This window comes from Clinocottus analis, unplaced genomic scaffold, assembly GCF_023055335.1.
Source record: "Clinocottus analis isolate CAN_PGR_092001 unplaced genomic scaffold, fCliAna1.0.p SCAF_19, whole genome shotgun sequence".
In the NCBI taxonomy this organism is placed as follows: Eukaryota; Metazoa; Chordata; class Actinopteri; order Perciformes; family Cottidae; genus Clinocottus; species Clinocottus analis.
In genome coordinates this window covers 6,149,968-6,367,801 of record NW_027175920.1, presented here as the reverse complement: position 1 = coordinate 6,367,801, position 217,834 = coordinate 6,149,968, and the positions used below count along the sequence as shown (strand labels likewise).

Below are 217,834 nucleotides of genomic sequence, written 5' to 3'. Positions count from 1 at the left end.
TTTACTTTGGTTCTCAGTTTTGATTTGAGTCAATGTTTTAGTCGTAATGTATCATGATACTGAAACGGATTTTGCTGAATGATATTTCTCATGGCTATAACAAGATACATGAGAAGTGAGCAGTAACCTTGAGCTTTGTTTAGTCATCTGGGCTGACAGTGTGTTACTGCTTTACCATACTACTGTCATTGTGTATCATTACTTGTTATCGGACACTAAAAATGTGTATCACCTGACTTTTTAGAGGTTACGAAGGTCTCTCTGAGTTAACAAATCAGCAGTTTATAGAGATGCAAAAAGTGTGTTGTGAAAATGTCATCGGTATTTGCTATCGGTCATAAAAAATATATAAATCAGGATCCCTTGTCCGCCTGAATTGAGCCACCTATTGTCATCCAGGGTCAACGGAACAGACATTTTGCCATGATTTTTGTAATTATATTATTTCATTGACATTGTTGGTCTTGACATGGTGTCAGTGAATAGTCTATTTATTATGACGTGTTTCGTTCCAAAACAAAAGAAAGCACCCAGATGACGTTTGTCATGGGGAATTTGGATGAATGGATTCATTTTGTGGGTCAAACGATCAAATAATAATCATCATATGTATTGACAATGGAGATAATTGCTAGTTGCAGCTCAACATAACACCTCTTACTGAGTATGATTTTTAGTTTGTGATGTGTCATGACTCTACAGTTTATTTACGTCAATCATTACAGATCATCTTTGCGCAGCAAAGTGGAAATTAAAGAACACTAACTGATAAGAAGGTGCCAGCTGTGTTTAACCACAAACTAAGTCAGACAATTGGCATCTATATTAGTTATTGATGATCAGTTTATATATTTTTGGTGTTCTTGTGTTCTTTACGCTTCCATCCATGTCAGCTCTCCGTAGTCAAGCTGCTGTGACGGATCTCACACTTGTGATCCTCATTAGTTTCAGGCCCAGTATTTTGGTCGCACCCTTTGGCTGCAAACCAAAAACTGTCGACAAGTATCTCTTCAAAAAGTCTTTAAGGCCAAGTCATGAACAGGGTAAGTCTCAATCAAACCAACTGGTTTGGTTTCTTTCCAAGCAAGTTCATACCGTGTCTCCAAAACTTTACCTCTTGTTAAACAAAAGAGTGAATTTACATAGTTGGAACTTAACAAGTCAGGGCCTCCAGTATGAGATTTGTTTGCTGCTGTTTAAATGTGTAAGAGTTCCACTATAGTAAAAATCCAATATCAGAAACAGCCGCCTGTATTTAGTGTGTGTGCCATGTGCATGACTGGAGCTGCATTTCATTTTGTGTATGTGCTTTCACTCATCTTGACTCTACAAATGTGCTGCCTTCACTGTTGCATAGAGAGAACAGAAGGAGAGGCTTTAGCCTCACAGACCCAGGACACATATATTTTTAATCTGCTTAATTTTACATACTGTTTAAATGGCTCCTGCATTTTTAATGGCTCACTCTCTCTCTCACTGACACGGCAACCATTATCCTGGCATTGCAATTGTGTTGCTCATATTGGATGGTGCTGGTTGCCATCTTATTTCACCTAATTCCCTTTCCTTGTGATGTTAAAAGTGGGAGAAACTGAACTGATAGTAGAGCAAAGCTGTCAGCCATCTTCCAAACTCAGAGCATTAGGGTGTAGTTTTATGGCAACTGACACAGTGCAAGCAGGAAAGACATTAAAGATGCAAAAGGGTTGAGCCTCAGTGGTCACTAATCAGCGATGTTTTATAGAGGAATTAAAATGAAAAATGGACCCCCTGCAAAGTGTGTTTGTACTAAGATATTGGTGCATATTATAATAACGCAAGATAGAGAGAAGTTAGGGAGAGATTCCTGTCTGGCTCAAAAGTGCATAAGCAATACATTTTACATCAAACCTTTCACACATAGTCGCGTGTGACTTCACATTATTTACATGTGGCTGGCTCATCCCACGGGGAGGCGCAGGTTGGAGGGTGGATTTAGAACCTGCAAGGTGTTGTTAGCGTTGATTGTTGTTGTTGTAGCTCCATCACTTCACATTCCAGGTAAATGCTTTGAGATAAAGTGGTTAGATTGAAATGCAGCAGGAGTCTGAATCCTGGGGAACAAGACTGAGAGCTCCTCTAATTGTTGGTGACTTTTACCTGAGAGCAGCGGTTCAATCTGGCCGAAGCCATCACTGCCAGAGCGCCCCTGAGAAAGTTACATTGCTCTAACTCTATATTCCAAACACTGGCAGTAAAATAATGTGCCTCCATGGGAATAAGACACAAATTAATTAGGTGAATTTAAGTGCTTTTATTTCAAAGTTGATTCTGCAAATGCCATGCACAAGTTACAAAGTTATAATGCATGTGTACAGACTGGGTCACCATGTTGTTAGGTGTTCTATGACATCACTTTGAAAGTAATAATCTCCCATACTTATCTGAGGTCTCCCTCTCTGATATCAAACCACTTGCTTGCACTCTATCTATTCTATTTCTTAAAAGCCATGTCTCCAATGGAGTACCTTCAGACAAACTCTTGCTCTCTGATTTATCAACACAACTTCCATTAGTGCTATGTCTGATGACTCAGGCTTTTATTTGACCCTCTTTCATCCAGAATGAGACCCGCATCTCCATAAAGTTAAGGGATCACGAGAGTTATTACAATTCATCTTTGGGGGAAATATGGATCTCTAAAATGTCATAGCGATCCATCTATTAGTCCAGAGATTTCACAAAAAAAGTTCCATAAAATATAGTAGAGGAAAGGTTGGGCGATCCCCAAAGTGAGTTCAATCAGGAGAGACTTGTTTCAGAGTTTAACAATAATTTATTACAATTGCATATATTTGAATAGTGCAAAGTCTTTGACAATTGGACTCCATCCCGAACGGATAAGCAAGAGGTAGTGATGCTGACATCTGCGACAGCAGAATCCCCTCTGCAGTCCAGACACTGGTTGCTGTAACCCAATGATGAGCAGGACTCAATGCTGACTGGAGGTGCTTATGCTGGAGGAGGGACGCATCAGTTTGACCTGAAATAAAGACTGACAGCACCTGAGGAGAAACTATTAAAAAGTTATACAATGACGCTGTGACTGGCTTACGGAAACTGCATCGACTCCGACTGGTTGGTTCATTCAACATACACGCCCCCGATCAGCTGATGGAGTAATCGCTATGAGACTTAGACACATGAGCTTATGAATGAACCGGAGAGTAAAGAGTGTCTTCCTTACTGAACTTACGCTTGAGCTTCATTTGTATTCATCCTTTGATAACCTTGAATTTATGTCATGGCTTATTTCCTTCCTTCAGTCTTGTCTCAGGTTCACAAGAACTTATGACAGGAACTTCATGATATTTTACTCATTGTAAGTGCGTCTGGCTTGTTAGCTGAATCTGAAACAGACGATAGCATATCCCATTTTATTCAAACTGATCTTTGTAACGTTAAACACACTTGGCGTCACTCTGGATATAGTACATAAACAACGCATAACCTGTCACATACAGATAAAATGTAAAGCTGGTGGTCCTTTAAGGTTTGTGACAGTGGGATCAAAGGAAAATGATATGAGATCAATGTCAACGAGAGAGTCGAATGGTCTTTTTCTCTTTGTGGTCTTTCAGCGTGCCTTAGCTGCGGAGGGGAAGGCCATTGATGCAGGTGAGGCTGCAAGGACAAGAGGGAAGAGTGTTTGCCAAACATGTTTGCTCACTTCAGCTGAAGGCTTAAAGAGAGACTGCAAAGTGACATTTTGACATTCTCTATACAGCATCAACAAAAACGTCTTCCTCCAAAGCAAAGACCAATGCTTCAGGCTGAGGAGGCTCGAGCCTGCAAGTTCCTCCAATAACTTGATTTTGTTCTGCTTCAGAACAGAACTGGAGTTTCCGAGTATTAGAGTTTTAATTTAGAAGTTCAAGTCATTTTATGTCAGTGTTGCACCCTTAAAACGAACTGTCTACCACCACGATCCTACAAACCGTTATTAAAACACATCCAACGTCAAACACAAGCACACCATTTTGTCTTTAGCCTGCATGCAGCATGTCTTCCTAACTTCTCTCTTAAAGAGACAGCGCTCTCTTCTAAAGGGTCCATACAATACTTTCTTCCCTTCACAGTATCTGTACATGTGTTCATTCCTTTGCAAACGTTGTCACACAGTAAACTGTATATATTATTGTTACTACTCCACCTGTGTGGTTGCTCTCTCCCCTGACTCGCGGTCTGCACTGGTCTTGCCACGGGCATGTGGCGCGACCTCGCGCTCCCTGCATGGCGACATGGCAGCGATGCTGTGAAATGTCACTTTGCCGTTGCTCACAGAGGCAGCGAGTGGCTGCAGGGCCTCATCCATGGTGGTGGGAAACAAATGGAACAAGAGTCACTGTTAAAGGTCAGCCTTTAAGGCTCATAAATATAGTCCAGTACAGCTGTGTTCATTTGAAGTATGATGGGAGTATATTCATGTTATATATGATGTCGCTGAATAGTATTTTTTATGGCATTGTCTCACTGTGCTGCTTTAGTCTTTGGTCTGTTGGCTGGTTGGTCCAATGCTCTGCTCCAGAATTAAATATCTCAAGCAATGGATAGGTCACCGTGAAAGTTGGTACAGAGCAGAGTTCTTATTGTAAACTAAAACTAAAATAAGCAGTGAAAAATATTACGATATCCTTTAAGAGAAACTAAACTGAAATAGTATTATCTGTTTAAAAAACAAATACAAATTCATGTATGTTTTCATGTAAGTTTATTATCTACCGAAACAAAGAGACAGCGGACATTTCTGTCAACTCTCATGACGCTGAATCACAGAAAGTGACTTGACAGTCCAGGAAATAAATGCTGCTTTTTTTGCGAGAACTCAAGTTGATTTCCAAAATAAAAATGTCAAACATTATGGCCACATGTAGCATGCATTTTGTACATGTAGCTACATACTTATGAGACATATATACCTTGCCCTAACAAGGAAAAACTACAATTAATCTCATGCTAAATATGTAAAGTCTAAAACTAGACTCTCTTAATATCAAACACACTATAACTCAGTTTAACTAAAATCCTTAGCAACATTTAAAACTACAATTTGTTAGTGGACCTTAACTATTAAGTACTAGCTGAAGCTAATGTCTGTTTATCTTTACATATTCTATTTGCAATTTAATTAATTTATGATATGATATAATGCTAATAATAATAATAATACATAATAAATTGTCACAGATGAGCTGACATATGCATAATGTGAATGTATGACTATTTCTTTATAATAAAATGTATTTACAATGACTATTTATTTACAATTACTATTTATATGCTGATGAATGAAATTGGGAATATTTCTCAATTTAAAAGTTCTATCTTCCCTGACAAAGGGAGCTTTTTGTAAGATAAATGTTCATGTCTTTCTGAGACAACATATTCACAGCTGAAAACAGATCTGAAGACAAAACTAAAACAAATCCAAGATTTTCTGATTTGTACACTTAAAGTTTTTAAGCCTAACAATTCGGTGTCAGGGCCAAAGCACAGTCAGTGAATACATTCCATATGAAAGACGTCCCAACACTCAGCAGACCACTATTTTCTTTTTATTTCATTATCACATGTACAACATAACAGTCACCCCCTTTACTCCCTCCCTGACTTTCCTTCCCAGTGTAGATTATTAGAACACTTTTAATTTCACAACACTTCAGTCTTATGTGGTGAGTGATTATTCAGTTTACAATATTAAAAGCACTTGTGGTTCAGGAAACGTTTAGTTTGTCTGTCCAGATGTTCAACTTGTTATATGAGGTGGAACAGCAGAGTTCATTTCCTGACGTTTAAGAATAACTCTGTCACAGTTTGCGTGCATTGTATTGTGCTTTATTTACTTTAACACTTAAGAGAGAATAGCATTTCAAAACAAGAAATAACATAAAGAGGCCAAGACCAGCACTGTGAATGCTGGTTCCTGCTCGGTAATTTCGGATTCTTATTTTTTATCTCGATATTCACTTTTTCCTTTCCGAACCAGCCTGTTTGTGTCCACGAGAAATTTTGCCCACCTGTTTGAGTAAAAGCGTTAAAGAAAAACAAGCTTTTGCCACGCTAATGACCTCCCCTGATAAGAACACGCCCACACAGAAAAAAGAACACGGAGAGTTTTGCTAAAGATGGACAAACGATTCCTCAAATAACTCCACAAGATAGCATTGGTTTTCGTTCTCATCATATGGTCCTTTATGCAGTGCAAATATCTGACAAGAATTTACCAATAAATTAAGTTCATGTGCAGTATGTTTTCATGTCCGTTGGCACACGCAGGTCAGGCTGCTGGCGAGGCAGACGGGTCCTACATGAGCACGCAGCTTTTGGCCCGGTCCTTTCTAACGGCAGGCGGGTGCTCATGAATCTCAGTCCGAGGCGGCTGCTGGGAGACCCGCTTGAGTCCTCGACGTGAGCCAGCACGTTTGAGTTGGGGCCGATGGATACGGGAAACAGATGCCAGGGTGGTGACGTGGAAAACGTCACGGACGCTGTTCTCTGAATACTTTGACGTGCACTCCGTGTAGGCCACAGCTCCGATCTGCTTCGCCAAAGCAGTCCCCTAAAAATGCAGAACACGGATCTGTTAAGTTGAAGGATAAACAGTGAAGACGCAGGTAGCACATTTAGCGGACTATTTCTAAATTTATTGCATTTATTTTGAGCTGTGTTTCTCGCCAACAGGCAAATGCAAATCGGATATTTAGTCTCCTTTTTAGCTCTGGGTTAGGTCACCACTAACTCTTTGACTTTGTTCTTTGTTTGTAACTCTGAGTTTACACATTTTATTACCTGCAGCTCATCTTGTAGTTAATGGAACAATAGAAAAGAGGTTGATGAGAATACTGAGACAAAAACAAAAACAATAAACATCTGCTAGTAAAACTTAAAGCTTTAAGATGTATTACATACTATTTATTCATTTTTACTATGAAAAAGATTAGTGCAGCTTTAAAATTCCAACATTTATCCAGCTGTGCACTCACTCTGTGCTTCAGTTTGTTCTTGTTTCTTTTCCAAAAAAAAGGGCGACAACTAAAGAGCGACTGAGTGCTCGTACTCAGAGCTATGACTAACACTTTGTGTGCGTGTATGTATGTGAGAGAGCGAAAACCATGTTGAACCTCTGTTGGAAACCTCATGCCATTTTTTACTTATTATTTTTGCCAGACAGTACTATGTGTGTATAAATGCTGAGTCGGCTTCGCAACACCCTTTTTGAAACCTTCTCTAGGAGTGAATGTGTTACATGTGGTTAGATTATGCTTACCTCATCCTTTGGTGGCTATAAAGCTCTTGCTCTTGGTCATGTACAGTAAACATGAATAAAAAACCAAAGCTCTCAGAAGCATGATGGCTAGCTGGAGCATACAAAGAAGCTAAGATCCTCCACACAGCTATGAAATATTCATGGCCTATCTGTGCAATTGTGAAACTCCAGCGTAAAAGCGCAGCTTATTCCCAGTAGTGGTTATCACCATCTTAAATCTGGGCTGGTTGAACCTCTATTTTGTGTTTTAATTCTGCTTACCTGTACTGCAACAACACTGGCTCTGTGCCACGGTGCATCTTATTGTAAGTAACATAGTTTTTTTTTTTATTGATTTAACCAATCCGTTAGCTATTATAAGTAGTGTTTCTGCTCTGTGGCTTTTGCACTATCTTTTGAGTTTCCCACTTAATTTCATTATGTTTTACTGGAGTGTGTCATCAATTGAATTTATCAACTTCTTTGGCAATGAAGCATCAACACTGTGGGAGAGTGTTGAAAGTATTCCTTATTGAAGGGGTATCAAGCAGTCAGATGTGGTAATAATATTCCTCTTCTATAAAAAAAACAAAAAACATTAAAGACGTGAGCTGTGCTTCCAGGGAGGCTGCATTATTTTTGCATTAATGGAAACGTTCCAACACACGGTTTGTATGCGGTTCATACCTGAAGGCACTTCCCCTGGGGATCACATCAGTTGGTCAGTTGGCTGAAATTTAAGGGTCCCAGTTTGTGACTTTGTGCAGCCCTTTGAATGGGGCCCATTAAGAAAACCTCCACAGCAAGACTTTTAAGTACCAATCCATCTATTTTCAGCCGGTTCTTTTTTCCATCTTTTTCTATCAAGTCTGGCCACCGTGACGTCAGCCGTTTGCCTACAGACGTGCTGTGCTTACACCCTCCACCCCGAGATTAAAGGATCTATTGCGCAATACTATATAAAGCCGTTGGACACACAGTTCGGCCTCAAGTGCACCAAAAGTGTTTCCCTGTCGATTATTCACTCTGAAATGGCTTATTTTGCCAAAAACATGTAATTATGATAATGTAACATAATTGTTTTCACACAGTTTTCATGCAACTAAATTGGACATGTGTAAACCAGACAAGACGTACGTTGGGTGCCTTTGGGATGATTATTTTTAATGTTTTTTTATTAGAACTGCACAGGGATTTTACAGTATACACCCAGCCAAACAAATAAAAGTGTTCTCACAGTGACGATTTAAGTGGGATTGGACGGGCAGGGAGTTGTTGCTGTTGGCTTAATCAAAGGTTTTTACTTGGAGCTAAATATCCAGAGACAATAATCTGAGATCTTGATGGACCAATTTGTATGCCATTACTGATAGGACAATGAGGGTGCTTACCTTTGCTCTGTCAGAGCTATGAGAAAATATGAATATGTTGACAAAAGGCTGCCAAGAAGTGTGAATTCACATTTACATGAAAATAGGCTATTGAAATTCATGCGTGCCACTGTTCATTGCTCCAAGACACAAACAAAACAATTGTATTATTGCACATCCGGCTGTTTGTCGCTATCTTTGTTCAGGCCCAGCTCTTTTACTCTCCTAGTGTTTACATATTTGTGGAAGTTATGATCTGAAGCAAATGTCATTCTCCCAATTCATTTTCAGAAGTTTTGTTTACAGTAAGATCACCAGGGAGCAAAGCAACGGATATCATTTGTCTGGAATGATACAATTAAATGTGTACGTCAGTCAGTGTCACTATAGACAAATGAAAATCGCTGCAGCGGAAAATTAGAAAGAACTACATTTAAAACCATATCCAATATCCAAAGGATGTTCTAATTATTATAACGTTAAATAAATTGAATCAATACAGTTCAGTTCTTCACACATGCAAAATGAAGTTAGCATTATTAGGATACGGTTGCAGGAACAGCAGTTCATTTCAAGCTAGGTTGGACGCTGTTGCTGCAAACGGATAAAGAGAGATAAGTGGTGTTGTCTCTGCACTCCTCACCTGTTCGTGGGTGACAGGAATAAGTCTGTGTTTGGAAAGCTCTCTCATGACGTTCAGGTCCGTCCTCATGTCCAACTTGCAGCCGACCAGCACCACTTTGGCATTGGGACAGAACTCCTGCGTCTCCCCCTGCCACTGTGTGTGAACAGACAAACACACGAGTGCACAGGGTCGTTGTAAATCAGATATAGGTTTGAATGAGGAGCGTAGACAAGATATCATTCCCATTCTTCCTGCCAGTGTTCACACTAAACTAGGCAAAACAAATACAGCCCAAACTGTTGGCCTAAAGCTGGATGCATAACTTCGGGCAAAACTATTACATGTTGTAGCATCAAGATTTTCCCTATTTGAAAAGGGGCCCAGTATGTATAAATGTTTTGTTATATAACGTGGTAGTGACACTCTTTACAATAAACTTGAACCTAGACATAGTTTATTTTATCGCTGAACGTGTAACTTAACATTCACCTCTTGTAATTTCTGACCTCCAGTGTTTAATTAAAACAATATAGATGTTCTGTTAGCCACAACAAGAGCTCACAAAAGCCAGATGGTCACAGTCATAAATGCTGCAGGAAGACAGCGAGAAAGAGAGACATGACTCAAACTGTTTAACTTTCTCTCTATCGCTGTCTTCCTCTGTGAGACTCGTGTCATAATCTCCTCACACCATGGCACAGACAACCACTTTGAGCATTGCTGCTCCATTTGTTCTCCCTTACAAAGAGATCCTTTCTCCCGGATGCCTGTGTCGCTGCTGTTACGGGCTGCAGTGTGTTGTGCAGTTATGCAGAGTGAGCTGTTGCCTTTCAATAGGCCGCTCCGCCAAACAGTGTGCAACTGGTGAATAGCAGCAATTTAGATGAGTCACAAAGGACCCATGGGAAGAGCAGCTTATTGTTTGTGCTAATGTAAAGAATTGGTAGGAGTGCTGTCCCAGATAAAGAGCAGAATACACACAATTGAAGCTGAGTCTGGTTTATCAAAGCAAGAAAATGGGCTGGTTATTTTTTTTTTTTTTTCCCGATAACTTCGGTGACAATTCAGTTTTCAAATAGTTGTGCGATCCAGGTAACTGCACTTTTGAAATACACCTATCAAAACCACCACGAAGGGCTGGAGCTGGCATTTAGGACACTGAGGTCGTGCTTTCTGTGATCTTCTGTGATTACGCAAATATTACACATGTTGTGCTTATTAAAGGTAATTCTGATATTTCTGAAAAACAACCAAAGGTGTCCAGACGATGAGTCCTGATGACTTTACGTGAACCCCTTTACTTTTCCTCTTGTGCCTCCATGACGTTGACATGTGTGGCTTTAATGAAATGTGTACTGAATTGAATTGCTGTCAAATTTGGAACAGACGTTTATGTTCCGCTCTGAACCCGTATTATTTTATGGAGCACCATCAGCTACACTTTAACTTTATCCAATACTTTGTTTTTTTGACCAACTAGCAAATGTCAGCACACTAACCTGCTAAACTAAGTCATTGAACAGGATGAATAGTGTAAAACATTATATTTTCTGAACATCAGCATGATAGCAAATGTGCAACATTTTGAGCATGTGAGCATGCTGATGTTAGCTTTTAGCTCAAAGCTGTGCTTTCCCAAAATACTGCCTTATATCGGCCAACTCTTAGTCTGGTTAAGACCAAGTATCTTCAAATGTGAAGATTTAGTATTCTTTGTTGAAAATTGCAGAAAACATCATTTAAAAGTTCAGGTAATACATAGGCTGTGAAATTTTGGTAGAACCTGTGATTCCAATCCTTTCATCATCAGCCAATGAGGGTGTGCATCATCCTCTGCTATGTTTCTTATAGTGTTTGTACAGCTTCTGGTTTTTGTATGTACGAGTTTAGCATGCTTTATGTTGCATATACAGATGGTCTTATCACAGCTTTCATAATCAAATATTTCCTTCACAAATAACCTGATACTTCAATCCAAACAGGCAGGAGGATAAAAAGACAAAAAAAAAGAGATAAAGAGCAGGAGATGCTGACATGCTCCATGTGATAAAGTTGTTAAGACAAGTTGAGAATATGTTGCCAGCTGCAAAGCATTGGGTTGAAGCTGTAAAAAAAAAAAAGGTGATAGCCGGCCGGGTAGAGAGTGGGATAACATCTTCAACTGGGTTATGCTAGATGAGAAATCGAATGAGTGTTTGAAGAGAGATTGGACTGAACAGAACAAAAGATTACAACAAAAGGAAAAGGAGAAGTGATAAGGAGCCGGGGGGCATTTTTGTAGCTTTGCAATACTGAGGAAAAATAGTCCTTCCAAGAGGAAAATTGGAGGGCACAAGATTTAGTAAGCAGAAGGCTGTCATAAATGCCAGAGGAAAAGGTGGTATGTACTGCATGGGAGTTATTTGAAGATGGATGTTTGCAATGTCAAAGGAAATGGAAATAAAACAAGGTGGCACTTAAATAAGGACATGGTTCTTTGTTTTGTGTCTTAACTTTGCATAAAGTAACCCATCAACATGTCACTTTGGCATCCTGGGCATGCATTGTAAAGTAGTTCACCACTATTACTGAGGTCATCTAATGAGGTCAAAGTTCAAGTTAGTTCTCAAGTGGACCCTCTATAGATGTGAGAATTTGTCTAACACATAAAAGATAAGTGAGTTTCTCTTGTATTGATGATGTCATTGATGAACGATGGTGCTGACTGCAGGAATGTCCGTCGACTCAAAGGTCAAACGCTCTGAACACATTTTTATATTCACAACTCACAGTTGTTTGTTAGCAGTTAAAATGAATTGATAGATTGATCAATATCCAAAATACTACTAGTGTTCCATGCAAAAATACATTTGTCGACACTGGGATGGAGTTTTAATCTTGTTATAGGACAAAACATGTACTTTATATAAGTCTTCATTTACAGTAACCTGCATTTAGGAGCAGGAGGCTGCTGTAAAACACCCGGAGAGCAACTTCGAGTTCAGTGTCTCACTAAAGACGGAAGGAGACGGGGATCGAGCTGGAAAACCCTGTGATTAAAGAACGGCTCATTCTACCCCCCCGAGCCATTAAGCATAATCAATATTTCATAATAACAACGTGTCAAAAAAAAGGACAAAAGCTCTCTCGTAGTGATAAACCTACAGATTAGTATCACCTGAATCTGCAGGTCCCCTCAGCTTTGAAGAGCTTCACAGTGAGTTCAGCTCGTTGTTTATCTACGCCTCGCTTTCGGACCGCAGAAGCAGCTGTTTACAGTGGAAAGGCCCTAAAATCCCACTGTACACTAACTGCTCCGCCCAAAAGGCAGCGTGGTGGTCGTGCTTTGAAGACGTTCCTTTAAGGCCAGTACAGGGAGGAGAAGCAATTTACGCATAACTATCTGATGCCCGCAGTCCTGCTACGAAACTAAACGCACCTTGAAAACCTTCTCAGCTTTATGGCGACACATTCACACGCCTGTGAATGTGACACTGACCTTTTTCAACACGCTGTCCAGTGTTTCCGGACGGCTGATGTCAAAGCAGATGAGGACGGCGTCTGAGTCAGGATACGCTAACGGCCGCACATTGTCATAGTAGGCGGAACCTGTGGGTGAAAAATACACACAGACATCACTAACGTTTCCAGGTGGATTATATGTCATTTAGTTACTTTGCAGAAGAGTTTTATCACAAAATGAGTCATTACGGAGCACCTTTCGCGGTAATAACTATGATTAAATGTAATTACCATGAACGAAGCCATTCTGCAGATGACAACTAGTGGGTGTTATTCATCGCTTTCAAAAACGAGAAGAGGGGCCTCATCCACAACCCCTGGTCTGTTCGTCTGACGGTCGTGAATAAGCCAACAGACAGACATGTGACAGTGATATAATGAATGGCTCACACAAAGCGTCACCTGGTATTTAAGAATGGCATGTTTTTTTGCCGGGGCCCCAGTCTGAATTGAGCATTGTGACCTGGGCAAGGGGACACATTCCTATCCAGAGGGGACACCATTCCCTCTCCGTCTCCCTCATTGTCTCCAACACTCCGCGTTATTGTCACAGTGCACAGGGCTTTGGCAACTTTACAAAAATGTGTTTGACAGAAAATTCCCATCGAACCCGACTGAATCTGAGTTGCAGATAAAGACACAATTCACACAATAAAGTTATTTTCAAAGTAGCCCAGCTTTACGTTTAAAACATGCTTAAGGAGACTTTTATTTATCTTTTAAAAATGTTGAAGTTGTTCTGTCAAAAAAAGCATTTGAGTTCTTAACGACTAAATTTATGCAATAAAATGTGACTAACTCATCGAAATCACACTTGACCTTTAACTTGTCATAGTAGCCAGAAAACAAACTTTCGTATGTTCCACTCTTGTGTAGTGGTGGACGATTGTATTTTATTTCCCACTCTGCATATTGCAAATTTATCGCAAATATATCACACCACAAAAATGCATATTTTTTAAACCACTTTTATTCTGTTGATGATTTGGAAGTTAAAATTAAGATAAAAGCACCAAAATGTATCCTGCACAATACAAAATATAGATAAGATAATACATATTTCACTCAAATCCGAACTGTGTGTTCAATTTTACAAAAAGCTGTCATAAAAATATTAAGATTTGTGAATAGCCTGTCTCATGTCAGAGTAAAATGATATCTTAACCGATAATTTGAATGACCAAAACTATGAAGACATTTTTTCTTTAAACTACCAATTTTACATTTTCATGACACAACATCAACGCACCTGGAGGGCAGCATACGAGTACAGTATATGTGCCAAAAAAAAACAGCTAAGTTTACCATCATTTTTGTCATGTTGTTAAAATCTGGCCCCAAAGCAAACCACGTGTTTGTGCATCTGTGTTAATGTCAAACTAAAGGCCACAGCCACTTTACCCTCCCTCTCACTAATTCCTGCTCCTGGGTGTCACACATACGGCACGCACGCTCTCTCACTTTACCTTTCGTGTCTGACTTTTATAGGTACGGATCGAGTCCTGACACAAAATGAGAATGATGAAATTAATAAAAGGGAAATGAAGCAGGGGTGAGTGGAAGTGTTTCCGACAGTCTCCCCAAAAACACCCGTAGGTCTTCCGCACACGCTCACTGGCATCAGTGATCCGACAGCTGTGGCTCAGCTTCACGCTGTCAGCTCCACCTCTGCATCAGATGGCAGCTGTGAGCAGCTATAATGTTAAAAGAGTTTCAGTCTTTATATCCATTTAAAAACCCCACCGGAGTTGCTCCTCTAGAGTCAAGAAAGCTCAGAAAAAAATCAGCTATTTTTAGCCATTTCTATTTGAATGTTACTAAGTCTGTGTTTCTGTCTTTGTTTAAAACAACAAGAGATCTTAGTCTCAACCTACCTGAAGCTATACAAACTGTATTTATAAAATACTGCTGGACTAATCGAGGCAATAGGACGGGATGCTGTAAAACAAGTCATTTGCAGAGCTACTTAGTCAGCGCTTTTGCAAGCACACCAGGGCCTATATAGGCTACAGCTATGCAGAGTAATGTCTTTTGGTCAGCTGTTATCAGGAGAACTTGTGCCGACTATTCCACAATACTTTAAAAAAGGATGCATTTGTCCACAAACAAGTTATTACACAGAAAATAAGAACCAATGTTGAGCATTATGTTCGTTATTTACAATTTCCACATTTGAACATTTTATCTCCCTTTTCATTTTATCGTATGACACTCATCGCTCAAAATAAGGTAATACCAATGATATGTTTGAGACAATTTACAAACATTTTAAAGGTATCCTGCGGCGTTTACATTCAGTTTAAAACTGAATAAAACACCTCTAAGGAACCATAACCTTTAAGTTTATTAAATTAACAAAGCATTTGTCTCATAATTAATGCTAAAACAAAGAAGGCATATCAATAGTTGTGAAACTTTAACTCAAACTGTTTCTAATATTTTGTTGAGAGTAAAGGTTGAACGATGTACTTCAAGTAAACAATGTGAGTCAGCTGCCATCATTTATTTTCAGTATAAAACATCAGATACAGACAATTAAGTTCCTCCCAAACTTTTCCCCCAAGGTAAGAAGGAGTAAAAAAAAAAAAAAAAAGAGCACGGTAGAGCGCTCAATAATAACATCATGAAACTCCATTATCCTTTAATGTAATTTTTAAAAGCCATTTCACATAACCTCTTTCTACTCCTCTCCATTTTTTTCAAGCAGAAATAATGCAGGTGGAAACCTATACTCTATTCTAAAAACTAGGACACATAACAGAGTTACACAACTACACGATGGTCAATTATTGCAGATAATAAACTGATTTACAAGAACTGTCCACGGTGCTGATCAGGTTATCGTGTGTCACCGCATCACGGGAATGTAATGCCATGCGGGCCTGTAACCAGCGTCGAACACGGGATCCACATCAGCAGACACATCTCCCAGTGTTACCTCACGCAGCAGAGTGCGACCCGCTCTTGAGTTTGCTTTGTCTCAGGACCGGCTCCGCCCCATTAAGACAGTGTGAGTTGTTTATTTAGCAGATTGCTTTTCTCTGGTGTATTTAGCTAGTTGGTATTTTTTTTTTTTTTTAGCAGCAGTCGTTGTTTATTGTTCTGCCAAGTCTTCCTTTGTTCAGTCTACCTAGCCCTGCCAGAATAAACAAGCATCAAGACTCCTGAATCCTGAGCTTCAAGTCTCTCTGCTTTTCAATCCTTCTCCTCTCGTCAGTGGTTCCAAAGCAGCTTTAAACTAAAGACTTATCGCAATAAGCTGTTCAAGGTTTTTGATTTGTGACATCGACCACCCCGATACCATACAGCCGGTTGCACAGACGTCACAAATGTTTCGTAAAGGAGTAGTTAGCCTACTTACAACTGTCGTACATTTTGTGAAATACACTTAATTGCTTTCTGTCTGTGAGTGAAATGACTTAAGGTTAAAGTCGCTGAAATCAATACGTTCATGTGAAGAACAGATCACATGTTACTTGTATGTGAAAGAGGTTGTTGAACCCACAGAGAATTACCACTTGACTAGTGCTGTAGTGCCTTCTGCCGCTTTGTTGGTCTGGATCGCAACTTAAGTGTTTTTGGTTCACTCTCACAGCGCTCGTCAGCATTCCCAGCCGCAGAGAAAAGTTTATGAAATCATTGTCATCCACCAAAAAGGTGAAACAAGACATGACAAAGGATTGTGAAAAGGTTGTACTCCCCTTGCACACTACTATCGTAGTGGCAACACAGATGTTTCCCTCAGGAGTTGGTAGGGACCCGAAAAAAGCTAAAACATGAGCAAATATCAGGTGGCTAGAAACAGGACACAGTGACACTGGTCTTGTTATGAGTCTGTGTGTGAATCACTTGCTGCAGCAGACATCCCACAGACGCGGTTTTGAGTACTTTGCCAGGTGTTTACATGTCTGTCTGTGGTCAGATTCTGTCACTGGATAGCGTCGCCACAGTGCAAGATGCAGTCATTTAACTTTACCAGTGTGTAGTTGAGCTCTAAATGAGACAGAGCTTGAAGATGGGGGTGGTTTGAGCAAAGGAGCCAGAAGTAGGGGGTTAGGAAGTAGGAAAGGAGCCATTGCACCCCGTCGCTCCATCCACTTTATGTGCCCCATGTCCCATTTTTGTGTGATCACATCGCAAGATGCTCTCTAGTTATTTGTTTTATATGCGCACGATTAAAAAAAACGTGAACGCGTGTCAATTCATTCAGCTACACTCTTGCTCATAATACTGGTATTAGCATAATCTTGGATAATGGGAGAGCTTACTTGACTCTTCATTACACACAAACACACACAGACTGCAAGCCTCAAAATCCCATGATGTCAACTAATCCATGTTCAGCTCTCGAGCAGCAGCTAATGCTTATTGATCTTTGAGCTTTTTGGACTCTCTCTGGGACTTGTAGTATGATGCCCGCCCCTCATGGGAAGATCCCTGCTGTTGTAGCAGCAGCACAAGGAAACCTCAGCCCATCTGTCACCGTCTGAAACCCCTCTGATCAAGAACCAACTCAAAAAGGCACTCACTGGAGCGCCGCATGTATTAAACTATCTCAAAGGACTGAGGCTCATTTACGGAGCTTTCGGCGAGTTTACTTCGATGTTTCCACCCGTCGTGGAGAACAAAATTGTTCTAATACTCAAGGATGTCACAGATAGCATACAGGTATTTAAGTGTCGTTTAAAAGGAGCCAAACGAAACATCAAACATGTGTTAGATGGGTCTCTGCTGTACAACGCTTGGCGCAGTGACACCCAACCGTCTGGGAAACGGCAACACCAGGCTGCTACTCCACATTGGGTTGTCATGTGTTTGATGTTTGATCCGTACAAAAAAAGCCATTTCCTTTTTTCCCCATTGCCTGCTTGGTTGCTCGCAACAACAGGTTTGTACGTGTATACTGTCCATGCACTCTTGTAATTTGATATAATCCACTTGTTTGCTGCTCTTGACAGATTCCCCTCTTTGATTCAACGGCTGCGAAGAAAGGTCCGTCCTCCCTAAAAGGCTCATGTAGTGTTGCCTGAATGATATCTTCTCAAAGAGTTATACAAAGTGTCTCAGTGTAATGTGACACCTGATCTCAAACTACATGCTTTTGAAATGGAAATACACAAAAACTGGTATGTAATCCACTTTAATGACATGACACAGGGCTGGATTACAGGAGTGGACAGGTTTGTATATCCTGGTCCTGTCACTAACATAGTATCACTTTAGTGAGATACTTTAATTGTGCCATTTGATGTCGACTGACGTCCATAGTGCACACCGACATCATACAGGAATGCAAATGGTATGAAATTACTGCCCTTTGGAGGAGTAGGGGTGCAACTAACAATTATTTTCATTATCACAATTTTCTAGAGCACAAAGAGACATCTTCAAATAGCTTATGTTGTCTGACCAACAGTCCAAAACACAAAGATTCAGTTTACTTTCTCATATAAGACAAAGAAAAGCAGCGGATCCTCACATTTGGGAAGCTGGACATAGAGAGGGAACAGTGTGTGTTCCTCTTTATGACACGATACATACATTGGAAATAAATTTACCAACGTAAGAGCTCCAACCAAAGACTTCGAACCAGACATTTATTTTAAAAAGCGTTCATAATTAACATATAAAGATAAGAAGGAAGAAGATATCATGTACTGGCATACACAAAGATACACTATATGTATGAATTAATGAATTATTAAGTCATTCATATTACTAGGCCCAGCCTGCTCGGGCCTACAAGACACCAGCTACAATCTAGACATTTATTCAGGGTTTTTTCTTTATTTCATCATCTATTATAGTATATTTCTAACTGTACTGCAGGTTGAGGTGAGAGGAAAGCTTTTTTTCTTCGTTAAATTTCTTGATTAGCGACCTTTAATGGGCCCCATGAGGCAGGTTTCTTAATTATGAAATGAAGGGAGGGATGTTATCTATTCTGTTAAATGTGGTAAATCCTCTTCGTGATTTTTTTCATGTTCCGGAGATATCTCCTGTTTCTCATTTTGTCTGAACCTGTAAAACTCATTATTAAACATCCGTTGTTGTATTTTTTGCGCTAACCAAAATAAATTAGTCAAGCTTGAATCTGTAAAGTGACTGATAAGAGACTATCAGACTGCACGCTGTATCGTTCAGCATTCACAGCTCTGCGTGATTCAGTAGAAACATAAACGCACCGTGAGACGCTTGTACAGGAAATCATTATTAATCCTCTCTTACGACATTTTTGTCTGCCAACTTCCATCACAGCCCAGTAACGATCATCAATATTGAAATCCTGTTTGTCCCAGTCATGCCCTTAAAAATAAAAATAGTGCCCTTCATCCAGGTCTGAATTACTGAAATACATCCAGAGATGGAATAGCATCAAAATGTAATGCTACTGATTAATGTATTTCTCTTCCACCACCAGAAAATATAGGTAATACCTCCCACAGAGATGAAGCCTTACTGCCATCAAGCTGTGCGAGCTGCCTGGTAAATACCGGAAGAGAAGGCCGCCTGTTCGTTTAGATGATTATCAAACAGTAATAGAGTCCACTCAGTAGAAACACATGCACGCTCAGCGTGGATAATCACTGAGCGCCTATGCATAAACACCTCGAGACGCCCTGCGGGGCCGACACTGTGCCGCTGCGGCTTTCTTTCCTTGCACACAGAATTGCATTTAAAATGTCCCATAATTTGAAGGAGAATTGGTTTCGCCTGATATCTTTTTCTCCATTCTCTCATTTTGTTTGCCATGTCATTAAAACATCAACATTGAGCCAGAATGATCAGATCACATGATGGATTTCTGACATTTTAATTAACATGTTTTTTTTATTCAATACAATGAGATTGTTAAGCTTGTTTTAGCTACGAGTTAGTGTGTTGATGTTTTTTTCTCACGAGTGATGTCTCAGTCGAACTAAAACCTTACAGTTAAACATGCACTTTGTCTTCTGGGGCTCTTATTGGACCTTAAGTTAAGTTACTCTTTTAGTCACATTTTACATGTGATGTCAAAGACTGCAGTTATTCATGTGAAAAAACTCATCAGAAAAGTTATATGACAGGATATTATTATTTCTGTCATATTTATCCTCCTATGATAAAAATCCTATTTTTTCCAATGTGATTATAATATGTTAAACTCCAGACAATTTAACAGCGGCATGTTCACAAATCCAGTGTTGAATTTAACTCAAAGTTCAAGTTTAACTTTAAGTTTAGCTTTTTATAAATTGTGGATTATTGTTACTGGAATATATTGCTGCGAAGACTCCTCTGCTTGAATACCAAACCGAAAAGCAGTGTGGAGGAATGATTGATGCCGACGCTGCGACTCCCATCAAGAGGCAAACAGTCATTGCACAATGTGCTTGTCTGCTGTATGACAACAGATTTGGATTTTCCATAGCACACAAACATGTATATATATATATATATATATATATATATATATATATATATATATATATATATATATATATATATATATATATATATATAGGAAATGGTCAAGTTTAGCAGCTGATCGCGGCACACCTTGATATTATAACTTTTAATTAAAATGTAATAAATAATACAAAATTTACAAACTAAATTATAAAATAGCTTTAACTTTGTGATTCTGTTCAGGCCAGCAGAGAAGGCTTAGCGGGCCCCCCCTCCACACTCGATGTACTCTGCTATGTTAGTGCCACAGGTTTTTAAAGTAACAAACCAATAACAAACATTCATTTTTACCAAAATGATTCGGTCACGTCGCGCACCAAGGTAACATGTGGTGAGTAATTGATCTTCAAATGGTAATTTATAGGTTGAAGTATTCATTTAAGTCATGATTATTTCATTTTGACTCAGAATTGGAACAAAATACCCGGCTGGATTTCAGTAAAAAATGATACGTGATTTTCTTGTATGTTTCTAGTTCAGTTAGCGCAGAGGGAGAGCGCTTTTTTTCCTGAAATCAGCAGTAATCCTGCAGGACTCCTTCAAATTAATGACAGGGGGACATCTGGGCGTATGCCCTTCACATTAAAGCTCCCAGCTCCTGTTGTGATGTTATATGCGGCCTGAGAAGCCGTATGTTCCTGTGTGCAGCGCTGATTCTGACGTTCACACATGGAGCTCTGATCACTGATCTTGTTTATTTTGTCCGACTACACCAAGACTCTACGGGCTTGAGAGGAGTTTCAAAGGCAATACAGCCAATAGGAAAAGAAAGTCCATTATATTATTAGAAAAGCCATATAATAGTGCTTTTAAATCTACAAATAAAAAATTGACATTAAAGCAACAATGTATTACAAACTGCATGCACATGTGCATTACAATGAAATGTATGATATAGTAACATTTAGCTCACACAATTCAAATGGTTCAGTTTAAATGCCAGAAAATATTGTGTCACTAGATTTGCCAATTTTATATATGTCTTCAAATATTACAATGTGTGTCACACTTCAAGTCATACAACACAGTTTTACTGCAAAGCTATTTATAAACAGTGTGGGTTAAGAATCACTGAACTACAGTATAGGATGTACCATTCCAGGTAATCATTGTTGTAGAGTAGCAATACAGCATGTCTGTGAGATGGGTTTGTTTTCAATTGGACAATAGAAATCACTGTATATCACGCTACAATAGAAACGGGGTCAGCACCCTCCATCTCCTCCAGCCCTCTCAGTAATGGCTGAGGTGTTGGCCGTTGAATGGAGTGGTCATAGCTTTGTCTTGCATTATAGATAACGGATAGAGGGGTCTTAAGTGGATGGATAGACCTCGTGAGTGCCCTCCTGTGCTTTTGTGTCTCAACAAAGTGCCCGACAAAGTCTAATTACTTTTTCCCTGTCACATAATAATAACAACTGAGCCATTATGGTTTTAAACCACTTTCTAAAACATGATGCCTCTGCCCGCTGTCTTGTTGACAATATTTCATATTGCAAAGAATGGGGTCATGCCGACATTCATTTTATTCTCTTTTGCGACGAAAGAGTTTGAATGAAGTGTGTTTTACAACATCTTGCTGTTGAGATGGGAGGTTTGCCAGTTCTGGGTTGTATTCATTCATTCAGAAAGTGTGTATCGCAAACACACGCCTCAGTGCACCTTTCTTTTCTATTCCTTTTAGCACAGAACTTTCTGTCAAGTTGTATTTTAGCTGACATATTAGCTGACATATTTTTGAAGTTTAAATTAGATGAAAAGAGATGTTTCTGAAAATATAGCTTGGGAAGGACCGTTTCTGGCTCTAAGAGTACAGATTTCCATCAATGGAGCGAACAGATTATGCTCTCCAGCTAAAGTATACTGGATGAATGAAGATAAAAATGAAGATATAAAATGAAAATGTGTGATGAGAACCCAGAAAAAGCAACAATAACTGACATATGGAATATGTGTAATACAAGATGAAGGTTTATGGACATGGCAACCCCCAACTCGTCCACTCTAAATGTGTGTTTCTGTATCTTCGTGTGTGATCAATATTTAAACATATCTATACATTATGTTGTGTGTTGTGTCAGGCTTGGTTGCTTATTGTCTTTAAATAAAAAAACAACAAAAGATGGTGTATAGTGGACACAAAACAGCACCTCTGTATCTAAATGAAAATGTAAATCACATTTTTAGAACATGGAGGATGAATGAAGAGTAAATAAGTTCACAACAAGTGAAGTAAACTTTGAAGAATAAATACACAAGTCTGTATCTGTTAATGCTGGAGAATCGTCTACGAAAGTCATATCTAAAAGTTCGTGGTCCTGTGTGCATCTTCACCCAGACTTGCTGTCTCTCTTAGCCAGACTGCTCAGTTACACATGCACCAGTAGCTGAGAGACAGACCGGGGTCCCCTGGGAATGAGAGTTTAGACGCATCTAGGCCATTGATTTTCAATGTACCCTTGGTCTTCTAATGGGCTGCATGAGCAGAAGAGAACCAGACCAGGGTGACTGGGGCACAGGCTCACAATATAAAAACCTACTGACACTCATCTGTTCTCCTCCACATGACTCGGAGCACTCAAAACTCGGCACTCCGCTTTGACACTATATCCTTGTGTCTCTTCACTGTCTCTATTTATATATTTTACCACTCCTCTAATCTCTCAGAGCACTTACACATACACGCTTACTCACACAAACATACACGCCTCTGCACATGTTTAGTGAAAAAAAACAACAGCACTTGGACTAAAATCCCAGTTCCTCCACCTTCTGCACTTCTGTCCAAAAAGCCTCTGTAACGCTCCAACGCATCGAGCTATTTTCTGCGCTCATCCCTGTCATTGAGCCAGGTGCCACTCACACACACAGATGCTCGCTCGGAGCACATCGAGGTAGTGCTTTCAAGGAGCCAACATGTAATTGGTGTCATCAAAGCTGCTCATGAATGAATGATGCATTGTTAAGGCAATCTTATCCACAGAGTCCATGGAGCTGGGATGGATAGACGGATAGATCTAACAGGGTCTTGAAAGTGCCAGCAATGTTTGCATGCTATATGTGACAGAAAGAGCAGCATGTGTATTGCGAGTGCAAAGGCAAGCTCTCATTGACTTGTCGAGCACTCAAGGAAGTATCACAGAAGATGCAGCTTACATGCTTCTGAAGAGAAAGGAGGGCAGAGTTCAAGGAGGCAAACCTCAAGACGTTCCTTTCGCCGCTCACTGTTTTAAGGTGTGACACTGCAGGTTACTTTATCGACTGTTACCTCACACTTTCAGTTGTGAAACCTGTATATTTTGGAGGCTTGTTGTTTTTTTGGTAAGAGTATCCTGCGGGCAACAGCTGCTTTTTTGTCCGCAGCCAGACGGAGAAAAATAGATATTAAGACTTGATTTTTGCAGCAGCAGCAGCAGTAAAAATGTGTTTGCCCTTTTGAATCCAGCCAAGACAACAAACCCCTGTTATGTGCGTTACAGCATCATAAACCAAACTAATTATTCATCCGTTTAGTTTGTATATAACTGACACTATGATTAAAATAATGTTGCTAAAACCAGCTTAATTAAACATCCCTTTAACCTGCAATAATACATTTTTTGGGCTACTTTGGGTGGTAACAGTAACAAGTTACAAACACCACTAACATATTAGCACCTTTAAGCTTCTGTTGGTAATGCTAACAATTATTGCAAGAGTGCCTGGATATAAAAAATGAATAGCGAGCTGCGACACTGACAGCCTGTCTCTTCAGCCCTGCCTTCAAAGCCGTTCCTCACGAGTATCATTATGAACATAAACATTTCATAATGAACGTAAATGAACACGGCTATTGTTAGTAGTAACAGCTGTTCACGCAGGTAAACAGACGGGTAGGCTGTCCGATCATTTAATTTGAGTTGAATTAAATTAGCGCTGCGACAGCCAGAGGTACCAGATTCGTTTTTGTTCGGGCATTTTTATTAATTAATTTATTGATTGCTGTCAGGATGTGAAGATAATTAAAAAACATATATATCACAAAAAATGTATTAGGATCATTTTTTATATTTTAATAATATACAGGACAGGTGTTGGAAATTAGAGTTTTGCTGTCGACACTCAACACAGTAAATCTGTTTTTTTATGCATCGATCGTATGTTATGCATTCTAATGACACTGTGACGTCCACATCAAATGACTAACGTCAAAGTCATATATGCAGCCATATATTTCATGGCTATACAGCAAACCTACCTACATGTCATCCAAATAGAAATGACCTCACTCTATGGCTCTCTTTCCCCACCCACATGTAATACATACAACAACAATTATTGTGGAATTTTTGCCCCAAAAAATTGTTTGAGCACCTCCATATTTTCATGCTTAACAAGTCATGACACGGTGAACTAGTAAAGGTCTGTTTTAATGCAAACTAACATAATCACACAATATTAAATTACCTTGGATTCTTGAATTGTTATTTTAGGACATATTCATAATGAACTTCAGGGAATTCATTAAAGAATGTAAAGGTCACCCCTGGAGTCTCTCTAGTAATCTAATTCATGACCTTTTTTAAGAGCCACATTGGCAAATTGGTAATAATTGACCAGATGCGTGCAGAATTACGATGAGCATCACGTCTGTTATTTTGTCACAGACAGATTAGAGTGAGTCATGTGGGGTATCTGGACTGCGGGGACACACCAGGCTAACGGATGGAGGCAGCGTGGGATTTGAGAAAAATATTCATGGAGAAGTGTAGGAGAGCCATACAGACAGATAGAGCGACTGACAAAGAAATTGCAAGCTAAGCTAATCAAGGGCAAGAGCAGTGGGAGGGCGGTGCGCCCAAAGAGAGGGACTCCTGACCTTGGCCAGTTGGACACAGAGGGCAGAAGAGACTGCTGAGGGGTTGGCAGCCAGCGTTATAAAGAATGAATGAAATTAAAGAAAGGAAGAGAAAAGTGCAGAGAAGGAAGTATTAAGTCATGAAAACTGTATTATACTGTAGCGTCAGGTCGTTTGGGATCCGATTTTAAGTTCAGTCTCGGTATTTATTTTCATGAGCAAGACAACTGCTGTGTCGTTGCTATCAACATGACTTGCACATTGAGATTTGTCTTATGGTTAATTGCCTTTTGATGACCCCACGAGATGCAGCGCACATTCAAATGTTGCAGAAGCTTTTTGTGAAGAAGAATTGGACATATTTCCTCAGCTATTTGTTTATTTTTGTATTTGTTGTAACTTGTGAGCAGAATTTTTCTTCATATTTAAATGTTTTCCAAAAGGGCTTTCAATTTAAAGTAAACAAACATTTTCAGCACCATGAAGTACAGAACAGCACAAAAAGGAAACTCATGTGCCAATATAAAATAAAGTAAAGAGGGTTAGTGTTTGAATGGACTAGCCAAGGAGAGAAACTTGTGCACAATGTGCAGAAGCAAAATGAGAAAACTTTTTGGGCCGTATGCGCTTGGTGAGCAACTTTCATTGGAATGAATGGGCACTATTGCTACGGATTGGTTTGGGCAATCTCCCAAATATAATTGGCTAACATGAACAATATGTCAGACTGAAAAACTAAATGAAACAAAAGGGTAATTCAGTCTGATTTCCAGGCCTGGGCAAAGTGTCATTTCAGGGCTGGCAACTGCTCCGGGACCCCAAGGCCCTCAGGGGGCTGAACGCTTTCAGATTCACTATGTGGCAATTTTGGTAATTTTATTATTTGCGAATGAGTTTGTTGACACTGCACTGCTAAAGCACAACACAAACTGAAATAGTATGCCTTATGACACCAGCATTATTACCTCATAGGCCTTGTCTTGTAAGGGGGAGTTATAGTTAAAGCTCGTATTGTTTTAGTTTATGTTCAGTTTAATTATGATATTCCTAAATTAAATTCAGTTTAATAAAAAAAGGACACTGCTTAATTTTGTATTTACTTAAATAATAAAAATACATGATGCATACGAAGTTAGAGAGTGGTGAGTTTGGTTTGTCACCTTCTCCAAGGCAGAGAAAGCACTTTAATAACACATTACATTGCAATTTTGTGAAGACATCCTGTGTGAAAGAACAAAGTCTATCTATTCCAGATGACTGCTTTGTGCCTTTAATTTACTGCACAATGTTCAATGACAACGTCCTGGAGTTACAACCGCAATTATTATTCTGTTCGTTTAATTTAGTCAAACCTGTTTGCTGCTGATTTTGTTGAGTGAATGACAACTTCTAAAAAGTGGAGCCAAATGCTCAAGTTTCTTCAAACTAATATTGTTCTGACTCTCAATCTTGACTCAGCATATATACAACCCGGCGTGAAAGTCAGGCAATGAAAGAGATGAGGATGGCAGAAAGATTGAGAGAATAATGCAGAGTAACATTTGAAGAGGCGAGAGGGGGAAGAAGCGTGCGGGAGGTGTAGCGACATTAAGAATGAAGGAGACAGGGGGCAAGTGTTTGGTCACACCGCAAGTGCCTGATTAATTAAATCCACTGTTTGTTTCTGCACAATGGCCGAGCAGCTCGGAGGCTCGTTCTGGCACTTCGCCTAACACTCTCTCACTCTCGCAACACTCCTTATCTCCTCATCCTTCCTTCTCTAATCTGCTATCCTCACAGGAGCTCTGGCCTTATATCATAAAACTGAGATTACTGTGTGTTTATCATCTGTATTTGCATCGGTTGATTCTCCCAAGCTACTTACAACAAGTCAAATTAAATCAATTTGACATTTAATTGGTACCACTTTGTCGCCAAAATGATATATTAAAGTGTTATCATACTTTGTGATGAAAACAAGACAGATGTTTCTATCATGCGAGTTCAATGAGTGAGCTTCAGCAGCGGCCTCTTTCCCCACCGGGTTCAGTTCACCGGCTGTCATGCAAACTGCACGCACCAGCCAATGCATGCACCGAGACATATAAAGACAAACTTGCTCACAAACATTTGCACAACTGTCTCTTACGCATGCCTGCACATGCCAGTGAATACACACACACACACCAGCCGGCGAATGTATATACTCAAACAAAACTGTGATTGCATAAGAAATAGCAAATGTAAGTAAGAACAAAAGTTCAAAACTCAAGGGTGTTACAGCACACAAAAACATCCTCGTAAGCTCGCCAAGTGACTGTAATCCCCCTTTTCAGTTATTAGTCGGAGGAGGCGGGTACCAGGGGGAATCGTGGTAATACTGATGTAGGTGCCAATGCACCTGTCCACTGGGACAGGCCCAGAATAGCTTGCAGGGACGCCGCGAGGCAACGCACACTTATTCTCTCAGAGCTGGAGGAAGCCAGACACGGATCACCTGCCATAATCTGGATCACTCAAAGTTATTTTTTTGACATGGATCCAATTAATTAAATATATATGAATTCCAGAGACCATCATTCGATGGGATGAAACCAGCCTTGACGCTAATCGGGCAAAAGGGGCGTGAAACGGCGGGTCAATTGTCCCCCCCATTTTCCCCTCCCTCCCTACTCCTTCCCCACCTCCGACCCACTTGTCCAAACCCCACTCATCTTTATTTTAATCTCTACAGACCTGTAAAATGATGTGACTGCATGTTGCAGGGTCATGCTGCTATTGCTGTAACTAAATCCATCCACAGACAGATGTATGAAGGCTATGACACACACACACACACACACACACACACACACACACACACACACACACAATAGCAGCCACACACTGGTGTGGTTGGTAATAATCAGACTAGCTGTTTCCCCTTATTTCCAGTCGTTATGTTAAATTAACCGCAGCTGTCTGTCGCTTCAGATTTATTGTACACGAGTGAGAGTGGTATCGATTTTCTCATCTGACTCTCGGCAAAAATGTAATCAAGCATATTTTCAAAAATGATGACTACGAAGGTCCTTTCTTTATCTTTATCCCCACACATTTTCATACAATTTAGAACATTTTAAAAATGTTTTTATTTATGACTGCTTTATGAATCAATAAAAAGTGATTAGTATTTGGGCTGCTAGGTTGTGAAGAAATCAATTTGGCACGGTGTGTATCCTCCCATAAAACCAATTTTTTTCTTTCACAGGAGCACACGCTCACGTAGAAAAATATTTTTGTTAGAAGTATAAATGGAGAAGGATTAAGGAAGCTTTGATGACAAAACAGCTTCCATTGTATTCACACAGGTACAGGTAGTCACACCTGGGAGAGCTATGCCCACTATGCAGCCTCCATTGTGCGCAAGAGGACGCCATTATAATGACATAATAGTGAATAGCACATGATTCACGCAAAAAGATGAATTAAAATTGTTTTGTATGGTGGAGTAAATGACTGTTTAAGCATTCCTTTGGTGTAATTGTATTGTTATCCACCACACTGCTCAGTGTGTGTGTGTGTGTGTGTGTGTGTGTGTGTGAAACAACCAGCAATTTTAGAGGGTGTTGTTCAAACACGGTCGAGCGGCCTCACCCAGTGCAAACCAACCAGCAGCACCAGCCTCAGCAGCTGCAGCTCTTAATCTCCAGCTCATCTAGCTGGTCTTTCTGTGCGTCTGCATGGGTGCAGCTTAATGGAACGCTGCGAAATCAATGCGGCTCTCTGTGGTTGTTTCAGAACAAGTTTTCAGGTATCGTTATAAAGTGGAAATGAAATGTGAAAGCGCCTGAAAGCTGAGAAAGAGTGGAAGTTCGCTCACGTCTGAAAGAATCTGACAGGTTGAGCTCCACGGACTCTCAGCTACTTGAAGTCTCAAATATATAAAATAACTTTCAGCTGCATTGTGGCTTCAGTCCTCCTCACATATTAGAGTTAACAGAGCCCTTCGAGGGGACAAACATCTTTATCAACATTTGTTTTCTCAGAAAAACTAAATCCACGTTGGTGGATGGTGCATGGATTTGGCCACGATGTCAAGCTGCAACTGTTATAAAGTAATGTTGTGTGTGTTCATAAGAAATGATTATGCTGTGACAGCTACTTGGAACAGGCATATGTCGAATGACAAGTTGTTTATCCTCTCCCAGAGCTGATAAATCTCTTAAGCGGCTGTTCACATTCCTTCTAAAGGTGATGACAGGACTGAAGTTATTGAAACACTTTGTCTTCTAATGATGTAGATTCATCATTGAACATACAAAAAAAAGTGTAATTCACTACGCCCAACAGATTATCCTGCCTCACTCTTAGTGGTCAGGATAATATGTTTCTGGCCCACCTCCTGGATGTTGTTGAATGCACCAACCAGTCAGCTGCTTACGAACCTGCAGCGCCTGTTAATGTGACTTTTTCATGGGCCGATAATGGGACACATATTAGCATCTTAATCGCGCCACACAAAAGGGTGAAACCAAACTCAAGTGTGTCTTACCTGAAGTGTCCCACATATTGAGTTCGATCCTCTGTTTGTCGATCTCGAAGCTGGCTGTGTAATTCTCAAACACGGTGGGAACATAATTCTGAAAAGAGACACATGTGGTCTTAATTAGATGAAAGTTCCCAGGGCTGTTGTGTACATTTTAGACAACGGAGGAACGTGTAGAGTAGATGATGTCCTCAACATTTCAAGAGTTTTTGTCGAAAAATAAGTACATATAACAACTGAGGATATTTTAGTCTACTTCGGGGTACCATTTGTTTTGTCATTTTCAATATTGTATATGCAATTTAAATATATACGTCCCATTGTTGCCAATGCATTGTCATTAATAGACAAAACCACAACAGAGATTCATTCAAAACTTGATATTGCCCACGATGTCCACTGCTTATTTAACACTTATCTGCAAAATATTTAAGGTCTGTCATGTATTTTTTACCTTTAAAAAGCAATAAGGTGTTTAAGTGTTAAACTATACCTTTTAGTAACTTCCTGATAACTTAGGGATGTAATTTGTCTCAATATCATTCGTGAAAACATTGCTGTACATTGAATTATTCGCATGTTGCACACAATCTAGAAAGACAGGTGTGTATTCCATGTGTTGGTTAGAGGCAGTTCAGCTCACTGGTTGTTGCCGGTCAAACCAGTGATGGTTCGGTATTTACTGACTGCTCCTGCACAGACTGACGCGCGCGGTGCGCAAAGCGCACAGAGCCCGCACATCTGTGGCACATGAATGCGCACTGAACGGGCGCGAAGCCTGAAAATGTCAACATGTAAGCGGTTTTGACCGCAAAAATGAAGTTAAATCATATTATAGAGAAAGACATAATCTGCCCAAACAAGTCTCCCATGGACATGGCAGCATCCAATTGAAATGGCATCAATAAGAAAGGCGTAAACCACATGAGAATAAAGACATGTGAATAACATGTTGTGTGTCATCAGTCAGTTCCCACGTGATCTGACATCAGCGATGATATCAGCAGGTTTTAAAGTTTCTCTGGAAATATTCGGCTGGATGGAGACTTTGTCGTGCCGTGTGGTTCAGAGACTTTCCTCGTGTGTTTATCTTAATGAAATACTCTCTCTTACCTCCGGGTACGAGTCTTTGGCAAACACGTGAAGGAGAGCCGTCTTGCCACACTGCGTATCGCCGACCACCACAATCTTACAGCGAAGTAATCCCTTATTGCCCTCCATGGTGCCCCGAGTATCACTGTTCAGGTCTGCTGCCTACTTGTCATTCAGCTCCAAACAGGTGAGAGTGGAAGAGCAGCTCTAAATGTTGTCAGTGTTTCCCTCGAAGAAAAATGAATTCAGATCCAAAAACTTCAGCACCGCAGTCTGATGTAGTTTCAGCTACATGCTATGCGTAATGCTGCGCTCCTCTGCTCCACTGATGAAGTGAGGCACACCGCCGACTGCTGTCAAGGAGCGTTGCTTAAAACGATTTTCCTGTGCGATCTTTCAAAATAAAAGACTGCATGTTACGACCTATGATGGCGTCATTCTAGATGGATACAATCTACTGGATGAATGCATGGTAAATTAGATGTAAACCTTTCACACATATTGTGATTTCCTGTGTGCATCCAAATTAATCGATATTAGTAACGCTGATCTTCTGTTTATAATAACCCAATGTAACCACACAGAGTCAAAGTGTCCGGCCCTGAAAAATGTCATGAAGCCTCAATAACACGCAGCTATATATATTAGGTAAAACAATTACTCAAAAGAATAACTAATAGCACTAGCCCAAAACAATTATATTTTCTGCCATATTATTTTGAAGCCAAAATCCTATTACTTCCGGTCTCCGCGTGACTGTCTCTGCTGTCTTTTCGTCTCAACCAGTGGCATTCATCTTAATAGTCTCTCACAGTAAACAGTAGCACACATGAATGTTGATGTTTCTCATTACATTATAATATTCCACATATTTTCAATGTAATTAATGAAACCTTTATGAATTCTAGTAAGTTTTATTTGAGATGTTATAGTGCTTTATCATGATCACAATGACCTAAGTGTTACACAGTACAATAGGCTGATTATGTAGCCTATACTTCATGCATACAATGACTCTCTCACACACTTAACTTTTGAAGCATGTCATAGTCTCTGTACAGTTGAGAGCTTTTACGATTCAGTTTTAAATCAATGGTGCTGGATTCACTGGCAGGTGGCCCTGAAACCTGCATCCTGACAGTTTGGTATCCTATGAATAACAGTTTGTTATTTTACTACATTATTCACCTTATAAGTTGTCATTTACGATAAGAGCAGAGAGCTGACTTGTGGACTGAGAGAAAGCTGAAGAAAGTCTTTTAGCTCCATCTTCTGGTGGATAAATTGACTCCTTCAGATTTGTGTCGTATGGCTCAAAATATATTTTTTAATACTCAACACATCTTTGTGAAACAGTGGAAAGGGATGTCCCCCTAATGATGCAATACACTGTTTTGGGGAGCAGTGTCCTTTTAGTACACAAAACCTGTATAGGTGTGTGTGTGTGTGTGTGTGTGTGTGTGTGTGTGTGTGTGTGTGTGTGTGTGTGTGTGTGTGTGTGTGTGTGTGTGTGTGTGAGTACCTAAAAAATATGGAGCATCTAAAACGTGTCCCTCAGTAACCATGGTTTGTTTCCCCAGTTAAGTGTCCTGATAAGTGTGCTTGTGTTCACAGTGTGTGTGCATAAATTGACGCTTGTGCGGCCTATAGTGCCCCTCTCTTAAAATGTCAGTAACACAGCAGTGTTCAGCAGCTTCTTCAAAATTTGAACATGGGAAACGGAAGTGTTAAACTGCAACTTCAGACCTTACATGTGGCGATAAATATATATATATATAAATAAAAAAGGAATTTCCTTTAAAAAAAACAACCTCCACTTCCTGTCTGACAGACTCAACCACCACAAAAGATGAGAAAGCAGCTTTAGTTGCAGGGTGCAAGAAGTGTGCAGACATGTGAGGGTACATGTGAGGTGACGGAAACAAGGAATTACCATTATGAAGGAAATGACCATACTTATAACTATTTTCCTTCAGTACGTCCTAACTTGTGTGGAAAAAAATGTGTTTCCTCGATCTGTGACAGCTCAAACAATCCCATTTCTTGCTCCGAGTACTCGAGTTTCCGGAGTTTGAAGCTCTCCGCAGCTCTCTGGCTTTTGCCAATGAAACGGATCGGTCACTTTTTAAACTGCGTCAAGCTAACCAAAACTAGGAAGGAAAACACCGGATAGTACAAGATTTGGTGTAGAAATAAAAGCTTTTTCAAGTCAGTTTTAAAAATGAAATCCTTTCCGCAACAAATATGAGAAACAACCAGATATAAACATGTTCATAATGTATCATGGTTATCACTAAAGGAATTCATTCAGTTACATTTACAGAAATGTGGTTTACTATTTGTTATAACTTTGTGTGGAAACATTGTCTTTTATTTTAATAAATGATTCTATTTTAATTTTCTTCTCGTCGTCAGAAGGACAATCCTTTGAATAAACCATTCTGTTTGTATAATATTTCATTTAAATTATTTTAACAGTTTTAAGTTATTCTATTTTTATTATTCTGGATTATGTACAGTTTTTTTATTACTGTTTTTGTATTGCTTATTTATAATACTTTTTTTTGGTCTCTTGTGTGCACTATACACTCTGCTGCTGTAATCCTGTACATGTCCCCAATAAAGAATAATTTTATCTTATCTTATTAATATTATGGTGTAAATAAACTATGAAAATAAACACAACAGCGTCTCTAATGTTTCAAAGCCTCAATCTTGTTTTTCAATCCATTAAATGTAGCCTATATATTATTTAAACCAGTGGTTCTCAAAAGGGGGTATGTGTACCCAGAGGTTTATGTGAAGGCACTCCACAGGGTATGTGAGATTTGTAAAAAATAAATATTTAAAATAAGCATCCATTCAAAAATCCTTAAAACATGTTACTTAATAAATATTCAATTAAATATAAGTGTAAGTTCATAAACATCATTTTAAAGGTTAAGAACAACTGGATTAAACTATATCCTACTATATAGTGTTTTGGGTCATCTTAATTGCTTGAGTGAAAGGAAGCTTCTTATTGTGAAAATCAAAACCGGAATTCATGATTTTCATTGACGTGGATCACTTGTTGAGCGGAGCGCACGCACAGGAAACCCCGCAGTAACAATCTAATTTCACAAAGGATACGACTGTCCTCACTGCGGGACCTATTTTATGTCTACGCACCACCAATTATTGCTACTAGCAAGACTCTTTCCTTTCTCTCCCTAACTATTTGTTTGTCGGCTTGTCAACGCCCAAACAGGCTGAACTATTACTCTCTCATCACAAGTGGTCATCATGTCTGACGAAGAGGCTCCAACTCAGCAGCCGCCACCTGAACAGGAGGAGAAGAAGCCCGACGAGCCTCCGCCGTCTCCTTCTGCGGCTCCTCCGCAGCAGTCGGTGAGCAGCCCCGCAGCCGAGGAGCAGCCTCTCCCCTGCCGGGCTCTGGTCCTGACGGGTCACGGGGGCTACGACAAAGTCAAGCTGCAGGTGAAGAAGCAAAAGCGGCCACAGCTGCGCGCGGGAGAGGTCCTGGTGCGCGTCAAGGCGTGCGGGCTGAACTTCGCCGAGCTCATGGGCAAGCAGGGGCTGTACGACCCGCTGCCCGCCCCGCCTGTCATCATGGGCATGGAGGGCTCCGGGGTCGTCGAAGCCGTCGGGGAGGGTGTGACCGACAAGAAGGTGAGTAAAGCTCCCCCCCCCACCCACCTCAATACCACTAAGACCATGAACATGGTCAGTCATGTGGTGTTGGAGTTGCTGAGGATGTAGTTGTGGTTACTGGCGTGTTTCTGCAGAAAGTGTTTCTGGACTGTGGAAATGTGCTTCTTATTGGCTCTCAGTGACACATGGGTTGTCACTCCTGGCCAAAACATGCTAGTAATCTTTTCCACTAAACATTAAACCATTTTTATTTTTCCATTAACCCTCTATGGCATGACTTTTTGTGTGCGTGTGTGTGTGTGTGTGTGTGTGTGTGTGTGTGTTTGTGAGAGAGTGAGGATTTGATTGTCATTTATCCTTCTCCAGCCATTGACGGGCATGCAAATACACACGTTTTCTCAATGAATTGTCTGAGAATAGTGAAAAAACGCCATTCACCATTTGCTAAAACCCAAGATGATGAAATTGTTCCATGTGTTAGTCCAACAGTCAAAAAAAAAAAAATCCAAGATTTCAATGATTTAAAACACAAAAGCAGAAAATCCTCGCAAATGAGAGGCTGGAACCAATACATGTAGTACATTTTTGTTAATTTGCCAATTAATTAATTATCAAAATAAATAACTATTTGTAGAAACAGCCTGTTTTTGTATGTTTTAAAACATCTCAGCACAATATGGTGTGTAAGCACAGTGAAAAAAGGAGAACCCCTATATAAATAACTTCTTCCACTATGTAACATGTTTTCTTCATATGTGAAAATGGGTTTTCTTCTGGCATTATGAATAGTTACTGTGTTTGATTTACAATGTGTCCTTGAAATGTGTTTACATTCTCCCCCGCCACAAGAGCGCATTTACCTTCTTGATAAAGAGCTTTCCAGAAGTCGAGTTTTATGGAGTTGTATTTCGGATTATTTATATTTATATGTGCCTGTGCCTCCTTTAAATCCAGTCAGCTGCAGACGGGTCTATTTGAAGCATACAGGCACCTTATTCCCTGCAGTTAAAGCACATTTTCCTACGATACTTCAGAACTGATCCCAGATCATCCATGGGCCACATGTTATGTGGACTCTATTTATTTTTACTACAACATGTGGAGGATAAAATAAAACCCCAAAGTGACTCATTGCAAGCAACCTCGATTACTTTATGCCATAGGCTTTTGCAAAAACTCTTCAGTTTTCATTGGAGTTTCAAATTTGTTTACTTAGTACAAATAATGAAAGCAGCAGAATTTGAAGGTGCTTTTGTTCTACGCCCATGCATGCATGCATGCATGGATGCATGCATGCATGCATGGAAGAAGCAAAACACTCAATAACGGTATTTCTCTGCTGTCTCATTGGGTTCATAAGGGTTGTGTTATTTGTTTTGGATGGAAAGCTCAGCAACAGATGCATGCAGATTTCTCTTTATTTACTCTCATAATAATAATTTCAGCCTTCCATAAACCGAATAAGCTTTTGCTTTAGGATCTGAATAAGTTGAACTATGATCTGCATTTCTTGGCACTGATATAAGAGAAGTGAAACATTCAGGAAGAGTTGCACAGTTAATCATTGTGCATCCGAGCCACCATTTGTGCCCCTTGTGTTTTACAATTAGATTACAGTTACCTTAAAAAAAACATCTCTATTGCGCGATACAAACATTCTAAACCTGTTTCCCAAGTTGTGTGTATTTTTCCTAAACCAAACAAAGATGGCAGCTAGAAATGACACATGTCCTCGCTCAATTTACACAGAATAATTTCATTTCGTCCAGAATGTTGCAAGTGTCTGTTTTGGATCTACCGCCAGAGCCGCTTCAAGTCCTGTTTTTTACAACCTCGATGTTTCATTCATACATGCACCACCAGCCTTATCTGCATAGGACTTCAGTCAGTCTTCCAAACAAGATATTTATCTGCTAGTTATTACTTCCATTTGTAACCAATGAGATTGTGGACACAAGACCATATTATAGGACTCAGTAACCATATAACAAGGCCATAACTTCAGTTAGTCAGTCGGAATTGTCAAATGAGGTACTTTGAGGTCAGACGTCGGTCCTGTATCAACCACACACATCTTATCTTGGCTAATATAAGAGTTTACAGGCCATTATTTAGTTTAACATATGTGTTTTGTCATACCTAAGCCCCTCCGTGTCCCTCTGTGTCAGTATGGAATTTCCCTCTCCCTCCTCCAGCTTATCCAGCCTTCTTCCCTCCACTAGTATCTCCATTTTCAAGAGCAAGAATCCTATAGGAGTGGTTCGCTCCCAAAACCAACTTTTTATTTGGAGGGGGGGAAGCAGCAAAACACAACATGAAAGGGTGCAAGTTGAAGAATCTCAATAAGGTTAAAAATGCACGAGTGAAATCTGACGGACTGCAGTAGGATCCATGGACACGGAGCAGCACACAATCACATGTTTACAAAGAGAGGCTGATCCTGTTGTAATCAGGCCAGATCGAGCCGGGCTCCAGCAGCAAGTCTTCTCCAGACAAGAGGAGGGTGTGGCTGGTTGGAAAGCAGATGCAGCGTGTGTGATGTAGGGTCTCATTACAGCCTGTCTTTCCAGTTAAAAAGCATCTACAGTTATGCCTCATAGCTTGATTGATATTTTTGAAAGACTGAGCAATTATTGCTGTATTAAACGGTTCAAACTGGCCGCGTGCAACGAAATACACCAGCTGTTCTGCAAATAAACTCTTTCCTCCACTTAGTGTTGTGTGACGAGAGGATGTATCGCAGTGTGTTCTGTATTCAGCCCAGTGTATTGACAATTATCTGGTCAATTGAAAGCAGATGCCTTGTGTTTATATGATCATGCATTGATATAAACAGCAGTAAAAACTCTATTGCCTGACTTAGTTTGCTGGTGCAAGTTTTGTCGCAGCTAATTCAAATAAACAGCGGGATTCCACACAAACTGCAGTGTTCTACTTCAAACACCACTTCTGTTACCTCAGTTCAGATCAGTTGATTTCAGCATTCCAGGATATGAGCTCAGCCTTTTGTATAATTAACCATCATGTGTTTTTTGAGGTCACCCAGTGGGTGTCTCAAAGTGTTTCATAAGACCAGAGGTTAAGAAACTGTATCCATCCCAAAAAGGAGCATTTGAGTCATCTGAGGCAGAAGTTAAAGCTGAAAATTGGCATTATTGAAGTTATCTCACATAAACAGACAACAGCAGCATGTGTTTGAGTGTGACTATTTTTAGTGTGTGTGTGCGTGCGTGCGTGCGTGCGTGCGTGGCATCTGTCTATTGTGATAGGTTTGTGCGCAGCAGGAAGTGGGTGTGGCTCAGAGGTCTTGAAGCTGCTTTAACAGGAAGCGGTGCAGCGTTCACAATCGGACTTCTTTCCTGAATCCTTCACTCTTTTGGCATGTTTCACAACACCAGTGATACTTTTTATAATAGCATGTCCCTCTGGAAGAAGCCAGTGCACAATGCAGAAACAACATTTCTCATAAGCCCTCTGGACAGTCTGAACAGAAACGATTAAGGTAGAGGCAACAGGTTTGATGTGATCTTGTTTAATATACATACACACATACATGTTTTCAGTTGGTAGTGAGGTCTAAAAACAACATTTCTGGACTCCTGTTTGAAAATTATATAAAATAGAGACTGAAAATGTCAATGGCCGAAAAGCAAAAAACGCCTATCTGAAAAATTCACTTTTTGGAGGATACTAGAAACACTTGTTTGCAAAACATTTTCTGGTTACAGCTTCTGTCATATGTCAGTTGGGTTCTAAAATGTTACACATGGAAACTGTGATGGGCATTTTTCACTACTTTACAGGCCAAACATTGGTCCAGTAAATATTAGGCAGAATAATCAATAATGGAAATAATAATTTGTTGCAGCCATAATTTTACTAATAAAAACGTCGTCATAATGAATCCATTACAGATTATAAGGAGTTTGAGTGTCGTTGCTTGCAGAGTATCACAAGATGACTCTGAGGATCATTCGTTTTATAAGGATGGATGGATGTTGACAGAGCACAGCAGCAGTGTAATAACTTGCCCTTATGTCATTTAACAACACAAATGCATCAGAAGATTTCCTGCCTGTGTGACCTCAATTTTCCATTTGACGACAAAGTGGACAAGAGCAAAGTGGTGGTGACACAAGAAATTGAGCTTCTGAAATCGGCAGCTTCTTCATGCTCTCATCCTTCCTGGGCTGCGTGATTATACACAAATATAGAATTAATATTTGTAGTTTTCATTTTAGTGGCTATAATCTTTTATTGCACTTTCACGTTGAAGTGAACCGTGCTTATTTATCCTCCATGGTGTGCTACATTTCTGCTAATGTACAAATCTTTATCAAAATTTTAAAAAAATTCTGCTAATGTACAAATCCTAATGAAAATAAGATGAATTCACTTATTCATCTCCGAGAGGCAAAATAGAATTGCACCAAAACCTTTTACCCCAAATGAAATCCAGAGAGCGCTGCTTGTGCTAGTTAACACAACTTTGAATGAAAATAAGACATTTTCATTTTGAGAGTTCTGCTCTCTTTAGTAGAACAATAGAAAACAGACATTAAAATGAATAAGAAACAGCGTATTGCTCTTCTGCTCCTTACAGCCTTAACCTTGTGCAGTTTTTCACAGGCTGCACGCTACGTCATGACAGCTCCCGAAAGTAAAGCCAAAACATCTCAATCCTCTGGCTGTTAGTTTATGAGACACTTGGTTTGATTTGCAGTCACGAAGTTTGTATTTTCAATGTCAATATTGGAGTCAATAATGTCAATTTAATTTTTGAAAGTCAAAATTGTGATTGCAATTAATGTTAGATTCATTATGCCGCCTGTCCTATTCGTAGCCTTAAAGGGACAGGACCAGGTTTCTTTTTTATGTGGCGTTACGCCATTAAAAGGTCGTAAGTTGCATGTATTTATTTACTGCGCTTCCTTCCTCAGGTGGGGGATCGAGTCATCGTGATGAGCCGCAGTGGCATGTGGCAGGAAATTGTCGTTGTGGCCGCCAACCTCACTTTCCCCATGCCCGAGCAGATGAGCTTTGAGGAAGGTGCCGCTCTCCCCGTAAACTACGTGACCGCCTACATGATGCTGTTTGAGATGGCCAACGTGAGACCAGGCAACAGTGTTCTCATCCATATGGCAGCAGGTGAGGCGCACGCAGTGAATACACACATTCACACCTAATGCAGCGAGTGTATTCTGAACACTGCATCCTTTACCTCGTTTAGTACAAATACAATCAGTGGTGTCTGAATACTGTTCAGCAACAAATAATGAAGTACGCTTTTATTCTTCACTTGATTAATGTCAGTTTTTTGTTGCCGTCAGCTATTTTTCAGTATTCCTAACATTTGATGGAAGATTCACTGTATTGAATTGAAAAGGAATATTAACAGTATAAACATTATACATTAAAAAAATCAACCACATTTTACATTTTTGGACACAATTGATCTACTTAAACCAAAATCAGTCGGACAGACAGACTCCCCCATGATTTGTTGTGACGTTTAACAAGCATCTCCCCGAGTCTCCCAGGTAACCTGTAAACAGTCGCGCGGCTCGTTCACGCCGGGTCACTAATCACTTCTTTGAATGCAGCCGCATTTCTGTGCTGAAAAATTATTATTCGAGAGTCCATCGGTCAAAGGTGAAGATTGTGTGTGTCTGTGTCTATCTCTTTCTGTGTGTGTCTGTGCATTTGTGGGGTCTCATAAAAGCTTATTCATAAAATGGAAAACGGGATCATTATCAGGCATGGTTGCTTTAGCAACACCTGACATTTAAAAACGGTGCCTCAACACTGTAACAAGCAAATATGTCTCATTTGCTGTTGAGATCGTTGTGTTTAAATAACCAAGCTGGAAATAATTATATGCATTTTCTAAAAGTACTAAACCCAAAATTGAGAGCTTATTCATTGCCTCTCAATGGCTCTCAACATGGCGACAGCTGAGCTGGCGGCTTGCAGCCAACAACGCTAAAGCTACAAAAGATCAGAGGCGCTCGAGTACTTTTGAAACCTTCACACTCGATGCAAAAATTGGGATGGTGTCATTTTTTGGAAAAGATCACAGTGTGTTATAATTTCCATAGTTTGAATACATTATAATATTTGTATAACGCATTATTATCATTGTCGTAATGATTTCAATGGATTATAGATTGCTTGAAGTGATCTTTGTTTGCTCCAAGAACACAACATGTTGTACAAATATCTTTGAGCCAACAAGAAACACTTAGAATAACTCATCAAAACTATATTGCATTGTAAAAATATGTTAATGTATTACAACAATATAAATGATTACACTATGTTGCTGACATAAATGTCAGTAAGTGACCAGCCATTATGAAGTATTGTGATACTTTACCATATATGTCATTATGAAGTGCTCTATAAAGTGCTATGGTTATTGTTATACAGGATTATTGATATGTTTGAGTGTTTTTAACTAGATTAGACAGCTGTAAGAAGATTATAACATATTTTGACTGTTTACAATGCATTATAGACATGTGCGTAATAAATAGTGTTACCAAAATTCCTCGTGCCATTTAAACAAAAATCATCCTGAGCTTTTGTTTATTTGAAGTTATTCATGATGTTTAAAAGATGTTTATTCTGCGTTCCCTCAGATAGCTCAGTGTTTAACAACCACACCTAAATCCAAGTACACACTTCAGTTAATATCAGCACCACTGTCGCGGTCCAGAGCTCTTCTGCACCCCCCCCCCTCTCTCCTCTCAAAGGCCACGTTTCAGTGTTGAGTGTGTGGGTGGCTGTCAGCTGACATGTATGAATCAGCCACACAAGGCCATGATGGAGAGGGCAGGAAGGATTACTGGTGAGCTTGCACACGCAGGCAGCCAGAATTGTGTGTGCGTTGAATGACTGATCCATTATGTAGTATTATGTGTGAAAAAGCCAATGTCGTTGTATTGTTTGATTAAATCCCAGAGTGTTTCAGAGAGAGATCACACAGAAGTTGAATAGCTTTCTACTTTGTAAATTAAAATGCCTGCGGTTACTTGTCTCACTTCAGTTTGATTCTGCCCGTATAATAGGTGGTGTTGGTTTTGCTGTCACCCAGCTGTGTCAGACTGTGCCAGATGTGACTGTTTTTGGCACTGCATCAGCCGCCAAACACGAAACTATTGCCCAAGGCGGCGTAACTCACCCCATCGACTACCGCACCAAAGACTACGTGGCAGAAATTCGCAAAATCAGCCCGAAAGGTGAGAAAACACACAACTGCTTGTACTGCCAGTTGTAGTGTTTAAGCCCAAAGAACACAGACATCCATACCTTTCTTGTTTGGCCCGGAAATGTTTGGATTTTATTCAATTCAATGGTATGGATCTAATGTTAACAATGTGTCGGTGGCTTTTGTTTCTTGAATAACAAGTTGAAAAAGGGACAAAACTCTCATCTTTATTTTTCCTCCCCATCTTTCTATTCTCTCTGCAGGAGTGGACGTCGTCCTCGACCCACTCGGTGGTTCAGATACCCAGAAAGGCTTTAGCTTGTTGAAACCTTTGGGCACACTTGTAGTCTTTGGTAAGTCACCTGGATTAATTACTTTCTTTAGTCTGCCTCAATGTAAGTGCCTATTTTAATGAGGCCGTTTTTGCATAATTTGCATAACAGTGAATAAACTTAAACAAAAGCTAACCAAGGTGGAAAGTAAGAACACTTAAGTACTGTACCTCAGTAAATATTAAACATAATTTAAAGTAACATTTCTTTTTAACGAAATATGTTTTAATATTATTATTTTCATTTTGCAGTGTTGCGACTTTTATGTTATTTATCATTTCTAACTTTCCAGTAGACAACTATGAATAAAAATGAATTAATCTCCGCGGTTGTTCTTTTAAAGTACCTTGTTCTATCGTTCCTCATTCAAGGTGCCGCCAACTGTGTGACGGGCCAGAAGAAGAACCTGTTGGCCATGGCTAAGACCTGGTACAACCAGCTCTCGCTCACTGCGCTCAAACTGATGCAGTCCAACAAGTGCATCGGCGGCTTCCACCTGGGCTACCTCACCGATGAGGAGCTCATCAGCAGAGCGATGGTCAAGCTGCTGGAGCTCTACGAGCAGGGAAAGATCAAGCCCCGCATTGACTCATGCCATCACTTCGAGGAGGTTGGTTTGATACTGTTTTTAAATCTAAGATATAAAAGAGGCACTGCTACTTAATCCTGCATGATAGCACTTTCTGGGCTAGGGGGAAACAGAATCGAACTCCACAACAATAGAAAAACAATGTGCAAACATACAGATGAGTTAAAAAAAAAATGTTTCTCTCCTGTCCAACATATAAAGTGAAATAAATAAAGTGCAAATAGATTTTTTTTAAACATTGAAACAACGTATATATTAAGAAAACAGCTGGCCTGGCTCTGGCCGAAAGAAAAAATACAAATCTACAAACAAGACTTAACGCGTTAATTAGTGAACTACTGACCTTCTACCTTCTAACAGTCAGCCGAGCTTCCTGTTTCCAGTCCTACTGCTAAGCTACACTAACCAGCTGCTGGCATTAGCTTCATATTTTTAGAGTGGCATCATCTTTTTATCGAAGTCTCTGCAAGAAAGTGAACAAGCTTGTTTCCGGATATGTTGAACTTCTTTTCTTTTAAAAGCTTTCAGAAATTGTTTAAGTTTTCCCAGCTGCATAAGCTCAGCTGCTCAAAGTATTCACAGACTTTAGATGGCTGTGCATCACTCAGGAGGAGCTCCAGTGAAGCTCCGTCTGCGTCACAGCCTGCTGGTGATTTCCTCTTTTCCATTTCTCATGTGGCAGACGAGCAAATCTCAATCCCCTCCATCAGATGAGTCGGTACTTAAGGGGCGTTGCTAGGTGACTGCCTAAATTGTTGCCGTGGCATCCACTACTTACGGGGATGTCTCTGTGTTTCTAGTGTCTCTGGCTCGCTTCAAGGATAGACAGGAGTGTGATGCGAAATGATCCTGAATTTGCATCTGCGCACAGGAAACGGACAAAAGCCAAGGCAGGAAATAATAGAGAGTGCAGATGACTTACTGCAGAGATGCACTGCATAGATAGCCATTGTGCTCATTAAACTTCCTCCTCATTTTGACTGCTCGACCATTAGCGTGTGTATCATGTCGTCACTACAAATCTGGTGCAATGAATCTTGTCTTTAGGAGACGGGAAAAGCAACAGGATAAAACATGCATAACCTAAAATTAGACAATAGCAGTTTTGCACATTTGTTTTACTCCTGTGTCTTCTGTCAGGTGACTGATGCCATGAGGCGCATGCACGAACGCCAAAACATTGGGAAAGTCATCCTTCTTCCTGAAGCGAAGAAGGAGGAAGTGAAATCAAAGTCCGAGGCCACAGAGGAAGTTAAAGCAGAGGATTGAGTAAAAGTGTTTATTTGAATGATGTTTTCAAGCACTTCCTGAATGAGTTCTCTGTTGTTCACTTGCCACAGAGAGAAGAGAAGCAAGATGTATTCTTTGACTTCGTCAGTATTTTCAAATGTTTATGAAGATTCTGTTGTGTAATATATCTGCAGTGTCGTGTCTATGTTGGGAATACTTGTGTTTTAATTGAAAAAGAACTGTACTCTATTACATCACTTGAGGAACAATGTATTCTGATAAGAGATGGTTAAAAAAAATGAAGGTGTTTTTTTCTGTTTGTTCTATAATCAGCATCATTAAATCTTGCAAAGTAATTTGAATGTTCTCAAGATATAATGCTTCTAACTTCTTAATTGTGTTACAGATTGTTAATTTGGTGAAGTAATGACTGAGTAACTGTAATCCAATTGACCAACCTCAGCCTGTCTTATCAGTAACATAGTGCAAGGCTTGTTGGGAATAGTAGTTCTGGTTTCATGGGTTGTGATGCAAAACTTTAATTCCTCTTTGTTGAATGTTGTTGGACAAAAGTTTCTCTTTGTATTCTAGTTCAAATTGTTATATTTTTCTCTTGTATTTGTGCCAAATTCAAAGTCTGCTTTCACCACTGCCACCAAGTCAATTGTGAATGACAATTAGCGGGATGTTCCTGTCTTGGCACTCGTGTTGGTTTTCTTCCAAACAAGGATGTGCTGAACTTGAGCTAAAAGACACACAAAAAGCCATGTTGAGGCAGGTTGTCTCTTCTTGATTTAGCTGCTTTCTTAGATCCTATTTTGCATATTCAAATAAAAAAATCTAAGTATTTACAGAAGTACAGTATGTGATACTTAGTCATTCCCATAGGGAGTAGGTTATAGAAGTTATGAAAACGAAAAGGGATAGTGCTTTGCTTTATGCACTTTGTATTTCTGTGCTTAATATTTATTCATCTTGTAGCTCTTGAAGTGATGGAGTATTAAGCTTTCATTTTCTGAACAGAAAGAGTTTGTAAGTTTTTGTTATGCTTGCATGTCTGTATCTTTGAATTGGATGATGATCTTAAATAGTGTGCTCAGTATATTTTGCCCAGCTGTGTAATTCAGTGCAGTGATGCAGAAAGATGCTCCAGAAGCTCCAGAGAAAAGAGGTTTCCCTCCATCTGCACCAGAGCGGCTCCTCACATTCCTCTCCTCTTCCTGCAGTCCTGCTTTCTGTCACGACTCTCTCTCCCTCTCCAGCTTATCTTGTTTTGAAAGAACGTTTCACAGAATATGCTTCATATCATTTACATTTGTGACTTTGTTAAGCTTGCATAGGTTCCCTTCTCCTGGTATGAAGTAAGATCTGATGTGGATTTTTTAGAGAGAACTGAAGTCATTTTGAGCCGATTGTTCTCCAGATGTTAGAAGGCAATTGGTGAAGATAAAAAATAAAAACTGTTTGATCATCTTTGAATATATTTCTGTAATGCTAAAGTATTTGACACATTTAATATTAAAGCAAAGAAATATAACTTCAAAACTACTTTGTTCTTTTGTGTTAAATGTGATACTCAAAAGTGGTTTCTAAAATATGAAAGTCAATATACATAAATGGATACAGTATTCATCCATGCGGAGAGGGACATCTGGTGGTGAAATTGTGCCTTCTAAATAAAATACTCTACAGTGTTTCCTTGTTAAATGTAAAACATTACAATTGAGCCTTCTCACTTTCTAAGAAGACATTACATTTGTTTTGTAATACAATTCTAAAACATTATAGCTGTTAAATATATAATAACTCATTCAAAGATTGTCTTGCTTTATTACTCAAACATGCAATGTGTTTTGTATTGATAATAGATATGACTATGATCACTCTGTGCTGCGTTTATTAACCTGTTTGTCTCAATGAGTGAAAGGTTTGAGGTGTTACTGTGTTCACGATGGTGATCAAACAATCTTGCTTTTTCCATTTTTTTACACACTTTATGCACACATTCTTTCTCTGTTAAAGGGCACTAATCTGTCTGTATTATTAAGGCGTTACCACATTATGTTCCTCTGAGCTTGTAAGTTACTCAATTGATTGATTAAGGGGGCATTAAGTTGACCTTCATGATTCTGTATAATCAACTTATATAAAGCTAAAAAATAAAACTACAGTGTGCACAGTGTAGTTACATGCCATTTACATTCAACATTTGTTGCATTGACCATTTGCCCAAACCTGGAACCAATGTTCTTGGTTGACTATTACTGACATACAAGTTGACCAGCAGAGGTCCTAATCTGGTCAACTTTTGTTCAGCAGCTTTTCTTTAGTTCACATGTCTCTGATTCCACTTCCTGTTCTGTCCAGGAAACCAAAACTTGTGAGGAAGTTCCTTTGACCGTCCCATGATCATGGATGACTGATATGGGGTTCTTAGTCTTTTGTCTCTTCTGATTTTAAATAAATTTTAAATGGCCACCTTTCAAAATAAATGAGGGAAAAACACAACGTGACAAATACTTGGAGAAAAATTAACTGGGCTGGACTGTAAAGTGTAAAAATGTGAATGTTTTGCTTATGGTATCTCAATGTGTGTGGGCTTAATGACTTGTTTCTTTGTCACCAGTTACAGTGAAATTTTGAAGAACCTATATTGAATCACACTGACATAGGAAAGAATTTCATACATTCAAGTCTGTTTTATTTGGAAATCTTCAAAGCAAGTGTGCTTATTGGATGTCTGCACTATAACAGACTAAGATAGAATAGCTAATGTCAAATACAGGGAGCTTTAGGTACTGCTTTTAATTGTTTTTCAAAAAACTAATTCCCTGTCAAACTAAATTTTGTATGAAACGTGCAAATGTCAAAAGTACACGTGCCATGTTAAACTATTAAAAGTAGAAGTCAATAGGCGGTGCAAGGGTCAGCAGAGATCATATAATGAGTCACATTAATAAATATTGCAATGTAAGTAGGTGCTGTATGAATAAATCATTAATATAACTTCAAACACACTGTTAACCGCCAGTGAACAGTGCTCGTCTCATAAATATCCACCGCAAATGATGACACAGTTTTATTCATACGTCCTGTAGGATAAGTACTGAGCGCATGAACTATACAGTATGTTCCTCAAGGGAACAAAGGCTGAGATAAAGTGATAACATGATGCTTATAATTCCCTTTTCTATCAGCATAGAATGTAACTGGGCGACTATCTTGTTCTTACCTGACTAAGAGTTTGTCCAGCCCTTTGTACAGCAGATACGTTACACAGTTAAGGAGATGTCCTTCATTTAACCCTCAGCTATTTGCAGTGAATATTAGTATTATATACATACTGTAGCTGCTGCTGACTGCAGCAGAAAAGCCTCCATTTATTTTTAGATGGACATTTCCAGCAAAGGGTAAAGTGATAACTTGTGTTTCTCAGAAATACAACACGTGGTTCAGTGTAACAGTAGTTGTTTGATTGGCAATAAAGTCAGTTAGTAGGCTTTTATTATTGTAGCTACTGTATCAGCTTGAGTTGCTCTTTGGATACAAATGACATCACTGTGCATTATAGCATAATTACATCATAGGTACTGCTGTGTAATTACAGGGCCAAGTGAAAAACCACATAAAGACATTGCTGACTCCTGATTAAATCTATGTACCTCCAAAATGGCAGCATTTTATCCAAATAAATAGTGTGAAATTGACATAATTAGCATAGTCATGCTGATTATAGCCCAAAATGGGGTTTGTTAGGATACAGTGAACTTTTGACCACCATAATCAAATTAGTTGTTCCTTGAGTCCAACTGAATATGTGTGCCAAATTCTAAACAAAACTCTAAGGGCATTGCTGAGATATCACTTTTACAAGAATGGGATGGACATGAGGTCAAAATGACATTGACCTTTAAACTTAAAAACTAAATCAGTTCATCGACGTGAGCTTGATCGTTTTTGCCAAATATGAAGAGATTCCCTCAATGGATTCTTAACATAACTAAGACATCACATTCACCAAAATGACTCTTATAGATAGACGGAAGGCAAAGGCATAAGAAATGCACGTACAATATAGAGCAGAATATACATTTAACTGCAAAACAGAAGTCTCAAAAGATATGTCATTTAGTCAGTGTTTCCAAATGTGTGTTGTGATGACTCTTCAACAACAAAAACTGGTCATTATACACTTTGTAAAGTGTATAGTGGATGAGCTGTTGAATTGGATTACATCAGCTTTTATAGAAAGGTGTCCGTCTACAAAGGTGAAAGAGGTTCTCAAACCTCTTACATTAGTGAAAACAGCAGTACCCCATAGTGTGAAGTAGGGGCTTCAGTTGTACAGTATAAAATAATGCCCCTTTTCCTAGTAATGTATAGTGTATCATTGGATAATAAATGCTGATGTGTTGCTGATGTTTCAGCTGGTAATAATGGATCTGATTTTAACTACTTTACGCATTAGGGCTTAATCAAAACTTGTACATCATAATGCAGCAGTTTTATTTATAATTGTATTCATATGATGTTGTAAAATAAATTTAGTGGAGTAAAAAGTTAAATATTTGCTCGACAAATTTCGAAAAATGCAGTAGAAGTAGCCTGTAAAGTAGCAGTTCAAGTACAATATAGTACTTTAGTCTCCATAATACTCCATACTACTGTATATTTTCGGCAGCAGTGACCATTACTGCTACAAATTAAAGTATGGCTATGGATAGGCCATGAGTTGTGTTGTTTCTGTTTAACTCCAAAACGTCAACTGACAGAGGGTTACTCTCTTGGTCTTTTAATTTGAAAGGCTACGCCGGATGTACCGTGCTTACGCTTGCTCCTATGACATTGGCTTTAAATGGGAATACCCTCTGCACTGCTGTGGCAGACTGGGATGCGGTCGCCGGAGCCGGGCGTCTAGCCTTCCACATTCACTCCTATGCCCACCGCCGGTAGGCCTGATTTTATTCCCTCATCAGCATAATTCTTCTTCTGTCCTTTTTTTTTCTTCTTCTTCTTCTTCTTCTTCATCTCTGTGTGATTTCAGTTCAAAATGTGCCTTGTTAATCTCTGCCGCTCGGACATACACCCGGTCAGCCTAACGACTCCTGACAGAGCTCGCTCATGACTTTGTGTGGTAACCTCTTGCACAGGAATAGCTTCTCCGGGGTTAAAATTAGATAGCTTAGCGTGTAGATATGCTCTATAAATAATGCAGCTGCTGTGCGCCCACTTGGCACATGCGTTGTTGCAGCCGAGCTGCAGGTTACAGGACATTTACATCAGATAGCGTCACACCAGCTGGTCTGTTATTAGAACATTGTCAATGAGCTGACATTGTCAGAGGAACAGTATGCATGCACTTCATCAAATCCCGTCAGGCAAAGCTTCCCTGCACCCCACAGCCTCAGATTAAATAGGTATAACTTGGAGTAATTTCTATATGTTTTTAATATAGTATAAACGCTAACCCAAGGGGTAACCACTGCTGTTTGCATGATGCTATTCTGAGGGCAAGATTGTGCAATAATGTTGTGTGTGGATTTAGATAACTGGCATATACAGGTTGTGCAAGATCATGCATGTGAAAACTATACACACAGCTATTCTGCTACATGGCCCTATATCATAATCCTAAATTTGTCGGTGGCATGTTCTTTGTCAATTATTATTTCATTGAATTGTATTACTAATTTTGCAACAAACAAAAGGTTTATCTATGGGTTTGAGTCCTGCACTACTTGTTTCCCATTGTGGAAGAAGTACTCAGACCCTTTTGCTTATCTTATGTAATATACTTAAGCGTCTTTGAGCAGAATACTCACTATATGCAGAATATTCTAATTCCATTAGGCAAATGCTAGGGCTAATTACTGATTTGTCAAGACTGATGATTACTGTGTAAATATCATATACATGTTGTTGCTGGTTGAATAGTTCATTTCAACCAGGCTACTTCATATACAGTTAGGTAGTATAATTTATAACAATACATCCTATTTCAACATATGATCATGCATTTTGTATGTAAATTCAAAATGTAAAAACTGTCTTAAATTGACAAAAAGGGCTTTGAATTTATTTCGAAGGCTCTGAGCCAGATTGACCTATAACATTAAAACAAAATGGTCATAGACTTATTATAAAATCTTCTCAGCTTTATTGTCCACTTGACTAAATGAGATGGTTTCATAAAAACATGTTGAATACATTTGACCATGTGATTTATAGATTGCTTAACCATGTCAAATGATGTGAGTTCCTTCAGTCAGAGGCTAAAGTCACTCTTCTCATTTTAGATTAAGCAAGAGTAGCTTATCTAGTGTTTGTTCATTTTTAGATTTAGCGACTATCAAGCCGGCATAAAGAACTCAATGTTAGACCAACAAAATTGATTTTCCAATCACAGGACACAGTGAAAATGACTAGATTACTTTAGCTAAGCCTATCTTACCAGCTATCTTGGTTAGCCAGCATGCAGTCACTGCATTCAGTTTTTTACCTCTTTTTTTATAATGTTTATATGTTAAAACAGATGTCAAAGATTTGGACTCAGGATATGACCAAATATATAGTTACTGTGTTTTGACTGTATAGTCCTATAGCCTTTAAAGCGGAAAGGTGATCCATATACTCTTAAATGTTCTGTATTAGAAGTATAAAATAACATGTAAATACATCAAAAGTAGTAATTCTACATTACTCAAGTAGCTTTACTATATCACGCCTCACAAGGATGGTTTGGCATCACAACTTGCATTTGTTCCATTTATGGCGATGGTATGCTGTGATGTTACAGCTCTCGCTCCCCACTCAAGTTACAACATGCCTGCAACAGGGAAAGCTTTGTGCTGCAAACGCATCGGCCATGCCTCTGTAAATATGGAAGTGGCTCATCCAAGATCTGGAATGTGTAAATCAAGTTGTCCAGAAGGCATGAGGGAACGTCTGAGTGGAAGACTATGATGAGTATAAGAAGTGTATGACTATGTGTTGCATTCCAGATGCTGCAGCATTCTTAACAAAGTCTGATTATTCCAGAAAATTAACATGGGTTACTTAAAGATTGTTTCTTTTGCTAAGTGTACTGTGTCCAGGTTCAATTTAACTACATTGCTGAACTACAGTCGGCTGAGATAACATCAAAATATATAAATTATCTTAATTAGGCTTTAGGCTGTAGGGGAAATGTATGTTTACAAGTGGAGAGGAATGGAGCAGAGTAAACAGGATGTTCATGATGTCATACTAAATGGCATCCTGCTAGTAACATTTTATTTTTAGAGAAGGGTGCAATAAATCTGTTGTCTTTGGCTTCTCCTTTTCTTAGACAGGGACCACTCACCATTCCCTTCACAAACTAAAGATGACAGCTCCACCCAACCAAACCCATGCAGCGCCACAGCAGCAGAAACGCTTTCTAGTGTTGTTCGACTTTGACGAGACCATCATCAATGAGAGCAGTGATGATGCTGTGGTGCGCGCTCTGCCAGGCCAGCAGCTCCCGGACTGGCTGAGAAACAGCTACAGGGAGGGGCACTACAACGAGCACATGCAGAAGGTCTTGGTTTATATGGCAGAGCAGGGCGTGTCTGAGGACTCCATCCATTCAGCCCTGGAGAAGATCCCAGCTACACCTGGACTCCCAAACCTCTTCCAGTATCTGCAGGGCTATCAGCAGGACTTTGAGCTGGCGGTGGTGTCCGACGCCAACATGTACTTCATCGAGACCTGGCTCAAGCGCGCTGGAGTGCGCCACCTTTTCACCAAGATTTTCACAAACCCGGCCAGTTTTGACGCAACTGGCCGCCTTGTTCTGCTCCCATTTCACTCCCACTCCTGCTCCTGTTGTCCGGAAAACATGTGCAAGCAGGTGATCGTTCGGGAGTATCTGGCGGTCCGACAAAAGGAGCGTGGTGCTCCCTTTCAGAGGGTGTTCTATATCGGAGATGGGGCCAATGATATATGTCCCTCTCTGGCTCTGGGGCCCCGAGATGCAGCCTTCCCCAGGAGGGACTTCCCCATGCACAGGCTGCTGATGGAGATGTCCCAGTCAGCCAAGTGCAAGGCCAACATAGTCCCTTGGGTCAGCGGCGAGGACATAGTGGACAGCCTGAAGAAAATAATAGAGGAGAGATGAGGTGTGTGTGTGTGTGTGTGTGTGTGTGTGTGTGTGTGTGTGTGTGCGTGTGTGTGTGTGTCTATGTCCCTACCGTAGGCTACTTTTGGGGACATATTTCTATGACAGTTAACAGTTGACGGTTTGCCTGATTGGGAACAGAAGCCATATTCCCATTTGGGAAAAAGCTGAGTTTTAAGTCGTTGTTTAAGGAGGTTGGGGTTAGGTGTGAGGTTTGGGCAAGTCGTGGTTAGTATTAGGATATGATTCCAAGGCAAAAATGTAAGTCAATGTAATGTCCCCAAAAGTGATCTAAGTACATGTGTGTGTGTTCGTGTGAGAGAGAGAGGAAATGAAGGGGGCAAATATAGCATGATTTTACCCTAGCAACACTTGACGCAAAATAGTGTGCATTTATTCAAATCACCTGATTTTAAATGAATAGTTTTTGGAGAAATGTGTTTTGGAATTTGCTTTCTTGTGAAGTTAGATATTGTGATATGTGGCTGATGTCAGCAGCTGGTTAGTTTAGCTGAGCATAAAGATTTAAAATAGGAGGAAACAGCTAGCCGTTTCTCCATGTTTCCAGTCTTAATGCAAAGCTAAGATACCCAGCAGCACGAGAGAGTGTTATAGGTCTTCTCATCGAACTCGCTGCAAGATGTGAATATGTGGAATTTCCAAAATATAAAAACTATACCTTTAATGCTCGCCTAAACACCTATTCTAATGCTAAGTAATAGGTTTTAGTATGCAGTAGAACTTGATTTCTATTTGAATGCAAATACATTAGATTATCAAGATAATCATGATAAATAATGGAGAGAAGCAAAATATGGTCTAAATTATATTTTTTTAATCTGATCAAAGATCAGAGTAGATCTTAACCAAAGTTGTGTCTAGTGTGCTTTAGAATGAGCTAATGCAATCAGCTCATTTAACACCCCATCTTATTCAATATGAATGTAATTTAATTTAAATTTGACTATCTCACTGGATCTGACATTTCTGGGCAATCCAAGCTATGAAAGTTTGTGTCACATGTACTGTGTGGAGATTTTGGTGAGCGAGAGCAACAGCTTGAATCTGCTCTACTCTTAGGGATCTCTTGTGTTGACCGGCTTTTTTTTTTTTTTAAAAACACTTAACACTGCATTCAAGGACCTCGACTACTGACACATAAAGGAGGTTCAGATGTCGTAGCACCGCATGGGACAAAAGATTGCACGTGTCAGACAGGGACAAGTACGGCATGGAGCAGGGATAAGGTGTCAGAAACTCGTGCACTCTACCTGGGCTTTCCACCACTCATTACTGATACCTAATCTAGGGCTTGATTATACAACAGTAATCCACACCAGCATGAGATCCAAAGGGAATGCTGTAGCCATACGCTTGCACCATGGTACAACATTATACCCTGTGACTCTGAAATAATGAAAACAAGTCTAATGCAAATTACCAATTGAAGATTTTTAATTGTATTTGTGTCGATATTATTAGCTAGCACTAACTGTACTTTTGCCCTTTTAAGACTCACAGTGACCATCAGTATTGATAAAAGGTCTGTTTGGATTGAGCCTCTGAAAAGCTCTCTTTATGGTTGAATGTATTTCCAGTAAACCAGTTTGTTGTAAGTGAGTGACAATTATCCTCTAGTATTCTTGCCTACTAAACTCAACACGTAACCTCATTCTGCCTCACTAAATCTATGACATGGACTTGAAAATATATTTAAAAAATAAGGAGAACTTGTAGACATTGAAATGGTTTACAGGGACATTCATATTTTATTTAATTCAGGAAATTGTTGTTTTTTTATTTTGTTTGTTTGTTTTCCCATCCTGTTTACAAACAGCTGTTTCAATTATGATTCATATTGGGCATGTATACTGTACATTAGCTGATTGTTCCAGCCTGTTTAAGGTTAGCATACAGACAAGTTAACGCTCATGTTGGTCCTGACTAGTGACTTTAGGCCAGAGGTATTATGAATAATTGAGTATATATTTGCATTCATTTTGTATCCATATCCATATACTGAACAGCTTTTCAAGCCATTGCAGAAAACAATAAGAAAGTTTTGTGTGCTGATGAAAAACTGTCAAAAAGACAAGTAAAAAACTTGTGAATTGATAAAAAAAAAACTTCTAGCCTTAAAAAACAACATTATGCTGTATGAGTGCTGGAAATTTCCTTTTCAGTGTTTTAGTTTCTCAGGGAGTAGAAACAAAAGTATTAACAAGCAAACACAATGATGTATGTTCATGAAATCTGTTTATTTGCTGCTCAAAGAGCAATATGTTAATTTATGATTTAATTTTTTTTATGTTTATGAGAAGTAATCAATGCAGCTGGAGCGTGATCCTGAAACTCTTTGAGATCAAAAGTTAATCTATTAATTGTGATTAGGAGACTAAAGTTACGTGAGTTGTACTCCTTTTAATGCTATGATGATTTAAAAAATGTAACAGGGGGTAATCTAATTTACTGTCTATGACCTGTAAAACTTCCATGGAGTTTTGTGCAATAATTAAATGCTGTATTCTTGATATGATGTAAAACAGGAAGGAAAAACGTTTGACGTTTTCAGGGATGTGAATCAACACCAGATCACCAAACTAGTTGTGAAACTTTAAAAATGGTATTATCTCTTCACAACAACCAAATAAAATGATGCGTTGTTGGGACTGACTATATGCTCCTTTTCTTCGTTTGTTTTGCTGTATCCTGGGTGTGAGTGTTTGTAATCAAAAATCCAGTTATGTGTGTAAAACATCATTGTAACAGGAATATAAAGCCATTATCTGATTCATTTGTTTCTGTCGTGTCGCTATTTACTATAAACCTTTTACCAACGATTTTCATAGCTGCGACTATAAACCAGTTTCCTCTTGACGGAGAATGAGGCTCATTAAATAATTACATGGACAACAACAATCTCACCTCAAGGTCTCTTCAGTGTCTATTCTGGGGCTTTCCATCACACAAGTTCTATCACACAAGTTTCTATCATACATAATTTCAAAAAGAATATATATATATATATATATATATATATATATATATATATATATATATATATATATAGTATAAAATGTATTTTTATATACATTTATTGAAAAAAGTATTATTATTAAACATAGAGAACTTTAAATATGAGTAGTTGATTGACAGGAAAATACAAATCTGCAACTGAATTAAGTCATTTTTTAAAGCAGATATGCCCCCAAAAAAATCCTTTGTACTTATAAATTGTTATTTTTTCTGCTTTTTTCTTTTTAATGTAATTATAAGCTATATTTATCGGGGTTTTGGACTGTTTGTCTCAACAAATAAGACATTTGATGACATATTTTTAATAGCCTAAATATAATTTATTGATTACTAGATTTAAAACAAGCAAATTATGTGATATCATCAAAAGAGTCAATTCAACTTTTAGACCATAACTTATTTTTCTTTTGTCAGCAGCTGTTTCAAAGGCAAATAATTAACTTCAAAACTCAATTTTGAAAATATATTGTGGGAAAGCCCAATAGAGTCCCAGTAGAACATGTTGGGCTGTGAATTTTTAAAAATATTCAGTGTTTTAAATTAATGTTATGGAGGGACAATGTCAAGCCGGTTGAAGACATTAGAAGTGCATTGGGGAGGAATTTAGGGAGAAGGGACAAGGTCAAGAAGCCCCACATGAGACATGACGTAACCCATCCTCTCAAAGTATAGGCAACATGTTGGTTTAGCAGCAGAGACATTAGTAGAGAAATGGAGGACAGAAGAGCCTCGGAGTAAGAGGAGTCATCCAAACCACTTTCTCAACTTGCAGGACTTCAGACAGCCAAAGGACAAAGAGAAGACGGAAAGGAAGGATTAGAGGAAAGATGATGACAGTGCAGACACAGTCAGTGGAAAGAGTCAGCATTGTGGAACGAGGAGAGGAGAGATGGACAGAAACACTGAGCTCTGCTGATACCAGAAGACGTTAGAGATGAGAGGAATAACCTTGTGCCACCAGCACGCCCGGGGTGGTGACCTGCAGTGGATGAGGCATTGAGTCAGCGTTGGTTGTGGTTGAATCTCACACATGAATCTCCAACAGAACTGCTGGCTATTGTGTTGCATTGTCGGTAATGTAGACACCATGTTCAACCAGGAAGAAGAATGCATGATTGCATTGATTTTACTTTATGTCTTCTAAACTGACCATCGTACATTTGACAGTGGTATAGGAGGGCAATGCCATATCAGTGGGGTACACTTTGAACCGAAATGACACACAAATACAGTATGAGTGTGAAAAGTTGCTATTTACTAGCCTTTTACCTTTTTTTTAATAAAAATAAAAGAAAGTTTAGAGACATACAGACAAGTGGTTGCAGGCCCAAAAGGTTAAGAACATAACTTCTGTATATTCACGTCTTGACCAGAAGATGGCGCCAAGTCAACATGTTCCTATCAAAACTGCTGATGTCCTGTGCAGTAACAGACTTTCATACAATACACCAAAGACGCTCAGGCTGACATAGAGTTGTCTTGCACTGGATTAATGAGAAGGCCATTTGACAACAACCGGCAGCGCTGATGTGAATTCATGAAACTCTCAGAGAGAGTATGACAGCAGAGGTTGGAGGCTGTGGGGTTGGACATGACAGGAGGCGTTTGTGCGCTCCCCATGTCACCATGTGAATTTGACGAGCTGCTGAAGTCAGCCCAGTAATTTGTTGATTCTGCTTTCTTACTTGTATGGAATTCTGTCTATTCTGGGTCAATTTTGGCCGCCGTAACCTTGTCTCTGCGTTTAACCACTATTTTTTTTATCTCTTCTCCGATACACCCATCTTCCTTTCTGGTTTGACTTGTGTCAGATAAGATGAAGACATTCCCGGAGTCATCTTTGCATCCAATCTCACATTGTTCTCTCCCTACATCTGATTCCTCCTCTCTGATCTATTCTGTCACGTTGTCCCTCGGGCGATTCCATGTCATTGTTGTTGTCGACCAACATATTTGCTGTTGTCAGTCCAAAGCTTCTAATGATAACGTCCCCAGCAGAAAGCTGACTGTACAAAACACTTGTAGCCCACACTTTCTTTCTTAAGTATTAGTTATTTCTCCCCCTTCCTCCTACTTTGGGAAGCCTCTCAATTAAGTTTAGACTTTTGCAACTCCCAGTTCAATTGATTCTAACAGGATTGATCCTTCAATTTAGGTCATACGGAGCTGACGGGAAAGAGTACATGCTGTATCTATTATGGTTTAATAGGCAAAATATAACTTGCTGTCCAACCCAATTTCCAATGACCTCCAGCAGTAAGTGACTGGATGGAAAAGCCAATTAACATCTGTAGAGAATGATGACAAATCGTATTTGAGGATCTTGAACTCGCCAATGACCTCTTGTTGTACCCCCCTGTCGATATCAACGTACCAGCTGATACAGCCCTTCCCCTCAGCAACAACTGAAGACACTCAACTGTTAAAATGCTTTAAATTGCAGAGCTATCCGATGATTGCTTTTATTGATACCCTCATTGATTTTTCTCCATTCAATTATGCTTTCAGAGGTGAAAGATAACTTCGTTAAAGGACTTGAGCCTTGTAAGAGGACAGTCTGAATTAGGATGTGGACTTACATGCCAAAACGCTATCAGGCTGATTAGGGCTGTTCCTCTCCACTGTGTTTGATTCCTCTGCTGATAGTTTAAGAACACAATCCCAGCCAAAAGTCAAACTAATAGATCTAAGCGTGGGCCTCACTGACAGAAGCAGTCAGTTAGCAATAAATGAAGATGGAAAGGAGAGGGGAGTGTTGGCTGCTTGAGCTGACGTTTGTCCGTGTCCTTGAGATGGAGCGGGGGAGATAAAATCAAGATTCCTTTGCTTGTAGGTCATCAGCCACAGAATGAACAGTGTTTGAAGTGTATGGGCATATCCTTAAGGAGTTTAAATATCACAAGACAACCCTCCCTCTATAGGAGCTTTTGTGTTTCCACGAGTTTTCTGCTGAAGCTGTAGCAGCTGAGGAAAACTGAACACATTGCATTGCATTGTAATGTAATAAAATACTTTATCTTGTATGCTGAGTAAAACAATTTTGTTTGGGCAAAGTAGTCCACAATATTATTAAAGGTGTACGCCAGCAATTTAGCATCACACTTATATAATTAAAGGACTTGAAGCAGCAGAGGACAAGATATCCTGACTTTAACTTGACTTTTTCCATTTCTTCCATTTCCATTTGGAAACTTCTGGTTGCTATTTCAAGGTCCAGCTGTAGATAAAACATATAAGAAGTCATCGTCCTGAACGATTCACACATCTACATTTACAGGGAGGTTGTATAGCCTGATGCTCCACAAATATGAGATTAAAAAGACACATAATGTCAATAATATGACTCAAAATACACTGGTACCTAATTCCCAAAATATAGCATATTTGTATGCAAACCTTCATTAACTGCTCTCATATTTCAAACTTCACACCCCAATTTCTACACGAGCTGTTCACATCATTTTGGTTATGGGGCTTTAGTTTATGGTGGGGCTTTAGCTCCCACCATAACTACAGATGACATTATACAGCTGTTTTTACTGGCTGAGTAGCGTTCGCCATGACAAGTAAACTGACCTTTATGTGTAAAATTCATGGAGTGCCCCTTAAAGGCAGCTTGTTGAGGAATTGATAGCAGAAAGCATACAAGCTCCTTATTTGTATCCAAAGCTTGATGGAAGAAGATGAAACAAACTGTTGGTATCTGTTCAGTCTCAGACTCCGTCTGAAGAAAACAGTGTGGTAAATATATGTGTTGTCTGAAGTGGAGGACACCATAAACTTTGCAATGAACCTCTATACAAATAGTTGAGGATTATCGCCATGTTTTTCACATTTTTGACATGCTTTGTTGCACTGTGAGTGAACAAACAAGTTATCATTTGTTATCAAGATAACACACGTGTACGGGGACAGGTGGACAAAGACAAAGAACAAAAATCCTAACTTTGTCATAACATTGTGTGACTGTGGTTGTTTTTACACGGTAGTACAGCTGGTATTTCCCACAGACTTAAGACTTCTATCTAGTTCAACAGCAGACATAAAACGTGACATACAGATCCAGTGAGGCAACTAATGCACATGTGTTATTGACAGGAGGTCATAAATTGCATGTATTTGTGTGAATTTAATATATATATATATATATATATGTATACATATATATATATATATATATATATATATATATATGTGTGTGTGTGTGTGAGAGAGATCAATGTTATTTTTGAATGCTTTGCGTTGAACCACTGTTGTCACTATTGTGTCGTTTCTGCCATTAAATTCTGTTCTCTGACATATATATATATATAATATATATAAAAATATATATATATATATTATAAAAGACCATCTTTCATTTTGATTTATTGAACAAAATCATCTACAGACATATATGCATCTTATATTAATTGCCATTTATAACAATGTCAGTAAGGCAAAATGCCCTATGGTGTTTTACGCTCTCCAACTCTCTCTCTCTCTCTCCCTCTCTCTCTATCTCTCACACACACACACACACACACACACACACACACACACACACACACACACACACACACACGCACACACACATATGCATACACGCACACACACGCACACGCAGGCACGTCCCCTCTCCTCGCCTTGCACCAGCCCATTTGTCTTCCTCTGCTCATACAATCAAGCTCTCTCTTTCTCTCCAGACCAGTCTCCGCGAGAAAAAGTCAACGTTTACTCAAATTAACAAAATCTTCCCTCACTTAAAACTTTCAGGACATTTTTTTTTGCATGTGTGAACGTCTAAATTGTACCCTCTCCTGTCATTCGGCGATGGAGATTGAATCCCCCCTGTGGTCGTGAAGTGGCATTTCTGACGGAGGAGCGGCGCCAAATGAGCCTGAAAAGGTGAGGATGCCATGTTTTCACCCAAGGAAGGACGTCTCCTGTCAACGTTACTGGTGAAAGTGTGTTTGAGGAATGACTGATTATAGAAAAAAAGGCATGGTGAGGTGATAGAAATTCCATGAGATTTGTATTTCTATTTCCTAAGTCAATTCGTCAAAATTTCGTCAAATGCTTTTCAAATTTAAAGTTAGCTAGTTAGCTCGTAGCTAGTTAACTAAACCCTAGCTAACTGTTACTCGTGTTTGCTAGCTTACGTAGCAGCCGCTGAATAACTTAATGTTTACAAACTTTTTAAGCGACAGTAACATGATAAGTTTGCTGTTGTAAACAATACAATGGTGTTGCCAGATTGGAAATTGCGACGAAGTATCGTACCAAAGGCTCAATATGGTCGTATTTGGAGGATAAATATCGTGCACCTGGCAACCCTGAGATCGGTCGACCAATGACAGTTCTCTCTACAGGCAGAGCTCGCGCAAGAAGGGAGATACAGTTTCCAAAACTTGTAAGGGCGTAATAACGAGTTTGTGAAAGACCCAGAGAAACACAAATATCTTTTTTTTTTTTGGATTCCCTGCCGGACGCATTTTTTAGGCCTTGAAAAGAGCCGAAAAGAGAGGGAAAAAGAGGACGTCTGGTCACCCTACTTAACCTCATTTGAGGACTTCAAAGGTGCAACTAAGTTTTGTATTTATTACCAGACTTTAACATGTCAAACAAAAATGTCCAGGAGTCTAACTCAAATATATGACAGTAGCTTGTTTCCAAACAAATGAAGAAAACAGTAAATCTTCACTTTTCCAAAACAAGACACATTTTTCAACCTAAATAATCTCGTAATGTATGCTCTAATGTTTATGCCCAAGCAGCTATCTAAAGCTAATATAATACCAAGTACAGCACATCTGGGTTTTCTTTTTGTTACATTTTTATTTTACAATGAAATACATTTAACATGTTTAAACTAGAGCTAGTAAATTGAAAGCATGCCTAATACGAATGTGTGAGGAATTTGATTTAAAAAAAAATGTCTTTGATGGTGTTCTCATCTTTTTTCTCTTTGCAGGTCACATGGAGTTTGTAATATCTCTGAATTCTGGCTGGAAAAACGAGAAGGATAGGACAAATAAAACAAAAAGAGGTAATAAGGTTCCCTTCAAAATGCAAAGACAGTTAGACTAATCATTAAAACATAAAACACAATTGACCTGAAGCTGTAAGGACACTATCATTTTTAGTAGTTGCGAAAAAGGAGGAGGACTAGCAGAACCAGTGCAGGTTGTTATGAAATAAAGGTTAGTAGTACTATGTCTACTCAGTTTTCAACCTTAAAGAAACTGTTCAGTATGGTACTGGGTTCAGATAAACTTTAGCGACCTGTCATTGTCTCCCTGCTGAGAATAGTACTTGTCATGTTAATCAAATAAAAGATACAAATACGAATATTAGAGGTTAATTTTGCAGAGGAGGCACAATACAGTAATTGTATTGTTTACCTCGCTAGTAAAACTTCATCAGGTGAAATGTGACGGTAAATAAAGTAAGCGTCTCACTGGAAACTATTAAATTCATGGCCTCATCAGTTATGTCGTACATACACATACTATACATCTTGTGTGTGTGGTTTTGATGTCTTTGAGTAGATGGCTCATAAAGTGAAAATCATCCTTGTCTGGATGAACAGTGATGAGAGACGAGGGTAAAAAACCTTGCAGTCCTTCTTTGTAGCATTTCCTGGAGACAGAACGTTAGTGATTTAATTTGTTCCTCTTTCTTCATCTTCATGGTGAAGTTGTAGCAAACTTATACTCGGCCATGCTGTGATTTCTGTATAGGAAATACAGTTTCAAGGCATCTTGATTGCCTAGAGAACTAAAGGGTACCAGCCAGTTTTCTACTTTGCAGTATGTCTCTAATCAAGAAAAAAGGACACCCAAAATACAGCTTTAAAAAAGTGTATTGTCAGCAAACTACAAACTTTTTACTGTCGCCTTTCATGTTAATAGCGGTTAAATGTTTAATACTCATGAGATAGATTTTGGGAAGAACATTGCTTTAACTTCTTTGAAGGAAACCACAAACCTTCACGTTCACAGCTTGAAGCCCTCTTAGATAGGCATGTACAAGGCTGGTCGCTTTGTAAAGTAACACTCCTCAAATAGTTCTTTTAATGGCGCTGTAGGAAACTGGAGGCTTTTGGTCTGGAGCAGGGAGCCATCTGGGGATAATGCAGACGTTCAATGTGGCACAACAAGCAACTTATGTTGCCATTGAGACTCGGCACAGGGCTTGACACTAAGCTATAAAGTCCCGAAGTAGATACTTAAACTAACATGTCCGACATGTAACATGTAGGCCTATTAAAAAAATTAATCCAATCTACAGGGATTTGGAGATTTTTAAAAATATATATAATTTATTAACGTACAAAACACCCAGTTAATATGCTCTCCTCAAAGCCACAAGCGTACATTGACAGAAACAGTAAGTTTACCTCGCTGATCATTAAACACACTTCATTTGAAGCTCAAACCCTAAATTCACAGAGGCAGATGTCAAAATATTCTGTCTCCAGACGGTGTTTTTCCCGCTGCTTTGCTCTGTCGTCGCTGCCGTATTTGTGCTCCGAGGTCTGCTCGCTCAAGTCTTACGCTGAGTAGTGTCTTTCACTTCTTCAGAAACAAACCCTTAAATGAGCCAAATTAAATGTTTCAACACGGAAAAAATAGATAAAGATCACATTTTTTTTCTTCACTTGTCTAATCAGACAACTGCATGAGGCATTCCACTTACTTGAACAGAGAGTTTACTTCCCCCAGCCGGGTAAGCGGATAAGCGTTAATGCCGAGGCCTGAGGCAGCTATGCTTTTTTTTTTAACTAACTTTTGAGTTTGTACTTTCCTCCAAGAAGATCAGTTAGCCAAATATATATTTTTGTTACACGCTATCTTGAAGTTAGGTCTTACATAGCATTGAACTTAAATACCGTTGATGGCCTGTGTTTAAATGTGCTTTCCTCTGCATTCCTTTGCAGAACCATGATTGGCTTTGCTGATGAGCTGAGCGGAAAATTAGCAATTTGAAAGGTTGTTTCCAGTTTCTTGCCATCCACGAGACTTGTGTTTGGGTGGTGATAGCTGTGCTACTGGCCCTCCAAATAGTACATTACACAACATGGCCAGATGTGCAGTTTTAGAGGGCATGTGACTCTTAATGAGACAGGCAGGACTGTTTTACAGAGTGAGACATAAGGAAGCATGTTAACAGCAGCTGGACTTGGTTTCATATGATTTTTTTTTATTTCTTTTTTTTTAATAGAATGTCACACTGACTCAACGCGACAGTGTGTCAGTATGCCTGTTATAAATGATGTGTCAGTGAGAAAAATTGTAAGTGGCATGGCCCCATATATAAACTGGTGTAAATGCATTTTAATCTGGGATTGCCTGAGTTTTGCTTGATGAAATATAAAATCACTTTATTCTGAATTTGTAATAGTTAGGGTAAATTAGGGCAGCAACTAACTAACTATAAGCGTTATCAATTCAACATCACACATGCAGACATTCTCTGCTCCACAGAAGTCTGAACCTTTTAGATTTCCTCTTACATGAGGGACTGGTGGAGATGTCTGCTGCACGCGTTTTGGACAGATGGATGTCTGCAGGTTCAACAGAGATTGTTCAGGGTTTGGTTATCAGGTGGTGTAGTTCAGTAGAGGGAAAAATTATCATTTGAATTCGAGAGAGGAAAGTATACTTTCTACACTAATTTCAATCATACAATGTGTTTCAGTGTTGGATAATCAGCGACTAGCTTTACTTCTGTTTTTTAAAAAAAAAATTCATTTTAAAATAATTAAGGATGAAATGTTGGTTACGTTTGAAGTGTATTTCTATTCCACAGCTGATTGAAACCTGATAGGGAAGGTCTGACAGTTTTCATTTACTGAAGCAACAATTCAACAAACCACAAAAGCCCTTCATACTCTGGGTATCAACACTACTCCTTGGGTGGAATACTTCCTCCACAGTCATGGAAATTATTGTAATTCAGTCATTTCTTATTTATTTATTTATTTTTAACTAATTTTAGCTTTTTAATCTATGGAACATCTGGCTGGTCTGCCATAGTAACAAGCTAATTTAAAATAGCAAATGGGGACGTTCAGTTAACAACGGCAATAATGGTTACACATTCTATCGTTGTTATTACTCTTCCTTTTGCGTACTAATGCCAAGGGTATGTTGAGACATGAGCTTTGGGGCATAGCTATTAAAAGAATCAAGGATAAACAAGTTGTTATTGTGGGGAAATTCACCATGTATACTGTAGGAAAGACAAAGTCCTCTAAAGTGCACTGACAACATACTCTGTTAATATACCAGAGGAGTGTGTGCTGTCATCATTTACAGAATCAAGACATGTCTATTTATTCTGTGATTGGGGGGTGAAAAGAGACAAATTGAGAGAAGCGCACAAAAAGAGATTAATAAATACTTTTTTTTTACTCTCCACATATTAGATACTGTTAAGAAGGAAAGAGTGCCTGTAAAGGGATTTATGATATGAAATTCTGGGTATTTTGCTTGTCTGTAAATAAATAGCAAACATAGTATTTTACAAAAATTAATTCTTAGTATTAATGTGGATTTCATCCTTTCTCTTCTCTCCACAGGGAAGTAACGGGAGGTGTATGTTGCCTCTCACTGTAGTTTCCCTGCAGCTACAATGAGTTGGAGTTTCTTGACTCGCCTGCTGGAAGAAATCCACAACCATTCGACATTCGTGGGCAAGATCTGGCTCACCGTCCTCATTGTTTTCCGCATCGTGCTGACGGCTGTAGGAGGGGAGTCCATCTACTACGATGAGCAGAGCAAGTTTGTCTGCAACTCAGGCCAGCCGGGCTGTGAGAACGTCTGCTACGACGCCTTTGCTCCACTCTCACATGTCCGCTTCTGGGTTTTCCAAATCATCCTGTTGGCCACACCTTCACTCATGTACCTGGGCTATGCTGTCAACAAGATTGCTCGGGCAGAGGAGCAGACAGACAGCGGGGGAGTGATTGGATTTTCGCAAAGGAAGCTCAGGAAGCCGTATCTTGCAGGCAGAAAGCAGCACAGGGGCATTGAAGAGGCCGAGGATGACCAAGAAGAAGACCCGATGATCTATGAAATGGCAGAGGTAGAGAGTGATAGTGGTGAACCAGTGAAAGGACGCAGTGGTGATGGACTCGCAAAGGCCAAGGTGCGCCATGACGGGCGCCAGCGTATCAAAGAGGATGGACTGATGCGTATTTATGTCCTTCAGCTCTTGACCCGCACCTTGCTGGAGGTGGCTTTCTTGTGCGGACAGTATGCCCTGTATGGATTTGCTGTGCCTCACACTTACGTGTGCTCAGACATGCCCTGCCCGCACAGTGTGGACTGCTTTGTGTCCCGACCCACTGAGAAAACCATCTTCCTTCTCATCATGTACACAGTCTCCGTGCTCTGTCTGGCACTAAATATATGGGAGATGCTTCACCTGGGCATAGGTACCATCTGTGAGATCGTACGCTCCCGCCGGGTTCAGCTCCCCGACGATGAGCAGTACGGGCTGACGCGGGCACAAGTAGCTGTTAATGAGGTGGGCCTGAGTGGAGATGATTACAGAAGCTACCCTTTTTCTTGGAATGGACCATCAGCTCCACCCGGGTACAACGTTGCCATCAAGCCTCTTCTGGTATCAAAAGGGCACCACGTCAAGCCACTACCCATTACTGACATCACTCATGCCAAGATGGCATGCCGGCAGAACCACGTGAACATTGCTCAAGAGGAACGTCAGCAGTACAGCAATAACGATGAAAACCTGTGCACAGGAGAGATTGGAGATGCCTCTAGGTGTGTTCATACGGACATTCGTCAGCCACAAAACAAGCTGGAGGCTGACAATCCGACCAGCAGCCAGCCACAGAGCCACAGTAACAACCAGAGCAAGCCTCACCGCGAACGTAAACACCGCCAGGCCTCCAAACACTCCAGCAAGGCTGACGCAAACAGAGGCAGCAGCAGTAGCAGTAGCAGCAAATATGGAGTCATCAAGGGTTCTGAGTGGATCTGAAATACACCAAGAGGTATTTATGTTTGTGTCTCCATATTGTGTGTAAAAAAATTAACACGGCACCCAATTTACATTATTTTCCATAATATTCATATCATTACATTGATCTGGTGATTATAAGTGATTAATTGTGTCAGGGTCTATCTTGTGCCACTCTGTCATGTGAGGATCACACAAATAAATCATTGGCCACAAAAAAATAAACTTAGACAGCCCCAGGGATAATAACTGGTGCATGCTCATGCAGATATATTACAGATTTATATTAATACTTACAGCCCAAGGGCATTAGTATCAAGGTTTGAGTACAAGACAGATTCTGTCACTCATATGTGCATAACCTTTGAGTCTGTATGCAACAAAAACAAAATGAAAGAAGTAATACTATATTTTGTTAAATAGCTTTTGCAGGAAGATGTTGGTGCTGTCTTTGAGTCCCTGCAAATATGCAGAGTTGTCCATGCTGTAAACCAAGGTGCCTTACTTAAACAAAGTGCTGCTTCCTTTTGACTCTGCATCCCTTTAACTATCACAAAATGTCATCATTACAGCCAAAATATATCATCACTCTGGACTGAAAGCAGAACTGAGTCCTACGGACTGTGTGACGAGTTACACTATGTTAGTTTCACCATTTGTTAACAGTATTATTATTTCTGAGTACGCAAAATTGTATTGTTATTTTACCAAACCAGGTTTTATGTGGATTGATTGTTCATTTCTCAGCCATAAAGATAAATGAGAGACTACGGGTTCAGTTGGTAGTTTCACAGTGTTTTCTGTAAATTTTTTGGCACGAGAAAAGAAGTTCAATGGAAGTGTTTGTTAAAAGGTGTCCTGACCTAACCCTGTTGTTTGAACTGTTGTCAGTGTCTTATGGTCAAGCTGTAACAATTTTACATATTTTTTGGGTTTGTGTGAAGTTCTCACTATGAAGGCTCTCTGCACCATTAGTACATTTGTTTATGATATTAACATGATGAAACAATCAGTGCATCTGGTCTGTATGCTTGTTTTTTGAGGCCTGTTTAAAGAGTTATTTGTCATCAATACTTACTTTGAATTGCAGATTTTCAAATTGAAATACCATTAAGGCTTGTATTTTTGCACTGTGCCAGTGTTTTTGTGAAAAATTTTGGTTTTAGAAAACAATTTATGTTTTGAATAAAGAATTGTTATTTGTTATATATTCTGTGTCTATTTTTTGACAATGATGGTGGCATGACAGTGTAAAACAAGTGTTGTAAGTTTGAATCATCCAATGGGTGGAATCTTGAATCTTAATTGAGTGCGCCCCACATTGCCCCCTGCTGGGCAGGAAGGGTTAACATTTTAACTATCTTCCTCTTCAATAAGACTCGCTTTGATCCCCATGATTATGATCTGTCGGGCTATTGTGACCAAATGAACATATCAGAAATTATTAACCGAAAACAGAATTCATGTTACCCATGCATCCATCCATCCACCCATCCATAAAAGAGGCAAAGCAGAGACTATGCTGCCGCTCCATTTGTGATGCGTTAAGGGGCGGTCAGAACTGTACGTAAAACTCACAATCGACTTTGTAAAAAATAAATACATGACGCTTGACAGGATGACTTGTGAGCAGCTGTCTGATAACCACATTGTATTTAAATGTAATTTCACAGCATCGCTACACAACACACATTACAATTTTAATCACTGAAAAAAACAATCTGAAAAATGGGTTATGGCTACTATTGAGAAGTTTGAAGTCAGCTCTATTGGGCAGCGTTACTTCCGGATATGACGTTCACGTTACGTTCACGTCTCTGCGCCAGTGTTTTTAAAAAAGCGGCGGTCGGTTGTTCCTCGCGAACCTTTTAGTGAATCAATAGCATTAATTTCTTTATTACAGTTCTCCAGCACTGTATTCAAACGTAAGTGGGTTGTATCTCTTTCTTTCTTTTTGCCCCGACGAGAATGAACATCAAACCCCATTACAAACTAACTGAGACGTTTGTTTGGGCGCCCAGAAGTTGTTCATATCGAGGAAAGCTAAGCTAGCTCTAGTCAACGTAGCGTTATGCTAACTTGTTACAGCTAAGTTTGCTAACTAGCCTGAGAGATGACGACCTTTAAAACCGTGTGTGTGGTTCTGTTGTCGTGAACTAACTCCACGTGCTTTATCTACATAATGCTCAGACGTTTAACTGGTCGATTGAACAACATTTTTGAGTAAACTTTAGCTACCTAATGTAATCTAATATTCATTCGTACGTCAGTTTAACGCTGGGTTAACCGTGACATGTTGTTGACAAAGATAACTAGCGTCGCTTGGTTAGTCCCATATATCACGTTAGTCATATACAAGATAAAATAAGATTATATACAAATACAATATAATGACATTGATAAGATAGAGAGACAACGAGGTGAGGAAAATTCCAGTATGCTCAAAAGGGATGACATACATTTTAAACATATGCCACACAAGTGTGTGTAAAAGTGACATTATCTCCAATAATATTTTACAAATGTCATGACGTGTGAGCAATGAACAAAATATATAATATACATAAAATAATAAGAATATAGCACAATTAACATGGAAAAAGGGGGATTGTTTTTGGCTTAATAGCAGCATTATTCTTATAGAACAGTAATGAATATCTTTCATTATGTTACCCAAAGTACAACATTCTCAAAACAAAAGGAACAAACATTTGTGAAATAGATTTTTCTGTGTTTATTTATATATATATATATATATATATATATATATATATATATATATATATATATACACACACACACACACACATACATATACACACACTCACTCTGGCTCTTTGAAGAGCTATTGTTTTTTATTAGCGCTGAACAAGTGTGTATGCAGAATTATAACCTTTAATTAATTTGCATTGTTTTATTTTTTGTTTGTTGTTCTGTAAAGTTGTAAGCTCCTTTACTGCACCAGGATCATGCAGCACCAGCAGTATGCAGAGGAGCAAGGCCTTCTCGGCTCACTCTGTCCTGGGCAGAAGAAGCTGGAGGGGAAGACCTTCTACCTGGACAGTCTAAAGAAACGCTCAACAGCACTGCTTTTGGAGGCCGTATCTCTTCTGGGAGGGGTAAGCATGTGTATACAAAGGCTATATGTCTGTGGATCCATGCTGTAAACATTGGTTTTGTTATTTATACAATAATTGTTATCAGGGATTGATCTAGGCTTTGACATTTTAGGTTTGCGTACTTTGCCTACGAAGTTAGATAAAATAAGATATTCCTTCATTAGTCCCGCATTGGGGAAATTGCAGGATTACAGCAGCAGAGAGGGAAAGTGCACACAAAAGACGCATAGTAAAATTAAATAAAAAGTTATATAAATAAACATTTATAAAAACATTAAAGAACGAACAATGTTAGAGAATAATTTCTGAATATTTTGGGGTTTTGGAATGACGAAGAAATTTCAAATAATACTGTTTACTTGGTCAACATACCTACTGAAGTTCAGGTTTGACTATGCACAAAGAAAAAGATAAAGGTCTGACTTTGACTGATGTCTCTCAGTAGAAACTGATAAGCAGATGCTGTTTTGTTTTATTAATCTGAAGAGGGTCGAGAGTTTCCTGCACAAAGATGTGTGTTTTGTCGTGACTGGAAGCCAAGATGGCCTGAACGAGCAGAAGTCTGCAGATACTAAAGCAGAGACAAAGGGGACGATTGAAGAAACCCAACGTCCTATTATGCAGCGGGAGAGCATCCTCAGCAGTGACAAGCGGCGACCAGGAACTCCCAGACCAACGGTACTAAGCATCACCCATGCTTGTTTAAATACCTTTTACATGTTACAGGGTTTTGATACTTAAAAAACATATGAAATATAATCTAACCTGATAATAGGCAAAATAAAATAATAATACTAGTGTAAATTGTTATATATTTACATGATAAATTATTCAAAAATACTACATATTACCACTCAAAATGATTACCCTTTTAATTATTCAGATTTTTTTTTTCATTACAAACTCATTTGGAGTAGATGTGTTGTAGGCTGGAATGAATTATATATCTGTGCTGTATTTTTCTCTTCAGGCTTGTGGCAGCCGTGGGAAGGCCCTTCTTGAAAAAGCCATGCGCAACAACGTGAGTGTCAGGGCAGCCGTAACGTTTTTTTATCTCTAATCTGTGGGCTTCATGATTTGTGAATATTTGGGATACACAAAAGACCGACACGGTTTGTTATCTTGAGTTGATTCTAATGGATGTGTATTGCAGGAACGACTGAAGGGGAACAGTGTTTTGGCCAACGCTCGATCATGGGGAGTGAAGATTTTGTATGTGGATGGTATCCTTTTGACTCGATTTGATGAAAACTCTAATCTGTTTTATTTGTTCACCTCCATAGTGCAATGAACGTCTGCTCACAGCAGATGGCACCATATGAGTGTTTATGTTGTATTCTGTCTTTCTGTGTCTTACTGATACCAGCTGAAGAAGCCTGCAGTTAACCAGCATTGAACTGCCACATTCTTAATCCCAGAAAGTGTGAATATTTTTGTGTCGTTCCTTAATGTTGTCTCAGATGTCCTTTTGTATTTGAAACGGTTAACGAGAGAGAGCTTCAGTGTCCACAAGAGGCCGGAGGTAAGTCGTTTGGGCTTTCACTTCATCAGACATCAAAATGTAAATGTTTTAAATTTAAAAAAAAGAAGTAAGTAAATCGTTTATGAATTATTTCGTGAAAAGTTACCAGTTGGGAAAATATAGTTCAATTTAATATGCCTCCATTAAAATGTGATAAATTGTACATCAGCCTTTTCCCTTAATTATTGATGAGTCTTAATTGCATTCTTTCTTCTTTTTTTATGCAGAGGTCTCCCACCAAACAACAAGGTTGTCATGTTGTCAAAGGTTAGTTTATGCATATGTGCTAATGTGTCTATTTTCCAACAATATTGTATTTCTGTAAGTATAAGTGCTTATTTAATTGTGCGTATGTTCTCCTGGTCCACAGCTGCAGCGTTGAGGTCTCCCTATCTTAAAATTGAAGACATGAGCAGGTGACTTTCATCTGTCATTCAGGGCATTTTTTTGTTGTGTTTATTTTCTCTGTAGCAAGGGTGAGGGGATTTAAATCCAAATATAACTGTGCACTTGGGAAACAGCAGCCGTCTGTCTGGCTCTCTCAGAAATCTCCTCCATTCCTGAGGGAAATATTCGGCTCTTAAGCTGCTAAATGCTTCACTGTGTTCGCCTGCTAGTCCCTCACTGTGTCTGTCTGCTGTTTGGTGCTGAGCAGGTACAGAGGCTTTGTGGAGCTTTTATTTTTGCAAACAGCTATGTTTTGCATCTAGAAAATATGCAATGAGAACGGTGAGACTGAACCCAAACAGTAAGGTTTCGAGTCAGACGGCTAAACAATCAGCTTAAAGTCGCTATTAAACTCTTTAAAGCTGAGGGGACTGAAGCCGAGGGGACTGCAGATTGAGGTGAAAATTCTCTGTTAACATTGTTTTTACATTGTGATTTGATACATGATTAGTGGAAAATATTAGTTATAGCAATACATTTTCTTGCCAATGTTCCTGTAATGGTGGATTAGTATCAGATGAGTTCCTTTTTTTGCAGTTCAAGCGTAATGACCTGTCCCTGTGTTGCTGCCCTTCTTACCCCACTGGGTGCTAGTTGTGGAGGTTTACATTTCAGCCCAGATGATTTTCTTAATTGAACCTGTTGAGTCCCATCATGTAACGCGACAAGCCCTCCCCAGTGATGCTGCTCCCCTGGAGCCCAGAACTCAAGCGTATACTATTTCTATTCGATGAAGCTTTTCAAGCTCCACTACCTATTCCTGCAGGGGATCTGGATGTGCTAACAGGTCTTTTCATTTGCCCTATCATTTCAGTTAATTGAAGTGCTCTGGCTCGTGTGTGTAGGCCAATTGCTGTGAGAGAACCCGTGACATCTGAAACATTTGAGTGTCGGCCTATTAATCTCACATTCAGTTTTGCAAAGGGGATTGAAAAAAAATTAGGAAATATGATGATGATGATGATAATTCATTTGATTTACATGTTTATTAAATCATGTTTTCTTATCTAACCAGGCGATACAAGCCCTTGCATGTGCAATCTATGATCTTCCCTACTCTGTGGTACTCGGGCCGATTTAGTCCCTTTGAATCTCCACCTCCTCTGTTTGAAGAGCAGGCTGAGAAAGGAGAGAATAAAACGAGGTTTGTTTAACTGCCATCATCTTCTGAAGGATATCAAGATGTGTTTTTGTTTTCTTATAACAAACATTGGGTTCTAATGTATGTAATGAAGGATTTATCCTGATTGTTTGTAAATTAGGGAGACGAAAAAAGTTGAAAGCAGCATTCAGGACAAATCTCAAACCACACTCGGCTGTAATACTTCACTTTGCAAGCCACGCAAAAAGGAAGTGTCTTACTGTGAATGCTGTCATCAACCCTTCACTAATCTGGAAGAGGTGAACATCTTTAAGAATTATTTTTCATGGCACGTCACAGTTATTTTTGCAATAATTGTTTGGCTTATTTTTACATCTTTGACTGGTTGTCTTTGTTGGCCCTTGCAGCACTTGCAGTCTGATCAGCACCGAGCTTTTGTTCTGGATTCCTCAAATTACAGTGTGGTGGACCAACTTGTCACTGAGCTGTTTCCGGGATTTAACCCAAATCCAGCTCAACAATTGGATGAAACACTGAACCGGTGAGTTGTGGTCATTGTATAGAAATGTCCTAATAATGTAATTCACATGAAATTCATGTTATTTATTTTCTTCATTGGACTACAATGACTTTTCTTTGTTGATTTGTTTGTGTTTTCAATGTTCCCACCCTTAGACCACCAACTCCTTTGCCCATCTGTGAACTGGAGCCTCTCACTGATGCTGAGACGGAGCATGCTGTTCAGGATATGCATAGACAAGGTTCATTATTCCATGTTCACCTGTCCAGTCCTCCTGCAGAGCCTCGTTCATTTGGCCCTGCTAGCCCATCACCAGGAGTTGAGTTTCCCATCCTAAATCCACCGGACACCCGACCTCCTGACATCCAGCCTTTCAGTCCCAACACAGACCGCCAGTTCTCTGACAGCTACCGTCACGCTTCAAGTCCAGTCATGCCTGTTTTGGATATTGAACCACAAGCTCACAACGCAGCTAGTCAGCAGTTTGATGATCCACGCCTCGCCCCATCGCCTGATCCTTACTCCCTGCCTCCGGTTCTCAGCCCACAAGTGCCTTGTACCTCCTACATTATGGAGCCGCACTGCCCGTACTCTGAGCCTCCTGTCCTCAGTCCTCAACAGTACACTGCAGAGGAGGCTGTGGAAGCACACACTTGGGACTTGGACATCGGAGTAAGTGTGTCTCAGGGTGTCCCTGATCCTTTCTCCCCAACACATTTTTCTTCTGTGACTTTGAAAAATGCAGGAGGAGTAAAGCAATCAAACCAAGAAAGTATTTTGGGATTAAGTGAGACCATATGTTCCACCAATGGTTTGGAGTGGATTACGCTGTTGTCACGTAGATCTCGGTCCCTCCCTCGACAAATGGCGGCGATGCCAAACCCCAAAAAGCGCTGTAGATCAGCCAGTCCAGAACATAGCCGGAGCAAAAGGAGGCGGATTACAGAGGAATTTGGCTACAGAGGTAGCTGGATTAAACAAGTGCAGACATCTGCCAAACCAAAAACAGATAATATGGCAAAACCTGAGGGCTGTTTATCATTTGACAAAGTCGCTTGTCAGATAATCCAGTCCAGTCCGAACTCAAAGGTTACTTCTACATGTACAAAGGTTTCTTCCACATGTACTGCAGAAACACCTGCTTCAGAACAGACTTTTACCACGTTTTCTATTCCTACAGTACACAATTTCCCTTGGTCAACAAATCAAATGGTCATTCTAGGTAATGGTGGCACTTCCTCTGCTGATCATCCGTCACGGCTACGCTCCTCAATAGCAAAGACTTGTGATCCTCCCTTCCAGCTCCCCATGGACAAAATGTACAGTGAGTTCTCAAGTCAATGTGCACTATCCCACTCCACCTCCGTGTGCATCGAGTCGGGCCTCGTCCCAGACTTGGCCATGCTCTCTTCATCGTCCTCTGACTCCGACTGGGATTGTGGCCTGCTGTCACGACTTGGACCTTCGTGCGCCGCTCCACTGTCGCCCCCGGAGCAGAGCGGCGAGCTCGACAAGAAGCTCCTCAACATGCCGTGCACCTGGATGCACGACACCAGCTACGAGTCACGACTACACACCGTCCTTCAGCCGTCACCCCCAGCAACCTCACTGTGTGCGGAAGAAGTGGACCCTTCAGCGTTTTCCAGGACTGTCGTACAAATTGTTGAGGTTCAGCACTGATGGTTATTGTTTTGGTCATTTTAAAGAACTGCACGAATCAATGCTTGGAAGCGGTGTGAGGCAGCAGGAGTAGTGCATTTCTACATAGAAGTGGCATGTCTAACAGGGAAATACAGATTGGCAGCACTTTAACTCATCAAAATAAGTACATTAAGTGTACACTGATTGAATATGTAAAACTTAGTGCAAACTCAAATGTTATATTGAGCTGTTTTTACAGATTTTTATTTTGAATATTCTTTTGAGGTATATGTTCCTTAGTGGATGCATATTCCCTTGAATTTGAAGAGAGTCCATTATCGTCTTCCTCTCAACCCCCTAATCCTCCTCGTGCACAGAACCCTAAGCAGTTTTCTGTATGTTGTGCTGACTTGCGTCTTTCAGCAGCTATGTCCGGGAACATATGGTATGGCATTGAGAATTTAATGAGGTTGTCTGAAAGAGGCATTACTCAATTACTGTAAGTGCTGTGTCTGGATCAGATCCCACTTGCGCTGGCGTTGATCAGGCGTCCGTAGAGTGGAGGACTCTCACAACCTGTGGGAAAGAAATCTCTGATTAATGTGAAATTGCTTATTCTGCTTTTTGAAGGTCAGCCAAAGGACTAGTTTTGTCAAGGGGAGACTGCTGCTTCACGGTATCTGTGCTGCAGCAGCAGGGAGGTTAATTATCTTCACTTGTTAGCTTTTGAAGTGTTAAGTCACCTGCCATTAAAGACATGTCATTGCTAATATTAGACAAAACAAAAAATCCCATCTTGTCCAAAATCACACATCCTTGAATATCTTACATGGACTTTTAAAACACACATGCAAAATGCAACAGAGGGAAATCGCACATGAATTCAGTATTTGAAAGAATACTCTGCTCTCTGAACATGTGAAGTACATTATTTTACAGTGTTTTTAAATGTTTTTAACCATAATCATTTCCTGCTGCATCGTTAAAACGTTGTCGCTCGAGTAAAGCAAAGTTAAGAACAGTTTGGGTTTGCTGAGTGTCATTTTTCTCTTTTGCTTGATAACCGCTGACTCTGCGTGTCGGCTAAAGGAGCCGAATGGGAAGGGAAGGATGAGGCAAGGACAGCGGTGGGTCGATGTGTCCTCTTTGGCTCATCAGCCCAGCTTCCAGCTGACACAAACAATATTTGATATCTCATCTCCCAAGACTTGTTACATAACCTATGACTATCCAGATTAGTTGGAATGAAGGGAGCCCCATGTATGAGTGACCCTGGCCAAAACAACCTTTGACTTAGGAGACAGTTTGGTTTCTGCTACGTAGACTCTGGTAGTTGTGTCTTGTGAGATGTCATTTCCAACAAGGGTGTTACAAAGCTTGAAATACCAAATATTCTGGTCAAAGTATTTGGCACATCTGTCCACAAACTCCCCTTTTCACAAGATTTTATGTGAGGGGTTGATAGTCGGCAGTCATGTTTTATCATTAAAGCATACTTTTTAATTCAAAATTAGTCCTTTCAATTCATGCAGCTCTCTGTGAACACTAAATATACTCGTTCAATCACCAGCTCTCACGATCTTCCTTTAAAGATGGAGTTGACTTGTTTTTTCTCATCCATTTCAGCTTAAGAAGTTAGCTCAAGCTTTGTTTTGTCAGCTGCTGTTTCCATGGTAAAGAATGTACAATCTCAATATATAAATGCACACTAATTAGAAGAACAATTCTATATTTAAAATGGTATTCAGTGATAATTATGAGTTAAACAGTCATAAACTAAGATGCTTCATCAGGACTGGTTTGATCCAGACCTCCGATCTTTAGTGAGACATATACGTCACCAGGTTCACTGGTGAGAAAATAAATATCACTTTAATCCCAAAAAAATACACAATATATTTCTGATTAGCTTTGCTTTATTGCTTTCTTTATATAAAGAGGTGTGGGAAAGCCTTTCACATGCGTAATTGTGTTACATGTGTGTAAACATCTCATTTGAAATAATGAACATGATCCTATTTCTGACAGAAATGTCATGTAATTATTCATACTGTATTATGTTAAACCTACTATCGGGAGTTACCCGGAGCTGAGTTTATGGCCGAGGAGTGAGGGTGTGCCGTCAAACCCCACGTGCCCCTCGTTTCCCGGTCCACTGCTCCGCTGCTCTGCGCGCAGCCTCATTGCTTCAATCAAGCGGTGTATCGTGAGGCCGACGGAGGAGTGCGTGGACGTGTGGACGTGTGATAACGCTGACACCGACACGCACCATGCTGCTGGAGCCGAGCAGCGGAGCCTCGGCAGGGGGCTTTTAAACTCGCCGCAGGCGGACAGGGATTGAGAAATGCGGGCGCCACGTGCACAGGAACCCCGCTGCTCTGCGCGTCTTCACCGTCAACAACAGTCCTGCCGCGGCTCCGCTCGGTTCATCTAACGGCGCTGCACCGAGGAACATCCCCGGGACTATGTGAGCATCATGCACGCTGTGAGATGCCTGCTGTTCGCTGCAGTGTGTGCACGGTGCGCCGTGACAGGTGAGACGCCCCGAGCCTTTTTTTTTTCTCTCTCTCTCTCTCATGTTATTGATTTAGTTTATCCCATGCATCCGGGTCAAATACGGAATAATGTGTTTTCTGTCAGCTATTGCATCCACTCAACCGATGCAACAAGGACCGCGCTGTTGTTGCATCGCACGCGGCTCGCCATCAGCTGTTGAATTCTGCAGAAATGAGACATTTAACCTCACATTCAGACCCATGTACTCTCACTTTGACTCACGCTGCCTCTGCAGGTCTGAGGGAGCGGGTCCGTCTGGAAGGGAGGCTGCCGCCTGCGGAAGAGGTCGTTCAGCCCAAGCGGCTCCTGCAACAGATTAACTCTCAAGAGGAGCTCTTTCACAGCCGACTAAACACTCGAGTCAAAAACTACACAGCCGAAGCGCAGGTGAGTTTTGTCTGCGCATGTATGAAGCTATTAAACCCCTTTATTGGCTCTGTTCTAAAAAAGTTGTTGTTGGGATTAAATTGTGATCAATCTTGTTTTCATCAAACATGGCTGAGTTAAACAAAACGAGGTGAGGAAGAGTGATATTCAACTGACCCTCTTTGGGAATTCTCCCAGCAGTGAAACTTAAATTACTTTGATTATTTTTCTTTAAAGAGACACACTGACGATTTAGTATAGCCACACAACAACTTGTACTGAACAGGTTCTGTATGCACACCCACTCCGATGACCTTCAATTATAACAACGAATATCTTGGGAGATTTCAAGTGGGGGAAAAGTAGTGCATAATGCATTGATGGATATAAGAGTTGAAACGGAGGAACAGAGAGATGGATAAATATTGTTGTGTAATCTAAATCTCTTGTAACCTTCACTGCACTCTGTCACGACCTGATTCTTCCGTGTTTGTCCTCTCTTTTGAGGTCATGTGTCAGTCACCTCTATGACACCCCCCACATGACACCCAGCTTGCCCGGGGCCATAACGGGGCGTAAAAAAAACCTCAGCCCATCACGTCCTCCTCTGACGGCCTCCTCCTTTTCAGTCCATTAGATTATATTTCACACCTGGAGCTGTCCTCTCTCGTTACCTTCACCATAAACACTGCCTGTCGGTAAGCTGCAGGCCTGTCAGTGGATATGACACAGGTCTGACCTTCAGCTACCCTCTGTGGGCAGCGTGCCATCTTGAGACCTCGCTTCTCTGAGACGACAAGGTGGTCTCCTTGATGTTTATGCAGAAGTCTGAATGCTGAAACAATTAGTGAGCCGGTGCACAGAGCGGAGCATTTAGCAAAGGAACTACATATTTCCATCAGAGCTTAAAGTAGAGTAAGTATTGGATGTCCATTTGTCAGGTTTACAGAAACTGACTGAATGCTTATGATGCTCTGTCTCCTTGATATGTTGATGGTAAACTAATTACAATTAAGTGCACACTCTCAATTAAGAACATAAAAAGGCTGCCAAAAAAAATGAATGGAGGTTAAAATTCTAAGGGGGTGAGGGGATGGGAGTGTTTGTTCAAACTAAGATTAAGGTAAAACTTAGTCCATGTTTTAGGCTTTAAAATGTCAACAATTAAAGTAACTATATGTTGTCTGACATCGTATTTGTGTCTATAGACTATTCAATCCTGTATCTTGAGCTGATATACTGCATGGTTTGCCAATATTTTTATGCTTTATTGGTAAAATAGAATACGGTAAGCAACTGATGCAGCTTTTCTTATCTCTGCTCAAAGGCACCATTGTGGCCTTTTTATTGTCTTGTATATGGACCCAGCAGAGGTTTAGATTGATACTAAGTGGTTTGCAGAGAGTGCATGGCAATACTAATGAGACCTGCCTTTCGGCTCGGCCAGTAAGTAGTGATGGGAGCCACCACAGTGCTCTGTGGAAAAGGCTCAAGGTTAGACAGAGCTGATGAGTCCCGATACCCAGTTTTATCTTAAAGAGCCTCGGGGATGGACGAAGCTGTCTCATCTTCAGGGAGAGGTTCCCAATATAGGTCGTCCCATTCTTATATCCATCATTGTTGCTTTGGTTAAGTTATTTCATATTAAACATCCAACAATCTTTTTTCCCCCTCCACTTTTTGTTTATCATATTATATATAGTTAGATGTATACTTTATTCATCCCTATGGGGAAATGTCACATTTGTGTCACTTATGTCTTTCCTGAAAACATAAAATACCTGACGAATTAGTGAGTTATTTGTTTGAGTCAGTGTCCAGGACCAACACCATGCAGAGATATGAACATGCGGGGGTTATTGATATAAGGGTAAGCTTTAGACATATACAGTAGTTATTTCTACATATTTTCTGTCCATTACTGTAAGTCTTTGTGTTTTTTTTTCTCTATTATACTCACTACTTTCCCCCCAGTCGACAACTCCTTGAGACATAAACTAGGAACCGATGCACATAACAGACAGACACAATCAATCGGATACGGTTCTAGGTTTTGTTGCTACTTACTTCGGTATCTCAGTCATTTTAATCAAATGTATATCTCACTTTTCCCAACGTTTCGTCCCTCAGCCCGTCCATCTGGCCCAGAGCAGCTTCTTGGTCGAGGCCTTTGGCTCGTCCTTCATCCTTGACCTGGAACTCAACCAGTAAGTCACCACATGTCTGCAAAGCATTCACACATCTGCACCAAAGAGGCACCAAACTACAGTTTGTTGATAACAGTCACCGACATGTACGTACTGATATGCACACACGTACTACCTTTCTTCCTCCACCCGTCTTACCCGCCCACCTACAGTCTGTACTGTAAGTCCTGTGTGTTGGCATTGAACGGACTGGCTGCAGGCAAAATGTATACCTCCCCTCCCGCTCTTCTTATACCACACACTTTGCTATAATGGACTGTGTTTATGTAATACTTTTCACTGGCTTTCTAAACACTTAGAAAAAAATCAATCCTCACACATTTGTTTTTACTTATAAATCAGCCGTTTTCTAGTCTGACCAGTAATGGCTGTCTAAAATAATGACCAATAATGTGTACCAGCAGTCACACAGGGCTGCAATCTTGCTTATTCAAACAATTATTGAATTCAGGAGGAAAGCGTGAGAGTGATTATTACTTTTTCTTCTTTTCTTTCCAGCAATCTGCTATCTACAGACTATGTGGAACGTCACTATGATGAGAACGGGCGGCTGTCGCAGAATATGGTACGTCGCTTATACAATCTTATAGAAATTGTTTGACCTCTTGGGAAATGTGCATGTTTGCTTTCTTGCCGAAAGTTGGAGGAGAAGATGGTTACCACTCTTTACAATAAATCTGTGTATAGTAAATGTGATGCTAACGCTAACAGGTTAGCTTGGCTTAACATAAAGACTAGAAATGGGGAAAATGCTAGCCTGGTTATGTCCTAATGGAACAAAATATTCATTAATGAACTACAACACATTGTATTGCTTGATTTGATAATGTTGTACCTTTGGGACTGAGCCAGGCTAGCTGTTCCAGTAGTTGTGCTAAGATAAGCTAACCAGCTGCTGGCTGTGGCGTCATGTTTCACATTCAAACATGAGAGTGGTATACATTTTTGCGTACAACTCTAAAAAAAAATAAAAAAAAAAGATAAGCGTATTTCCCCAAATGCCAAACTATTCTTTCAATAAACCTTTGAGAAATGTTTGCATCCTCTTTTCTATCACAATTCAATAGACTACTTTATAGAAATTGATTGTGTGCATATGCATACAACAGGGTAGCTTTTATGTTCAGTGTGTACTCGGACATGTTTCCAATGGGTGAATCAATAACCAATAGCAGCAATGCTTTGTCTTTCAAATTCATTGAAATGGGAAATGTTTTTGAACGTATAGGCTCATGTAAATTGCGATGATGTTCTGCTTCAGCTGACTTTTGGCTCGTGTGTTTTGCTGCATGTTCTCGTTTCTTCCACCAATCAATCCACACATCATTCTGAATCTTTTGCGTCCAGTAACAGCTGTCTGGCTGCTGATGGACTGACGATTGAATTCTTGATGTCGTCCCCTATGTAGTGCCTGGTGAATTGGAGCAAGCGGTCCTGTAATAGTGTTATAATCCAGTATGTTTACGAGACTCCAGAACATCTGGCAGAGACGGTCTCTTCCTCTCTGTATCCTCTGCTTTATTTTAGTCTCTGTCCCTCCTTTCCATCCCTTTCTCATTATCTCTTTCTCTCTTTTACTCTCTTTGTCTCTGCGAACGACCACCTGACCAATCAGTACATAGTTGCCATGGGTACCAGCAGTCCGCAGCAGCAGCAACTATTGTGTCGTGCCGTGAGGAGAATTTAAATCACGTCCATTTCCAGAATGAAGGAAACCTTGCAAACCCACTTACAACCAGCGGTGTAATATTGATCAATTATTGAGTTTATTTGCAGAAGTAAAAATCAAATAAATATGGATAAATGTGTACAGGGGGTGGAAAAATATGTATTTCATTCTCTCTCCAACAATATAATTTAATATTATATTATGCAGATTATGTAAGAACTAAATTATAAAACATAAATGTGGATACATGTTTTGTAAAACGTAAGTGAAGACTCTCTTTGAGAAAAAGAAACCCATAAATTGGTAAGATGTTTGAGTCCCGGGGCATCTTTTTTTTTTTTCTCAAGACAGATCAAGAGTTGTTCGAGCCTGATTGATAAATCTGCCTAAGGGGGAAAGTAATTTAATACAATATCTATATTAGATAGTTTGTCTACCAGAGGACAGACAATTGTATTTTTCATAAAGCGGCCTACTCAGCAAACTGTATCTTGTCATTACGATGAAAAATAATTATTGAAAAATGTTTTTAACCTAATTTACAATTAATGATAATGGTGTTGGACATTTTAAGACGTATGATGTTAACGATACGTCCTTTTGCCTCTGAAAATAACAAAGTAGGATTTAAAAATTAAAAAAAACACGGGGTACATGTTCTGTAGATGTGTTGAATGGTTAATTATTAGTATCCCATTGTTGGGATGAATGTTTGTTTCTGTTTGACTAAGATGATGCACATTTATGACCATAAAGTGGTTGGTAGATGTCAGTTGACATTACATACTACATTATATTTGTTTGTCTGAGCTCCTTCATGAACTAAACATGTAAAGACTTCCAAACACCTTCGTGCATCTATGGATGCTACAATACTTTTTACACAAGAAATGCACAAATTGCTTACATGGACAATTCATCCTCTGCATGTTAGACTGAGAACCCGGTTTATACAGCCCCTCCCCCCCCCTCCATGAACACCCTCTTCATCTTGATTAATTTAGTTTTATTGACCATAAATTGATTGTCACTTTTTTTTATTGGTCCCTCCTGGATGTACGCTGCTGCATCGAGCTGGTGACCGCCTTGTCGGGATTGAATCTCAATGACACACGACTAAAAGAGGAATTGAATTAGTGACGAGGATGTGCTGGAATCAATCTGGAGCTGTTGTATACATGTTTCATTGTGCCGCTGAATACTGCTGCTTCAACATTTTTTTTTTAGTATTTCCTGACATTTCTGTTTGGTTTGAGTGCTCTTCGAGCACCAACAAACTCTTTTTGAGGCCGTCTAAGATTCGTCCTTGTTGTTTTTGTTGTATCTCGACCTCCTTTCACTTGACATTAGCTCCTATTGTTTCGTTCCCTTTCTGCCGGTCCTCTTTACTCAACAATGCTGAGTCAAAGTCCAGACAAGTAAACTCCTGCTTTTCTAATTCACTTAGTTTCTAATGTCACATTTGATCCTTGTCTCTCCGGTACGTAACTGTTTATCTGCCTCTATTTGTGCGTGCAGGCAGTTTCTATTTCATTCTTGTCGTCAATTACTTCTAATGGAGTGTCCCGCTTACCTGTCCCTGTCCTCCAAACATAGGTGCTGTTTCATGTTCAATCCATCTCTTCTTATTCAACACGGTCTCTTTACGTGTGTGAGTGGCCATTTATTGAAGTACATTTATCTTGCTGAAAAGTACACTCATAGTCGGTGTGTCTGCTTTGTTAGACAATTTGATTTCCTCCATTTAGCCTTGTAATCCTACCTTTTTATTTATTTATTCTCTTGCCCTGGACTAAGTGCTGTGGGCTGTCTCACTATTCAGTATGAATGATTAAATTCCTTATCTCCCTCAACAGATTAACTGGCATTGAATCTAAATAAGCTCTTTGAAAAATACTGGATTATGATGTTTAGCTAATTGTCAGACTCTGGTTCTATAGCTATTGATCAGTGAAATAATAAAGTCATGTAAATTGTATATGTCAAAGAGGATATTGTGTATGACCTCTACATCCTAAAACAAATCAGAGGAATTGTGATACATTTCTGACCAACAATTACAGTAGGGTGTTGTAGTGACTTTGAGAGCATTTCGATGCTTACCTTTGTATTGATTACATCCCCGAAGAATGAAGCATTCGCTCACCACTCCCTAAGTGGGGGCCTCATCCCTTAGTTTTGTCACGTGGAACTGGTGTAAAATCAATTAAAGCCTTTTAAGGTTTGCAATTTTTAACAACTTCCTCACTGTAATCAGATCAGTAAAACACCAAAACAGACAAAATGCATTAACACTGCCCGCCCCCAAATGTAATAAAAACCATACCAGCGTTGTTTGTCCTCTGAGATGGAGGACGTCATGTTTGACAGACACCAATTAATTTAAAGCTGGCGCTGGACTCCTGGTGAGGGATGAAGAGGCCTCTCGTTTGAGCTTGAAGCAGATCCCAGCTAAAATGTTAAAATCCTCCTCCCTGTGAACGCAGTACAGTCGATCGCAGGGGAAGTCTTAATGATCATAATTTTGTGAGGTCGTACCTGATTGGAAAGGACATCCAGGAGATATTTTCAGGTTTAAGTTGCAGCTCAGAGTAAAGGTTGGCCAAGCATAAAGAGCAGCACATCCACGTTGCCTCTTTTATTTTTGGTGTATCAGTCGTGTCCGACAGCAGCAGGCTCAGGTGGCAGATATTACTTATTGGGCTTCATTACTAACACCTGAAACTTAAGCTCTCTTACACACGCACACGATACGAACTGAGACGCATTACTGTAATCTCCATCCATTTATATGAAGCCAGTTGGATTATAAAAAATCCTCTCCAGTATATTTCTGTCTTTTTAATTTTCTAAACAACTTATGCTAGCTCACACATTTAAAACATGCAGGTGCTGCTTGACTGACGGTGACAAGTCTCCTCTCCGATTGTTGTAATCTGATCATTCCTGTACTGTGAGAGGCAGCGTGGAAACACTATATTCAAAACATGGTCATCCAGTCGGATCCTTTCACAGGATTTTTGAAGAAGCGGGTGAAGCGAGGTGAAGCGAGGTGTACAGTTAACACCCTGCAGCGGTGCTGCCAAACTGAAAGTAAAGTTTGTCATTTTATTGTTTAAGGGCTTTCTACAGATTTTGCAGGTCAAGGAACATAATGAAAGAACTGAAACCAGCTTTTGGCTGCAGAATAGTTGCAAAATTACAGTTGATCTGCACATGTGATTTAGCATTATGCTTTTGTGACTTAAAAACATCTTACCATTTCTAAAAAAAACCCACACATCATAGTCGGGTTTCTGTATCAGCGAGAGGCTGTCGTCCCCCGATGTTTAGTGTCAAGTCGGTAACAATTTACACACACTGTGACCTTCAGATGCGACTGTGACATTCTTTGATTTTGTCCTGCAGGAAACTCAAATTGCTGCCATTTATTGCCAAATTAAATTCAAACAATGAGTTTTATTACTCACAATTTAATAGTCGATTCATGGACACAGCTCACTTACTTATGACAAGCTGTGTCCGTTGAATGAAAAGAGCTCATGCTCACACTTGACTCTACATTGAAACCAGAGTCCATTGCTAAGTTTCTCCCATTTGACCTCTGCCATCACAATTTAGTTACACACACACACACACACACACACACACACACACAGCTTTTCCTCAGTGAAACTCAACTCAGGTGCAGCCTCTGTAGGTGTAGGTTTTCTCAGACGCTAAGTTGACAGTAGTCACTGATACCCTTCAGTCGATCCCATCAGGTTGACAGTAAATACCTGCTCATTTTTCTATTAAGTGTCCGGGGGATCAGGAGTGTTGGTTTAATTTTCTGTAATGTGACGTGAGCGCGTTACTAAATGATGGGAGGGTTCAGGCTCTCACTGTCATTCATGCTTTGTTTTCAGGGGGGCGAGCACTGCTACTACCACGGGCGTGTGCGAGGGCTGCCGGGCTCCTGGGCGGCTCTGTCCACCTGCCACGGCCTCCGGTGAGTCCAATCCTGTGTCACTCAACCTGAACTCTAGTCTCAATCAGGACGCCAAGTTTTTTGTTTTTTAAGTGGTTCAAAACACATTTGGATAAAACACATTAGACGGCTCATTAAGCATAATCAAGTAGATAATCCAATTTCTTTTTTCTTTTTTTTAAGTACAAAATTACCCGCTTAGAAAATCTGTGAATAGTTCGACATTTTGATCAGTGAGCCCATTTGCTTGTCACGCCCGTACGTACATATGTAGCCTCTTAGCTTAGACTAAACAGGCAAACAGTTAGCATTGTCCCAACAAAATCCATCTACCAGCACATGTGAATCTCACCAATTAACACAGTTTGTTTAATCTGTACAAGAAGCCAAGAAAAAGTCTATATCGCCACATAAAATGGAGAATTGTTGTTTTTACGCATTACACAAATGAAAAGAGTTAATTGTTGCGCCATTCCGCGGACGTGTTACTTAAGTATAGCACAAAAATGGCTGTTTCCAGTCTTTTCGCTAAGCAAAGCGAACCAGCTGTAGCATCATGTGGTATCAATACAGTCAGCTGACTCACTTCAATAGAGCAAACAAGCACATTTCCTGACAAAATGGAACATGGCCCTTTGTTTGGTGTTTTTTAGGGGGATGTTTTCTGATGGAAACTTTTCCTACGGGATTGAACCTGTTGGCAGTGGAGAGGTGAGTCAGGACTTTCGGAAGGACAAACCTACCAATGAGTGTCAACTAGACAAAGTAATAGTAAATACACACGCACATTCCATTTCATGACATCAAACTGAAGCAGCAACAAGGTTGTATCTCCCAAAACTGGCATCAATCGTTCAAACTCAACAAAATAATGGTGAAAAGTCTCTCACGGTCTTAAGTTCTCTCTCCGGTGTCCGTGACCTACTGTCAGTCCAGACAGTGTTACTCTATCTCTGAGCTGCTGTATGGAAAGTATTGCGTTGACACACAATCCACCACCATTGAAACCCATCTCCTATCTCATATCTGAGGGTGACATCATCATCTGACAAAGATACCGGGGGAGAAGACACCTTTTAGATCTTTGAGAAAATACTCTGATTTGATTGTGGAATAGAAGAAGAAATAGAAGTAAAACCGAGTGATCGGAGGGAGTGAGGAGAAAGTGGTTAGAGTGGAAGAGAGTGAGCATATTTTTCCCATTAAGGCCCACAGTAATCGAAGTACAGCTCTATTACATAGACTGGAGAGATGGATCAATAGCCTCCCAGCTCATTTTTAAAACCCCTCCCTCCTCTGGCTCTCTCCTCGGCTCTCTATCTCATATGGCTTATTTTCATAAAGTATTTATCCCGAGCTCAAGTGTACCACAGTGTCCAGCAGTGTTATTGCCATTATGCCAGCCTAGTGATTGATTAATTATGCATCGGAGCACTTTCCTTTCTGTTGAACCATCTGCACTACAGAGGACTCTGCAGTGCTTTCTCACACAGAGAAGCCGGGGACATAAGTTTAGGATGAGAAGAAGTCATTTCAATGCTTGCATGATGATATAACCATTATATGTTCAGGTCTACATATCCATGCTCATTCACAGAGAATAGTTCTGCATTTTTACTTCTTAAAACCTGGTACACCTTTTAAAAGCCAATGTCAGATTTTCTCCTGACCTGATCTTCAATATGCTGCTGTCTGATATTAGGCTTTTTGGCTTGAGGTGATTTTTTTCACTTCTCATTTCCTATTCCGGAAATGATCCACCACCAAAAATAACCAAAAGTTTTTTTGTTTTTTTTTCATGAAAAGGGACCGCAGAAAAAAATATATACAAAAAGGATTTTGACTATACTAATCCTTGAGTTGTTTTTCCTAAACTTTCTTTCTGGGAAGCCAACCATTTCATTCCCTTGATTAAGTAAACCAGACATTGTAAAGAGATACACACAACTTTGTTTTATGCACTTATTATTGTAAACACATATGCATGACAAATGCTTTAGAAATGAGACCAAATGAATGCATTCAGGCAATATTATCATTTATTCGGTGACCCATTTTCATATCTGGAATTCTCTTTCCGGCATTCAAATCTTCAGAAATTAGAAAGATGCAAAAAAGATTCAGGGAATTATAGTTGCCTCAAGTTGCGATGAGTCATTATTTAAAAAAGAGCAGCTCAGGAAATAAGTTTGAAGATAAAAACTCCTTTTTACTGTAAACTCTGAATGTCAAAAAGTTAAACAATTTCTCTCTCTCTCTCCCTTACGCTGTTTGCTATGCTTTTTGAGGACGCCCTTCAGGAGCAGAATGAGCACATTGTGTACCGTATGCCAGACATTGACCTCTTCACACCTCCCTGTCCAGGTAGGCCCACAGTACACCTGCACACTGAGACTCCTCACAGTGACTTTTCCCTGAAACCAAAAGTATTTCAGTCCCTCCTGAGGCAGTGATAAAGGTTTGGTGGAAACAATCCCTGTGTGGTCCGCCCTTTGATTCCTAATCCTCAGTGACACTATACCTACTGCGCAAATCCAGCCATAATACAAATTATAGACTCATGACATCTCACACTGTCTTCATTCTGATCCAACTTGGTTGTTAAAAGATTACATTTGATGGAGCCTGGCAGGATGCAGCTTGTTAATAATAAGCCCAGAGGTGGCTTGCCAAGACTTGTTTGACGCGTCCAGCCTTGTCCTTGACATGACATGGCGTGGCTCTAATACGATCAAGTCGGCTTTTTGGTTCTGTCTTTGTCTCACACACACACACAAGCACACACACTGCACTGTACAGCGTCCTCCTCAGGTTGTCTAGCTGCCCTCCTCGCCCTTGCACTAAATGTCTCATTTGACTCCCCCCTCTCCCCCGTCCTGTTACCCAACCCCTACCATTCCTCTCTCTCCCTTCTTTCCCCTCTCTCTCTCTCCCTTCTCTTTGGGCAGTTATACTCTCTCCCTTCCTCCTCTCTCCTCCGTCGGCTGTGCGATATTGATTTTTCCTGCAGATCAGTGGACTAAAATACATGCTTACATCCATCTGTGGACTGATTGCTGACCAGCCACTTTTACCCTCACTTGTTCTGTGCATGCATGTGTTTCCCAGGGTGCTCCCCAAACAGCACCGCGCCCGAGGGGCAGACGGATGGCGAGCTGAAGGATGGCGACAACTGGTCTGAAGAGGAGAAGCCTGTCTTTACAGAACGCCTGAGGCGCTCAAAAAGACAAGTTAGTTTTCATGAGTCTCTTTCTTACAAGACACATCGATGTACGCAGACTGACGGCCCGCCAAGGAACATGTCGCGTCATTTACAGAAAGTGTCACCACGAGGGAAAACATCAGAGTTGAGATATGCAAACCTAATTCATATGTTACGGAGACGTCTGTCAGACGATGACAAATGTCCACACCGATGCCGATAGCTTGTCTCAAAATCATGCTAATAAGTAAGAAAAGAGGGAGAGAGAGGTGTCGTGCATCTGAAGGAGATTTATCAAATCTCCGAATATTGCACAACTGATACCTATTGATTAATTGTTCAGTCTTCGCCCCTGCTGCATCCATTTTCACCCAAGAATTCTGTCTTAAGTTTCACAACATGTGGATTTAAAGAAGGACAGTTGTTGGGATGTTTTTTCGGCACGTCACTAAATCTGACAAGAGCATTGCTTCAACAGCACGGCGGACTGTTGAATAATACCCGGCTGTTTATTCGTCTCTTATTTAGAAATGAATATTCAATGTGAACAAGAAAAATATGTAAAGTTTTCACAGGCTTTAAAACACGTTTTCTTTCTCGTGACACTCCTGAAGTCATTGGAGACAGAAGCTGCCAATGATGTTTCCAGACACAGAGCTGCTGATTGTTCTCAAAGTTGTGTTTCCCTCTCAAGGACAAACGCTAGAGTTTCACGAGCATTAGCGCGTGTGTGTGTGTGTGTGTGCTCCGTGTCCTTTGAGTAACGGTTTCACCTGCTGGGTTTGTGTGTGTGTGTGTGTGTGTGTGTGCGCATTGTGTGCATGTGTGTCTCTTCGTCCTGTGTGAAGGTGAGTATGACAGCGCACTCAAAAGTTTGCCTGTGTGGATTTCGTTTGCCTCCTCCAGGTGCGGCGAGGCCAGCGCATCATCAAGCGCGTCGTCCAGCGCACCGTCCAGACCGAGACCAAGTACATCGAGCTGATGGTCGTCAACGACCACGAGCTGGTAGGCGCGGAGCTTTTTTGTTTTCCTTATCTCTGTAAGTGCTGCGTGGAGGCATTAATAAGAAGTGAGCGTGACTTTCATTAAAGTAAGGATTTTAATCTGCTGATAAGACTTTATAATCAGCGCAGAGAGATGATGAAAGGCTGCAACGTTCCTCTCCTCTCGTTAGTTTGTGCAGCTTCGCCGGTCGTCCACTCAGACGAAGAACTTTGCCAAAGCGGTGGTGAACATGGCCGACGCGGTGAGTCCAAATACTGTTGAGGAGTTGACTATGTAACTTTATTTTTTTAATCCACAGTGAATCTATTGTAGGAGTCTCTTGAGCTTACTCAAGGCCGTCTCCTACAGAGGAAACTTTCAAGAGTGGGAGAGCTGCCGTCACGCAGCCAACGTGATGCTTTACTGTCTGTTTTTTTTTATTTTTAACCATCTTTTAAATGTCAAATATTTTCAGAAAAATATGCAGGAATGTGCTGTGTCTTCCAGCACGGGAAACCCTTTCACTGACAAAAGCAGTGATGCTGGTGTCCATGGCAACAAACTGCTGCCTTCTCCCACTCGCATGTCTAAAGATGAGATGGATGCAACCGTCTCCATTATCTGCAATATTAAAATATTTATCTATTATATTTACCCTCTTAACCCCTTTTGAATCAGATTTTTTTTCCACGGCCGAGAAACATTTGTTTATTAGTTTGCATTTTGTCCCTAAATTTATTTTTCATTTCACGGCGGTTTCAGACTGCTGATGACGATAATGTTCACTTTCACACATGTTTATTCTTTAATGTAATTATAAGTCATTGTTCTTTCATTTCTAATGTGTCATCAGTTTTTGCTTAAGTTGTTTTGAAAGACGATGGCAAATAACTGTCGAGAGAGACATTTTCTGGATCTGTTTTTCCCTTTGGATGTTTCCAGATCTACAAGGAGCAGCTCAACACTCGCATCGTCCTGGTGGCCATGGAAACCTGGTCTTCTGAAAACAGGGTGTCCGTGGGCGATGACGCCTTGCTCACCTTGCGCGACTTCATGAAGTACCGGAAGGAGAGCATCAAGGAACGCTGCGACGCCGTCCACCTCTTCTCGTGAGTTAGATTTCCTGCTCCTTCTTCTTTGTCTTGTATTTCTGTCTTCTACTTTTGTCTTTTCTGTCTTCTTCTTCTTCGTCTTCTTCGTCTTCCTCCTGTCTCTCTGTCTTCCCCACAGTGGCAGGACGTTCATGAGCAGCCGCAGTGAGGCCGCCTACATCGGGGGCATCTGCTCAGTTACCAGGGGTGGAGGCATCAACGAGGTGAGACTTGAGTCCCTTACTCCGATTAGATTAGAGGGATTAGCAACACATTACTGTGTTTTATCCAATGAACTACATGAAGCTAGATATTTACACATGGCATTACCTGGATTTCTGCCTTCAGTTTGGCAGCGTGGGCCCCATGGCCATCACATTGAGCCAAAGTCTGGGCCAGAACATTGGTATGCTGAGGAACAAAGAGCGACTGGCTGCAGGTGAGACTGACGCACAATGCAGATATAAGTTGAGCTCCGGCACGAGGAGTCATGAGTCATGGGAAACCAAACCTCTCTTGACATGATTCAGAAACACAGAGACTTAAAAATCACCAGACACAGGAACAGCTTCTTTCCACTGGCCGTCACTCTGATGAACAATTAATCAGACACCTTCATCTGCACCACTCTGACCGCTCTCTTGTCTTTGATGCCTTTTTAAATATTCATGAGCAATGTGCAACCGGAGTCAAATTCCATGTATGTGTACACACATGGCCAATAAAGCTGAGTTTGATTCTGTTAAAAAGGCAACTTGCCAAACTGATTTGTTTCTAGATGAAGGTCTCCGCCATACATTCCTTATATCTGTATTTGACCGGTTGGCTCCCATCAAATTCAAATTTAATTGTCGTTCATATCTAAAAAAATCTGTCTTTTACAAAATGCCCTGACCAAACTCAAATAGGGCAAAGCCTTAATAAAGCACCCATTTGACTTTCCACTGAGAATGTCCTGAATGTATCACATTAATCTCAGAGGAGGAAAACTCCTCTGCTGTACGAACAGCTCCCTCTAGTGGTGAGATCACAGAGATGCTAGAAAAATGTTTATTGTGTGCTGTCGTCATCTGTGTTGACAACAGAAATGTTGTGTGTGTGTGTGTGTGTGTGTGTGTGTCCAGGAGACTGCAGGTGTCCAGACCCGTGGCTGGGCTGTATCATGGAGGACACCGGGTACGCACTTTTAAGTTTAGAATAAATTAATCGGTGACCTGTAGCACATTAATAAGCAATACCTAAAAAATAAAAAGTCTGTGGAAACAAAGAATCAAATATTTAATTTGTTTCAGTAAAAGTATGATTTTTATATTTATCTGTGTGAACAGTATTTTGCTTGACTTCTTAAGGCTTTAGTGATGTAACAGATGTTTCCAACAAATGACAGTAAGAGACTCTTTCATTTTTATTTTAGTTACTACCTGCCCAGGAAGTTCTCTCGCTGCAGTATAGATGAGTACCTGCGATTCCTCCAACTGGGAGGAGGCAGCTGTCTCTTCAACAAGCCCAGCAAGGTGAGACATGGTCGGTCATAATCTTAGATTTTTCTTAGCAAAGTTAAGTTGGTCTAAATGTATTTTCATTGTCCGTTCTGGTGATATGCCTTGTTTTACTCTATATTTACCCTGCATATGTTTTCCACCTGTAGTTGTTAGACCCATCGGAGTGTGGGAACGGATTTGTGGAGCTGGGAGAAGAATGTGACTGTGGATCACTCGTGGTGAGCACATTTGAATCAACTACTTTCATATTGCTTGTCTTAAACACAGAGGATGAGGGCTGCTTTCAGCCGGAAACCTATTTGGCCAAGCTCATACCCACAGTATCGATTTGTCACATCTTTTTAGAATCTGTCCAGAAGATTTCAGTTTAAATTGAGCTGCAGGTATGACCTTTATCTGTCTGTGTATCCTGGAGAAGAGCCTCCAGTTTAAATACATTTCATTTTAAATGTTTCAAAGGAAATTCTTCTCTCTCTTCAGACAGCTAAACCGAGGACACTATTTGGCTTACGACCCCTCTGTATTTCCAGTGTAGTCAGTTCAAAGGACCTTACAGATGTGCTATAAACATCTCTGACCCACAGGAGTGTGCACGGAATGGAGCCAACTGCTGCAAGAAGTGCACCCTTACCCACAATGCCATGTGCAGCAACGGGCTCTGCTGCAGGGACTGCAGGGTGAGCTGCTTTAATACAGCACTTTAACTGGAGGTTGTTGCTATTTCTTAAGGTTGTGATGGACTATTTATACTGCCACCTGCTCACTTCCTCCCCCCCTCACGTCTTCTTCTCTGGGTGTTTGTGACAGTACGAGTTGAGAGGGGTGACGTGCCGTGAAGCTGTTAACGACTGCGACAGCCCCGAGACCTGCATGGGAGACTCCAGCCAGGTAATATACGTGCTTATAGAGTCAAGCGTCTGAAACCCAGCGTTACGATGAACAGACAGATGATCTTATTTCTCCTGCAGTGTCCTCATAACGTCCACAAGCTGGATGGCTACATGTGTGATGCTGGACAGGTAAAGTCATGCAAGTTGCTAAATGTTTGCCACTGCTTCTGTGCTTACGTTTCATAAAACACCTTCTCTTTCCTCAGGGTCGGTGTTATGGAGGTCGCTGTAAGACAAGAAACGGACAGTGCAAGGCGCTGTGGGGCTACAGTAGGTTTGGATTGGATATTGAGCTTTAGTTCGAAATGATGAACATGTCACGGCTCACATTTTGGATCTTTTTATTTTCGGCGAAAGCTTCCGTGGGTTGTCGTACAAGTTAAAGTCTGTTCTCTCGTCTCAGACTCAGCCGACAGGTTCTGCTATGAAAAGCTGAACTCTGAGGGCACGGAGAAAGGAAACTGTGGTCCGGACTCCAGTGGTCAGGGATGGGTGCAGTGCAACAAGCAGTAAGAGAACCGCATGGCTTTGCATTTTGATAGCAAATACTATATTTTGCTTTATAAAATGTCATACATGTTGAGTTTTTGACAATATTTAATAGTTACTTCCTCCCTCGTCTTCATCAGGGACGTCCTGTGCGGTTTACTGCTGTGCACCAATCTGACAGATAGGCCGAGGTTTGGTGAACTTCAGGGGAGGCTCACCAGTCTGACCATCCACCATCAGAACAGATACCTGGACTGCAGGTGAGGCCGATTTTCTTGGGCTGCTTTGTTTGTTTGAACAGACATTTGAAGAAATAAACGATTAGAGTAGGCTGCTTAATAAAACCTGCATTCATTACAGGCAGAAAAGATGACTGAATCTAAATTTGAGGTACTTGTATTTTGCATCCTGAAAACAAAGTGTCCACAAACGCGTCCGTCTTCGGTTGGAAACTTTTATTAAATCAAATGCGCGGCTTCATAACTTCTCTCTTAAAGAGACAGTGCTCATTTTTAAAGGGTCAATAGAATGCTTTCTTCCCTTCACAGTCAGTCAGTATGTGTACAGGTAATTAATGTTCACAAACATTGGAATAGCAGCATATAAATGAACTTCAACACGCATTTCAAGTAAATTATCAGAAATGGACACAATCGTATTAAGTCAGCAACACATATGAAATAACGTATTTCGGGGAGCTCCACTTGCATTATTGTTTCAAGAGAGAGTGACCGTAGAAAACAAATGAGTGATGATTGTATGTGACCATGTGACCTTCAGGGGCGGCCATGCAGTGTTGGATGACGGTCTGGATATGGGCTACGTGGAGGATGGGACGCCATGTGGGCCAAACATGATGTGTTTGGAGCGTCGCTGCCTCCCCGTCACCACCTTCAACCTCAGCACTTGTCCGGGCTCCTCGCCCTCACGCATCTGCTCCCACCACGGGGTGAGTCTGCCGCTGAGTTTTGCCGCTGTAAACACAGGTTCGTGGGTAGTAAACCAGATGTTACTGACACACCCGCCCATGTTTTGTCTTCTTAACTTCGCAGACTTGCAGCAACGAGGTGAAGTGTATCTGCGATACGGACTACACTGGGAAGGACTGTAGTGTGTTCGACCCGATCGTCAGCACCACGCCAGACGGCTCGGAGAAACACAGAGGTGACTACACCGAGCAGTTTGTCTTCACGTTGTCCTTTCAACAGACGGAGCCGATGGTTATTCCTCACTCTAATAGGCTGCTGTGCCGGAAAAATAAATATTTGTCAAGTTCAACTTGTCCTCACAGGATGATTTGAAAGAATATAATGGGGATACGAAAATACAAAATATAGACAAAAATAAAAACCATAAAAGCAAATAAAAAAAAGCTAAATATGAGTCATCATTTTATGTTGGCTGGAAGTGTTTTGGGTGACATTGAACATCACTTTTTCATGCATTACAGTCAACAGAAATACAACATGTAACAATCGTTGGTCATTTTTGGTGCCCCGCCCTCTCACATGCTTTTCCCCCCCCTCACTGGTTGACTCCTTCACTCCAACAGGTCCCAGTGGCACCAATATCATAATAGGTTCGGTTGCTGGTGCAATTCTGGTGGCAGCGATAGTCCTGGGGGGAACTGGCTGGGGATTTAAGTAAGAGCTCTGGCATGTCTCCATCTGTGTGTGCCTGCTGTGTTCCTCTGTCAGCTAACACACATGCCTGCAGCTCGCTGCTGAACGCTCCTCTGCTTGTTGTCTGATCCATACTCTCGACAAGAGAACATGTGGGTTAGTGCTGATGCTCGGGTTAAGGGCGTGCGGTAGGCGGGTTTCCACCTGTGGGTCTTGTGAGAGGAAGAGAGCGTGAATGATCGTACTTACAACCCTCATTAGTCCTTTGTCGTGGCTGGTAAGCTCTTTGATGGCCTTGCCATCGCGGCGTGAGATGACCGGCAGGAGCGTCACCACTTTGCAATATGTATGATATTTATTTAATAAACTACAATCTAAAAGACTTTAAGTGGTCTGTGGAAACAATATTTATATTATATGTAATGAGTTGAATACTGGACAAGTCCTGAAACGGTGAATTGACAGAAATAGATTCATCATTTTTATTTTTTTTATTTATTTTTTTTAAAGCAAAATTGGCTCGCACCTTTAGATGTCTGGATTTCTTGGACAATATATTTTTGGGTCAGCCAGACAAAACAAGACCCCGTGGTGAAGACGTCACCATGGGTCTGGAAACTTTCACAAACATTTTTACTATTAACAAACAGTTTATGGACCCAACGATTTCATGATTTCATGAAGCAAATAATGAGCAGATTAATCTCTAATGAGAATATAACTATTATTTTCACAGTTTCTGGTTCTAGCTCCTCAGATGTTGTTGGTTTTCTCTGTTTTCCCTCATTGGGATTTGAATATCTTTTGGGTTTGGAACAGAATACATTTTGTCCTCTAAACTATTTACTCACTATTTCTGGTTATTTATTAGACTAAATGAATATGAATCATGAATCAAAAACACACAAGTTTAGCTTTAAAGGTTCCCATACTATGTTAGGGGAACTGATTTTACACATTAATCATGAGTCAGTATAGGTTGGGGCTGAAGACACGAGTTACAAGTTTCCAATCTAAATGTATTCATAAAGCACATTTATAAACAAAAACGGCTGACCAGAAATGATGCATAATCAAAATTTAACAAATCATAAAAACAATACAGAGAAGTAAGCATGTCTGACAGTGTCATGAAGTGCAATGCTAAATGAATAGAGTGACAGGTTTCCAACAATCCCTAATAAATAGATTAATAGATTAACACACTTTCCATGTTCCACATCCGCACAACTGAATCTTTTTCTGCTGTTAGTTTTATTCACATTGTTAAATGCTGTTAGCTTTGCTGTGGCATGCCTGCAGGATGCAAAGCAACTAACATGTTAGAATCTACCTGGATAGATGTGTCAGTTGCTTTCTTGACAGCAAACGATAAAAGAAGTTGCAGATGCCTGTTTCTCGCTTTGCTTTGAAGACCTTGAGTACATTGCATGTTTCTTTGCATTCACTCGTATGAAACAGCTGCTGATAATAGTCTTACCTGTTTTCTGTGCTCCCTCCATCTTGTTCCTGCTTCACCGCGGATCCAGAAACATCCGAAGAGGAAGGTACGACCCCGCCTTTCAGTCCTGAATCCCTGTTCATTATTTAACAAAATGGACTGTTTTATAGGAATCCTGTTTCTTTCTCAGCTGAGCGCCTTTAAAGATATTTCTCAGCCCACACGCGTCATTTTTCATCTTTCACACATTTATATTGAATGTTTATTTTGATAGGGACGAGTGTATCAGCTGAACCATTGCCACGCACCACATTGTTCATATAGCTTATGCTAGTTTGCAGTCTTCTTCCATATATGGGCATTTTAAATACACATAAAACATAATGCAACTCCGTAAAAATTCACTAACTTCTAAATTCTAGTTTGTTTCATTATTATTTGTACTGCATGTCCCCTCACTAACATGGCTGCCATTTCTACATATAGCTGCAGCGTCGACTTTGTAATGACTTTCAATAATAAAATTGAACTCCTCTTTTAAGTTTTTGGTTATTATTTTATGATCTATCTGCGTTGATGCTGGAACAATTAGTCAATTAATTAAAAAGTCAATCAACAGAAGATGAGTGAACAGCTATCTTGAGAATTGATTTACTTTCAAAGTCTTTTTTTTTGTCAGGGCTCTAAGAAGTGAGAATGTCCTCGTCTTATAGTAAATTGAACGTCTTTGGGTTTTGAGACAAAAGAAGACATTTTGAAGATGTCAGCTTTTGTTCTAAGAAATGTTTTCTGACTAAGTAATTAATTCAATGAGAGAAAAAATCTCTAATGAAAATATTAACCAAGTCCAATCAGTCTTTTCCACATGTTAATTCATCTTCGCTGTCTTGTCAATTCTATCAGATTCCTCAATGTTTGTCTTCATCTTCCCCTCCTCTTCCTCTCTCCGTACTTCTTTCCTCTTCTCTTTCCAGATCTTCGTGAGTTTGAGTTGTGTATCTTCACTGTCCTGTCTTCCTTCCACGGTGTCCAGTCTGCTCTGAGGAGACGAGGCAAAGACGTCTTCCACTTCTGATCGCTCAAACCTTTTCCGTTTCCTTTTCTGATTTCATTAATGCCGGCGTTTTTCAAACTATTTTTTTGTTTTAACTGCAAATCTGAAAGGCTGTCGTGGGTTGTCTGGTTCCAAATGTTCCCTTTGCTGCCACGCTCATTCTTTATTGACAACATGTGTGTCCAGGACACACAGACACACACACAGCCCTAAACTAAAGTGTGTTTTCTCAACTTTTCAGCTAGATTTCCCTTCCACTGGTTACAGCTAAACTTCTGCCGTATCGACTGTTGTTGTGTTTTACCCCTTAAAGTAATGTCTTGGAAGAAGCTCATGTACTACTTCTAGTCTGTTTTCAAAGGTATTTAACCTCATGGAGAACACAACCACCTCCTCTCAGAGGTGCAATAGAAGTGTATGAATATCACCAAATGGTGAATGTTGAACTCTGATCTGTCTCCATGAGTTATTTTGTGTGTTAGGCCTTCACATTCCACGGGGATAGCCATACTTTCCCTTATGCTGCCGTTCATTATCAAACAGTCGTCCGTCCTAATTCAATGCTTCTACATAATATGCATTAATGTATGAATGTATACTTCAGGCCTGCAAGGAAGCTAGTTGTGTGTCGGTGCCGATGATAGCAAAGCACTTTTTACTTTAGTCACTTGCACATGTAGACAGCAAATGTTTCATCCCGCTGTGTGATATGTAATCTATATTCAACCAATACGCGTATGTATGCTGAACATGGGTGCTGATGTACATAGTGTATCATACGGTTGACTCATTTGGACAGCAGTGACTCACTGCCGCTCTGAATGAAAGCACAAGTCTGGAGAGAGAAAACTCCTCCTGCCTCTCAGCGTAAAACTGCTCATTTTGATGATCTAAGAGATTTGAACCTTCGCAGTTTAGTGACGCTTGCGCTTGTCTGGTTTTCCACAATTGTGGGACTTCGATGCCTTGAGTCACAAAGGAAGACGTGTGAGGGAAATAATGAAATAGTTCTCCGATTTCACTTGATTCTACATTATGTTCATAGATTATGAAATGGCTTCTATGTGCTCAATCTAGCTGCCAAGAAAAAACTAGAAAAAATGAAATACGCTTTATCTAAAAAATGGCATTAGATCGTTTCATTCTGACCAGATCAATAAGCAATAAATATACCTTTCATAAATAATTTCAGAAACATGTTCTCCCATAGGAAATAAAAGTCCTATTCTGCTGCTTTCATGTGCATCACTCAATCCGTCTTTCCCATCTGGACTTCGGAGAATCTTAAATCCGGTTTAGAAGATGTCCTTCTGTGGTAAGCATGTACAACGACTGTTTGAGAAGCTTTGACCCCTGAACACCTTGCATTGAAATGTGTCTCGTATTTAAAATGATTACATTCCCCAGTTCTAATATGCATCTCCTGCGTCCACGCTGAGATCCAATCACCCAAAAAGATCTTTGATGCAATGTGTAAAGGGGGGTATTTGTGTCCAGGTGCCACGAGAGATGATCCAAAATACACTGCCAGTCAACCTACAGTAGCATTATAGGAATATGGTGACATTTACTCTGCCTCTATTAGACACACTAAAACGATTCCTAATGACATTCCTTACCGACTCAAATGAGTGCAGTTAGTGATGGGAATTGATTTTTAAAAACAAAAAGCTCAACCTATTTTGACTTTAAACGGCAGGTGAGTTTAAATGCTAATTGTCTCATAATTTAAAATGTCAGTGGTTATCCCTTTAATCACACTTGAACTATCTTCTCGCCGTATACACGCTGTATGAAACTGTAATACTCAAGGACCGACTTGGCCGACGGCTCAGGTCGCACCGTGTTTACCGCCGCTGGTGGTGATCACACGTTGTTGGATGTTGGCACCATTCACACAGGGAAGACAACGTTGTTTATTCTCACAGGAAGGCAACCGGAATTAGCTCAGTCTAAAATGTAAATACTCATATTATTGTATATTGAAATACCTATTAAAACATATCTGAATAACAGTCACTGTGTGTTCTACTGGAAATGTGTTTGTTGTGTGAATTAACAAACCTTTGCAGGATGTTTGTCTGAATCAGTGTAAAAGCCGGTGATTAAGGGTTAACTTTAACTGTCTTGTAGTGCTCCTTACTTAAGAATCGGGTTGTATTTGTAAATATTTTTACATATTTGCTGGACCTCAGATGTTTTTACGGCGTTTGTTGAGCACTGGAATGAGATCTGTGTATCTGAGCCTCTCATGGTGTAAACAACACAAGTATTTCCGTTTAAAAGTACAAACTATATTCATGCTTAGAAGTATTAAAAACAGCAATTCAGGAGTTGGACACAATCTTTTAAGTACCAAGTACAAATATATGCTACATTTAACAGCATTGAGATTATTTCTTTATTCATAAAAAATACAGAGCACTTTAATCTTTTTAAGTGTGCGAAATCTAATCTTTCCTTTTTTTCCTTTGCCTTAATCCCAGCATGCCCATGAGCGTGCTGGTTATAAAGTACATTCTTTTACATTCAGGTGCAGGCTTATAGGAGCCTATTTAAAGGCCATTTACTCATCTATATGGTAATAAACTGTATTTTAGTCAAGCTCATAAATGTTATCATTTGAGAGCTTGTTCATTTTTTTAAAGCCCGCTGTACTTAATGGACAAAAAGTGAAAACGGCTCTATTATTATCTTTCTTTGATTTCTTACAAAAGAGAATAATTTTAACTGAAGACAGAAGAGGTCATGTGAAATGAGAGCTGCTCTCTCTTGTTACCGTCTCCGTTACGGAACGATTAATCCTGGACATTTTTCCGATCTACCGTTATATTAAATTCTCGTCAGACATTTGACTCCCCGGCGTCTCCTTTGCCCTTCGACTGCCTCCAGTCGGCGTAGATGGACTCCTCGTAGTCTCCCATCCCTTCAAACTCAACATCGGGAGACTCGGAGGACAAAAGTGCAGCTTCCTAAAGAAAGAAACCCAAAATGATACACAATGACCTTTAGGTACAGTTTGGATGCAGTTTTCCATAAATGTTTTATCCAGATTGCAGACAAACATGACACTTGTTAAAAGGTTTTTAAAGGATGCATCTCAATATTGTAATTTAAGTTTTCTTTATTCCAACATGTAGCCTGTTTTGCATGTTCCTGAAGAACAGCAGCGCTGCTCAGTCATTTTATGTCGCATCAAAGTTCTTTTTTCCCCTAATTTTTGGATAATCACAGTTTCCTGTTAAGAAAATATGCTGTAGTTGTTCTTTAATCTCACCTCATCATCTGACTTTGAGTACTTCTCTGCAGATGTCAGCATCTTCTTTAGAGTGACATTGTGGTTGTAGTGCCTTCGAGCCTCCTATTAAAACGTAGACACATTAAACGGAGATTAGTGGCTTCCAGCAGACATTGCACACAAATGGGTTTTTGTCAAACGCGTTGTGAGATGTTTCCGCTCACCATCCTGGGTGCGAAGTGGTCGGGCCGAAGGCCCCACTGCTCGCTGTAGGCTTCATAATACTGCAGGTTCTGCGTCATGACCTGGTCCTCTGGTTCGAACAGGAAGTAGCTGTAAGCACAGGGCAGCGCCCTGCGGCCGTCGTTCACTGGTTGGAGAAAACAAACGGCCGAGACACAGATGAGCGTCGACTTTCATTTAAGATCAGTGAAGGAACGCTCAGTTGCAGTTGTACACTTACTTTTATAATAGGCATACTGGAGGTAGTGGTATATAGTAGCCACAAATCTTTCCACGAAATAACCGCCAACATTAGGCTTCAAGTTTTCTTCACACTTCAGTTTACAGTGCAATGTGCCAACATAAACATCTGGGAAAGCAAAGCAGAGATTGTGTGTTATGAAGGAAGAGTCACAGAATGAAATCAGAGACGCTGACGGTTGTTTTCAGACCTGTTACTCAATTGAAATGATTTTATATTTGATACCATATTTAAAAAAATCTGCATGCCAACCTGCTATGACGGTATAGAAGTCACTGTGTGGTGGGAGTTGATTGATCCCTTCACAGTCTGCCTGACAGAGGTCATACTCGTGGAGGTAGAGTCTCAGCGCTCCCTCCATGTGTCCAACACTGCTGCTGTAGTCACCTGCATTGATGAGTTTCACTCCTCTCAGAAAGGAGGCCTAGAAATAAAATGATTCATCCATTTGGTCACACCAGAAGATTGGATGGAAAGACCATTGCTGCTAATGATGTAGCATTAAACTGTGTAACTCTCTAGTAACGTGTATCGTACAGACAAGACGCTTGCTTGTCCTCACCTCATACGGTTGTTCTTCGTGGTCGGTGAGGTAGCCACTGAGGTCGTACTGGCTCTTGTACGCCTCCATCAGCCGCCGCATCTCCTGGTCGCTGGGGTTCTTCTGGAGGTATGTGAAAGCACACGGGACGGCCCTCTGCAGGTCGTTCAACTGGGAGGAAAGCACTGAATTATAGGCTGCTGTTGAAGATGAGTGATATAGACAATACTTATTTTCTTTCTTGTGTCCTGTAACTGGGAAGAATGCTACAAGTTTACAGTCAGATATAGGGGCCAAGATTATCAAGTGTCCAACTAGGCACGACAAATATGATATATTCATGGTTATTTTTGTGACATTTCGCCCTTTTTCTAGTAATTATAAAGCTCCTAAACCAGATCCAAAGCACTGAACCCCGTCAACTCAGCCAATAGGACATGTTTATTGCAAGACACAACTGAGAAGCAATCTTTCATTTTATTGTTTACTTTACATGCACCTTTGCTGAGATGTTTTTGTTGCTTGTCATTCAGTACAATCCTGACGATTCAGTAATTTTCAACTGTATTATTGCAAGTGTTTACGTTCAGATCTACTGGTTTAATGCAACACAACTAAGGTCTCAATTAGGTCCTCAGTTGTAATATTGCAGTTTACAGTTTCCTTTTTTTTAAAGTCATTTGAAGGACTTTTAAAAATCGAGGCAATATTATAACTCTGGACCCAATTGAGACCTTAGTTATGGCCTCCCAATTATGTTATGTAAAGTGTCCTGAAACATTGAGTCTCACCCTGGAGTAAGCAAAGTGCAGGTATCTGTAGGGAGACCTTCTGCTGAAATCTTCCAGGATCTCTCTGCCGGGAGGAGCGAGCTGCAACGCGGGGAAAAGCCCTCTGCACTTCTTCTGGCAGGACGCTCTCATCATCACGTGCCAGTAGACTTGAAGGTCCTGGTTTTCCTCCAAGGACGGTTCTTCATGTTTGGTACTATTACAGTGCAGCATGCAGTGTATCACACTGTCTCGAAGAAGCCGACGCAGACGCAAACTCAATTCCAAATATTCGATCGATTCAGCCCACCTCTCTGCTGCGTAATGGTCCAAAGCCAATCCATACGCAGTGGTGAGCGGCATAAGCTCCTCTGTAGGGAATGTTTTATAACTGTAGTTTTCATATTGCGCGGCTGTCATAAAAACACAGTTCAAACATAGCAACGTCAACAACGCGTCTCCTTTTACGCCAAAAGCAACCATGATAAGATAAGATACCACATAGTCTGCCTCTCTTGTCTGGTCCTGCTGGCGACGTGTCTGTGTGGTGGTCTGCTGAAGAGCTTAGGGGTCTCTGGGAATTCCGGGATTGGGCCTTTCAGAGTTACTGTCTCGGGTTTCTCAGAGCAGATCTACAGCTGTCACAAGTTTCTTTATTTGGCACAGGAATAATTTACGTGCGTAAAAGTGACCGCGTGTGCATTGTTGTCTTGTTCTGATGTTGATTAGTCACCTATGCAGGTTTCTCTGATGAGTAGAGAGTTAGCAAAGGGGCATGATATGAGATTCATACATTTAAGTTCCATATTCACGAAGTATTATCTTCTAACGGGGTTTATGATATGACAAGTACGTATTCCAGAGCGTAAAATAGCGGATTTAAATGTTGTTTTCAGCAGTTGTAGTTTGGCCTGCATGGTTTGAGAGCAGTAGGCGACATGTATGTTTTTTCTCTTATAAGTCATATTGAGATATCTTATAATAGGATGCGAATTCCCTCTGAGATGTGGCTGGACTTCCAACGTGTTGTCGCTGAAGAGTGCAGCTTGACATTTTCACGGCATTAACGGAAAAGCTGAAACTTTGGGGGCTCTCGGGACGCTTTACGGCTCGGATACGATGCTGATCCAGAGAGGCGGATCTCTGCTGTCTGGCTGTTCTGAAGACCCAACCGTAACGGGAAACTTCCCTTTCAAAATAAAAGCAAAAAACACGGATCTAATCATCCTAACTCCTTTAAAACTGGCCATACATTAAAACGATTACATAAAGTTATACAAAATGTGTGTATACGTTTTGAATTGAAAATGCATACAACGTTTTGAACGGTTCTGTTCGATCCCTTCTGCTGTGATCTTATTTTTAAAGGAAGTACTGCGCTTTCATTATTGGGGGTAACTCGACTGAGGCGCTTCCCATTTCCAACTCCGACATTCCTTCCCTCTGGTAAAACCCCCTCACTGCAACCTGGAGATTGTCCACGTTTACAGCATTCAGACACTCAACATCTGCAACGTCGGCCCTCTGCGTACAGAGTGCACACGGCTCCAGGCCCCACATTTATCTATTTTGTGTCTATAATTGTTTTTTTTATTAGTTTGAATCCTTCTAACTTATTTAACTTTATTCCGCAAAGATGTTTGCCTGCTGCATTGTATTTTTCCTCTTAACTGCCTGGTCTACCGTGGAGTGTAACCCAAGTCCTGTGTTAGGAGATGTAGTCGTGGACAGACAGCTCATCCCCCAAGTCTGTGCAAGAGAAGCGAAAGAGGGCGATTATGTTCGCTATCACTATAACGCCACATTTGTCGACGGAAAAGCATTTGATTCGAGGTAAGTTTGCCTGCATTTCTGAATGCATTCATAGATATTTTTTCTTCTTCTTTTCAAAGTTGGTTCTCATTGTGCAGAGTCCATGAAACTGGATGCAAAGTTTGGTTAAGCGTTAGAGGGTTTTTTTCTTTCAGAAATGTCACAAAAAAAAGGCTGAGACTTACATGTCAAGACAAGTCTGTAATTATATTAATACATATCTACACCAATGAAGTCATTTTCCTTCCATAGTCCAGGCCTTCATCCTTTTAAAGTTGACCCATTTTTGAAATTTCCTCTGTTTTTGTCAACTTCTTGATTTTCCTTACAGTCATACAAAAGGAGAAGCCAAGGTGGGCCTGCTCGGGGAGGGCCGCCTCATCGCTGGGATTGACAAAGGTCTGCAGGGCATGTGTGTGAATGAGCGCAGAAAGATCACCGTCCCGCCTCACCTGGCCTATGGAAGCACTGGAGCAGGTAAATGCAAATGTCCTACAGGGAAATCTTCTGTGGGAGCGTGAAGTATGTTCTCGTTTCTTTCACGAGATAAATCACTGCAGATCAGTAGTTCATACCTGAGATTTCAGGTTGGTCCCAGACCCTCAGGGGCCCCAGGGGCTCCAGGTTGTCGATGTGGCACTTACTCCACAGTTTGTCACCCTAAAATTTCAATTACAGATCTGTATGGTAATACAAAATAATGCACGTAATACACTCAACAATGTTACAGCCTTATAGAGGGGCCCTTGTCAAAATGTAATTTGATTACCTTTTTTTCTATTTTAGATGATATTTTGGTTCAAATCTTTAAACAAATCTGTGTCTCGTCAAATTATCACACGCTAGTTCATATGCAGTATATCCAACCGGAGTCATGGCAGTTTTCCAGCAAATCGGTTTGTTTCTGGATCTCAGCAGGGGCCCGCAGCTCATTTTAGCCTCCGGGCCCCCTTCCTCTTAGTGTTAGGCTTTTCTTAGCATCTGCAAGTGTTGAGGTCCATCTGAAAAGAAAAATAAGCGCTAAATAAAAACCGACAAGAAAACAAGTCCATGCTAGCCATGCTAGCTGCTCTGTGAGCCTGTTGCCTACTTTGGCACAGTGCTGCTTTCAACTGGATGCTAATATTAGCATGCTAACATTGACAACGTTAACATGTAGATATGACGCAGGTCTAATGCTTTGTCGTGTGTTAGCGTACTAATATTTTCTTGTTTCTTCATCGTGGCATGAAGGGAAAGCTCATTGGCTCAACAAAGACAGTCGGCTTAATCCTCTGGAGAACATATTTGCATCCAAATATTTACCAATCCACCCATTAGCTGGTGAGATATTTCACGTACAAGTGAAATAATGACATGCTGGTGGCGCCAGAGGAAATATCAGGGGAGATCACCAAAGTCAACAGATCAGTTGACCAACATTCCTTGGAGCCATACTGCTACCATGACTAAAAACACTACCGATAGATTATAACTATTACCATGCAGACGGGCACTGAAGGGGCGATTTCAAAGAGGCTTTCGCTAGTGTTGATCCCTTAACCGCTGGTGGCCCGGCTCTCTAATCTTCATCTAACTTTCATCTCACCATGTTTACAGGTGACGTGGTTCCTCCAGATGCCACCTTGGTGTTCGACATCCTTCTGCTGGATGTGTGGAACAAAGCCGACCTGGTTGCCACCAAAACCATCAGAACTCCCAAAGACTGCAAACGCTCCGTGATGCGCACCGACTTTGTGCGCTACCATTTCAACGGCAGTCTGCTCGACGGCACCGTCTTCGATTCCAGGTATTCTGGCGTCGACGACTGTTGAGATCAACAAGTGTTTCCACAGTTTGTCGCCCTAAAAATAGGAAATATACCACAGCCAGCAAAGATATCCTCGTTTAATGCTAAATCTCATTCTTATCTAAATATGATTCTTATCTCTGTAACAAAGCCCTGTCCGATTGACAGCTCTCTTGTGTGTTTGTACTGTGTCATCCAGGTATATTGTGTGTTTGACTTTGCCCTACGTAGCTACACCAAGAAGCAGACCCATGACTCCCTAGTGGGTGAGGGTTGGCTGGTTAAGGGCATGGATGAAGGCCTGATGGGCATGTGTGTTGGAGAGATCAGAAATATTGTAGTCCCGCCCTTCAAAGCCTACGGAGAAAAAGGATCAGGTAAGCACACATGATGGTTAACTAAAAGGGACGAGAACGAGGCGTTGGTGGATTTTGTATTCCTGCTTTGTGACATTATGGAATTACAGATAAGAGGATTACAATAATGTTACACGCAAATCCCTAATATCACATCTCATTCATAAAATGCATATAACATACTTTTTTGTCAACACACTTAAAGTTCCCTTGTGGAGGTTTTATTTAATTTTGTATCACTAGTAGTATCAACTTTGAACTTCTCTTCCTTTTGCTCACCAGGTACAGATATCCCGCCCCAGGCGACCCTGGTGTTTGATGTCCAGATGGTGGACATTCATAACTCAAAAGATAATCTCACTATTATGGACCAGGTGCTGCCCGAGCCGTGCACACGCAAATCTGTGTCTGGGGATTATGTCCGGTACCACTACAATGGAACCTTCCTGAACGGAGTCACCTTTGACACCAGGTGATCTTAGGTCCAAACGTGTGTATTTCTGGCCTCAGGGTGTACGTTTCCTTTCACCATGTGTTACTGTGTATGTGTTCCTGCCAACAGCTACCAGAGGAACAGCACATACAACACCTACATCGGGATGGGCTATGTGATCTCAGGCATGGACCAGGCCCTCATCGGAGTCTGCATTGGAGAGAAGCGGAGGGTCATCATCCCACCACACCTGGCGTACGGAGAGGAAGGAGCAGGTAAAGTATACTGGAGCTTTGAAAAGCATTGTATATGTGATAATCGGATAAGACAGTTGAGTACGGACAGAATATTTCCTGACACTGAGTTCCTCTGGAGGTTTAATAATTACGTGGTGTCTGTCCAGGTGGCGTCATCCCCCCCAATGCCGCGCTGGTGTTTGACATTCAGGTCATCGACTTCCACAACCCCAACGACACGGTGACCATCCAGGTCACCCACAAGCCCGAGGAGTGTAAAGAGGTTACCGCGGAGAACGACCTTGTGCGCTACCACTACAACTGCTCCCTGATGGACGGCACGAAGCTCTTTTCCTCGTGAGTCACCCAGGCATCCCGCGTTTTTTTTTTTCTTCATTTTTAACACTGACGTCATTACAACCGTTTTAATTTGTCCAATCGACGTTGTTCCCAGACACGACTACGAGAGCCTTCAGGATGCAGTGCTGGGGTCGGACAAGGTGATCGACGGGCTGGACTCAGGCCTGCGCGGCATGTGTGTGGGAGAGAGGAGATTGATCACGGTGCCGCCTCACCTTGGCCACGGAGAAAAAGGGGGTGGGTCTTAATACGACGTAATACTCTCAATATCAGGGTTGTTTGAATAGACTTATTTTGGACATCGACAGACTTTTTTTAAAATGCTGAACCGCCTTATTACAAAGAATATTATATTAAGTATAGCCATCAACTGTGTTATTTTGTTGCTTTCTCTCCATTAGCCACTGGTGTGCCAGGTAGTGCTGTGTTGGTCTTTGACATTGAGCTGGTAAGCTTTGAGAAGGGAGTGCCACCTGGTTACCTGTTCGTGTGGCTGGAGGAGAGCCCTAAAGACCTGTTTGACGCCCTGGATGTCAACAAGAACGAAGTGGTGCCCCAGGAGGAGGTATGTTACCGCGGACAGCACAATAACACCACCTACATTGTTTTCCTTGGCAGATGGGAGTCTTTATTGAACCTGTAGATTTACTGTGCAAAGATGAGGTGATTTGTTTTTTTTAAATCAGGGACTTATCAACAGTGTTGGAAGAAGTATTAGATCTTTGCCATATCACAATGTATATTGTTGTGTATATGGCATAAATAACTTGTTAATGATCAGTGATGCCGTTTTCTTTTGGACAGTTTGGGGAATTCATCAAGCTGCAGGTGGAGGAAGGCAAAGGTCGCATTAAGCCAGGAATGACCATGGAGCAGGTCATTACCGATATGTTCAACAACCAGGACCGAAATGAGGACGGAGTGATCACGCCCGACGAACTCAAACTGAAGGTAGATGAGGATAAAGAAAGAGAAGATGCGAGGCACGAGGAGTTGTGATGAAAAAAAAAAAAAGTTTCATTCTCTCAGGGATGAACCCCAACGCCTTAAAAACAAGCGAGAGACTTTCCATCATCATGGTTTCATACTATCTGTACACATTAGGCAATCTTTTTTAAATGACAAGAAAATAGTGAAAAGGGTTTTATTTTTGTGGAGTTCTGTGTTGTATGATTGTTTGTTTTTGATAATTGTATTTCAGAAAACTAAGCAAGCACCTTTTATTTGTCCATGAAAGTCACAATAAAAATGTTTGTAAGAAAATAGTTTCTCTTTTTTTACCAAGACGTCTTCCCAGCTAAATAAATCATCTGTCATTTGACAAACTGTTGGTAGCAGCTGATATCATTTTGAAAAAAAAAAGTTATCAATCGTACACTTAAATTCACCAATTTTACACATCAAAGTCTGTTTACAGATCTTGGAAAATAGAACATATTAAAAAAAAGTCATACAAATCACAGAGTGTATAGTATGTTGTAAAAAAGTCATAGTATTGCATGTCAAGAAATACAACAAATTGAACTGAAGGAAACGAGGAGAAGCAAAAGGAAGAGGCACAAGGAGTTGTCATGAGAAAAATTGCTTTTATTCTCTCTCTCTGGGATAAACTCGGACACTATTAAAACAAACGAGGGATTTTTTCTATACATCACGGTTTAATATTTTCTGTACCACATTTTTTGTTTGAATACAAGAAAATAGTGTAACAGGTATTTTCTCTGGAGTTGTGTTGTGTAATTGTCTTTCATAGTTGTATCCAAGAAAATCGAACAAGCACCGTAATTTGTCCATGAAAGTCATAAATTAAAAATGTTTCTTGCATCAAAAATACATTCATATAACTTAAGAGCAGCTTTAAAAAAGACCACGAAAAAACAAATGAAATCATCATTGGATTTTTTTTTAAGCATTAGCATTTAAATGACTCAGCTTTCTTTAATCAAATTAGTAACAAAAAAAAAAGTATTAGTAATTTTATAAAAGCAGGTAATCAACACAGAAATATCTGAAAATCCCAATGCTGCAAACCTGCAGATGGACTAAGACTAAAAAATGCACGAGTTTAAATTAGTATTGGGGGGAAACTATTGAATATTAGCAACAAAAAATATGAATACAAGCATTATTCATATTAATAAATCTCTTAGACAGACTGTACTGTCTGTGATAAGACTGCATTGGAATATATTAGTAGCATAAAGAGACAATGCGACATGTTGATTAAAGGAGAAAGTTCACATTTATTTAGTTCCTGTATGAGGAATTTCTGTTTGAGATGTAGGTCTTTAACAATAGAAGCAACCTGTTTTTTCTTGCAACTTGCCGTTCTTTACTGTGATTTAAAAATGTGAACTATAATTTTATTTGAGAAGAGCACACTTACAAGTAATATTCATCTTTACTTCAAATTCTCCTTTCGTAAAGTGCAGCTAACTCAAAGAAAATTCACTCATCCCAGATTGTATGTTCCTGTCTTGAGAATACTGTAGCATTGTGTTTGATGCTGGCAATAAAAAGTTACATGGGTAGAAGTACAGAATAGAAATAAATAAAGAACTATTGCAATAGCTTAAAGACTAACAGCACTTTCAGGTTCGCACTACCCTGCAAGTAAACTGATGATTTGTGTGCAAAGTATGTGTAAACTTCAGCATGAGGTACTTTCAGTGCATGCAGATGTAATGCGCAGTATACACAAAACACACCTGAACAAAGTCAATGTATAGATAAAGAGACATTTACAAAATGTGTTACATCTTTGCACATACACAAGTTTAATGTAAAATGAATTGAAAAGCATCCTCATTATGTGAAAGAACAATGTAAACATTTGAACATATGTTTTTTTTGGGTGCGAAAAATAGGACTGAAATTTCGAAATCCAAGCTGTAATTGTTTTACTGAAGACTTTAAAAGGTTTCTGACTGGTTTCCAGAGGGAGGGCTGCTGGTACTGGAATGTACGAACAAACAGCAGGAAGAAAAAAGATTTACGCTAAGTCCAGCTCTCAAATAGTCGGTGACGCTGCGTAAATCCCAGATTCCTCTAAACTAAGTTGCAAAAATGTGTCACCTAGTTTAGATCTTTTAAACCTTCCCACTATGGTAGCATGGGAAATAATTAGATTTACAGTCAAAAGACGCAGTGTGAGAGCGAAGAAAAAGACCAGTTTCAAGGTCTGGTTTGAGGTAAGTGATGTGTGGTTGTCCAGCATACAACATGGTGACTGGAGTGAACAAGTCCATCTCTGTGTATGTTGTCATAAAGTTCTTACTCGGGCTTCCTACTTGTGTCTTGATGAGGTAATGTATCGGAGGATGGCGTTCGCAACGTCCATCGTCTCGTCCTGCACCAGTACTATGTCGAAGGAGTTGACGTACGACTCCTTTCTCTCTTCCACCTGAGAGACACAGAACACAGACACTAGTGTTATTCCGTATAACAACACATGGTATTTCAGGATTTGGGTTCTTCGACGTCAGTCCCACCTTGTCGTTGAGGAAGCCGATGGTGAGGATGTTCTGGTGGTCAGACACGCCGTCGGCCATGGTCAGGTCTCCCAACGAGTCTCCCAGTAGCAGTACGTTGGGTCGACCCTGCAGTTCTGTGAGGCCAGCCGCATGTGACAGAGCACCTTCCCTTTTGTTGAAGGTGTGGATCAGTTGGCCTTTGAAGGCTCGTAGGATCCCCTTATTAAAAACGCAACATTCGGTTCAGGTCACTAGACACTTGAATACAGAGACCAAAGCTGTTAAATCATGTTGATCCTTGTAATGATTGATCTATGTTGCACTAAACCTTTACTGATCTCTAACAGCAACAAAGATAGATTTTTAATTTGATGAATAAAACTGGATTAAACATTCTGACATAACCTAATATTATGATGGAGAATACTTCACCAGCTTGCTTTTATTAGCTTCAAGATTTTAAAGTAAATCATTCATCTTGTTACTGTTTTGATGCCTTAAAATCAATAAACGGATGGGGAGAAACTGGTTTTGGGGTAATTGGTATTTATCGACAAACCTTCACTGATGTGGTGTATTGCTTTGGGACAGGAGCGGTCTTGCTTGTACCTTAACTATGATATGAAAGCCAAGTAAAGTAAAGTGTGGGAAAACTCACAGTTTGGTCGAAGTCCATGTAGTTGGAGATGATGTGGACGTTGGGATATAAGACGTGGTTCTGTCGAATTACCTCTTCCAGGACGTCTCCAACACCAGCCGAGAAGATCAACAGTGGGACCTGCTGCTCCGTCAGGTGGTCAAAAAACAATTTGTAGCCGTCCCTAAAGAAATCACACACACATCACCCATTCGACACAAGGACCAATGACTGAAAACACTCTTGAATTAACTAAATGAATTAAGATCTGAGCACATAGCTTACCTGAGCATAGCGCTGGATTCCTCGACAACGTGGGCCAGCATATCCTTCCTGATCCTCTGCTGGATCAGCAGCTCATGGACTTGAGTCCACCTGCAGAGAGAAGCACAACACAAATGTAACATCTCAATAAGGCGTGGGAAGTGGAGCTTATTTTTAATGTTATGTCCGTCAACTGTACAGAAATAATAAACCGGTTTAATTTAGGTCAGTTTGTTTGTTTCTTACCACTCCACCATGAGAGGCAACTTTTCTTCAGCAGTCCTGCAAGCATCAATCTCGATGGGATAGTAGGTGTTCAACAGCTTCCTCATCTGTCAGTGGACCAACAATAAATATAAATATTTTACACACAGATAATAAAACCGTAACTTCATAAATGTCATAGTGTTTGCTTTTGAAAAGCTTCTTGTGTATAGAAACGTACAGAAATAATTCAGAAAAAAAACAAAAACAGCTGCCGTTACTGAAGTGGGAACAGTTATACAGCAGTGCATTAACCTTTTTAGTGCAATCTTCATCAATCAACAACCGGTTATCGAGGATGTCTAGAAAAAGAAAGGAACACATGTTTGTAACAGTTTCTCAATCAACTAATACAATAGTTTAGACTCCACCTCATATAAACACGATTTTGTCAAGATGGAAATCTTTTTTTTTTAAAGATATGTGTGCTTACTGTGCGTGGTGGGAACTCTCTTTCCGTTGTGGGCAAATCGGGTCAGTGTCATATCAAAGTCTGAGATTACCTGAGAAAATGCAACACTTTGGATCAGAATAATAGTACTCCATCAGTCAGAGAAAATACAAACTCATGATACAATCACACAAAGTAAAACTTTTATTTGTTGTTGGAACTGTGAGCAAGCAAGGTGGCTGTAACTCAGTTGTAACTACATCAACGTTTATAGAGAAAAAAAAAACAAATGGAAAGTAATCTTTCTGTGAGGTTTAAGATTTTTTTTAAACTTTTTTTGTAGTAGCTAAATCTAACTTCAGTCACTACAAATACATTTTAAAGAAATGGGATTTTCTGAACTCTCCAATAGAGCCATCTTCTCTGCTGTCTCAGCTTGTAAATGGTTTGCAATTACCTAAACGTCAGCACAGTTCACTCACCTGCAGGCTGCCTGCACCTGCTCGCTGCATGGCGTGCATCGTCTCCTCCACTCTGCTGCGCTCCCTCATCAGCACTGAGCACTTGGCCAACTCTGGGATCTGAACAGAGAAGAGTTTAGTCTTACAATGCATGTTTATGCAGACACGGTGAGCAGAAAAGTAGGGGAGTGGTGAAGGGCATATGTTACACACATGCATGGTCTCAAGTCAGGCATTGTCTTTATTTTAGTGTGAGCCGGTGAATACATTTAAAACCCAGCACACATAGTTTCAAGACAGAATCATGGCTTGGTAAAGTGAAAACATCTGGTCTTTTAGTCAGAGCTTCCTCACCTCGGTCTTGGTAATCTGGTGCCAGATTGCCAGGACAGTCCGCACTGGTGTGTAGATCCAGGGAATATGGTATATCTGCATGTAAAAATTCATTTTGTAAGACTTCATAGGTCTGTAATTTTCGAGGATTTTTCATCAATTGGTGATTTGATACTCATTATTTAGGGAAAATGGAAATCCTTACAGGCGCCCAGAAGAGTATATTAAACAGGTTAACTGTATGCAAAAATGTGGCATTTGTTCACAATCATATAACTCAACGTAAATGAAGAATAATATTTCAGATAATAAAAAGAAAAATAATTATGAATCTTTACTTAATTTGAAATCAAGCTGTTATTTGAAGGAGATTTTACTCTTTTTCCAACTTAAATCCAATTTAGACCCTTTTTTTCAACACGTCTTAAATTGGGCACATTTACTGACTTCAAACAGCAGTGACTCTGCCGTACAGCTATTCCGTTCACCTTATTTACCTGCTAACGTAACCGGTCTGTCGGATAGTAACGTTCAGCAGTTTGTGATTATTAAGTATATTCACTGTGACCACACTGTGTTTGTTTCGCTATACATTAGTACCTTGCAATTAATTGACTTGTACTTCGTTGTTTTACTTTAAAAACTGAACATATTGAACATGTTGGACCTCTAACAGTCCGCTTGATGTCACAGTTTAGCTTACCATTGTCAAACCGAGCTGTTAGCTGCTGCTGTTTGAAAAAACCGTTACAAATACATCACGTTAAACAACAAATAAGGTTCACAGTTTACAGCCGACTGGTGGTTCGAATGGTTTGTTTACGTCTCATCTGTGTCGCACTCACAGCTTTCCCCCCGAGACAACGTCATACAAATACAAAAGATTCCGGCGCACTTTCGTTCCTACGTTACCGATTAGCTTTCTGGCTACAGGAAGTAGACACAGCCGCCTAAAACACATTATATTGTATCAACATGTTGTAAAACCTCCATCTGTGTGTCCTCAGACACAGGCCTAGCATTTTGAGTACCACTATAACCAGTAATATATTACTGCCTCAGCTTCTAAGTAATAACATTCATCTATATGATTTCCCAAATTATATTGTGCTATATCTTGCTTAGTCATGAAAGTTATTTGTCGAGAACTTATATCACTATAACTTGTGTGACGCCAAATCTGTGGGGTTTTCTCTGTCATAACAAAAATGCATACTTGAACCTAGATATCTATCTTTAGAGATTACACCAAACATGTTTAGTTATTTATTGCAATTGTCTGTACACTTTCTTGCCTTTGCAGTACAAATGGAATGACGCCATAATAGAACATAGTACATGTGGATGCATGAACTCTAAATACATGACACTGCCAAATCATAATTTTATCAAGCTCTACAATGATCAAACTGGGACAAAAATCTGACCATAAACCCAAACCTCAAATTTGATAGTGGTATACTACCACAACAGACTAAAATCTGCCTATGTCTGCGCCACTCCTGTGGTTGTGTGCAATTTGGCTTAAAACTAATTCTTAGAAATTCAAAACCTCCACATAAAAATTATATCTATTCATCTTTTAATACTGTTCAAATATTATAGTATGTCAGTGGAAAACTGTTAGGCTCACAAAGCCCAATTAGATAGTATAAACAGCTCGGCTGGAGATACCACAGGTACTAACTATTCCAAAGATGGACTAATGAGTCCACTAAAACCAACAAAAATAACTTAACAAAGCCACCGCATTAAGCACTCGAGCCATTAGTCAGTGTCCCGACAACATGAGGCGGGACAATTTAAATCATATTTAAATATAAAATAGAGCTTCTGTCTCCTAAAGGGACATCTCATCATGACTATGCTGATCTATCTTTCACATGAAAAATAGACCAGCAATCTTACAAATCAAAGAAAGCAATTTCTGACCATAAATCATACATACATTCATTGGAATGGAAAAAAGATAGGAAGCAAATAATCATTACATAATAATTGAACACTCTGTTCCCCAATATGTGCTTAGCTCAAACGCAAGTCTTGCTACAAAACCTCTGATACATGATTGTCTGTTTCAAGGGGGGCACACAAAACATAGACACTATAGACGATCAACATTTAGATACTGTGCAAAAAAGCATGATGGAAGCTGGAGGTAGAAGAGAAATTAGATGCAAGTAACGAGGAGTAAAAAGTTAAAGATCAGCTGATTGTTACAGTAAGTTTACTATATTATATTTAAACTCCACTTAATGAATGATTTCATTAAATACATCACAATAATACACATGATTTTCTTTGCTAAGTTCATATCTCAACACTGAACCTGACCAAATTTCATCTTAAGATGTCACTGATATTGGATGAAACTGCCTTAAATCACAACATACAGAATGATGGCATCATTAGGCGTCAGTATAGTGAAAAGTTAAGCTAAGTTGCTTTTGCGGAAAATGCAATCACAGTTTAATTTACTAGCAGAGTAAAAGTAAGGCATACGCCAAAAATGTAAGGCTAAAATTATAACGCGAGACTGAGCATTTGGAAGCATGTCTGGCTAATTCTTGATTTTTTTTTAAACCAGCCCAGGGTAAGGACGTGCAGACATTTAATTTAATGAAAAAAGGCAAAAAGAGAAGAAGAAAATTGTGTTGCAACAACAAGGCATTTATCAGAAGATCAAGTATCAACTAGAGGAAGCGCTTAACATTCAATTTGAGACTGCAGCTGTCTGCGCAGAGTGAGGGTGCGCCGATGGAGCTGCTGCATCTGTTGCATGCGGTCTCGCTGGCGAGCCAGGTTCTGGGGCATGGGGTAGTGCTGGCAACCATAAAGACAATGGTACGGGATGCGGACATGACAGGCTGCGGCTCGGCACCGTGGCTGAGGCAGGGGCGGCAGCAGCATCCAGCGCTTCTTCTCCGCACAGTAACGGTAGGCCTCCTTGCGGTACTGCTTGTCCATGTTGTTGCAGTTTCTCCATCCGCCAATGATGAATATGTCTTCACCCAGGTAGCAAACAGCGGCGCCTTCCATGCTAAGGACCTCAGGAGGGAGGCTGTCGAGGATGTTGTCAGAGATGTTTTTGCTTATTTTCTGCTGAGCCGCCTCGGCTGTTACCTTATAGCTCTTCGAGCAGCAAGAAGCGGTGTGGTAGAAGTTGGTGGACGCGACAGCCATTTGAAAACCACAGTAATTATCGATCAGTGGTAAGGAGTCCACTTCCTGCCACTTATGACTCTCCGTATCGTAGCGGGTGGTCACAGTGCTGAGTCCATCCTCATTGTCCATGTCTACAGGAGTCCTGGCCATCACGTATATGTAACGGTCCTCTATGCTCACTGTTTTTACATCTCGTAGTATCTTCGGTGCTGGCTCGAGATTGTGCCACTCGTCCAGCTCTGGCTCGTACACAGTAACATCCTTAAAGCCTGGACTGAAGTTGCCGTGACCGCCGATGCTGTACAGCACGTCCTTGACACATGTGAGGCCAAAGGAGTGCTTGCGAGTGGTTAAGCTGCTGACCTGCTCCCAGGAGTTGAGGTTGGGGTTGAAGCGCTCCACAGTCTTGGCGAAGCCGGGCTCCATGGAGCCTGCCACGTAAACATGGCTGTCAGTGGCAGCAATGGCATGTCCGTCAAGGTGGTTGTGAATGTGTGGCAGGTTTACCCAACGGTCCTCAGCAACAAAGTAGCCCACACACTCACTCAAATAATCTCCACCTTCCGATACGCCACCCACTACCATGATCACATCCATGGTCTGGCCAAGGCGAGGCTGGATTGCTGCATTGTAGGCGCCATTGAGCTCTAAATCTGCCGACTGGTTTAGGTTCTCAAAGTGGAGAGCGTGGACCTCAAGGGCGTCAGACACCAGCTGCTGACATGCTGCATTGTTTGACACTAAGGGCTCCTTTCTCACTACCCGTGTCAGGTAGGTAGGGGAAATCTGAGTGAGTCGTAAAAGTCTGAACAGCTCCACAAACTGCTTCTCTCTCTCTTCTGCGCTTTGCTCCACCCATTTTACGATGGCCTCAAACAACTCTTCTTCAGAATCCACAGTGATTCCAGAGTCAGACAGCCAGTCCCGCACCAGGTGAAACGGTAGCGTGAAGAACTCCTCATTGCGGATAATTTTGTGGAAGTTTCTCCGAATGGTCTTGGCGGCTCCTTGAGCCAGCAGGTCCAAGGTGTACATGTGGGCGAGGCTGTGGACTGCTACACAGTTGGATAAGTTCAATTTCTCCATCAGAAACTCTCCACAGAATTGCTTCAGCTGCGACAACAGGAACCTGTGTGAACATGACATAGTAATCAGACGGACGGTCAATAATTTGCAGTATAAAAAAGGGAGTTTGGATGAGACAGAATGAACTAAGCAGCAAAAGTATCATTGAAAATAGTATATATTGTATGCCTCAAATATTGAGGCATACAATATATAGTTACTCTGCCTGATTAGACCTTTGCTCAGGCTGAAGATGAGCACGTCTATGATGGGAATCCTACAGGTATCACGGTCTGTGGTTCTCTGATCTGATAAAGGAAGTTGTGCACAGAGCTATCAAGTGTGCAGCACCATCACTGCCTCTTAGTAATGTTTTACAGGGTTTCTGCAGGAATCACAAAGTTAAATGAATAAAACAGACAGATATTGAAATATATTACATGTGTGAGGATTATACCGGCCAAATTATTAAACAATGATACCAGTCGGGTTCTTAAGTCTTATCAAGACCTGCAGATACGCTGGTTTAAGGATGAAGTTGGTCTTAAAAAGGGAAAGTAAATGTTAAAATGATCACTTTCTTCCGACTGTGCTGGGTCATGGTTTTGCTACAACTTTAATCTAATAACAATAAAAGAAACGTTTGCCGTGATTTAATTGCACAATACTTGTATGCCGCCCCCAAGATGATTCATCAATGTCCATGTTTTAACAAAAATAATGTAGTCCCACTTTGACAGGTCAGCAAAACAGGAGAACAAAGGAGGTATCAGTCCTGAAAATAGTTATAATTATTAGTATTAAATCCTGGATGTGTACGGCCCTTGAAAACGTTGACAAACATCATGCATAACTTGAAAATATGAGCCACATCTATTCACAGTCGTCTCACTCTGGTAATAGCAAAGCTATTTGGCCATTTAGCTAGTCCCGGCCCAAGATCATAATGGCTATTAACGAGGGCTGACTTCCACAGGTGTGTGTGTGAACTCTAAACAAGTCACACCTGCTGGTGCAGTGAGGACACGGACAAGGTGTGGCTCATTTACCTGGGAACACAAAAGCCTGCTCTTATTCACCAGTATGACTAAAATGTTTACCTGTCAGCAAGTTCCAGCACTTCGTGCACACTGGCAGTGGTGACCCTGATTTGTCCCGTGTACATGAACTGTATGATACCCTCCACGGTCTCTGGGTCGGGTCCCGTCGCGGAGCTCCACTCTTTTAGCTCCACTCGACCCGACAGAGACTCTGAGAACTGTCCGCCCAGCAGCAGCGTGAAGTACTCCGACGCCGCGGACAGCACCGAGCGGTGGGCGGATAGGGTCTGGACCCGGTCCCCGCCGGAGCTGAAAAGCAGCGTGACGTCGCAAAACAGCCCCGACTTCCTTTGCTCGTTCTGCCTCCGGGAGAGCTCCGAGCAGTGGGTCGAGCAGGTGAACTCCTCGGCCTCCTCCGGTTCCCCGTCACCTGTTAGCGCTGCCTGTGCGCCGCTGCTCCGGTCCTGCGGCGCTTCTGCTGCCGCCGCTGCCATACCGCGGCGGGGTCGAGTCCGAGGCAAATGAAGGCTGTTGTCTACCTTTGGGAACAACTCATAGGCAAATATGACACACGCAGATAAGCAGTCCAAAACTGACATGCATGCGCAACGTTCAGTCCTTGTGGTCGGAAAACGCAAAACAGGAGTGCTCACTTCCGTCTTTAAGAATTTTCCAAATGTAGTCGTTTTTTTTTTTTTTGTTGTTGCTGGTGAGTCAATGGGAGGCTACAAGATTCAAGGTGATACGTCCACACAAGCGACCTATACACCGGACGCATATGTAGAAAAAGTCCGACATGTTATGTTTTTTTTCAGACGTTATGACGCATTAACGTCCTGATTTTTGAGAAATCTAACTTTGTTTAAAAAGGATGCCCCGTACACGCGCATGCGTGTTGTGAATCTATTTGCTGGTGATGTGCACTTGTGGCGATGGATCCAATGCTTAACGTCAATTTAACAACTGATACCAGGCAAACATGCATTCAGTCCGTGAATTATCAGTAATTTAATGTCAATTGTTTTTTATTTTATTGACTAAACATTTCAAATTGTCATCTATATTTTTAGACATTAATTGGCTCAGTTCACTATCCTTATAGTATAAACAAGTTTCAAAAGCATATGTAGATTAAAATAGAATAACCTTATCTTCCATTTAAAGTATTTCTACTCTACAAATATTCCCTCTGTGTATTTGACCTGGGTAATTATTAAAATCAGAGATCAAGTTAATTTGTTGTTTCCCAACACAAGACAATAATTGCAGTAACATCTTCTAACAATTTTACAAAGGGGCAAATCTTCAAAGTTTGCTGACAAAAGGTGGAGGGTGAGGGGGGGCAGTATGGTGGATGAGGCTCATCACATCAAAGATCACTTCACCTATAATAACAGATTTAGACATACACTTAAGCCAAAATGAAAAGTAAAACAAGTCCTTTATTATAACCATTTGCAGCATATTACAAAAAAACAAAGCTATTTTTCCACATTTAAATAAAAACAAAAACAAAGATCAAACACAGCAGGACGTACAGTGGGCGGTTACAAAGCATTTGGTTGGTGCAAGTCTTAGTAAAAGTTGGACAATTCTTTTCCAGAGATGTATTATTCTTCGCATTATGTGCAATCATTTCCCCAGTTTTCACGGTCTCTCACCAAAAGATGCTTTCAAAGACACAATGTGCTCGTTCATGAAACATTTAGTTTCCCCTTTTTTGATAAATCTACATTTTACAATAGTAGTTGAATTCATATTTTGTGTGAAAGACCTGAATACCTCAAAATTGCATCTAATGTACAATAGCTAAATCTCAAACTCTAGTCTGCCGCCTCGTCTGGTTGTTCGATGAAAGGCAATATCGGAGTGACACTTAAATAGTTTGTTTGTGTTTTTTTTTTTTTTTAAAGATATGCTTTGTGATGTCAACCAATTGGATTGATTTTTACTTTTAACAAATTCCTAAACATAACTTTGGTTTATCTTGAGATCACAATGACTGTTCTTATTGGGAGTGAATTTTGGAGAAGGAATTTAAAAAAGACATTTTCTTCTTTTTTAACTAAGGTGCAATACTCAAAAAGCCAGGGATCATAATTCAGCACACTTTCTTGTGGCTGAAACCAGGCAAGTACTGATGAAAAACATGTTATTGAATTTGAGAAAATATCACACCAGCTGTTACTGCAGGTTACCTAATCAGGTTTGATAATGCAGGAGTGCGGTTTGAAATGTGCTTTGAGTCCTGCCCTTTTTCGTAAAGTACCAATTGATTTTGTGCTTTTGCAACTGCTGTAGTTTGCATTGGTTTGGGTCTGTGGTCAAAACTGAGTAAGTTACTTTTCAGAGTTTAAATTATTTTTCAAAAACTAAATCTACAAATATACTTCCCCTTTTTCTCAGTAAAAACTACCTCCATTTCCCAGAATCACCCTGCAAAGTTTTCCCAAGGCCACTGTTGTCATACCCGGAGAGTACATATACAATAAGAGAGATGCGTAATGCTGCCTGACTCCTTTGGGCAGTCACATCTGGAAGCTTGTATATTATGTAATGTGGGGATTACATGGACATATGTTCAGGAAGCACATATGAGATGTCATCCCAGGGGTGGCGGTACAAACCCTGTTTCAGCCTCTTCTGGTCCAGGTAATGTCCTGAAGTAAGACAGACACTAGTTAGATATTATGTTCGAATAATACTTTAAAACTTAGTGTCGCAGCTCCATCTGATTTGAGACTCACCAATAAAGCCCATACTACGTCCAAGGACAAAGATCCCATTTAGTGCACCGATCTCCACAAACTCGTCAGCCTCGTCTCTGGAACCAGTTCACCAGTCATGTGAGAAACAATACAGGACAGTGTGCTTTCTATCAACACAGCAAACATGCCATGAACCTTTGGCATTTTAATTCTTTGTTTGATAAAGGGTTTATAAACATGTAATATATTTGTTCATCAACATGTACAACTCCTCCTGCGGAAGCCGACGTTTATTTTTACAGTCAATAAATGACAATATAGTAAAACATAGCAGTAATGATATATAATATGTTACCGTGTGAAGCCACCACACGTCCTGAGCAGGTCCACAAATGCAACACCAATAAAACCGTCTACATTGAGGATCAGGTTGGGTTTCTGAAAATAAGAAAGTAAATACATTTATTTGAATGTCAGAATAATGTAGTTGAGGCAACTAATTTGACAAAATTAACATAAAAAGAGAAAAGGTTACAAAGTCCAACGATGTCATCAAGGACATTTTATTAGGTTTTTCTTTTTCAAGGGAGAAATAATGCTCATGTTTTACTTCACTCCAAGTACCTTGGAGGTGGTGATCTTTTCTACATCTAGGGCGTAGTCCAGTAGCTGGGTGGAGGGGAAGTTCTGCTTCACATAGTCCTTCAGAATCTGCACCCGCATGTCTGGGTTGTTAATCTGAAAAAAAAAAAAAATCGATATTTATTTGAGTTTCTTGCAATTCAAGCTCTTAACTGTAAGGAATTCATTTATTTTCATTTTAATCTAATGAAGAATTATTTAGGGATATGAACTTAAACAGTCTACTGTAATCTAAAAATGTCTTATCCCTTTATAGATCTTAATAATGTAACTTGAGGTAGTGTGAAAAGCGGGGCACTGCCTACTGATTTGACTCTGTGTCCGATGCCCATGATCAGCTTGCCATCCTTCTTCATTTTGTTGACAAACTCCATGGGCAGCATGCCACTGTCAAATGCCTTGCTGAACTGCTTTGCAGCGGCATCCAGAGCCCCTCCAAAACGATCCCCCTGGAATTATTGAATAAATCATATTTCAGTACAGAAACAATAGTTTTAAACACATGGTCAAATTGGGCAGCAAAAACAAGATGGTTTTATGGTTAGTTTCATTTTTGTCTGGTTAAAGATGGTGGCACAGTGTATGTGTGCAAGTGTCTGCGTGTGAGCAGTACTGACGATGGTGAGCAGGCCGGAGGTGAGGCTTGAGACAAGGTCCTTGCCGGCACGAGCACAGACGATGGTGTTGTGTGCACCAGAGACGGCAGGCCCATGATCAGCAGTCACCATCAGGCACATCTCAATGAACTGGCAGGCATATCGGGGCAACCTAAACAAAAACACGGCACAGCTTATCCAACTGAAAATAGGTTTGTAATGAAGTTAATCAGCCAACACTACTTCTCGCTGTCTGGTCTTCACACTGACCTGCGTTGGAACCAAAGCAAACCCAGCACACCTCCTAAACCCATCTCCTCTTTAAAGACCTCAGTGATGGGCATGCCGGCGTAGATGAGCTCCTGGCCTCGCTCGTCACAGATGCTGGTCATAAATGAGGCCGGCTTACGGATCAGACCCAACTCCTGGAGGAAATACAGTGGAGAGTAAAACAAATAGATGATGGGTTCAAACACACCGGTAATAAACACAGAGTGAAGCAGAGATCGGTACCGGCTTATACATAACAGGAAACTAGTACACAACTAACACTGATATGTTGGGGGTATTAGAAACCCATGTTGTGCACCAGAGGACACAGACTTAAGAAGTACATTTTTTATCTGGTAGGTGTCCTGCTCAGTTAATAATTCTGCAATAAACAAACTGACCGTGGTTTGTGTTATGTGTCTGCTAAAAACACCCAATTCAGATACAAGTTACTTACTTGATTATTTGTTGGCCACTAGTTTTCCATTTTAATTTGAATCCATAACAATCCTGAGCTCTAAATTGATACTATACAAGATTTGACGACCATTTATTTATTCCGTGGCTGAGACAGAAACTGTTGAGGTGTACTAAGGAGTAGGGATGAAGTTTCTTACCCTGGCCCAAGAGTAATCCATAGGCACTGTTGGGGGTGGCACTTCCTGGGCAGGAATGATGGTACCATTGGCCACCAGTTCATCATAAACAGTCCTGTTTCACATGAATTCACAAAAGCAGTAAAAAAACATATCCAAAAATACATTTCAATGACAAACACTCGTCTGCGTGCTGCATTACTCACTTGACGACGTCCCCCAGCTCATCAAAGCTCTTTGGTACATAAGCACCAGCGTCCCTCAGAGCCTGGTTCTTGGCTACTGCCGTTTCTGAAGCCTGGTTAGCACAGGCCCCTGCATGGCCAAACTGAACCTGGAGATAGCAGTGACAAGTTGAGATTAAAAACTCTGAATTTCATGGTCACCACAACAACACAATCCAAAGCAAGTTTGTTTTATTTTCAAGAAAGCCACCAAACCTCTGAAGCGAACATGGTGGCGCAGGTTCCAATACACCAGCACACCACAGGTTTGGTTATCCGGCCTTCTCTGATGCCTTGACAGATCTTGTACTCCTCTGTGCCTCCAATCTGGGTAGTCAGAGTAAAAGAGATGTTAAAAATGGGGGAAAGAATGTGCCCAAAGATTTAATGTATTAAATACATATAAAGTAAGTAATAATCAGAAAATGTGAACAGTCTTGAAGCTACTCCCACCTCTCCCAGCACTATTATCATCTTAACGCCTGGAGTATCCTGGTACCGTAGGACGTGGTTCATGAAGGTGGAGCCTGGATATCTGGATACAGAGAAGCGAACAATAGAGCTTAAAAGATCTGTCAGATGACAATATGTGTTTGAGAGATACATGAGATCATCTCAAAACCTAAAATAACAATTTTACAAGAGGCTTCAACTGGACAACCGTCTCTCACTCCTCAGCAAATATTTGTAAATCAGTTCTTGTACCTGTCTCCTCCGATGGCAACACCTTCATAGACGCCGTCTGTTGTGCGGGAGACAATGTTGTTTAGCTCGTTGGACATGCCCCCAGAGCGCGACACATATGCCACGCTGCCAGGGCGATAAAGTTTGGAAGCCAGGATGTTGTCCAGCATGCCACCCGTGTTGCCGATCTTAAAACAGCCAGGCTTGATGCCACCAACCTGGGAGAAAATAATGGGTATCAAATGAACTTGTGTGAGCCGGTTGCAATTGATCATTTTCTGCTTACACACATCTACACACTCTCAAACATAAAATATAATAGCTTCTTTTACAGTTTACTGCGGTACTTTGAAAGAGTCTCTTTTTTTTTTTTTAATATATCTCTCTTGGTTAGATTTGGCTTCATACCGTAGCGGGCCCGATGATAGTGACTCCTTTCTCATCAGCCATCTTGATTATCTTCCTTGTCTGAGCCTCAGGAATGCCCTCAGCTATGATGGCGATGGTGTGGATCTGAAAACACAAATAGATAAGTGAGCCGACTTTCTAGTCCGTCTGAATCTCACACCGTTATGCAGTGATGTATAAGGCTCGTATGTAATCATATTTTACACTATGTATTTCTACCTGTGGGTACTGCATGACCTCCATAGTGCTGTCGAAGGCTGAGCGCAGTGAAGCAAAGCTAATCAGGACGTCCACCTCAGGGTGCTTCTTCATGGCATCGGCCATGTTCTTATAAACCGGCAGCAGGATCTCTTTGTGGCCCCAGTAAAACTTCTGCTTGTGATCCCCACTGGGCAACACAGAAATGTGAAGTAGAATCTTACATACACATTTTATGAGAGCGGTCTGATTTGCATCAGCGATGCAACATATTTCCTCTGTGTGTATGTCCATGGATAGATTTGTGTGACCGTGATAGTGTTGCGAGCACAATCACGAAACTATACAGATGTGAAGCTAACATCAAAATAAAAGGTTGAGTTTAAAGATGGGTGTGGGCTTAAAAAAAAGAAAGAAAAAAAATACACGATATCTGCAACGAAACCACCTGTAAAGATGATCAGCAGAATATCAAGTCTTGTAAATCAACTTATTTCATCTTGGGGAACCTACGTGAAGGGGTAGACCATGGCTGCCACAGAGGGATCGTCTCGGGAGCAGACGTAGTCGAAGTCCATCATGCCTTGCACGGCACGCGTCTGCATGCCCCAGACTATGGCCTTGGTTTGTTTTCTGAAGAGTGTGGCGGGTTTGGCTGAAAGAACAAAGAAAGAGAGTCAAGTTAAAGCTGGAAAAAAAGAAAAGAAAATCACCACAGGTGAGAGGTGGGGCTCAGGAAAATAGCAGGATGGGGATGGTATCGGGTAGAGTACATCAAGAACTTACTCTGAAGACAGAAATACAGGAGGAAGAAAAAAATAGCAGCAAACACCGCTTCAAAAGGAAGGTCATGTTTCTCTTTGTTGCTGCAGTTTGCTTGCATTAGGAACATATCAATTTGCATTGTAATTTGGGCACTGCACATCTGTTATTAGTTGACAAATGCTGTCAATTTATTCAACCATGTACAACTTACATTCCTAAATGTAACCAAGTGAAAATCCATTAATTTGTCCACCTCAAAGTAAAAAATATTAATTTGGGGTCTTACAATGTTAAAATGACCCGAGTGGTTGAGGTAGATGATTTTGATACACACATGATACTAACAATTTTAAACTCTGCACGAGGCCCGTGCAGTTGCACTGTCTTGGATAGACAACTAGTTAAAAAGCATTTTCTCCTGTATGTTTGTAAAAATTGCTATGTGCTCTTAGAAACATCACCCTATTTGCTCAGTACCAAGCATCAAGCCTCGACTGTCGATGACAAACCTGTCTGCTAATAATTAAATACATACATTACAACACAAAGTCCAGATAACAAAGCAACCGTAATAAGAAACGTACAAGTATTCTGTGTAACTTCCAGAAAGTCAACATGTTAGTGTACAATGTGTTTGTTGTCAAGTTAATCACCATTCTTTCCACACAGTTGTTTAAATCCTCCAGCGTCTCTCCTCTCTGTCCAGAATCACTGCCTTTTGTGGTTTCCTGGGATCTGACACCAAGGAAGTTGTGCGTAGAGCTATCAATTCTCCAGCACTTTCCTCTGTATAGACTCTTTAACAGAGGCGTGTAAAGTGACCAGTAATGTTTTATAGTGTTACTGCAGGAATTAAAAAAGTTAAATTAATAAATTTATTCAGAGATTTCATTTTAATACCTGTGTGACGAGCAAACTGTCCAAATTATGAAACAATTATGGAAAATTAGTTGGGTTTCTTAAGATTTTCAAGACCTTCAAATACTGAGGTTTTAGGATGAAGCTGGTCTTGAAGGGGTAGCAAATATTGAAATATGTCATCTGGCTGTAAGTCATGGTTTTGTCTTTTGTACCCTTACAATTTAATTAAAAATAATATTAAAGAAATGTCCGCCATGGTTTATTTTCACAATAATTGTATGTTGTACCAAGATATTTTGTCAATGTCATTTGAACATAAATCTGTTAAAGAAGCATGTCCATCCAGAGACATAAAACAGCACCCCTTACGGTCAGTAAGCCACCATAAGAATGCGAAATATGAGGACATACTGCGGAGAAACACCAGCGAACACACAAAAATGGGAAGGCAGGGGGAAGTGGAAAGAGGGCGGAGAAGGCTGGAGGACAGGATTTTCACACCCTTCCATACCTCCGCTGCAGCCTGAAGAGGCTTGTGCTTCTGTGACCCCAGGGGACGGAACACAAAATGTGACATAATGAGCACAAAAGAGAAAAGAATGAGTGCATATTGTTCTTATTCATTGAATAGGCTTCAATTAATTCTGTGTAACTGCATGTCATCTCTGAAAACACTTCATAAAAAGCACAACCGATCAAAGACCATGCAAAGCTCAGCTGCTACAGGAGCATGCCTTAACTATATAAAGCAATCTAAAAAAGGTATAGTCAAAGGCAATTAAAATCATAACCATATTGCATGTGCTGAATGTTTTAAAACTAATGTTCCATTTATTATAATAAAAATATCCCTTCACAACACACAACTCTGTCTAAAGATAACAAATCTCTTTAAAATATCCTTGTATTTATGAGTCTTAACATTAGAAAACTGGTATGCTTATTTGTGAATTATCTACAATTCTTTCTACTGTTTTTAATTATTCCAAAGATGGAAAAAATACAAATATATAATGTCTCCAATAGACTGAGGTGATGCAAAATCAAGGCGTCTCACACACACACACACACACACACACACACAGACGCACTCCATTCTAGATTAGGAGGGCAAGAAGAAAAAGAGGCAGACCATTGTAGAGTGTGTGAGCAGGCGAGCACAATGTGGGCATGGCACACCTATCACTTACCTTTCCAATCGCCTGTGACCATATTCTTCAGAGGCCACAGTATAGAATGAAGAGAGTCTTAGAAAAACGAGCATGAAAAAGACGAGGGTGAGTGGACAGTTTGTGCAGCAAAGGTGGGAGAAATGGAGAGAAAATTAAAATGCAAAAATCGCAGCATTCGCAGGGAAGAAGAAATTCAGGACGCAAGGAAAGGTGAAATGAAAAAAGAAAAAAGTGTATGAGTACATATGGAGTGTTGCTGATAATACGCAGTAGTGAGGTGAGTGCTAACGTCTTATATCACCTGCTGAAAGACCTGCTTTAGACTTTTTGGCCGGGTTGACATCGCTAGACGTCCTGGGTTCGGAGAACGAAGCGGTTCTTGTTGTAGCTGGAGTCTGGTAATGATAAGAACCAAACATGTATGTTATTCAAAGTCTCACATTGAGAACCTTTAGCAGGGAACTAACAATTTCCCTTTTAAAATAATATTTGTTCATCTGCTGTATACACACGCCATGTATGAGTTTATCACCAGTCAACAAAGCCTTGAAAGAAATGTATTTTATAAAAGAACGTGAAGCATCACCGTTAACAAATAAAAAAAGCACAAAGACAAACAAGTTCCAAAGCCCAAAACTTTCAAAGCTTAGTGTTGAATAAAATGAATAAACCCATGTTAAGCAGAAGGACATCTGTAATGTGTATAAAAGAGAGACAGAAGACCTGCAGACCATCCTAATTTTCCCTCAGTGGGTAATGAATGGAATGAAAATACCTTTGCACTGTTGCTGGCATTGAGGAGGAAGTTGGCCGTATGTGCGTCCATTGGGGGCTGGTTAGGGATTGGCCGGTGACCCAGAGCCATTCCAACAATGGCCGTCATATGAGTCTCAGTACCAAACACATGGATAGGGATACCCGTGGTCTTCCCTGCAGAAGGAGGTAAAAAAAATTAATGACAAAAAAAACTTCACTGGCTTTTATACACTCATATCACCTGCGTAGGCATACAAAAAATGTATTATCCCGCTCTCTGTGTGTAATCCAATAAAAAAAATTAAAATATCACCTGAAAATGGCTCGACATCAAGTAATAAATTACATACTACAGTCATTCTACTCCTTTGTTCACAGACTGAGATCTAATTTGAGATCTTTAGCTTCACATCACTCACCGACTTCCCCCATGACCCTCAGCCCCTCCTGGTAGTTGGGCCCGCCACGTCGAACAAAGATGGTGACCTCGTGCTCCTTCAGAGGACCTTGGTGGTCTTTGATGGCCCTGACAATGCCCTGAGGAGAGAAACAGGTGGGTCGGTTATGTGAATCAGTCTGTAAGGTTTTCAGAAATATCTGCATGGATGTGTCAGCCATTAACGCAACAAAGAAAATTTACTTTAATATCTTGGGAAAGAACAAAGTAGTGTCTTGAAGTTAATTTTCTCCTTTCTTATTAAAAAATGTGAATCCACATTTTGTTGACTTAATCAAACTATGAAGACATGTGATACCATTTAGACCTGGCATAGTTTATTTCCATGGTGTTTAAGATAATTACAATAATGTATTTTACCTTGAATGTGGCTGCTACATTGGTGAAGTTGGCAATACTTCCTCCGATGATGAGCACTTTTCCTGCAAGGAGAGAGAGAGAGAGTTGTTGTTGTCAAGACTGAAATGAGATACCGCAGTAACAGTTTACTGACAGCCATGAAGTCTATTGCTGGCCTCAGACACCATGAGCAGTGGCTCTGTGACACACAAAAGGAGAGCAAGCAGGTCCCATCACAGAGGAATGATCCAACACTGGTTTCCATGCTTAAAGCTAACTTTTTATTGCGCTTGTTTGTGCAAAAAAGCCTGAACAAAGTGTTGGTTGTACCAACCTTGTATGTGTTTCTCCTGCGTCATGAGAGAGAGGATGGTTTTAGCGTAGTCGTAGGTCTGCTGTTCACTGGGTGCGCCAGAGTACTCGCCATAGTTTGCCAGTTCATCCACCCCGCCGAGGTCACAGATGGTGTCGCTAAAGAAGAGTGAAGGTGGACAGTTAAGTACTACGTCCTGATTCTGCTTGATTCTGGTTTTAATCAACTGAGTTTTCTTGTAAACAAACAAAAGTTATTTTTACATTCAGTTCAACTCACAAACACATTGTGTCTTTACTTGAACCTAACAAAAGTCACGAAGCCTATATTGTATTTAGCATTATCAAATGTTTAAATGATATAAACATTTGATATATTGCACGTCTTACATCCAGTGAAGCATTTGAGTAACTTCTGTTAGCCACACGTTTGCTCTAAACTCTACCTATAGACTACTGAGGCCCCTCCTCCAGCCACCATGGTCCAGATCCTGCCACGAGGGTTCAGCAGAGTGAGCTTCAGACTGGCACCACTCTTTGCATCCAGATCAGCTATGTATGCCTCCTACAATAGACAAATGGTGGGAATAAGGCCAAGGATGGAAGCACAAAACAAGGTTCAAATTACTTATTTACTTCAGTTGCTGACTAACGTCAACGTAGGAATACAGTGCCATTTGAAAAGCTTGTGCCGGGACAACATCTGTAATAATATTTGTTCTCAGAGGCAGTCAAAAATCAATATATGTTTTATAAGCCAATAGACCTTAATACACACATACATAAACACCTGCTTTATTGTACTTTGGCTCTCACCTCTGGATATGCCTCTCTGCCAAAGGGTGGTGGAAACTCCACATCACCCCATTTGGCCTTGCAGATGTATTCTGCTGTGGCATCAATCTTGGCTGCCACGTCGAGGACATACACGCCATCTTTGGTGACGACTGGTTAAGAGAATAAAAGTTGTGTTATCCGTTAATTAACCTTTTTGATGTTTTCCTCAAACACAGATTCGTATTTCATTTATATTTAAATCATGCATTCTGTTCCAGAAGATTATGTAAAACATTAGTACACACATTAGTAACTTGCTCACATGAGTAAAAAAATAATGGATCCCCTCAAAGTACTTAATTAATTCTCTTGACTTTATAGTAATAAAATACTTCCTGTATTACTAGTCAAAAGTGAGTATAACACTGGATCTGCTTCTGAGAGTCATAAAGTAGAAATGAATTTGTACCGGTGCATGTGTATGATGCACGTGTCTGAAGTTATAAAAACATACCTATGGGGTTGATCTCAAGATAGGTGAAGTAGAGGTCCTCATACAGGTTGAAGAGGCCAACTATAAAACTGGCCAAGACTCTTTAAGAAGAAAAACAAACAGTTTATTAAAATCACCACACAACTAAGCTTACCACATAAAATGTGTAGACCAGTTCTTGTTTTCTGGATGTTAAATTTACACTAAATACCATTTGTTGCCAAAGAAATATCATACTTATAAACAGTAGATCACAATTAGCTTCCAAGGGTTGAGCTTGTAAGAAACTAGTCAAACAGAAATGTTATGCAGCACAAAAGAGAGATCAGCATGTTCTCTGCACCAGGGGTATGGAATTTGTAAAAGGGAAAAACAAAACAAAAATGTAAAACACTCTGGCTCAAAACATTGTTAACAGTTAAATTCACCAAAACCAGGTTTTTACTCAGTGACATGTGGGACAATAATTATACACACAATGATATAAAATGTTGTTGATTAACGCGGTGTGGTTGTGACAATAACCGGCTAAACGCATGAGAGGGAGCACTTCTTATCAAAGTGTCTCTGAGGAGATGTTGAATAAAGTGAAGTTTACTGCTGTAGATCTTTTGGTGTGGATGAAAAAAATCAATCAAAAGAAGGATGTGTCCATACTCTTTCTTTTCATCAGGAACGTGCGTGAGGAGCTTCTCTGTGACTTGCTCCTCACTCAGCTTTTCATCCACTGCAACCAACAGCCTCTGGGCCTTGGCGTCCACATCACCGACTTCCATTCCTCCCTCGTGGTGGAAAAGCACATGGTCGCCTTCCCGTGTGGCATAAATACACACGTAAAACTCCTCTTCCTGAGTGAACCAGATAACCGTTAGTGCAGATAAAAGGATACACAAACACATTTAGTTTGCAAACAGCAGAGTGTGCTTTTTCATTTTTTTATAGAACGCTGACAGGCTTGTTTGAATAAGAACATCCAGTTCCTTATTTTAAGAAAACTGACCTTCACACAGCCACATTTGTTTCACACTGTCATAAGTGACACACACACACACACACACACACACACACACACACACACACACACACACACACACACACACACACACACACACACACACACACACACACACACACACACACACACACACACACACACACACACACACACACACACACACACACACACAAAACAAAATATTTTTGTATCTCGGCCCTGGAGGATTCATTGATGTTCTGAGACTGTCAACTATTTGTTTTCTAGTGTGGCTCTATCTATGATTAAAGGCTAAACAAACAAACTTGAGTTGGCCTTTAAAACATAAACATGACGTAGAATGACGAAACACAAGCTGATGAAACTAACTGACATTACCTGTGGGTGTTGAACAAACGGCTCGATGAGGAAGTTCTTCAGCACACCCTTTGCCTTCCCAACCTATTCAAGTTAAACACAAATCCCAAGCATGTTAGTTTAACCTAGTTATACACTTTGAAGTGGAGTACATACATTGCATTCTGCTCCCAGGTTTCATTTACAAAGGCTTCTCCTCTTTACCCGAATGGCAAATTATATTGTGATTAATAGTAACAATAATCATGTTCATGGTTTTTTGAAAATTGACCCGACATAAAAAAAGCAGCAACTATTAGCAAGGCAGGCTTGTATAACAGTTCTCATAAACGGATGTATAGCAAGAGGCACTTCTGCACTGTATGTACGGTGGTCCAAAATAGACCACCCTCCTCCACTGGCATTATATAACCTTTGACCTGGTAGAGCTAAACATAAGCTCATGGCCTACGGCACTGAACACAACAACCTTCAACTCAGAGCAGGTTCATACGCTCAGGCTAATGGACTTGAAGGAACTGTAGCATACAGTCTATAAAGATGTTGTACAAAAGACAACATGGCAGTGATGTTATTTACTTTATGGTCGAGACTGGTACACAGCATTGTTATCTTCATTTACGAGATAATTAGTCAGTAAATTCACAGTGAGGAGTAGGGGCCGTGTGCTAAACATATCTAAGATGCATATTCATCTTTTAAATTAGTTGTCTGTAGTTACGTACCAAATTTCCATCATGGGAGAAAAGATCAAAGAACAAATAAAGAAGCTTTAAAGTTTAGTGAATATTAAAAGGAGATGAAGAACAAATTAAACCCAAAGTAAACAAAGTTCTTAGTGAGTTGGTACACTGGCAAAAGGAATGCTGTTTATTTATCAAAGCAGATTCTAAGCAAATTAAATAATGATATTTTGAATGTTGGATACAGACACAGAATTGTTTGTCCTTCCACAAAAGACTGACTGTTCTTTGTCCGGATGACAAGACAGCCAAGTGACCAGTGAAGCTACGTTGACACCAACGTCAGACGTTTTAGTGTTGGCCAATTAAATGACCTATTTCTGGTTAATTACTTTGTAACAGTACGGATTGTCACTACATACAACTTTACGGAGAAGTACAATGCCCCCCCTACTCCATTGTCATAAAAAGGCAACACTTGACAGACAGAGAGATTACTCACAGTGGTTTCTTTCATGAGGCGGGCTTTAAACCACTCTTGGACACCCTGCAGGTCCAGGTTGATGCCCACCAGTCCGAGCTTTCCACGCCGTTTGATTAGTTGATCTGGTTTTATCACCAGTCGCTAAGATGAAAACAGATCAGCCCGATATTAAACAAACGCCACAGATTTTGGTGTATAATATGAATACATAAACCAAGCTATAATTTCCTCAAACATGTCCACAAACAGTCCCTCAATGCATCTAAATGCACAGTCACATGCCACTGTGATAGTAATGACATTATTTCCTGCAAATCATGTACATAGCGTTACAGTGACAGACGGAACATAATCAGCCTCATGACTTCAATATTCCTTTGCCAGCAGAGAAGAGTGCAACCTGGAAGTAAGACAGGCTAGTAGAGGCCTGTTGAGTCTGTCCCAGCTGCCTCACCTCTGTCAGCAGCCATGGATGCTCCTGTGTGAGGCGGTCCCAGTCGGTCTCAGCGGTAACACTGGCATAGCGGAAGCGGTTCTGCACGGCCGCTGAGGTGCAGATATACTTATACAAGAACTCTTTTCCCGTCTGTTCGGAGATGGCTTTCGCCGACATGGCAGCGCCAGTAAGCACAGGACCTTTTAGAGAGAGAAGCAGAGGGTGTATTTCACAGAGTTACAACATCATCACATGTTTATACTGATAAAACAAAACATGAATTATAGTTGTCTTTTGAGCACCAAAGAGCTTCAGGCAAAGTCAATTATGATTTTCAATCTAGAATGGGTTAATACTCACTATTGAATGCCTTTTGAAAAATCTGAAATCCCACAAAAATAAATCTAGGTTTTGTGCACATGCTATGTGGGACACTATAACGACCAGTATAGCACATTAAATCAATAACTAAATTAACACAGTAACATAGTGTTGTTTTACAAAGGCAGTCCAACTAACCTTAATCTAATGACTTACATATTTAATCAAATTGGAGCAACAACAAAAAAAAATAAATATATATATAGCTTTAATAGTGACAGTTATTTGTGCATTACACAGTGACCAATCCGTTGCTCCACACTGTAAAAGTCCTCATCTGTTGCCACATATCTATCCAGTCAACTGGCAACAAAAGCAGCTGCCAAAATATAAATGATACGTGTCCTTATAAGGGGAGCTAGAGACCGTTATGGTCCAAGATCTACTGATGCATCATTTGTGAAAATGCGTTTATCTTAAAAACATGGCATAAACTCATATCATCATAGCTTGTCTCTGCTTATTGTATTAGTAGTGTGCATGAATGTCTACAGATTAACAAGGCAGAAGACTAATTGAGAAAGTAGAGATTAAACATGAACACTGCTGAGTTTTAGGGTTCTAGTATTGACTGATGACAGCTCAGTTACTCTTTGATACAAACTTCTAAAAATAAATCTCTCTTACCTTCTATGTTTTGTTATGCGTTTACCAACTGAGCAATAGATTGGTGTCATCACACTAAGTGTCAAAACTGTCATCACATTTCATAGAAGAATCACATAAACAATTATGATAATTGTCCGTTTCCAGCTTTTCAGATGTAAAGATAGGCAATATTCTGTTGTATATTGCTGTAAAGATAGTATTTGAGTATCTTTGGGTTTTGAACAAGCCCACATGGAGGCAACCACGGACAAAATAAACACAATAGGTTAGGTTTGTGTTGTAACATCAGCCTCTCGGGACTACAGATAAAAAACTCTGGCGCATTTACAGAAATGTTTTCATTAATGTGCACTGTCCCTATATCAAGTAAACCATGAAACCAATAGTGTTGATACCCTATAAATATTACATTCATTTCCATGAGACATCAAGCTAAAAAGATACGCCCAAACCGAGGGTAAATTCAAAGGCATATTTTCATTTCAGCAATCCTGTTTAACCAGATATGATCCACGAACACTGACAATAAACTCTCTTAACACTATAATATATACACCTTCACATCAATATGTGTATTTGTAGAAAGGTGTGAAGGATGAGAAGATCCCAAACAGAGACAAAACGTTGCACTGACGGTCTTGACAGTCCTGTTTCAAACATGCATGTCGTCTAACCTGCTCAGCCCAACACAAAACTAAGGTATCATTGTTTGGAACAGCCCCAACAGGTCCACGAACTGCTTTTACCACCAGCACTACAAACAAATAAACAGCCAAGATAAGCAGTGAACCATAACTACATGCATCCTATCTTTGTGCAGCCGATAACAGTTTATGGTGGATTTATTACAGCTTCTGAAATACTAGCAATGACTTTATGGCAACAGCTTCTGCATCAGCTGCAGCACCTTAACTCAGAAAGTCAATCTGTAAGATATGTGTGACATCTAACCCTGTGTGTGGGGGGGACTGGCTAGGATTTAGCTTAGCACGCTATCCTGTCATGCTTTCAGAGCCAGATGTCCCAGTATTTAGCCAACCATAATCCGTGGGTCATGTCCATTGTTTGAAGCCATCTAGCCGTGAAATATTTGTCACTGTACAGGCTACGGACACGAAGGAAGCTGGATTTGGAGGTAGCAGCATCACAGGGGCCAGGAAGGGTCGCACTGCTTCAGACACAGCTAACTACTGTTTGATGAGCCTGGCCGGAGCTCTAAGCATCACCTTTCCCGATGCAAGAGAACGAAGCTCCTGTACCAAGCTACCACACCCACTCCACATCATTAACGTTAACTTGCTCGCCGAGCAAGTTAACGTTAATTCTTTGGCTCGGCTCGCCGTGCGTGAATAACATACAACTTCCTAAGAAGGAGACGAGGTGGACCTATGCTTGTTTAGGTGTGGCGAAACATACGGAGTGAGATATGACGGAAAATAACAATGTTGGCCAGGCAGAGAGATGATACAGGTTCAAGTTAGCCTGCGTTTGTGACTGCTTTCACCCCCAGGCGAGTGATGAGACAGTTAAATGTATTCAAAACTACGTGCCCAAGAGGAACAGCTAAGCAAAGCAAGTAGGAAACTCTGGCAGGATGACAGTGACTGCAACCACGGCTAACCTCGAAGTCCATGTCGGCTAACTGCTGTAGCCTCACACTGCTGCAAACAGTCGCTAACGGGTTGACCGGGAGAAGCTAACATAGGTTGGAGTTTAACATACATTACAGATACAACATTTAGTGCAAATGGTTACCTTGTCAATGAAAGTATCACCTCCTCGAAGTAAAGGAACCGCGTCTCGGTCAAAGAAGACGCAGCCGAAGAGTCAATACTTGTTCTCGTACCGGGGTCCGCTGCTGTCAGTTGCCACCTCACTATTTCCCTGTCGCACCATAATCTGGCCACCGATTACGCGTCGTTTACCGGCGCCTGATTGGTTTACACGCGGACACGTGATGATATTAGTTCCACCCAGTTTTATTATCAGAATTCACGTTAAATAAATCACTTCGTTGATATTAAGCACTGGTTGAAAATAACATCCTTCAATTCTAGGAAATTATGATAATATTTTTTTTTCTTTATTGCACCAAAAAAAAGTTATCAGGGATTTACAATGAAAACAATAATACAAGTATATTAATTGTATTTGTTATCTTTGTCGTAAAATAAAAACACTTAATAAGGAGAGGACACAAATTCATTTTCAACGTGTATTATGTTTTTAATGTTATGAATTTTAGTTTTCAAATTACTTTGGGGTATTTTTTCTAATTGTATTTCATATTACATTATTATATAGGTATCTGTGCTGGAAGTTCTCCTGAAAGGAGACATATTATGCACATTTACAGGTTCATACATCTACTAGAACATGTTTACATGCTTTAAAACAATAAATAAATAAATAAAAAACTCTTTATATTTGAGCTTTCAACAGAATTACATTGCGAGGCAACAGCTTGTGTCCATATTTACTTCCAGATGTACAATGTAATTCACATACACTGCATCCTGTTATAACCTAGCACATACTTAGACAGTTTCCATTTAAAACTGTAAAATGGTTTGTATTATATAGTTGCAACATCACAACTTTATGGAAAAGGGCTCGTCTAAAAGAACAGTTTCTGAACAAACTGTGTATTTCTCGATGGATTAAGCATTTTGATACTTTTACATAATATAATTTATAGTAGCATAAAAATCCTTTGAGAAAAAAAGTGCAAAATTACAGTAAAAGACGAGCCTTTATTTTTGCAATAAGAAAAGCATATCGTTAATACTGTGACAAGTTTTAAAAATGATACATAGATCAGTGAGAGAACAATTAACAAGAGAAGCTTCCAACCTACTATCAGTGCCCCTTTTGAAACAGGTGGAACCAGTAGAGGAAGGGCTGGACTGACAGAACAAGCATGGTGAGTATGGCTGGGTGACAGCTAGGTGTGATTGACGATGACGTGGGATGAAATCTTTTGTGTTTGATGGGATGAAGAATTTACTTGCAAATTTAAATTTCAGTCACTGGGCAGATATGAAAAAAGTCCTGTGTAAAGTGCATAAAAACAAAAACGTAGCGGTTGCCTTTTTGCAATTAGGACGAGCTCTGCAGCTTTTGATTTAGGTTTTTTTCTGCAAAAAGGTTGGTTCATTCTGGTAAGGCACCACTTGAGGTCGTTAGGGACAGTGGGACAGATGTGTAGTCGGTGCTTTCAAGAGAAGGAAATCTGTACGTGTTGTGTTTGCTGATTTTGGCCTGTTTCAGAAAGAAATACATTGGACAATCTGAGAAAAAAAAAGGATGATGTGGGAAAAACATGAAAAAAAATGTGTCTCTGAAAAAAGGAGGAAGACAATGAACACTGGCATTCTGCTGTAAACAGGTTAGAATATACAGTACAATAAATATAAAGACCGAGGGAAGACTGAAGGAGAAAACAATTTATGGACACAAAACACTTTACATTCGAGTCAAATATACAATGCAGCATGGAGAAGAAACAAAAACCCTGCACATCGATTCTATATTTGGCAAATGAGCCAATAAAACCTGAACACACACTCGCAAGAGACCAGCATTGTCCTAAACAGGCTGTCCTGAGGTCAGTTTTGACGTTGAACTTCCACAGTACATTAACTCTTGCTCTATAGAGGCATGCTGTCCCAGGAGAACCATAAAAAACATATGCCATGTTACGTCTTCTAAAACTAATCAACCATGATGTTTAAACTTCCAATGCATTTCTTACTACTGGTTCACCATTATTAAGGTTGAGGCAGTTTTACAAGATTTTTCATTTAATATCATTTTGATTTTGGCAACAGGGACATGCTGATCAACTGATCCAAACCTCTTAAAAAAAAGACTTCTTAAGCACTTTTTTATTTACAATGTTAATTCTTAACTAAAGTCTCTTCATTTTTCTTTCCCGCCATTTTTGAGTAAATTTAGGAGTGAACGCAATAATCAAAAACCTCTTAAAAAAGAATATTGGGGAGGTTTCTCAAGACACTCAAGAGTATGAGTATCAGGAGGCGACTGTGGGTCCAACTTTATTTTTTCTACTGCAGTGCTTCATTTTCCCGCATGCTCCTTCACTTTAGCCAAATTGGAAAAAGAAGTTTCCAGGTCCAGAATCTTGGGGAGAGAAAAAGGGGAAAAAAAGGTGAAAGTTAATATGCTAAACTTAATCGGATCAACTTTTCTGTTATTAAATAATCTATATGACGTCTAAACTGGATGTCTAGATACCTGGACTAGAATCAAAACTAAATCCTCCACCTCCTCCGCCGCCTCCTCCGCCGCCTCCACCGCCGCCATGGCCTCCATGGCCGCCAAAGAAAGCCCTGAAGATGTGGTTTGCATCAAAATCTAGAGAAAAGGCAAATGCAAATATTGGGGTTAGCTGGCTGTGATGTTCTTCTGGAAGGACAAGATGGAAGACAAAGCCATTTGACATACTGGACGCGTATTTTACTTATGTCATCAGTACAGTGTGCATGTCCACAACAGAGAGAAACTGGAACCACTAGACCAGCGGTCTCCAACCACCGAGCTGCAGCCCGGTACCAGTCCATGGGTCCTGGTACTGGGCCGCGCAGAAAGATTGAATGAAAAAAGTGTTGATTGATTATCAAAGTCGGAAATATGTTTTATTTTTATAAATGACTATCTGTGCGTCTAATCCTCTTGACAAATGACAAATGTCATGAGGTCACGTGATACGTTACCCCAAAAATGAAACTTAAAAGTATATTTCAGACAACAACTTTGCCGATGTTCTGGATTAAAATCAAGGCAGAATATTCCGAGATCTGCCAAAAAAAGCACTGAAAAGCCTGAAAAACCTCAGTGCATTTACCTCCGCCATCAAAGGAGCTTTCATCATCCAGGTCATGTCCACTGTCGTAGCGCATCTTTTTCTTCGGGTCGGAGAGCACAGTGAAGGCCTCGCCGACCTCCTTGAATTTCTTCTCCTCCTCCTTTTGCACCTCTTGAGTTGCTGCACTGTGCCGGTCTGCAAGACCATAATACAATTTAGATAAATAACCATCAAATGTAATCAAAGATGGTTTCCTACATGTGTGTAAAAAGACAAAGAGGTCTACCCGGGTGATGCATGAGGGCCCGTTTGCGGTAGGCTTTTTTGATCTCGTCCTCGGTTGCGTTCTTGCCGACCCCGAGCACCTTGTAGTAATCTTTCCTCTTGCTCTTCTTCAGCTCCAGCTGTGCAGTCTTGAGCATATGCTTGTGATCTAGAGGAAGACAATGTGAGAGTGTGAAAGCTGGAGTATCAGTTGGGATAAAGACAAACAAAGACAAAAGGTGCAAAGAGAAGAAAAGACAGCTTACCTGATGTTTTTTCCGTCTGGTAAACTTTTTCATAGTCCCGCACAGCTTCCTCATACTGCTCGGTGTTCATGTAACTATGGAACAGACACAGTCACTCAAACTGCTCACTGCTTAACACACAAATTAGGAAAACATGAACTCATATTGACTTGTGCAGCATACCACTGAGCTCTTCTTAAGTAGGCCTTGATGTAAGTGTCATCTAGTTTGATTGCACTGGTGCAGTCGTCAATGGCTTCATTCAGTTTCTTCAGCTATTCATGAGGAGAACGTCAACGACAGTGAACAGATAAAAGAGCGAGAAAAACACAAGCACTATGCACGGTTGCTATTTTGAGGCAAAGTGATCAAATGCCTATGACTGGTAATGTGCTGATTTGTTGCCGTTTACCTTTGCTCCTGCTGTGGCTCTGTTGCAGTAAAGTTTCGCGTTAGTCTTGATGTTGTTGGGGTCTATCGTCAGGGCCTCAGTGTACAGCTGGTAGGCGGCGTCATAGCTGCAGCTCTTAAATGCCTGGTTGCCCTCCTCTTTCTTGGCTTTTAAGGCTTTGGCATTCTGATTTAGGAAGAGAACAGATCTTCACATTGGCTTTCATCAAACATTTACTCGCACTTGCAGTAAAAGTCTTGACCTTGGTGCTTGCTCTGTTAAGATGTCTTGGCATGCAGGTTAAATTTGAGAAATTGCAGCAACGGATGTGTTTTTCTTCCAATTACATTTGGAATGCCATTTTTTTATTCATTTAAAAATTCAACATTGTTTGCCTCAGTGTAAACTTCATATAAGTCTTCTTCTGATACCATGTTTGCTAGCGTGTTGCTAAATTTTTTCTTACAACACCCGACACACCGTTAGGGTTATATTGCCCTTTTGTACAGATTTGTCTTTCCTGTACAAATGATGTCATCACAGGTGATGATGTTTAAAAACAAGACAATATGATCATCTTACCCTGCAGGCTAGCCGGGCTTTTTCGTGGTCAGGTGCCATACGCAGGGCCTGGACGAAGAACTGAACAGCTTTATCGATGCAGTCCTCGTAGTAGAGACACAGGCCTCGGACGTAGAGTGCGTCTGCATTTGTGGAATCCATTCGCAAGATATCACTATCAAAGAAAGTTTTGTTAAAAGATCTTCCGCGAAGGATCCGTTGAATTAAATCACACCATGAATCTACAACCAGTTTTTCCAACCTTGCTACGGACTGGGCTTCTGGATAGCGGCCCAGCAGAGCCAGACACTCGGCTTTGATGATTTTGAAGCGGTGGCAGGCAGAAGCCACAGCTAAGGCCCGGTCCATGCAGTACACCACCTGGATCAGGACAAGAGCCACTTCACCTGTTACACACTAGCTTCACGTTCATTCATAAAAATAAATGTGGATATTTGGAGCTTTGTAGAAGCTAAATATTTATTCAATAGTAAATCATTTTATTATTATTATTCATCTTAAAAAAAGATGCAATTCCAAATCAAACAAGTTGTTGAAGTCGAAACACAAGTATGTGAATAAAATGCTAACTTAAAAAATAAAAAAAAAAGGCAAATTGAGCTTAAACCTGGTGCTTATTACAAACCAAAGCATATTGATAAACTACATTCGATGTTGCTTATAGGAACAACTGATCACATGACAACTAAGATGGAGCTAAGCCATTTCAAAGTTTGCTGAAAGAAGAGAAAGGGTGTAAAGTACCGTTCTGAAATCCCGCTTTACAAAGCCAATGTCCGCCATTCTTTCGTACTCCAGTAGAGTCGCTGCAGTCTTGTTCTAAAATATAAGAAATCAAATGTATCAACACTTTCTTTAAGATGTTAACGCTCCAGCTTGAGTCACAGGATTCAGACTTTGGCTCCAACACTGTGCTAAGAATGAAATTCCAGGCACTGATATAGTTATTACATTAAATAACTTGTGAAACGTTCAGGGGATCCCCACCTCTTGCTGGGCCTCTCTGTTGCTGGGCTCCAGCTCCAAAACCTTCTGAAAACAGCGATTAGCCGCCATGGCATTTCCCAACAACAAGTGGCATTTTCCTTCACGTAGATGACCCTGTGGTACAGGAGGAGCACATTTCCTTCTTAGGACTATGAACAAATTAAAAAACGGTTACATGCTATGCCCTCTTGAGACAATAAGTGGCGGGCAATGATGAGAATAAAGAAGATGTTCAAGCCGACCTTCATGAAACAGTCATCCAGCCGCACAGCTTGCTGGGAATCTTCTAGGGCTTCTCGAAAGCGAAAGAGCATCATGAGGGTGGCTGCCCTGTTGCCATAATAACTGGCAGTTTTGGGACTTACATCTGGACATGAAAGAAAGAAAACCCATGTCATACAGAAAGCCGAGATGTGGGCACAGATAGACGCTGCAATTATATTGAAAGTCCATACAAACGGTAGCAGTCAAGATGGTCCCGATACAGTTTTTAGGATACATAGAGGGAGCACGTTATGACTCACTTGTTAATAGAAATTCACTGTTATTTGTTTTGCTGATTTGCTGGGAGATGTGTGACAAGAGACCATCTGCACTTCTCGAATGGAAAGTATGCACACATGGTAATCTCACCTATGGCCTTAGTGTAATAGTTGAAAGCCTCAGAGTAATCTTTCTGGCTGTAGAACGCATTTCCTTGCTCTTTGAAGCCTTCAGCCTCACTGCAGAGAGAGAGAAACAGAACGCAAAGTGAGGGTGGAACAGACGCTTCACCAAGATTTCTGTAATTAGAAGATACATTTGAAAAAAAGTAATCAATAAATCAGTCACCCGATCAAAGACCCCACAAGTCAAGATGAAAGTCAAAACTGAGTATTCCCTTCAACATGTTAATGTCACATGCAGCTGGCTTGTTAAATCATTTAAATTAAAAAAATGTGCTATGATTCCAATACCAATTTGTGCAGATGAAGTATCGATTCAGTACAGAGGGAAATAAATCAGCTGACACTGAATATACTATTCATAACTATATGTTCATTAGTGTATCATTAACGGAATACTTAAGCTTTCGTTAGCGTAGAATGAACCCTTCCATGTTGCACATCTGTGTTTCTACAGTAGCTCACAACAAGACAAACCAAACACTGGCTCTTGAGAGAGTCTATGGCGTTGTGAGGAGTTCTGAAGACTTAGAAATCAAGTATCAAGCCTTTTGACTAGAATTCAAATCTTTGAATTTGAATTGGCCTACCTAAATATCCACAGAAGAACACATATCTATATTGTGTACAACTCGCTTGTCATCTGCAAATAGAGCACAAACAATCCAGCAGTGTCTGTATTAGGGAAACCACGGTAGTTACTTTGAATATTATACACATCAAATAAACCCAACAATGACAAAAAGGCACCTACAAATAGGCATTTGTAGGAGAAGCCTAATATATCGTTGTTATTTGGAAATATTTAACTGCTCAATTTGTTGTAAATGCATTCCCTCTATTTCAAGATTACCAAAATATAATTTCAGATTTATGTTAGAAAATAGTACGATATTGTCGCCAAACTCTTTGCATTTGATTTTTTCCCGGGTTCAGATAGTTTGAACTCACCGATTCTGGTACTTTCAATTATTTCAATCTCAAACAACCTCGTTAACGTCATTTATGTAACACAGCTGATTGATGTGACGCCACAAAATATTAAAATATGAGCTGAATCCGAACCACAAAACTTACATTTAAGCCACAAAGAACGTTGTAGACTTCTCGGGAAGTTAAAAAAGTTAGGTAATGACTACAACTTTATCTGATGATCCAAGTAAAGTGAAGTGAGTTAATGCTGTCCCGTCAGCCGATCATGGAACTTTCTAGAAAGAGGACATTTTAATTCTCCATCAACACACCGCACTAACTAATAATGCTTTATTCCTCGCGTTTAGAGATAAAAACGTGTCTGTCTAAACGGGACGATTATCCAACGAGACCCCAAACACACGGATTGTTGGACGACGCTCGCGGTAAATTAGCCGAGCATGTCTCGAGATCCCGGTAAAGACACGCTGATTACCTCAGCGAGGCTCTCTTGACGAAGGGAAGGGACTTTGAAGAATCCGACATGTGCAGTTTAAAGTGAACCCTCGACACTATAAGGAACCCCAACTCCTGCCATTTATACAAAACAAACAATTAAATATCTGATTTAGAGGACTCTAAATGTGCCGTTTCTCCCTCGGAAAGCTAGCCCGGTTAGCTCGTCTCCAGGCTGATCGCGCCGTTGTTTCGGATCCTTGTCAGTTGACGGCAGTTGAGTTCAGTCAGTGAATCCCGAATTATTCTCACATCACACACGCAGCGAGACAAAACCCCGCGGGCGATTGTGTGATTACCGTTCCATGTCGTCCGGATTGCGGATTTGAGCTTCTGTGTCCACCGGCACGTCGATGTCAACAGCTGCCATTTTTTCTGGAAAGGACGAACACGAACCGACGTCATTTCCGGGAACTAATCGGCGTTAGGTTTCCTTTTTCTTTTTTCCTTCTTTCTTTTTTGAGGTCATGAGAAACTAGGCCAGACCCAAAAATATTTGTAAAAAAAGTAAAACGTTGCATAAAAAGTATAACTTTCCCAAAGGAGGGCTTGTATAAAACATATTAAATTTGATGAAATATGAGGCACATTTTTCTATTCAAACATTAAGCTAAAACATACACAAAATGACTAAAAACAACTAATGTGCTGCAGCTTCATGGCTCGCTTGACTTAAACTCCATTTGAAACCCTCCCCTAAGCTTCTGCTTGTAATAACGTTGATTTGATTCTTTAAACCATTAACTTACATCCAGTCATCTGAGGCTCTACATGCTTGTAAGTATGTGTGGTGACCAGGCTGCTATTGCCAGGATTTAGAGGCCAAAGTGTCTCAAGTGAAGAATTGGACATGCTCTTGTGAATTGTCTATATCTTTAGGCTAATGTCAATATTAACATTGAAAAAAAAAAAACACTGTTTTTATTTACAGGTACAGTATTCTCCTTAAATGTGCTACTTGAACAGCAGTAAAAGAAGGCAGCATAGCACAGTGCTCTATGCAAACATACAAACACAATACTTTGTTTCCAGCTCTCCGTTAAGTAAACTAACACTAATTGGGTTCAGTGCATCAGTAAAAAAGATATTTAGATGTTGTTTAATTTTTTTGTACTACCATTATAACGGAACACATGGTAATTAGCCTAATTGGTTTTACATTCATATGATGTACATTAATGCAGGAAATATCACCGTCATGTCCCTACACATCTGAAGGTTATCCTATCTTGTTTACAAGATACCACTAGATGGCATAAGAGTATCACAAAGTATGGGACGCACTCAGTGACCCCTCACTGTACATTACTGGCTACTTTCTGTTTTGTGTTATAAAACAAACAATGTTGTTTTCAGTCTGGCAAAATAATTGACGTGAACTGTCACTTTGCTTGTATATATTCACTGACCTTTGATTTATGTTATATAAGAACAGTATCAGACCTATGATACAAGTTATTACTGAGTGTGCCTCGAAGAAAGACCTTTAAGCGTCCATGTCCATAACTGTATTCATATCTGAAGTAAGCTTATTTTCACTGTATATTTAAAATGAATGGTTAGGGACTCATATTTGCATATGAAGAAAGAAACACCACAACTGTGTAAAAAAACATGACTATTTATAAGTTCATATAGAATACAGTATTGACATGTTTAGCACATAATCATTTACATTATTGCAATTGATGCACAGTTACACTTGTCATTCATTTTTACCAGGTGACACTTCAAAAACACATATTGCTTCGGATGATTCAGCACAATAAGGTGGGAGGAGAATTCTAAAGAACGTTCTTTTAATACAGCTCTATAAAAAACTAACATTTTTAGGAAAGACATAAAAGATACATTTAAATATCTGTGAAAAAATCATTAACATTTTGGGGAGTAGCGCATATCAGCCTGTATCTTCATATTGCACAATCAGCATCAAGCCGTAAATCTTAACTTATTTATCCACATAAATCTTATCACTTTAAATAAAACCATCTCATTGTATGCATTATATGTATTCTGTCTTCATATGGCGAGTATTCTTGGCATCATATCAGGGTGTTGGTTGATTGTCACCTCATAACACAGAGAGCAATAGAGAAACACAGGAAAAAATTAAAGCATGTATTCATCTAAAATACAGAGAAGGCATTCACATCAGACAATGGCTGTAAAGATATGCAATTGTTGAGATACAATATAATCAGCAATCTGAAGTTATGGATCTCCTTTGTTTTTTTATTGGAGGAAGGTGGTAGTTGTATGGAAATAGCCACTTTCAATCAGGATTTCCTTGATTTTGGTTATAAAGACTAAAGCAGGAATGAAGTATTGTACTTATTCTCAGAGTACAACTAGAAAGCTCTGAAATTAAAAGAATTTTGGCAACAAACACATCACATTGACACACTCTAGTGTATTAGCCTATTACTGTCCTATAAATAAAACTAGAAGATGCTTGTCATTATGGCTTCAAGAGGGGTCCAGACTCCGGGGAACATGCACTCAAAAGTTTGTTGAGGGGAAACAGCTGAGCGATGGTCCTTCGCTGGTCAGTTTGCATGGAAATCTCAATCCATACCAGGTGATTGTGCATACTGTTCTTATGACTTAAACCCTGCCAAACTTGACATGCTATTATGCTGCTATCATGGCACAACATTGTACTGGTGTCCCTCAGGGTGTCCCATGCTTTGTCCTCAGCAACCAAGCAAGTATTTTCTGCGAGTCCAGATTTGGCTAGGTTAGGTCCAGTCCACTGTACGTCCTCTAGCCTAGCGTGGCTCATTGCTAGTAAGGAGAGAAGATAATAGGTGCATGTGTGGCCCTCAGAGGTCCTGGGGCAGGCCTGAAGAGTGTGGGGCTGATCAGGGGACCATGGAGGAAGGCTGTGGGACCTGGAGGCAACCGTAGCGCCAAGGGTCCAGCCGCCATGGTGCACAAAGCAGAGTGATTGAGGGGGTTGGTCAGGAATCCTGCCGGCAGGGCCTTGCATAGCTGCTTCTGCAAGGCCAGTTTGGTCTGACAGCAAAGACAAGAGGCACATTCAGTCGAAACCAGACCAAGACATGCTGTAGTCAAGCAGTAAAATGCTAACAGGCTGATGATAAGCATGCATAATGTTAATTACGTTCACATCTTAGTTTAGTGCGCTGATGTTAGTTAATTAGCACTACAAATTAAGTATATGGGGATGTTATTCGTTGTGCAGGTATTTGGAATGGGTTATAAACTAAAGGACTGAACACGTTGAACTAAAGAAAATGTCAAATGTTTTAATATCTGGGAAACTTGAACAAAATTAACTGGTAATCCAATAGTTGTGGAGATATTTCATTCTCGATCAAAACAGTGGTGTTTTTTCAAACAAGCAGAAGTACATTGTAGTTATTTATGTGTCTATATTATTTGTATCAACCATAAAGCAGCCATTGGACTTGCACATATGTTGATGTGTGCTCGTCGGAGCTCAACATTTGCATGTGTTGTGTATTTTCTGACACATATTTCTATGTGTGTCTGTGTGACTAATTCTCACCGCTAAGATAGCACTGGACTGTAGTTTATTATAGGGTGTGAACTTCGCCTTGACAGGCTTCCCAGCCAAACGCTCTTTGTGTCTCCTGCTGCTCATGTGCTAAAAAGGGAAAGGAATATAAAGTGATTCATTCAGGACAGCTCTGACAGCCAACAAGTGTTAAGGGTTTCCTTCAGAACACAAAGGTTAGGGATTCCACATGTCCAGATTGTATACAGAGGTCAGCAGTTTAGTGAGTAGTAAAATTAGTCACAATTCTTCCATCAGAATAAACCGACATACCTGCTTCAGCTGTGTCTCTGAGTTGACTGACACCTGGCACAATGCACAGTGAAACGGCTGGCTGGATACACCCACAACTGCTCTGGTCTTGTTGCCCATTCGCTGCCTAATTCGGCTGGTGGGCCTGGGCGATGATGTCATCTTGACCCTGCGTTGTGACTGACTGCCGTGGTGACCATCAAGAATCTGTTTGTGCTTCAAGCCTGATTCCGACAAAGAGGAGGACTGAATGTGAGCTATACACTTAATAACTTGAACTACGTAAGAGCGGTAGTATTTTTAGAACATACCACTACAGTGGGACTCCAACTGTGAGCTGGAGTTGACCGTGACTTTGCACGTAGGACAGTGAAAAGGTTTTTTGTCGCTCTTGGCCTCTTTAGCTTCTTCCACCTTCGCGACCTCCTCTTCCTCCTCCTCACCTCCCATGGTGCTCCTCTGAGGGTCAGCGTGTGGGGCTGAACCGTTGGCCAGGCTGCACCCTTCCTCAGGCGGACCGTCTGAAGGTAGATCATTGAGCTGAGTGCCAGGGGAGATTTGTGGGGAGAGCGGAGGAGAACGGAGTGAGGAGGAGTCTGTGGATGAAGGCTTTGAGGGTGTGATGGGTTCCAGCAAGCTTTCCTGGATGTTTTCTGGTTGCTGCTGTGCAGGCTGGGAAGAAGTACTTATGCCTGTGGATGAATGAATACACATGGAAGTTGCACATTGAGCCCATTGAGAATTGGTTTTATAATATTTTTTTTGGTATTATATCCGGATAAGAATACGCATAAATAGGAATGTGATATTATTTTGTGGATGACAACTGGTGCTCTCAAATAATACAATTATTAATTATAGCGGGTTCAATTTCATGCAGCTTGAGAAGTCAGACAATAGTTTTTTATTGATTTACTGAAGTCAGAAAACATTTGGGGTATTTGACATAATTATGATAGTGAACACACATCAAGTTTTTTTGGAAACACTTTATGTCCCCCTGTTTAGCATTGACAAGTAGCACATAAAGATATACAAAATAGTTTATGAAACATTATAATATGGCTGTACTTGTATGTAATGAGTGTTGTTATTATTATGCAGTAATTGTTAACAGTTATAACTTGACATAGGTGGACACTAATGTATTATTACAGTTGTGCTTCACGATAATCATTTCCACTTATATGTGCCCTTAAATTAGTCAAATTACATAAATGAACACTTAATGTGCATAGAACTACATTACAGTAGCTTTGTGATACCACAATAGGAGCAAAATCCCTCAGGACGAGTAATGAACAGTTCTATAACGCCACAACCATACATGCATGCTACAAAATCCCTTTATAAATAGATTTCCTTGACTAATGCAATCCTCTATTCTTTCATGTTCTTATCTGTCTTTTTGTGCAGTCAACCTTTCATTTTTTCTTTTTCCTATTTATTTTATATAATCTTATAATTTTCTTATCATCCCCTACTTTCTTCTCTGCGCTATCATCTCTCTTTATTTTAGCATCTTTTTCTTCTTTTTCCTGCCATCTCAATCATTCTTCCTCCATCTTTGTCAATTGTTCACTCCCACTGCTGCAGCTCTCTCTGTCACCATCAATCAAAAACCATGGCAACTGCTGAACGTAACAAGCTTATCATTGTGGGGTTCGACGGAAATTGATAGGTGCTGGAACAAAATGGAAGGGGGGAGATCAATAATTAAAAAGAAAGCTGGACAGCGTAAAGAAAGGAAGAGACTGACATTTTTAAGTTAGGCAGAATGAGGAGTGAAGTTAGTAAAAGATAGTGTTGCCCTCACAGCAGCTCTTGACTAGGCAATGATGCAGAATAACCAATAGCTATAACATTAAGACTATGAAAAGCATCCAGGGCTGGAGCTTCCAATAAGGACACTCACGTCCTCAGTATGTTTTATGAGAATTCAAGAGCAGTTCGTTTTTTTTTTGCCAAGTGCAGTTTACGTCAACAATTGCACATGGCAGCACATGGCAGGTTTTTTAGTGTTTTTTTTGTCACAATTACAGCAGAGACGAGTAAAGAGCTAGGTCGTGTGCACAAGTGCAGGGGTGCATATCCTAGCTAGCACAACAAAAATGTTTGTGCAGTGCACCAGGAACAAAAGACACATTCAGTTTATACTTCAGACAAGGAGGAACCTGGTCCTCAGACCTTTGGAATACACATGTGTTGTCCTAATAGAAATGAGAAACTGTAAGTGGGAGTTGTGTTGAGCCTCTGTTGATTTACAGCTAAAAAAGTTAAAGTAAGTAACACTACTACATCTCTCTTCAAATAGCACCTCTTTAAGGCTTCTCATCTTTGCTTGATGAGAGTAATTACCTATCTGACAGAGCCAATGATAGCAGGACAGGTAATAGCTGGTAATTAGCCAGCTGAGTGGCAGCTACCCAAGACTTAGTGCTTACGTCTCACCAATTACTACTTATTACGATGAGGATGCAGTGCCTTTAAATAGAGAACAATTTATACCTGTTATGTCTTTCAAATGGGAGTCTATGGGCACCGGCCCTCTTCCCATGATCCCCCTCTGTCGGCCTCTGTCTTTTCCTGTTGTTGTTGGACCGTGACCGTTCTTCTGCCGGTTCCGCTGAGTCTCCAAGGCCTTTATCTTGCGAGCATGTTTGTGACCTTTGTAGTGGGCCTCCGCCTGGGTCTGACCGTGACACACACGCACACGCACATGCACACACACACACACACACACACACACGCACACACACACACACACACACACACACACACACACACACACACACACACACACACACACACACACACACACCACTCAGTGTAAAGGGTATGAACAGAATCACTGACATGATTAAATTAATGAAGGACAGCATGAAATCAGTAAACTGTAATCTTTCCATCTGTTCCATCTCTCTGGCTTCACATGCTTCCATGGAGTCAGGGATAAATTATGCGATTGAGCGTTTGACTTGGAGGAAAAGTCACATCGGCATTTTGATCATCATCGCCATCACGCTTGTGCACAAATGAGCATCAGTTGGGCTCATGGCATCTCATGACCATCCTCTGAGCTCACTGGCTTATCTTTCCACTGATTTGTTGTGACAGAAAATGGCCTGTGTGCATATCCTGCAACACAAAATGCCCCCTGTGCCTTCCTCTGTTGTGAGAGAAAACACATTTGGGGCAGTGCCCAAAATGGCTCTGGATGCTTGTAGATAAACCAAGAGCCAGCAAGTAGAAATGCACCAAGAGTGAAACAAAACAACTAAAGCAAAAAAACATTTATCTCTGTACAACACAGCAAATCTAAATATGATAAAGACATGCTCTCCTTAGCTTCAGGAAACAAACCGCAATAAAGTGAATAATAATAAAGAAATAAAGTTTAAACAGTTTTTTTGATTGCTTTGTTTTTCATTTTCAACAACAATATATATCTACACAATATGTTGTATAGCAGCTTGGCTTAATAATTAAGAAAATGTTCCATGATGACTCAGTCATCTTCATGACAAATGAGCAAACTCCATCTGCTGAAGAAGACCTGAGAGGCAGTAAAAATCCCTGAAAGAAGCTGGTGCGTGAACCTCAGGTTATTTAAATTATTTTTTACTTAAATTGTACAACATGCACTTTGATTAAATATACCTGTTTGTTGTTTAATACTGAATAAAAAGTCTAACTATTTTGTAGATGATTCATTATATTTGGGTAAATAGGCCGACAGTGTGACAGTGAGCCAGCATGTACAACACCAGGACTCAGAAACGGAAGCAGCTATGTAGGATTATGTCACCATTCATTGTATTATTTACATCTGTGCTTTATGTCAGTGTCCTCTGTAAAAAAAAAAAAAAGGCCTATAACCTAATCTCGGAGGATGAAAAGTTCCAATAACTTCAACCAGTAGAGCAAACTATAAAAGACATCAAGTCAACAAAACTAGCAGAAGGAATAAAAGAAAGGTCTGGCAATGATCTAAAATGTTCTTATTGTCAATAAATTCAGTGAAAAGACCAAAACCCACTATGAATTTATCTTACTAAGAAGTATAGTCTGAGTAGCCAAAAGCCTGATATGTTTCATTTATGTGCATTAAGCCTCTATTGTTGTCAAAAAACAACTAAAATTACACAAATGAGCAGCACTGCGTGTTAATTTATTACATGAACATGTGCAGTGTGACAAATGTATCAGCCATTAAAAATAGTCACAGTTTTAATAATATGCTAAAAATGAAACAAACTAGCTGTTTTAAATAGTTATTTTAACCTTTAAAAAAAAATCAACTATATATATGCTATTAGTGACACATTTCTCTTATATTTACATAGAAATGAAAGGGCTTGAGTACCACAAACATAGTCCAGAAATTTGATGGATTAGGGAGTTCTTAGTGTTCTTCTTTTGATGGGATTTGTTAACACTAACAAAAACATAAAAGATAACCAGCCTTGACCTTTAAGAGAGCACATTTTTGCTACACCAGTGCATTTGAAGAGTATTTGATGAAGAGAGAACAGAGTCTGATTTTTGAACAGTGTAACAAAGCTTCAAGTATCTAGCTTCACACAAGGCTGTTAGATAATTTGTCATTGCTCAAATTATCCAGTTTCCAGGCACACAGTGTGCAGAGGTGATCCTTTAGTGACGTTGTGCATAAAGTGAAGGGGTACGAGTGTCCCCATCATGAAGCTTATGCTGCTACACAAACAGAAAGGGTACCACCATGGATCAGAGTGCGTAGCGGGGGACACGGGGCTGAGCAAAGGGTGAACGGCCCCTTTGGCTACGTTGAATGTCAGTGCACACTAATCATTCAGCGTGAATTCCAACTGAGTCAGAGGGAAGAATCCGCTCCAATTTGCATACTACCATACTATCTGGCAAGCCAGTGTAGTATGTGTTCACTATGTTCCAACATAGTAACTTCACAAGAGATTAACATGTAGGATAAGTGTCCCAAGATGGCAAAGATCCTCAGTTAAAGACACCTTAAGGACTGTCAGAACTGCTTGGCCTCTGCTGACCTTGATTCAAGCTGCTTTATGCATTCTCACACCACTGATGCCCAAACTTTGCCCATACACAGTGAGCAACAACTATTTTCCACAAAAGGGCAACATAATTAGAATATCATGTGTGATCCTTCAGGCTTGAATCTTTCATGCTTTTTTGCAGCCTTAAAGGAATAATTTGAAAGTCTTCAAGTCCATTTTTTTTATTTTATGCACACTGTGGGTTATGTAGTAAAAGTAGACATCATTTTCACAGTCATCCATCTTTGTCTTGATACTGAACAAATAAATCCAGCTTTGTATTGTAGTTATACCTGCACCATATATGTTGCATACTGTAACAGCTGCACATGTTCATACTGAATATATCTTACACCTTATTGTTTGTTTTTTTTAAATATTACCACTATAGATATGTACATTACTCTGCACTTTTGTTTGTTTTTGTTTTTTACTGTTTTTTGCACATATGGTTTGATGCTAAACAACATGTTGTTGATTCTACTTTGGACTACAATAACAATAAAGTCTGATCTAATACCAAATAATAATAAATAATAATAAATATTGGAATTTAATTAGCACTTAATTCAAAACATTGAAAAATGGAACTTTGGTCGACAACTTTCAATTGATGTGGTTTGAATTCCTCCTTTTGCAACCAGAAGTGAGAGGAGAGGGTGGAGCTAAGTACAACTCAAGAATGATTAAGACATTTTTAGCGCGACCAAAGTGTAACAATTAACTTTCATGAACTGAAAACAATTGTCAAGGTAATGTTTTAAATAACCACTCAACTTCAGCATGATAGACTACTTTGAAATCCCTTTCAAAATAATTCTAGTTTTGGTGGAACTTTGTCATCATAGTTTGTATCACTGTGGATTCAGAATTGCGTTGAACTTTGAATAGCAACCTGAAGCATGTCCAATACATACTAATAATAAATATGAACGACTGTGAAAAGGAAACTTTCTGTATGCACTACACAGGCAGTGAGTATACAATATTAATAGACTTGAAATATTCTGAACTATTCCTTTAGTCAATTTTCTTTGTCAAGTGCAAATTCCACCCGCTCAGTGCAGCCCCCTGCTGGGACCTGGTACCTGCCTGTAACCTGCATCCAACTCCTGGGTAAACCAGCACTCTCAGCTCAGCTGCAGGTGACACAGAGGGGAGGAGGAGAGAGCCTGTTAGCTAGAAAACAGACTCCTTACGGCGTCACTGTTTGTCGAAAAGTACAGAGCAGAGAGAGAAAGAGACAGATGAGGAAGTAAGGGTAGTATAATGTGCTTGCGCCAGTGTCCTGCTTTCTTCAAGTTTTCACAAAAGAGAAGTCATTGTCATTCAACCAGGTTCCTCCTAACAATATAAATGCAAATATGTATAAACGGAGTCCATTGGAGTGGGAGCTAAATGAATTTGAATGGTGAGGTGAGGTAAGGAGGAAAAAAGCAATAGAAGTGGCTGACTGGTTTCCTTTTCAGAACCCACTGGTCGATTAAGAAAATGGAAGCTGGAGAAATATACTGATTGGAGTGATAAGAAAAATAGCCTGCCTTAAGATTGTTTTTAGAACATTAAGATGCAAAACACATGAAACATGTAAATATGTGGATGTTTGACAGCGAACATCAAGAGTCTCAGAGAAAGAAAAATGGGATAATGTTGATTTAACACTTCAATTTATAATATATAAAAATGCATCACAGGTTGGTGACTTTTCCGCCTTCCTGCAGTGAATTAAAAATAAATCCAGACCCGTCTTTGAGCGTTTGTTTTGTTTTAGTTTACCAGATGAAAGCTCAAAGGGAGCTCAAGAGAAGAAACTTTTTCCTCTGTGATATCAGAGAAAAATATTCATCGACTCACGGTGGAGTTGAAGCGCAGATGACAGATGTTACAGGAAATGATGGGTTTCTTCTTGGGCACTGGAGCCACGCCAAAGGTGTGGTTGATCACTGCCTTCTGCACTGGGTCCATCTAAGAACACAAATGCACGTACTTTAACATGGTCCTGCTTCAAGTTGGTGATACCTTTTCAATTGTATTAGCGATTTAACAAATGTTCTATTGTTTCTTCTAAATTAATGTTCTGTTGGAATCACTTCAGCCTTGTGTGTGCTAATAGTAATGTGATGCGGTACATTACCGTGCTAAAATTGGGGAAGAGGCTGAGCGGCGTGGAGCTGTTGATCCTGAGCGGCAGGAAGTGCTCCAGATGGGCATGAGGATGTGGCTGGAAGGGTCGACCTGGCAGAGGCAGGGAGCCCAGGAGAGGGTGGACCTGGCTCTGGGAGAGGTTACCTACAGCAGGGAGGATCACATCATTGTGACAACTGTTTTCCTTCTGTTAAGATTTTCTTTCTCAAATGCATATGTGGAGAGACAGTTTTCATTTGAGGGACATGTTCAGCACACAGCATAAGAGATCAAGACCCATTCGCACAGTGAATGATTCACACAGTGAAGCTTTAATGACTTCAGTAATAGCAAGGGATGAATGATGAGAGGTGTTGTGTGGCCTTTTCCTGATTTACAGCTCTATAGTTTATCTTAACAAAAGACTCTGGCCTTTAAACACAGCACTAGGGGGTGCAAACTGATTCACTGTAATATGTGTATGTGAATAAACGTTGTAGTTTGCTTTTTGTTGAATGAATCCCACAGCACTTTCATCATCACATGCTTTGAAATCTCCATCCACATGACCTCTCGTCTCATCACGCTTAATTTTAGTTGGCCTGAATGCTTTCAGACTGCTCATGCTTTGAAGAGCAGCACAGCGCTGACCTTTGTCTAGACCCAAAGTAAACATTAGTGGGCTCACATTGAAATGCATAATCTTATATAAGCATGGTGATTATTGTAATGCCTGTAAGCAGAAAGTCATGAGATTGTGAAGGTAAAAGGTCATGTGTAAATATCAGTTAAAATCAATATGAGTAAGCAGTAGATTCAGTTTCTGTTTGAATGTTGTGTTTGTTTTCATTGAATATTTGATAGGAATTAATATACAACAGGTTAGGACAAGGGTAAGGGCAGTTCCTTTAGATATTTATTAGATATTTAGCAATAGAAATGGTCATATTGAAGCAATCAAAGTTGACAATGAAATCTTTGTTTGCAAATCACTGCTGAAACTCTTCATGTATATTTTAAGAAACACAGTTTTGATCAAACTATCTTGAGGTATAAAAACAAAATGTTGGATGAAAAACCAGGCACGTTGCAAGTTTTGCTGTCTTTTTCTTATACAATACAATATCAAGTGTTTTTCTTCCATTTGACAGACAGAGCTTAACTTGGTGTGGATTTCAATTCTGTGGTTACTGAGGGTGGAGGGGAGGTTTGGCCTTAGTGGGACGGAAAATGCCAAGAGGAGTTAAAAGAGACAGCTGAAGGGAGCATCGGCTGGTATGTAGAGACTTCTGCACTGAAAAACTGAATGAAATTGGCTTTTGAAACCAAAAGTATTCACATACCAGATGACGACTGGATGATGAGGAGCGATGACTCACCAACTTTGGATTTAGGCTCAGAGAGGAGATATGTGAAGGGACTGTTGCAGCATATAGTACCAAAACATATATTATAATGAAATGTAGAGTTTTTTCTGTAATTACCAGAAAGACTGTTTAGTCTTTCAGTACGAGTGAAATTGTATTGTATCGTAGTGCTGAAAACACAGTAACCATAAAGTAATTTCCTCCAATTTCCTGCTGCTTTCACCTCTAGATTTCCGGTTTTATCTCTGGGGATGAGACAGGTTTAAAATCCCTTAAGCATTAGCATGCTTTAACTAATCTGGTCCCATATTCAAAAAGGTTCTTAAAGCCTCAGCGGAGAAGGGAGACACAACAGAGGAAGAGGAAGGGAAAAGAAAAACATTTGCAGAATGAAAGCATGCTCAAATAAATGAAAGGAACTGTACTGCAGGGGGAATACTTAATGCAGGCACATGATTTTAGGAGTCATATGAAAAGAGGTTTAGAGAGATTGAAGTTGTTGAGTTTTTTTCTGTGTAGGTAAATTGATTATAGGGAATAACTAAGAGCAGCAGCAATGGTAGTAACACATCACTGAATGTCTCGTTTTATCGTCACCTGTACAAATGTACTTTTATTCTGGCAGTCAATAAGGCAAAAGCCTGTTAGAATTTGTTGTAAATCTGATTTAAAGTAGTAAAAACAGACACCTTTATATATAGAACTGAAATATGTCTATGTTTAACAGATTAATTTTGCGCAAATTTGCATGACAATCCTATATATAATAGTAATAGAGATATTTCCGTCTGGACTAAAGTGGTGGACCGATCGACCACCTGTCATTGTCATCCTCAGCCCAAGTTTTGCAAGAAAAGGTGATAACAAAAATCATGAAAACAATTGTGTCAAATTAAAAATGTTACATTCAGGGAAGAGAACCGTTAAAATAGATGATTGACTAAAAGACTCAACGCCCTCAGATGTTCAACAGATTGACCCACCAAATAACTCCAGCATGCCAATGAGGGATTAACTCCAGAGCAGTGCCACCTCACAATCCCAGCGACACGACATTTAACAAAGAAACTGTCTGTCTGGAACCCCGGATACCAAACACACAAACACAAAAGAAAAGTGAATTTCTATCTGATTTGAAGCCATGAATACAAATTGGTAGTTTTATCTCTGTCGCTACAGAGTCAAGACGAACATAACCAAAGAAAAACAGCCTGAATCACCGCAGTGAGAATAGAATAGAAAAGACTGACACATTATGGCTACCAAAAGAGGAAAAACTACAGGCAGGTAGGCAGGTATAAAAAGTCCAAATCAAATGTCTGAGAAATTATTAACATGTGAAGAAATTTAGAATCAATAATGTGTTACTTTAGAGTAAAAAAAATAGTCACCGAAAAACAACCTCAAATGTGGTAAAGCTAAGGCCACTGGTAACTCCTAATCGCCAAATTGTTACATCTTAATCTTTATCAAATACACATCAAATCACTTGTTGTCTGGTCTTTGCACTGTTAATTATGTTTATTCAGTTTTTTTACCGGCACTCCAGCTGTAATCGATTCAAATCCTAATCTTAAGAGTACACCGTACGCTTATTATTACTGCTTATGTCACATGCATGTGTGATGTGCACCACAGATCTCTGTGGAAAACACACATACACGAAGAAACACACATGAATTAACACATTTTAACTGATTTGATTTAGTTTCCAAATTCCAATTTAATTTAAATGCTCCATCAGGACCTTTCATGTACTACTGATGCCAATAAAGTGTATAGAATTGCATGACACAGAATCGGGAGCGAATGACAGAGTAGTGAGAAGTGTGCGAAAGTGAAAGAGAGACAAGGAGAGACAACCACGGGCAGATGATGTTTTTTTTTTCCCCTCCGCTAGGCCGATGTGCTTAATCTGCCTGTCAGTATGACTTTTGGGGACATTGATTCCCTCTCCTCCACAAATCTGAAATTGATCTCATTAATCTCCTACGCACATATTCACAAAACACAGCAGGGCGAAACGTTTAATTAACTGCGTTTTGAGCCGAACAAAGTAGAAACAGGCATCTGTGAGAATTTGTACAACATCAGGCGACAAAAGGAACGCGGTACTGATGTGATGGTCCCTTTCAAGTTATCCATCTCGTTTGCACTCAGAAAGGTTCACAAAAAAGCTTTGATAGACTAAAGCTGTGGTTATATTAGTTTCATAAAATCATGCTGGGAATGTGTTTACCAGTAAGGCCGTGATTAGTTTTTTTTATAAATAAATCATCACCTCAGAACTTTATGAACTCAATACCTGTTTCCTAAAATAACAATTCTCAGTAGAGGGATGTGGTTAACCATTTTCATTAAGTAGACTACTGTCTGCAACTCACTCTCTATTCTGTGTGGTTCTACAGTTTTGTCTGTCTGGTTCCCGTTGACTTTCGTTTAGCTTTGCTGTTTTGTTGGATTTTTTTGTTTGAATACTAAATTACTGTAAAAAAAACAAAACATGTTTGTTTAATTAAAGAGTTAATTTTTGATTTAATTTAGTTTGATATGAATAAGTTTGTTTTATCATAACATTATTTAAAATCAGGAGTCAAGTTATATAATTGCAGATTTCCTGCACTGTAGATCGTAAACAAATTAGGTTAAGGTTAACAACACTGTTTCAAGATGAAAAAGAAAAAAGGAAAGGAAAATACTTACATATAAATATGCACCAAATATGCATTTGATGGCTACATATACGATGCTAAAAGAATTAGGCTAAAACTTCTAAGCAGTTGATGGCCCATGTACAAGACACACATATATATATATATATATATATATATATATATATATATATATATATATATATATATATATATATATATATATATATATATATATATTATATCACCATCACCATATATCCTCAATGATTCATACAATATTTCAGGTAACGTTGGCTGATGTTGCTGGAGTGTAAACATCCTAAAGTCCAGTAAATAGCAGAACCAAGCTGCGGATGTTACCCTCAACTAAACTGTAGGTAAGCTAGTTAGCGGAATATGCTAATGACTGCAGGCAAGAGCAGACAAATGCTCCGTTTAATCCATTACACATTTGCTCTTTGCAGGGGTTTAGCAGTCAATTTTGGCTCGTGTGACTTTTGATTTTCCTTTTTTTTCCTTTAGAGAATAAAAGTAATTCCACATTTTAAAAAGAATCCAGTTCCTGCTCGCTAATCTGAATCTACTTTCTTTTTCTCTGCAGGAAGGATAGCGTCTTCTTGGAGGCTGCGAGTGTAGGTCACATAAGCCAACCTTCCCGTATTGAGAAGGGATAAAAGATTATGAGCTGGAGAAATTATAGCACCTTGAAAAAAACTGGGGGAAAAGCTTAATCTCTATTATTTCCAGGATTAGTCTCTGGGTGACTCAACATCACAGCAATCACAGAGTGAAGGAAATGGCATCTTTTCATGAAGGATGGAAAGGGGGGGGGGGGAGGGGGAATGAGACGCTTTCATAGCGGCAAATCAGAGCGAAAGCATCAGAGGAAAGGCAGCTTTGGTTCCTTTCATGGTAAATGCATTTCTCGGGATCATCTGGCTCAGCCAGTCTTCAGTCTGAACCAACATGGCGGTTCGGAGGCACGCTCTCATTTCTGACGCCTACCAACATCCTCTGATGAGCTTCCTCTGTTTGGTGCTTGACATTAACAACTGAATAAGGGCGGTATCTTCACTTCACTGAATTTAATGTAGGGAAAGCATCAAACAGGTTTTGCTATAATATCACCAATAAAATATGTTTAATGAATTATGCAGCTCCCATGAGGGATTTACTCATGGGAAAAAAATGTAGTCAGAGTGGCAGAGACCAGAGACATTGTGGTGTTAACTTAATCTAGAGGAAGACAAAATGCAAATCAAAAACTGGAGGAAAACGCATACAACTTTTTTCTAAAGTTCCCAGCTCATGGTCAAATTATGTGTTGAATTAATACTGAATTCACATTAGATCCAATATAATCTGTGTTTGTATCACCTCCCTTTTGGAAACCACAAAGCTGGTAATGTTTAAAATCTGGTTCTGTCATCAAGTCATCGTTATGTAGATCATAATTCTGAATCTTAGACTAGAGTGTAATTTTATCAATCTGTGTTAAACTGGTTGACATTTGCCACTGACTGAAGAGCTCCTACATTTTACAACTCTTGTTAATACTCCATGGACATTTAGGGTGTATTATATATGCCATCATAGATTTTTGGGCACTTGGAATATTGTGTTTTACTGTTGGTACTAGATTTAGGATCCTTACAATTATGGCATAAAAAAACACATCAATGAACATATTCAATATAATTAATATATGAATATACTATTATGAGTACATTTGAAACTTTGTTGTTTTCAGTGGCATAACTGAGTTGGTTTTGACACATTGGGTCACTAGTATCATTAACTAACAGTAACCTTTCTATTGCAGAAAAGCACTCAGTCATAACAAACGGTTTAATCAAATAGGCAGGATAAAACACTGAGGAACGTGGAATTGAAATGCTAAAAAGAGTTGCCGTTTCTGACAGAGTTTTGCTGTTAAAGCCTGCATAACACATTGTCAAACGATGAAAATTGAATGGTATGTTTTCCACTTCATAATAGCATGAAGCACACAGCTTTTCTGAGTCATAAAACAGAAGTGGTTAGCGCACTGCGCTTCTGCAGTAATGATGATGCCATTCATTGCTTACACAACAGGGAGAGAGCTCGGCATTTATGATGAGCTCTGGAGGATGAATTAGCATCCATTAAAACTGCCATTGACAGCCCCGCTTAGCTCCCTCCACTGGAAACAATACGGTGGAAGTGAAAGCCTAATTTCCATGATGGCTTAAAATGCTGCCCCTGCCTTGCACTGTGTGGTCTTTAAATAAATCCATCTTTATTGTGACAAAGTACATTTAGGCCACGACTGGCGACCAACAGGCACATTTCCTCACTGGCTGTCACTGTCTATTTAACCCACACAGCCACAGCTGGCAGAGCCAGCAGCTTCCTGAGAAGTTCTACCTGCAGGGCACCATATAGCCCAGATCAGGCTCCCTGCGGTAATCTGGCCTACTTTTTACTGGGGCACCGTGGGCCCATTTTCACCCCAGGGTCCACAAATTTCTATTGAATTTGTTCAAGGTGAAATCTGGGACTAGTGTTCTCTGGTCAAAGAAAAATCACAGGGTATTGAGATTACTCTACAGAAGACACAAGCACCGCTTAATGTTCACTCAAGAAAAACAACGAAAGTCAAAATTCATCATGCGTCCACAGTCTTTCCATCTAGACTGCTGGCACCAAACAGCAGATCCGATAATAAACAAAAGATTTACGGGAGGCTGTCAGCTTGGTGGGACTTGTTATTTACGTTATTTCCACTGATTTTCCACAGGGCATCATATTTAGTATAATGTTTATACTGGCATCAAATTGTAGCCTGTTCACTAACTCCCCTGTCTGGTAGATGAGGAAAGTAAGATACTTGGTAAGTTGTAGTAATGCTTGATTTGAGTTACTCTCACTGTTATCATCCATTTACGTATCTTCTTTATGTTGAGAAGACTTTGTGTTTGGAAAAACATGTAAACACCAAATTCAAATTGAATGCACGTGAAGCATTTTTATATTCTGTGAACATAAAGGATAAACAAACATTAGGAGATAACGTCGATCTGCAGGGAAATGAGCGTGAATGTGCTATCAGTGCAGCTCAGATTGTTTTGTTTCCTTTACCGACCCTCTGCCCTTCCATACTGTCTGCGCGTCTTTATCAAGCACACGTAAAACAAACTGCCACCATCTGCTTGAATTGAGATAAGCCTGAGTCTAATCAGACCTGCTGAACGGCAGTCAGCAGATGTGCTGCACATACTTATTGATATTTAAAGTCTGTTGCAGCTTTATCCGCCCCATGAACTTAGTAATTAGCAGCTTTCTGTCTGAATGCTCCTGACTGCCTGTCTGCCTAGTGGAGGGAGATTTAAGGATTGTGCATTAGCGGCTTGGCTTCAGAGCTGAGAAACACAGGATCTTTGATAACTGCATAACTCAAAATATGTTTATCAGGAGTAGGCTACAATAAAGAATACAGACTAGCACTAGCACATGCATGGGTTTGTATTAAAGTGCCATTTGGCATTGAAAAAAAAGGATTAGAGAATTGTGTTTATCTGCTCTCACGTGAGCTGCAATTGTTAACATGTCAGGCTAACTAGCTTCATACCTATAAGCAACCTAGCGTACGTTGACCAGAGGTCCCAGTTTGTCTCAGTTTCTAGCCGGATGTCTCACCTTACAAATATCTGCATAACACTAAAATAATCCAGTTTTAAAAATGCACTCCCAAAATGTTCTGGTTTTCCCCCACAGTTAAAATAATCGACCAGACCACCACTTAACGCGGATGCTGCCATTACACATGTCTGGACAAGGAGTCACAACAGATTGCCTGTATGTGGACATCTGCACAGAACCCACACACACACATTCTCTGATGATAACATGTCACATCGACCTGAGAGGACCCTCAAGTATTTAAAGACGCGCCAACTACAACCCCAGTTTTACCTGGCAGCAAAAATGCTGCATTCTGCACACTCCACATTCTTCGGTCGCGCATGATGGAAATGCTGATGTAAAAAATCATACTGAGACCACCAATTGAAGTGCTGGTTCCAACTGAAGTAGTCCTGTTGCGACCTACTTCAGCAAGGCAAACGCCAGCGACAGCCATCTAATACATGTATGCATCTCAGCAGGGGACGTTTTAAATGCTATAAATATGGTCATTACCTAGCGGTAAGGTATTAGCTTATCATAAGCGATCCAATGTGTAACATTAGTAGCCTACCAGTTTTGGATGCTATCCTAAAATGTAAAACATCTTTATTTAAGAGAAGCCACAGAGTTTTAGCATGATATAGCGATCACGTTTATGTTAAAGACCAATTTCACAGGGTTAAAAACCTTTTTAATAAGCAACTTATTTACATATTTCAGCGGCTGAAATGTAGTGATCTTAGAAACATATTTTCTATTGCAGTTTAGAAGTGTGACACCTGTGTTCACTCCATTAAATGCTTGGAAGAAAAACGTAATCCTACTCACGGCATCCTGTTGGGTAAACCACGCGTCTTAAGGAAAAGGTCAAGGATGAAAGTATCAACACCTAAATCGTCCATACTTCGCTGCAGCTAATCTAATCATGTACACATCTTGTCAGTGTATTGTAGGAATCCTAATAGAGAGGACTAAAATTTGTAGTCAACATTTTTGGGCAATGCCATGTCTCCTAACAGCTGCATATTCCAGCAGGTTTTGCATTTTCTGCTTGATTTTCAAGACACGTCGTTGAATTGGGAAGCTCCATATTTTCATTCAAGTCAGCATTTAAGCGAATACCAAAACGTGAATGCATTTTGCTGACAGTGTGTAGGTTGAGTGTGACTGCTTGGGTGCGCACACGCTCGCGCGTGATTTAAATTGAAGCGTGTGCAACATTTAAGCCATTTAAGAGTTTCTGTAACAATTGACCTCAATCATTTGTCACCACTCCAAAGAAAGATTAATTCTCAAGAAAAAATAAAATGTCCTCTGTCAGCAGCCGTTCATGTAACCAGCAGGATGTAGATATAGTGCAAAGCCAACTTCATGCATGTCAAAAATTAGAAATAGTCTTGGCTGTCACATATCCAAGGAGCGTTTTTAACTAACCATTACACTTTTCCTCAAAGTTTATATAGACAGCGGGAGGCAGAGCCAAAGGCTAACAAATCTTGTTTGAAGGACATGGAAGGAGCATCAGTGCCAGTGGCCTCGAGAGCCCATTCCCCAATGGTGGTGACACAGAATATGTTTAAACACAACAAATTGCCATTTGACACTGATTGCTATATCCCAGTTAGCCTGACAGTTTTGCAGTTTAAGTGGAAATCTTTTTATTTGACACATGACACAAGACTTTGTCAGGTAAGTGCAAAATTAAAACCAAACAGAAATGTGATTGAGTACCCTTGAAAGTGCTCAGTAAACCTCATGGCAATCTCAATCAATTTTAGGCGAGATTGTGACACTACAAGAAAAAAGGTCACCAAAAATATAATCTAAAAACATTCATCCTCGACGGACCATAACTATCCACAGCAAGCAAAATGTGGTTCAAGACAAAAGGTCAGAATGTCACTAAAATGATTTGGATACCAAATCTCATGACAATCGGACCAGACGTTGTGGAAAAATGTCCTTCTCTTGATCGACATTGGCGAGAAACGATCCCTCCATGTACACTATTACAATGTCAGATTGTATGGTTTGCGGTGGTGTTCAATGATTGCTACTGTGATAAGACAAGATAATACAATATTGCTCTCTATACAGCACTATTGGTCCCACAGCTCATACACAACTGCACATACAGTTTTTTGTACAGTTCTCAAATATGATTTATTAATTATTATCGATCGTAGAGCAACCACTAAAGACGATATAGGCTCAGCGTCCATCCAGCGTTTTTCTCTCGCAGAGAAGCACTGGGGAGCACTTCATCAAAAAAGTGCTCAGTAAGTTTTTTAAAACTTTTTTGCCAGTTCCTATTCTTCGATTTGCTATTTAAAGGTAAATTATTTACAGAGTTGCATTCTCGAGGAGGCAGACCACTGACTGTGCAGCAGTCAAATGTACACAGATGATGCAAGGTGAAAATGTGCTTTGCTTTCTTCCTGAACACCCTCAAGGGTTTTTCACATCGCCATCAACTTGTTTGATGAGCTGCTAAACTAAAAGCTAATCTATGAGTGTTTCTGTGTTTCTAATGCAAAACATTTTATTTGCTGCTGCTGATTCTGCCACCAATTTAGTAAGCACAAGTAATTTAGGTGCCAGAGTCAAATCTAAAAATTAAATCAGTTTGCTCAATCCTAATTTTCTTCTCTGCATCTCCACCAGACTGTGTTGTTCTCTAAGACATTAGAGATCATCTGATTTAATCTGTAAAATACTGAATAACTATTCAGTGTCTTCTCCATGTGCCCAACAGAAAGTCCCACATGGCTCTATACCCCTGAGATCACGGCACAGTCCTGGTTACCAGATATCTTGAGGCTGCAGGAGCTCTTGGCAAATCCAAAAATTCATGGCATGTGTCTAAACCATTAAAATGACTTAATGTAGTTGGTCTTGGCATGCGGCTCCATTCCCAGGGCACATTTGGAAAAATGCATGATGTGAGTCACTCCAAGAAGTGTACAACTCGAAGTTTGATATGATTTTGAAAAAAAAATCTTTCCATAAATCTTCCTCCTTTGATGTTTTAAAACTCAATAATGCCGCGGTCAAAAATGATTATCACAGATTTATATATAACAGCTCATATACATCATTCAAGTGTGATAGGTGCACCCATTCGTATTAAAGGAACAATATAAGACATTTAGAGGATTATTATACAGTAACAATTTATTTGCTATGTAAAGATATAGTGTGTTAATATCTACGTGATGAGAGAAGTCGCTAACTGCTGCTGAGAGGCAATCATAATGCTCCCTATCTGGTATTATGCACCTTTTAAACATAGAAATCCAAATTAGAAAATTAAGGATTTTAATAAGAAAAAAAACATTTAATTTTGATGAATATTATTTTATGATTATTTCATCAATCATACATGTAAAGAGTCCTAATGATCATGCATACCAAAATAATGTTTTCTGTACATAAAAAAATAAATAAAATAGTCCCACTCAAGTGTTCAGTGTAAAAGCAAGATGGAGGTGCGATGATCACGTGCACAGCCTTTATATTGATTACCACTGCGGAAGTAAGATACAGGTAAAGTACAAGTATGTATATGTACAATAATCACATTGCATTAGATTGCATTGGATTTACATTAAGGTTAGGGTTTAGCATAGATAAAGAACAAAAATCAATGCAATGTCCTCTTAAGTGACATAAACAAGTGTGTGTGCGTGTGTGTGTGTGTGTGCGTGTGTGTGTGTGTGTGTGTGTGTGTGTGTGTGTGTGTGTGTGTGTGTGTGTGTGTGAGCTCCCACAGTGATTACCAGTCAGGCTCAGTCACACTATTAATACTCTACAATGACTGATTGGGGCCGTCAGTCTCTGTTAGCACGGTTAAGGTAGAGGAGGGCATATTTAGTTTAAACGAAACTACAGCGGATGCCACGTTTATCCATTCAGATTGTACGCATACTCTACCAAAGGAATTTGTGAAATTAATAATAATGTGTTTAAATGCAAATACAGCATATACGTACATTCTCTATACAATTGGAAGAAATGTAAACGTGCCATAAAAGGATGTTGTAAAAGAGACATAAAGAGAGACATATACACCAGGAACCTAGTTATGTCAAAAGATGACATGACGAGAGTAATTGTGTTATAGTTGGGTGGAGGATGGACACATTTGCCGACAACTCTAAGGTTTATGTCACAATTCGCCTTTTTTTATTTTGAACCTTTGACCTAAATACAACTCTTACTTTCACATTGAGACATGAGTTGTGACATGAGAAAATGATTTTGTCTAATTTGTTTCTGTTATGGATTTTGCAACAATCAAACAGTGTGTGTGAAGTGTGTTATTGTCACCGACACAAATAATGTTGGCATATCATACTTAATTTACACTTGCTTTGCAAACTGGGCTCCACCCAACTGACTCATGAACTTCTGTCTTGTAAAGCATGTTAAATATCTTCTACATATTATAACAACATAACAAAAATAATGACTTTTATTTCTCTCTCCGTGCCCATAGAACACATCACAAAGTTCATTTGATGGAGCATTACATCACACTGGCTTAAGTTGTAGGCATGTAGTAGAGGCAATTTCCTGTCACGATTATCCTGGCCAAAATAATTCACAATTATATTCTGATAATCAAAATATGCATAAAAAAATTAGAATGCCAATAACACAAACAGGAATAAGCCTGTTGTTTCTTACATGATCATTTTTGTATTTTAATAAACCATGTTATATTTTTCCCTTCTCTATCATGACAGCTTGCTAGACAGCTTCCTAAAAAGCACTCACATGACGATAATAATGACAACCCTGACAATTCATCGCGGTTCAGTTCTTTACTGTATATTATGTATACTTCAGGTGCAATTAAAGAAGATAGTCATGTAAACAGCTTCATGCTTTGCTGCATTAGGTTGTTTAAGCTGATCATACAACTATCTTTTGCAAGTCTGTAGTGTTTTTAACCTCAGACATTTAATAAATATGTTTTATGTGTGTTGGTGGCAGAATGCATTTTATCATGAGAATGCATAGGAGGGTTTTACACAACCACAAATATCATTTTAGTAGAGTTTAGACTTAAGTTTGATCAACTTTTAAAGGACTAAATATGTCACAACTCAAGCCTGTGTCAAACATTGTATACATTGTTATATATGTATTGTAATCACAACCCATTTTCTCATTTAAATTAACAAGTTAACATTTTGCAGCATTGGTTGACAATAGAGGGCAACAGGAGGGGGAACAAGGTGCTGATGACTCAACTGAAAACTAAAAGGGACAATGTGCCCCAAATACTAGAAGGAATTATTTTACAATGTTATAATTAATGCATTTGTTCATGTTCTAAATCTCGGTGAAAACAATTCCCTTTTAAAATCTGTGTTTTTATCATTTTAACATGTTTTATTGTTTGGTCCTGATTATTTTATTGAGTCTATTTTTAGTAAAATATTTTTTTCTATTTCTACCAAATGTTTACGCATGAATTGTATTGTGGCTTGTTGTAGTTCACGGTTAGCTTTATCCTATTAGTTCTCCATGTTTTCAATTCTATTCTTGAGCAATTTGGAATATTAGGTTTTTAAAAAGAGCTAAATAAACATTTCCTACAAAAACCCACAGCCAGAGATGAACCAACCACGTAGCACTTAGATTGTAGGCGTCTTACACCCCTGGATGCAGTTATTTTCCAATTGTGGTGCAATTGTGTCGTGCACCTCTGAACATGCAATTACCCAAACCAGTCACCGTGTCATTCTATGTGCGTCATGTGGTATCGTGCATGGAAACAGATCTCGTAATGTGCTATTACACTATTGAAATTTCTGCTGTACTACATAGCATTGTATGTCTACTACCAATCAACAAAAGTTCAAGCATAAAAAAATAAAAATCTCAAATCTGAGAAATACATGTTATTCTATTTTTTTTAACACATCATTACATCTCTTGCATATAATGAACAGAGTATAAGATGTATATACATTGGCTGTCGCTGCAGCCTCCAAACGCAGCTCTTGACAATGGGTGGAGGAGTGGGGGAGGGAGCAGCTGCAGCATGGCCACCAGGCAAAACTCTACAGTTATCTCCCCTCCAACTGTTTCCCTTTGATCTCTCTAATCTGCCATTTAAAGAAGAAAGCATCCAGAGCTGCCACACAGACACTTCTTAGTAGTTTCTATCCAGGCACATACGGCGTAGTGTGTATGTGTACATAAGCCACTGAATTAAATCACAAAATGCAAATGTTTACACAGAATTTAAACCTGCGCCATATGTTAACTCTAGAAGATGAGAAATGACATTTCTTTCTCATCCTCATCATAGAATAACTACAATAACGTTTGCCACAGTGTTCATTTAAATGACAAAACACAAACCTTTATAAGGCTGCAACACAATTGATTTCATTCAAGTGTAATCTGTTTATTATTTTCTTTTTTTCTATAAATAATTTAAAACTGCCCGTTTCAACTCACCAGAGGCCAGTGTGGCATGTTTAAATTGTTTTGAACCCAGACAATCCATTTTAAGTGATATAAAACATAAAGGCAGAAATGCTGTTATCTTTTGTGCTTTGCCTTAAAAAGTGACTGAAAACAGTGGACTATCAAAAAAGATCACCAAATAGATCACAGCTCATACCACACATCTTATTGAAATATTGTTTACTCTTTCATTCACATCCATGTATCTAGAGGTCAACTTGAGACTCTCTGTACGTGCGCTGGTAAATAAAAATGGTTAAAGTAGTTCTAAATTCAATAACCCTAAATTCAAACAGTGTTTTGCCCCTTAGTTGAATTGTTTTTTTAAATCCCCACACTGCCTTTATCTTAAACAGGTTCCAATTATGCGAGCTAATCTGGGCATATTTCCCTTGGGAGGCAAAGACATAATTGCCAGCAATCTGCGCCGTGATATCAACGCTGGCTCTTGTGTGGCTTTAAAATGACTTGACACATCTGGGAGCCACCGTGTTGTATCTGAACTCCACACTTGGCTTCATCAAAAGAGGTCAATTAGAAAAACAAACAGGCGAGGGACTTATTTTGGATGCAGAGGAACGGAAAGAGGGCAGATGGTAGGCAGGAGACTCAGCCTGCCCTTGAGCAACGATGGGAACACATTGTTGTAAATCACACGTTGACAGGGGAGTTCTCGCATGCATTTACGCAGACGGATGCACAGAAACGACACATCGCAAGACGAATACAACCTCGGCTACCCGTTGAGACGATTGCATTTCCATAAACAAGTGGCACCGACACAAAACGTAAGAGTAAACACATGGTCTTACCGAACACCATCTCCACGTGTTTTGTGATTCCTCTGCTTGCCACTTTCTTCTGTATTTGACTTAGGCACCTGCTGCCAGTTTATCTCCCATCAGAGAAGTTGAGCACAAAATAAATAAAAACAAGTGCCTCTTCGCAGATAACCTTCTCCGTCTTTGTCTATCTTTTCATCCACTGTGATTCTCTAACTGAGGTGAGCTCCTTCCTCAGTCAACCACACATCTTGGCTTTGAGCCAAACTGCCGCAGCTAAAGAAAGCACGCATATGTGCTTCAATTAAAAGCCTCGCGCTCCGCTGATCACGGTGCCCTTTAAGAGACGGACGAGAGAAACGGTGGGGGGGCGGACTGAAAAAAAAAAAACAGCGGAGGAGGAAAAAGAGGCTAAGAGTGTGATGATGAGAGTCTGAAGAGCAAGTGTGTGTTCTTCTGTGTGCATGAGTATGTAAGAGAGAGTGAGTGAGTGAGTGAGTGAGAGAGAGAGAGAGAGAGAGCGCGCATGAGAGAGCTGGCATGGGACTGGCTATCAACAACATGAACCGCTCTCCCTTTTCTTCTTCTTCTGCCCAGCTCCATTTCTATTCAGGGTTCCCGGCTGCACGCTTCCTTTAGGACAGGGTTGTGTCAATGTCATTTTCACTTGGGGTCACATCAGCATTATGGTTGCCCTCAATGGGCCGGTTATGACTGCAACAATGTATAAACTCCTCCCTAACATATTGTTAAATAGCTTTTTGATATAAATATCAAAATATAAGTAAATCCATTTAATTTAGGGTTATTAAAATACACATTACTCTATCAAAGATCAAACGCACGTTATTACATTAACTTTGTTCAAAGCTTTTTTGTCACAGCTGAGAAGGACATAACTCTGATCCCTCCAAATAATTGTGAGCTGCTATACATATATATATATATATATATATACATATATATATATATATATATATATATATATATATATATATGTATATATATATATATATATATATATATATATATATATATATATATATATATATATGTATATATATATATATATATATATATATATATATATATATGTCCCATACCACATATGGTATGGGACACACCTGTAGCATACACTGCTAGGAAGCTTGCAATCCGTTTCTATTATGCGTGCAGTCCTTGCTGAAAATACCGCTGTGCTACGTTGCCCCTCAAAGTTCAGAAAAGATAAGATCCTCCTTTATTAGTCCCACAGTGGGGAAATTTGCAGGGTTATAGCAGCAAATGGGTTAAGTTCACACAAGAGACATAGTTAAAAATAAATATATTTAAAGACAAGAAATATAAATAATAAATAGTAGAACAGTAATACAAACAGTGAGGATCTACAATAACCAAATATTATTATACCTGCAGGCAGAATAAATACAACTTTTTTCAGCAGTATATTCATATTGCACAGGTTGAAGTGATTCAATTAAAGTGATTGAGGTGTTTTTGTGGCCTACTGGGAGATCAGCTGGTTTTGCAGCCTGACAGCAGCAGGAAGGAAGGACTTGCTGTACCTCTCCTTCACACACCGGGGATGAATCAGCCGGTGGCTGAAGGAGCTGTGCAGAGCATGAGCGTCCTGCATGGGGTGGGAAGTATTGTTCATCAGGAATGAGGGCTTAGCCATCATCCTCCTGTCTCCCACCACCTCCACCGCAACCAGAGACCCCAGCACACTGCTGGCCTTCTTGACCAGTTTATGAAGTCTCTGATGCTGCTCCAGAAGACCACTCCATAAAAGACGCCTGATGCCACCACATGGTCGAAGAAGGTCTTAACTGGAGTCTCCTCAGCAGATACATTCTGCATCTATCAAGATCATGAGATTCAAGCTAACACATTTAAAAGCTTTCGGTTCACATTTAAACAATACACCTAATTTGTTTACGTCCGACACGGCCGTCTGGTCTTTGCGTGGATTGACTGCAATAAACTCCTGTTTGATGAGAATAAATTATTTCTACACTCCTGTTTACATTTCCAATAGGTTGAGTGTGCAGAGCGTTCAATCAAAATACCTGAGTCAATCATGCAGCACATAATCATTCATTTTTCCACCACCGCTTCAGTGTAAATTAAATAATCACCGTCATCATTAAACTGCACTGGATTAGGGTTCAGACAAAATCAGCAGTGGAGTAATATTTTAGTTTTCACAGTTTTTCTCAATAAAATCTCAGTTTTGTGGTTTGAGGTTCGCCCTCTGCTGCTAGTCATGTCATTTGAACCCCCGGGGTTTCTCATTTTATATGTTTACATGCTGTTCACATAAGTGGCTGAAATATTGCATTTTGATGAGAAACACAAACAGTGGAGAAGAGTCAGCAAACAGTTACAAAACATTTAATCGAAAGTTTCTCATTCAGTGAACATGACTTAACATAATTCGGTATACATTTTGTAAGTGAAGGAACGTGAAGTCATAATGCTCGTCTGCCTTGACAATGCGCTTCACATCGGTGTTCTCGGAGTGAAGCGTGATGCTGAATTTAACAGATGAACTGAGAAACACAAATTTCAATATGACCGCTCTCACAGCTGTCGCACAGCCAGTGATCAAGATATATGATCAGATTTAGGACCAAATATGAAAGTGGCCCAGATGAAATTATATCCAATGTAATCAGATCCTTGTCACACAAGAGAAAAGAAAAAAAGAATGTATTTGGCTACATTTGCTTGTAATGTGAACATAGCCACAGTCTCACTTAACACCTTTCAAGAACCTTTTGGAAAACTGCATGAATCTCTAATGAAGCATTATTATTAGTTTGGAGATATTTTATTTCGCTATTTATTGTTGAACTATGATTGTCCATTTGTTGGTTGAAGTTCAGTTAGGCTATGATCTAATGGTCTAAAGTAGGGTCGCTAATAGGACAGTGATGTTGATCTCACAACTCATGCAACACACAAATCACACAAACATAGAATTGAATTAAAGAAACATAATCTATAATCATATAATCTTTACTCGCCATCAATTTTAGTATGTGTATATTCCATGCAAATATACATTTTTTTTCTTCTTATGGAAAGGCATAACTCATTTGCATCTACATGTTTTAGACACAAGTCAATGTTCTAATGCTTCGATGCAAAAGAGAGTTATCACTCTGACAATTTACAAAAATATAAATTATGGACGCTTTACATATTGATAGTGCAACTATTTCCACACTCAACGCTAATTTTAAACTATTTGAGATCAGGCAACCGGCAGAGTGCAACTCCAGCAGAGTGTTTATTTTAATGAGCAGGTGGGAGAGATTATTGTTCATCTAATAGCGCGCTCATTTTCCGGACTAATCTTTGGATGATTACTGTATTGACAGACTGCAGAGCAGAGTTTGATTCTGGGCTCTTTTGTGTGATATTCAAGTTCAATGGCTCTTTGAGTTGCAGTATGACAGCAATGGTCTTGCCTGCAGTGAAAAAAAATGATTACATATATTTATTCATGGGCTGTATTAAATACAATGTTGATGTTGTACTACATTATACTTACTACACTTAACAAATAAATACTGCACTTTACATCACTTGATTTAATTTTAAAGCTATTCCAACTGGTTGCTTTAAAGATGAAGCTTAAATCTCTCTCTCTCTCTCTTTCTCTCTCTAAATCAGTAAATGAATCTTAAGATTCACTGCTTTCTGCTTATAATTGCTGAAGAGGAGAGGCAGCGTTTTAGTGCATCCGAGAACTCGGCACCTTCCATAAGCACATCGTTGGATATTTGTGAAGGCAACAGAGAGACACAGACGCACCGATGTGGAGGTCAGGCCCTTGATGCATTGTTATTCATTCCACAGTCACTATAATCACCTCAAATAAACACAATTATTCTCATAGTCTGTACCCTGAAACCAAATGTCATATACAAGTGTTGTCAACACACACATAGGCAAACACACACACGCTGCTTGTGTCTGCCCTGTGTGCTCCTTGCTGGCTCCTTGTCCACTTGAATAAGTGTGGTGTGGAAGCACAACACTGACGAATCCTGACAGTTATACACTTGATTTCAGCCTGCTGCATTCAAATGATTGTGCAGGGAGACGGCCTCGAGCAGAGCGATCGCATGTCGGCTACACACAGCATGCGATCCTCTAGCTGTAGACTTACTATGTATACTTCTTTTCACCTACATGGACTCTTTAAGTGCTTTTGATTGACATGCTAGGTTACTTTTGAAAATCACTCACTTAGTAAAGGGAGACATAAACTGAGAGGGAAAGGATTTTCAAAGCCTCTTTGATCTCAATCTAATTCACATCACAAAACCTTTGTACTGTATTTTAACAGTGTTGCAGCCCATTGCATACATGCGTGTAGTTTACATACTACACGACTTCTATTTCACTACAAAGATGACTCTAGCCTTCCTCATGTTTGTATTAAAGTATTCAAATGTTCTGACTTTATATGTTTTATCTGGGTCTAGAGTTCAGGTACAGCTCCCTGGATCATTTTTCTGACTTTCACTGACCTGTAGATGACACAGCCAGTCCCTGAGGGTTTTGATGCTTACTGTGGCAACAGCTAAGTCAAAAACACTTGAAAATGGTGAGCAAGCCAAGACCCTTGTTATTCTGTCTCTCCGTCTCAAGCTCCACTCCTTGTTGCAGGCCTTCAGACTGTGCAGAATGGCTGTTGATGACAGATTAAGTGACGTCTTAAAAATGGCTGCTTTTTGCTAAGCATAATTTGCTGTAAGAAATGAGGCCAAGTAGCACAAAACTCCAGCTGATAAATGTCCTATTTCAAAGCTCACACAGTTTGTTTCAGAATACATGTGCGTTTCTGTGTGTGGCTACAAACATGTATTTACTGTGTGTGGGACAATTGTCGTAAAGGGTGCAGAAAATACTGCCGGTCACCTCTCTCACGGACATCATTTTCAGGTTTGATTTAGGATGTGTGTGTTTGAACAGTCAAAATTTGAAGAAGAAAAAGAAGAAAAAAAGCACCGTCATATTAGATTACGGTGAAACAAGTGCACAGCGCGTATATATACTCCTAAAAATAGCCAAAGATACATATCAATGCACATTTTGCAGGGTAAGCTTACTGGAAACGATGATACAGTCATGTAATCTGTGTCGTTAACTGTACACAAGGACCCTTTTTTTGCCTGACTTTAACCTTTAAGGTTGTACCTCCTCCCAGGCAAAAATAAAACCCTGTAAAACAGCACCAATCATGGAGAGGAGTGATTCAGATTGGCCCTCATGGGTCTTGCAGGTAAACACAGAAAGTGCAAATGTTTGTGTTCTTTTTTTTTAAACCAACAGCTTGCCTTCAGATTAACATAAAGATGTGCATGTCTGAAAGGGGTTATTATCTTTAGCTGACGCTGAATTAAGCACATTTACCTTTAAAAGCACTTAACATCTGGGGCAAACATTTCAGATAAGGCACTTTCATGTGAGTTTATATGCATCACACAAACACACATCATCCTGAAAAGTTGGACACCATAACTTCTGGACTGAAACGACTCCCCAGTGGTTGAGAAGCTTAGTGTTGAGTGCAGGAAGGGAAACTGCTCTGGTCCGTTCCCTTTTCAAAAGGCCCCCAGTGATAAGCACCCTATTAAAATCGCTTTTCATTTCAGCAATCACTTCATGCGACCAAATAAAGGGACTGCGAGTTCAGCTGTCGGTAGGGGATGGGTGTTATTAGGCTGGTTTCATCGCAGCAAAGACTGAATTATACCAACAGTCAACTTAATTGACTTGGCTCATCCGCCTTTTCTTCTCTCTACTTTGAAAAACAGGCAACACAGAGAACAGCTTGTGAGACATTGTTTTAAAAATGCCATTTGTGTGTAGCAATATTCCTATTTATTATCAAGGTTTCAAAGATATGCCTGGCTGCCATTTTCCTCCTGAAAACCGGTGTTGAATACAGCAATGAGTTATGTTGTTTTTACAAAGTGATGTAGCGTCTACCACATTAATTGGATGCTTGGAGTTCAATATAGAAACCCTTTTCTTACAGGGGGTTTTGATGTTTTTATATACAACTTTAACGAGAATTTCACTTTATATAAAATACATGTTTTTCCTATTACATAGTGCTATTTATCAAACTAGATTGGTTGCCTAGTTTTGGAGGTATCGAAACAATTATTTTTTTTTTATCAATCTTCCTATTATATTCAAGAGAAAGCGGACGTCTCTTCGGTCGATATAGCCCAAGCTCGGCAACTCACACGAAAACAATCTTAACTGATGAATAGCTCTTCAGGTAAGAGGAAATATGTATTTTAGATTTTTGGGTGAACCTTCCCTTTAAGGTTTTAATTGGTGCATTAATAACAGCCGGCGCTTAACAAAATACCATACCTGTGTACATGTGTGAGTAAACACACATATTTACAATTCATACTATAGCTTTCCAGATATGTTTGAATTAATCATTAGCGGTATCTAATATATTGTGACGTATTAGTTATTCCTTTTGCAAACAAATGATGATAAACTGATTATCGTAGAATTTCTGACTATCAGTCAGACATGAAACATTTGAATAAGTCCCTTTTGACTCGTGTGATGATCGCAGCTTTAAATATGACAAAAGACGACAGGATACGTCAATAAATTAGGCAGTCTGTCTTTTAAAGGATAATTCACGAGCTATTTTTCCGTCGAAGGTCTAGTTGCATTTTCGCTCCATATAAAACCATTTCACGGCTATTTTTAGAACCGGCAGCCGTTTGACTGTGGTATTGTCAATTTCACAACAACCGAAACAAAAGGGGTTAAACACTCTAGGGTTCATTTATCCAGTTCAAACATTGCTGGTGTGAAATCACTGTGGCCCATGTGAGGAAACGAGAGGCCCTTCACCCTGAGGGACCCACACAAGCTGCCCATGAGTGAGCCTCATCATAACTATCAATTATTGGATGAGATAGCTCTGACATGTGTGGCCTGCAGCAGGTGGGGTGTGTAAACGCTGTCGGTGCGGATGCTGTTGATGTCTAACCTCTCAACCCGTGCATTATGAAAGGGATGCCATGATGAACAATACACACAGAATATTTGCTATGATCTACACTAAAATAGAAAAAAGCCAGTTTAAAAAAAAAGGCTTCTAAAAAGTGTGTTTTTATTATTTTTTATAGTAGGGAAGTATTTCTTAAACAACCCCCCTTCCCCTTGAGAGAAATGTGTCTGGTTATGCAGCATTTACATCTGAGTGCTCCCTACTGTCTAGCCAGCAAACTGGAGACACTCGTACACTCGTATGGGTCTCCAGATAATAAATCTCTTCAGTCAAATAAATATGTCAAGGCAGTCTAAATGATGGGCAACATCTACCCACAATCAGATATAAGCTGTGACCTAATTCCATAAATTATGCAGGTTTTGAGTATGCATTGTGTTTACTTCACAAGGGAGAAGTGACAAAATAAAGTGTATTTAAAATGGTCCTTATGCAGAATAAAAATTATAAAAAATATAGTGAGATCCGATCTGTGGCCACAAATGAGCTAACGAGAATATATTTTAATAGCAGGTTGCAGGAAGTCCAATAACATTTAACCATTGGTTTTATTAACTTTATTCCGTCTGTAAAATGTTGAAGGACAATGAGTAATTATGATGAATACATTGTGTCAAGTCTATCATCACAGAGGAAACCACTCTGTGCTGCATGTTGCCTTCATGGTGATGTCATGCGGATATACAAATCCAGATTTTTGTGAATTGGAGTATGACCTAAATCCGATTCTCAGAGAGAAAGAAACATTTCTGTTGTGGACAATGTCCTGCGTGTCCTTTATGTCTTTTCATGCAGATCTTTTGTTCCCCTGTTTTTGCTTCTTTTGGTTATTTGTTTGGTTTAGTTGTATCCATTGCCTTTATGGTATGGTCTTTTTTGCTGTTTTCCTAAATGTTCACCTGTATTTACGTTATGTTTGACTTTACTTTGCTGTTTTTAAAGGTGTTGTATAAATAAAGTTATTATAATTAGCATACTTGAGATTGCCTAACAATTTAAATATATAAACCACCTATAGTATAGCACCACTCTGTTCTTTCTGCTGATGGATTTTTTTCTGGTTTATTACTAGAAGATGTCTCCAATAATAAAGAGTATGTCTTCATCACGGCTGATAAATAGCTTTGGTTTTTCACCTTTTTACCCATTTTGGAACGGATAATTCCCCTGGCACTGAAAGTCTTAGCTGTGTCCAAAACTGGTAATAAGTGCACTATAGAGTGCTGCAGGAATGAGTCCTAAAAGCCAGAAATGGAGTTTTTGCACTTCAGTTTTACTCATCTTTAAGTCAATGGTTTTTTTAAGGGGATTTTGATAAGATGTTGAAAATAAGGTCTGTGTTTAACCCTAGCATAGGATATTTTAACATTTTGTTCTACAATATAGATATGCCAGTAGATTTGAAGATTTTAAGTGTCTATAGGTGCTAACAAGTGGCCATATGACACTACAAAATGTCATCATGCCTACGATTCCGCCTCTGCAGCCTCAGTCTGCTTACCGGCTCCCATTTCACTGTGGTGGAGTGTGTTTCTAGCCTAACATGAGCCTTATACTTCTGTTGATTGCATTCACACTTCAAAAATCCTCAAAGGGCAGGACAAAATGTGTACGTATCACAAACTTCTGTTTTCCACAGAGCCTTTTTCCCCCGCAATATTCCAAATGATTGTTTCCTTTTTTGTCGAAAAACAACCGGTGCAGTGTTACCTTCTGGAGTTGCCCTGCAACAAATACTACCACCCTATAGTGACAGCAGTCACTTATATACACTTGCTAGAACATAAGTTAACATTCACAGAAAGGCCTCTTTGAGCACCAAAGACCCTAGAAAGTCAAAATTACAAGGTAGATTAATGCAGGCCAAAATAGGCTTGTGCTCTGGATCAGTCTCACACTTTTAAGTATGAATGATGATCTGCAAAGGCTATTATCTGACACAGAAATAGTCAATAACATTCTGATGGTAACAAAATGAGGTTGAATTGAGGAAGAAATTGAACAATGGCTATCATATTAATTTAATTTCATGCCCTGTGTTGGATTGAAACTGCTAAATATGTGTGGTAAGCCAACAGAGAGATACAGCCTCATAAATCAACATTAAAAAGTGCCATCTTATTGGCCAGTTGTTCAGCAGAGGCTTTTTTTTCTGAGTGTTGATTGATCAAGCGGGTCACTTTGGCAGAGTGACACAGGTGGTGAGGGAAGGTGATTAATGGCCCCTCGTCATCAAAACAGGTGTGCAGAAAGTGCTCGGAAATGGCATGGGGCTCTTCTGGAATATAAAATAAACTGGATGCATAACAGCTCCTCATGGTTTGCAAATGTGAACAATTACAAGATCGTGAGTGAGATGTTTATATATTTCTGACTTTTAGTATACTCTCTGACTAAACAAGGTGTGTTAGGTATCAGGGTACAGTTTCCGAGTCTGCTGAAAGACTATTACATGTTAAATAATACAACACAACTGGCACAGTCAATGCTAAGGAGAAGCAATGTTTTTTTTTGTTATGTTGCATAAAACCATCAGTCTATGGAGCATATACTAGTGTCAATGCCAGACACAGTACCTGCACTTCATATCAAACTCCAGCACCAAGAAATATTTTTCAAGCACTTGTACACAGAACTTCTTATGGAGGAAAAATGTATTAAAACACTCCAGATGACAAAATAACAGAACCATTGACAATACAGCAGCCCTGCAGTAAATAACAATTTGGAGAAGTTCATAATGTTCTGTTTTGTTCAGACTGCAAGAGCTGTCGCTACAGCTGTGGTCATTTTGAGGCAGTTTATGAGCCTTTCAGACAATGTTTGTCAATGTTGTTCTTCTCTCGCAATAACTGGTGCAGCTGCTTCATTACAAAACATCACAATATTTGAGATTCAAGCCTGGACATTTGACATCCTTGAAAGCAGCCATTTTACCGCATGAAAAGCGAAAAGGTGTAATTAAGAACGTGGCTCTGTTCCATTTAGATTCTGCAGCAGGGCTTTGGTATTGCACATGATGTCGCCCTAGCATGGCTTCCTGGGACGCTTCAATATAATGGAGCCATTATTAATGTTATTAGTTACACCAGCGGTTTTCAAAACGTTGAAAAGCCCATTCACTTGGGAGTTCTTGGCCTCTTTGTGTCTATGTAAGTCGTTTTAATTTGCCTTGAAATGTCAATTAAAATGATAATTGTCTGCTGAAGCTCACACTTATTCTCATTTGATCGCCATCTCAATATGATTCACTTTTGAAGTACGGAATAAACTGAATCGCAAGCTACAGCCTCAAAAATTAACCACAGAGCTAAGTAAGAAAGTTCCCTCTTCGTTGGCCTTTTTTTTTTTAGAGCCTTCAACTTTGTCACACAATCTTTTTTATCAGCATCAAAGTGGATAAAACCACGACAGTTACTGAGCTCGCACGTCAACAGATCTATCTCGACGCCAGCTTAGAAACCTCCATCCAGTGATCTTAAGACAGTGTGGTTGAAAAAGCTAGTAAGTTGGAGATAATAATGATAAGTTTGAAAATATCAGAAAATATCAATATAACTTTACGTCTGTTGTTCATATTGTAAGTCGCAGTGGTGTCGAACTCGACTGCATTACAGGGATGTCTCAATCTATTTTTCAATTTCACTCCCCTTTAAAAAGTGTTCTTTAGTGTTGCTTCGCTGCACCTGTGTTGTATTACGCTGAATGCTTATGTCTGTATATCTTTTGCGAGGATCACATTAATACATTTTTCTTTTGGGCTTTTTGCTCGCAGGCCTATTGTTGCCACCTGCAGTGGCGTGGCGAATGTGGTTGTCGATGGCTCTCCGCCGCGGTGTGTGTGATCCGCGATAAAACACCATGACCGCAATAGAGTCTCACACTGAGATGAACTCAGTGTGACTCAGGTCGGTGAAATGAGTTGCGAGACAATAGCATCGGTGCATTCTTACCTGTGCTGACGACCTTTGCCAGTCGGCGCAGCCTCCTCTGGTGTGTCTTCCCTCTGTAGTGGATCTGGGCCTGGGCGTTAGAATTTAGCTGTATGTGGCAAACCCGGCACATAGTGGCACTGCTGCTGCCTTGCCGTCGCTCACGTTTGGCCCTGTGCACCGCTGCCACCTTCCTCTCTTCCTCATCTTCCTCTTCTATGTCCTCCTCCTGTCCCTCCTGACTCTTTGGAGGACGACTGCTGTCCGGTGAGTCGGGGCTCTTTGGACGCTTCATATCTGGAGAAAGTAAAAAAAGACCATTTGCCAAGTGTTTGCAATGTGATATAGAAACAATACAGTTTCCAATATGAGACATTTCTTGAAAATGTATGTTGCTAAAGGATCCACAGGGGGGCAACAGAGCAGCATGGCTCCATTCAGAGCAGAGTCGTCTTGGTCTTTTTCTTTATTGGGATTCAAACTGCAGTATGTGCACCACCATTATAGTGCTTGATATTTCATTGTACCAAACAGTGGTTTCTAAGGCAGACAAAAGATACTCATCTCCTGGATCTATCTACAAACTTTAATGTTGTTCTATAAAAGGGCTCAAATTAAGAGGACAGTATATACGATGTCTTTTCTAGAATAACCCAGCCCTAAAACACGCATCCGCTGAAAAGAATGACCTATGTCTGGCACCCATCACAGCACTACAACGGAGACTAGTACAGTCTGTAGATAAGTCTCTTGATGCAGCTTCTCTTTATTTCTCAGAATATTAAAAGCCGATTCTCGGGGTACACAAAGCGATATGTTTCATAGACTTGATACCTGTAATGGCTGAGTGATTGCGGCAGACTGACAGCATAAATCAATCTGCAGCTATGACGCGAGCGCTGCTGTGCATGTAGAAATGTCCTCCAAAGTCTAGCTTGATTCTTTGTTTTGGTGCGGTTCACATGAAAATGGCATCAGTTAAGTCCTCATGCAGCTGGACATTTTATTCTCCGCCTCGCTAAATGCACCCACCTCCCTCCCCTCCCCACCAATAAGGAGCTTCCACCAGTGAAAGTCTTTGCCGTTCTGAAAATTCAATTTGACTGTTGGAAAGATGAAAGTGGAAAAGAAAATATGTTCACTGGAATTCATCAGCCCTCGACCAGCAGCATGGACTTCAAAGCTGCGGCCGATCTCAATGAGTATTTAAATGATGTTACAGCCTCGCAGTGGACCGGGACATGAGAGGTGTAAAAAAAAGAAGAAAAAAAGGTATATGTTAATGTACCACTGCTGTAACATGGACCAGCAATTATGTTTTACAAGAGACGCAATGCAAACTGGATTACATTTTTTAGTAACAGAATTGGGAAATGTTGTTCACCAGTGATTTTGTACAAAAAAATCAAGATTTTCAATCCCAAATTTATGTCGTCAAATTGCTTTTTTTTGGGCCATCCAAATGTCCAGATTTGTTCTTCTGGACAATTTTCGATTTTCGGTTGATCAACTGAGTAACCCAGCTGAATTGGGTCAGTACTTTTTGATTTGATGTGATTTTTTTTTTAAAATACCACAATACATGATCATTTCCCTGCCCAAATAAGCCAGAGGCCGAGACAGAAATATGAATGTACTCTCTGGCTGTCTGCCAGACAGCTGCTGGATAAGAGCTCAGACTTTTGCTCTTGGATCCAAAGACTTTTGTCGGTAAGTGGTCTGCCATCACAGAACAGTATTGACAGGTTGAGAGGGAGGTGTGGGCCGGTAAACTCACGTTAAGGTGGTTTGCATCGACACGGCCCCTCGATTCAGGGCTGAAATGGAAGGTAGAACTACCAGAAGTCAGTTTTGTCGTCTTTGAGGCTTTCCTGTCAATTCTGGGCGCACAAATGCTTTCATGCGTTTTCGTAACATGGCACATTAACACCACTGGTCTATGTGTAAACCCTCCATCATACTTGGAGCCACCTAAGCTGCTCCTCTCCCTCGTCATCTTTATGTGGTCAGCTACAGTTGAGTTGGCACCTGACAGCTCTGTTACAAAACAACAAGCCGGCCAGCAGCTGCTGGTTTCTGTTGGCACGTTGTAACACAGCCAGAGCTTCTCTGCCTGTCTGGCACCTGAGTGAGCCGCTGGAAACTGCTCAGTCCTGCGCTATGGAGCAAACAGCCTTCACCACGACCGCCTCACGCTTCTCCATGCAGGAGTAGTGAGCACACTAGATGAATGAAACTTCTGCAAGAGTTGTGTGAACAGAATTTGGTATAGTTTTCTTGGCCTCCATTTACTACAATTCATCAAAGATTTACCCAGTTTTCGTCCAATTTCTGATTTACCGTTCACTGTGGAGGCATTCCCTCAAGGGAATGATATTTTGATATGATTTTGTGTGTAAAGTATGCCGTGAAAGGTTCATCTTAACATGGAAAGATTAGTGTAAAATCATGTTTTTTCATAGAAAAAAACATTCAACACAGAATAGTGCATTACATCAAGTCCCATATGAAAAAAACAAAAGGTAAATTTTCTGTTAATAAATTCCAACTATTACTAAAGAGATTACAGTGGCATTTATATTAAACTGCAGGTACATCTATGAAAGCAAGCTATAAACTATACTGTGCTGTAGCTATTGCTCTATTAATAACAAGTATTCTTAAATAAGACCTAACACCTTGTAGAGGGCAGGTGTAACTTTATCAATAAATGAAACTGAAATTGGACTTTATGGCAATCATAACGGGCCAACATTTCATTCTTTAAAATGAGTGCATGCAACAGGCACCATGATAGTTATGTTTATAAAGAGAAGAAAACACATGCCATTCTGCACAGGTGAGATGGAATGCGCAGGTGGAATAGAACTTAGAATATAATTTTAGAATTCTACAATGGAATTGTAGAATTCTGAATTGGATCCAATTCTATATAGAATTCTATATATTATATAATACAACTCTATTTCTAGTAAATTACTATCATGTAGAGTTAAATATGAACACTGAATAAAGTTTTAAAAAAAATACTCTGAAAAGAGTAGATTTTACTCTATTTAGACTAGGACCAAATGTTATATTTTTTGGAATAAATCTTTTCCAATTCGAGTAAAATTTACTTTGATAGATTTGCTTTCTACTTACCGGTTTTATCATCCATGCAGAAGAAGGAACTCAGCACAACGACTCTGTGGTTGGAGATAAATCCCAGCGAGCTAGTAGTAGGATCTCCACGTCTGAGGAACTACTTTGTTTAAAAGTCAGTAGCTTTACCTCTTAACTCAGTATCTGTTGTGCTCTCCAGTTAATAGTGAAGCTATTTGGCCTCAGCAGCTCTTTAAATACCAGCACTCATCAGCCAGTCTGGCTGAAAGACAGGGCCCACAATACTTATGCAAAGGTTGTAATTGCTGCTTCATTTCAAAATATATTATAGTTCAAAGATGTATCAAACCCATGACTCTTAGAATATGTAAATTAGTTTAATACACGTCTAATATACTTTTCCCTTTCTTTACCATGTCTAAGACAATAGAAATGTAAATTATTCCACAGGACATACGTAAGGAGGTCTCTGGTATATTCTCTATCTTGTAAGAGGTCCTCGGCTTAAAAAGATTCAGAACCTCTGATGATGTGTCTGGTGATGATGTGTCTGGCAACCTGTTGGGCTGGTTTCCTGTAAGCTGCTCTCTCCATCTGCATGACGCGCTTCATGCGCTTGCTCTGGTTTCATGTTCGGGATAAATATGTTTTGCACTGGGCTTTGACAAATGAGGTGAAGAAAAGCTTTGGCATTGTGAGGAGTGAAAAAGTTGATTTGGAATAAAACCACATATCAGGTGTTCTTCCTGAATACACACATTTACATATACAAAGGTTCCAAATGAACACAGGCTTCCTTCCTTTCAACTGTAAAAAGATTTGTTCCATTACATTCATTATATGAGTGAAGCACTTGTTAGCATGTGGATCATTGTCTTTTGTCTTCTCAAGGGGACTTGGTACGGCATGGCACTTCTCTATATATATCTACACTTGATTTGTTGCAACTGTAGATCTGTTACACTACAAAGGCTTTATGGCAGTAATTAATATTTTTGTTGTTCCTTAACCGCACTGCACAGTCAAAGCCTGTTGGATCCACAGTAATCACACACAACAAGGTGACCAAAACATATTTAAAAGAAACATATCCTCTGTTTAGACTGGCCTGAATGAAGGAAGACAGAGCTAATCCATCACTAGCCCATTAGTCCAACTGAACCTGAGAACTTGCAGCTCTTTCTCGTCTGTGACCTGCGAAACATCCTGGAACAAGCGGGTTTAATCCGAATGTGTCAAGAAGTGCACTATCAGCATTCATAGGCAAGTCGGCTGTAAGCGTGATGTGACGGCTAGAGCGTGCTCTTTTAAAAATGGCTTTGTTCCAGACACTCGGGCCATGATGAGTGGCCTCGTCGCAAACACCTGTCGGACATGGAGAAACTGGACGGTGGAGGAATACAAGTTATATTCTTGGTCATGTTTCTAATAATCACTTCATATTCATATGTGCTGGCTGGTGAGTCCGTGGGTCCAAGCGCCACCAATTCCTCCAATGCGAAACGCCAACAATCTCCATGTCTTTTCAGCCCCGACAGTCAAAAAGACATACTGAACAACTGATCGACAGGTGGACTACAATTACAGTTGTGTTGCCAGGCAACCCCGCACATCCGCTGAGAACATAAATTGGAACCTTTTTTCACACAAATTGCAGCTCAATTATGCTGTAATTTGTGCAGAGAAGGCAAAGAAATGGACAAAAAGAGCCACATTTTACTGCAACACAGACTATCAATTCTGCAGAGATTCTGGTCTGGAGGCGAGCGAACGCTGGAGGATTTCAGTCTGATGACAAAAAATGTATCGGTTGCTTACATGTGGATGAACTACATTAGAGATCAATACTATTTCAATTGTGGTGCATTTCCCATTCGTTTACAGGCAGTTTCATTTTAAGACCATAAAACTGTGACGTTGAAACTCCCAAACGATGAGGATTCTCGTTCTGATGGTGAGATTAGTGAGGCCAGTACATGCAGTCAACCGTTTCTGGTGCTATTTATTTTACCCAATTCCATTACGTTTATTACGTTCTAAACAATATTTTCTCAAATATGTTTATATACTGCAAACCGATTGCACAGTAGGTCGACAAAGCATCCCAAGTTCTGCATGTAGTAAAGTTTAGGCCACAAAAGCTCTTTTGGAAGATTAAGGTTTTGGTTAAAAGTCCTAAATTCATAATTCTGAGCTTTTATATTGCCTCCACATGGCTATGAACATGGCAATGGATGAGCCTGCGGCTTGCAGCTAACACTGCTAACAGAGCCAACCGTTAACCGTTATTAAGCATTAAGCAACTGTTATGAGCATGACCCTGTGCACTAAAGCAAATAATAATAATAATAATAATAATGAGACTTGGTTTTTTAAAATAATTAAATTAAATAGACTACTAAATATAAAATTCCCAACTGATGGTGCTGCCTGCATGACAGGAAAAAACTTTGTGAGAAAAATTAAGTGCTGCTTAATTTTCTGTAAAGCACAATGTTATTCAGTGTTTACCTACTCATGAGGTAACCACAAGAAAAGTTAATTTTGTACATATAAATCCTTTTGAATTGCACTTTTTATTTAATTTATTTTGAATTTGTGAAAAAGCTGCTCCTCGAGACAGTGACTTTCTCCATCGTGAAGTGTTTGTCATTGATTCAGTAAGCGTGTATTTTCAGTTGAAGTTGAACATTTAAGTCTTTTTGAAACTACTTAGTTGTCGGACTTTTTTGTTTAAGCATGAAAGCTGTTTTTTTTAAATTACAATGCAGCTAATTGAGTGTAATATGGAATAGTTGCCTCTCTACCATCGCCACCAGCTGGACGTTTTGGTTTATCATTACACTTGTTTTTGTGTCGCATACATATTCTGTACTAGCTCAGGTTCAAACTGCACCATATTTTCATTAAATACATTTAAAAAGTTGAGAATGTTCTTCGATTTGGGTCGCGACTTGTCATTAAGGGGTGATGGTAGATCCCGGAGCCAGACCAGTTGAGAACCACTGATTTAGAATAGGGACGACAATCTTTATTTTGAAGGGAGCCGAAGGAGAAGTATGACTCATCTTGAGGGCTCAATGAAGTATAAACGCACACAAGTGAGCCACACAGGTGAATTCGAGCCATTAACATTCAAAAACACACTCCATGACCCTGAGAGCAGCACAAACAGACAAACGCACACACTGCATATACTATATAGACACACAACTATGTTGTTGGCATCCATAATCATGCTGCATGAGGGGTATATTGCGTGTCAGATCTCTATGACAAGGTCATTTGGAAATGTTCCACTCCTATAATGCAGTGATTCACTCGGTTAGGTAAGTGAGTGGGAGCTGTTAAGAGGGTGCATATTTTTAGTCTCTGCAGTTCCCTTGGACTCGACTGGCATTGGGAACATGGGATGACAATACTGTGTTTGTGCGTTTAGTTGTACGTAACATTAAGGCAGTGACATACAATTTCACACAAGGCTTCTCAGCACTTTGTAAGGAAAGGGCCACTTCTGATTGGTCAAAGACATTTGAGGACTAGATTTGTAACATGACAAAAAAAAGGGGGCGGAGAAATAATCTGGGTTGTAAATATGTGATATGAAACTGTCAGCTGTAATGATGGAAATATAAATATATATATATATATATATATATATATATATATATATATATATATATATATATATATATATATATACTGCTTACTCGACCCATCACTGCCTGCCATTATTAATCAACATTTGATGTATTCAGTGTCTTATTTCATCATCACACACTTTGGAGCTTTTACTGGTGCAAAGTTGTCTCCCATATTACTTTTCTGTTTCAAAAATCTATTTTGTTGTCTTGTATGTGCGGTAACATTGGCTTGCTACGGTGGCAGAAAATGGTCATCTCTTCTTGAGGATGTAACTTGATTTGTGTGATATTCAGACATAACTAGCTATTAACACATTTCTTTATTAATTTATTTGAATTCCTGATTACATTTAGATAATGCTTCTGAATTAACACAACATTTCATTTTCCATTTAGTCTAATCATTTGGCAGTACCGATGTGGTCCACTGGTTGAGAATAGTTTTCATTCCAGTTAAGTCAAAATAATAATAAAACAATTCAAGAGTTAATTTGTGATTATGTTTTAATGCCACAGATATAATGCTCACTCACACTCAAAACCAAATTATTTTGCACACAAAACATTTGATTCCACAAGATGCTGTGAAGCCACACGCGAGCGCGCGCGCACACACACACACACACACACACACACACACACACACACACACTGTTGTGCTTTCATGATTTTTGGGGACATTCAATTAATTTACATTTACATTTATTTGCTTTAGATTTACACTAAACATAATCGCTGCCAGTCTAATCCTAACCTGCACCTTGACTTAATCCTAACCTTAATCTTTACCCTAAAATGTAATGATTTATGACACTCACTCACACTCACACACACACACACACACACACACACACACACACACACACAGACAGACACAAAGGCACACAGACACACACACACTCAGCTTGGCTCCCCCTGGAGCTTTGCCCAACAAACGTCTGTACTGGTTTGGCATCCATCTTGTGGACACCTCACAGCAATCAGCAGATAACACACACACACAAATGCACCCCTCTGTAGAAGGAGATTAGGTCCAATGTTAAACAAAGAGGGAACATGTTTCTGACAAGCCAGCTCTTTAATTAGACCACTGGTATCTGAGGACACACACACACCCACACCCACACATTTACACACCCCTGAATGTCTGTTTTGTCACAGTAAGACTGTTCGACAGCCAGATAGGAAGTGGAGCAGCCAATCAGCTGTCACCTTCTCTGATGTGTTGGAAGCTCCACAGGAGCTCACCACCTCTTTGGCAAAAGTATTTATCCGACAGGCTTAATGAATATCAAAATACTTTCATCGCTACACAAATTAATGTGATTTGTAAAGCTTTTAATTTCAAATTACAATTAAAAATGTATTATTTTTTCCAGTAATGTTACACATGAATGTTGCTGTCAAGTGTTTTTTCTAATTTCTCAAATGCCGAGCCAAATATGTACATTTTTCTCAGTAAGCTTATCATTACATAACACTAATTATTATCAACAAAACAGTCTTTGGAAAGACCCTTCCCACACACCTTTCATCGGATTTCTGTGGCCGACTATTGACACTTAAAAAACAAACGTAATCGACAACAAATTAGTTTTCTTTAAAACATAATTCTCACTAAAGAGCAAGAATGTGAAACTTTGATTTCTCGCTTTATGTTTTTCCAGTGCAACCTTGTGAATCCCCTCCTGAAGAACCTCTGAGGTGATTGGGAAACGCAGAGTTTGTCTAGTTGTTAGCCATGGAAGCTGAAGAAAAGCTAAAAAAAAATCTGTAAAAAGTATGATAACGGCATATCTTTCCACACTCCATTGAGAACTAAAAGTCCAATCCATCAGTGGTTGGGAGAAAACCAACTGCACCCAGTAGTGCAATAGACAATTAAAAGATGTTTGTTCTACAGGTTTAAAGCCCATTTATGAGTTTATCAAAGCTACAGCTATTATCAGAAATTGCTTATTGCTGTTCACAAACATGATTTTTTTGCATTGAGTCAAAGGAGCTTCGCAGCATACATACATTCATAGAAACAAGCAGGTCAATCACACCAACACACACACACACACACACACACACACACACACACACACACACACCTTCTACACCTGCACAGACCATCATGCTGTGACGCACCATGTGGTGAGTCTATTATGGTGAATGTATGTCTATCTGTTTGATCCTGACAGGCTGCCGTATATTATGATTATGAGATTGACGAGAAGCTGGCAGCTGCCGTCTCGTTGATGTTCAGGATTAGACGACACCTTTCTGTCAGCGGTGACCACACACAAAGTGTACGCTAAAATCATTGACATTTGACCTTGACTTTAGAGAAGCATCTGCCTGATGTCGCCTCACCCCTAAAAGGCAAGACCCTCCTCTTAGCAATGAACTCAGAAGAGCGTGTTTGACTATTTTGGGCTACATGGTTTAATTTACTTTTCAGTATTTGATCTGTAAAATACCTAAATATGAAGAATTAAATCCCTTTTTCTTTACTTTTTGGTCTGCTAATAATCAAATGTAGTAGGATGTATAAATCATCATTTGCCACACAATATTACAAATGCAATAACTAAATTCAATTCATTATGAAACTGCATTTTTTTTTGTCCAAAGAGCCCCACTGTTTTCTATAACGTCATTGCTTCGTTCTATCTAAATAGACGCCACATTTTGGCACAAACTGTTTCCTAATCAGAGAAACCCAGTGACCATGCCTACTTAGAATAAACCCCTGTTCTTGCACTTAATCTTCTTCAGCACAAACCTTGACACATTCACTTAAAAAGGTAAATTTGTGCTCCAAGTCAACACTGCTGAGGTAGGCCATTGTCAAGAATGACACAATGTAATCTCCTTCACCCAGGTGGAGTCGCTTAGACTGAAGTCTCATGTGGCCAGAAATAAAATATATCATAGAGCAGAATTTGAACTTGACATGTTTAGTTTCACCAGAGAGCTACTATATTTCATTGTGCTGTTTTTACTTTTGAAGGACCACACCATGTAAATGCGTTGTGTTCGCTAATACATTTACAAAACATTATCAAATCACAAACAAATCAAAATGTGATAGATTTTTGAATAGTAATTTCTTTCTTAACTGAAAATGAACTTGAGTTCTGAGACTTGTTTTCCTCACAATGAGCATAATGCCTGTTTATGTTGTTGTCAAAGCTCCAATATCTCATGCAGTGACGTAAGTATAGTTTTATGTGTAAATTCTACACTACATAACCAACGTAGTGCAACAATTTCGGAAAAAACAGATGTTCACTGTGCTTCAAGTCTCTAAATGTTTTTGTTCAAAGAAGCAAGAGTGGTTATTTCAGCCATGATTGATTATAATGTTGTTGGTTTCTACATGGAGATGGACAACTGTAACCATTTCTTTAAAAAAATATATTTTTTAAAATAGGCTCAAACATGCCAAAACACTGGTATGGCCCTTTATTGAACTGCTTTTTTTGTATACTTCTTTCAATGCAAAAATACTCCATGCTTTTTCCCAGTGACAGGACATATAATAATTGACACCTTGATATGGGTAAAACCCTTGGTAAGCATCCAGCTCCACGGGAAACAAAAGGAGCAGAGGATGTGGAATCAAGCCAAGGTCGAGGAATGGTGAAGGAGGAGAGGGGTGAATATTGGGAAAAACTAAATGGAGCTCAAACTAACTGAGCTATTTCAATATAGTAAAAGCAGTAGATATACAGACCGAAACCCAAGAGAGAGGTCATAATATGATGAAAAAGAAATCCAGGCAGGAAAAATGGGAACTGGGACATGGGGTGGTGGGTAACTTAGTGAGACACTTTTTTTATCTGGAGGGAGGAACTGCACTCCAACCAAGGGCAACAGCAATTGTGGGCATCTGTCATGGGCCATCTGGGAGAGCCCTCCGGCTTCTGTGGGGACCAAAGCAAATGTGACCTGTGCATGAGTGACAGCCGGGTACAGGAACACAAACTAAGCATTTAGACACATGCAAACAGAGGAAAACAGGATAGTGTCTTGATTATCAAAATTAGAATTTACTAATAATCAAAAAGGCAAAAATAATTTTATTTAATACACCTGGTGAATCAAACAATTAATTCCCTGTAATGTTCAATGCTTTGTGGTCAGGTCAAACATCCAGCATTGGGAGAATATGCCTAAATGCTCATTTGTCTACCCACATGTCTGTCTGCTAAATATGAAGCTACAACATAAGCTTAGCTCTGCATCACGACTAGAAACGGGGAGAAGCTAGCCTGAATCTTCCCAATTGTAACAATGTCCAACTATCAGCACCTCTAAAGCACAATATTAGACACATTGTATATGAAAAACAGTTCCTGGAGTGTCCACACTGGTCGTTGTGGTGGTCATATTATTTAACTATGATGTACATGTCTCAAGCCATTGATATCTGCCTTTGATTTTTTTATATATTTATTAAAGGTCTTGTTTTAAATCAGTAATGTATTTTTACTTTGTTGCTGCTGAGTCACTAACTTCATTTTGTTGCATCTTTTCATTATGACAATAAACATCCTTATCCTTAATGTGTTTGTGCCATTTTGATTTTCTGCCTAACTGCAAAGAGAAACGTCCATTTTAAGTCTCAAATGTATGATTAGAAATGAAAATAAATGGAATAGTATTACAGTAATAGAAGGGACAGGGCTTACAGGGACAAAAAGAGAAGAGAAAGGAAGCGATAATGTCAGATAAAGGTTCCTACCCCAAATTGTGCAGAAAATATTTAGGCTTGGAGGAGAATTTTCTAAACACTTAACAATTAGGATGCACAAATTTCATAGTTTCATATGGTGAAAGTGGCATTGGCAAGACACTCACTTATTTCTACTGTATTGAATTTATGCACAAACATACACGACTATAACATATTAAATCAAACTTTAAAATCTCTGACTTCTCAACAAGAATTAAGTTCTAAAAAGAAATTCAAATAAATAAAAACATACTAAACAACAGCATTTGCTTTAAATTGATAAAATACATAGAGGCACAAAGCTGTGGCGAGGGAGTGGGATTATAATGAGACTGAGTAGTTGAGACGACTGTGCTGTTCTCTGTCTTTCCTGATGGGAGATGTGGGCTGTTGGAGTCGGCTGTAATCCTCCTCTTCCTTCTTGCTACGCTCTAAAGAAGACTTGACCTAAATTCTCTTTAATAGTTTTAGATACATTTAACGAAGGGGGTTTATTGCAAGAATTAGCATGACCAAGTTATGCCAAAAAATATATATATATATATATAAAAAAATTAAGCTATTATGTTTCCCATGATGATGTATTCCCAAGTAAAAATACGATTAATATATTTGGAGAATTCTGAATCATATTTTCTTGGCCAAGAACCGTGTATATTTAGTATCAATATTAACAATCAATATTAACTCGCTCAATATATATTTTGAACCATCAAGGTAGTGGGGTTGCTCCATCATTACCCTCAATAGTTTAATAAACTGGGCATTAAAAGCCACCCTGGTAGCCAATTGAGGGATTTTAGCTGAGGACTCTTCAGTTCTCCCGTGACCGACACACGGGCGTGAACACGTGTTTACATTCGGAGAGGACCCGGGGGCAGAGCAGGGTCCAGACACTTCCTGCCAGTTTTCCCCTTCGGGCTTCGTGCTCCTGACAGCGCTCAGATCAGTCCCTGCATGACACTGATAACACAGGTTGAAGCAGGGACCCGCGACAACTCAATCACAGAGACATGTGCCATATATCAATCTGTCTTGATGTCGTCCCTCTATAAGTGTATTTTCAACTTACTTTCTCACTTTTTCTAGAACTTCAGCAGAAATGATGAATATGTTTATGTAAACTGATGGCGTGCCGAGTAGAAAACACATCCATTTGGCCAGGAAACGTATGCTTTTCATGTGGAGTGATAGCAGGAGGTGGGAGGAGGGAAGCACGAAGGCAGGGATGACTAACGAGAATGACTAAGAGATGTTTCAGGGTGGTTTTCCATGTCATTCGTCTAGCCCATGTCTCGCTTTATCAGTTGATAAATATACATTGTGTGGAGTTGATAGTGTGACCCCTGGCTCTTTAAATAGGTCATTCACAATAGGTGACAAATGCTTTTTCTTCCCCCAGGAGTGGCAGAAATATCTGATCAACTATATACATACATACATATATATATATATACATACATATATATATATATATATATATATATATATATATATATATATATATATATATATATATATATATATATATATATATATATATAGTCCATCCGTCTGGATAGTGTCAGCGTTAATCCAGACAGATTTTTAATAGATCCTGCTGTACAGTACTGTGTTCTGCAGCACTACTCTCCTTAACAGCAGCCCGGCTGTACACGCCCTCTGCTGCATATGCAAGTGGAAATTAGAGTGTGAGAATATGAAAAAGGACTTTGGTGCACCGGTGAGTGACACCGCTGCCTTGCAAAATGCAGATTCACTAAGCTACCGCATTATCAAACAGCAGAGGCATACACATTCAGGCAGCTTGTTGGCAGCACATTTAATTTCATGAGTAACTTGATAACTGGACATCTTACAACAAATCCAAGTGAGAGATCAGTTTCAGGAGTCTAAATCACCTGTTAAACATTAGCCTATATTCCTTTATTAGACCCGCAGTTGGGAGATTTACATTAAACATTCATTGATGTCATCAATTTAAGCTTAATAACATAATAGTTTTGAAAAAGAGCCCTCAGTATTTGGATGAAGTAGTTTGTATATAATAAGTTGTGTGACTTTAAAAGTAGTCTACAGCTGTAACAACTTGTTTACACTGCCCCCAAGAGGCCGAAAACACAAGAATCAGCTCTTTAAAGAGAAATAATTGCTGCAAAAGTCATGTGCTCTCTAATTTCCACAGTCTAGGTGCCGATCAAACCAAGTGCTATCAGTAGTATTACTGCTTCCTAAGGTAGCTTATTCTATAACTGTGTATTTAGTAATTAATTATCTAGCCACACTTTTGATTAAATTAGTTTTCACTCCAATGAGAATTGCTGAGGTATCCAATCGCATGGTGAAGAAATCCAATGGTGTTTTTCTTTTCTGGAGCGAATCATCCCAACGTTGACAGACGACTGCAGATAAGATCACTGCTCTTTCTCGCTTACATTCCCCTAATCATCCATCTTCCAAGTTCTTATCAGTGCTGACTCATATTGGAAACCTGACAGGCTAAATTGGATTGACTTTTAATTAGGCGCACTCCCCAGGTAAAATGGGTTTAATTGCCTGAATTATCTCACTGCTTCTTTAAGGTGGTTGGACAAGGAGACGCTCTGGATAACTTTTTCAACGAATAAGCGTGTCTGAGTCAGTTTAATTCAAATTCTTATCAGCCTCTAACATTTCATAATTAAGAAGGCAGTAGATGCTGATAAGCATTATGTGAAATAACCATTTGTAGTAAAAGATTACACTATGTAATATCTTATCAACTTTGATAATGTCAATGCTGTGTGTATAATTCTTTTCTAATGACCCCCAAGTGGCCCAAAAAAAGTTTCCCACTGGCTTTCAGCCTAATGCAACTGCTTTAAACTGCTTCTGCTTCAGTTATATGTCAACAACAAATGTCACAATACGTCTGAACTTTCACCTGCATGAATACACCCCTGACATCTACAGTCTTGGGTTAATTGTCCATGAGCTCATGTTTCATTTAACTTTTGGTGTATATTTATAATATTTCTCTCTGAACTGGTCTGTTTTGTCTGCATCACTGGACATTTGCCAAAAGTATGAGATCAACAAGATATCATAACAATAATAGTAATATTGATCATTTAAATAGTTTATAAATAACTTCTAAATCAACGGCCTGACTTTGTCTTTCAGTAAATAAGGATCAGAACATTCTACAAACGTTGCTTTGGAATTGAAACAGCCGTGAGACCAAATATTTATAAAAGCAAGTCTTGAAAGATGAAAAGACATTTCCAGCACAATACTGAACCAAAACATAGTATTAAACTACCATATTCAAAGAGTATTTTTGTATTATGAGACAATATGGAGCCGTCGCTGCTGTGGAGAATCACCATCAGAATCACCATCAGAGTTAAAAGCTCCAGAGAGAATGGAGGAGCAGGAGAATTCACTTCTTTCAGAATATACACAAAACATTTCCTTTCCATGTACAAAAAATAGTGGTAAGAATAACAATAATTAATTTCCAACCCTTGATTGCTACCCAAAAGGGCCTGTGGGCCATACAACAGTGAGTTATCACAATGAACATGAGAATGATACTGCCGAGATTTGAAAAGAAGCCTAATTTTGTCAGATGAGCGATGGTCGTAACCTGTTAGTGGACGTAACGGACGGAGGCTTCACCCTCAGATCCCCGTGATTCAGTCACGACGGATGATCAGACGGCACTTGGCGAGCAGCAGAGACATGCTTTAATGGCCCCTTCAATTAACGACCATTTCATTTGGCCTGCTCGACTGGTCTTTTGTGTTCAGGAGTAATGGCCATTACAGAGAATATAACGCACCATTTAATGGAGGAACAAAGAGCAAAATAATTTTTTAATAAGACTGCGTGACGAATCAGATGCGAAACAAAGCTTTTTGATTCGAGGAAAACAGGGGACAGAAATGGTTTCAGAATGAACACGGTGCTTCTTTTCTGATTTCCAAATGTTGTCAGCTAATTTTATTCGGTGCCATCCAGTTTGGTGACCTCATCCAGTTTGGTGACCTCTTCTCTCTTTAGGCACACCTCACAACTATTGTCAGTATGGATCTCTCTGTTGTCTATAAACCAGTAGTTACCCTTTTCTGTATTTTCAGCTATATTCAGTTATTTCGTTGTTTTTTTTCCGGTCTTCTCGTCTCTTGGCAATCAGCCACCATCCAGAAACACACGCAGCTGTTTTAATACTGTAGCTTCTGACCATTATGACATAGGCTAATGACGAGCAATATTCACATAGAGAAAAGAAATGTTTCCGCTGTGAAATACCATCATGGTATCCATCAGCAAAACACATCATGCCTCCTTCTCATAATATATCTGTAAGACGTTGTCAGTGTTATAGTAGCTGCAATTTTGTTGTAAGGACTGGAGGAAGACATGGGACACCAACACTGGTGTAGCAGATCAATGGTCATTCCCTACATAGTTATTCTCATTTGTGTAAATATTGCAAACTAAATGGGTCGACTTATTTATGTTTTTCTCAAGCTGTTCTCTGGACAAACCCGCTCACAACACCATCAAGAAGTATGTATCCGGTTTTGCACAATGAAGCTCTTCTAGATCACCAATGTACATAGTTTTACAATCAAAAAATATCTGTATCTTAAGAACTGCCTCCAAGACGCCGTGGATGCTTCTGCAAAATGGAGTCACAGAGAGAACAGAACATTCCAGACAATGAGACTCGTCTTTTGCACTCGAGTACAGAAAAATCAGCCCGCTGTCTTCCAGCTGAATCCTCTACAAAAGGGTACGAGAAAGGGTGGCTCTTATTTGCGAGGGCACGTAGTCCCTGAGCGCCTGAGCAAATTTTGGATTTAATAACTTAATAATTACTCAAGCTTGATGAAGTATTTTGTTCAGGTGCTGTTACTCATACATATATCTTGATGCAGCGTGTCTTTTGATCAACGTTTAAATCAAAATCATTGATTTGAATAAAAGCAAGTAAGAAATTCTCTTCTTGTCCGTGTCAAAGTCAAACATCCTCACTACTGCATTGCGCAAGCCTCTGGATGCACACACAACAAACACACACATATGCAGACATTCACACCTATATACTGTTCACCATGAACACACACACACACACACACACACACACACACACACATAAAGAGACATTTTCACACTGCTGCCTGCTGTGTTGAATCTCTACCTGCAATGCCACAGGGGAGTGAAGAGGTAATGGACCGTACGGAAATTCAACATCCCACACAGCCCTCAAGGTGTCTGCTCGTCCCTCTGTCCATATAATGGGGACTCAAAGAGCAACGATCCATCAGGGCTGCCGTGTTACATACAGACATCAAGAAGCCAGAGTGGCTGTCCACATATAACATGTTTCATGTTATATGTGTCATGCCAACATGAAACATGCTTTTTAAGAATTAAATGCAGGTAAAATGTGATATGCAGAACACTATTTGTGGGTGTTGCAAACCTAACTGCCAGCAATTTGGAAAAATACGAGAAGACGGAGAAATCACAGAATCGCTGCGTGTGAAAAGAAAGGGGGAGACGGTGTGTGTGTGTGTGTGTGTGTGTGTGTGTGTGTGTGTGTGTGTGTGTGTGTGTGCGTTTGGTGCCTTGTAAGGATCAACAGTTCAGCCGCTTTCAAAAACACTTTTATGTTTCTCGAAACAGGGATGCTGATTCATGCTGTCAATGTAGTGATGTATGAACTATGAAAACTACTTACATGTGTAACCAAACATTTTACTTAGTTTTCTAGGTTTTCTATTGATCTCTCTTTGGCATTCTTAAATTCTCGCGGCACCTTGAAGGATTGTGTTTACACCCTTGGCTCCAGCTGACAGACATTTGTTACGGGGTTGTGTCGGTAGAGAGTCGGGGAGGTGGCTTTGCCCCGTTTCGACTTGTGAGCAGCCAAATAAAAAATCACAGTTATCAGTCCAGAGGCAGGTTTAAGCTGCCACTGTGAAAGAGACTGTCATCTGATGTGTAATGACACAAAATGAGAGCCATTACGTCTTTGATGGGAGACGTAAGCAGGAAATCCATTTCAGGAGGCATTTCGAGGCGGGGGAGGGTGGGGGAGGTGTTGGAAAGAGCAATCTGTTGTGGTTCTGTTGTGATAAGGCGGACGCTGCACATTTACCTTTGGAAGCTTCCTCTGACGGTTTAAAATCTCACAGACAGACATTTCAAATAATTATTGATGCTAGATTAGCCACACAGAATGATGACAGAAGTGTTTATTCTAAACATTTGCTGTCTTAATTGTCCCTTTTCCGTGTTACAATTGGACATCTGCGGTGGAAATGTGTGTTAACAACACAGGCGGGGCTGCAACAATAAAGTCCTGAGTAGAAAACAGCTGCTATGGAGCACTCTAGTGAATGTGTGACTGCAGTTTTCTGGTCACAATATTGATCGTGTGCATCTCTTTTGTCTCAGCTGTATCATTCTCCTCTGTATACATACAACTCATTTAAAAAGTCTGTTCATTAGAACTAAAACACTTGGTCAATAAATCAGTTGACCACATTAGTATGCTTTTAGTGTCTCTAAAAATGAAAAATCTGTTGTATATCATTTAAAAATAAATATTTTTGGGTTTTAAAAAAAAAGAGAAGTGATTATTAGAAGATAAAGTAGCATCGCAAATAAAGATTTGTATGATCTACTAAACTTTTGGTCTATAAAAAAAAAAATAATAATTGTTTTATGTATAAAATTCCAAAACCCAGAGATATTCTGTTAAATACAGTTAATAAAAAAAAATCATGGCTCAATCAGGTTTCAAACTGAAAGACATTATGTAAAATAATGAGGACGTAATGTAACTTGTGATGCATCCGACAGACTGAAGTTGGTGGATTGTCCTGACTTTAAGACAAGTGATCCTAGATCCCACAGAGCAGGAGGTCAAGTGGATTTAACGTGTGTTTAAGGTTAATCAACAGTTATTAGTATGAATCAGTTATAGAATTATTGCAGTATTTATTGTAAACTAGTGCCGTGCCCCAGACGTACTGCAGGGAAGTGAATAAGAGTTTGTACTTGTAACGTTAGCATAAACAGCAAAAGTAAACTGTCGTTAATTAAGTTTATCAATATTGAACGTGAAGCTTGTTCAAATTGCCCCAAATTGGACAAAGCACTCCCTTTGGTCCTCAGCAATACATCCGCCAAGTGTAAAGTAGATCAGAGGAGCGGTTCTCAAGAAAGACAGACAGAGATTCAGAGATGATGAAATTGATCAAATATACATATCTTATTCATGCCAACAAGTTGTGTTCAAAACCATGTCAATGAGATGTCAGCGTGATATCTAGTTACAAAAAAGAAAGTGACTGAAAACGGTTTTAAAACTTGGTCTCTAGTTTGTGAGTGATACTTATTTATGGTTATCTACACAGCAGACACTCTTAAAAGTATGGGTTTACTTTAAAATGGGGGTTTGTGTAATGGCCCCCATCTAAGTAACAATACTGTAAATCCTAACTTAATGGTACTTGACTGAAATTACTTGATTAAATCAGATTGCACCATAAAAATACATCCAACATCCCACACAGTCCTCAAGGTGTCTGCCTGTCCCTCCATCAGGGCTGCCATGCTACATGGTGAGCCAAGGTGGGTGTTCACATATAAGCTAATGTGAGCCTTGTTTTTTTGAGCATTAGCAGGTAAAATGTGATTATTTCGGAAAAAATACTCAGAGAAGAGGGAGACAGTGTCGGCGTGTGTTTTGCGCAAAGGGTTTACAGGCTCGCAAAGCTCAAGAACCACTCATGTGATCTCCTTCACACTTGGCGGGTGTATTGCTGAGGACCGAAGGTTGCTGAGGTGGTTAAAAACAAAAACATATTCTGACATCTTCTTGTTTAAATGTATTTTATCTCTGACATTTTGGATTTGATTCAGTTATTTTCTGTATTCAGAAGGTAGGGCGAGATGTCATTTTATTCAACACTACTGACCTGTGACCTCCATAAAGTCGGCTCTGTACTTTGATTTGCATTATTCAGGATTCAAAGAAAAGGTCACTGAGGCAAAATAAGAAGCTGGGGTTATAACTTAACATTTGAAGAATAGTTTTATTTCTGAGCTAAGCATTTAATTTCCAATTTTTCTCTTGAGAATTGTATACTATTCCAAACATTACTCCTACAGGGATATTATTGTTTGTAACCTCAACACATTAAACTTGACCTCTTGTATCCAATAAACTATTTTGTATAACTTATAACAGCTTTATAATACAAAGCATACAAATATGTTTCTCTGTGACTAAGTGCAGCACGGATAATGGGATTATCACACTTCATTCAATCGTTTCCATATATTTGTATTTTTCTCATGTGGTGTCATTACAACGTTTTTATGACAGTGTTTTGCATTTTTCTTGCCAACTATCCAGAGGCTCTTCAGATAAAGAAAGAGATTTGAGTGCCAGTAATGCATTCGTCAAACTTCAGCACTTTCAGTGAAATATATAAAACACACACATGCGCGATGGTATTTGTGAATAGCAATGGGATATCTCCGTAATGGCTGTTTAAAACAGAGAAAACACAGCTCCGGGCAATTTACTAAAGGCGATGATGAGAGTGATGAGTCTTGTAGAATAATCTTCTCTACGTCATGCTGATGACAAAAAAATGATATTCCCCGCACGTCAACCAAAATGTTTTGTGGGTGATTGCTGAATCCCCAGTGGACTTTATCAGCAGGAGCCATGAGTCCATTGACAGCGAAGGGCTGGAGCTCAAGCTGCTCCCGTCCCAATCTCGTTCCACATGATTATTCTCAATTTCACAGCCGATGGTTTTTACTGAGACAGACGGCGCTGGCCAAATGCCAAAGTACAGAGAGGAGAACGCTCTGAGGTGGGAGAGAAAGTTAGAGAGGGAGAGAAAAGATAGGCCGGTCAGTCAACTTCATCACCAGTGTTTGGGATCGAGGTAATCTGCGAAGGTGTGACCTATTGCCAGGTGCAGGATGGTGAGGGATGTGAGACGCTGCGAGATCGTGGGACTGAGAGGAGAAACCCAGCTTTGTGTGAAGATAAATGCTGGCTGTGCGGGTAGAAACAATACAGCCACACATTCACAAGTCCTCTTTCTTTTCTTTTTCTAAATCTATAATCAATATTTTCATTTCTGAAACCATTCAAGAGAAAAACCCAAAGATAGTTGGAGTGATCAATCCTCCCATTGTATCAGAGACTACGATGAGATGTGCACCGTGGGTTGTATGGAGTCGGTCGCGTACACAGTCCTGCAGCTGAAAATAATCACTAGAGCACCAAATCCATCACTGAAAACAATCCCCAGTGAATACACGCTTGTAAAAACTAGTGTCCTTATGTTTACGGGTTATTTCTTATTTTAATAAACAAATGATATATATTGCTGATCTGTTTTTAAAGATGAAGGGCTGAATGTCACAGGCTGGAGTGGTTTTGGTCTTTTTATTGGGATGATTTTTTTCTAGGGACAAAAAGAAAACTAAAAGAAAACATTTGCTATAAATGTCTTTCAAACAGTCCCAGACCTCCAACATGAGGTACAAGGCAGAAATTACAATATTTGCAAAACAACTAAATTTGCAAATTGCAATTTACAAGACGAGATAATTACCTCTTTCTCATTGCACTATGCAAAAAGCAGGCGAGTAACTAACAATTAAATTAATTAAAGATGACTCTGCTGATTATTTTGTGAATTAACTATGGATTGTTTTGGAAACTCTGTCATAAAAAAATGGAAACTTTATTCTACAATGTCCTAAAGGCAAAGTCTTAACTTGTTTTGTCTGTTGGTCCAAAATGGAAATATATTCAGTTGCTGATATTTAGTACCATACTTTCACACATCAAGAAAAGGTTTCCTTACAATTGAGGTTAATCGATCCCAGTCATTTTCTGCTGATTTGAGTAACTAAATGTTTCAGCTCTACATACGAGCGAGCGATCTGATTGTAAGCAATATTCACATACCACTTTCATGAGCCAACGAACGCCCTGAGTGAATAATAACCTCTGGCAGGTAAGATACCTAAGGTTATCTTATTTCCAGGCATATATTGTCCACCAGTGTGTGTTCCCCATAACAGCCTTAAAGAACATGTTTTGCTCAGACACACAATGCAGTCTCTTCCTTTAAAAGCAGTCTGAGAACAATTAGATGTTGCCTTTCAACCATACATAGTATATCATTATCCATTTTAACGACCCATGTATTTAACATAAGTCATGACATTTATGTATGACATTTTCTATATAAAAGTGCCTTTCTTTAGGAAGCTTGTCTTGTGAATTTGAGCCTTCGCACAGTTGCGAGTCTGTCCCAGCTGTGCAGAAACCCAGGAGCCCAACAGCATCACAAAAGGTATGACAAAAACACAACCGACTCCCCTAGCCTCACACAGGAGGAGTGCGAGTGAAAATTACAGCATCGCCCTGGAGAGTGGGCAGTGGGAGGTGGGGGATTTGATGATTCAAGGACCTTTTGTTCACAGCAAAAAGGACTGCTTGCGTGCAGTTGGAAGGAGCATCTCTTCGGCGATGCGGCAGCGCTTGGCAGGCGGGCGGGCGTCATTTGGAGCCATTTAGGTTTGAAGCTGACTCAGAGGGGGCCAGAGGAGAACATAAGGTCATTTAAAGAGGATGCAGAAGATGATGATGATGTGGCCGGTGCGGGGTGTTTAAGTGGGTCTACTCTGCTTCAATTGAGGAGCAGCTGAGTAAGCCATGGCAACACTCACGGTAGTGCCACTGTGAGACACACAGGAAGAAACGCAACTGAACTGAAATATGGCCAGCAAGGCTCACGCATAAGGTGTTTCAACAAAATGAATGAGTTGAGGCTTGAGTCAATTACTCAATTTGATTATTAAAGTTACAACTTTAATAATCAATTGGTATCTGTTTTTTTGTGTGCAAAATGCTAGATATTTTCTCTGAAATGTGAATATTTTCTGTTTTCAACATCAATGTGAGCACCTTTTGGTTTTGGACTGTTGGTCAGACAATACAAACACTTCAGGAATTTAAGATTATACCATTTTCGTACATTTTATTGACCAAACAATGTCGAGGCGAAGAAAACAACCAACAATCAGAGGACGTTTCAAAACATTCAAAGCTATTTTCGTGTTTGATGTTCAGTCTTGCTCCCAGAGGATCGAAACCACCAAACTATACAATTAACAAGCAAAATGTTCCACCTGAGATTCCAAGATTTTAAAAAGGAACATTGAAAACAAAGATTTTTCAAATGGACCCTATACATGAAATAATGCTGCATTGTCTTTTGTGATACATCCATCTTATTTTCTATCTCATTCAAACCCTGACTAAAACTTTTGTGGGCGGAGCAGACAGATCCTTGAAGTCAAAGATGTACATGGCCCCGCCCTCATTAACCTGGTTAACAACGTTTGACCTTCATCAGAAGGAAGACCACAGCTGTCAAAAAACAGTATAATATCTTCATGTTAGGGCCTGTGAAACACCTTGAAACAATTATTTTAATGTCAAGATAACACTCGTTACAAGGAAACTTACTTTAAATGGTATAAATTGAATCTGAACACCAAAGTTTCCCCAAAATGGTTGGTTCAAGAACTTAAGTAAAACTACTTTTTGTGTAAGTAGCTGCAGCTATAACACAATTATATCTGTATCCAAAAAATGTGTTGATACTAGAAAAGTAAAACACAGACAGACACACCGCTGTCCTTTGAGCAGCCTTCGTAGCTAGCTTATTTAGCCAAAGTAAACGCATTTGTCCCTCATGACAAAGCGGCATGTTGTAGGAACATGTGTAAAAACATCAAGTCGACAGACAAAAGCAGTCTGAATGTTTCTACCACGACTCACAAACAGAGAAACCGCTTCGACGTGAACGGATATAAACCGTCTTCCTACCTGTGTGAGACGGTGTCACGGCTCCTGCGGGGCTGCTGTCCATTTCCAGTTGTCACAGACTTTAGCGGGAGATCAGAGAGCAGGCGTTTCAGTTCCGCGAGCGAGTCTAGAAATGATGAACCGCGCGGAGAGTGCGCGCGCGCTGTGCCACACGGCCGCCTGCGCGGCTGCGCTACCAGACCGTTACGCGCGAGGATGAGAGAGAGAGAGAGAGAGAGAGAGAGAGAGAGAGAGAGAGAGAGAGAGAGAGAGAGAGAGAGAGAGAGAGAGAGAGAGAGAGAGATGACAATTGCAGTCAGGCGGTGTCCAACCAGAGCTGAAGGAAAAGTAGCGAATGTTAAAATGTAAAAAGAAATACCACATTTGTTTATCTAACATGACTAACTTTGTTTGCTGCAGTTAAGTCACAGCAGTGATTTGAATACCAATGATAATGCAGCATTTCCAAGTATCTTTCTTAGTTGATTCATACTTTAATAATTATTCTACTCTAAGGAATGATAATTAATATGGATTAGTTTCTTTGAGTCCTTAACATATTTGATAACATAATGCAACAGATTACAGGCTTTGAGCGTGGGGGGCAAACATACATCAATACATTAATGATAACACATTACATAAATAAAACAGTTTTGATAAATATTCCTTGGACTCTTGAACAAACTATTTAACGTTAATCATCTATTTCCAAACTACCTGATCGTTTATTAAGTATGCTCTCCTGCACTACAATTACTTATTATGACTTAATACACCGCTACCAAAATATCTATATGATACACTAATATCAGTGAATCTTCCTTTGGCCTATCTAAAAACAGAGCATGTTAAAAGGGCACTCACAGTGATTTAACATTAAGCTCTACAACAACATTTACTACAACAAGTATTGATTCACTTGCAAGAGATATAAGTTGGGAAGACTGTGTACATTTTTTTTAGATCTTGGGTCCAGTGGATCCTACACTTCCCATAATGCAACATCTCCAGTTTGTAAGTTAGGCTTTGAGGTATGAATTTGTAGTCTCCGCGGCCGCCATCGGGGTTATTTTCTCTCTCCCTCCATAGGTCAATAAACAACAGACTGAGCGTTGACCTCTAAGCTCCACTTTAAAATGTGCCTAGTTTCTAATCTTACGGTTAAAAGCTCAAAACTTTAAAGAAAAATGATTTACTCTCTTTGTCCACTGAAAGTACATTTTTGCATGACCTTAAAGTCTTTGTAAAAAATACCTTCTTGTATTTTTACAGCCTTGGTACAATAATAATGTGTATCCTGAAGAGCCATTAAGAGTAAGATGAATTGCATCGATGGGTCAAAGGAAAATGTACTACTCTGACACGTTAAATCCTCTTAACCTTTGGGGCCGATCACCAGCCATCACTCCCCACTCCCACCGCTATCCAGAGCCCCTCATTAGCAATGTGGGGCAAATGTTCAAAAGCAGATTCCTGCAGATGAACCCGGGAGTAAAGTGACACAGACACATGCCTGAAATCGCTTTGGCCGACCTGCGCGTGCGACCGGGTCAGCTGTCAGCCGGACGATGATGGATCCTCGTTGGAAATATACTTGGAGTTTGAGCTATGTCCTTCTCATTGAAGTCCTTTGGCACCCTGCTTGACCCCGGCAGCACAAGGCAGCTATCCTAAAAATAAAAGGTGCACATGCGCTTGTATGCACAAACAAGCACAGACAAGGGTGTAAGATATCGCAGCTCATCAAGTGACGTCTACGCTTGTGTTTGTGGATACAGAAGAAACATTGCGCACGCAGAGATACACAGATAACTATTAAAGTCCTGCTGTCCAGGTTGGATTTAAAAGGCGCGTATTTGGTTGCTTCATTTACATGAAGCTTCGAGACAAATCAAGCATCAAAGTTAATACCAAAGCTCGGCTCCATCATCATCCTGAGTGCCTGGAGGTGAACAATGTAGGACCATTGTGAGTCAGATAATGACTGTAGCTCCCAGCTTCGAACACAGTAGAGTATCTGAGCGTGAGGACAATAATCAACCTCTGACTCAGTGTGACACTCCGTTATTAGTCCGCTGCAGTGGCCGAAGCATGAAGCATTTTGGTCATTTATTTCTCAAACCACATTTCATGATTTCATGGTCTTGATTGAATGTCGATCACATTATCGAGTCCTACGCCGTCTTTACATTTCAGGAAAGAGGGAAAAAGGAATCCTTTCTCAGTCTGACAAATGACAGGAAATGAAATGGACATTTCTAAATGATTCTGTCCTTTCTTCAAAGTCAAAAGTCTTCTGTCTTATTGGGGAGAATTATTCTTTGCTGTCAACATTTCTCTTCTTTTGGGAGGTTGGGTTTTTTCTACAGTTGCTTTTTTGTCTAACATATTAACTGTTTTTTTTTTTCCTTACATACGTCAATGAAAATGAAAAATAAAATGATAACTTAAGAGCATATTCTGTATGAAATGTATTGTTCATGACACATACTGTACATGACAAACGTTAATATTGAAAACCAATATCAGAAAATACAGGAAGGTAATTGAATTTTGACTTGAAATACATGAGTTGCAGAAGTAATGACGAGGAAAATGATAAGTACATTTAATAAATACATTTATTAACATTGCAGCCAAAACTACATCATATACATGGACGTTTTCAGAGCAAGGACAGTAAAGTCTTAAGGAGCATTTAAAAAAACAACACAATTCCTTCTTGGCAGATCTAACAATTGAGAATATATGATGATGAAAGCTTTTCAGAAAAGTGGTTGATGAAAATGATCACAATGCACTCTGGGTTTAGATGTGCTGAGTGGACGTAATCTTTGATCCCAGTCTTTGAGGGTCAATGAAGTCCACCGGAATTTTTCTCAGTACTAACACGCTCCAGAAAGCGATGATTCCTTAAATAAAAAGTTCCAAAGAAAAGACGAAAGGTTAAAAGACTATTAAATTCACCGCTCGAGTCTTTCAGATACTTCTGATTAAATGTGCTGTGAGTCACTCTCTCAAAGTCTGGAGGCTATTCAATATCCAGGTGAGTCATGGAAACATTGTACGGGGTTTTTTGAATTTATTTTTTACCTTGTCGTGACTCCTGAATAGACTTCAATGACCAAATCTGACAATATATTCTATATATGGTATCCTTTTGAAGAGTGTGAGGTAGCAAATCTCCCCTCATCAGCTGTGCTCTGTGTTCTATAGACGTCAAAGTTTGTGAAATAGAAAAAGAAAAAATAATAACTATATGCAAATATGACATTTAGGAAGATTGTGAGGCTTAATACTTTGTCATACCTGCTCAAAATAAAATACTAGGCTATTGGTTTTCAAATGCTTGAGTTGAAGTAACCGGTAATCAATGAGTAGCTGAACTACTGCACAGTGTGAATGTAACGCAGCATAAAGCAAGACATTTAAAATATTTGCTATTCATTCAACGGTTTATTGTGCTTTATTCTGGTTGCTTCTTCACCAGCGTCTTATCTAGTGGCAACACAGTTAGATGTTTCAGTTGAGATAAGAGACAATTATTGCACCACATTACACACAAGGCCTGCTATCAGCAGAAATCTCAAACCACAGAAAGCAATCCAGATACCGTGTCCTGGTGCCCTTGGTATTTAATGACATTTCTTTCTGTCCAGGCGATAGAAGGAATCCATCAGAGCGAGCTTTTGGAATTGTTTGACTGTTTTCTGTCTTTCTGAAATGCTATAATACTGGGCCAGTTGAACACACATAACATCACAATACTGAAGCTAACTTAAAAAATCACCATCGCTGATACAACCACAACACGCTAAAGCTTCATTTTCTGTTTCAATTCTTCTGCAAATTAAATAGAAACAACATATTATGTGTAGGCATGAAAAAGGTTGCATTTATTTTCAGGGCACATTCCCTTTGTTCTGCAAATGTCCGCAACTAAACGCAGTCCATTTCAGTCCAGCTCACACACCATTATGATTCACAAAGGCCAAGTATGAAATGAGTTTTTCTTTTGACAGAACACGTCTTGATTGACAGCTCAACAAATGAGAAATCATTTACTGTGAAAAGAGCGGCAGCCTGCTTTTGGCAGAGACGCTGCCTGTCTCTAAGGCGAGTGTGTGCTTGTATGCGTGGTGTGTGTGTGTGTGTGTGTGTGTGTGTGTGTGTTCAAATTGATTTAATGTTAGGTTTGAGCCATCAAAACCACATTAGTAGGGCTGTCAGCCTAAAAGACAGTTTACACCATTTTCTGGTGTAGCAATTTTTACATAGTTCTAGTTTTCTTTTACGTGAAGGATCAGACCAATAACTGCTGCACCTGTAAACATTTAAAAGCAAACACATCCTTTCATTAGCATCTCCTGTTTCAGGATAAAACATGAGTGAGTCCACTGTCTCAGCAGGCACACTCAGTGTAATGACAGGTGCACGGATACAAGATGACTACCTGACAGCTACTGGTCATACCAGACTAAGATAGGTCGGATCAGAGTGTATTGACTCGAGGACGGTTGCTATTCAGTGTTCACCCTTTCCTCTTTATTTATAGGGGATGTGTTATTTATTCTCTCAAAAGTGACATTGTGTATTTATCTGCTTGTTTTCATGGTCGTTTCATATAGGCGTGTCAAAAAATCTGATTGGAAACCACAAAAATGTGAAAGAAATAGAATATTGCAAAATGGTAAAGTTTGTATTTTTTCATTTTTTTTTTGTCACAAGTGCAATGGAAACTTCGCTAATACATCACGATGAACATGTAACCTAAACATACCCCTTTATATGAACCAAATATAAATGGCATATTTTCATGGTGTTTTCCATGTGTTTCCCCCATCGTTTGAGGTTTAACTAGCACTCTCTTAATGACATCATTTTGTTTCTTCTCCTGCAATACAGTTTTAACCCACTGGATAATGTATGCGCCCAAAGGTTTATCTCAATACAACCAACTACTAACATCCACATCAGTAGTAGATGGAAAGACACATTTTGCTTTGCAAACATACTGTAGTGTGTTCTCCATTTGGATGGAAACTTTTAAAATACAGTGATTGAGATCATATCTTTTCAATTGTACTCGGCCCCCCTTCCACCACTGATTTAATAGCAACACAATCGAGAACTTCCAAAACGACTATTTTAGTTGAATTACAACATCACATGATGGCATTCATACAGGGAGGACTTATTGCATTTAAGCATCAGACTGCATTCATGGTAGCCAGCTTCACCTAATAAACCTACAGGTGCGAGTGTATGTTAACGGAATTTTTCTAATTTGCTATTGTACTGCGCCTTCCCACAAACTCAGACATCTGCAACAAATACTTTTCTAAAAACATTAACAGACTCTAAACACCTTGTTTTCCTGAATGTCACTCAAGTTATTCTACAGTTTCTTTAGCTAATAGGATTAAAACCTCAAAGAGCATCAGAGACCTTTATTCAAGCGTTCATCACAACAGAGTGAACTGCTGTATTAACCTAGAGAAACCTTGCTTTAGCATTAGCTGCAGATGGCGAGCGCACCACTACCATCACGCCAAGCCTCTGCAAGACAGACTCTTTATTCTCACTTTGCCAGTAATGGCTGTTTGCATGGTCGATCCACATACTGTCCACTTTCTCAAACACACACTTGTGTGTATGCATACGTGCAATCGACTGTGTGCTAAATTTCATTAAGCTATCAAAATCACATTTTGCCTTTATCCTTTAGCATTAATTCTAGTTGCATATTATTTTATGTTATTATCTTTTTGCTTTTATTATAAAATACTGACCATATGTAAGTTATTAGTCACACATGCATTGAAAAGGAGCCATTTGTGATGGGTGAATCTAGAATAAAGTGTTCTTCTGCCATCTACTGGTTGGAAATGTTTACTGAAGCTGTTTCTGCTGATTATTTCAGGCATTTCAGTCCATGTAATACTTCTAATCGTTTGCATTGTAGCCGCAAGGTCAAATATCTGTTAGTAACTGGATTAAGGATGTAAACTGTAACATAGTATTATGATCAAACAAAGATTGATTTGCTCCAAATCAGTGCACTCAGTCCTAATGAAAACTTTTGTCAACCTACAAAATGTATTTTGTACCTGGAGGTGACGGCAGGGAGGGACATGTCTTGACCGCGAAACAAGTACATAGCAAAATAATATATCCAACTAAAGTAGCTTGTTATGCCTTTATGAGCCAGAATCTGATTTAGTAACACCCTTATTAAAACATCTATTTAGAGATGTTTTTTGATGACACTTTTCAATAAGGCGGGAATTTATCATAGCTGACATTTACATTTCAGATTTTTTTTTTAATGGAGTCAAGCATCAAGTATTCTAAAAAATAAATCTACAAAAATAATTTTCATAAACAGGATATATCTGATTCCAATTTAAAATCAAAATTGGAATTAGCATTAAGAGCCTTTTCACATTTTATTTCCAGGAAAAATGAAACAAACAATGTCTTATATTTGGGCTGATGCATCTTACAAATCTAACAACCATATTTGGGAGGCTGTCCTTTCAACCCACCTGCACTCCCAAGCCTGCATGCAAATGATCATGCAATGCGATACCATACCACTGCAAAACAACTCAAGACAAAATCATTCTTGCATGTTATTTATTTTTTAGATTTACAAGTGATTTTAACAATTCTTTTAAAAAAGGCTAACAACTCTGTGGTGTTACAGGTATTAATACACAATGACTGCAAACAACTGCATTTGTTGCACAGTTCAGAAACACCTTCAGATGAGTAGCCTATTAAATCACGACCTGCTTCAATAAGCAAAATAGATCTTTCCTTATAACTGTGTCATGTCCAGGTCCCCAACAACAACAACAACAACTACATGCTGTTCTCTAAACTGCAACATGACAAAAATATTTAAGAATAATTGCTCTGTCATTTGCAGTTACAGCATTAGTAGTTGGGTATTTGTATCTTTCAAAAATGATGATCAATGTAGAGGGGAAATGACAAGAGTAGAAAAGTAAACTGCCAATATACAGTCCAAGTATGTGTATATACTATAAACATACACATACATACATACTTACATACATAGACACACCCATACATACATACATACATAGACACACCCATACATACATACATACATACATACATACACTTACATACATACACAGACAGACACATACTTACACTCAAACAAAAAGAGAGAATGGCAAAACAACCTCAGCATCACCCATCAAAAAAATCATTGAAGACAGAATTCAATCAACGGAGACAGAGGCTGAAGATGAACAGGGAGGTAGATAGATAGATACACAGGGGAAAGACAGAGAAATAATGAGGGATCTTGGTAATTCCCTCTAGCTTATGATTCTTAAAAAAAACAAAAAAAAAAAAAACAAGAAGAAAAGTTCCTTTAATCAAAGAGGTTCCAGATAATCGCATCTAGAATCTCAGTTTAAGTGCAGGGGTGGCGAATGGCTCTGCCCTCTCCTGCCTCTCTGGGTTTTAGCTACGTGCCGTCCTTAAAACGATGTTCAGGGCTCGCTTACTAAGTTCATTGTTTTGTACTTGCTAATTGCTGCCGCCGCCGCCACAGCACTGGCTGCTGCGGCCCTGCGGAGCAGTTTCTTGTAGATCCACTCCTGTCCGGGTCCGCCCCGCTTGTCCAGCTCCACCCTGAGGATCGCTCTTCGGTAGCTTCTTTGCTGCAGCGACAGGATCACAGATGTTTGATTAGAGCAAGTGTGTAGGTTCATAGTTGCAAACATACAAAACAAAGGTTACAATAACATATTCATTGGAACTCGTCACTGGGAAGAAGAAAAAAGTCTGTTAGCAGCGGGTTAGCAGCTTTATTTATGGTATTTAAGTGCCAAAAAAAACTGAATTTAATCCTTCCCAGTAAAGCTGTTTGTTCACAATGCTTACCAACAAAAATACACTTTTAGTATCACACTTACAACCTCTGAACTTATTCATCTCTTTACCCAAAATCTCTTTGACACAAGCAGCTTTCAGATCTAATTTGAGTGAGCCATGTTGTTTCTTTTGTTTTTTTAATGAAGCCATGTGGACATTAATCAGCTGTTAAACAAAATTGTGTTACCGTTGACGTCCCTTAAATGTGTTTACACATTAATGTTAAACAATATTGTACTTCATTTTAGCGCACAAGTCACTAGGTCAAGTGAAAATCCACCCCCCCGCCCTCACACACACAATTTGCTGCAGAAATAAGTGGGTGGGATATTTCCATCTGTGGGAGCAGTTGTTGAAAGGGGCATTTGACTCAGCAGCCTGAAGCACTTACCAATAGCCATGAAAATTTCATTGACGTTCATCGCGGTCTTGGCTGATGTCTCCATGAACAGTAGACTGTTGTCATCAGCGTATGTTTGTGCCTCCTGAGACCGGAAAGGATAGTATAAAACCTTACCAGCACTTACAAGCGTAATGCAATTGTATTACCTCATAAATAGGATAAGAATATCTAAAATAAATTTGGTGTGAATGTTATATTGATGTATATTTTTGCATCTTCATACCTGGAGGTCTATAGCTCTCTTGTTTGCGATGTCTGCCTTGTTTCCAGCCAGAGCGATCACAATGTTGGGACTGGCTTGTCTTTGCAGCTCCTTCACCCAGTTCTTTGCTCGTGCAAAAGTATCCTAATTGAGCGGCAAACTTTATTAATATGTCTCTCATCCGGTGTATTCACATAACAACTATATTTAATCGAGGTGGGTCATAACACACTTCTGTGTGACAACCCAACACACCCACAATTCTGAACATCAACAGGTCTAATTTTAGATTTACATGACCAACAATTGGAGTGTATTGCAGTATTCTGCCTCCAAACAAACCCAATACACCTCTATAAAAAACTGTAACATTTACACATTTAACTTGGATTATCAACACAGCTTCACGTTTCAGAGCAATGCAGTCAAAAAAGAAATGATACACCAATTAATGCACAACAAACATTCAAGTAAATTAAGGTAATATCAAAAGTAAAAGCAATCAGAGTTCATCTTGTTGCTCCCGACTGACAAGACTCTGTCCCCCATTGTTTCCCTACAGGTGAAACCTACTGTGTTGGTGATGTCATAGACCACGATGGCCGCCTGAGCGCCTCTGTAGTACATTGGAGCCAGGCTGTGGTAGCGCTCTTGACCTGCGGTGTCCCAGATCTCAAACTTCACAGTGGTGTCGTCCAGACAGACGGTCTGAGTGAGGAAGGCAGCTGAGGAAAGAAAGTAATAAACATCAGTAGAATTATAGTGTTTGAGGACCATGTATGTTTCCATCCTCCTGAAAGATCATATTCATGTATACAGCAAGTAAAGGCTCTCACACACTTGTACCCTAAAATAATTAGTAATATGACTGATTATTAAATGAAACATTCTACTTCTGACAATTCAAGTTAATTCTTGACCTTAGGAACAGTACGAGACAACATAATCCCAACACAAAAATTCCACTTGTGGTTGAAACTTAAAAAAAAAGTTGAGATTTCTTCATTAAAAAGATTTTGAGATTTAAAATTATTTTATATTTAAATGTATTTTAAATATTAGAGTTTGTAGACACTTAAAGGATTATTGCAATGTTTAACCTATTGAAGTCCCCAGCATGGTAAATATTAAAATTCCTTTATTATGAATTTGTGGCATTGTACTAGCTTAAGTATTGATATATGATAAACAATAATAATCATCATGCATCAACCCATTCTACCTGAAACACTGCACACATGGAGTAGTGTTTTTTGTCTCTTACCTCCAATGGTACTCTCCTGGAATTCATGAAACTGGCCTTTGACAAAGCGCAGCACTAAGCTGGACTTGCCCACGGCCGACTCCCCCAGCAGCACCAGTTTGAATTGGCAGATTTTGTTTGCTGCTGTGGCTCCATTTGGCCTGGTTTGTCCTCCTCCGCGCCCAGCCATTGACAGAGACAGAAGTTGTTATGGATGAGATGGATTGAAACGATAGGTCAATGCAGGCTCAGGAGACACAACCACTGATAGCGAGCAAGGAGAGAAGCCAAACTCCCAGCAGGAAGAACCAAACCGATGGGAAGCAATGGAGTGACCCCGTCTACCTTGAAAAAGAAAAAGAAAAGTGAGAACCCAAAATACAAATACAAAAATACAAAACAGAATTATGGAATGGCAGTTCTTCAGTGCAGCAACTAAAGTTATTTTCATTATCTATTAGTTTGCTAAATACTTTGTTAAATAATTGACTAGTTGTTTGTTTGAACAACAGTTTATTATATAAGACGAGGAGAAGCTCATGTGCAGTTGGCTGCAGCCCCATACATGTGTATTTCATGACATAAACTTTAATATGTCATATGTTAAGACGATGTCACTTGTCACATCAACACCTGGATTATCCTCTTTGTAAAACACGTTTTAAAACGTTAGTGAGTTGATCACGTCTCTAGACAACCCCGATTGTGAACAGAGTGAAAACGGGATTAACGGTTTCTAAAAAATCAAACACTTCAGAAGGTTTATGAATTGATAATTTAACTATAACCTGAGCTTTACCTATATTGACTAGCCATATTTTTGTATTTTCATTCTGGAAAGCAAATTCCAGATAATATATATTTAATTATAAACACCACAATAACAACCATCAAACAAACTTTACCTGATGGTCTAAACTTTGATCGAATAACCAGATAAAAATAAAAAAACAACTGTGAGTTAGCTGCGAGGCTAAAGCTAGCAATGCTAACGTCAGCTAACAAGAAATAAATACGAAAAGAAAACGAACAACAAGGTGCCGTTCTTACCAACAACGAGAAACAATATCCACTTCACCCTGTCACTAGTAAGTAATATCCGTGTTGATCCACGTTAACAACGTTTTGTTCTCAGTCTACAAGACTTTCGGGTTCAGTAAAATATACGCTTCCGCCTTGTGTAACCAAAAATACTTCCTGGTTTCATCCGTCATGTGATCACTTTGACAGCCAATGAGATTGCCGGATTGTGGGCATCAGAAGAAGAGTCAGAAGAAGCCAACTCACTGCGAAAAAAACGTCAAGCAGTACGAGTACATAAACTCAAGCACTGTATTTTTTTGTTGAAGTAGGTATTTGAATCCAGAAATAAGCATATATATGTAAAGTATGTGCACAGTATGCACACTTAATTAAAGTACTTAAAGTATATTTTTATCAGAGTATTTATGTGGTATAAGTAAGTACTTCTTCCACGACTGATAACATATACATTTGCCCACCATAAAATTATCATTAGAAAATGTTTTTTAAAGGACAAACGTCACAACTGATTGATCTTTATTATCTTTACAATGAAAACGTACACAATACATTATAACTATTATTGGAAGACATGTTGCTAAATGTATTTCTCATTTTGCTTGTGAATGATGGTTGCAAAAATCAGTGCTGCAGCAGGTGTCAGCTGCTATGTTTGGATTTATCTGCTGCAAGCATTTCTGTTTCTCCATGCAAGTCTGGATATAGATCATATCTGTGAAAATAGGAAAAACGACAGGATGTATTATGAGTTAAAGTCAAAGTCAGTTTTTTTTGTCACTTCTTCCATCTGTGAAAACATATAGAAGACTTGAAATTGTGCTTCTCTCCTGTCTGACATAAAGTGAATGTAATGTGAAGGAAGTAATAAAGTGCAAAAAAACAGTTATAGGTAAAAAATAAAATAAAATACAAGCAACATATAACATAAATTAAGAAACTATATAGGTGTGCGTTAAAGCAACGGTAAGACAACTACTGCAAATATTTAATGAATGACAAACTGATTGAAAACGATTGTTTTCCCTCTTTGTTTTTAGCTGAACAGCACACGGAGGGAGGAGCCTGTACTTACGGGATCTTCGAATAAATTGAGTGATGTGGGCACAGACTTGATTCTCGTGGGAACAATTATTATCAAGAATTAAACAGCTCAGAATGGTGCCTCCACAATAACACCTCAAAGCTTCACCTGGAAATAGAAGAGAAAAATAATGTGCAACCATTGTATACAAACTACCTACATTTGCGAAACCACAAAAGATTGTCCTGAAGCTTTAAAACCAGACACACTGGATACATAATATTAATTTAAAGTAATCAGCTGCAGATTATTGTTGCTGGTTTTGAGGAGGATATCATTCTTGTAGTGAAATACACTGCAGGTTTGTTGTGTTTCTCGTACAGTAACTTACCCTGGCTCACAACCACCAACACCAGCAGAGCAAGAATCACAGTCTTCATGTTTGAACCTCTATGTACAGTGTACACCGATCTCTGCATTAAGGAAACAAGATGGAAAAGTGTAAAAAATCAAATGACATATTTAGCCTGAAACACTTTTATCATGCAGATATGAAAACACGTAAAGATATCCCACCTTGTCAGTCGTCCTGCTGGAGTATTGATGCCTCCGATGTGTGCTGCCAGGCTGTGAGCTTCCTTTTTATTTGGACTTGTTTTATTTGTTTTGGACAAGTTGCACTTTCACATAACTTCACATCAAGTGACATTTTGCACACTATCATTTGGAGGTCAGTATACAATGTTGAAATAGCACCATTATTGTGACTAAAAGCTAATGGACAATTCTAGTAAGTTGACTTATTGCCAAATTAGAGAAACTGAGAAACTGATTTAGTGAGATCCAAAGATTAATAATCTAGAACAAATAGGTAAGTGCCCAGTTATGAGAACACGGTGTGAGGACGGGAAGCAAACAGCAAACAGTTTTGACCGTGGTTGTGTCATCGTGGTCGTGTCAACGTGATTGTGTCTTATCCTCTCTTGTGGTATTCTGTGTTCTGCTGTTACCAAGCATGTAAGATTATTTAATGCAAGTGTATTGAACATTGGCAATTTGATGCTATGTGTCACAGAGCAAAGAAATAAAGGGATCAACAAATCTAAGGAAATACTGACCCAGGCCCGTGATTTGTTTGTGGCAGAAACGTCTGAACAAGTTCTCTCCTTTTCCCCCAAAAGTCCCTGTAAGATTTAAATTGGTTATTTGTTGAATTCACTACGTCGTGATTGAAATAAATGGAGAATGATGAAATCAACACACTTCAGACACTAACTTTAACTTCTTCCCCAGTTGAAGTGAAGTCAGACCCCCTGTGTTATTAGGACTCAGATCGTCATAAGAAAACAATTAACACTAATGTTGTTCACCTCCCTGCCTGAAGGGGGTGCTGTTGTATTGTCTTCTGTACTTTGCTCTGTTGTGTTGCAGGTGAGGCGTCTAAAGAGGGAACCTGTTGAGGCCGAAGGTTTCTCTCCTGTCTCTCCAGCTTCCAACCCGGCCATGCAGCTCGTCACTGATCCTTGCGTGGTGGAGTTATTGAGCAGTCTCCGTAGCAGTACGGGGGAGAAGCCCTTTTTGTTCCACCTTGTTTTCTCCTGTTTTCTGGTAGGTAGATAGGTAAGATACCTTCACTTTCTTTTGTTTCTTTGTGAGGGCTCGGGAAGTCAGGTTACTTGCAAAGATTGTTTTGTTTGTTGTTTTGGGCCAGGCTCACCCTGAAGATAATTATTGCTTCCAGGATCCCAATAAATACAAATTGAGG

At 39.8% G+C, this 217,834-nt stretch overlaps 14 protein-coding genes across 27 annotated transcripts; 6 read left to right on the top strand and 8 right to left on the bottom strand.

Annotated features, from left to right (window-relative positions):
- Window positions 1–5,328: 5,328 nt before the first annotated feature.
- LOC137789870 (rho-related GTP-binding protein RhoN-like) lies at window positions 5,329–30,981 on the bottom strand. The gene is made up of 5 exons (XM_068583725.1): window positions 30,688–30,981; window positions 29,581–29,668; window positions 12,759–12,868; window positions 9,299–9,433; window positions 5,329–6,598 (listed from the first exon to the last, which is right to left on the bottom strand). The coding sequence occupies exons 1-5, from the start codon at window positions 30,793–30,795 to the stop codon at window positions 6,344–6,346; spliced, it is 696 nt and encodes a 231-aa protein (XP_068439826.1). The 5' UTR covers window positions 30,796–30,981; the 3' UTR covers window positions 5,329–6,343.
- Window positions 30,982–33,739: 2,758 nt separating this feature from the next.
- On the top strand, window positions 33,740–44,537 carry LOC137789996 (synaptic vesicle membrane protein VAT-1 homolog). Its single transcript, XM_068583911.1, has 6 exons — window positions 33,740–34,338; window positions 39,261–39,468; window positions 41,391–41,561; window positions 41,794–41,883; window positions 42,234–42,472; window positions 43,592–44,537. The coding sequence occupies exons 1-6, from the start codon at window positions 33,952–33,954 to the stop codon at window positions 43,718–43,720; spliced, it is 1,224 nt and encodes a 407-aa protein (XP_068440012.1). The 5' UTR covers window positions 33,740–33,951; the 3' UTR covers window positions 43,721–44,537.
- A 4,008-nt stretch (window positions 44,538–48,545) lies between these two features.
- LOC137789608 (probable phosphatase phospho1) lies at window positions 48,546–52,924 on the top strand. Its single transcript, XM_068583329.1, has 2 exons — window positions 48,546–48,630; window positions 51,009–52,924. Exon 2 carries the CDS (start codon window positions 51,045–51,047, stop codon window positions 51,816–51,818), a length of 774 nt encoding a protein of 257 aa, XP_068439430.1. The 5' UTR covers window positions 48,546–48,630; window positions 51,009–51,044; the 3' UTR covers window positions 51,819–52,924.
- A 6,588-nt stretch (window positions 52,925–59,512) lies between these two features.
- On the top strand, window positions 59,513–66,956 carry LOC137789414 (gap junction gamma-1 protein-like). 4 transcript variants are annotated; one of them, XM_068582995.1, is made up of 4 exons: window positions 59,801–59,840; window positions 60,336–60,413; window positions 60,808–60,882; window positions 64,420–66,956. In XM_068582995.1, exon 4 carries the CDS (start codon window positions 64,473–64,475, stop codon window positions 65,844–65,846), a length of 1,374 nt encoding a protein of 457 aa, XP_068439096.1. In that variant the 5' UTR covers window positions 59,801–59,840; window positions 60,336–60,413; window positions 60,808–60,882; window positions 64,420–64,472; the 3' UTR covers window positions 65,847–66,956. The 4 variants fall into 4 exon arrangements, with proteins under 4 accessions (XP_068439093.1, XP_068439097.1, XP_068439096.1 ...); XM_068582992.1 differs by lacking the exons at window positions 59,801–59,840; window positions 60,336–60,413 and adding an exon at window positions 59,513–59,741; XM_068582996.1 differs by lacking the exon at window positions 60,336–60,413 and having other exon boundaries at window positions 59,738–59,840.
- Window positions 66,957–67,627: 671 nt separating this feature from the next.
- dbf4b (DBF4B-CDC7 kinase regulatory subunit) lies at window positions 67,628–75,517 on the top strand. 2 transcript variants are annotated; one of them, XM_068582488.1, is made up of 12 exons: window positions 67,628–67,750; window positions 68,767–68,944; window positions 69,431–69,622; window positions 69,915–69,965; window positions 70,098–70,167; window positions 70,405–70,466; window positions 70,694–70,733; window positions 70,837–70,882; window positions 71,929–72,057; window positions 72,176–72,314; window positions 72,423–72,556; window positions 72,691–75,517. In XM_068582488.1, exons 2-12 carry the CDS (start codon window positions 68,795–68,797, stop codon window positions 74,213–74,215), a joined length of 2,538 nt encoding a protein of 845 aa, XP_068438589.1. In that variant the 5' UTR covers window positions 67,628–67,750; window positions 68,767–68,794; the 3' UTR covers window positions 74,216–75,517. The 2 variants fall into 2 exon arrangements, with proteins under 2 accessions (XP_068438589.1, XP_068438590.1); XM_068582489.1 differs by having other exon boundaries at window positions 67,653–67,750; window positions 68,791–68,944.
- Window positions 75,518–76,385: 868 nt separating this feature from the next.
- Window positions 76,386–99,221, top strand: LOC137789480 (disintegrin and metalloproteinase domain-containing protein 11-like). 4 transcript variants are annotated; one of them, XM_068583118.1, is made up of 27 exons: window positions 76,386–76,710; window positions 76,968–77,119; window positions 79,229–79,305; window positions 79,804–79,870; window positions 84,883–84,965; window positions 85,598–85,655; window positions 87,233–87,308; window positions 88,053–88,174; window positions 89,053–89,151; window positions 89,321–89,392; window positions 90,073–90,239; window positions 90,361–90,445; window positions 90,570–90,660; window positions 91,346–91,397; window positions 91,636–91,735; window positions 91,870–91,941; window positions 92,308–92,400; window positions 92,531–92,611; window positions 92,692–92,742; window positions 92,820–92,883; window positions 93,017–93,122; window positions 93,243–93,362; window positions 93,883–94,051; window positions 94,155–94,266; window positions 94,655–94,745; window positions 96,254–96,271; window positions 97,140–97,232. In XM_068583118.1, exons 1-27 carry the CDS (start codon window positions 76,653–76,655, stop codon window positions 97,147–97,149), a joined length of 2,346 nt encoding a protein of 781 aa, XP_068439219.1. In that variant the 5' UTR covers window positions 76,386–76,652; the 3' UTR covers window positions 97,150–97,232. The 4 variants fall into 4 exon arrangements, with proteins under 4 accessions (XP_068439219.1, XP_068439222.1, XP_068439220.1 ...); XM_068583121.1 differs by lacking the exon at window positions 94,655–94,745 and having other exon boundaries at window positions 87,245–87,308; window positions 97,140–99,221; XM_068583119.1 differs by lacking the exon at window positions 94,655–94,745 and having other exon boundaries at window positions 97,140–99,221.
- A 549-nt stretch (window positions 99,222–99,770) lies between these two features.
- On the bottom strand, window positions 99,771–102,735 carry LOC137789481 (endoplasmic reticulum protein SC65-like). The gene is made up of 7 exons (XM_068583122.1): window positions 102,274–102,735; window positions 101,504–101,653; window positions 101,194–101,365; window positions 100,921–101,049; window positions 100,682–100,827; window positions 100,497–100,580; window positions 99,771–100,191 (listed from the first exon to the last, which is right to left on the bottom strand). The coding sequence occupies exons 1-7, from the start codon at window positions 102,733–102,735 to the stop codon at window positions 100,063–100,065; spliced, it is 1,272 nt and encodes a 423-aa protein (XP_068439223.1). The 3' UTR covers window positions 99,771–100,062.
- Window positions 102,736–103,694: 959 nt separating this feature from the next.
- Window positions 103,695–108,471, top strand: fkbp10b (FKBP prolyl isomerase 10b). The gene is made up of 10 exons (XM_068583266.1): window positions 103,695–104,085; window positions 104,396–104,541; window positions 105,664–105,853; window positions 106,085–106,230; window positions 106,492–106,681; window positions 106,772–106,917; window positions 107,046–107,235; window positions 107,333–107,475; window positions 107,640–107,803; window positions 108,043–108,471. The coding sequence occupies exons 1-10, from the start codon at window positions 103,889–103,891 to the stop codon at window positions 108,235–108,237; spliced, it is 1,707 nt and encodes a 568-aa protein (XP_068439367.1). The 5' UTR covers window positions 103,695–103,888; the 3' UTR covers window positions 108,238–108,471.
- Window positions 108,472–109,991: 1,520 nt separating this feature from the next.
- Window positions 109,992–113,964, bottom strand: LOC137790020 (7-methylguanosine phosphate-specific 5'-nucleotidase-like). Of its 2 annotated transcripts, XM_068583955.1 has the most exons (10): window positions 113,765–113,964; window positions 113,083–113,157; window positions 112,750–112,848; window positions 112,310–112,379; window positions 112,132–112,178; window positions 111,859–111,944; window positions 111,634–111,723; window positions 111,370–111,532; window positions 110,730–110,930; window positions 109,992–110,641 (listed from the first exon to the last, which is right to left on the bottom strand). In XM_068583955.1, exons 1-10 carry the CDS (start codon window positions 113,765–113,767, stop codon window positions 110,525–110,527), a joined length of 951 nt encoding a protein of 316 aa, XP_068440056.1. In that variant the 5' UTR covers window positions 113,768–113,964; the 3' UTR covers window positions 109,992–110,524. The 2 variants fall into 2 exon arrangements, with proteins under 2 accessions (XP_068440056.1, XP_068440055.1); XM_068583954.1 differs by lacking the exon at window positions 113,765–113,964 and having other exon boundaries at window positions 113,083–113,163.
- A 380-nt stretch (window positions 113,965–114,344) lies between these two features.
- Window positions 114,345–119,110, bottom strand: klhl11 (kelch-like family member 11). Its single transcript, XM_068582438.1, has 2 exons — window positions 118,392–119,110; window positions 114,345–117,355 (listed from the first exon to the last, which is right to left on the bottom strand). Exons 1-2 carry the CDS (start codon window positions 118,928–118,930, stop codon window positions 115,768–115,770), a joined length of 2,127 nt encoding a protein of 708 aa, XP_068438539.1. The 5' UTR covers window positions 118,931–119,110; the 3' UTR covers window positions 114,345–115,767.
- Window positions 119,111–119,753: 643 nt separating this feature from the next.
- LOC137789522 (ATP-citrate synthase-like) lies at window positions 119,754–136,428 on the bottom strand. The gene is made up of 28 exons (XM_068583191.1): window positions 136,289–136,428; window positions 133,562–133,743; window positions 133,126–133,248; window positions 131,962–132,024; window positions 131,247–131,437; window positions 130,611–130,690; window positions 130,136–130,266; window positions 129,766–129,884; window positions 129,342–129,478; window positions 129,029–129,090; window positions 128,631–128,748; window positions 128,231–128,385; window positions 127,757–127,850; window positions 125,171–125,312; window positions 124,679–124,847; window positions 124,460–124,564; window positions 124,073–124,269; window positions 123,821–123,902; window positions 123,584–123,694; window positions 123,350–123,477; window positions 123,165–123,258; window positions 122,548–122,702; window positions 122,299–122,449; window positions 121,987–122,130; window positions 121,664–121,777; window positions 121,395–121,477; window positions 121,079–121,155; window positions 119,754–120,991 (listed from the first exon to the last, which is right to left on the bottom strand). The coding sequence occupies exons 2-28, from the start codon at window positions 133,718–133,720 to the stop codon at window positions 120,897–120,899; spliced, it is 3,279 nt and encodes a 1,092-aa protein (XP_068439292.1). The 5' UTR covers window positions 133,721–133,743; window positions 136,289–136,428; the 3' UTR covers window positions 119,754–120,896.
- Window positions 136,429–137,964: 1,536 nt separating this feature from the next.
- LOC137789816 (dnaJ homolog subfamily C member 7-like) lies at window positions 137,965–144,328 on the bottom strand. Of its 3 annotated transcripts, none has more exons than XM_068583620.1 (14): window positions 144,223–144,328; window positions 142,464–142,552; window positions 142,073–142,197; window positions 141,831–141,944; window positions 141,588–141,662; window positions 141,085–141,203; window positions 140,844–140,997; window positions 140,283–140,447; window positions 140,054–140,145; window positions 139,892–139,965; window positions 139,648–139,794; window positions 139,401–139,556; window positions 138,791–138,910; window positions 137,965–138,676 (listed from the first exon to the last, which is right to left on the bottom strand). In XM_068583620.1, exons 1-14 carry the CDS (start codon window positions 144,291–144,293, stop codon window positions 138,639–138,641), a joined length of 1,539 nt encoding a protein of 512 aa, XP_068439721.1. In that variant the 5' UTR covers window positions 144,294–144,328; the 3' UTR covers window positions 137,965–138,638. The 3 variants fall into 3 exon arrangements, with proteins under 3 accessions (XP_068439721.1, XP_068439722.1, XP_068439723.1); XM_068583621.1 differs by lacking the exon at window positions 144,223–144,328 and adding an exon at window positions 143,904–144,144; XM_068583622.1 differs by lacking the exon at window positions 144,223–144,328 and adding an exon at window positions 143,573–143,819.
- A 1,255-nt stretch (window positions 144,329–145,583) lies between these two features.
- On the bottom strand, window positions 145,584–204,372 carry LOC137790007 (zinc finger protein 385C-like). Of its 3 annotated transcripts, XM_068583925.1 has the most exons (9): window positions 204,258–204,372; window positions 180,872–181,147; window positions 154,905–155,059; window positions 154,625–154,735; window positions 150,228–150,411; window positions 148,031–148,411; window positions 147,741–147,943; window positions 147,459–147,557; window positions 145,584–146,941 (listed from the first exon to the last, which is right to left on the bottom strand). In XM_068583925.1, exons 1-9 carry the CDS (start codon window positions 204,298–204,300, stop codon window positions 146,711–146,713), a joined length of 1,683 nt encoding a protein of 560 aa, XP_068440026.1. In that variant the 5' UTR covers window positions 204,301–204,372; the 3' UTR covers window positions 145,584–146,710. The 3 variants fall into 3 exon arrangements, with proteins under 3 accessions (XP_068440026.1, XP_068440028.1, XP_068440029.1); XM_068583927.1 differs by lacking the exon at window positions 154,625–154,735; XM_068583928.1 differs by lacking the exons at window positions 180,872–181,147; window positions 204,258–204,372 and adding an exon at window positions 169,880–170,288.
- A 7,240-nt stretch (window positions 204,373–211,612) lies between these two features.
- On the bottom strand, window positions 211,613–215,197 carry LOC137789921 (ras-related protein Rab-5C-like). Of its 2 annotated transcripts, none has more exons than XM_068583795.1 (6): window positions 215,055–215,197; window positions 214,026–214,349; window positions 213,335–213,486; window positions 212,783–212,905; window positions 212,548–212,641; window positions 211,613–211,942 (listed from the first exon to the last, which is right to left on the bottom strand). In XM_068583795.1, the coding sequence occupies exons 2-6, from the start codon at window positions 214,192–214,194 to the stop codon at window positions 211,809–211,811; spliced, it is 672 nt and encodes a 223-aa protein (XP_068439896.1). In that variant the 5' UTR covers window positions 214,195–214,349; window positions 215,055–215,197; the 3' UTR covers window positions 211,613–211,808. The 2 variants fall into 2 exon arrangements, with proteins under 2 accessions (XP_068439896.1, XP_068439897.1); XM_068583796.1 differs by having other exon boundaries at window positions 214,026–214,345.
- Between the last annotated feature and the right edge of the window lie 2,637 nt (window positions 215,198–217,834).

Bases quoted from the DNA above. Each gene is read 5' to 3' on its own strand.
- LOC137789870 (XM_068583725.1), bottom strand. From the start codon at position 30,795: ATGGAGGGCAATAAGGGATTACTTCGCTGTAAGATTGTGGTGGTCGGC. The intron at 12,869-29,580 runs GTAAGACACACT...TTTCACCCACAG, and splicing joins CAATATGTGGGACACTTCAG to GTTCCGCCTACTATGACAAT. The intron at 6,599-9,298 runs GTGAGGAGTGCA...CTGCATTTTTAG, and splicing joins TTCCTGTCACCCACGAACAG to GGGACTGCTTTGGCGAAGCA.
- LOC137789996 (XM_068583911.1), top strand. From the start codon at position 33,952: ATGTCTGACGAAGAGGCTCCAACTCAGCAGCCGCCACCTGAACAGGAG. The intron at 34,339-39,260 runs GTGAGTAAAGCT...TTCCTTCCTCAG, and splicing joins AGGGTGTGACCGACAAGAAG to GTGGGGGATCGAGTCATCGT. The intron at 41,562-41,793 runs GTGAGAAAACAC...TTCTCTCTGCAG, and splicing joins TCGCAAAATCAGCCCGAAAG to GAGTGGACGTCGTCCTCGAC.
- LOC137789608 (XM_068583329.1), top strand. From the start codon at position 51,045: ATGACAGCTCCACCCAACCAAACCCATGCAGCGCCACAGCAGCAGAAA.
- LOC137789414 (XM_068582992.1), top strand. From the start codon at position 64,473: ATGAGTTGGAGTTTCTTGACTCGCCTGCTGGAAGAAATCCACAACCAT.
- dbf4b (XM_068582488.1), top strand. From the start codon at position 68,795: ATGCAGCACCAGCAGTATGCAGAGGAGCAAGGCCTTCTCGGCTCACTC. The intron at 72,315-72,422 runs GTGAACATCTTT...TGGCCCTTGCAG, and splicing joins CCTTCACTAATCTGGAAGAG to CACTTGCAGTCTGATCAGCA. The intron at 72,557-72,690 runs GTGAGTTGTGGT...TCCCACCCTTAG, and splicing joins TTGGATGAAACACTGAACCG to ACCACCAACTCCTTTGCCCA.
- LOC137789480 (XM_068583117.1), top strand. From the start codon at position 76,653: ATGCACGCTGTGAGATGCCTGCTGTTCGCTGCAGTGTGTGCACGGTGC. The intron at 76,711-76,967 runs GTGAGACGCCCC...CTGCCTCTGCAG, and splicing joins TGCACGGTGCGCCGTGACAG to GTCTGAGGGAGCGGGTCCGT. The intron at 89,393-90,072 runs GTGAGTCCAAAT...GGATGTTTCCAG, and splicing joins TGGTGAACATGGCCGACGCG to ATCTACAAGGAGCAGCTCAA.
- LOC137789481 (XM_068583122.1), bottom strand. From the start codon at position 102,735: ATGGTTGCTTTTGGCGTAAAAGGAGACGCGTTGTTGACGTTGCTATGT. The intron at 101,366-101,503 runs GTGAGGACAAGC...TTTTATTTCTAG, and splicing joins ACGAAGAACAACCGTATGAG to GCCTCCTTTCTGAGAGGAGT. The intron at 100,828-100,920 runs GTAAGTGTACAA...TTCTCCAACCAG, and splicing joins CCAGTATGCCTATTATAAAA to TGAACGACGGCCGCAGGGCG.
- fkbp10b (XM_068583266.1), top strand. From the start codon at position 103,889: ATGTTTGCCTGCTGCATTGTATTTTTCCTCTTAACTGCCTGGTCTACC. The intron at 104,542-105,663 runs GTAAATGCAAAT...CCATGTTTACAG, and splicing joins CTATGGAAGCACTGGAGCAG to GTGACGTGGTTCCTCCAGAT. The intron at 106,682-106,771 runs GTGATCTTAGGT...TCCTGCCAACAG, and splicing joins GGAGTCACCTTTGACACCAG to CTACCAGAGGAACAGCACAT.
- LOC137790020 (XM_068583954.1), bottom strand. From the start codon at position 113,163: ATGCAGATATACCATATTCCCTGGATCTACACACCAGTGCGGACTGTC. The intron at 112,849-113,082 runs GTGAGGAAGCTC...TTCTCTGTTCAG, and splicing joins ACCAGATTACCAAGACCGAG to ATCCCAGAGTTGGCCAAGTG. The intron at 111,724-111,858 runs GTAAGAAACAAA...TTCTCTCTGCAG, and splicing joins TTGCCTCTCATGGTGGAGTG to GTGGACTCAAGTCCATGAGC.
- klhl11 (XM_068582438.1), bottom strand. From the start codon at position 118,930: ATGTCAGTTTTGGACTGCTTATCTGCGTGTGTCATATTTGCCTATGAG. The intron at 117,356-118,391 runs GTAAACATTTTA...ATGTTCACACAG, and splicing joins GTGCTGGAACTTGCTGACAG to GTTCCTGTTGTCGCAGCTGA.
- LOC137789522 (XM_068583191.1), bottom strand. From the start codon at position 133,720: ATGTCGGCGAAAGCCATCTCCGAACAGACGGGAAAAGAGTTCTTGTAT. The intron at 129,885-130,135 runs GTGAGAGCCAAA...TGTCTATTGTAG, and splicing joins GCAGAGAGGCATATCCAGAG to GAGGCATACATAGCTGATCT. The intron at 123,478-123,583 runs GTTTGGTGGCTT...TGCTATCTCCAG, and splicing joins CCACCATGTTCGCTTCAGAG to GTTCAGTTTGGCCATGCAGG.
- LOC137789816 (XM_068583620.1), bottom strand. From the start codon at position 144,293: ATGGCAGCTGTTGACATCGACGTGCCGGTGGACACAGAAGCTCAAATC. The intron at 141,945-142,072 runs GTCGGCTTGAAC...CCTGTACCACAG, and splicing joins TGGATGACTGTTTCATGAAG to GGTCATCTACGTGAAGGAAA. The intron at 141,204-141,587 runs GTACTTTACACC...GTCCTGATCCAG, and splicing joins TAAAGCGGGATTTCAGAACG to GTGGTGTACTGCATGGACCG.
- LOC137790007 (XM_068583925.1), bottom strand. From the start codon at position 204,300: ATGGACAGCAGCCCCGCAGGAGCCGTGACACCGTCTCACACAG. The intron at 181,148-204,257 runs GTAGGAAGACGG...TACTTTCTCCAG, and splicing joins CGTGACACCGTCTCACACAG to ATATGAAGCGTCCAAAGAGC. The intron at 146,942-147,458 runs GTGAGAATTAGT...CTTTGCTGTCAG, and splicing joins AGTCCAGTGCTATCTTAGCG to ACCAAACTGGCCTTGCAGAA.
- LOC137789921 (XM_068583795.1), bottom strand. From the start codon at position 214,194: ATGGCTGGGCGCGGAGGAGGACAAACCAGGCCAAATGGAGCCACAGCA. The intron at 212,642-212,782 runs GTATGAAGATGC...TTCCGGTCTCAG, and splicing joins AGAGAGCTATAGACCTCCAG to GAGGCACAAACATACGCTGA. The intron at 211,943-212,547 runs GTAAGTGCTTCA...CTGTCGCTGCAG, and splicing joins TGAAATTTTCATGGCTATTG to CAAAGAAGCTACCGAAGAGC.